Genomic DNA, 288,358 nt, shown 5'->3' with positions numbered 1-288,358 from the left:
TGGGACAGTGAGAAGAGGGACCGAAAGGAGAATGTGGCACACCAGAAAGAAGACATGGAGCAGCTCTTAAACGTTATGGAGTGCCAAGCAGACACGCTCCAGGCGATACTAGCTCTTCAAACCGAGCAGCTCCATGCCCACCCTCCCCTGCAGCTGCTGTTGCAGAACTCTTTCCCATGCGCCCCACAGACATTGCCAACACACTCGTATCAACCTCCTCTCTCCAGTCTCTGCCCACAGCATGCCACTCCTCCCTCCTCACAATCCAGCACTGTGAACTCCCACTACCAACTGCACTCAATACCCATCCCTCTGCATTTTGGCCCAACTCACATACAGTACCTGCTGCACTGTACTCCAACGGAGAAGGTTGGATATGATCCCTGGACATACACAAATCTTTAGCTGTCCTGGGATTCTCCCCCCCCCCCCCCCCCCGGCCTTTCCTGGGACCTTCCCCTCCCCCCTCCCTGCTGATGTATTTTTTTGTTTGAGACTCTCCTCTGATGATTGTCTTTTAATAAAAGAATTGTGTTGGTTTGAAAGCAATCTTTATTCTATTAAGTCAAAGCAAAAAGAGCACTGGAAGGAACATATAATTATGTCAAACCCCCTTATGCATCATGTGCACCAGTCACCTCTTAGCATTACAAGCACTCCAATCCTGAGCACAGCAACAACTATTAGTGGCTTTCAGCTTCAAATTGCTGCCTCAAGGTATCCCTGATCCTTATGGCCCCATGCTGTGCCCCTCTAATAGCCCTGGTCTCTGGCTGTTCAAACTCAGCCTCCAGCCACTGAGCCTCTGCGATCCAGCCCTGAGTGAAGCTTTCACCCTTCCCTTCACAAATATTATGGAGCTTACAGCACGCGACTATAAGCATAAGAATATTGCCATTGGCCAGGTCCAGCTTCCCATAGAGGCAACACCAAACGACCAAATGCACACTCCACGGTCATTCTGCACTTGTTCAGCCTGTTGTTGAACTACTCCTTGCTGCTGTCAAGTTGCCCTGTGTATGGCTTCATAAGCCATGGCATTAAGGGGTAGGCGGGGTCTCCCAGGATCACAATGGGCATTTCAACTTCCCCTACAGTGATCTTCTGGGCCGGGAAGAAAGTCCCTGCTTGCAGCTTCTTGAACAGGCCAGTGTTCCGAAAGATACATGTGTAATGCACCTTTCCAGACTAGCCTGCATTAATGTCTGTGAAACGCCCATGGTGATCCACAAGCGCCCGGAAAACCATTGAGAAATACTTCTTGTGATTAATGTATTCGGTGGCTAGGTGGTTTGGTGCCAGAATTGGAATGTATGTGCCATCTATCACCCCTCCGCAGTTAGGGAAGCCTGTTTGTGCAAAGCCATCCACAATGTCATCCACGTTGCCCAGAGTCACGGTCTTTCAGAGCAGGATGCGATTAATGGCCCTGCACACTTCCATCAACACGAGTCCAACGGTTGACTTTTCCAGTCCGAACTGGTTAGCGACTGAGCGGTAGCAGTCTGAAGTAGCCAGCTTCCACAGTGCAATCGCCACGCGCTTCTCCAACGACAGGGCAGCTCTCATTCTCATGTCCTTGCGCAGCAGGGCTGGGGTAAATTCATCACACAGTCCCCATGAATGTGGCTTTCCTTATGCAAAAGTTCTGCACCCACTGCTAGTCATCCCAGATGTGCTAGTCATCCCACCACTCAGTGCTTGTTTCCCGAGCCCAAAAGCAGCATTCCACTGTGGTCAGCACCTCTGTGAATGCCACACGCAATTTCGTGTTGTAGCTACTATGCATGGCGAGATCAATGTCGCATTCCTCTTGACTTTGAGGTTTAACGAATAACTCCATTGCCACTCACAACGTGTTGATCAGAGCGAGCAGCATACGTGTCAGCAGTTTGAGATCCGTTCCTGCAGCCTGAAGAGGCAGGGTCCACAGTACGCAAACTGTTGAGTGTGCCAAATGTGGGCTGAAGCACGGATTTCTGGGGTGCAAAGCAATGCATCGCGGGTCATTGGGACAGGATCCAGGATGGGGCGTGACCCTCTCTGCCTTCCCACAAGTCTTAGCAGCAGAAAAGAAAGAGGTGCTCTGTGGGGTAACTGCCCAGAGTGCACCTTTCCAAATACCGCTGCAAGTGTGAACACGGTATTGCGCAGGCAGCTGACGCTATGAACACACAACAGAGGTTTCCCTTCAGTGCTCTCTGAGCGGCGCTATAACTTTGCCAGTTTAGATGTGGCCTTGGTGATGCAGCTGTGAAGCAGGAGTGATCCTGCAATCAAGATAATTTGATAGTTTATCTGGCAATTTAAAAATATTATTTTGACTTTTTACATAACTTGTAATAATGTAGGATTATTTAAAATTATGTTTGATTAAAATGGAGCTGGCCTAGCAGCTGGATAGGGTAAAAGAGAATTGTTCTAAACCTGTTCTCTAACGTTTTGAAGGCTACCCCTCCCTAAGGAGCGCATTTTGCCGAAGTGGGGCACAGTCTGTGGGGCAGGGGAGAGATGTGGCTGGGAGTTAGGGTCTAGTTCCCGAGGGGGGGGTGGCTGTGTGGGGCACGGTGCAACTCACGGTCTCCCCCTTGCGCTGCAGTGCTGGGCGCGCTCTAGCCAGGACGGGCCGTGGCGGGAACTCAGCGCCACCGGCCGCTCCGGGCACAGGCGGGCAATGGAACGGGCTCGGGGCTTGGAGGGGGGCGGGGTGAGGCGATTAAGGGAGGAACGGCGGGTGGGGATGAGCGCACGTGCAGGTAATAGATTGAGGCAGGCTAAGGCCCTTTGATTGGCTGTTACGCTAAACAGGAGTAAGGGGCGGAGCAACAACTCTGCTGCTCTTACGCCGCGTACCTGGCCGTTTTCTCCACAACCGCTGAAAGTCGGGTCCCGCCTTCTTCTTACGGCCCCTCTGGCATTGGGGGTGAGGTCCTACGTCATTAAGAAGCGCCGTAATGTCCTGCGGTGAGGCGGCTGTGGGCCCCGTCACGTGATGGTAGTGGGCGGCTCTGTAAACCCGTGCCGTTAGCTGTGCCGGCGGGTTGTTATGACGCAGCAGGGGGCGCCTGACAACCACAATGACTATCTGCCACTTCTTCCTGCAGGGCCGCTGCCGCTTCGGCGAGAGGTGCTGGAACGAACATCCCCGCGGCGGGGGCCGCTCGGGCCCGGCCGCGCCGCCCTCCCAGGGTACCCGCGTCTCTTCTCCTCCGCCTACGGGCTCCGGCCGCGCTGCTGGGACCTGGCGCCCGCGGCGATCGGCTCCCCCCCCCCCCCCGATCTCTGCGGGCGGGGAGCCGGCGGGTGAGGGCTCCGAGCCCCGGGTTTGAAGCGGCTGAATCTGTCGGGGCCTGTGGGGAGCCGGCCGGGTCCCAGCGGCCCGCTTCGCGCTGCGGTTTCAATGGCCAAACGTCTAGGTCCCTAACTGCCTCCCCACATGGGGCTTGTGCCAGTTCACCCCCTCCCCCCCGACAAATCTAGCCCCGCGCGGCTCACTGCCCTGCGTCTGCACAGCGCCGAGCGCCGGGGGCCCTGATCCATGGCTGGGGTCCCTGGGCGCTGTCAGGAGAAGTAGTTACCGGACCTGCCCTGTTAACTGGAGCTCAGGTCTGACCCGTCCAACGGGGGACAGCTTGCGAGGAGCCTTGCCGCGGGCATGGGATAACCTGCGCCCAGAGACGGTTCTTCCTGACTGCTCTCTCTTCTCTTGCTCCCTCCCCCCCCCCCGATTTAGAGGTTGGCTTCTGCCCTAACGCGTGTAGATTTATATCCTGCCAAAACTCCTCTCTTAACGTTTACTATTGCAATGCTAGATCGTCTTGTCATCTGTGTAGAGACCTAATTAGTGTAAGAATGCTAAGACGTTTTTGTCTCTCTTCTATGCTGTAACAATGTAACCACTGGTGCTGCTGTTAGCACCGGCTGTTTCAGAGTGCTTACTGCGGTGGCGTAATGTGTAATCCCGGACAACTGGCATCTTGAACTCTCCTCCCTCCTTAATGAACAGGAGGCTGGTAGAGGGCGACTCTTTCCAACTCCTTAACCAGTGGATTCTGAAAGAAACAAATTGTGTTGCACCACATATAAATACAGAATTTAGGTGCTTCAGATGCTGTAGGCTTTCTCAGGAACGAGTAGTTTAAAGGGTTAAATAACTGTTAGTTCAAATAGGAAAACTTTATTTAATAGGTTTCAGAGTAGCCGCCGTGTTAGTCTGTATCTGCAAAAAGAAAAGGAGTACTTGTGGCACCTTACAGACTAACAAATTTATTTGAGCATAAGCTTTCGTGAGAGCTGTAGCTCATGAAAGCTTATGCTCAAATAAGTTTTAGTCTCTAAGGTGCCACAAGTACTCCTTTTCTTTTACTCAATATCAAACATTCAGTATTTTACTTTTTTTTTTTTTAAATAAATGTTACTTGTGGAATTGTACTATGAATTATCTTTCACTGTCATCCTTGCCATTGGTCACTATTTCACATAGCTCATGTTGGGTTTATTGTAAACGATTAATAGTTTGGGGCTAGTAATATTTGTAAAACAAAAAGTTGACTTTTTTCTTATTAGAAACTTTAGCCCATCTAGATGCATTTTGGTTTATTCTGAAACATAAGCAAGGTTTGAAAGTTTCTGGAGGGTATTTTCAGAAAATCTTTTGTTTTCAAACCAAAAAGACTTCTCCATTCTTGATTACTGGATGACTGGTATACTAATAGGATTCTGACACAGTATTAAGGGAGAAGAGATACAGGTACACTGGAGAGAAACCTTCCCTAATTCCCACTGCACAGATATGGTTTTTCCTTATTTCTTCCATAGACAGAACACACACACATCACAGTGCTGTGATTTGTTATTTCTAAAGTGGATAGTTTGAAAGGGAACTTCCAAGCACCCAAGCCTTGTTAAATATATCATTAATGTTTGATTTGTAAGGGGTGCTGCCAACTTGGAATCTGATCTGTTTCAAAAAATATGTTAAGTTGTTTCAGGTGCTTGTCTGCCCCTGAATCTCCCAGCAAATGTTTGTAGCTTACAGTCACATGTTCCCTTGTGGGTTTTTTTTTAATGTTTCTGTCCATATTACTCTGAGGCCCTCATTTTCACACTGCTTGTGAGAGATTTCACAATCTTCTAAGCTGAACATGTGGACTTGACTTGGCAGGGCCAGGGGTGCAGCTACACAGATCATCTTTCAGGATTGGGGCCTAAATGGAAGCCTATCACAAAGTGTTGTCAAAGGGGCAAAATAAACTGAAAAAAGAATAGTGAAATTTTTTTGTAATCTTTCAGATACAGTAATCTTAAGTGTTACTTGCACTAACAATCGTATGTCATATTGGTGTATGTGTGATTTTGTTTTTAGTTTTTATTGCTTTCCCTTATGGTTTATTTTACTTTGGTTTTGACCTTTTGAAAGGTTTTGAGATATGAATGGGATACCTCAAGACTCCACTCTGCAGCCTGCAATCAGTTGGTCCCTGGGTCCACTGGTCCCTCCCGCTTAGGCTGGGGGAGGGGCCTTTAGCAGTGGGTGGGCTTGCGCTTGCCCACCTCCCAGGTTTTTCCAATACGACCCCACTCTGCAAACGTGCATAAATAGTCCCATTCACTTCATTGAGACTGCTCACATGATTACAGTTGCTTACATGTGCAGGCCTGGGCTCTTAGTTTGTCACATCTTTAAACAAAATAAACTTTGATCACATTAAACACAACTCTCAAAATGTTGACTGTCTGAGAAATTGATTGTCTTCATGCTCTGTTGTACTTTTCAGTGCTACCATGTACAGCTGGGCTTGGTTTACTTCATTCACAGTAGTGAGGAAACTGTGTAAAATGTGAAAGAATATTTAATTATTATTTTTTTCTTTTTCATTGTAAGGTACTGGCAGAGGAGGGTGGGGTGCCTATAACCAGAGATACACCAACGTTGTCCAACCTTCTAACTTTTCTAAACCCACTACATGGGGTGGCAGCAGAGATGATGGAAAGGCATTTTTTGGACCCTCTTGTGACTATGGTGCACCAGGCAGTGGCAATAAAAGTTCAGGATTTTCTCAAAACAGATTCTCTGCATTAAGCTCTGAGCAAAGTATTGGCAGTAGCTACAAAGATGAAGAGGAGAAGCTTCTGTAAGTCCTTGTTCTGTCTTTGAGCATCTAATAAGTATTTAGAAAAATGAATTTTAAAAGTGTAGATTTGTATGGAGGCACTTGTGTGTATTATGTAATTTCCTGATAATGAAGTCTAAAGAGGCTTCTTCTAATGCATAAATATTATACATTATAGATCATTTGTTAATATGAATGTCTTCACTAGGGGGTAATAAAGAAGTGTGTTTGTAGTGAAATTATTTTCATGGGACTTCAATAGAGCTGGACGTAAAACCTCAGTGAACCTTACATTAAAATGCACCTTTATAAATTTAAATTGCTGTTTTAATAACTTGCATTTCTCTTTAAAGATGATCTGCAAAGGGGAAAAATTGGGCTTGTATCTTTTTTTCCCCCTGTTTTTGCTTTATTCTCATCCATAAAGGACACCTGGAAGGTTTTGGAAGTCTTTTATTTAAAAACAAAAACAAAAAACCTGCTTATTTCCCACCCCCCCACCCCCACTTTTTTGAACCAAAAAGAGTCAGGTTTTGGATATTGGATGACTGGAGTACTGGTAGGATTTTTATATCTTGGATATTAAGGAATTGAGGTACTGGTTGAGGCCAAAAGTGGCTTTTATTTTCTTTTTAGTTAAACAGGTGTTCTGAAAAAGTTTTAATGTACTTAGGTCTAGGGGAACACTTCCTTTAAGATTTTGATGTGCCAGTCCTGTTAGTTAAGGGCTGAGAGCTCCCAATATGCATTTCAGTCATTCAAAAAGTTCTCCAACAACCGAGGAAAGATTTGTCTTGACTTTCCTGACACTTAAGGAGATAACAAGTAAAAACTTCCTCCCACTTCTTAAGGGGGAGTGGGGGGGAAATCAGACATTCTTTATACATTAAGAAGGGCAAAAACTATATAATATAATTTTTTTTCCCCTTTGCAGGTCACTTTTCTAGAGTAGGATGAAGACATTTTTTAAAAATCCTTAAAAGCTAATATTTACCTAAATTTTGGTTACCTCATATGAATGTATTTTTATTACAAAAAACCCAGAATAATAAAAGCAAATTTCAAATACTTAGTGATCTTCACTCTACACAGTACGGTATTCTTGCTTTTGCTCTCTTCAGTATTCTGTTTCTAAATGTTCTCCTTCCATGTTGTTTTATTTCAGTTAATTGTCCTCTATCCCTATTATTTCATTACTTCTACAGTATATGGACTAGTCAGTCTTTCCTCTAGTCAGTCTTTCTGCATTTTACTTTTTGTTGCTATACATATTAGCTTATTTTTGTAGAATTACCTTTGTAATTTTCAAGGTTTCTCGAATAGGAATGTTGAGATAATGATCTGCAGCCCTCAGAGGGAATCATTTAACGGGAAGTATGCACTTCAGGCTGCCAATCTTTTTCCAACTTGCTTAATTCATTATGCAATTATATACTTTAACAAAACATTTAAAAATCACCCATTCCTATAAGTTATCACAGTTGTTCACTGAGGGCCCAGTTCTCCCACTGTTCATGGTGAGGAGTGCTTTACTTCAACATGTGTAAACCATTAACTTCTGTGGTTCAGCTTTACTACTAGGATGTGGAAATGCTTACTCCATTAAAGTCAGAGAGACTGCTCATGGAGTACGGTGCTGCTCAGTGAGGGAGTGTATGAGAATCTGGCCCTGAACTATTTTGAAATACCTTTTTGGTTTTTTTATCAAATAATTAGTCTGATTTATTCAGTTTTTTTCTTTGTTTTGGTATAATTTTTCTAGTGAAGGCATAATAAAGGACATGGAAATGTGGGAATCTTCAGGACAGTGGATGTTCTCCTGTTACTCACCTATGAAAGAAAAGCCTAACGTCTCAGGTAGTAACTTCCCTAGTGTCATCATACACTTATTACCAAGAATGTTTCTCTCAAGGTGACAGGTTTCAGAGTGGTAGCTGTGTTAGTCTGTATCAGCAAAAACAATGAGGAGTCCTTGGGGCACCTTATTTCTAAGGTGCCCCAAGGACTCCTTGTTGTTTTCTCTCAAGGTATTGCATTATATTTATTTTAGGGTCCAAAAGAGTGCCAGTTGCTTTGCAGAAATGCACAAGACAAAAGCTCTTCCCCTAAAGCTAAAGCCTCAAACCTTCCACTTGTTCCACCCATGTGGAGATCTTGCAGGATCTAGACTTAACTTGTGATGCAACAAAAATTAAACGATAGTGATATGGTGCCTCATTTTTGGCATGTGCAACCTTGAGGTTCTATTACAAGTGACCTTTGCATAAAATCGTAGAATATCAGGTTGGAAGGGACCTCAGGAGGTCCTCTAGTCCAACCCCCTGCTCAGAGCAGGACCAAGTCCCAATTTTTGCATCTTTTCAACCATACTGTAACTGCCTTATTATGGATGTTGCAGCAAGGCCTATCTATTGTAGCTTCATAAAAGTGCTCTCAAACAATATATCTTTCTCCGAGGATTTTGATTGTTCCTTTCCCTGCAGGTTTTCCAGACTTCTCACCAGAAGAGTTGCATCTTGAATACTATAACTGCAGAACAAACAATAATATTCAGAACTATGTAAGCTTTTTAAAAATATTGTAAACTTTTCTGATGTAACATACGCACTTCAGAATAGTGCTACTTTTAATAACTATACAGTGGTGGCTCATTTGATTTGTGTAACAAATTCCAAAGAATTTTCAGAATGCCAAAATACACTCTCAGTGAATTGGCTGTTTTTATTTATACTGAGCATACTTTCCAATTTCGGTTAATAATTTCACTGAGAACATTGGCCAAAACTGTCACACCTGGGTGCCTAAAATTAGGCAGCTTAAAAAAAGTGTTTGATTTCCTAACGTGCTGAGCACTTGCTTTGTTAATGCTGCTGCTCTATGAGAAGCAATGGGAGAGGGCCTTTAGCTAATCCCACATAATTAAATGTAGGGGCTGCTCTTTGCCTAGATTTTCCTCTGTTCACACTTATCCTTACTCCCCAAGCTTCTTCTCTGCTAGCCCTTAGAATATTCTCTGTACTATTTGTGTAACTGCTTGACTCATGGCCTGAGAGCTTGACACTAATGTCTCTGCTGCTGGGTAATTTGATATTGATGTGGCAGAGCATAGGGCACAATGAAGATAAACTCCATGTATTGTTTAAAGTTTACCCTTTAGAGCAGAGGATTTGTACCAGTACAGTTAAACAGCTATTCATTTTAATTTGATGTCCTTGCTGTCCCTAAAGCCATGTAAGTATCAAGGGAACCAGCCTGGCAATGGAGACAATTTGACACTGGAGTCTCATAGTGGGAATTGGGCTGCTTGACAGATGTGAGGAAATAGAAAAACTGCAAAGGAAAATAATAGGTGGTGGTAGGCCTACCCTGAATGCAGTCACTACACTTAATTTGATCTGCTACAGTCACCCTCTCTTGCAGTGTCAGCAGCTCAGATTTCCTTTGGAGGAAAACAGCCACCTGAATCCCTAATCATGCACTTAATAATAATAATAATAATTTAGTTTTATAAAATGATGTGTACTATGAAGTGGTACAGTGATCTTGCTGGTGAAGAAGAGGACAAAGTCAAAAAAGTGTGTATTTGAGCTAATTATATGGGCTTTGTACCACCTGCACCAGTCAGATTAAAGTTTCATCCGTGTCCTTTCATAATACAAGTTACCCAATGTACAAATGCCTAAAGGATGACTCAGTCAAATTTCTCAGACACTAACAAGTTAGTTTATCTGTATTACAAACGTACGGCACTGTGAAGACTCCCTTCTTGTAAGCAGTTTTTTCCTCATCTCTTATTCAAAAAGTCTTCCTCTATACTGCTGACAGTGTTTTGTCTTTTTGTTTTCTACAGCTATATCAGCAATGCCTCCTTATGTAGATACAGCTTATACTGGCAAACAAGTACTTTTCCAGTATAGCTAATAACAGTTTCTCAAATGAAGTAAGCTATATCAGCAAAAGCATCTGGTACTGGTATAACTGCATCTACGCTAGGGCTTTGGTTGTTTGTTTTTAAAAATAAATTAAATCCCTGACTGACATTACTATAGCAGCAAAAATTCCACAAGTAAACCTCGCCTTAGTCTCTGTCTCCAGTCAGAAAAATGTGTCCATTGGAAAGAACAGAGGGGTATAGGGTCAATCTATCTGTCTTTTACCACCAGTCTTGCTTGTTAAACTAAAATCAATTGCAGTAGTATGGTTAATAGTATAACTGTTTATAACACCCTCAATAATTCAAGCATGTTATTTTTAAATTTGTTTTCCTCTGTTCTTTCTTTCTCAGTTCAGAAACTGCAAATTACACTATTGCAAGAAATTCATTTTATAGCACCCTAACGACATCCAAAGTCAAATTTCTCTTTGAAAGTATTGGACATATTGCCCCAAGTAACACCTAGTGTTAACTCAGATTAAAGGAAAATTTTTTTTTTTAAATTTTGTGCAATTAACAGTTTGTGATAATCAATAACAAGATTTCCTGTTTGTGTGGATATTTCACACACAGGGAACTGAAAACGTTTTTTAAAAATAGAAGAATGTTGTCCTAAACCCACAGATTACTGACATTGAAACTACCTTTCTTCAAACCTTTTGTAATTGACTAGATTTCAAGTTAATTATCTTCGTTTAAGTACATTTTGGATATTGCTGCAGTCCAGAATCCAATATGATGGGATTATAAAAGCAAACTGTTTTATTCTGGAATATCATGATTTGGATGCCCAGGCCTAATCTGATTGATGTTGCACAATTTTTCTTCCCCTTGGGACAGCATTTCAGCAAGAATTTGTTAATGTCACTAGTCTTATTGGACACAGGAAGCACTTAACATTAACAGGAAGCACCAGCATTTAACATTTAGCATGCACACTACTTCTTGGGAGGCAGGAGAAAATTTTGTCCCACCAGAAACATTGTTTAGTATTCGTCAAACAAGCCAGTGAAGATATTAAAGTAGCAGAAGTGATTAGAGAAGGCTGAATCATATGAAAACAAAAAGTATAACCCTTTAAAGATATTGATACTATATGTTTTTGTCAAAGGTGGAACGGTTGCTTTCTCAAATCTCTGAAGTAAGCCTTCCAAATATAACTTTCTAATCTATAAATGTTTCACCTTTAAGGGAAAAAAAAAGGTTTAAATGTACATTTATTTTGATCACCTTTGCATGTTTTTTTAGTATCTTGTATTGCTGCTATACTGAAGTTTTTGTAAAACCTTTAATATTTAGTAAGCTATAATCAAACTTTATGGTGGTAGATAGTGTATTAACTGATTTCAAGATTTGTAGGAGAGCATCACTGAATATTTGAATGCAAGTTCATGAAGTTGTCAATATGTCATAATTATTTACCTTATATAGTCCTTCCATGAGATATTCTCATCCAAATCGTGTTTCATTCATAAACTGAGTCAAAATATAAACTAGGAATTTCCCAGTCTGTGTCTTATAAGAGCTGATGTCAGACAATATGATCTTCCAGCATGTGACCATGCTGAATAGAATTGCTGATGTTTGTGGTGTTTATGATGATGAGACCCTTTGAAAGTGTGCAAAGATTTTAGTAAAAGATTAAACATTCCACTTTCACAGGATGCTGGCAGATCAAAAGGCTTTTCTTATTTTGAGATTGTTAGGTTTTTTTACGGAAAGTTAAGCTATAGCTACTTAAATAGATGTGCTTTCACATTTGTTAATAATTATACTAATGTGGAATAGTGATATACACAATATTGTGATGTGATTAAAACATTAGATAATTATTACTAAATACCTTTTTCTATTAAAAGTTTAATTTACTGTACTTTAGCAATCACTACAGAATTGTGTGTAGTAATCCACTCTGCACTTTAAGGGAATTGATTATATTAGTGAATTTAAGTCCTTAATTGGTAAGTATGGAGTGATAGTGCTAAATTGTTCTGAGAGAAAAGGAGGTGTTTTTGCTAGAAAGCAACAGGAGCCTTAGGTCAACTCTTGGTACTTTAACTTCATGATTCAGCACATACAATGTCAACTATACCAGCAATAAAACAAGGATTGAAGAGTTTTATTCTTGTAGAGCTGGAATTTGGAATTCCTCTATTAATACTACTAATTGGTTAAACTTGGATTAGAGGAAGTGTCCTGCAGTTTCTCATGGTTCATATGCCTACAAAGTAATATGCTTGGTCTGAGAGCAAGTGTGTAAAGAAAGTTGAAGGAATCTTGAGTTTCAGACTTATACTTCCCCTGCTCAAATTTGTAGCGTGGAGGTTTTGGGAAGGGGTAGGTATCTTACTTCTTTTGGGCTAGTTGGGTTGTCCTATCATAATTTGAGAAAGCTGTGTCTTTTCAGTTGAATCATGAAATTACTCAATATTGCCATTTCTTATTTGCATCATTGACACAGACTTAATGTCCTTTTTGTCTTTTTTTTCTCCCCTTTTTAGATAAATTCAGTCCAGCAATTAGTAAACCGATGGAGAAATAGATTGCTTGAGCTGAAGACTCTAAATACATCTACCAAAGCAGCATTGGTGAGTGTTACTGAAAAGTAAAATATATGTTCTCCTCCCCCTAATTTTAAACAGGAATGTTTAACTTGGATTCAAGATAGTGTGTTAGACACATCATGCCAAAGTATGCTACACATACCAAAGTTAGTTGCTTTGACAATGATCGTTAATGAACCAATTTCTAGGACATAATATGGGTGAAGAAATGGAATCCGTATTTGCCGACCTCATGAATTGATCTTAGTGTAGCGTTCCATGTGTAGAAAATATAGATAATATAGTCATAGGATTTAGCCTTCCATCTTCTATTTACATTAAATTCTAAATCCCCCTCCTTGGCTCTGAAAATTTCAACATTTATTATTTAAGAACAAGTACTTTGCACTCATTTAGAATGGTCTTGCTTGGCACTAAATAGCCAAGACTTGAAAATATTTGCTGTCTAGCTTTGGCAATTTTAATAGAAGATATGTGGCTAAAACCTCTGCAGTACTTTGAAAATCTCAACTGTGGTGTTTATCTTCCATATTACTGCCATGCAGGGGTATCCATGTCAAAGGGCCTGGCCAAGTAGCAACCAGAGAGGCATGCTGATAGTGGTCTGGAGTCAGGTCTTGAATAATGCTTTGGGAACATATGTGGGGGTCAGGGGAGGGTGAAGAATGACAGAACAGATGGAGGGTAAGAGAGAAAGAAGGTGGTGGTCTGGATTTGAAAACAGTGTCACGCTCCACCCATGCCACACAATATTTTTAGGCTTGGCATGATATGACAACCTATTTAAAAGAACCATGCCAATTAACTTCTTCAGTTGAAACTAGTTTTGACTTCAATGACTTAATTATCAGAGGAATTTATATTAGTTATAAATCTTTCTATAAAGACACATTTTCTCACTTGTAAATGTAGGATTCACATTTTACTTTTTTTGAAAAGGTATCTGAACTGAAAAATGTGGTTAATCAACCATTGCCTGCCTTTGGATTTGGTGGACAACAAACATCAACCTTTGGATCATCAAGTAAGTTTTCTATATTAATAGCTAGCTGTTAAATATTGCCTTTGTTCTTCTGCAGTATTCTGGTAAGTGTTTTAATATTGCAAGTGTGCCTGTTCTAAAAGTTTCCGTATGTGTGTTTTATAATTGCAGGCTTTCCACTCAGCAGCAGCAGCAGCAGCAGCAGCAATAGGAGTGCCAGCAATTCCTCCTTTAAATCAAATACTGAACTTGTCAGTGCATCCTCTGCAAGCACCACTGCATTTGGAAGCTCTTCTATGGTTCCAGACCCTTCAGCTTTGGGTGTGACATCTTCCTCAAGATCAGCCCCTTCCATTGCCTTTGGCAGCCAACCAGCTTCATCTGCAGCCTCTTTTTCATTTAAAAAGCCTGAAACTGTGGGTGGTTTTGGAGCTTCTGGATTTTCAGGGTTTGGCAGTTCCTCTGCTCTAAACTTGTCAAGCACAACCTCACTTCCAGCCTTTGGAGCTGCTAATGCAGCAGTTGCTGCCCCTGCCTCAGAATCAGGTAACTCTTTATTTGGACAGTCTGTTAGTGCCTTTGGATATAATGTAGCACCAGCACCTCCTGCAGCCACAAGCATTGTTACCTCAGATAAGTTATTCACACCAAAGACTGATCTGTCACCTGAAGAGTTGAAGCAGTTTGAAGCAAAGAAGTTTACACTAGGAAAGATTCCTATAAAGCCACCACCAATAGAGCTTTTAAATGTTTGAAACTATAACATGTACAGTAAGCAAATTCTGAAATTAAACTTTTACAGAATGTTTTTAATTGCCTGTAAGTAGGCAACTTGACACTTTAACAATTCAAATATATATTTTTGAGGTTTGGCACCAAACTATATAGCTTCTTGTGAGTTAAATTTTAATTTCCTTTCTAAGGCTGCTCCAGGAAGGTAGGATCCCAATTGTAAATATTCAAATATTCTTTGTTTGCTTTGGAAGAGCCTTTAAAACCAAGAAGTTTACAATTGAAAATAAAGTTTTTATAGTGAATTAACAAAAATACAGTGATATTGTCTCAATCTTTCCTTCTCTGCTGTGAAAAGAAAATCTGAAGTGGAATGGGAGTGCTCTTGAGCTGTACAGTCAACCAACTGATAGTGAAATGTGTACAAAGTAAAACTGCTCTAACCCTCAAATCACCTCCTTTCCCTTGCCTTGTTTTGCCTTTAAAGAAAGGGACATGCTTTCTTCGGCAACTGACAATTTTACTGGGTGCATCTGTGAATTGGAGACAAGTACAAGTACCATCTACTCATAGGCTCTAACCTTGTTTCTTCACCCTACAGTCAGTTCCATAAAAACCATGACAAAGACTCTTAGAGCAACTTTAGCCTTGGTGCTTAATTTAGAAAACAGAGTCAGTAGTTGCATGGGAGATTTCCAAGGAAAAACGAAACCAGGTGCTCCAGTAAGAGATGGTGGTGATATTCTTTCTGTTAAACTAGTGTTTAAACCCATGCATCATGGTAGACTGCACAAGAGGTTATAGTTTGAAATAAAGCTTAAACATGAGGTCCTCCTGGCATTAAAGATCCCCTGGCATGTTTTAAAAGAGATTCATTCTTAACATTTAAAAAGAAAAGGAGTACCTTAGAGACTAACAAATTTATTTGAGCATAAGCTTTTGTGAGCTACAGCTCACTTCATCGAATACATCTGATGAAGTGAGCTGTAGCTCACAAAAGCTTATGCTCAAATAAATTTTAGTCTCTAAGGTGCCACAAGTCCTCCTTTTTTCTTTTTGTGCATACAGACTAACACGGCTGCTACTCTGAAACCATTCTTAACCATTGTGTGCTGGGAAAATTCCACAAAGGGTGGTTATAATCTAGAAATTACATGTATTTCAACTTTCAATACATTATTCTTCACATCTGTCCTAATGGTTTCTCCAATTAAATGGCTGCTATAGTAATGACAGGGATCCTTGAAGTAGCCCAACTGAGGGTGGGCTGCATCTGCTGAAAGCTTAAGCCACCTTCATAACACTGAAAAAACGAGGCCACTACAAGACTTTAGCTGTATTTGTAGTGCAGATGATCCTTTTAGCTGCTTAGCATTGAACTTAAGTGCTGAGCTGCCTAAATCTTTTAGCCCCTTTTAGGGTGTCTCACAAGCTGCTACTAAGCTGCTTTAAGAACTTTTAAGGGCTTATGTGGCCAAGGGCTTCTCTGAGCTGCAGTTGTTTTGCATACATACCACGTTCTAAACAGCTATCTGACACTAATTTGTAGTAGAAAAGTCTGTTGCATGCAGCCAAAATGCCAACTTTGAAATGACATTTTTCAAACTTGGATGATTATTGTCATGCTGAGGGATGTAAAAAAGCCAAGTTTTCAGTGTTTTAACTTCAATTATTTTAAGGCTATAAGAAATATAAATATATAAAAGGAAGGTACAATTCATTATCAGGGCGTACAACTGAGGTGGCTTTGATCAACTTTCTTTAAGATAAAAACAATCCCTATTGAGCTAGCACCCCACCTCTTCATCCCCAATCTTTTTAGTTATTCATAACACATTTGAAGGGGCTAAATAGAAAATTGGTACTCTATTAACTGGTAGCAGTCAAGCATCTGAGCGTAGTGGCCTATACAACAGAAGACAAGACAATGCTAAAATGAGCATAAATATTATGACAGCTATTCGTATTATTGTAGCACCTAGGAACCCATCTTGGACCAGAACCCTATTGTGCTAGGTTCTGTACAAACACCGAACAATGAGAGAGCCCCCATCTCAAAGAGCCTAAAATCTAAATATAAGACCACAGCAAGAGAGGGCAAAGAAACAATGAGACACTATTGTCTGAATAGACAAGATTGACACAGGCTGCGGGAAGGGGTAGAACACACTAGCAGAGTGAACGATATGATGGTGGCAAGCAGCATGTTAATCCCTTTATATATTATGGAGGTGGGTTTTCTTAGAAGGGGGATCGGCTAAGTTGAAGGGGGTGGGGAGGAAGAGAGGGGCATGGCAGGTGTGGAGTTAAGAGATGGTGGGGGAGGATTGGAGCAAACAGCCAGTCAGTACAGGGCAGAGAAAGTCAGAACATGCTACTGGCATGTCCAAAGGTCCCTGCTTCGGCTGCTCCTGTTCCTACCAGCTGGAGTCTCAGTGGCTGGCTGCTCTCTGCAGTTATTCCTCAAAGCCATTGGAGAGGAGAAGCACCACCTGGGTTCTAGTGCCCCCCACTGGGGGCGGTCCACTGCACAGTTCTGGGTCTGGGGCAGAGCTGGGGCAAGAAAGAGTGGACCTAGCTGGACCCCACTTTACTCCCCCAGTAAAGCAGTCTCTGATTTGGCTGCTCATATACCTACCATCTGGAGTCTTGCTAAACTGCATAAGACATAACTTCTTCAGTCAGTCAGTCTATCCAACTGAACAGTTGTGTACAAAAATCTTTCCCCCACATGCACCCCCTGTCACACTGCCATTATTAATCAAGTACAGGATTTCAAAACAGGACAGCAGAACAGGATTTCAAAATTCACTGTCAACATGGGGAAGGGGGTGAGAAACTCCTAATTCATAGCAGTTATATCCCTCTTTTATCCTCCTGATGACTAGAGAGCTGCCTCTTGTGCCTACCTCCTTGTTTGGCTGCCATACAGATAGCCATAAAAGTTTGGACTTGACATACGGAAAAGAAAATGGAGCACGGTAGCAGATTCACTGATCTCATTGTCACATTTAGCTTTAGTTCAGGTAATAGTTTAAAAATCACAGTGCAGGGCTATAAGAGATTTAAGTGTCATGATTGCTGGCAGAAGACTAGATACAAATGTAGAGTCAAGCACTCAACCCAGGGTCTGGCTCCATGTGATATTGAGTATTTCCCTTGCTTTGATATAACCGGACTTATGAGTCACTGAAATTCCTGTGGTGTGTACGAATACCTACTTTGAAGTTTGGTTCATTGGAGATGATGGTGCAGTTCACAGATAGCAGCAGCTATGAGCTGGCTGTACGCCCAAGAGATTCGTCATCCAAAGGCATCCCTCTACTGCACAAGCGAAAGGACCAGATTTAATGGACAACGACTGGAACTCTCTCGAGGCTTATTCAACCAAATATTAGTAGCAGCAACATGGGGCCTCAAGTGTAAGCAGTTAAAGGGGGAGGGGAAATAAGAATTGGAATGATTTTCAAGCCTATGTAATAAAAGAAAGGGAAAGTAGTAGGAACAGCTCATGGGCTTCACTAACTGCTGCTAAAAAATCAGAGGCTGATGCTTCTGACCATCCAAGAGGAAGGAGGTGATGAACTGAGAATGTTAAAACTTGTAAAGGTAAGGGTAGCAAAAACATAATAAGTTAAAGGGGAAAGAGAAATAAGGGCTTTTATAAATATATTTAAGGAAATACAAGAGTCTGTTAACAAAGGAACAGTGAGATGAAACTGATGATTCTGAAATGGCTGAAAGATCATTTTTTAAAACACTGTTGAAAAAACTGGCCAGGAGGAAGGCAATGGAGATGCAAAACGGTTGTTGATAAAAGGTAGCTAAGGAAATCTAGGTAGCTAATGGTAGCTAATGTGAAATGAGAACCTACTGTACACAAATCACTGGGTCCAGATGGTGTATCTTCTTCAGTAGTAAGAGAATGAGCTAATGCACTTACTGTGCCACTGACAGTCATTTTGATAAGTTATGGAGCAATAGGGATATACTTGAGAAAATACATCTTAGCAGGCAAACAATTGCTTTTTTGACAATTACAAAATAATTGAAAGGAATTCCATGGATGGGTTGTTTGACTTTTAGTAAAGTGTCTGATAGCGTATCCCAAAAAAATGTGATATGTTTAAGGTGATTTGGATAGGAACGTTGCTTGGTGTACTGAAAATGATGGAATGCCATTTATTTATAGTCTACTTTCCGTTGTTGGATCATATTAAAGAAGTTCTGTATTAAAATCACAATTGAGTTTGATTCCCCAGAGTTTAAATTCCAGGGTATTACTAATTAAGAGGTCTCTTGGTTTTTGGTACTGTTTCTCTCCCTCTATGTGTGAAACTTGCAAGCTGCTAATTGCGTTAGTACATTCTAAGACAGAGTCTGTTCTCAAAGCAATTCACAGAGAGAGAGACTCAAAGCAATACTCTGTAACAACAGAAACAGCACCCAGAGACTCCCCACCCTTTTGTTGTATTAACAATTGTGATTAAAATAGAGATAGACGATGTATGTGGATGGATGCTTGGTGTGGATAATAACTGAATGATCAGGGAGGTGCCAGCCTAAGAATCCAGTGTCCATCAGCTGAAGAAGGCGTCAAGTGGAAATAACCAGAGGACCCCCGGAGGGCAGACTGGAATCCACCCAAGAGCCTCAAGAATGGGAGAACCAAAGAACAAGATAACATCTAGCAGCACGAAGCCGTCAGGAATGTGCCATCTGCTGACTGATTCAGCAACAGCATGATGAAGCAATTCCCATAGACTGGCCTAGGAAGAAATTCCTATAAAAATGGACTCTAGAAAGTGAGAACTTTGGGGGGTCTGATTCTGCAAACCAACTTCCAGGAGCATCTGACAAGGCCCTGCTCCCTCTTAATGTCCAGGCCACCTGGCCAGTGGCTTGGCATGAGCAACTGTAAGGCTGGTAACTATGATAACAACCTTGCAGAACCTCTGTGTGTGTGTGAATAAATATGAGATTGAATGGAATGTTATAACTATAACTAACTGCTTACTATGATTCTTTCTATATTCACAATAAATGTGGTATTTTGCCTTTTTCCCTTTTAATAAGATCCTGCTGGTTTTTAATTTATTGGTATAACACCGTATCTAGTTTGAGGGAGACAGCTAAAGGTCAGTGTTAATTCTGTTATTGAACACTTTTATCAATGATCTGGAAGTAGAGGTAGACAGCATGTTAATGAAATATACTAGATCATGTGGACAGAGAAATAATACAAAAATGTATTTAGAGGTTATAAATAAGTGTACAGTTATACTTAATCTTGAAAAATGCAAACTAAGAGCTGGTGGGAAATCTGTACTAAGTATTCAGTGAGAATGAGAAACCTGTAAATCTGTGATTCTGGAAGATGTTAGGTGACACTGGACAGCAAACTAGATATGACTTTGGAATGGCCTAGGTCAACAGAAAAAGCCAATACAATTTTTGAAGTACACAGGTATTAAGTATGGCAGTAGAGAAAGAAGTCTCATTCTAACCCTGGCTCAGTATTGGTTCCAAGTACGGTGTAACCACAAAGCTGTTTAAACGGTTGAAGAAAATTCAGAGGAGAGCAAGTGAACTGAAGGGGGAGTTGGAGGCATGGACTTTTTAAAGGAGATATAACTAGTCATAATAGGTGAAATGAAGAACTTGCTGTCAGCTTTATTAGACCAGTAGTTCCCACTGGGACAACTAGAAGTCCCATTCCTTCTTTATTTAAAACTTCATTACCCACCAAACAGTGTACAGTAGGGACCAATCCTGCTCTGGCTGGTAAAAGGAATAGATGACCTAATGTATTTCTATAATGATATACATAATTTGGTGTCAGTATGAAGAATGCTTTCTCTCTTTCCCACAACTGTTTGTAGTTTTCCTTTTGAGAATACCCGAGTACAAAAAAGAGGAGTAGCTCTCCTTAACAAATCAACTTTAGACAATACTCGGACATAGTCTGCGTCGCTGCTGCAGCTCTTCAGAGTTTTCTCTGTGCAGGAGGAGTAGACAGATTCTTATCAATATCACCTTTTATAAAAAAAGGTATTGGGTGTAATTTTTTCCCCATACAAAATGAAACAGCTCGAAATGTTGGGAAGAGGAACAAAGGTGAAGAAAGTTCTTTTAGTGTCAACAAATACATCAAAAGTGGTTTTGGTTTGATTTGGTTTTGTTCATGCTTTCTCCCAGAAGACTACACACCAGTGGGTGGGATTTTATTCTACTTAGTTTACAATATTCAAACACAATTTGATAGATATTAGAAACAACTTTCATGCCCTGTCCCCTTCAAGCAGCGAATGCTGTAAAAGTGTTCATTATATAACTTAGTGGCCACTGGAAAGGAGACGTGGTGGTTAAAAGTACATGCAGCTCTTATTTCCTGCAGGTCCTGTGTTTCTGTTCATTGTTAAACAGAGCTTTGCACATCCCTCTCAGCAAACTAAATACTTTCTAGTCAGCATCTTAGTCACATTCCTATAAGACTTCTTTGTTGCTTTATCCTTGCAGATCACATGAAATCTGGCTGCAGCATATGCTCTATCATGTGTTCTATCTAATTAGATTGGGTGCATTTAAGTAATTAGGAACAATGTACTCTACAAATACTGCTTTACTTCTTACTTTGTTTAGTGTGTTTATATAAAATACATGGTGTAGTAACGTGTATAAGACCTCTTCTGAAAGGGGTCACATGTGGCACTATTCTTGCTGTTTGCTACTCTGCTTTCCTACCTTCCCCCTGTTGTTGAATTTTCTCAGCTAGGCAAGTCTTCAAAATACTGGTGAGCTCTGGACTATTGTGCAGTTAAATGCTCCTAAAAAACAAAGGAGAATTTTTTGTTTACTCCACTCTCATGATGGTGGCCTTCTCTTTACAATGAAGAATATATTCAGGTTTCCCTTGAAGTGCGACCATTGTTCAGGAATGGCATTTTATAACAATGGGATAAACTTAAGAAAACATCATAAGTAGCACATGGTTTCTGCACATCAGATGCATTTCAGATTAGATCCAGTTATAGTCCTGCCTTAGATATTCTTTAACTCTTGCTGTGATCAAGGATTTACACCGTTAGAGCATATAACTACTGGCCCCAATGGTTGAACTGAAATTATAGCATTCCTCCTCCTTCTAAAGGGGAGACAAAATAGCTGTTGCTCTGAGCATCTTACACATTATTAGACCTTATCTACCAACATCCACTTTTAGAACGGTTTAGAAAAGTTTTGAAAAATTCCTTAAATCCCCTGTGCAAGGTCTCTTCTGGTCCCCTACCTTTGCACATATGGTATTCAGTGCATGATCACAATATAACGCAAAGCATGCAACTCTACCATAACTAAGCAGGAGTTATCTACAGTTGCCGGAGCAGAGACTCCTGCATCAGTTGCTGGTAGTTTATTTGCCATAGGTTGGTTGGTTGTAGTACCGACTGTGCAGTATTGCTCGTCATCACTGTGAAGAGCTGGTATCACAGCTCAGGGCTAGCTGCACCTCTAGCCCTTTCCTTGGTCTCTTGTGAGTGCTTCCCCTTCTAGTCCTGGGCATTGTGCCCTCACCTTTCTAGGACAGAATTCCACAATTCTCTGACTCTAAGACCCGGCCTGGGCCCAGTGCTACAGTACCCTGGGTACCAACCATGCTTACCCAGCAGAGCCTACTGGACTCGGTACACGTAGGAGTTGCGACCAGTGGTGAATACAGTGTTCCCACACGGCCGTCTTAAAACAAATTATTGTTTAATCTTAATAGTAGAAATTCAGCATAGCATAAGAGGAAAGGGATTTTAAAACAAAATGGACACACACATTTATCTTACTTACGGGCATAGTTACCCCTTTCTTACCCCAGACTCCCACCTCTAGAGTCTGGGGATCAGTCTACTCCACAACAGTCTCTGCCTCAGTGTCCCCATTAACCATCTGCCCTCCTTGAATGTGTGTGTGTGTCTTTCAACCCTTCTGAGGCCTTTGATCCTGTCTACCTCTCGCAGGAACTGGATCCCTCTTGGAGAAAACCCATCTGTCTAGTCCATGAGGGCCCTGAAGGCGGTATGTGAGCCAGGGCTTCAAAGTGAATTGCTCTGCATTGTCCTCCCAGGGTTTGCAGAGAGATGGAATATCAGGAACCACCTCTCTTCCTGACTACATTTCCCGACAAAACTGTTAAGAATGAACTCAAACATATGCACGCAGCAAATATCACGATCCAGCCCAGATATACTATTGCTAAATTATTCCAGGCAGCTCCACGGCAGTCACAGCCAGCAAAGGGCTCAGTGCTGCACAAGACCATAGAGGGGCAATGCCACTACCTAACACAACTTTCAGAGGAACAGCCGTGTTAGTCTGTCTTCGCAAAACGAAAAGGAGTACTTGTGGCACCTTAGAGACTAACCCATTTATTTGAGCATGAGCTTTCGTGAGCTACAGCTCACTCTGTAGCTCACGAAAGCTCATGCTCAAATAAATGGGTTAGTCTCTAAGGTGCCACAAATCCTCCTTTTCTTTTTACCTAACACAACTTGTGTTTCAGGTTGGAGTTATTCAAAGTTGCTGTCCCATTGCAGCATTTCTTTTACATGGTCAGACTGGATCGAAACAGATTTTAAAATGTGGGTCTTTCAGCTGGAACAAAATAAATCTGAACCCAATTTGACTTAAATAGCCAGTGTAACCTTTGGTCCCCTCTTACTGCTTTTCCTTCAGGTCAGCCAGCTTTCCCTGTGCTCCTACTAATCACAGCCAGTGGGTGGGTGGCACTGAAGCTGTTGTTTTAACTGCGTGCTCCAAGGTAGATACTATTTTCTCCCAGACGCCTGTCCAGAAGAGGTTAGAACATTACTTCCCCTTCAAAACAACATATGGAAGTGACTTGACTTTTTTTTTAAAAAAAAGGTATCCAGCTTGTTCTCTTCTCATCCCTCGGGCCGTGCCGCTTCCCGCAGCCCCCATTGGCCTGGAGCGGTGAACCGCGGCCAGTGGGAGCCGCAATCGGCCGAACATGCGGACGCGGCAGGTAAACAAACTGGGCCAGCCCACTAGGGGCCTTACCCTAGCGGGCTGCGTGACAGTGGTTGCCGATCCCTGGTCTAGATAAGTAGCCAATGCTTTTAAGTGTCCTGGGTAGAGGGAATAAGCTGCTGAATCCAGGTCAGTCTGCCTTTACGGAGACAGAGCTCATGTTTTCTTAGAGTTATCTCTGTCAAATATACATCAGTGACCAATTCAGAACACTGCATAGCCTAGCTGTGAGTTTTAAAGGTAAATTCTGCCTCTTTTGGGCAGAGTCCTTGTGCACTGGTGTTGTGCAGGCACTGTGGAAAGAGAGGAATGGAATCCTCCCTCCAGTTGCAGAACTGTTCTCAGACTACGCCTGCAGCTTCTGGACCTGCACTCAAAAAAGGCTTTAACTAGCAGATTCTCATAGTCTAGTGCCAGCCACCCTCCCCTGAATGCCCCACAGACAGCATTTGTAGGCTCCTCTCAGCCTATCCTCTCATCCTTCTCTACAGTCTGTCCGCATCTGCAACCCACATCTGTATTTTACAGATGGGGAAACTGAGGCACAAAGCACTTATGTGTCTTGCCTCTGGTCACACAGGAAGTCTAAGACACCACTGGGGAGAAAACGTAGATCTCCTGACTCTGGGTCCTGTGCTTTAATCACAAGACCATCCTTCCTCCCAGAGTAGATCTACAGAGTAATGTTTATGAAGGGCACATTTCATATAAGAAATAGGCCAAAGAGTGCATGGTTTAACCATGTGTTGATTCTTACATCAGGAAATATATTTCACATATGGCTGCTGATTTTACTTCAATAAAAATATAATAAAGCAACGTGGACATCTGTCAGTATACAGGCCTGGACTGTCAGACTGATTTGTGCTGAAGAGATCCAGGCACTCTTATTAATATTTTTCTCTCCTTCTCATCTACACTTTCACTTAGAATGTAATCTAATATTTTCCCCCAAAAGATTAACATTGTTCCTATTGCTTGGTATTTAAATTCATTACTGCAGAACAAGTAAATAAATACACACAACAGACATCTTGACCACAGCTGCTATAAAAGTGGTTCTGGCAGCATTGGGAGAATTCCTCCCAGTTAGATGTTCATTGGATGCATTCCATTCTTATGATGGTCTACTTTGAAAAGGTTTATTTTTCCAACAACAACAGAATGGGAACATTCATGAACAGAGGGAGCCCTGTTATTGTTCTCATCTAAAGTCATAATGCATTTTCATAATCGCAAACAGGTGTTGTAATCTATAGCTATGTAACTTAATTCTGTATGTATATATAGAAGTAAGTCAGTATGTATGTGAATATATTAGAGTACCTGTACACCTGAGGGGGATATAGGCAGTTTTCTACCATACATTTACCCTGATCCTGGGGCTAGTCAGGGCCCATTTAGCCCCCTGTGCAACCTAGGGCTGCTCCAACTTGTGCTGGCACTCCAGGACCGCTACAGCACAGTGTTCTCTAGTCTATTCCTGAATGCCCTCTTTGCTGGGGATGGTATGCCCCAGAAGCAAGTGGCATAAAGCCAGCTATATGCTACCCAAAGATTTCCCTGTGCTAGGAGAATTCCCAGCTAGCAGTTTAAGCTTTCTGGAGCAGCACGTAAGGGATAGAGCAAGGCTGAGGGGCTGGTCCAGAGTATTTATTTTCTGCTTTATATTTGAACTTGCTAAAAATCCAATACATTTTTAAATTAAAAAATACAAGACAAAACCTCTATTGCAATATGTAAAAGAAACCCATGTTTGGGCCGCCAGGAGTGGGAGCAATGGAGGAGAAGCAGTTTGCTTAGCCTTTCACGTCGGGAGGATTGTTATTATTAGACTGGCCACAGGCCCAATAAGAGTACTGCTTCTAAGGGAGTTGTATCCAGCCTTCCTGAGATCATAGGGAAAATGGACTGAATCATTGGAGATGAGCTCCAAACAGGTTTCTGCACCTGAACATGAATCTTGGTACACTTTCCTTGGAAAATAAACAAAACCTTTTAAAATATTCATAGAGGTAAGTTAGGCAAGTGCTTCTTACCACAATGAAATTTTTCTTCTGATCATATTCTAGCCTATTCTTTTATAACTGTTCACCCCACTCCATTCTGTACATACGACATGTTTGTTTATTGTTTCCCATTCTGTCCAATAGGAATCTCTCCTGAAATACGGCTGGACTTCTAAAGGACATTTTATCTAGTGCATCTTCAGAATTATTCTAAAGATATTGCTACCGAGTGTCACACAAGCCCCCAAAATATAGATCACCCAAACTGACTCTCAAACTCACCTCGTTCCCAATCATCCCATGCTCCAAAAACCACTCCTGCACCTCACCAAACCAGTGAGATAATAAATGAGCCTGGAACCCTGCTCTGAACATCAATAAACGTAGGCTATTTTGACCCAAAGTGGAATTGAGTTCCAGACTCAGCGATCTCTCACAGAACATGCTTCGCTACTGGACCCCTTCCTTTTAAATCCTGGAGTTGATCGTTCATGTGCATCAACTGATCACAAATGTAATGCTGTTACATATGGGGAAAGAGGCAGTTCCCACAAAGGAAGAATCCAAAACATTCAGGACTTTATAGATCAAAGTCAGAACTTTAAACTCCACCTGGAAACTGAGAGGCAGCTAGTGCAACCTACAAAGCACTGCTATAATATGTTGTTTATATGAAATGCCACTTAATAGGCAGCTGCATCTCCAGTATCTTAAATTTCTGATTGGTCTAGTGCCATATGGTTATTTCTTCACCCCTTACACAGCCATGGTGTAAGACTTCATAAATTCTTTATAGTACAGTCAACTGTGACATAACACTTAAGTCACCAGTACAGTGGCCAAGTATAAAACAAGAGAAACTGGAGGAAGAAGAAGAAGAAGAAGAAAATACTATGAGCCCACTCCTCTGCCTCATTTTATCTCTTATGTGCCTCTCTGAAAAGCTCAAATTGCTAGCTGGGGATACTTGTCTCCTCATTTGTTTCAGCTGTGGAACATGGTGACCTGTGAGGATGAAGGCAAGAAAAAGGATGTTTAGGAGCCCACTGCATTGCTAGAAGGACAACAAGGTCATTATAAAGTCTTCCCAGGTCACTGAGGGAGTGATGCATTAGAAAAAAAGTATTGTCTCCCAGTCATCTGTAGGTGCATGGATTCCATTAATTTCAGAGGTTGGCTCATCAAAATATTTCTCTGAACGGAAGAGTGCTCTGACCTAAAATCAAAGGAGATACTATCCACCCGTGATAGATGCATATGACACCCATTCTGAATCTTTCTCTCTCCCTCCTAGCCCCCAAGCTTCCCCTCCCCAGCCAGTGTTGCCAGCTGTGTGAGATGAGCCAGAAACCACCGGGCTTAATACTACGTTGCCATGACAACTTGAGCTAACTCAGAGGAGTTGTCATAATATGATCATTTTATTAACATCAGCAAAGAATATGGATAATAATAAGCAAGTGTCAGGTAAGTCTGTGTTTATCCATGGTATCAAAACAGAAATGGAAGAGTGGAGGCTCAGCCAAGTCCAGTGCAGTTAAATCTGACAATGATAGTGCCATTCCAGACACTCCATAAATATTAGAACCTGAGTTTAAACAGCTGAGCCTCTGGGGCAGGGACTGTTGTTTATTTTATGTTTGTACAGTGCTTAACACAGTGGGGCCCAATCTAGGTGTGGCCTGTAAGCATTACTGTGATATAAATATTATGAGTTCTTAATTACAAAGCAACTTGTGAAGGCTGAACATCAAAATTATCAAAAGAATCTTCCAGATATGTCTTCTGGCTGGATTCCTAAAACTATTTTTAAAAAAAACCCTCCCCAATTCTATGCAGTTTGAGAACCTATTATATTATATCAGAATCTAAAATAACTTAAATCAATATGTGGATACCAGATTAACTGGAGACTGAAATATGTAATATCTCTCTCATAAACTGTATGAACTGGGAAAGTTTACTTGTCATAAAAGATAACATACTAACAAGCTAGAATTTCTTCCTTTCAATAATTTTCAAGCACCCAATAAATAAAATAAACACAACTGAACGGTATAAGCTGCTGATCTTGATTAAAAAGTTTTCCCCAAAAATGTATGATGTAACTTGGAGCAGAAATGTGTCTGCTTAAAGCTTTTTCTCCTTGACTTCTCATTAGCAAAGGCACATGTTCCGTCAGCTCTTTCACCACACAAACCTCATGCAAAAGAGCATGACTGCTGACCTAAGCACTCTAAGTTTTTAGGAAACTTAAAATCATGCCTTGTAAAAGATTTTGACGAAAGAGCAGTACTGGAGAGTGGAGTATTGTCATGGACACACCTGGGGGCTCTTAATTTCATTTTTTTGTTAACTGGTATAATATCTTCTAGTACCATGCTCATAAACACATGCTATAAGATACACCTTAAAAACTACGGACCAAATTTAGAAGTGACCCTAATCTAATCTAATTTGGTGTGATTTACACCTTCTTCTGGCCCTCCCAATGTGTGTGTTCTGGAAACGTGCCCTCCCACTGTCTGTCTTTACAGATGTATTTATATAGACTCATATCAATTTACCAATGTGAAAATTATATGTACATCATCACCTCTGAGCTTGGCCCTTGAAATCTAACTGAAGCAAGGGAATCTAACTTAGTACAAAGGGCTCAAAGCTAGATGTGATGTGCACATCACCTCTGACTTCACTCTCAGGATGAAATTCACATCGCCCATAATAAGATGATGAAATCAGGCTTCATGTGGCTGATATGCATGAGGTCTAGGCTTGCAATCCATCCTTATTCTGGGATCAGGGTACAGAATAAGTTGCTGCCTTCTTCTCACAGCCACTACTCCTGGCATGGGTTGGAATAGTAGCTGCAATCCCTATGTGTCCCTGGCATGGCTTGTTAGGCCATCTGAATCTATGTAGTTGTATGTTCCATTATTCTGCCCCTGTTTCTACCATCCACAGTATGCAGAGGTCCCCTGTGTAGTTGCTCTGCCTTTGGCTCTCAATGCACATCCCAGGATGTGGCTTAGGGGGTGAAAAGGATTTGTGCAGGTTCTCCATGTTGAGATAAATTTCACTCTAAGAGCACAATTTTTTGATGATGTGTTATTTGGCACAGAAAGGACAAAATGTACTGAGAGACTCGGATATGAACATGAGAAATCTTCTGTTTATCTGTTTGAGTCATAACTGTTCCTAGCTGGAATTTGCTTGGGACCCCATTCACTTTGTCAAGTAGGTGGCTTGTTCATCATCAGTGCAACCATACGTAGTAATAACATAGCTTTCACATCACAGCTATAGCTAAATGTCTCCATACAGGAAAGAGGATATTTTCTGCCTACAAGTAAATTTAGTGCTATGGATTGATAGCTATGGAGATAGAAATCCTTTCTTTATTGGCAAAATAGGCATAGCATATGCAGATATAATACAAGCATCCCTGCACTGCACTGTCCTCCCAATGTTTCTCAACCCCTTTATGGGCCTCCTCCATCCTCCAACTTCCTCTCTCTTACCCCATCAGATCTATCCAGGAGTCTCCATTTCCCTGCCTCTCTCTTAACTTCCAAAACAAAATAGTTTAGTCTGCATGTCCAGCCAGTCCTTAGCCTCTCAGCTCAGCTATCCAACAATGGTGCCGTTGTGCTGGTGATTGTATGAACAACAAACAACTTTATTTTTATTTGTGAATAACCTGAAGCTTCCTTTTAAATTAGTAATTATTACAAAGCACCCTCTGCTACAGATTCTTGAATAATCCAAAAATGGTGAAAGGTACTGAGAGGCTACAGTGACCAGAGCTATAAAAATACATGTGTAGATAAATAGACAACTTAAAAGGTCTGAGTGGCCTATTTCCACTGTAGGGATCTGGATGGTTTTAACTGTTTCCAATTCCTACTTGCATGAACTTTGAAACTTTCCTATGCATTTCATCTGCTCCCCAACATTACCTGTATTTATTAAAGCAATTAATAATTTGTATCTAATTTTTCAAGATATTCAAATAATACTTAAGCCTTGTCTACTTTTGGCTTTAAAAAAACCCCAAACTTTCCTATTGTTTCTGTGCTGGGGAAGTTCCACTGGTGATGGCTACAGAGGGAGCACCAGTGTAGACAAGACTCTCTGGACCACTGGCATTTTTACCTATGTGATGTGTAGACATCTGAACTAAGTAAGGTTATACCACACCTGCCTAACATGCTGGTACCCACCCAAAATTCTGTCTTTACAGTAGCTCCCACCATTGCTACCACTGGGGTGTGCGATTTTTCAGCAGTCTAGTGTAGGCCCAGCCTTTAAATGATAAACCGAACACAGCCTTAGCTATCAAGTCACTACTGACACTGCCCTAACATCACAAATATATTTGTGCATATTTAAACTATGGGCTGGGGGAAAGCCAATAGATGCAGAGGAGCACATGGTTCAGAGGCATCCCTTAGGGGAGGATTTATTAAAGGAGATACTTTATATCCTAGTAAAAAGGAGAGGGTAGAAGTTGATAAAGCACAGGAAGAGAAACAATTACATCACATTAAGGCAGTCAATGAAATAGTGACAAATTTGATAAGTGCTTGCATACAAATGCTAGAAGTCTCAATACTAAGAAGGGTGAACTTGAGTGCCTGGTATTAAATGAGGATATTGCTATAATAGGCATCACAGAAACTTTGTGGAATGATGAAAATCAATGGAACCTGGTAATACCAAGATACAAAATATATAGGAATGATAGAACAGGTCGCAGTGGTTGCGGGGTAGCACTATATGCGAAAGAAAGTGTAGCATCAAATATAGTACAAATCTTAAAGGAATCAAACTACCATAGAATCTCTGTGGATAGAAATTGCATTCTTGAAGAAAAAGAGGATAACAGTACGAATATACTCCTGACCACCTGACCAGGATGGTGATGGTAATTGTAAAATGCTCAGGGAGATTAGAGAGGCTACAAAAACAGAAAACCCAATAATAATGGGGGATTTCAGCTATCCCCATATTGACTGGGTACATGTCATCTCAGGACAGGATGCAGAAATAAAGTTTCTAGACACCATTAATGATAGCTTCTTGGAGCAGATAGTCCTGGAACTCACAGGAGGAGAGGCAATTATTGAATTAGTCCTAAGTGGCGCACAGGATCTGGTCCAAGAAATTAATATAGCTGAACCACTTGGTAATAGCAACCATAATGTAATTAAATTTAACATCCTTGTAGAGGGGGAAGAATACCAAAGAAACCCACCACAGTAGTACTTAACTTGAAGAAGAGGAACTACACAAAAATCAGGAAGCTAATTAAATGGAAATTAAAAGGAACAGTCACAGGAGTGAAAAGCCCGCAAGCTGCATGGAAATTATTTTAAAACACCATAATAGAGGTTCAAACCAAATGTATAACCTCAAATAAAAAAAACAGAGCACCAAAAAAAAAAAAACAAAAACCCAAACGCTACCATAGTTAAACAGCAGAGTAAAAAGTGGTTAGAGGTGTGATGCTGTATGATTAAAGATGACCATTTATATCACTGATATTACCACTGTTATACAATTACCATAAATCTTGTACAAAGTGTATCATGTAAGAGTCCAATGGAAAAGCTACCCTCTATTAAGTGTGATTATCCTGCTTAAATCCATGTATCATCTTTGTATCTGAAGTTATGAATATTGGCTATGTACTGGTATCTTAAACCTGTGTTGTATTCATGGGTGACACCCATCAGATGGATTTACATCAGGGCTAGACAGCTATATATTGATGGTCCACCAAGGACACTCAGCTCTATCACAATGGGCCATTGAAGAAACTCATTTCACCCAGTAGGTCTTCCTGCGGATGCCTCAGACAGCAAAGAGCCTATGTGAGTCAGCAAACCTTGTAAGGACATGTGATATACTCATGTGAGCCTGGATTCCATCTTGGGCCAATAACTTTCCAACTTCTGGGGCTGTGGGCTTTGTTTGGGACAGTAACTTTCCATGCACATGACAGAGATATAAAAAGACATAATATAAAAAGACACCTGAGCCATCTCCATGTTGCCTGTTTTCCTGCTCTAATTCTCTGGACTATGAATTTACAACTAAAAGGAGCACCTTGAACAATGGACCTTTTGGAAGTTACCAGAGAGACTTTATAAGCTGGCAGGCTATTCCATCACTGCTACACACCTGAGCTAAGGACTTTGCGATCATTTGTATGTATATGATCTATTAACCATGTATAACTCTTCTTTTCTTTCATTAATAAATCTTTAGTTAGTTTACTAAGGATTGGCTGACAGCGAGCTATTGAGCTGGGGATGTGTCTGATCTTTTGGGATTAGAAAGAACCTCATATGTGGTGAAATGGTTTTCAGTGACCTCTCGCTATATTAGATTGGGGTGCCTGGATGGGAGACAAGGGCTGGAATGTGTTTGGCTTCTAGTTAACCAGTGTGGTACTGCAGGAGCTCTTCTGTTGCTGGTTGGTGAATCTGGCTATAGAGGAAACCACCAGTTTGGGGGATTGTCTGCCCTATTTCTTGCAGTCTGCCCTGAGTGTAGCATTATCAGTATGATCTATCCCAGGCACTCAGTCACAAGAGGCAAAAAAGCGTCCTTTAAAAATTGCAAATCCAATCCTGGGGAGGAAAATAGAATGGAGCATAAACTCTGGCAAATCAAGTGTAAAAGTATAATTAGGGTAGGCCAAAAAAGAATTTGAAAAGCAACTAACAAACGACACAAAAACTAACAGCAAAAAAAATGTTAAGTACATCATAAGCATGTAGCCTGCCAACAGTCATTGGGCCCCTGGATGCTCAAGGTTCTTAAGGTGCACTCAAGAAAGATAATGCCATTACAGAGAAATTAAATTAAGTCTTTCCATCTGTCTTCACTGCAGAGGATTTGAGAGAGATTCCTACACTTGAGCCATTCTTTTTAGATCACAGATCTCAGGAACTATCGCAGAATGAGCTGTCAGTAGAGGAGCTTTGAGAACAAATTGATAAATTAAACAGCAATAAGTCACCAGGACCAGATGGTATTCACCCAAGAGTTCTGAAGGAACTCAAATATGAAGTTGCAGAACTACTAACTATGGTATGTAACCTGTCGCTTAAATCAGCATTTGTACCAGGTGACTGGAGGATAGCTAATGTAAAGCTGATTTTTAAAAAGGCTCCAGAGGCAATCCTGACGATCACAGGCTAGTATATCTAACTTCAGTACCAGGCAAATTGGTTGAGCCTATAGTAAAGAACAGAATTATCAGACAGGTAGATGAACACAATGTATTTGGGAAGAGTCAACACAGCTTTTGTAAAGGGACCTATTAGAAGTTCTTGAGGGTGTCAACAAGTATGTAGTCAAGAGTGATCCATTTGATATAGTGTACTTCGACTTTCAGAAAGCCTTTGACAAGGACCTACAGTAAGGGCTCTTAAGCAAAGTAAGCAGTCATCGGATAAAAGGGAAGGTCCTCTCATGGATAAGTAACCAGTTAAAAGATAGCAAACAAAAAGGGTAAGAATAAATGGAGAGAGGTAAATAGCAGGGTCCCCCAAGGAACTGTGGTGTTCTATACATTCATAAATGATCTGGAAAAGGGTGGCAAAGTCTACTGACAATAAAAATTACTCAAGATAGTTAAGTCCAAAGCTCACTGCAAACAGTTACAAAAGGATCTCACTAAAGTGGATGACTAGGAAGCAAAATGGCAGAAAAAAATCAGTGTTGCTAAGTGTGTGACATTACACCCCATATTCTTCATGGAAATATGGTTATGATATGAATATGGTATAACTAAGATATACTTTATGCAAGATGACTCATGTAATGTACCATTGGAAAGGTGATTATTTACTGAATGTGTTATCCAATTTGTATGCATGTATCATTTTTGTATCTGAAGCTAGGAATACTGACCATGTCTCTGTAGTTCAAATGTGCTACATTGGATGAGGCCAAACAATGTTAGTGGCTTATTGAAGAAAGGCACACAAGCATAAGGATTACCCCAGGAACTGTGTGCAATAGAAATCTCTCAGAGATAGCCCTACACAATGGGAACTGTTTTGACTCAGGCCAAACAATGTTAGTGGCTTATTGAAGAAAGGCACACAAGCATAAGGATTACCCCAGGAACTGTGTGCAATAGAAATCTCTCAGAGATAGCCCTACACAATGGGAACTGTTTGACTCAGGTCAGTAGGGGAAAGATATAAAAGAGGGACAATGACAACATGAGGGGTCCTCACTCTCCCAACAACAACATACCTGAAAACACCTGAGGAACAAAGACTGAACTGTGAGAAGTGATGGTTCCAAGCTAAGATCTTTAGCCTGTGTATGAAAACCTGGGAAAGCCAAGGCAACTTGTGCCTTAAGAATCTGCTAGCCTGTTTATCACTCAGGGTGAGAATTTGCTAATTTATATCCTACCTATCTAGTGTGTTAAGCTCAGTTTGCAGCTTTTGTTTATTTACTAAGGTAATCTGCTTTGTTCTGTTTGCTATCCCTTTAACAACTTAAAATCTTGATAGTTAATAAAATTTGTTGTGTCTATTATTAAACCCAGTTTATGCAATTCTAACTGGGGGGAAAGAAGTGGTTCACACTGAGGAAGAGGATGAAAGTTATGAGCTTGCGCAGTACGGGTATTTCTATACAGTGCAAGATAGTATTATTTTGGGTTTGTCTCCCAAAAGGGGTGTGCATGTGAGTGCTGGGGAAGTCCTCTCACACAGAGCTGACTTCAGTCTGTGTCTGGAGCAGGGTGTGGCCCTATCTGTGTGTGTGTTGCTGCAAGAGGCCAGAGAGCCTAATTCAGCAAAGTAGGGAGAGGGAACTCAGGGTGGTTGAGCAGGAGAGGCTCAGTTAAACCCCAGTACATCAGGTGGCATCCCAGAAGGGGGGGTCCAACCTGTCACAAAGTGCAAAGTAATGTACATTGGAAAACCATAATCTCAACTAATATATACAAAATGATGGGAGTCTAAATTAGTTGTTACCACTCAAGAAAAAGATCTTGGCATCATTGTCAATAGTTCTCTGAAAACATCCGCTCAGTGTGCACTGGCAGTCAAAAAAGCTAGCAGAATGTTAGGAACTATTAGGAAAAGGATAGATAATAAGACAAAAAATATCATAATGCTTCTGCATAAATCCAGGGTACACCAACACCTTGAATACTGTATGGAGTTCTGGTCGCCTCATCTCAAAAATGATATATTAGAATGGTAAAAGGTACAGAGAAGGGCAACAAAAATGAATAAGGGTATGGTACAGATTCCATACAAGGAGACATGAAAGGTGGAACTGTTCAGCTCAGCAAAGAGATGACTAAGCGGGGATATGATAGAGGCCTATAAAATTATGAATGGCATGGAGAAAGTTAATAGGAAAGTTTTATTTACCCCTTAACATAACACAAGAGCCAGCGGCCATCCTATGAAATTAATAGGCAGCAGGTTTAAAACAAACAAAAGCAAGTAGGCACAGTCAACCTATGGAACTCATTGCCAGGGAATGTTGTGAAGTCCACAAGTATAACTGGGTTCAAATAAGAATTAGATAAGTTCATGGAGGATAGGTCTATCAGTGGTGAATAGCCACGCTGGTCAGGTATGCAACCGCTGCTCTGGGTGACCCTAAATCTCTGAGTGCCAAAAGTTGGGACTGGATGATAGGGGATGGATCATTTGATAATTGCCCTGTTCTGTTCATTCCCCCTGAAGCATCTGGCACTGGCCACTGTTGGAAGACAGGATACTGGGCTAGACAGACAATTGGTCTGACCCAGTACGGCTATTCCTATGTTATTTTTATTGGAACAGGGAAATGCATGCATAAACTGTGGTAGCTTAAAATATCCAGCCATTCACTTGCATGATTGACAGCAGTGGTTCTCCTAATTTTTCATGATGTGAACTAGTTTATATGAAACAGATCCACTCCCTGACCACTTCCTCTCCCAAATTTTTAGTCCCCCATATTATTTATTATATTGTTGCTCCAAACATTTCGTTCTGTGGACTAACAGAAGGGGTTTCTCAGATTATGGGTTGTCTGCAGACCATAACTTGATAACTGCAGATCTACAACATTTCATAATGATGTCAGGCCAGGTCTACACTACAGACCTATATTGGTACAATTTAGTTGCTCAGGGGTGTGAAAAATCCACACCCCTGACCGACATGGACATGTGTTGTGTTGATGGAACAAGAGACGCTGTCCCATCAGTATAGGAGCATTTTCAATAAATTGTAACAGTGGTGTACGTGAATACAAGCCCTAAATTACCTGCTTTATTTCTGAGAGCCTTGATTTCTTGGCATCATATTCTGACTATGATGCTCTGTGCTTTTCATGCCATTGTTAGACTGTTTAATTTCATTGAAGGCTTTTAATCCCTGTCTTCATCAGAGGAAAAAATAGCTTCTACTGTGTCCTTCTCAAGGAGAGAAATGCCTTAGCTCATGGAAGGATCTAGTGGAGCAATGCAGAAGCAAAAGGAGGTGAGTCACTGTTTCATGGCTTAGTAGTGAGCTGGTCCACAGACTGAAAATGTTATCTGTCACTTTTATCAGAGATTTTGCATTTCAGAGGAGTTAATGGGATGGGATCAGATTTAATGGTGCGACATAATACAAGCAAGAGAGAGAGTTAGGTTCCAATAAGCAACTATGGTGAGGTGCTCAGAAGAAATGCTTGCATTCCTCAGCATACCAGGCAGAGTCCATGGGTAATTATTTTATGTACAATGCAATGGGTGATGTCTTTGTGTGGTGTCTTTATAATGATCCCTCTGTCTTACGTATTACTAATTCTTCCTTCCACCGCAATTTTGTTCATTACTTTAGAGCTGGAGTAGCAAGCCTGGAACATGAAGTTATCTATTTATCCAAAGAGCCATCCAGCTGAGGCAGCAGCAGTGCAAGCTTCTCCACACTATCCTGCTAAATTAGTGTCTTGTTCCTAGAGGGACCACTTAGAGGTGAGACGGTGTTCCGACCATCACACCCTCTCAGTCTTTGGCCCCCTGCTTTAACTGCCAACTAATGCGAAGTGACGATTTAGTGATGTAATGATGATTTAGTGATGTAGACAGTTTCCACCGGGAGCTGGACTCAGACCACCCACTCATTGTATGTAGGCCAGCAAACAGCCATCAGATGCTAGTGATTTATTATCTCTACTTACCTGAAGCAGAATTGCCCATCCAGAGGTGAAAATCTCTCTATCCCATTATTAATCCTGAGTCACCCAGTCCCCAGGTCTTTACTACAAAGTTAATTGCTGTACTTCTATTAGACAAATAAATGTACAATACAGGTCAGTTTCATATTACTAGTGTCCAGTCAAAGGTGGCAAAATAAAGCAAAATAGCTAATACTCCCTTGTGACTTAATGGTTTAATAGATCTCTGGTGATTGTGAGGCATTTTATGGTGAAGTGTTTCTAATAGAACCTGACTCTGGAATGTAGTTTCCTCTCACAGAGACATAAAATGTGAATTTGTTCAGAGCAAGGATCAGAATGCATGCTGACTACTGCCAGTGATCTGAATCCAAATACTAGGTCAGCCATAAATGACACAATGCCTTGAAAGTCTGATTTACACTTCTCATCCCGCTACTAAATGGCACTATCGCACAGTTAATGAATCAGAGAAAGCTCATGCTGTGCTATTTATTTTTAATAATCACAGTCACCTCCAAGTGAGCCTTGCCAGTGAACAGATTGTTACTGCCATGGGAAGTGCAAAGAGTCTGTCTTGTGGCACAAACCTGGAGGCTTTCCCAATCACAGTGAGAGCAGAACATCAATACGTACATGTGCGAAGAACAAGAACTTAACTGCCGGAATGAAGGTGAACAATTTCATTGAGGTTGATCTCTCAGCATCAGAGCTGGGCTCTTTTTTGAACTAGAAAGCAGCACTTAAAGATAAAGAAGCAACTTCATGGACTGACCATTATATTAGTGTTCTTGAAAAAAGAAAAATAATACTTGGTGCTTATACACTACAGTTCTTTACACTTTCAAAGAACTTTACAAATAATAACTACTTACTCCTCCATTCAGCATCCTTGTGGGGTAGGTATTATTTATCATCAACATTTTAGATTGGTAAAATGAGGCACAACAGTTAAGTCAATTGTCCAAATCTATACAGTGAGAGAGATTAGAAGTCAGGCTCTCTTGGCTTCTAGTCCTTTAACCAGTACTGCCTCTCTATATGCCTTTATCCTCCACCCTGGAAAAGCACCAGTTTTTCATACTAGAGGATCAGAGGCAGCAAAATCTTTTGTGGCATGTAAGAAACAAGAACTGGCTCTGGCAAACATCCAGAGAATGACAAACCACCAACAGCGCAGAACTGAAATGGCCTGCAATGGTTTTCATTTTGTTATGTTACCCCTATTTCAGAAAGTGAATCAATCTTTTTGCTTTCATTTGGACACTAGCTTTGACTTCAGCCTGGAGAATCACTTTAACTTTGGAGAGCTCTGAATATATGAACCACTTTTTCCTCTTCTTTTACACTGCTCAGCCCTTTAATTTTATTTCTTTATGCTGCTTGGGAATAAGACTAGTTTATGTATAATCCTTTGCTCCTGGAGGAAACATATAGTACGAGGTCAGATTCAGACCTGGTTCAAATGGGTGCAATGGCATTGGCTTCAAGGGAGTTGCAACTGCTTTACAGGAGGTCTGAATGTACATTTAATAACTGTGAAGCTTCCTCTCCATCATGTGTACATTGGCACTATTTATACTGAAAGTGTAATTGTTTCAGCTATGTCAACAGGCCAGCCACCTCTTGAGCACCCCCTCATGGCCTGAGGTCACTCTGCAGGTGCCCTGCCTCAATTTCCCTTCTTTTCAGGGTTCTGGCAGTCATATTACCAAACCAAACTTTTCTCAAGTTCAGCAATACCCTTCTGTCAGCCTGGATTTATTAACATAACAAAATATTCAAAATTAAAGTTCTCAAACCCCTCATCAAGTCCATTATCCCAGTCTCCCTGCCTTCTTCCTGGAGCTTTTTCCCTGCTGGACTCCACTTGCTCCCAGTAGCCATTCCCTGCTTTGGCAGGCTTCTGCAAAAGTCTCTTGCTCCCAGCTGGGACACTCCAGCCAACCTTATTCGCTCCTGCCTAAGCATCCCCCTTAGTTCTTTAATTTACTGTTGTACAGGATACAACAGTACCCTGAGCGATAAGTGGGAATCACATGTTTCTTGGGGGAGATTTCCTACACTGTTCTGCTCTTTCTAAGAACAAATCTTTTGTGCTATAGATCGAAGAACTGGCTTTTTTATTTATTTTGGTGATTCATGTGCATTTTCTGTAGTGAGTGCTATCAGGCCAAGAAACATCTAGCTAGATACTATGGTGACTGCTGCATTTTAGAGGGCTAGAAGCTAGATGGATTTTTCAAAGAAATTCCTTTTCTAAGTTACAAGCTGCACTCTAGATCATTAAAGTTAAAAGCACTGCAAAAATCTACTTTGCTTTTTACCGTTTGATTTTTATTTGTAGTTCACCTAGGTCAGAGAGGGAAACTCAGCTGGTCTGTTAGTTCCATTTTTGGCTTTCATATAAGATTGTAATTGTTACCTCAGTTTCCCTAGAAACCAACCCAGGGTTACACTTATATTGTTTTTATTAAATGCCGCTGTTGGATCAAACAGAAAAGGGATGGATTCATGCACGCACACATTCATCGCATTCATACCCTCATGCACCCTCACGCTCACTCAGGCGGAGAGTTACTGGAGACAGCAGAGGAAGGCAAGAAGCCAAAGCATAGTAGATCTGGTGTGTCTGCCTGCGGTCACAGATCCAGGCCGGCGAGCAGGTCAAGAAGCAGGGGGCTTGTGTCTATGCCTTCTTCCTTGTGCTGGAACTGGGCGGCTTCTGTCACATACACTGAGTTTCCCTTCTGTGTCTGTCACGGAGATGCATTCCCAGGCCTCGCTCCTTTCATGCATACCAGGTTCTTCTTTTCTTTACAGCCCCCCATGATTGCCTTCTCAGGGCAGATTACATCAGACACACCTGGATCCGGGCTCCATTCTTGCAGTTCCTTTCCACCCAGTCCCACATACACTTCCTTGTTCACACTCCCTTACCTCCCTCACATACTCCCTTGTTCATACCCTCACTGATTGCGTGATGGGGTATTGCAAAGCTTGGAGGTTTATACAAGTGGTAACTGAAAAGGTTACAAAGCTTGCAAGAGTTACAAAGCTTAAAAGGCTATGCTAACAATAACTAAAGTTACAAAAAGAAAAGGAGGACTTATGGCACCTTAGAAACTAACAAATTTATTTGAGCATAAGCTTTCGTGAGCTACAGCTCAGTTCATCGGATGCATGCTGTAGCTCACGAAAGCTTATGCTCAAATAAATTTGTTAGTCTCTAAGGTGCCACAAGTCCTCCTTTTCTTTTTGCAGATACAGACTAGGTTGCTACTCTAAAGTTACAAAGTTTGCAAAAGGTTACAGAACTTAATGATCATACTAGCAATGACTGAAAAGTTACAAATCTTACAATTGCATTCTGCTGGATTGAGTGGAGGCTTTACATAACAGTAATGAATTTTCCAACATTCCAGAAGAAGGTTTAGATAAAACAACGAAGTTTCAATACAAATCATATATATACAATTTTTTAACAAGTGAAAACAAACCTAGTCATATTATGGCAAATATAAAATTTGGTGATTCAGATTGCTTGAGTGTCTCTTTAAAAACAGGATTTTTTGGAGTATATCTTATAGTACATTTAGTATATTTAGTAACATTTTCCCTTCCTCCTGTCATCATAATTCTGTTGTGTTAGTTTTAAGCTTTGTTAGGTAGCACTTAGAGAAAACTTGTGTTACATTTTATATGCATCTTAGTATTGACAGAAAAAAAATTTTCATCGTTGTAACTTATGTCTTCTTGTTCTAATATCGGGGCCTGATCATGCTGTCTTTGGCCTGCTATGCAACAGACAAAAACAATAGAAGTGGGGCTGTGCACTCAGGACCAATGGGCAAGTCACACTAAAAGTGAATTCCTAGTATGGTGTTTCCTTGCGTAAACCAAGGTAGGCAGCATTATTTGGCAGTTCTGTGCAAGTCACAGCATGCCCATGAAAAGAAGGTGTGGGCTTTGAAAAAGGAGGTGTGGCCATAACTCAAGCCACTGCCTTGTAGGCTCCCCCAAAGAACGTGCCTTTCCTAAAAGCAAATGGGCATTCTCAGGGAAGCCAGCTCCAAGAAGATTTAAGTTCCATGGTAGCGGCAGGACATCACCACTGCAGTAGGCTAGAGTGCAGTGGCCATGACTTATCCAATGCATGTGTTCCTTCTGTGCCATTAAATATTATTCTCTAAATATTGGTCTTTGTCTTGTGTGCCTTGCTTGCCAATAAGTGTGTGCAGATCCCTACCTTTTACTTTCCAGGGCCTCTGCATTATCTGGCCTGGATGGCCACTGCTGGAATTTTCTGAATTAACATGTTTCATTAACATGATTCAGTGGGAGTAAAATTAGGCAGGATTTTGGCCATGTACTTTGTAGTTAACATATTATATAGTATGCTAAGGTTCAGCAGCCAAAACTTTCATCTAGTCTGGCCTCCAGTCAGGAGAGGTACCAGAGATATTTTTTTGAACTTTCTGGGCTTTTCCCTTTGACCTATTGCTGAGCTTCCTTGTTGAACTCTTTGACTCAGCTTCATAACAGCCTAACACTAATGTAACCCGGCAAATGGGTGGAAGTGTGCAGGGAAATAAGATGCAGTACAATACATACAGTTTTTTATTGTGTCTCACAAAAAAAAATGGTGTGGATCTTGGTTGTTTGAGACAGCACTTCTCTCACTTGTGTCTCAACAAAAAAATTATTATCCAATGGTTTGCTCCTGCTAAGTTCTTTCTACTCACCTACCATAGTCCAATTCTTCCAGTGTTGGTCTTTTTAAAGAATTCTCTCTCTTTCTCCAAAATATCAATAAATGCCTTTAGAAATATCAGGGTGACATTTTCAGCAATAATTTGGTTGCACTGTATGTAGCTGAAAGATATACAGTAGCAAAACCTTGGCGTTTTTTAATGAAAGATGGCTGAATAGATGTTATTATTAAGTGATGTAGTGAAGCATATAAAATGGCATACAACAGAGTAGTAACTATGTTCTTTCAAAGTAATTATATGCCCTGCAGACTGAATGATGATTGCACTTTGAAGAGTCACTATGAATATAAACCATGGGTAACCGCTGTTTATGTATCTACCGTGAAACAGGTCTAGCCCTGTAATCTGCAGTTCACAAATCTATTAGAAATTTAGTATAATAAATCTAATACTTAGACTGAAAAATAACGCATGTTTAGTAATTTTTGTTATTTTACAAATGGGTAAACTGAGGCACAGGCAGATTAGATGATTTGCCTAAGGTTACCCAGAGAGTCAGTGGGGCCAACAGTCGCAGCACCCAGGAGTTCTGACCAGTCTTCTGTTCTAACTACACATCCTCCTGGGATGGACACCCTTTCTAGCAAGTAGCAACCCTAAAGAGACTGAAGAAAACTCCTCCCTGACACTCATGCACTTTTAAAAATAATTTGTGTGTGGTGGGGGAGGGAGGGGGAGGACTTGGAGGGTTCATATTTTTAGAGGCTTCAAACTTCAAAGTGCTGAGCTGTCCCTTAAATTGCTGGTCATTTGGCATCTCTCTCTAGTAAAATATATATATAAACACAATTCCAAAAGAATTCACTTGGACAGAGACCAAGCTTGGAAAATATCAGCCTAAAAAAAAGAAATGTAGAGACAGGTATGACTGAGTGAAAATGAGTTCTAATAAATCCTGGCTTTGCACTCTTAACTGTAGCATTAGGTACCCCAAAAATGATGATAGAAATATCTAAATTATTGTAAGTCCCATGGCCTGTATTCTACAGGAGGTCAGACTAGATGATCCCAATGGATTGTTATACATCTGGTTGTCCATTAGCAAGGTTTTGCTCTTACTGATCTGGATGTTCTAAATACCAATCAAAAGCTTGTGACTGGTATGTTTTGAAAAAGATTTTAGAAGGCAAAAGTGGCTGTGTTTGTTTTCAAACTGGTCAGCTGGTGTCCAGCTGTCACATGCAGAGGGTGATGTGGACGTTTCACCGGAAGGGCAGCATGTGTAGCCTGACCATGGGTTTCCCTAGTAAGCACATTGAGGGTGGCAAATAATGTTTAGCAAACAGCATTTTGTTGTCGCTGATTCCCTCATTTAGTTTATTTTAACAATAACAAACTAAATTCAGTTTTCTCACAATTCCTGTAAGCTTTGGATGACCAGACGTCCTGTTTTTACAGGGACAGTCCTGTATACAAGCCCTCCTGCATGTGTCACAACTTTTTCTTAAAAACAGACAAATTGTCCTTTATTTTCTCTCTCTCCACATCAGTACTGGTGGGTCCTGCTGCTGGCTGAATCCCTACTCGCCAGCTGCCTGCCCACCAGTGGTGATGGGGCAAGGGGGTCTAATGTTAAGGGTGGGTGTGCAAAGCTGGTGGCGGGGCGAAGATGCTGTGTGTGGGACCAGCCACTCCTCCTGCTGGTCCATCACCACAGCCCGCACTGTGTGCCCAGCAGGGCCCCGCCCCCCCCCCCCATCCCATTTCCTTCCGGCACCAGCTGTGTGCTGCGAGCTGCAGTGGCTGGTGAGTGTGGGCAGGCGCTAGGCAGTGTCTGGTTACATGTCACCTCTGCTGCCCACCCATCGGCCCTTTATGTGCTCCCCCTCCCACTGTCCACTCCCTGCTTTGCCTCTTCCCTCTCCCCCCGCCCCCCCAGCCGCTCTGCTCCTCCATATTTCACCCGGCGGGGCTCATTCTGTTCCCAGCACTGTGTGGAGAACCAGCCCCTGGTCGGAGCGCTCAGCTCACCAACAGCCTGGCCTGCAGCCCCCTTCCTTCCCCCATTGCCTCTGGCTGGGAGGAGCTGAGCCCCGCATGTGCCAAGGCCCAGCACAGCGCTGGCATATGGAAGTCTCTCCGCCCCTCAGCTCAGCTCTGGAGCAATGGGGGAGGGAAGCGATTTCCAGCCTCTTTGTGCCCCGACCCTGCAGGTTCCACAGCAGCCCCTGGGGCAGGGACTTAGCACCCTCTTCACACACACCCCTGCCCCCAGGGAGCATGAGGCTGCTCCATCCCCTAGGCACCTTCCTCTGCTGAGCCACCTCTCTGGCTGGGTTCGCTGAAGCCCCTGCAGTCAGGCTCCCTGGTGCACAATGCATCCTTAGGGCCGAACCCCTTCCTGCCCGTGCTGCAGCGGGGGGACAGGAGGCAGCTGGGTTATGTTGGTGGCCAACAGCAGCCTGGAGGTATTGACAGCCTTTCGACACTGTGCGGGCAGGAAGGGACAAGCTGCTTCCAGCCACACAGGTTGGGGCAGCGGGGAAGGAAGAGATGAGCTCTGCAAAGACAGGGGGCAGGTCATCTCCCCCCTGCAGCTGGAAGCAGCTCCCATCCTTTCCCTCCCGCACAGTGCCGACCACATACTGGCATGAACTCTGGCAGAAATCCACATGTTGCCTCAGGAAGACGTGGTGCCAGGTACCAGGAGAGGCAGGTCCATCCCGGGGGCCCAGCTAGGCATGGAAGGTGGAGAGCACCGGGCAGGGAGGATCAGATTGGTCAGTCACATCTGTTGTGCGAGAGAGGTGTATGGGAGTGTGTGTGTGTGTGTGTGTCACCTCTCAGTGTCTGGGGGTGGAGAGGTGGGAAGGAGGTGTGTGTCACCCCTCCCTGTGTGGTGTGAATCCTAAAGCCTTAAAAATAAGTAGGTAGATAAAAAGAATCCAACTACACAATATGTCTTTTTAACAGGGGCTTAGTCAACTTGATGTTAATTTAAATGTTTGTATGATTGATTGCCTTTGAACTCACTTGAGTATGAGTAATTTTACCAGATGTCCCGTATTCAGTATAGGGAAATATGGTCACCCTCTCTAAGCTCAGAATAATCACTCTTGTATTGGTGTTGAGGAGATGGAAAGATGTAACAACAAGAACATGCCAACTCTGTCACAATCAGGGCTTTATCCTGTGACATACTGAATACTTCTTGTGATATTCTGAGGACCCTGCACACTCAGCTCTTTGTAAGGTCAAGTCCTTAAAACTTCCCTTAATTTGTATTATCTTTGTTTATCTAGATGTTTAAGATAATTTTCATTAACTCCTCTTTTCCTTAACTCTGATATAGACATCAAATTTTTTATTCAAATTGTAATTATACATGAATTTTTCTTGGACTGCAAATCCACTTCTCAATGGGAAGCCAGGATTAGCTCTCATGTGAAACCTATAAAGTGAATGAAAGCTTTGGCAGTGATGAACTAATTTGGTCTGATGAAAACTGATTTAAATAGTTCTGCAGTGTATTTCAGAGGAATTAACTTACACTTACACAAATAATAAAAAGTCACTTGAAGTGGGCTAGCAGAAGACTTGTCAGATCATTCAGCCTTTGAGAAGTTCCAGGTTTCAGGCAATCAATTCAGTCTAGAGAGCCGAGGCCAGTTACATCATTTTTAGCTTTGTTAACTTTGCTGGCCAAACAAAAGAGTGACAGTATCCAAACATTTTCTGTTTCATTTCAGTTTTGACTCAACTCACAGTGTAGTTGGATTTCTCCTCCAATTACACGGATGTCCATGAAAGCACTGATTTCCATCACATAAATAAATGGAAAAAGAAAATGCACAAAATCTAGAATGAAGCCTGGTCTACACTACAGACCTATATCAATATAACTACGCCACTAAGGGGGTGTGAAAAATCCATATTCCTGAGCGATGTGGTTATACTGACTTAACCTGCCATGTAGACAGTGCCATGTCCATGGAAGATCTTCTCCTGTCAACATAGCTACCACCTCTCAGGGAGGCAGATTAACTACACCAACATGAGAAGCTCTCTCGTCAGCGAAGAAGCCTCTTCACGAAAGTGCTGCTTTCTGTGGTCTGTGTCTCCACTGGATCAAGGTAGTGGACAGAGGCACTGGAACAGGGTGGGTTTGGGGACCATGGCCCCATCACTTTTTACTGGCTGTAAGGACGAGCAACGGGGCAAGAGAGCAGAGAGGAGCGAGCGGGGACGGGGGGCAAGATCTTGGGGGGAAGAGGTGGTGCAGGAGCAGGGCATCGGGGGAATGGGTGGCATGAGGATGGGGGCTTTAGGGAGAAGGGGTGGCATGGGGGCAGGGCCTTGAGGGGAAGAGGAGGTGTTCGCAGCCCTGCAGGCCTGTGTTCGAAACCCTCTGGGCCTTACACGCTATCTTAATAAACCTTATAATAATAGCACTACCTAATACAAATAACAATTAATAGCAGCAAATGTTTTGGGGGACGGTGCAATTTCATCACAACATCACAATGTGCCGCCATGTAGCATCACATATCACAAAAATGCAACATCAGATGCATGAGCGTGTCCTGACTCCTGCAGTGAAGATACTTTTAAGAATGATTTCCCTAAAATGAGCATTAACTATAAGCCCAAGTCTGGTGATGAACTGGAATCAAGCATTCACCTTTTAACCCAGAAATGTTACCCATCACATTGAACGAACATGATGCAAGTCATATTCCCAAGTTCATAGAAGGGGAACGAGCAACTGCAGTAACAATTACAAACTGGGCTGAGGCGAGAGGTAACTGAAGGGAAATGGCTTTAATTTGAAAACAAACATCTACAAAAGCTGGGAACAGGGCAAAATTGATCTAAGAATGTCTGTGGGGAGAATGGCATGTTTCTAAGTGGGTCTCTTAAAAATGCCAGTGAATGTTACAGTGAGAGGAGTGAGTCATAAGCACATGAGCAGGGAGTTGAGTTGAAGACAAGAAATCATGCATCTCTGCTTAATGCCATCACATGATGAGCCCTGGAGCTCTCCATTTAATCACAGAGGAGGAGGGCAGCAGATAAACAGTATTCTCACTTCTCTGAAGAGAGTTAACTTGTGCTGGAATTGGGAGCACAATACACTCACACTCCCACACCATGAAGGGTCTCTGCCTCCTCGGAGTCCTGCTCCTGGCCGAAGGGGTTCTGCATGCTGCTGCCAAACGTGAGTGCCTTGATTCCTTCCCCTCATTTCCCCCAACTTCCCCAGATTTAATTTGCTGAGATGGTGTGATCACAACTATGCTGCTATTTTGAAATGTGTTTTGCTTTGGTTGCTGCAGCTCAGGGATTGGGTGTTTTCAGGCTGCATCCTACCTAGCTGGGGGTTATCTGCTTCTGTGGCTGCACATGTGATCTGAGCTGGGATAGGAACGAGGAGAGCTATTCTGCTACCTGTTGAAACACCAGATGCACAGTGACAGGCTGATGGGTCCTGAGCCTCTGTTGACCTCCCCAGACGTCCAGATGAGACACACCAGCTCAGTGACAGGGACAATGAGCCTCTGTTGATTTCCCGACCTTAGCTCTGGTTGTGACTCACCAATTCAGAAACAAGGATCTCAGGGAGGATCCCATTCCCTCTCCACACTGACAATGGGCCCTGGATCCTGGGGAGGGGATTAAGCTTCTTTGGAACTCTCTCTCTCTCTTCCAGGTCTGACAGACCCTCTCCAGTACAGAGGGGCAGGACCGTTTGGGACTGAGCTATTGCTGACCTTCCAGGAGTCCAGGGTTGACTTACTGGCTCAGGGATAGAGGTCTAGGGGTGGGGACTGAGCCGCAGTTGGCCTCCTTTCCCTTCCCTGGGTAACACACTGTCTCAGGGAATGCTGAACCACTCCTCACCTCCCCATCTTGTTATACCAATAAAATAAAAACCAGCACGATCTTATTAAAGGGGAAAAGGCAAAATACCACATTTATTGTGAATACAGAAAGAATCATAATAAGCAGTTAGTTATAGCTGTAACATTCCATTCAATCTCATATTTATTCACACATTCATTCATACACACACACACACACACAGAGGTTCTGCAAGGTTGTTATCATAGCTACGGGCCTTAGAGTTGCTCATGTCAAGCCACTGGCCAGGTGGCCTGGACATGAGGAGGGAGCAGGGCCTTCTTAGATGCATATCTGATGCTCCTGGAAATTGGTTTGCAGAATCAGATCCCAAAGTTCTCACTTTCCAGTGTCCAGAGATAATGTAAAAGCTCAGGGACGGGAGCCCGGCTGAGTTGGGAGCAGGGTGCAAGGAGCGCCAGCTCCTCTCTTCCAATAGAACTAAAGTATGGTGTCATTATTCACAAGAATCACTTTCTTGGGTTTTATTATTGGACTGGCTGCTTTGGACTCAGTTGCTCCACATGTGGTAATGACTGACACTTGCTTATGAAGACTGTGTATAGTTAAGTGGAGGAAAAAACTTCTCTAAAGCCTCTTTTTTCTCACCCCTTAGTTCACCTCCATGTGGTTTAGAGGGACTGGTGCCAAAGTAGAGGCTAGGGTGAAAAACGCCTTGTCCGTGTAATCCAAAAGCTTGTGGAACTTCTTATATTTGATTGAGATAAACATATTACAAGCGAGTGAAGAAATGCCATAGGAGCTTACCTGGTTAGAATTTGTGAGGCCCAAAGTTATGATTAGGGCGGATGGTTTGTCATGGAAAAAACATACAAGCCACAGTCCAGTCATGGAGCAAATGCCAAAAGTTGCAGGGCACTTTGTTTGAATCCAGATATTATCCATTTGGCAATAACAACTTGTTTCACATATTAAGCGTGAGGGTGTGACTGGCCACAGAGAGGGTGAATGAAGAGGGAAGGGTGCCAGGAGTCTTCCCCAGTCCTCTACCCCCTTTGCAGAGGCCAGGCAAAATTGCAGCCCTTGCACACTTCTGAGATCAAAGACTGCTCCCTTCTAAAGACCGTGCAGGGCACAATTCCCCACAGAGCAGGGAGGGGCTAGCAGCAGCGCTGGCTGAGCACGGAGATCTGTGCACACTATGGGACCAGTCAAAGGGAACTCCAGTCCGGTAGCAGCCTCAATGGGTAATAAGGTGGGTGGAAAAAAGGCAGCTGTTGCCTCTTCTTCAGCACTGCTTCCCTGCCTCAACCTCAGGCATCACAGTGCTGTGCAGACACCGCTTCATCCGGCTATATCTGCATGGTGTCTCTTCTAAACTACAGAGAAGTGATAGGACCCCTGAGCACGTAACACACCACTATAGGCACAGAGATGGATTAAGATTTATTGGGGCCCTGGGCTGTCAAAGTTTCTTTCCCACTCTGAACTCTAGGGTACAGATGTGGGGACCTGCATGAAAAACCCCCTAAGCTTATTTTTACCAGCTTAGGGTTAAAACTTCCCCAAGGTACAAACTATTTTACCTTTTGCCCTGGACTTTATTGCTGCCACCACCAAGAGTCTAACAAATATATAACAGGGAAAGAGCCTGCTTGGAAACGTCTTTCCCCCCCCAAAATCATCCCAAGTCCTACACCCCCTTTCCTGGGGAAGGCTTGATAAAAATCCTCACCAATTTGCATAGGTGAACACAGACCCAAACCCTTGGATCTTAAGAACAATGAAAAAGCAATCAGGTTCTTAAAAGAAGAATTTTAATTGAAGAAAAAGTAAAAGAATCACCTCGTAAAATCAGGATGGTAAATACCTTACAGGGTAATCAGATTCAAAACATAGAGAATCCCTCTAGGCAAAACCTTAAGTTACAAAAAGACACAAAAACAGGAATATACATTCCATTCAGCACAACTTATTTTATCAGCCATTTAAACAAAACAGAATCTAACACATATCTAACTAGATTGCTTATTAACCCTTTACAGGAGTTGTGACCTGCATTCCTGCTCTGGTCCCGGCAAAGGCAACACACAGACCGAGAAAACCTTTGTTTCTTCCGCCCCTCCCCCCCCAGCTTTGAAAGTATCTTGTCTCCTCATTGGTCATTTTGGTCAGGTGCCAGAGAGGTTATCCTAACTTCTTAACCCTTTATAGGAGAAAGGGTTTTTCCTCTGGCCAGGAGGGATTTAAAGGTGTTTACCCTTCCCTTTATATTTATGACACACCCCGCAAATCACAGATAGGGTGAAACGCTGACTGTGATTTCTTCCTGGAGCTCTAGGAGAAAACAGAGTTAATAAGACACATGCACCTCTAAATATACTACCAAGTATATAAAGACTAACAATATTTTTCACATCTCAAGGACGATTTTAACCAGTTGATGCTGGGAAACTTTCACGGGAGAGTGCATCAGCCACTTTGTTAGAAGCTCCTGAGATATGTTGGATGTCAAAATCAAAATCTTGGAGAGCTAAACTCCACCGAATAACTTTTTTGTTATTTCCCGTGGCGGTATGAAGCCACTGTAGCGCAGCATGGTCTGTTTGTAGGTGGAAAACAATCATATGGGCGTAGCTTTTCCAGAGCGTAGACAATGGTGTAACATTCTTTTTCACTGACTGACCAGTTGCTTTCCCTCTCAGACAGCTTTTTGCTGAGAAACACTACAAGATGGAATTTTTGATCCGGTCCTTCCTGCATTAAAACTGCTCCCACACCATGCTCAGACGCATCTGTGGTTACTAGGAACGGTTTGTCAAAGTCTGGAGCCCTTAGTACAGGGTCAGACATGAGTGTCGCTTTAAGCTGGTTAAAGGCCTTCTGACACTCTTCGGTCCACTGAACAGCATTTGGCTGTTTCTTTCTGGTTAGGTCTGTCAGTGGAGCGGCGATTTGGCTGTAGTGCGGTACAAATTGCCTGTAATAACCGGCCAAGCTTAAGAAGGATTGGACCTGTTTCTTTGACTTTGGGACAGGCCACTTTTGGATAGCATCCATTTTGGCCTGTAGGGGGTTGATAGTTCCTTGACCCACCTGGTGTCCAAGGTAAGTCACTCTGTTTAGGCCTATTTGACACTTCTTAGCCTTAACAGTTAGTCCTGCCTCCCTTATGAGCTCGAAGACTTTTTGTAGATGTTCCAGGTATTCTGCCCAGGAATCGGAAAATATGGCCACATCGTCAAGGTAGGCAACTGCATATTCTCCTAATCCCGCTAGGAGACCATCTACAAGTCTTTGGAAGGTGGCGGGTGCATTCCGCAGCCCAAAAGGGAGTACATTAAATTCATACAGCCCGACATGTGTGGTGAAGGCTGACCTTTCCTTGGTGGATTCATCTTGTGGTACCTGCCAGTACCCCTTGGTTAAGTCCAAGGTAGAGATGAACTGGGCCTGTCCCAGTTTCTCTAATAGTTCATCTGTGCGTGGCATTGGATAGTTGTCTGGGCGAGTTACAGCATTTAGCTTACTGTACTCCACGCAAAAACGTATCTCTCCATCTGGTTTGGGAACTAGAACCACTGGAGATGCCCATGCACTGCCAGAGGGGTGGATTACACCCATCTATAACATATCCTGGATCTCCTGTTCTATAGCAGTTTTATCTTGAGGAGACACCCGGTAAGGTTGGACTTTATTTGGGTGAGCATTACCTGTGTCAATGGAGTGGTATGCCCGTTCAGTCAGTCCTGGGGTGGCTGAGAACATTGGTGTGTAGCTAGTGCACAGCTCCTTGATCTGCTGTAGCTGCATACGCCCAAGGGTCATGGAGAGGTTCACCTCTTTCACGCCACCAGCACTTTTCCCTCCGTAGTAGACACCTTCAGGCCACTCAGCATCATCTCCTCCCTAGGCTGTAAACTGACAAACCTTTAATTCTCTGGAATAAAAGGGCTTTAGAGAATTAATATGGTGCACCTTAGGCTTTCGGTTGGAGGTGGGGAATGCTATGAGATAATTAACAGCTCCCAGGCGCTCCTGGACCGCGAATGGCCCTTGCCACGATGCTTCCATTTTATGGGCCTGGAGTGCCTTTAAGACCATGACCTGGTCCTCTACTTTGAAGGAATGCTCTCTGGAATGTTTATCATACCAGGCCTTTTGCTCTTTTTGAGCATCCTGTAGCAAGAGCCCTTTAGCAAGGGCTAAAGAGGTTCGGAGGGTGTTTTGTAGGTTGGTTACAAAGTCCAGAATGTTAGTTCCTGGAGAAAGTGTAAACCCCTCCCATTGCTGCTTCACCAACTGTAATGGCCCCTTAACCTCGCAGCCATATACAAGTTCAAATGGTGAAAACCCTAAACTGGGATGTGGTACAGCTCTGTAGGCAAAGAGTAACTGCTACAACACTAGGTCCCAGTCATTGGCGTGCTCATTTACAAATTTACGTATTATGGCCCCCAAAGTCCCATTAAATTTCTCCACCAGGCCATTTGTTTGATGATGGTAAGGGGTGGCAACCAAGTGATTCACCCCATGAGCTTCCCAAAGGCTTTCCATAGTTCCTGCTAGGAAATTAGTTCCCGCATCTGTGAGGATGTCGGAGGGCCAACCTACCCTGGCAAAAATGTCTGCTAGTGCCTGGCACACACTTTTAGCCCTGGTGTTGCTTAGAGCTACTGCTTCTGGCCATTGGGTGGCAAAATCCATGAAAGTCAGTATGTACTGCTTTCCTCTGGGTGTCTTTTTCAGAAAAGGACCCAGAATATCCACAGCTACTTGTTGAAATGGAACTTCAATGATGGGTAGTGGCTGGAGAGGGGATTTGACCTGGTCTTGGGGTTTTCCCACTCTTTGGCATACTTCACAAGACTGGACATAGGTAGAAACATCCTTGCCCATTCCCTCCCAGTGGAATGACCTCCCCAAATGGTCTTTAGTCCTGTTCACCCCAGCCTGGCCACTAGGATGATCATGGGCCGAGCTCAAGAGCTTTATCCGGTACTTAGTTGGAACTACCAACTGTCTCTGAGGATGCCAGTCTTCCTGGTGTCCACCAGAAAGAGTTTCCTTGTATAAAAGTCCTCTTTCTACAACAAACCTGGATTGATTAGAAGAGCTAAGAGGCAGTGGGTTGCTCCGGGCCGCCGTCCGAGCTCTCTGGAAGCTTTCATCTGCTTCCTGTTTGGTCTGGAACTGTTCCCTTGATGCTGGAGACATCAGTTCCTCATTGGATTGTGGACCTAGGCTTGGTCCCTCTGGAAGTGATGTAGGGGATGGGGCTGTTTCCGTTGACTGTGAACCACTCTCCACTGGTGCTCTATGTTGGGGTTCAGGCTCCAGCTGAGCCTCTTGTGTAGGGTTATTGGCTGCTGCCGGTTCCGGTTCTGGGACTGGCTCTGACTGGGTCTCTGGAACTGGATCCACTACTGCTGTTGCAGACGTTGGCATGGGGTCTGGGTCCATCACCTCTGACCAGGTCCTAGTAGAAGTTTCTGGAACTGAACTAGGTGGGACGGCTTGCTTAGCCTGGCTGCGGGTGACCATTCCCACCCTCTTGGCTAGCTTCACATGATTGGCCAAGTCTTCCCCCAACAGCATGGGGATGGGATAATCATCATATACTGCAAAAGTCCACATTGCTGACCAGCCCTTGTACTGGACAGGCAACTTGGCTGTAGGCAAATTGACAGAGCTGGACTTGAAGGGTTGAATTGTCACTTGGATCTCTGGGTCTATTACATTGGAATCCACTAAGGAAGCATGGATAGCCGACACTTGTGCTCTGGTGTCCCTCCATGCAGTGACCTTCTTCCCGCCCACACTCACAGTTTCCCTCCGCTCCGAGGGTATCTGGGAGGTATCTGGGCCTGAAGACCTCTGGTGTGATTCCAGTGTAATGAACTGTAATCGGTTGAGGTTCTTGGGGCAGTTGGCCTTCACATGCCCCGGTTCGTTACATTTAAAACACTGTCCAGGTTACGGGTCACTGGGGCAAGGTGGGTTGCCGGAGAACAGTATGGCAGGACGATAAGCCAAGTATTGCTTGGTGTGTAGTTGGGGCCTTGGGCTGCTCCCAGTAGTAGGGTGTGGTCTGATGGTGTCCCTTCCGGTATCCGCTCCAACTGCAACCAGGGTTGTTCCTCTCTCCTCCCTCCACCTGTTTTGTTCCAGCTTGCCCCACCTCTCTGGCGGTCTGGGACTGCTTGTATTGATCAGCATAAGAAGCAAGACTTTCTGCTGAGTCCATTTCCTTATCCCATAAACACTGTTTTATTTCCTCCTTGGACATATTCAGGAATTGCTCCTGAGCTGTCAAATCACACATTCCGTCAAAGCTAGTAACACCCCTTCCTTGGACCCATTTATCTAATTTGTTTATCTAAACCTTCATCTGGTTTAGATAAGCCATATTCCTTAATCCAGGCCCTCTCTTAAGGGTTAGAAATTTTACTCTGTACATTTCAGATGTAATCTGAAATTGCTTTAAAACCAAATCCTTGAATTTATTATAGTCAGAAGCCTGATCAATAGGCATCTTATTGAATATGTCCAGAGCTCTTCCAGTTAATTTTGTGACCAATGTGGTCATCTTGTGAGCTTCAGGAATTTTATGGAGAGTGCACAGTCTCTCAAAGGTGAGAAAATATTCAACAATATCACTAGATTCATCATACTGTGGACATAGTCTCTCCCATTTGTGGATTGTTGGGGAAGGATGGCTAGGGTTATCCAGTAGATGCAGCTCAACCTTTGCCTTCTCCCTCTCCAGTGCATGCTTCCTCTCTTTTTCCTTCTCCTCCTCAGCATGCTTCCTCTCTTTTTCCTTTTCCTCCATTTCTTTTTCCCTTGCCTCCATAGCTCTCCTGTGAGCAGCCTCCCTTTCCTCCTCAGCATGCTTCCATTCTTTTTCCTTTGCCTCCATAGCTCTCCTGTGGGCAGCCTCTTTGGCTGTTTCCTTGGTTTCTGTCATGGTTGCCTCTCTGTTTTTAACTAACTTTACACTCGAGAGTTAGAACTAAAACAAACAAACAAAAAACTTGGCTTGTCAAAACAAAAATAGGTTGTGCTGTAACCGGATACCTATGTTCTCTGATAGTGATTGTCAGCCTACAGAAAAATCCTTAAAAAAACCCCAAACACCTTTGTCTCCAGGAAAATAGACAGAAAATCCCTCTAGTTGCTCTTAGGTAAAAAACAACTTCAGGTCTGTGAAGACTTGTGAATTTCCCTGCAGGAGATTAACTACCCTGCCTTTAGGTAGAGAAAACTCCAGCTCACAAAAGACAATTCCCTTTTGTCTCTGCTCTGGCCCCCAAGCAGAGACAAAAAAAACTCTAACTGCTTTCAGCTTAAAACCTGCTTTTCAGCAGCCCAAAGGAAAAAGTATTTCCTTTTAAAAAATCTGTGCTTCTGGTTCAAAGAATCTCAAATTGATCTCAAAACGATTTCAAGTTAATCCCACTGCTCTGCCACCATGTCAAGGTTCCTTCCCCACTCTGAACTCTAGGGTACAGATGTGGAGACCTGCATGAAAACCCCCTAAGCTTATTTTTACCAGCTTAGTTTAAAACTTCCCCAAGGTACAAACTATTTTACCTTTTGCCCTGGACTTTATTGCTGCCACCACCAAGCGTCTAACAAATATATAACAGGGAAAGAGCCCGCTTGGAAACGTCTTTCCCCCCAAAAATCATCCCAAGCACTACACCCTCTTTCCTGGGGAAGGCTTGATAAAAATCCTCACCAATTTGCATAGGTGAACACAGACCCAAACCCTTGGATCTTAAGAACAATGAAAAAGCAATCAGGTTCTTAAAAGAAGAATTTTAATTGAAGAAAAAGTAAAAGAATCACCTCTGTAAAATCAGGATGGTAAATACCTTACAGGGTAATCAGATTCAAAACATAGAGAATCCCTCTAGGCAAAACCTTAAGTTACAAAAAGACACAAAAACAGGAATATACATTCCATTCAGCACAATTTATTTTATCAGCCATTTAAACAAAACAGAATCTAACGCATATCTAACTAGATTGCTTATTAACCCTTTACAGGAGTTGTGACCTGCATTCCTGCTCTGGTCCCGGCAAAGGCAACACACAGACCGAGAAAACCTTTGTTTCTTCCGCCCCCCACCCCCAGCTTTGAAAGTATCTTGTCTCCTCATTGGTCATTTTGGTCAGGTGCCAGCGAGGTTATCCTAGCTTTTTAACCCTTTATAGGAGAAAGGGTTTTCCCTCTGGCCAGGAGGGATTTTAAAGGTGTTTACCCTTCCCTTTATATTTATGACATGGGCACAAAGAACATTTGGGCTCCCCTACACTCCAGGGGCCCAGGAGTGCCAGAACTGGGGGAACAAGGGGTCATGCCCTCCCCTTTTTAACATGGGCATAGTAGCCTTGGGCAGTGGTGGAGTGGCAGCAGCAGGGTCTTCCCCACCACAAAGCACAGCCCCTGCTAGTGGTGCCAGTCTCTTCTCGGTGGGGGGCTGAGGTGGCCCATAGCCTCCCCTTGCCCCAGGACCCTGCCCCCAACTCTTCCTCTTCCCACCAAGGCCCTTCCCCCTGGCCAGACTGGAAGCCAGAGCTGGGCCATGCTAAGAATCACCCAGGGAGCCCAGGCTGCTGTGGAGAGCCCTGGTCCCTCCACATGCCCAGGGCAGTGTGCTCCAGGAGGCAGGGACATGGTCCAGGGGCTACTCTCATGGCTTTCTGTGATCCATCCATAAAGCAGTCCACCTCTTTATAAAGTGAACCAATGCCACAACTGCAAGGGTATGTCCAGTGATATGAACAATTTCTGCAAATTTCACAGTAAAAAATGCCTGTTGAAACTTTCTTCTCTTCAGCTAGATAAGATAATACAGCATAGCATCTAGGAAAATGTACAGATGGTGTTAAAAGGTTGGGATGTAAAATATTTCTTGCCAGGGCTTGAAATGGGACAGGGGGAAGTATGCTCTGGTCTCTTCTAAACAGATTACAGTGAGATGTGTGGGTATGTGTGTCCCAGGGACCCCATGGTGCCAACTGGGAGAGGGCACAACTGCACAAGGGTCCATGAGGTTTTACGGGATCCCCTGGCTCAGATATATGCATAATAGTTCACCAAAGGGTGGCATGTGAGGTCTCTGCTGAGAGCCAGTAGCCCACTGGTCATCATAATCATTGAGAAGCATATGAAGAGCGGCCAGCACATCCCTCAGCCCGCACTGCTTCCCACAGCTCCCATTGGCCTGGAACAGCGAACCGCAACCAGTAGGAGCTGCGATCAGCTGAACCTGTGGACGCTGCAGGTAAACAAACCAGCCCAGCTGGTCTGCGGCTTTCCCTGGTGGGCCGTGTGCCAAAGGTTGCCAGTCTCTGCTGTAGGTGCTTACAAATTGATTGTTTAATAATTTGTTCCAGGATCTTTCCAGGTATCAAATTTAGGCTGACTAGTATTCATTCCTGAGGTCATTTTTGTTCCCCTTTTTAAAGATAGCTACTCTGCTTGCCCTTCTCCAGTCTTCTGGGATCCCACCTGTCCTGTTCTTGAAGATAATCACTAATGGTTCCAAGATTGCTCCCGCTAGTTTCTTAAGTACTCTAGGGTGAATTTCATCAGGTCCTGCCAACTTTGAATACATCTAACTTATCTAAATATTATTTAACCTGTTCTTTCTTTATTCTGGCTTGGGTTCCTTCCCTCTTGTTTAATATTAATTGTGTTAAGCATCTGGTCACAATTAAGTTTTTTAATGAAAACTGAAGTAAAATAGGCATTAAACATGTCAGCCTTCTTAGTGTCATCCATTAGTAATTCTCCTTTCCTACTAAGTAATCGACCTACACTATCTTTCATCTGTCTTTTGCACCAATGTATTTATACAACTACTTATTGTTGTCTTTTATGTCCCTTGCTGGGTGTAACTCATTTTATGCCTTAGCCTTTCTGATTTTGTCCTTAAATGCTTGTGCTTTTATGTCCACAACAGAAACATTAGACTTTTCTATTGAATGCTTCAGGAACCTTAAGTACTAAACTATAAGTAAAGCCCCAATTCTGCAATGCATTCCATGTAGGCAGATCCCTATGTTCATGTGTGTTCCTATGGACTCTAATGGATGCAGGGGTCCACCTGTGTAGAACTCATTGCAGGATTGGGGCCTAATAGCTCACTATTACATTCCCTAATGTCTCTTTTAATAATCACCTGTTTACAGTTTACATGTAACTTTTTTGGTTTATAATCCATTGAAAATATTTTTTAAAGTTCTGAGAAAGTATAAATGAGCAAAGGAAGGGCTGGAAAATGTTCATCCATGTGATCTTATCCCTCCAAGAACCCTTTAATTTAACTGGAACATGTCCTAAAGTTAGGAATGGATGAAATATATATAGCCTAAATTCAGAGGAATTTCCATTATCAGTAGACTGGAAGACATAAGCTTTGTTTATAATGATAAAGTTCCAAGCATGTCCATTGATTTAGAGTTTTGCGTTCGGTGAAGAATTTAATATTGTGAAATGGAGCAGGGGAAATAGTCATACTTTATGTTGCTCATATTTCTATCTAGAGTTTCGAGATGTGATGAGCCATGGAAGATCTTCTTCTCATGTCAGGTCCCATAAGAAGCTACATGGCTGGTCTCCTGATCAAAATCAGTGGAATGAAAAGCTTTATCCTTTCTGGGAAAAAGGAGATCCTAGATGGAATGACTGCTGGAGAGGTAGGTCTAGATATGCAACCCTAAAGCTCTGGGAAATGTAGCCAGAAATTCTATAAGATAGAATAGAAAGTTATAGATAGTGTGTTTTGTACTGTACATATCCCAAAATTGCTCTTTCCAGTAATGCGCTAGATACTAGTACTTAATACGTTGTCTGATGAAGTGGCCATGGTAGCCATTAGAAAAACTGCTCAGTAATAATTCACAGCCTCAGATATTGAAATCTGGTTTATTGAAAAGGAGCATTAGCCAGGACACTGGGAAAATCCCTTGTTCTCTGTGAAAAGTGCCAGTAGGTTGGGATCTTCAACTTCCACCCCAAGGCACATCACTGGATGAGTTTAACACTTTCTATGAAGAACCAGCACATTGTATGCCACTGTTTTATCACCACTGGTTATGAGCCCAGGACTAAAGGCTACGCCTTCTGATAGAGACAAAAGAGCTGTCCTCTGGTATATGCTGCCTCTTTTGTGTACAAATGTGATTTTAGTTTATAGTAGAGGAATGTCTAGAGAATGGTTAACTTCAATTGACTGTATTGTAGCTACGCTGATTTACATTGGCTTAGAATCTGGCCCACTAAGTCTAATTTATTGGCATAGGTTTGGATTTTGAAGAACACCTTAGTGACTCGGATCACAAATTCCACTGAAAGTACATGAGACTTGTGCCTCAAAGTCACTTAGCACTTTTAAAAAAAACCTATACTAATAATTTTCAATTGGTCTCCTCCAAACTATTTAAGTGAAAAGTTTCTAATTTTTGTTGTTCTGGTTAGATATTAAGAGCATCCAGTACCTCAGATGGCTAAATGAGGGGCAAAAGAGCTTCTTCAGGAAGGTCAGTACAATGCAGTATAGTATGTTGTAGGAAGTGATAGAGACACTTAGGGTCATCACCTCAGCACGTGTAAATAGGTGTAGCTCTTTTTGCAGCCTACAGAGTGTTACCAGTTTATGCAGCTGGTGATCTGGCTCTTACAGTCTTTGTAATAAGTTTAACATGATTGATTTTAACTTTTTTGTTTAAATGGTGCACAAATAAAAGTAATAGCTACTCAAAAAGACTGCAAAAAGAAAAGGAGTACTTGTGGCTCCTTAGGGACTAACAAATTTATTTGAGCATAAGCTTTCATGAGCTACAGCTCACTCACGAAAGCTTATGCTCAAATAAATTGGTTAGTCTCTAAGGTGCCACAGGTACTCCTTTTCTTTTTGTGGATACAGACTAACATGGCTGCTACTCTGAAACCTGTCAAAAAGACTGGTGTATAAATGAAATCTCATCTTAATTTCTTCAGGAGGAAAGGTGGTGGCCAGATTGACCTCTGACAGCCCAGCTCTAGTAGGATCAAACGTGACCTTTGCTGTGAACCTACAGTTTCCCAGGTGCCAGAAAGAAGATAATGACAGCAATATAGTATATGACAGGATCTGCAGGAATGGTAGGTAACAACAATACCCTTATATTGTGAACAAGTGTGGCAATGGCACTGGTGCACTTGTGGTCTACAAAAGCATCATGCACACTTGGAACCATCAGCATTCTGCTTCCAGGCTGCAGTTCTATGCCTGTTAAATTGAGAACGACAGTAATGTCTGATTTGTGTCACACAAAAAGTCCTTGTTCAGAAGATGACTGTCTTATTTTTACCCATCTGCACCCACTACATATAATGGCCAAGAACTTTAAATGGATTTTTTTCCACTACAAAATGAAGTGTTTATCTGGCTCCCAGAAAAACTGTTACTGCTCAGCTCAGTTGCAAGTTTGCCCAGTCACTGGACTGAATACTGGCATGTTACATCAGTAACATGGGTTTTTCTAACCGGGTTTGTAAAACTGAGAATCTTCAATAAGGAGTCCAGAGTTCACTAAATAACATCTTTATATGGCTACCTCCCAAGGAAGAGCCAATCTTACATTCCTGATATTTCAAACATAAAAAATAAGCAGGGGAAAATATCTTTTAAAATAAAAAACGTTTTTGGCCTTCTTTATATCTCTTAAATGAGGAAAACCGGTCAAAAACCCAATGTTTTTATTTGCTGCAGCTTGGCAGAAATAAACCTTTGTTCCAACATCCAGATAGATTAAATAACACTTTCTACCGATCAATTTCAAGAGATGTCAATCACTACTTGAATAGCATAGCTTCTACTTACAGGCATCTCAGGCATTAGATTGTGGAGTATCTGTCCTATGCTTACTAATTTTGTGCTTTTCCAATGAAGAAACATATATTTTTCTGGTTCTAGTGGTGCTTGCAGTTTACATGGCACTTATTTAAAAATGACACAACTGGCTCTTCTGACAAAAGAAAGAAAGAAAAATAAAAAGCAAGCCAAATTCTACTGCGGGTTTCACAGCTGCAGCTCCCATTGGGCCAGAATGCAGGTGCAACCCACTGACCTCAATGAGACGGCATTGTCCTATGGGGCTGGCAGCAGAATTTGGAACAACAGCTTCAATTGGCATCTTCTAGGTGAGCCAACAGAATTCTTGAAAACAACTACATTCTTTTGTCAGAATAAAAACATACCAAGCAGAAAATACCTAGGATTATAATTAGAAAGAACAGAGGAATTGTGATGTAGTGAACGTTACTCTGAAAATGCCCTCTCCTCCTGCTCCATATTTAAAAACATGACTGAAAAGCAATATTGTGATTTAAATGTAATACATGTTCTGCTTTGGTGGTGTAAGTTCTCTGGGCATGATCATTTCCACTGAAGTTAATAGGTATTTTTCATTGACTTCAGTGCAATCAGGACTGGGCCCCATGTCTTCAGCCTTGTTCCTCATGGTGCACCGTAGGCATGTGTTTCCCACATCTTTACATAATCCAGTCCTTGGTATTTGCTTATGTACAATAGTCCAGACAGTTTCATGAGCACCTAACTGAGGCACAACATGAGCTTTCACTTAATCTGTCTTAATATTGTGCCGGGAAAAAGGGGTCTTGTGGTTAAAGCACTGGATTGGAACGCAGGATATCTACAGTCTGTGTCAGGCTTTAGCACAGACTTCCTGTGTGAGCTTGGGCAAGTCATTAAGCATATGGTGCCATAGTGCCTACTATGAAATTGAAATAATAATACCTCCATTTCTTGCCTCATTGAGTCATTGTAAAGATAAGTTAATGGACGTGTCTGAGGATCTTTGTTGCCATGAATGAGCCCCATAGAAATAAAGAAGGGGAAACATTCCACTTTTATATAAAAACACATATAAATTTGCCACTTAATAAACGGTAATCTATTTTTACACCTAGATTCCTCAGACTTTTCTGATGAGTATGTCTACAACTGGACTGAGTGGATTGATGACTGTGGCTGGGAAATCTGCACAAGCAACAATACCCATAATGTGTTCCCAGATGGGAGACCTTTCCCTCATCATCCTGGCTGGAGAAGGAGGAACTTTGTCTATTTGTTTCATACAGCTGGTGGGTCCAGTAAAATGTATCTTGGTTTTGTGTCCTAACTTGTTTCCCTAATGCCTTGCATTAGAATTCCCAAAGAGGAATTCAACAGTTGTTGAGTGAGAGAATACTAAACACATTCCGAGCTGCTCAGCGAGAATAGCAGCTGCTCTGTTAATTCCTCTGAGGTTTGGAAGTCATATACTACTATGACATGTTCTGTAAGACTGCAAATGCACAGAGCTGCCACTGTTGAAAAGTTTCAGAGTAACAGCCGTGTTAGTCTGTATTCGCAAAAAGAAAAGGAGTACTTGTGGCACCTTAGAGACTAACCAATTTATTTGAGCATGAGCTTTCGGGAGCTACAGCTCACTTCATCGGATGCATACCGTGGAAACTGCAGCAGACTTTATATACACACAGAGAATATGAAACAATACCTCCTCCCACCCCACTGTCCTGCTGGTAATAACTTATCTAAAGTGATCATCAAGTTGGGCCATTTCCAACACAAATCCAGGTTTTCTCACCCTCCACCCCCCCACACAAATTCACTCTCCTGCTGGTGATAGCCCATCCAAAGTGACCACTCTCCCTACAATGTGCATGATAATCAAGGTGGGCCATTTCCAGCACAAATCCAGGTTTTCTCACCCCCCCACCCCCATACACACACAAACTCACTCTCCAAGTTTAAATCCAAGTTAAACCAGAACATCTGGGGGGGGGGGGGGTAGGAAAAAACAAGGGGAAATAGGCTACCTTGCATAATGACTTAGCCACTCCCAGTCTCTATTTAAGACTAAATTAATAGTATCCAATTTGCAAATGAATTCCAATTCAGCAGTTTCTCGCTGGAGTCTGGATTTGAAGATTTTTTGTTTTAAGATAGCGACCTTCATGTCTGTGATTGTGTGACCAGAGAGATTGAAGTGTTCTCCAACTGGTTTATGAATGTTATAATTCTTGACATCTGATTTGTGTCCATTTATTCTTTTACATAGAGACTGTCCAGTTTGACCAATGTAAATGGCAGAGGGGCATTGCTGGCACATGATGGCATATATCACATTGGTGGATGTGCAGGTGAACGAGCCTCTGATAGTGTGGCTGATGTTATTAGGCCCTGTGATGGTGTCCCCTGAATAGATATGTGGGCACAGTTGGCAACGGGCTTTGTTGCAAGGATAAGTTCCTGGGTTAGTGGTTCTGTTGTGTGGTATGTGGTTGTTGGTGAGTATTTGCTTCAGGTTGCGGGGCTTGAGGAATTCCACCATGATTTCAACAATTTCCATCCCACCATCAACCTCAGCCTGGTCCAGTCCACACAAGAGATCCACTTCCTGGACACTACAGTGCTAATAAACAATGGTCACATAAACACCACCCTATACCGGAAACCTACTGACCGCTATTCCTACCTGCATGCCTCCAGCTTTCACCCTGACCACACCACACGATCCATCGTCTACAGCCAAGCTCTGCGATACAACCGCATTTGCTCCAACCCCTCAGACAGAGACAAACACCTACAAGATCTCTGTCAAGCTTTCTTACAACTACAATACCCACCTGCTGAAGTAAAGAAACAGATTGATAGAGCCAGAAGAGTTCCCAGAAGTTACCTACTACAGGACAGGCCTAACAAAGAAAATAACAGAACGCCACTAGCCGTCACCTTCAGCCCCCAACTAAAACCCCTCCAACGCATTATTAAGGATCTACAACCTATCCTAAAGGATGACCCAACACTCTCACAAATCTTGGGAGACAGGCCAGTCCTTGCCTACAGACAGCCCCGCAACCTGAAGCCAATACTCACCAACAACCACATACCACACAACAGAACCACTAACCCAGGAACTTATCCTTGCAACAAAGCCCGTTGCCAACTGTGCCCACATATCTATTCAGGGGACACCATCACAGGGCCTAATAACATCAGCCACACTATCAGAGGCTCGTTCACCTGCACATCCACCAATGTGATATATGCCATCATGTGCCAGCAATGCCCCTCTGCCATTTACATTGGTCAAACTGGACAGTCTCTATGTAAAAGAATAAATGGACACAAATCAGATGTCAAGAATTATAACATTCATAAACCAGTCGGAGAACACTTCAATCTCTCTGGTCACACAATCACAGACATGAGGTCGCTATCTTAAAACAAAAAAACTTCAAATCCAGAGTCCAGTGAGAAACTGCTGAATTGGAATTCATTTGCAAATTGGATACTATTAATTTAGTCTTAAATAGAGACTGGGAGTGGCTAAGTCATTATGCAAGGTAGCCTTGTTTTTTCCTACCCCCCCCCCCCGATGTTCTGGTTTAACTTGGATTTAAACTTGGAGAGTGGTCAGTTTGGATGAGCTATTACCAGCAGGAGAGTGAGTTTGTGTGTGTATGGGGGTGGGGAGGTGAGAAAACCTGGATTTGTGCTGGAAATGGCCCACCTTGATTATCATGCACATTGCAGGGAGAGTGGTCACTTTGGATGAGCTATTACCAGCAGGATAGTGAGTTTGTGTGTGTGGTTTCTGGGAGGGGGGTGAGGGGGTGAGAGAACCTGGATTTGTGCAGGAAATGGCCCAACTTGATTATCATGCACATTGTGTAGAGAGTTGTCACTTTGGATGGGCTATCACCAGCAGGAGAGTGAATTTGTGTGGGGGGGTGGAGGGTGAGAAAACCTGGATTTGTGCTGGAAATGGCTCAACTTGATGATCACTTTAGATAAGCTATTACCAGCAGGACAGTGGGGTGGGAGGAGGTATTGTTTCATATTCTCTGTGTGTATATAAAGTCTGCTGCAGTTTCCACGGTATGCATCCGATGAAGTGAGCTGTAGCTCCCGAAAGCTCATGCTCAAATAAATTGGTTAGTCTCTAAGGTGCCACAAGTACTCCTTTTCTTTTTACTGTTGAAAAGAACTCCCTTCTCAATCGCAATTTGGATAGAAAATTTAGAGGAAATCTTCAGGGCAAAAAGGGTGGGGGAAGCCAGATGATTTAGTGATTAGCACTACCAAGTAGCAGTCTGAGATTCAGGAGTGATCTTGTGCCTGTAGGTCCTCAGACTGGCTTCTTCACCTCTAGAAAGAAAATGCAATGTGCATTTTGTTAAAGCACTCCTAAGCTGGTTGAGTATAGATCTGTTCCTCTCCGGGTTGTGACTTCCGGCGACAGAATGTGTAATAATTGGCCCACCCTGCTATTGACTACACTGTAAATCTTAGGCTCCTAACTTTGACTGGCAAAATTATTTTAGGTATTAATCTAATTTAGTTGCATTGGGGAAATGAAGGTGCCCTGGCAAATGCCTTTTCTTGGATTGCTGGGAGCAGGCCCATCTTTCAAATGCCTTTGGCTGCTTTGCTGAAACTCAGAAAAAAACCCTAATGGCAGGGAACATAACAATGACATGAAGTGTGTTTGAAAAGAACATTTCACGCAAATGAAGGATGAGCATAAAATATACACTTTTGATTTAGACAATCCAAAATTTCACAGAAATGCTGCTTCTCTTTATAAAACTTCTTCCATCTCGTCACAAGAGGAAAATATGAGTTCATGTCCTGTTCACAGGCCAGTACTACCAAAAAACTGGAGGCTCTTCAGCAATTGTTTCCATCAACACAACAAATATCACCCTTGGCAAACAGATGATGGTGGTCTCCGTTTACAGAAGAGGTCATCGAACATATGTTCCAGTTGCAACAGCAAGTGGCATCTATGTTGTGACAGGTGAGTGTGCTGGACTAAACCACAACTAAATACTTGGCAGTGCTTGTAGTGGAGATTTTACATAAATGCAACTAAAGTGCTATCTGGAAGAGTAGTGAGGGATGTAAGGAGGGATTGGAACAAGTGATGCTTTTTAACTTCCATGTGAAATCTCTAGTAAGTTACCCTGAACAGTATGGAATAAGTCCTCTTAGCAGACTTGTGACGAGCTAGTTGAAAAATGTGTTCTTCACTATAGATATTAACACTGCAAATATATAAGTAAGGATGGAAATGAATTATGTTAATAATTCTTACCCTATAGAGAATACTTTTTTTATCTATGCTACAACATCTGATACGCCAGAGGCTTACCTCATGCTATCCTGCAATTTGACTTGTCCCAAATAAAATTTAAGATCAATTTCTACTTATTGTTCTTTGTCTGAAATGTTTGAATAAGCAACAGAAAACTGTGGTGTACATAAACTAACTTACCTTTCATACAGAATGTGAATCTAAGCTTAAATTTATGGATATAATGCAAATTGTCCTTTATTTTGTCTGCATCCCACATGCATCCCTAGTACTAATAGTCCAAAGAAAAGAAATTGGAGGGACTTCCTGACCCTTTCTCTGGATGAAATTCATCGCCCTTCTCTGGATGAGGCTGGCTAAAGTATCCCAGGGATTATTTCTATCTCTTCATTCTGGCTGTCTCTTAAATTTAAGTAACCCACCAACATCAACCCAAATGCACACACTGCAACAGTTCAGTCAATGGATCCTTTTTGCAGCACTGGAACAGACAAACCAGTCCTTACGCATTGAGCATGAGATTTGCTCACTATACCTCATTCTCAGGCTCTCCTTATCTGTGATCTAGACAATCTCAGACAAAATAATGATGAAGGCAAAGTTTCTTATTCGTGAAGGGCCACACTCTGGCACTCTTGCTCATGCTAAGTAGCAACTTTCACCACAAGTGGTCCCACTGAAGCCCATGGGAGTTTTGTCATTGTCTTCAGTGGTCACAGGATGAGGTCCTATAATGTCCCCCAACCCAAATTCACTACATCTCCTTAATGAATTGAGTTTCAAGGGCTTTTCCTCCTCTTTTGTACTGATGGGGGGAAATACCTAGGAAATTACAATAGGACCTTTAGAAACAATTGATGTAATAAAGATACTACTGAAAAGCAAATGTTTTACTTTCTAAATGCATCAGATTGCACCAAATGGCAGGTATAGAACAATATTAATGGGACAGGGAACCTCCAGATGACTAGATATAGGGTCTTCAGTAGATGCTCTACGTGGTTGCAGTGTTTCACTCTGTTACTGTAATATATTGAAAAGTGAGTTAAAGAAGAAACCTGTATTAAAGAAATTAAGCCTGGCAGTTAACATGATGCAGGCTTGTGTCTTACACTTTGCAGTGACCTTTGCAGTCTGAGGGCTGTGAAGCAGTCTGTTACTTGCATCCATACACACCTGCTTCACTTTCTTTCATTTTTCCTGCAGACCAGATTCCTTTATATGTGAACCTGTCCCAGAAGAATGATCGCAATGCCTCAGACTCTGTCTTCATCAAGGATTCTCCTATCACATTTGATGTCAAGATCCATGATCCCAGCCACTACCTTAACAATTCTGCTATCTCCTATGAGTGGGATTATGGAGATGGCAGTGGCTCATTTATATCCAACAGCCCTATTTCAACTCACACTTATACACTGCAGGGAAACTTCAGCCTGAATTTGACCGTCCAAGCTACTATACCTGTACCTTGTGAGCCTGCAACACCTACCCCACCACTTCCTACCTCGCCAGGTCAGAGTCTGTCAAGCAATATGAATATTAGGAAATTAATAATGATCATTAATACACCAACATTTTGGTTTTTAAAAATTACATACCTTTAAAAGCTTTACGGTCATCAAAATTGGATCTACACAGCTTTTGTAAACATAACATATGTATACTTACTTAAGAGTCTGAATCAATAACAGGATAAGTATGTAGTCTAAAGTTACAGATATAAAAGGAATCTAATTTATGCTAAAACCAATTTACAATACCCTGACAATGTAAAGGAGCCTTCAAGGGGGAGTAAATTACATGTGCACTCACTTTATGGCCCCTCAGCACTGCCAGCGCGGGGAGTGTGTACTGGGGAACTTATTCCAGAATAAGGTAGGGTGTGAATTTAAAGCGCAATGCCTGTTCCAGAATAGCTATTGTGGAACAGCTTATTCTGCAATAGATATTCCAGACAATTTCCTAGCGTGGACAAGCCTTTATGAAAAGAAAAGGAGTACTAGTGGCACCTTAGAGACTAACCAATTTATTTAATTTATGAATTTCACTGTAGCACTGCAGTGTAGACACTACCTATGCTGACAGGAGGAGTTCTCCCATTGATGACGTAGGTAATCCACCTCCCCGAGAGGCAGTAGCTAGGTTGACACAAGAATTCTTCTGTTGACCTGGTGCTGTGTACAAGGGGACTTAGGCTGACTTAACTATGCCTCTAAGGAGTGTGGATTTTTCCATGTAGGTTAGCCAACCTAATTTTCTCCCACAGACCAGGACTAAGATGTGGGTGTTTTAGTGGGCGGCTACCAAATGTGTGTGATTCAGACAAACTAATACAGCAATGTGCCAGAATGACCCTTTACACCAAATAGAAGGTAATTATACTGCTGTTGTATTTTTGGCTGTGTTAATTATCACAATGATCTTTTACAGGGGCAACAACTCAAAACTCAACCAGTACTGTAAACAAAACTGAGCTGACCACTCCTGCAAGTAAGTTTATATCTCTTCTTGTGTAGACTATTAGAAACACTTTAAGGTAAATTATTTTCTATGATTCTTACAGCTTGATTCACAATGCCAGGAGCTCATTTGCTCCTACTAACCTCAGGCAGTTTCCTCACAACACTAATTTGAGGAAGGGATTGCAACCCTCTTGCCTTGTCTGCATGGTCAGCTTGTTCCCCTCTCTTTCTGATAGCCTCCCCTCAGGACATGGAGCACAGTCCTCCCTTCCCAGGTAGGACACCAGTGGCAAACCTCCAACATCAAGTCACAACATCCAATCCCAGTTACCTTAAATAAAAGTTTGGTTGGCACAGAGTAGGCGTGAGTGTGGAGGGGAAAGAGGCCGCGAAAGTAAAAAGAAAAAACAATCTCGTTGATTAAACAAAGAATAGAGCAAATGATGCAGGAGCTCTGGTCTGGCTGAGTTGAGTCACTCAACTCAGGACCAGAGAGGGAAGAGGGCAAAGGTGTCTTTGTGCCGTTTTTGTGGCTCCTTAATGCTGGGGTTGGCCCTCAGTGCCTCTTAGACTAGCCTCCCCCAGTTGCCCTTGGTTTCAAGGTGCTGTTCTGTTGGCCAAATGCAGAGCAGATGACTCTCCAGTCATCCCCTTCCCCCCACCCCCACGCCAGACATGCTCCTTAGCTCAGTAGCTACGAGAGAAGTGGCTTAGAGCCTCTATGCTGATTCGATAACACTTAGAGGGAATCCTCTATATAAAGGGAATCTGTAGGAAGCTTTTTAATGAAGCTTTATGGCCCCTTTTAACCATCAAAGCAGTGAAAAGGGGTGATAGCAATGATTCTGGCCTAGCTATTGGTTTGTTTGGATTTGAACAAAAATAAAAAGAGTTGCTTATTTAAAGCTCACTAGTTAGGCTAATTTAATATTCATTAGCTAAACTAATCACTGTGCTGAGTGGAGCTGCTTAAGCTCTAAGCTTAGTTTACCCCTTTGGTTAAAGAAGATTAGAACCTGATGAAGCAGCACACTGCCAGTTCTAATTACCTATGTCTGTCCCTGCAAGTTTGTGTGTGTTGTCCCAGGAAGATATCTGACCACCTTCTTCTGTATATAATCATTAGCTGGTTGATTGTTTTCAACATCTCTTGGAAGAGAATGATTTATTACCATGCAAATGGAGATAGCCCCACTTTCTGGCTAATTTATATCAAATACCCCTTAAAGACGCATGTAATAACTTACGGTTCAGTCCAACACCCACTAAAGTCAGCGGGAGTCTTTCAGTTGATTTTGATGGGTGTTGGACCAGGCCTTTGATGAACGCAACTGTGTGAACTCAATCTAATGGCTGTAATTCATCGTACATACAAATATCCAAACAGTGTAAACAATATGGGCATGAAATGACACATCTCACAGACAAGTACAATGTAAAACCTATACTGTATGCAGCAAGAGACAGACCAAGACAATGGAAGGCCTTTATATACTGTGTCACAATATATCTGGAGACTGGAATGCGTCTGATATCGTATAATGAAAGTACCTGCAGGTAGGTGGAACAGACATGATTAACAGTAGTAGAGGTTAAAAAAAAAAGAAGGGGAAAACAAGAGAGAAGAGTGGCAAACTCATTCTGCGCAGAATGCTGGATTCCATTTTTAATCGCCTGTGAGCAGGGGCATAAATTCCTTTTCCCCACCTCATGTGCTGAATATGCTACTTCTACAGCTCCTACTGGCCTAGGGATCTGAAATCCAAATTACTCCTCTTGCCTGGCTCTGCAGAACGCTGCGCCAAGCAGGTTTTCTTTCAGTTTTGCACAAGATCTCTTTGAGATGAACTGCATCATTTATTTACTCACCGTGCATTTAGCAGAAGGCAAAAACCTAATTTTTTAATCATTTGGCTTCCCTTCATTGGTGGTATGAAAGAAATTAATCCACTTAGACTTTGTCTCTATAACATAGATCGTGCAAAATATTTTCTAAGCAGTGTAATTAGCAATATGTTTCTTTCCCCTGCTCAATCCAACAGTAACTACTAAACCACCCTCTAACCTGGACTCTCCCACCAGCACTGGTGTAATGGAAGACACTCCTGATGGAGGCTGCCATATTTACAGATATGGACATTATAAAACTACTATCTCCATTGTAGGTAAGTGCCTACATCAATAAGAGAATAGGAAAATTGGTTGATATGATACTGAACGTATATGGGCTGCCTTGTTTGTTCAGTTTACCTGCTATCTATTGTGTAAACACCACAAGAAGGAACTATAAGAACCTATTCTGCAGGCTTGGGTCTGGTTTCATAATTTAACGTACAGTTAACAGACTGGCATTGTTTGCTTTTTTACAACCTGGTTTATCCAGTTGCTAAGCTCAAAATATATGGATAGTGGAGGATTTGAGTGAGTTTGTCATTAGAGTGGAGGGCAACAATTCCGTATGGGGTGCAAGATTATGTGCATTGTAACATCTTAAAATTTCCAAGATCTTTTAAGGGGAGTTTTGGGGTGAGATGGAGAATAATAAAGAGACCAGATCTCAGCTGACTATTAACAAACCACTTATCTTATTGAGTTTTTAAATGTGTAGTCTTCAGATCCAGTCAGGATAATTCAAACACAGTTCATCTATGATTCTAAGTGGACTATTTTTGCTGAATCATGTCATTGCCTGAGTAACCTAACAGGTTGATGGGCTCTTTCTGCCCTTAGAGGGAATCCTTCAGGTAAACGTTATTCAGATGACAAGTGTCCAGATGACAGTGGCTCAAGGTGAAAACTCCCTGGTTGACTTTGTTGTTACCTGCCAAGGGAGGTAAGCGTATTCACTAATTTCCCTCTTTAAAAAATTAGGTACTTGGATGTTACTAGTATGCTACCCACATTCATATGCAGTTGCATGAACAATAGTTGAAAACACAGCAATGACCATCTGTTGACTGAAATTAAGATAATGGAAGTCTCATTTGTGAGTTATATCAAGAGAAATTGTTGCCCGGTTCTTTGGCTTCAGATGAAAATGATATGCCTAAGCAAAAATAATAGAACTAGTTGGTGGGCAGAAGCTAATCTCTGTTTTCCAGGCAAAGATGGAAGACTTCAGCACTCACACTAAAAAGGGAAGTGGTTTGCTCAAACTGGGAGGAAGCCATCTTTCTAGCCATAGGTTTTTTGACATTTGGAATAAAAACTTGTGTCAAAGGAATTCCTTGGATGCAAAGAGCATTGCATTAATAGTCGTAGCCACTGGAAAATGTATGGATCTGAGTGAACTGAGAAGTACAGATGAGTCTTGACAACATAACTGGGAAATAATCACTTTGAAAGTAATCCTAAAACTAGCAAGACATTCCTGCTACATGTACTAGTACATCTAAGACTCTCCAAAGGGTTTACATTGTATGCCTGGTGAACCGAACCAAAATTAATAGATTTTATCAACTAAGTAGAGGCCAGGTGATACTGTGCTTTGAGAAATGAGTGTAATTGCTGGTAACATTATATTAACTAGTCTAAATGATGCCAGACATAGTTGTGAAATTATGTATGCTTGTAGGAGTGAAGTGGGGAAAATGTGAAGTCCTCTGTAGTCAGAAAATAATGAGTGTTATGCCAAGCAGCTAATTTAATGGAAGAGTAAAGCTACTGGGCCAGTTTTATATTGGTCTAACATCACTGATTCCAACAGAGTTGCACCAGCACAAAACAGGTCCAACTGAGGATAATCAGGCCCACTGAATCTATGATTTAGATTAGTAGTAGTATACATTCATTTTCTCTCTCACACTTCCCCCAGTCTTCCTACAGATGCCTGTACAATAGTCTCTGACCCCACATGCCAGGTGTCACAGAATGTGGTGTGTGACCCTGTTGAAGTTACTGATCAATGCTTACTGACCATCAGAAGAGCCTTCAATGAGCCCGGAACCTACTGTGTAAACATTACATTGGGTGACGATACAAGCCAAGCCCTCGCAAGTGCCCTTATATCTGTAAATGGAGGTGAGTCCAAATGGAACAGATGTTGAAGATCTGTGAATACCTTCTCTTCATGGCCATTTCACAGGGAAGTGTGTGTGCGTGTGTATTATTAATTATTTGCCATTATGACACTACTGAGAGGCCTCAACTGAGATTGGGCCCCATTATGTGAGAAACTATACAAACACATAGTAAAAGATAGTCCCTTCCCCCAGAGAGTTTCTAATCTAAATAGAAAAGAGAGACAAAGGGTGTGAGGAGAAAACAAAGGCACAGACAGGGAAAGTGACTTACCTAAGGTTACCCAGCAGGTGAGTCGTAAAATCAGGATTAGAACTCAGGGCCGTCTATCAATCTAAGGTATTCATATGCCCACAATCTTTATTGAATTTCTCCTCACAACAGCCCTGTAAGGCAGGGAAGTGCCATTTTCTCCATTTTACAGATGGGGAACTGAGACACAGAGAGGCTGAGTAATTTACCCAAGCTGACACAGGGAAATCTGGGGTGGACCAGGAAAGTGCAGCCTGGTCTCCAAGTCCTAGGTTAGTGTTCTGACCACTAGACTACACTGCCTCACCATGGACTTCAATATTGCTGGGCTAATTTACATAATCTGAGGAAGTGGCCTTTGCTGTTCATTCACAACACTGTTTTCAGCAGATCTTATTTAGTTTGTTCCAGATCTGGTGAGTCCATAACAGCTGGGGGCACTCTGGGCCAGATTTTCAAAGGTATTTAGCTGCCTAAAGATGCAGATAGGCACCTAGTGGGACTTTCACAAGCACCTAAGAGCCTAACTCCCATTGATTTCAATAGGAGAGAGGGTCATAGGTGCTTTTGAAAATTTCACTGGGTGCCTATCTGCAACTTTAGGTGCCTAAATGCTTTTGAAAATCTGGCCCTAAGTGCTTTGCAGGATTGTGCCCTCTCTAAATTGGTGTGGCGTTCAGCACAACTGTTTAACAAAAGTCCAGTTTATGTGTATTTAAACTACTGTTAGATAGGATGTAGTTCCACAATGTATACATGCCCCTGGGATGTATAATGTTTTCCAAATCACATAAGGGTACATGTGATTCACACAGGAATGTACATCCCTGGCTGCTGTCTTCACAAGGACGATGGTGTAAACTAGCATTACTGTCAGGCTTATCCAAACATTTATAATAACACACTGCAAGATGGTATGGTTTACATAGATTAGGTCAACTGTTAAAACTAATTTAAAGTCTTGATTTGAATATATTTACATAGTAACTATGGATTAATAAATTAGGTCCAAATCAATGTGTATCTCTAGTTTACTCTGCTTTATAAAAATAGTTGTGAATGCAATAAGCAAGAGCATGACTCAGCATCAGTAAACTCACCACATAGATTGAAAAGCAGCCTCTGGACTGGAGAATTAAGAAGCTTAATACAGATCATAAAAGTAAATAATAATTAACAGTATTTATTTATTCAGTTTCACCTGTGCCAGATCTAGTAGGGTTAGAACTGCACCCAAGCGCAATGGTCTCTGAATTTGAAGCCAGTCTCAGAGGTGTCCTGAAAATTTGGTGGCAGAACAACAGAGGGAATCACAGGCTGGGTCAAGAGTTAATTCCCCAAGATGCCAATATTACAAAGGCAGAACACTCAACCCCTAGGAGGGGCATCACATCATCACCAATAATCACCCCATCTACAGCCACTCAGTCCTCTCAGGAGGATGTCCTGTCCAATCCTGGGACGGAGAAGGGAATCACTAGAACGCACGGCTAGGGCAAATGAAAAGATACCAGAGAGATTCCATTCTTTCTCCTCCCTCAAACCCTACTCCTCAATGACATGCTAATTCTTATTCTCCGAGTTATAAAATGATTAAGTACTTTGTACTCTTAATTTAAACATTCCCTTTGTAGCATACCAACAGGGCAAGTAGCAAAGTAACTCCAAATCTTGTGGGATGCCAGCTAGCCCTGCAGTTCCTTTGCACATTGTAAAGGTATTTGCATGTTACAGTCAGCAAACAATATACTTCATATGGAAACATACAAGGCACTCTTAAAGTATTCATCTTTAGTATAATTTGGCTGGCATCAAAGATGAATTGGACCCTACAGTCTGTGAATGCTGCTGAGCCCTACTGTTTAGTGTGAAGGGAGTGTTAAATATACTGCACCTTCTAGAGTCACGTGGCAGAAAGAATGGTGCTGCTGGAAAATTGTACCTCACTGTATAGAATTTTTAAAATAAATTTGTTATTCAAGCTCCAGGGTCATCTTCGAGGACAGTGGAAGGTGTCTTGATCACCTCAGGTTTCTTGGTGGCGTTTCTCATCTTTGTGACTCTCCTTCTTCACAAGTAAGTTGCTGGTTCCAACAGTTAAGAAATAGATCAGGATGACAAAATAATTGCATGAATATTCAGATGGATAAAAAATTGAATTTGTTTTGGCTGTGTTTGCATCCTCTTTGGGCTTGCTTTCCACATATATTTCAGCAAATGAGTTTACTGGCCATAATGCTCATAAAACCATTGTGGGTGAATATTAAAGAATATCATGGAAAACAAATTTTGAATTCATCAGCACAAGTAGTCAGACTGGAAACATGATTCTAAAAATTTCACTCATCTAATCAGAGAGAGGAAATAATACAAGGTGACTTATGTGTCCAATCAAAACTAACCAACACATCTTAAGTTTCAGATTTAGAATACTCATAATAAAATGTGTATGAATGATCTGCAGACTAAGAATATTAATCAAAATTGTTAATCAAATAACTTTAACTAATAAATACATTTGAGAAAATAGTAAAGGGCTTGCAGACAATTCACAAACAGATACATTTACATTGCAGTATCAGGCCTTCAGGATCCCATTGTACTAGGCATTGTACAAACATATAGTGAATAACATTCCCTGACCCAGAGAGCTTACAGTAAAAAAAAAAGAAAAGAAGTGAGCTGTAGCTCACGAAAGCTCATGCTCAAATAAATTGGTTAGTCTCTAAGGTGCCACAAGTACTCCTTTTCTTTTTGCGAATACAGACTAACACGGCTGTTACTCTGAAACCAGTAAAAAAAAAAGACAGTCAAATTCATCATATAAATTATTGGCATAGCTCTAGCTAAGAGTATTCCCACTCTTTCTAATTACTAAGTACCTTGTTCTTCAGGCTTACATTTTATTACCATCTGCATGCATTTACCCTGTCCTTTATCACAGCAGTTTAAATATGGTTGTTACTAGCAAGTTTCTAGTACAGTTTCTTTGAGCCTGTATGAACAGGGATTTTTTGTCTGTGAACTGTATTAGAAGCAGATTATAAAACTATACCAGGAGCAGAGGAAGTGCCCTAAAAGTGTATGTGTGTGTGTGGGGGGGCCACAGGAGCCCAATCTGTGCCTCCCCGGGCCCTCCCCCGTGGCCCTGCCTCTGCCCCTTCCCCTAAAACCTCACCCTCACACTGCCCCTTCCCCCAATGCCCCACCCTAGCGCTGCTCTTCTCCCTGAGCCCCTGCCCCACCCCTTCCCCCGAGGCTCCACCCCGTGCTGCCTCTTCCCCTAATGCCCCACTCCAGCACCACCTCTTCCCCCCCAAGACCCCTCCCACGCTCACTCCTCTTCCCCTCCCTCGTCGCCTGCCTTTGTGGCCTTTTAAATCTACAGGGGGCCATGGTCCCTTGGGCCCCCCTCTTCCGGCACCCCTGGACTATACTCATAGTAAGGGAGTAGTCAAGAACACAGATTGGCTACAATACTCACAGTATTGGCCAGGGAAATCATGCTAGAACCTTGTCAGAACAAAACATGTTTACACAAAGTCACAGCTAGCACAGTTTTGCTTCCATGGTGGGCAGGGCCCTGAAGAGAGTTCAAGTATTTGCCCCCAAAACAGGGGTGCTGGAACAAGGAGTGCAGTAGCATCCCCTGGCTTGAAGTTGTTGCCATGATACACAAGACGTACAGTTTTGTTCAATGACTTTCAGCACCTCCACTGTAAAACCTGTTCCACTGCCACTGCCCCAAAAGGTAGTGTGGTAAGGCAGGGTGTACAAGAACTTCTCTTTCTGAGTGAACTCAGAACTGTGTGCTCAACAACTCAAAATCCTCTCTGGACCTCTATTATTTTCCTTAATAACCTCTCTAGACCTGGCAGCTCTCATACGATCATTCGGAATTAGTCACAACAGCCTCCTATGGTGGTTTCCAGTTGTGGGGGGGGGATGGAGGAAGACATGGTATCAATATTTGGCTCTCTCACATACTCTCAGTGCCATGTTAATTTCAGTAACTAACTTTACAATGTTCCTTGCAGGAGATACAAAGAGTACAAACCTATTGAAAGAAGTGCAGAACAAGTGGAGAACAGGGAGGGACTGAATGTTTACTTCAACAATGTCAAGGCTGTTCTCTTCCCTGGGAACAATGAGAGAGATCCTCTGCTGAAAACCAAACCAGGAATTGTTTAAATCTTTAGTGTAACCTCTGATATTAGAGTCTATATGTGGGGTTTATGGCTGAACTGTACTTCAATGGATGACTACTTAGTATGAAAACAAAGGATTAGGGTAAACCTCCAGATATGCGCAGATGGGTCAGTACATTTTGTTTCAATTTATTTAGAAATGGAAAATGGCTTCTTTTCAAAAATGGAGTTGTGATTACTCACCTATTACTCACTGTTCTTGCTTATGATCTGGGTCACACAATATTGAATAATAAACCACTCTAGACTGGGCATGATTATGCAATTCACCTAGGTTAATTTGTAGCTTGAGAGAAGAGGCTAGATATTTTTTACCTCCTCAGTATTTAGATCTTTAGTAAGAATTGCACAGTCCCAGTGTCCTAGTTTACTCCCCCTCTGTATGCATCCCTCAGTCTGGGCTTTGTGAGGTTGAAAGACATAGAGAATAGCCATAATGGCCAACCCTCAGTCATTTTATAAATCTAGATCACTGACATCAGGACAACAGGTGAACAAAGAAACCCAATCTACTTGGCTCCTCCTAAACCAACTACTAAACAGTCCATTTAAAATTCTTACTGTAGTTGTTGCTGCTATCTCTGGTAGCTGTTGTTTCTACTGGTTTTGTGCCATCTGAACTGACTGCCATCGACAACAATGTGTCCTATCTGCGTCAGAAGGACCTGCTGTATTCCAGAGGGGAGACAAAGATGAGGCCCAGCAGAGTGGTGGTAACAGGAGAAAGATTCTATATCATTCAACTATTAGTAAACAGAACTAAGAGGGGCTTTTTTTCCTCCTTCTCTTCAATTTCATCTTGCTCTCTGTAAACAGCCACTAATTTCTGCTTGATCCTCCTGTCCCTCTTTCTTCAACTATTCCCTCCAAATAAATGAAAACCCCAAGCTGGGTAGGGCAATATTCTACAGTTTCTGCTTGTCCACTAAGCAGCTGAGAAACTGTCAATATCTAGAAGGGTGATGTGCCTTTTCTTGCTTAATGCAGCTGCTGTGCTGTGTTAACTTTCAACTACAAATATCACTTTGATATCTTTCTCAAGTGAGCTAGCAAAACCCTGTCTTTCAGCCACTCACTCTTGTAATTCCATATCATGGAGTTTAGCCCTGGATGCAATTTTCTGCTTATCTCTTAGAAATAAAAGCACCCTTCTGAAGACTGGATCACAGGGGGATATCAAAAGAGGAGAGTGTCTTGTCTGTGAGAAGAGTGTTGTTGAGAAGGTTCAATCCTTGTGGGGGGGAAGACAGCCAGAAATACTCTAAATGCGAGCCTCTGTATAATAACCTGATATCTAACATAACAATTTAAAGCAGAACAAAACTAACTTTTAGTTTGGGAGTGGGTGGCTAATTTCACTTACCCATTTCTAAACACCAGTCGTTGAAGACCTAATCATTGCCATCCCAACTGTGAACAATTTTGGATTCTCCTTTATTCCTTCTAATCTGGAACATCCCTAATACATCTTTCCTCTCTCAGGCTCTGAAGGGCAATATAAACATAACCATATTTTGCTGTTTTCCTGGTAGCTGTTGCCTGATGCCCTAAAATAAACCCTACACTCCACCATACATACTTGTTAATAGTTTGAGAATATCAATAATTGTACAAACACTTATGGGATTAGCACTTTCCTTAGAAACCTTTCAGGATGCAAAAAGAAAAGGAGTACTTGTGGCACCTTAGAGACTAGCAAATTTATTTGAAAGCGTACGCTCAAATAAATTTATTAGTCTCTAAGGTGCCACAAGTACTCCTTTTCTTTTTGCGCATACAGACTAACACGACTGCTACTCTGAAACCTTTCAGGATGCAGTATTTTTTAGTTTTGCTCTGGCCATTGCACAAATATTAGTTTAAAAAAAACCTGTGTTGATCACTCTCTTGCCCTCCTTATACATTAAATTACTTATTTTATGGGCTTGATGCAAAAATTATTGGGTGAGGTTCTATGGCCTCTGTTATGCAGAAGTCAGACTAAATGATCATGATGGTCCCTTCTGATAAAACGGACAAATCGATGAATCTTGCAAACAAAGATGAATTTAAACACACACACACACACAAATCTTGGATAAGTCCGCTCTAATGTTTGCTTTTTGACATATGCACTACAGTCTAGCTTCCCATCATAGGTATTTGAGCCGTCAATCAACTTGATAGCTAAGTGCTAATTTAATTACAACTAATCATCAATGGAAGAACAGTTCCATCTCTTAATCCAAACTAGAAGCTTTTTCAAAATCTGGGAGTAGTTTAGTTAAACCAGTTGCGGCAAGTTGGAACAACTGGATCAGTATGACTCTGTTTGATAGTTATGCTTATCGGGTTAGATCCCAACACCTGATTAAAGCTGATTGGGTCATTGGGATTGCCTTGGTGTAGGGGAATCCCTATCTGGTGTAGAGCTGATGGACCCCACCAGACCTGGCACAAGGATTATGTCGGGGCACAGTCAGAACTCTACCATACTCAGTGATCCTTGGCTGAGGAAGTGCCCCATTGGGTATCACTGCAGCCAGGCATAAGATAAAGCAGCCTTTAGGCAGCTCTAAGTTACTCCAGAGTTCAAGGAAGCTAAAGGTGACCTTTGCCCATTCCTAGCCCCTCAGCTGAACTGAGTGGAGCTCTGATGCAGCTAAGAATCTGGCCCGTGAGTTTTAAGGACCCAGTCCTTCAAACATTTACTAATGGGAGTAGAAAGTATTGACAGGACAGGACCCTTAGTTTGCATTTTTCTAGTGCAAAATCGAGGAATATCGTTTGGTAGCGCAGATGGGAACTAAAACTACTATTGGCACAGAACAGGGAGTACTGGCTCAGTTGCAGGTTGATGGCACTCCTTTCAGAAAGTCAGCAAATGCAACTGTTAGCCTTACAAAGAGAGTTAGTGAAATACATTGTGTATATACACGATCCTGCCTTTCAGGTTGAAAGAGCATAATAAAGATATGGTTTTAAATAAAAGTAAATACGGATTTAGTGACAGGAAAGAGGACACTTCTAATTTTTATGCATTTCCCTAACTTGAAACAGGAGAAAGTTTTTAATAAAAACTTAGTAGCAGTTCACTTCTGTTGCAATTGTATCACTTTTGAATCAAAGCTGATGTGGGCTGTTGGTGTCCTAGGTTTTAAGCAGACAGCGTGTTACTTCCCAGAGAATACTATGTGCTATACAGGAATTCAGAGGCATCATCAGCTCTTATACAATGGGCCGCTTCCAGCCATGCTTAGAAAAGAAATACATTTGATACTTTAACCTTTGTATATGGAAAAGCTCAGAGAATCTTCCTTTACATCTCATGTTAGGGGATTAACGTTTACTCCTTTTTATTTTCTATCTTCTTTGCTGTAACTTCCAGTAAATACATATTTGTTTTTATCTAATGGGATCTGATGCTGTATTGGACAATAAACTATCTGGAGATTTCAAACAGGATGTTACCTTTGTCTTGTAAGGAGATGTAGTCAAATGAGTGACCTAGTCAAATGAGTCACCTACTTACTGGGCACCAGGACAGTCGCTACTCCTAAGAGATGACCCAAAGGGACCTACAGTTACACTGTAAACGTAAAGTGAATCAAAAGTAACCTGTGCCATTCTATCATCCCATTGCCTTTTCGGTGGTGGGAATCTAAGCCTCCTGCTGCACTTTTTCCTTTCAACCTTAACTAGAACAAAGGTGCTATCAATCTTAGGAGTGAGGTGAGCTTTCTCAGCAACTGACCCATGAACTGTGGAATCCACTTCCAGAAGAGAACCAGAATAATCACGGAACTCAGCACCTTTAAAAGAAACAGCAAGTGATGAAGACTAAGACACATAAATACTAGGAGATGTACAGTTCTCATGCAAGCCTTAGGAGATCCACCATTAGCAAATATCGCTACCTCAAAAGAAGAGGGAATTCAAACATGAATAAATCTCTTATTTGGAAACAAGATAATTTCAAACATGCCAGCAAGAATGAGTTGTATGACATGTTATTGAGCAAGCTGGCTTTGAGTTACAGGAGTGCATTATTATTAACAAGCTTTTTAGAAAACAAACGCACACATTTTTCATAGCAGCCTAACTAAAAAAAATGCCTCATCAGATTTAATGTTTTTCCATACAAAAAAAGTCACATGTAGGCGGATGCTAAGCATAAGAAAATTCACTCCTTTCAGGCATTTTCTCAGACAGTTATAATGGAGTGAAAACTAGGGGTTAGAATAGATTTGCTCATCCAACCTTCCAGTATGGGCGTGCTGTGACTCCAGCCTGTGCTGTAGTGTTAATCTTCCATCACCATGGAACTGGTATTCCCTAATATTATATGCTAATGTATGCACATGAACTGTCAAAGATAAAGATTCTCAAGCCACACCAGGGAATAACTTGATGCGTAAATTTAGAAGCGCCCTTTAACTTCTTGGAGAAGTGAGGGGGGAATTGGATGCAGGTGGGTGGCCTGCAGAACAAAAGCAGATGTTTCTAGATACTAGCTCATGCTTGAGTCTGCAGCAGCTTCAAGATATGTTTGAACCAAACAATTTCTTTAGCACAGACACACAATGAGATGTCAATACTTCATGATGCTAGCTTTGGGTTGGGAGTGGGGGAGGAGTTTCCTTCAAAGGAAGAGCTGGCTTGGAATTATTTCCAGTCTCATGATGCCTTTTGTCTCAGAGTTTGTTTCTTCTAAGTATCTTTTCACTCACTTCAGCCCAGTGACATATGCTGCCTTATGAACAAGTCTCATAACTGTAGGGTAATTTTCTTTCTCTCCTCTACAATTAGTGGCATTTGATCCTATGTGTTCTGTTTCAGTAAATGTGTGAGGGGGAGCTCAGTATTAGCTGGACTCTGCTATACTTTCTGTTATCATAAACTGCTGACATTTGTTTTTTTTTAACACTTGATTTCAGCCTGCCTTAGCAAGACTAGTCTGTATTATGCTAAGCATATTAATTAGCATTTCCTGTGCATTATATGACTAAAAATTATGCATTTTGTATGCACCTATTATTCATAAAGTGCATAAACACATTCATATTACATACAAAGAAACAACAAAAACTGTTTTTGTACCAACTGTGGCTCCCTATATGGGGCTGGATTGTTTGAAAGAAGGGTACAAAAAGTTTGAGTCCATGATTATAGTTTGCCCAAGACTTTTCTTTCCTTTGGTTTACTATTCCAATTCCTGATCCTTTCCTTTTTCCAGCAAAAACACATTAATACAATTTTTTTCAGTCCAAAATAATTTCCAGAGCCTGGTATATTTGTTACTGTGTACTTTAACACCGCAATATATTACTAAATCAGTGTTATAATTTAACTGAAGTGGTTGTTCCAAAATAGGCTGGAGGAAGCAGCGAAGGTAGATGCTTTGGCCTGATTTTCTCAGCAGGATGGTATTGAGCTTTGTCTACACAGGGAATTTGCCCTGATTCCAGCCTACGTTTGTCACTTTCAGGTTTAAATTAGTGTAAATGGTGAATTCTCTGTAACTTGAAGTCTTTAAATTATGATTTGAGGACATCAGTAACTCAGCCAGAGGGTATGGGTCTGTTACAGAAATGGATGGGTGAGGTTCTGTGGCCTGCAACATGCACGTCAGACAAAATAATCATGATGGTCCCATCTGACCTTAAAGTCTATGAGTAACCAACCACCACATGTAAATATGTTTGCTTTTTAGTTTTATACTGTGCAGCCTAATTGCCTTGTAGTCTGATCCTATTATTATTATTTATTTAGTGCCATAGTTATGCATAGCACATGTTAGATATACAGTATCCACACAGAAATCACAAGCTAAACTGGGTTAGGCCAAGCCATTAATTAGTTTGCAGATCAGAGTGTATGTTGCAACAGCTGGGTGGTCTCCATTATTTAACCTGTCCCCAAGATTTGCAATCAGGCTATGTACACTATGGTGATCAGTGTTGATCATTAAAGAGTCCAACACACACTTCATAAGAGCAAGGCTGTTAATTCTGCAACTAACTGATCATTTCAACTGCAACTCTGATCATTTCATTCTGTCTATATAAATCTACCCTATTAGTTCTCTTGGAAAATGTATTCTTTTTCTTCCTAACCTACACCATAGTGTAGTGTTGCTGTGTACTTTTAAATACACCCCAGAGTTAGCTGCATTTCAGTGGTGGATGAACTGATACTTGCATAGAGTTTATATATCAATGTGTAAAAAGCTCCAGTTTCCTTCAAGAATATCATTATTTTCAAAATGTGTAGCAATGAAAGCAAAAGAGAAGAACAACTGAGTTCTCAAACTATTATGTTGTTTTTCTTTAAAGTGACAGCTTTACCTGATCCCGCAAATCCTTACACGTTTAGTCATCACGCAAGTATTTCCATTAATGCTGAGAAGACTTACTTGCATGAGTAAGACTGACATATGAACAAGAGTTACAAGATCGCGCCTTCCAACGTTAAGCAAAATTTAACATCCTAGTAACTACAATGCAACCCTTTCCACTTCCATTGATGCTTTACTCCTGAAGCTCATAGTTTGAATAGATCAGAGTTTGCCACAGAGCAGGTGTTATCAAAATATTAGAGCTAGGTGAAATTTTCACAGGCTTTAAGTTGAAATTTTAACGAAAATTAAAAATTTAAAGAAAAATGAGGGGTTTTTTGAGATTTTTTGTTGTTGTTTGCAAATGAATTTTTGCTTTATTTAAAAAAAAATCGAGCAAATAATTTGGCGCAGGCGCAGTGACTGCCTGGAGGTGGGCGGGGGGGAGATGGAATGGGTCCCGCCCCCAGTGGGAGCTCGCTGATCTGAGTCCCCGGCCCAGTCCCCATTTACCAAATAATTTTAAAAAAACCAGACAACGGTTCCACTTAGAACACTACGAAATGGAAACAACTTTGACATACATTTTTCCATTTTCTTGACCAGCTCCACAAATTATGTGCCAAGGGATGTTCCACACAGGAGCTCTCACCCGTTTCAAATCACACAAGCTGAGCAATAGTGCTGTACTACCTATATGCTCTGGCTGTTTTTCAGGAACAAAGTATAAACATTGCGGACAACAGGTCCGTTACATAAATCTGTTTGGCAAGTGTTTTTTGCTTCCTTTCTTGACTGGCCACAAAAAAGATTTTACTTTAAAAAAATGAGGAATAAATGACCAGATTCTCCAGTCCCGCCCCCTCCACCTCTTCATCTTGCAGCACTCATAGGGCAAAGTCAGAGGGCAAAGATGGGAACACTGTGTGTGTTTGGTGGGCATATTACCAACCCCAGGTGGTCAAAAATCATGAATCAGTCCCCCCCAAAAGCCTGAGATTGGTTTATAAATCCTGAGATCTTTTTAAAAAAGAGTAACGCTGGGGGTCGGGGGCATGTAGGTTCCCTCTGCTCTGTTTATTTTTTTCAAACCATTTGGGGGCACTTGGATGTAGCGCTTAACGTGTCATGGAAGAGGGGCCAGGGCTCAAGTGATTAGGTGCTGGGGGTCAAACAATTTTTTTTACTTTCATAACTGATGCGGCAAGCCCAGAGGTGCCAGGGCTATGATGTACCAAGCCCAGAGGTGTCAGGATTCAGCCCTGGCACAAATTAAACACTGCTGCAATCATCAGGGCTATGAATGCACTTTTATTGCTTGGCAAGCCGCATGGCTCAAGCGATAACATGACGCCAGCAGCTGGGGCGGGCAGGAAAACCTCCCTGGTTATGGGACTTGCCCTACACCTGGCAGCGCTGGCACTGTTCTCAGCATCCTCCTGCCACCGCCGGGGAGGCACACACGGCACCCCTGCAAAGGGCCCCGCAATGCCCCAGGGGTCGGCACCAGGCTCCCTCCTGGCCTAGAGCACTGAGGCACCGACAGCCCCTGGGGCTCTTTGCTGTGGTGACCCCTGGTGCCTAGGGTTATAAGCAATGGCTGCTGGGGTTACCATCCGGCCAGTATTTGACTGGCCTGGCCAGGTTTTCTTTGTTTTATTTTTTTTTTAAATGGATTTTGCCAGTTGCCAAAAAAATAATTTAGTCTGTCGGGTTGTTTTTTTTTAAAGATTTCCATTATTATCACAACAGCCTCGGCGAGCGACGGTTCAACGTTTCTGTGCCCAGCTGCCAATGAAGTGAGCTGTAGCTCACAAAAGCTTATGCTCAAATAAATTGGTTAGCCTCTAAGGTGCCACAAGTACTCCTTTTCTTGTTCCTAGTTGAAGCTCTCCCAGTTGAAGCTAACCGGCCAGAGCTGTTCAGAGAAACCCGCAGCAAGCCAGGGTGCAGGATGGAGGAATAGGTCAGTGGTTTGAGCATTGGCTTGCTAAACCCAGGGTTGTGAGTTCAATCTTTGAGGGGGCCATCTAGGGATCTGGGGCAAAAATTGGGGATCGGAGAGGGTTGGACTAAGATGAGCTCCTGAGACCCCTTCCAACCCTGACAGTCTCTGAGTCTGTGGTGCGCGCCGGGCGCGCTCTCCCGCACGCCAGACTTGGCTGCTGAAGCGGGCTGCGGCGCCGCCTCTGGCTGGCTGGGGTGGGCTTTTTTTTTTTTCGCAGGGGTCAAAGGCGGTAACCCGAGGCGGTGCCCGAGCCCCTGAGGCCGCCCCAAAGGGGGGGGGCCGGGGACTCACATCAGCGACCTCCCACTGGGGGGCGGGACCCAACCCACCTCCGGGCAGTCACTGCGCCTGCGCCATTCCTGGGGCCAGAGGGCGGTGCGCGGCCAGTCAGGGTAGGAGGCGGTATTTACGGCAGCCAATCAGAGCGGGGATCGCCATGGGGGCGGGTCTCCGAACGCTGCCGCCGCCGGAGTTCCGTTGCGTGTCCCGACTCCCGGCGACATGTGGCGGGGCAGCCGCTGGCTGCGGGGGCTGGTGCTGCCGGCGGCGAGGGGGCTGCGGCTGGCGGCCTCGGGGGCCGCTGGGCGCTGCGCTCCCTGCTGGGCGCGGCGGGCCCTCGGCGGCGGGCCCAGCGCGGAGCTGCGGGCGGGCGGAGGAGCCGAGCAGGAGCACAGGGCCCCAGGTACGGCGTGTGCCGGGCAAGGGGGGGGGGGCGCCAGTGCCGCCCCCGCCTTACACACTGCTCGCCCCCTCCCCGGGCTGAGCCGCCCGACCCCTGCCCTGCACACCGCGCCCGTCCCCCACCCCGCTGCTCCGATCCCACGGGGCAGTGCCTGGCGTGGCGGAGACCAAGCCCCTGTTCACTTCAGCTCAGCCCAGGGAGTTGAGGATTGGTTGCCCCTGCACGGAACCAGGGTTCCCCAGCCATCCCCACCCTGCGTGGGGGCCTAGCCCCGTGGGGGTGTCCAGCGAGATGTGCTCCAGGAAGCTCTGGGCTCTGACCCAGGCAAATGGGGGTGCTGGGCCGTGCAACTGAACTGACTGGAGAAAGCCAGTGGGTGGGCACATGGGTCAGTACAGCCATACTGCCCTGCTGCATGCACCTGGTTCGGGGACGGCCAGCTGCTCCATGCCCATGCTAGTGCGTCTGTAACCTGTGTCTGTGCAGTGCCTTCTGGGCACCTGCCCCACAGCTTGCAGAAACAGTGCATTCTGGGACATTTTAGAAGATGCCTGGTGCACTGTAGAACAGCTAGTCCATGTCCATACCAGCTCAGATAGAAAAAGTGCCCAGACTTGCAGACAGCATCATCTCCCCATGTTCTCAGACCCATTTGGAGTAAACTGGGTGGGGCACTTTTTGGGTGTAAATGCAAACTGTTCTAATTCCTCTATGAAAGAGGGAGCAAAATCTTCTGTCACTGCAGTGGATGTGTGTAAATACTGTCGTTTCTCCTCCCTCCCCCACCCCCAGTGGCTATGACAGTGGGGGGTTCTGTCTCCCTTTCTCCTTTCCCAGAGAGTAAATCTTGACAGCTGTCTAAACACACACAGTGCTGGTGGTCTTATTTGACTCCACATGTGATATGTATGCATGACTAGTTTAAAAACTAATTCTGATCCTAAGAATCTTCAGTGGGATCAGTCGTACTACTAAAGTCTGTCATTTCACACCACTAAGATCCTTCTTCCAATAAAGCACAGTGTTTCACTGCTAGGAATTCAATACCTGTTCAAAATTAGTGTTTTTGTAAATAAAAAGTAAAAGAGGATTAGCAAGAATTTCCAACTCTGCTGTAGATAAAATATTGTTACAGGAGATTATGTAAAGATTCTGCAAGTTTGGGCATGAACATACTGTATGAATTGAAGGTCCCTCTCCTCTGACCTGTATGTCTTGGTTTTGTGACACAAAACCATCCCCACCCAGGCAAGCCAGTGGAAGAGGGTTAATAAAACACAGGACAAAAGAAAGAAAAATATACTGTGTCCTACAGTCAAAGATGAGACAGAGTAAAACTATTGGTTTTCAGGGTCCTCTTCAGCTGTGGAATCCAAATCTTTGAAGATGATTTGTATTTAATGTTTTTGTATATACATTCTAATTTCTGCTGAGGACACAGGCTTCAGGCTGGCAGAAAAGGGGGAGGATCAAAAGGGATCAAAACATGAGTGGAGCATTCTTGTGAAGTTTTCAAGTTAAATATAGCTTTTGGTAGAGGTACAGGTATGTATACTGTACAGAGTTGTTTCACACATCTCTGCTGAAGAAGATAAACTCTTTTGCCACAGATGTCAGCCAGGTCTCTCCTAGAAACTATTGTTGGTATAATATCAATGGGAGGAGGGCATGGTGAACCAGACAAACTCACATTTCCATATTTGCAAAAACCCTAGGGTATACTTATTTATACTGGCATAAAGGTACTCTTTCCATTATAGCTTATTTCCCCTAGAGAATAAGCGGTGTCTGCACTAGGAGAGCTTGCTGGTATAGCTATATCAGCAAACCTCTTCTAGAGTAGACCTGGCTGTAGCAGTCATTTTGATTGTGTGCCTGGGGGGGCTGAGGGGCTCATGTGTTTGTTTGTTTTACAGGCCTCTGATCAGTTTCATGCTATATACACATCTGGTTATTGCCTCCTTATTTGGCTTTTTCTCTGTATTAAGGTTGATAGGTAATGAATATGAACTCAGCAATGCTCTGTTAATTTTACAGTTCCATGTAGGGGAAGTGGCATTGCACCTTACTGACAAATAGAAACAGACCTTGTTTTACCTAGTTAGGTCTTAGCTACACACACAAATTGTACCCATTTGAATAAATCTATTTAGAAACAAATTAGTTAAAACTGTGCATGCAAGGGGGTTGTGCTGATCTGTGTCAGTTTCTGAATGGATTTAGTTAAATTGGTAAGAGTGGGTCTGTAGACAAGGTTCTATGGTCTGTTAGAAATGATGAAACCAGGTTAGGACTACAAGTAGGCCACTACCAAATTCATGGTCCATTTCAGTTAATTTCACTGTCATGGCATTTTTTAAAATTGTAAATTTCACGGTTTCATATATTCAAATCTGAAATTTCAGTGTTGTAACTGTGGGGGTCCCAATCCAAAAGAGGGGTGTGTGTGCACATCACAAGGCTGGTGTAGGGGGGTCATGGTATTGCCACCCTTCTGCACTGCTGCCTTCGGAGCTGGACAGCTGGCTAGCAGCCCTGGAACTTCCTGCAGCCAGGTGAGGATCCCAGAGGTGGGTCTCACTTGGCCCTGGGAGGGGCTTGTGCAGGGGAAGAGGAAGTCCTATCCCTCCCCAGCCTGTCTGGGACTAGCAGCTAAAGCCCAGCGCACCATATGAGCCCCTGGCAGAGGCACCCCCACCCTGCCCCTCCCTGAATCCAGGCCTAGTGCTCAGGAGTTAAAGGGGCCTTGGTCTGGCTGTGTGTGGGGAGACTGACCATGGCACCCCCTGATCATGGGGCCCTGGGTGGTAGCTCACCTGTAAGGCCAGCAATGTCACCCCAAAAAGTGACAAACGCCAGCCTCCATACCATGCCACGCTCACCTCTGCGCTGCCTCCAGAGCTGGGCTTCTGGCCAGCAGCCACTATTCTTTAGCTGCCCAGCTCTGTGAAATCTGATCTCCCTTACAATAGCCAGATTTCACCAGGGAGATCAGATTTCACGCTCTGTGACTTGTTTTTCACAGCTGTGAATTTGGTAAGGCCCTATTTATAAGATTATTTGTTTCCACAGTGTGTGTGTTATGCTAGGTCAATTTTGATATGTTTGTTTATCCTACTTATGATTTTATAGTGCACTTGTTCCCATTGTACCTAATATGTCCTTATCACAGGCTTTTTAGAACTTAACAAGCATTGATTTGAAATATTATATCCAATAATTACAAATAACTAAGTCACTATCTCTTGTTAAGTCTTACAAGTCACCTAAAGAAACAGTGTATCTTAATGCTCCCTGTCTACATTAGAACCTCAGAGTCACAAACACTTTGGGAATGGAGGTGGTTCATACCTCTGAAATTCTTCTAAACTCTGAACAAAACGTAATGGTCATTCTTTCAAAAGTTCATAACTGAACAGTGACTTAATACAGCTTTCAAACTATAGTATGTGGAAGAAAAATGCTGCTTTTAACCATCTTAATTTAAATGAAACAAGCACAGAAACAGTTTCCTTGCTATGTCAGATCTTTTTTTAAAAAACGTTCCCTTTTTTTTAGTAGTTTATTTTTAACACAGTACTGTACTTCTTTTTTTTGTTTGTTTTTGGTGCTTCTCTGCTGCTGCCTGATTATGTACTTCTGGTTCAAAGTAAGGTGTGTGGTTTACCAATCCATGTATAACTCTGGTGTTCAGAACTCTTAGGTTCTACTGTAGCTGTCAGAGAAGTGTCTAGCACACTGTGGATGCTATATAAATAACTGATGTTTAGTAACAGAATATTATTAACCATAAGAATCAGTTTAGTTCCCTGTTTTTAACTTCCAGGAGTTTGGTTTTTCTCAATATCATTACTCTAGCAACTGGAATTCACATTTCAATCCTTGTTTTTTAGCATCATCTCAAATTCCAGAATGGATGGCTATAGATTATAATTTAGTTCACCCTCACTCTTCATTGTTTTTCAGCAAGTTTAAGTAAACAGTTTTGTAATTTGTTTAAAAAGAGAAATCACAATTTGAAGTCTTGTTCCTTGTTTCAGATCATGCGCTTTCCAAGTTCAATATTGATTTTATCATAGCTCTACTGAGGCAAGAAAATGCTAGCAACATTTGTGTTATCCAGGTGCCTCCAGAAATGAGATACAGTGATTATTTTATAATTGTGAGTGGAGCTTCTTCAAGACACCTCCATGCTATGGCACACTACATGCTGAAAATGGTAGGACAATTATTTCCACTCTTCACTTGCTTTAGATTCTGAATAGTTTTAATTGGAAATGTATGTTGTGAAATATTTGCAAAAGTGAGAATTAAACATAGCAAAATATATACATTTTATCTGTTAAAGTAGCAACCAGACAAGGTGAGGTTTGTTGTTCTGATGCAGTATTACCCTTTGTACAAATAGGAGATGCTGAACCTAATCTGCTTTCTTAGGTAAAGAAATAAAATGTAAAGCGTAGACTGTGAACGGAGACCTCTCTATACAAGGAATGATGATGATTGCAGTGCAGAGTTTTGTGGAATGAGAATCTGGGCCCCCAATACAGAGAGGATGGTAACTGGTGGTGGAGTGATGCTAGTTCTGGTTATATGTGACATCCTAGAATGTTCAAAGTTTAAAATGCAGTTGAGCGATCTAAGCAAAAATGGCTTTGTTACTTAAATACCATATTTCTTCAAAGGAAGGCATGGCCTTAAACACTGGAGTAGATTGTCCCTTTTTGTACAAATAAACATAATCCAGTTCCGGTGTGGGGAGACGGACAGTAGCAGCTTCATGGAATTGCCTTCACTTCCCCTGACCTTAGAGCCACCCAGTGGAAGTATTGGGGATGGGAATGTGGCTGTCTGCATCATACTCACCTCTAACTTAGCTGACTAAGAATCTTCTTCTTTGCTTCCCCATTGCGCTGAGTGGCAGCCCCATCTTCTTTGGAGCAAGGTTGTGCTCAGGGCACTTTTGAGAGCCCATGGTAGCATGGTAAAGGATGGGTCTCATGGGATCTGAGATTTAGGAGGTCAGACTATCTTCCAGTTTTGAGGGCGAGATGAATCACACACATCTTAATACTACGATGTGTTGGAAACCTAGATGTGTAGACTCAATTTCTTGTCTTGTACCTCGTGTAAAAACCTGCACAGAGCTGTATTGACCTGTCCATGATTTGATTTTTCATAAGAGTGGGTCAACTGTTCCGGCCTCTTCCATAAAACACAACTCTTCTGTCTCTCTGTGAGAAGATCTAAAAGTGCTTGGATAGTGATATAATGGTTATTGACTTTGGAACAGGGATTCTGCAAACAGCTTTTGGATCTTACAGATTTCCCATCTTATAACACCCAAATCCTTCCCCTGGTGCTTCAGTCTGGTTCTCAAAAATATTTAATTCTGTGGACCACAGTTTGAGTGCTGCTATTTTAGATCATCTTAAATTAAGTGCATATTACCTATGAAGCTTGTCCGATTCATAGGATACAGTTAGCTCCCTTTAAATGGCAATTGCTATAAAATTACACATTCCAAGGTTTGCTCATGGGAGTTAGCTTTGTGCCTGTCTAGAGGGAAAGGGAGAACAGCAGTCCTCCTTTAGTTGGAATTATACCTATTAATCTCTTGCCTCACACAGCCTGTGCAAAATCTAGAAAGGAAATAGTCCATCTGCTCATCACATCTGGATTCTGGGAGCTTTTATTCTGGCTGGATTTTTGTATTGAAAACAAAGATGGGGTTGAAGAGGCTTATAGCACTCCAGGTCTGCCCAAGATTTACAGCAGCTGGAGCAGCTTTCATGTCTTGTAAGACCCTGGTTTGCTCTTACTTGTGCAGCACATAGACTGTGTAACTTACACGCTTCACCAGTGGTAGCTGTTGACATTAGCTTTGTATTCTTCTTGCCTTTGCTGCTGATCCTGCCAGCCACAAACATCCAAAAGGTGAACCACAATTTTCCTTCTTATTTCCTGTTTGGCTGTAGGGTGGGTTCTGCAGTCTGACATTGATCACTTAAGCATTTGGGTTCTTTCTAACCCCTCCCCACCTTATTCCCTCTCCTTTTTTCCTCTTCTGAATCTCCCCTCCCCTATCATCCTACTCACTCACTCCTTGCTGTCTCCTGTTTTTTTTCTTCCAAAATGGTAGGTTTTAACAGAGAGAAGTAGGACTGGAAGAGGAGAGCTGAACTCTGTTAAGCCCCAACTTAGGGGCACCTGCGTTCTGTGCCATACTCCATTCATCACTGCAAGCAGGCATTTGGCTTAAAGCTGTGGAAGTTGTATTGATGTGATTTAACATACTAAATTGAATACTTACCCAGCATTACCTCATTTGCATGGTCAGTACTATATTAGTCTGTCCTGCTGTTTCCATGTACCCAGTGGTGAGCTGGAGCTGGTTTGCACCGGTTCACTAGAACCGGTTGTTAAATTTGGAAGGCCTTTTAGAACCAGTTGTTCCACGAGGGACAACTGGTTCTAAAAGGGCTTCTAAATTTAAGCGGCCAAAAGTGGCGCCTTAGGCGCTGAATCCATGGGTGCTCCAGCCCTGGAGCACCCACGGGAAATATTTGGTGGGTGCAGAGCACCTGCCGGCAGCTCCCCGCCCCAGCTCCAGCTCGCCTCCGCCTCTGAACACGCCATCTGCTCTTCCCAAGAATCAGCTGTTTGTGTGGGAAGCTGGGGCAGGCTGAGAAGCAGGCAGCGGTTTCCTGCTCAGGCCCAGGAAGGTGGAGGTGAGCTGGGGCAGGGGGGTGCAAGGAGGGCTGCCTGCGCTGCAGCAGGTAACCTGGGGGGGGGGGGAACCGCTTCCCGCCCCAGCTCACTTCTGCCACCGTCAGCCTGAGCTGGAAGCTGCTGCCTGCTTCTCAGCCCTCCCCGGCTTCCTGCCGAACAGCTGATTTGCGGGAAGCCGGGGGTGGGGCACAGAGAAGCAGAGCAGGGTGGTGCGTTCAGGGCAGGAGGCGGAGCGGAGGTGAGCTGGGGCCGGGCGGGGAGCTGCTGGTCGGTGCTCTGCACCCACCAAATTCTTCCTGTAGGTGCTCCAGCCCTGGAGGACCCAGGGAGTTGGTGCCTAAGGCGCCACTTTTGATGTGATCATTTCCCCCACCCCTAGGAGCCAGAGGGACCTCCCGGATGCTTCCTGGGAGCTGCCCCAGGTAAGCACCTCCAGGACTCCCCACCTCACCCCCCCGGGCAGGTGCCTCTAGCTCTTACGGGTGGAGTGGGGTGGGGTGTGCATCCACTGCGGTGGCCCACGAGACCTTCCTGCCCGGTTCTGGGGGCAGTCAGGGAACGGGGGAGGGGGATGAATGGGGCAGGGGTCCTGGGGTTGGGGGGTGTCAAGGAATGCGGGGGGGGTTGTTGGATGGGGGCAGGAGTCCCAGGGGATGGGCAACAACCCCCTCGTGGGGTGAGGAGGGAACACCTTGTTAAGATTTTGGCAGCTCATCACTGCATGTACCTCTATGGACAGCAGTGCCTTTTCGCCTGAAGTCCAGAAAGTCTTCTTTTCTATCCTTCCTCTCCAGCCTAATGGAAAGGGCTTCTTGGCTCTGGGCTGCAGCCTTCTCCTCCTCCTGGTGGCTACTGTTTGTAGCACCAGCTCTGTACTACTGAGCAGAAGCTCTACAGGAGGAGGAAGTCCCTGTGAAAGGGTAGAACTCGGAAGAGATTTGGGCTCCCCTTTCCTGGGTAACCTGAAAAAGGTGGGATTTGGGCAGCCACTTGAGCACCCACAAGAGAATTCCTGAAAATGGGAGTCTTCTGGACAAACCACAGATTTTAACAAACCTGAGACAGCTTGGGGCAGGAGAGCATGGCAGCTAGTTAGGTCCATTTCTTCTCCCAGCCCCATCTTGTAAACAGCATGATGACAACTACTATTCTACCTTTCTTAAAAAAAAAAAAAGTCACAGGGCAGATGCATTTGGGAGCTTAAATCTTCGAGTCTTGCCCTACTGCAGCTTTGACTTATCTTTCAGTGAGATATTTTAAAAAGCCCTAATACCTCAACTCAACCTTTCCCTGCATTGCTACCCACTTAGCAGTGTGTGCTGACCCTTGCTCTAGTTTAGGCAAAAATTCAGATAGTATTTCAACAGCTAAAGACCGACTGGGAAAATATTAGAAGTATATGATGGCAAGCAAGGGAAAGGGCTTATTCTTTACTGGGATGTGTTGTACCACTTATTCTTACCCTCAATTTTAGGTTGTAACTTTGTAAACACAGGCCCTTTACCAACTTGGGTGTCTGTATGCTGCCAAAACCAATAAGGACTGCATTTGTGATACCATTTTTCTCTTGAAGTCAGACACCCTCCCTAGCCAGCCAGGCCTTTCTGCTGAGAAGAATATCCTAACCAATTGGTTACAAAATCATCAGAGACCCAAACCCCTGGATCTTGGAACAATGGAAAAAATCAGTCAGGTTCTTAAAAGAAGGGTAAAAATAATCTACAATCTACTTTTTAGACAGGCATCTAGTATTAAAGACTTCAGATGGAGAATTTACCATGTTCTTTGGTCATCTGTTCCAATGGGTAATTTTGCTCATTGCTAATATTTACATCTTATTTCCAGTTTACATTTTTCTACCATTAACTTCTGGTCGTTGGATCTTTTATGTCTTTGTCTCCTAGAAAAGAGAAATTGTCCAGTAGTTCTTTATAGACTATGATCAAGTCACCTTTTTAACTTCTTTTCAATAAACAAAATAGATGTAGCTCCTTGAAAGGGATTGTCATGTTTTCCAGACCTTATTCTTTAATCTCTTCCAAATTTAACATCCTTTTGAAAGCACAGACACCAAAACTGGATGTAGATTCCAGTAGCCGTTTCACCAGTGACGTATTCAAAATTAATTCCTTAGACAATTTGTCAGGCTTTAGCTGCCTGATGGGCTTCAACACTTTAGAATGAACATTTGGAAGTATCTGTCTTCACACTGATTTGCTGCTTCTTTTACAGTACAAGCAGCTGAAACAAGAAAATGATCCTCACATTCAGATTGAAGGGAAAGAGACAGATGACTGGATATGCATTGATTTTGGTAAATATTTACAAATTTCACAGATGCTAGTTCCATGTGAGCCATGCGTTGAAGGCAGCGTTTCACTGGTGAAACTAAGTTGTTGCAGATAGGTCCTAATACTTAGCTCCTCTCTAGCTCCAAGTATAATTTAATTGCCTGAACTCTATTGAGTCCTTCCCCAGTGTTAAGTTTCACTGGAGGAGAACATTGGCATTGAACACTGTGGAATAACTACTCTGCAGTAGTTAAAAAATAGTTCTTAATTCTCAAGAGTGAGGATCAAAAGTTGTGGAAGGAGATATGCAAGGATGTTTCAATAATTATACATTTATCTAAAAATGTTACTTGCATTATATAAACCCTCTTATTCAATTGATGGCTTTTTTGCCTAGATTAACAGTACTTCACTAAATTCAGACTCTCACTGTCAATTAATGCCAAGATTCTGGCTCATAGATTCTGCATTTCCCTGTTCCTCTAATAAATATACAATTTTCTAGTGAATGTGTGTTAAAGTGAGAGGAACCAGATCTATCATTTTAAAAGCTGTGTGTCAAATTATGCAACAATGAAATGATAATTACGACCCAAGTCTGGACAAACTTTGTTACCCTAGAGTACAACTCCAGAGATGGCTAGTTGGAGTTGGCTTTTTTACATATTATTGCTGGACAACAGTACACTAGTGAGACATCCTACACAAACACTCTAATTCAATGAGATTTTGAGCTCTAAAATCAGTGATCAGAAACTTTGACATCTGCCTTGAAAAGCGTCTTATGCTGAGAAATTTGAATCCTACATTACGTTCACGGTAATGATTTCTCATTGACTTAGTTTATAAAATTACTACACAATTTCACATAGTGCAGTTTCTGTACTGTGTTCACATTTACATAGGCTTTCTGTTTGAAACTCATTTAAGGGATTTTTCCCCCCTACAACTTTTATAAGGTAGCTGAACATATAACGTCCTTGTTGCTAGAACCTTGTGGATTTGTTTCATTTTCAGGTGTTAAGTCTGATCAGCGCTTTATGTCCCTCTCCCTGTTTCACAGGGAGGTCAATTTTCTGCAAGCCAACTGAAAAGCCTAAAGAGTAAACAGATTTTTTTACATGTTAATCTGAATGTAGTTAACTACATTCTAAAACTGGTTATCAACCAGGGATCTGGGTCCCCCTGGGGGGCTGCAAGCAGCTTTCACAGAGTTTTTTATAACATGTTGGGGGAGCCTCAGGAAAAAAAAGTTGAGAACCCCTGTTCTAAAAGTTTACTTAAACTTCATTGCCATGGTTATTCCATTTTATAGACTTGAATACACCTATATTTTGTAAATACACTTTTGGCATTAAAGTGTGCTTACATCATTTCAGAGGAAGATGCCTGGCTTTTCAAATTTCCACATTAGATTCACATCCTACATAATGTGGTAGCACGTTGTATATTCTAAGGGATATAGACTAAACTGGTGTTTTGTTCAACTTATATTGAATTTATATATATTATCATATATACTCAATTTATACACACAACCCACACTAGAAATGAGAGTTTGTATCACTGGAAGTTAGATTCCCAGGTTTCCAGTAGATGTCACAGCTCTTGCTTCTAGCCCTGGACATTCTTGGGGTAACATACTAACATCTTCAGAACATTTGTAGTACAGAAAAAGTAGCATAGGTCACAGTTGTTTTTTAAAATGCATTATAATTGGGTGCAGTGTACTAGCATTACATAAAGAAGGATATGAAAGTGTTGCAGTTAAGTTACATTTTTCTATAAAAAGTGCAGCATACATGTTGACATGGTGAAAAGATTTTGGCAACTTAATAGTACACATGAAATTTAACCTGTACTTTGTGTTTGTGTCCATTTTTGTCTTTGTGTCTTTCTGTCCTGTATAGGTAGCACAGTGATCCATTTCATGCTTCCCGAGACACGAGATATTTATGAGTTGGAAAAGTTATGGACGCTCCGTTCTTATGATGACCAGTTAGCACAGATGGTTCCAGAGTCTTTACCAGAAGACTTCGTATTTGGACTTACTCACCAGCAGCACTGACGAAAATCTTTCCGTCATGAAAGGAATACATACAAATAATGCAGTTAGAGCACTCACCACTTCAGAATTAAAAGAGTGAAACAAGCAATTTCTGTGGTTACTTCTTGGGTGAGGGGACGCAGCTAAGAGCCACTTGCTTGAATACCCCTCCACTGTTGTGCAGTTAGTGAGGGACGAGGCTTACAGCAATACAGCTCTAGGACACAAAGTACCTAATTGAATCTGTCTGGAATTGTGGGTATTATGATTCAAGTTGGTAATTGTTTTGAAGAAGTGGATTCTAGCCCCCTTGTTCTTCCAGAAGTGCAGGGGGACCTTGTGACTGAAGTAGTCAGCATCTCAGTTGAAGCTGTAGCTGAAAGTATACTAAAGGAAGAGTGGCAGCTATTTGAATCAGAGACAGTCAACATGAAACTCAGTTTAAAAGGAACTTTAGTTACTATACCTGCCCCTGAATCTTCCTACCAGTGTTTGGTTTTAATACCGAAAGTGTCTCTCTCTGCTGTTGCTGTATGTGAAAATGAAAACCCTGCTCTAGGTCAATAATCAAGGTGTTATGTAAATTGCATTGGTTTGAAGGTTAATTTACTGTGTCCCTTTAACACCATTTACTACCATGGATCCATTGTGAGCAGAGCTCAAACCTTGTTTAATCTGAGGTTAAAGTACAACTAGGGGAAGCAAAGTAGTATTGAGAAGGGCTTGTTCATACTGATAGCATGGGGCAAGCTAAGATGTAAATCTACAGCACTGTACTAGTATGCCATGCACTAAGAGTTCCAAAGCGCATGCTGATGTACTGCTGTTTGAAATTATTTTTGTGGGTGACAGACTAGAGTGCTGTAGATTTATAACCTGGCTTGCTGTGCATTAACAGATCATGTAGATGAGCCCTAAAGGGGATTTTGTGATAAAGTAAGGAGATGTTGTACCTAAAACCAAACAGCCCCTGTGCAATATAGCTCAACATTTTCTCAAATGCTTGAACCTGAAAAGAAAACCCTACACATTCAGCAGAAGGAAGAAACTCGGAAAGCAATGCTTAAAACCACTCTGGCTAATGTTGAACTTTGCCTAGCTGGTATGTCCAGATTCATTCCAAAGGGATCCCTTGAAGTCATTAAGGTAGGGAAAGGTCACTGATTTAAGAAAGGAGCAGGAGAGAAGTAAAGAGGAGATGGGCCAGTCCTATTAAACAGGGCTAAAGAGGGCAAGTCAAGGCAGAAAAAATGATTTCGGGAAAAGAAACATTATAAATAACTCGATGCTTTTCAAACAGAAGCACTGTGCTCTTGAAATTAGAAACATTCCACCTGTAATATAGCCTGCCATCCTGTAACAATTAATTGAGGCTCACTCATGCTCAGAATTGAAGACATGTTCTATCATACTGTGATACTATGTTTTCTGGATGCCTGCTGGTGCTTTTCAAAGCACCCAGTCCAAAGAGAATTCCAGATTACTTATTGAGTTTCCCTTTCAATATTTTGCCAATAAAATCTGCTCTTATGTGAAACAAATTGAAGTAGAAACTTACTCTATCAGGCATCCCCAGCTTTAGTCAAAACACACAGAAGGGTGAGCCAAGAGTCCTCTGACAGGTACTGTACCAAACTACATTGAAATCTTGAGTACTAGTACAAAGACAGCCGCAGCTAGCTCTTAGCTCCAAACAGTACCACAAAGCTGCTCCTGCAGGCATACAAGTAGAAATCACACAACGTCTAGTTGCATCCAAAAATTATGTAACTATTGGGCTACACTGTAGCTATGAAGCCAATGCAATTTTGGAATGTATCCAGGTACTCTGTCACCTACCTTGGAGGTGATCATGCAGCACTAGCCCCACATGTCCTTGTCCTATGAATGGGAGAGTTCTACCACCAACACAGCAGACAACTCAGACAAAACTAGTTATCGATCAAATCAAAAATCAGCCCTAAAAGCCATGAACGCAGGAGCTAATGATTAATGAACGCTAGGCCCAAGAAGAAGTTTAACCTGAGAGACTAGCACAGTAACTCAGGGGTGGGCAAACTTTTTGGCCTGAGTTTGGGGTGGGGAAATTGCTTGCAGAGCCAGGGCAGGGAATTGGAGCGCAGGAGGGGTTCAGGCTCTGGCCCGGCACTGCTTACCTAGAGCGGATCCGGGGTGGCAGCAGCGTGCAGAGGCACCACATCCCTGTGCGGCCCCTGGGGAGCACAGAGGGCTCCACACAGTGGTGAGCTGGAGCCAGTTGTTAAATTTAGAAGCCCTTTTAGAACCGGTTGTTCCGCAAGAGACAACTGGTTCTAAAAGGGCTTCTAAATTTAACCAGCCAAAAGTGGCACCATAGGCACCGACTCCACGGGAGCTCCACCCCTGGAGCACCCAAGGGGAAAATTTGGTGGGTGCTCTCAGAGCACCCACCAGCAGCTCCCCGGCCCCAGCTCACCTCCGCTCTGCCTCCTCCTCCCCTGAACGTGCCGCCCCGCTCTGTTTCTCGCCCCCCCCCCGGCTTCCCCTGAATCAGCTGTTCGCGCCAGAAGCCGGGGCAGGCTGAGAAGCAAGTGGCAGCTTCCCGTTCAGGCCCAGGGAGGCAGAGGTGAGCTGGGGCAGGGGGCACAAGGAGAGCTGCCCGCACAACAGCAGGTAACCCGGAGGGGGGGAGGGGGGAGAGCACAGGGGAACCGCTCCCTGCCCCAGCTCACCTCCGCCACCCTCAGCCTGAGCGGGAAGCCGTGGCCTGCCCTCCCCAGCTTCCTGCCTAACAGCTGATTTGTGGGAAGCCGGGGGGGCACAGAGAAGCAGAGCAGGGCGGTGGGTTCAGGGAAGGAGGCGGAGCGGAAATGAGTTGGGGCCGGGCGCAGGGAGCTGCCTGTGGGTGCTCTGCACCCACCAAATTTTCCCCATGGGTGCTCCAGCCGTGGAGCACCCAGGGAGTCAGCGCCTAAGGCGCCACTTTTGATGTGATCAGTGGGGGAGCAGCCGCTCCCCCTGCTGCCCCCCCAGCTACGCTCCCCCACCCCTAGGAGCCAGAGGGACCTGCCGGATGCTTCCTGGGAGCTGCCCCAGGTAAGCAACGCCAGGACTCCCCACCTCACCCTCCGGCAGGTGCCTCTGGCTCTTAGGGGTGGGATGGGCACCCACTATGGTGGCCCACGAGACCCTCCTGCCCGGTTCTGGGGGAAGTCAGGGGACAGGGGTGGATGGGGCAGGGATCCTGGGGGGGATGTCAAGGAACACAGGGGGGTTGGATGGAGCAGGAGTCCCGGGGAGCAGGGGTGGGCAATGACCCCCTCAGGGGGTGAGGAGGGAACCCATTGTTAAGATTTTGGCAGCTCATCACTGGCTCCACGTGTTTTCCTTCACCTGTGGATACCTCCCCCGAAGCTCCCATTGGCCGCGGTAACATGTTCCTGGCCAACGGGAGCTGTGGGGAAGGTACCCACAGGCAAGAGCAGTGTGTGGAGCTCTCTGCTCCCCCTCCCCCACCGGCTGCAGGGATATGGTGTGGCCATTTCCCAGAGTGGCGTGGCGCCCATGGGCCGGATCCAGCCAGTGGGCTGTAGTTTGCCCACCCCTGCAATAACTGTTCATAGAAATGCTAATAAAGATGCCTTTGGCAGGATTTTCTGTAACATGATGAAAAGTCTGTACGGTTCTCTAATAAGCCACTGAAGCAAGAAATATTCCAGTTGATGACAAGACTGGTACACAAATTGAGCAGACGTTACAATGAAATATGTTAGTAGCAAAATGTATTGCAGATTGCTTTTTTTGGTGTGCCTCAAATTACAAGGTATCTGCCTGTGCTGATCTACATTCTTTTAGACAGATTTGTCTTTATGGCTACTTTAACACTGTTAGGCTTCGAACCCTTCCAAGATTCACACATGAAATTTTACACTTGTAGCACTAGATTAGTAGTAAGGAGTGGAAGTGACTAAGTATTAACCTACTGACTATGTATTAAAAAAAATTCTTGAAGGACACTTGTTTTCATTGTCTTCTGTCCATTGTAAATGGTTTGAAAAGCCGTAGCTTGTTAAACAGTAAAACCTTCCCTAAAGATTCATCAAATCATGTCCTGGCGTCTTTGGCAGTTACATATACAGAAATCAGAGTAGCAGCCGTGTTAGTCTGTATTCGCAAAAAGAAAAGGAGGACTTGTGGCACCTTAGAGACTAACCAATTTAGACTAACTCACGAAAGCTTATGCTCAAATAAATTGGTTAGTCTCTAAGGTGCCACAAGTCCTCCTGTTCTTTTTGCATGTACAGAAATAACGCTGCCTCTGAGACCAAAGACACAAAATTCCATAACTTAAATGAGGAAGGCTTTACTTTGTCATGGGGCTTTGGACAGGAATTCCGAGGAGTTTAGAAGAGTACAGACTTAAAAATTACCAGTAATAAAACCCATGACAGTGTGAAAGATACCAGGAATTAACCATTTTCTGGGTATTCCAATTAATGGTGGGTGCTATTATACAAGGGGGAAAGTTTGGGAATCTTTCCTCCAACTAATAAGATGTTTGAGGAAAATAAATCTTGCTAAGCAATTCTAGATTTTGCTTTGCAATTCATCTTTAAAGATACAAAATGTAAAACTGCTTTATTTTCGCGCTCTCTCTCACGCACACATACACGAATCACTTCACTTTTCAATTCTCCATTAACATTACCAGCAATTAAGCCTAAATATCAAGAGTAGATCCCACCTCACCGAAGTTGGGGGGAAGGAATGAGATACAGATTGCCACTTTTTGCACACTAGCATCACAGATTCCATCTGCCCTCCAAATTTCAGGGAAGTGCTATTTGTGTGTCTTATCTGTAATAAGCAGAAGACGAGAACAAATGGCAGCAAAAAATAAAATGTCTGTAACTCCAAGTGAACAATCTAGATCTCCTTCCTAAGGGCTGTTATATATTCCTTGGCATTCATATGCTTGGTTGTGACAGGCAGGTACAGAGCCTTTCGAAAAAGATCTAGGCAACCTAGAACAAAATCCCTCACAATAAAAATGAAGCCATTAATTGCAAAGTGTACTGTGGGCAGCGTAATATTGATGGAGGGGAGGGGAGAAGAAAAAGTTATAAACCACAGAGATGAATGCTGGTGTTGGGCCAGGTGAAAAGTCTGACTGCATCAGACTGTTGCTGGCTACCCTAAAGATTGTGGAATACCTGTGGACTGCTGAAGAGTTCCCTATATAAATACTATTAATAAAAAAGACGAATTGAAAGAAAGCCATAAAAAACCCTGGTCATTAGAGCAAACATATGCCTGCACTAGTCGTATCACATCTTTAGTTTAAAAACAAAAAAAACCACAGAACTATATCTGATGATAGGAGTTAAACTCTTTATTCCATTCAGAGGCATCTGGCAAGTGGAGCTGCGTTGGGGGGCACATTACAGATGAAAAAATGATCCATACTTTGCGGATATTGAAATAATTTACAGTATTTACTTTCTAGCTATTCCCAAATACTCCAAATTACCAAATCTCAATTGAAAATAAGAACATGATTTACCACACTAAGTATAGAAATTTAAGAGAGATGACAGTATTTAAATCAGCAAATGTAAATGCATTGCCTATTTGTAAATAACTTTTATGGAAAATAATAAAGTCAAATCCTTCTCAAATGTTAAGAAAGGAAAATTGGACTTAGACTTAAGCCTCAACAAAAATTAAAATGCTATGACTTTTTATACTTCAGTAATTTCAAATTCATTGCAAGAAAAAATTCTCCTAAAGACTAGATGGTCACTGTCAAAAAAGGAAAAAAAAAACCCTCATTTTTCTCTGCTAAAACTACAACATAAGTTTGTGGTTTTTAAACCAATTAGTAAAGAAGAGATGCAGGAAAAACACTTCAGACCATTTTCAAAATTATCTAATCTGTACAACAATGATCTTTGGGAAAATTATCTACTCTATGTGAAATGCCTCTATTTCAATATGAATCTAAGAGGTAGATCAACAAAATGATGAAACGTTTTTGCTAGTTGTGCCCCTCAAATCAGTGCAGCATGGTGATTCTGATCATCTCATGCACAAAAACATCACACACAAAAAAAGGTTCGGAGGTAATAGCATGGCTCTGTAGACCACACACATACAGGCGCACACGCGCACACACACAGCAGTCTTTATGCACCATGTGTTGCCACATCTTTAAAACTGAGGTAGACTGAAGTTTATTGTAGAAACTTGAATGTGTTATATTACCACAATCATTATTCAAATTACATTCTGAAATTAAAAAATTTGGTAGCTTTCCTGTTATCCCTGCCTTTTGACAATTTCGTCTCTTCCTTTAATGGTTGGTTGCAGAATGTGCATAAATCCTGCTGCATCTATATAAGCCAGACTAGAGGTTGTTTTATATCGTTTAAAACCTTCCAAAGTGGCTTAGTGTGGCCCATAACAGCGGCTGGATATGTAAACTTAGCCTTTCCTTATCTTTAAACACGATCAAACAGTGTTTGACCTTCCCCCATCGTGGTAACTGAAAGCAGGATGATGCGACCTGCAGGAAGCAGAGACCATACAGCCTTGAAACTACTCCAGCAGATCAAGTGTTCTATCAAACTGAAGATGAAGCTTGCTCTTTGAACAGAATGGCAAAGTCCAAATGGGCTGCAAATGTTTACATGTAGCATTATTAGGTAGTGATGGTCAAAGGCACAAAGGGTTCATGCATTCAATCAAAGTAGCACAAAAATAATAAAAAAATTCAGTCTCCTAATTTTTCCCTCAACCCCAGCCTCTTGCCATCACTTCCTTGTTCTGTTCCCAAAAAAGTACCGTCAAACTTTTTCATCCCATCTTAAAAGAAAAATAAACGGCATTGCTGCTATCAGAATGTTGGCATCATTCGCTATGTTTTGAACATTCACTGAATTTTTTTTTTTAAACAAATGATGGTGTTGAAACGCTCAGAAAATCTGAGGTTAGACTTTTTTTTTTTCTCCATCTTACTCCCATCAGCCAGCAGCTAGAAGTATCCTACTATAGCCCCACCCCCACCCCCACTAATTCTGTAGTACTCCTGGCTGGTGGCTGATCAAATTTTAATTTTTTTTTAAAAAAATAAAATGCTCAAGAACTATTAGCTTTATAAAGTATACAAAAAAAAGCGCAAAAAGGAACAATTTCTCATTGAGGTACTAAATGCCTGAGGTAGTTTAGTAAAATGCATATTTATCTTTTTATGCCCTGGCCAACACCATTCAACACTTCCCTTAGGTTATTCATGGCAGTGTTATGTAAAAATGCAACCAAATTTTTAAAAAAATGCCACTTGTTTAACATGGGGACTAACACTTAAACTCTTGTCAATACCCTTGCGCTAACCCTACCCCAGCCCCAATCCCACCCTCCAATTGTGTTTCTTCTTTTACAACTGGGCCTATAAGAGCAATGCCTTTTCTTTTTTTTTAAACCAGTGAACTCAGAAGAGAAAGCTTCATTAAACCAAGTTCTAAAATTGCTGGGGAATAATAAGAACAATAAAAAAGACTAACAAGTTTATGTTAAATTGTGAGAATAGAACAAAAGGGAAGTGAAGGGGTCCTTATTTTAAAGCTGGGTTTCAAAAGTTTGAGAGAGCCTAAAGAATACATTCTCAGAGACAGCGTTCAATGGTTGCCTGGTCCTCAAACAGGTGACTGGCTTGGTGAAGCTTCTGCATACAACTCCAACAGGTGTTCAAAACCTGTCTGTTACACAGTCTGTCTTTGGTCTGGCATCTGTCTCTGATGGGCCATTCCCTAAACCTTTATTTTCGTCTTGGCTGAGGCTGTCCGCTTTGCGCTGTTTTTTGCTGTTGCTGCTGCCTTCTTACCTGAGCCAGTATTTCCTGAATTTTCCTCTGGGCAAGCTGCAGGATATAAACAAAAAGATGTTGCTGTGCTGCAACGGTTCCTTGTTATATTACACTCGGTCATTTCACTGTTACTTTTGCCCTTTTCTTCCACCTGCCATGATTTGTTTGTCGTATTTACCCGTTGTCCCTCATCATACAGACAGAACCCTGCAAATCCGCGGATATCCGTGGGCCATTTTTGCAGCTCGTGGCTTGGATGCGGATACACATTTTGTATCCGTGCAGGGCTCTCGCGATCTCCCCACAGAAAACAGGGTGATGCTGTAACGGACAGGAAGGGGACGAGGCAGACGCTCTGGCCCCAACCGCAGAAGGTGTGAGGGGCCTGGGAGGTGGGCAGGTGGCGGGAGGTGGAGGCGGGAACGGAACTCTGACTGCAGCATACACACACCTGAACGGAGCGGCTATCTCCCAGCCCTCAGGCTCCAGCTTGGTTTTCTGAATCATGCAGCAGCGGGCTGCAATATGTGGCAATAGCCTGCTAGGCATTCTGGGAGTTGTAGTCCCCAGCTTGCTCGGACAGAGGAGGTAAACCATAACTCCCAGATGGGAGCACGACCATGTGCTCTTGCGCAGTGAGCCAAGTGCCATTTTGAAAGAGGTGTCTTTGTACTTTGAACTAGTGGGTGGCAAATGTGGGCGCTGTGAGGAGAGAAGTTGTTGCTGCTGTCTGTCCCAGCCGGGTCTGCGTGTGTTAGAGCCACCTGGGCTGTGTAGGGCTGAGCGGGCAGCGCTGCACACAAGGACCCAGGATTGTAGCCTCCCTGCCCGAAGAGGGGAAGGAGGGTGCAGCGGGTGACAGAGCAGGTGGTCTCTGGGGAGAAGTAGGGGACGGTGGGGAGTTGGGGGCTTGGCACAGCCCTGTGTCATTGGTGTGCAGTGACCTGTGGAGCTGTTATTAGAGCCATGCAAATCTGCGGATATCCACAGAGCATTTTTGCGGATACAAATTTTGTATTCATGCAGGGCTCTACATATGGACTGTAAACTGTTTGGGCAATAATCTCTCTCTCTTTTTTTTTTTTTTTTTTTTTTTTAGTTATTATTGCCTTGTGTAAACTGCCTAGCACCAGGGGGCCCTGATGGGGACCCCTAGATGCTACCGTAATACAAACATAGAAAGAAAAACCACATTGAAGGAAGTATACAAAGTTTATCAAAATGTTATTCAAAAATTAGCACTTGGGGAAATTAGAAAAATGACAAACATAGGCCTTGATTAGCACTCCCCCCGTAGCTAAACCCCCAAGTCCCAGCACCCACTGGGAGGCTGAAGATGGGAACGGAGCCATAGGGTTGAAGCCCCAAGCGTAGCTGAAACTGGGAGCGGAGCCGGGCTGAAGCCATAAGCCTCAGCACTCACTCCAGATCTAAAGCCCTGAGCCCTGGTGCTCCCGAGGGTCAGAAGCCCTCAGCTCCCCACTCCTGGCTGAAGCCCTGAGCCCCAGCGCTAAAGCACCAAGGCAGTGAAGTATTTGCTCCCCACTTTTTTGCGTGTGTTTCTCCTGCTGCCTGATTACTTCTGGTTCCAGAAGGCAACCGGTGGATCAGTAAGTCCTGAACTCTGGTGTTCGTATCTTTGAGGTTCTACTGTAGTAGCAACTATTCCTTGGGGGATCTGTGTGGTGTGTGTAAACCTAAGATTCACAGATACGTTTAGAGTTCACTCCAACTCAATAACTACTCCCATCACCGTAACCTGCTTACCTGGCATGCATAGAAATGGCCAGTTATTTTCACAACAACCTGATCATTTTCATCAGGTGTCTGGTCACGAGGGACAACAACTTCTGCACTTGTCAAATTCTGAAGCTCATTTACCTATAAATTTAAAAAAAAAAAAAAAAAAAATCAGCAAAATGCAGCTATCTTTAATTCATGAGAATTTTTAAAAAATGCTTGGCTATCTGAATGTGCAAATAATGGCAAGGTAAACTCCTTCAAATGCTCTATGATGACTAAGTGAATTGCTCTAACCATTTACTATATTAAAGATGACATCATGGGTTTAATGGAGGGTGCTCAATCCACGGTGCATAGACCTGTGAACATCACAACAGAGCAAAATGCGCACATTAAGCTACAGATAGCTGCAGACCCATCACCCTAGAAAGTTTCTACTGCATACGCACCATCTTCAAGGCCAGCTCTCTTATATGTTTGTTCCCATGGGGATTTCTAAAGAAGGGCTAAAATCCTGACAATCCTCAACTCCCTTTGGGTCTGATGGGATAGTAGCAGTGCAGGTACAAGTCACCTGCCTCTTAGTAGGTGGGGTGTAGGCCTCATTATGCCACAGGATGGATCCATGCCACAGGATGGATCCATGCTGGTGAAAATTGTGCAGTTTCTTTCCAGAAGGTCAAATTAGATCACAGTGGTCCCTACTGGACTTAAAAATCTATGGAAGACTCAAGGATATTCAGTACCTCACAGAATTAATTTTTATGCAATGGCAGCAGGTCAAAGTAAAGTAGTACCATTCCTAGAACAGGGTGAAATTCTGCACTCCACAGTCAGTGGACATCTCAACGGCGAAAGCAAAATTTTCTATTTGTGCTTCACACAGGAAAACTTTGCCCAGCAATGTTTTCATTTTCCATCCACTTGATACATACTAGGTACGATCCTGTAAACCCTTACTCAAGCAACTGATCCTATTGAAGTCAATAGAGTTACTGGAACGAGAAAGACTTTACAGAATCTGATCTCTAATTAGGAATCTATTATTCTGAATGGAAGAACCACTGTATTTCCATTTTAAGCCCTGCAACTGACAAGCAGATCCATGCAGGTGCAGTGGTTCACCTGTGTTTTTTAAAGAGGCAATTCTATTAAAGGTTTCAGAGTAACAGCCGTGTTAGTCTGTATTCGCAAAAAGAATTCTTTCTGCGAACACAGACTAACACAGCTGTTACTCTGAAACCTGTCATTATGCAAGGCACTGCATTTAGCCGTATGGAGTGGAATTCTATTAAATTGACCCAACTTGAATTGCAGGCTGCAGAAAGGAAAAACCCAAAGAATGAAATAAGTTTAAATAGCATACAGGCTTGAAATTAACATGCAAAGAGTTAAAATGTGAATTAGCTAAAGAGAAGATTCTACACTTTGAATGTCCTTCAGGTAGATTTCTTGTGTCCCATTATTTAGGTTTTGCTCAAGTACTTGCCGTTTTGCCTCCTTTACCAATAACTCTACCAGCAGCATAGGATGGCACTTTTATATGAGCCTCAAGTTTCACTTCTTCTTTAGGACCAAAGAAATTTTCTTCTTTAAGTTTTCCATAGATTCTCCCTTGAGCCTGCAAAAGTAATTAATATTTTTAAAGGGACAGCATCATTCTGAAATCAAGTCACCTTTTAAAAAGCAAACTAAAACCCACCCAAAGGGAAACTGACTATGTACAAATGCGCAAATCTACTATGTACAAATGCAAAATATTTTTTCTTATCAAAGTAGTTGGTAATTTATTTTTAAATGAATGGAGTGTTCAGATTCCTAACTAGAAGATACACAGTTAAACCCTGAAAGAAGGCTTGACAAGCCATCAATGAATATCAAGTAATGGCATAACAATGAACAACCTTCTACTGTTTTCCAGTAAAATAATCCAGCCATTTGAATTATTGTTAGAATGTCTCTCTCTAGAGGTAAAGCAGCAGTAAAGAATCAAAGGGGGAAGACAACCGTGTGCCAGATGTTATGTTTTTATTATCACCAGGGTGAACATAAAGGAGTTTACTGGCTTACGCAGTAGAAGTTTCTGAAATTCATCCTCCAGAGGATGGTGAATTCAAAGCAAAACCACATGACAAAGACTTAATTTACACCAGGTTTTACGCCTTTACATTTAATTACCAAGTAATTAAATGCAATGTATATTACTTTAGGTTAGCTCTGATTTTTCATTTTTCATGTGGGAGATTAAGTCTCTCAGTAGAGAGATGAGTGGCACCTTGGAAGTTGTGTCACTTTAACCAACATGCATCACCCTATTGCAGTACTGGATACGTAGTAGTGGTGGGCAATAAGACAATAAAGCAGGAGGGTTTGCCCATTACAGGTGGAAAGCTGAATCTCTTACCTTTCCAATTTTCTCTGACTTGATATATACTAATTCTAGTGGCTTGTCAAGCAACTATTTCTTTGTTCCCTGTCATTCACAGGCAATCTTGAGAAATATTAGATTACTCTTCCACACCCTATGCCTTTCAACATCAGGTTGACGTTTCCCATGCTATATCACAAAATGAGTCCAATGGGACAGTGGTGGAAAGGATCTCCAAGAGATGTATATTAAAGGTCATAGAGACTTTCCATTTACCACATTACCTCCCTCCCCTTTCTCAATCACATCAGTACACAGCAGGACTAGAACACAAAAAGTGATGGGTAGGAAAGAAATCAGGGCAGGGGTTTTTTATGTTGTTTCTACTACCCCAACATCTTAAAATGTGCCAAATAAAACCTTCTGTTCTTTTAAAACTTCAGAGACACAAAATTACGAGTCAAGTAAACTTCTCCATTGTCCATTTCCCATGAAGGTTTGTTCTACAACAGGGGAAGATAAACTTCATGAATTTGCTTTGTGCTTTAGACCACTGGTTCTCAACCGGCGGTATACATAGATTCATCTAGATATTTGTCTAATTTTACAACAGGCTACATAAAAAGCACTAGTGAAGTCAGTACAAACTAAAATGTCACACAATGATTTGTTTATACTGCTCTATACACTGAAATGTAAGTGCAATATTTATAGTCTTATCGATTTATGTTTATAATTATATGGTAAAAGTGAGTTAGTAAGCAATTTTTCAGTAATAGTGTGCTGTGACACTTCTGTATTTTTGTGTCTGATTTTTTTAAGCAAGTAGTTTTAAAGTGAGGTGAAACTTTGGGGTATTCAAGACAAATCTGACTCCTGAAAGGGGTACAGTAGTAGGGAAAGATTGAGAGGCATTGCTTTAGACTTCAATTACATTCTTTCATAACAGAGCCAAAAAGCCAGGAATCTGAAGTTACCGTATCATCCTAATTTGAAAGCAGCTCATAGCTGGATAAATCCAGGACCTGTCTTCAAGATCTTAACATACAAGACTATTTAAACCCTTGTCAAACAAATTATCTAAAGAAAAAGATGTGGGCTAGATTTGTCTTTGTAGGAAGAAATACCTGAGTGGAAAGACATTTAGTCTCAAACTCACAAGCACACATCAGAAGGCATGGAACTTGAGGCCCAACGGTAGAAATCATTCAATCTCGCTCTTCTGCTTGAGATTTTTCAAAGCAGCGTAAGGCATTTAAGGAAGATGTTTGACTAAATCCCCTGCACTGCTTTGAAGAAAATCTTAAGCCACTGTCACTATTACCGCCGCTTCCAGCAACTCATTTTAAAAAAAACCCAACCCAACAACTATCCATTTTTACATCGCAACTGCATACGTAAGACAACTTCAATGTAATTAACTTACTTGCACACATCAGTAATTGACATAAAACGCATGTCTAATACAATGTGTACATGCATGTTACATTATGGTAGAATATATAGAGCAGTATAAACAAGTCATTGCCGGTATGAAATTTTACTCTGTACGGGCTTCACTAGTGCTTTTTATGTAGCCTGGTGTAAAACTAGCAAATATCTAGATGAGTTGAGGTATGCCCTTGGAAGACCTCTGCGTACCCCCAGGGTAGGCGTACCCCCAGGGTTGAGAACCACTGGTTTCAGGCATGTCTGCACATACAGTGCTGCAGCTGAACCAATGCAACTGCACTGCTACAGCACGTCTGGTGAGAGCTCTCCCACTGGCACAATAAAACCACCTCTGCAAACAGCAGAAGCCATGTCAGAGGGAGACGCTCTCCTGCTGACATAGCACTGTGCACATGAGAACTTATGTTGGTGTAACTTAGGTCACTCAGGGTGGCTTATTCACACCCTTGAGCGACAAAAGTTATGCCGACGTAAGCTGTAGTGTAGATATAGCCTTAGAGCCTCTAAAGAAAGAAAATGCAGATTCTGGATCTATCGGTGGTACCAACAGTTTTGTCAGAGAGAAACCATGGCTGGGTGATATAATGGGGGACAGACTCCTCCCATTAGCTGCATCTCCTGGTGGAGTCAAGACCTTCCTTAGGAAGGACCTGATGACAATGGAGATTGGGGATCAGGGAGATCAAAAATGTCATCAGGTGTAATGCAAGTGTCTGCTCTCCCTGGAGTGCAAGGGGTCCTGTCCGCCCAAACCAATGCAGCGGTAGTGTTTAGAGTTTAGTTTGCACCACAGTCAGGCAAAGCAGAGGCGGTACTATCACTGGTTGAGGCTCCCAATGGTTGCCTTTTGTCAGTGCCATCAGTTCCTGGTGTTTAAGCTTAGTTGCTACCTTGTCTTGTCATGACTGTCTTGTCATGACTCAGACTTGGGACATTCTAAGTCAGGAGTGGGCAAACTTTTTGGCCTGAGGGCCACATCAGGGTATAGAAATTGTATGGTGGGCCACGAATGCCCACAAAACTGGGGGGAAGGGCTCTGGCTGGGGGTGAGGGCTGTGGGGTGAGGCCAGAAATGAGGAGTTCAGGGTGAAGGAGGGGGCTCCGGGTTGGGAGAGAGGAGAGGTGAGGGCTCTGGGGTGGGTCTGGGGACACAGGTTTTGGGGTGCAGCAGGGGGCCCCAGGCTGGGACCAATGGGTTCAAAGGGTGGGAGGGGGATCAGGGCAGGCGGTTGGGGTATGGGGGAGAGGTGTGAGGGCTCCAGCTGGAGGTGCGGGCCGGGGATGAGGGGTTTGGGGTACAAGAGGGGGCCCTGGCTAGGATCGAGGGGTTCAGAGGGTAGGAGGTGGATCAAGGCTGTGGCAGGGGATTGGGACACTGGGGGGGCTCAGGGGTGCAGCACTTACCGCAAGTGGCTCCCGGATGCATGTCCCCCCTCCAGCTCGGAGGCGTGGCCAGGCAGCTCTGAGCGCTGCCCCGTCCGCGGGCGCCACACCTGCAGCTCTCATTGGCCAGGAACCACGGCCAATGGGAGCTAAGGGGGCAGTGCTTGCGGACAGGGCAGCGCACAGAGCCGCCTGGCCATGCCTCTGCGTACTATGTAGGAGTCAGAGGGGGGTCATGCTGGCTGCTTCCTGAGAGTCACGAGGAGTGGGGCAAGCCCCCGACCCCGCTCCCTGGCTGGAGTGGGGCAAACCCCTGACCCTGCTTCCTGGCGGGAGCTGGGGGATGGATTAAATGGTCTGATGGGCCAGATGTGGCCCACCGGCCGTAGTTTGTCCAACCCATTCTAAGTCTGAGCAGAAAGACTTGCTTGACTCGGGCAGAGCTGTATCCGACTTCTCTGAAGTGGACTTAGAGAAGGATCTGCTCTCGTGTTTATAAGAACACTCCCTGCTTTCCTGACAAGACCCAAACAGCGGATCTGTGGGAGTAGATTCCCTAGCTGCTAAGTCAGACCTCGTGGCAGAAGGTGCACTCCTTGCTGAGCCAGGCTGACATACGGGGGCTCCCCTGGCCTGGGTCTGACTACAGCCTCATTGTTTTCTCCATTAGGTACTTCTGAAGATGAAGTTTCAGACCCTCACAAGTATGACTGGGGAAAGAGTGGCAGATACTGCTGTTTGCCATGAGGTGAGCCTCCCCGAGACAATATTGATGGTTGTCGTGGACTGAGAAGGAGCACAGGCAAGCAGCAAAGATTTTGAAGCCCAGCGTTCTGGGCATAGTCCAGTACTCGTAATTGGAGGGGAGAATGGGGCAGAGTTCCCTGGTACAGGGAATCTATGTAATTATAAAACAAACTAGAGAATAAAATTCTAAACTATTTACTATATATTTGCAGATTGAAGAATAAAGGAAGACAAAGTGCTGGACACTGGAGGTTCTGACCCAGGCGACACGGTGGAAAGAAGGAACTGGAACAGGGGTCAGTCCATTCTACCCCTTAATCTCCTTGATTGTAGGCACAAAGAAAAGGAGGACACGTGCATGGACCAACAATCACTGCTTTCAAGAATTTTCCAACTCCAAGCGCGTACAGTGCATGCATGCCCACAGTGGAATATACATAGGGACTAACACTCAAGGACAAGCATGGCTGTAAACCCATGTGAGCAAGACGGCACTGCAATGATGTGAAGTTGTGAGTGACTTTTCCGACTGCTACAGGCCTTACCTGCAAAGCAATCAGGCTGCTATATGACAGAGTGACCTATTTCAGCCTTTGATCCACTCTTACCTCGTGTTCTCCAACTGAAATTAACTTGGTATCTGCACTTATATCGTACTCACCTGTTACCCTTGCTCAAGCGGAAGGCAGCTCAACCATTTGATACGTTTAACAGAGGCAAATGATAGTTGGGGCATCCTAACGTAATTTAATTTTAAATACAATCAGAATCATTCCACTCATCGGAAAAGCTGCCCAAAAAGGCATTTCTATCTAGAAATAATTAGTAACCTGCCATTATGGGTGTCATATGGTTATTTCTTCTTGTGTGCAATTATTATCAGGTCAAATTCTGATCACAATGAAATGATGCAAAACTTCCACTAACTTTAAGGGCTGTGGCCCTTAATATGTTTCTTTACCCACATGGTTCATGACTTTTCTTTTGGCAGGACGGGGGGGGGAGAGAAAATACAGGAATGATTTGACCAACATGTTTATTAGAGAGACAAGGTGGAAGAGATATCTTTTATTGGATCAATTTCTGTTGGTGAGAGAGACAAGCTTTCAAGCCGCACAGGGCTCTGTGTAGCTAGAGATCTTCTCTCTCTCTCTCTCACCAAAAGAAGTTGGTTCAATAAAAGATATTACCTCACCCACCTTGTCCCGCTAATATCCTGGGATCAACATGGCTACAATTACACTGCATACCAACAATTTATTAAAATTCTGAGTAAAATGGTGCATTCCAGTTAAGTATTTCAGTATGTTTCCTCCTACAGGGCAAAGCCCACTACAAATTGACAAATGGGATGGAAGTTTTCATACACAGTACCTTGAACTGAGCCTCCGGAGGTCCGGTGATGATAACCATTCTGAGCTTGGCATCTGGTCCTTCAGCAGGAGCTATCTGGAACACAAAGTTCAGATTAACACAGCTTCTTAGTTTTGACAGATGCCTAACTGCAAGCTAAGTTTAAGGAAGAACTTTTCCATCTCAGTAAAACTGTTCCATTCTGCCACAAGTGCAAAATCATTCATTATACCAGCAGCATTAAGCTTTGGTCATGCTAGGTTTTTTTGTTTTCTTTAAATGAATGTACTGTTATCGGAAAAAATGGCTAAGTCACAAATTTACTGCTGAAAAATCATGAGCATGAAACAAAAGGATAGCCACTCAAAAAGATCTGTAGCCCATGGTAAAATCTCATAGACAGTGTGTACATAGTATAAAGAGAGAGCTTTCCAGGGAAGGACATGGTTGAACAACCAAGATTTTTAATGTTATTCGCTACCGTCAAACAAGTCCTAACGAGAGAGAGAGAGAGAGAGAGAGAGAAAGAAAGGGGAACATTTTTCTAACAAACTCTGCCCATTAGCAAGACTTTTCCTTGGAGGATCAGGATAAGGAAGCTCCAACCTATCTAGCTGGTAATATCCAAACAGTCCTCCAGATTGTGAGATACACAGATGTTTTTGTCTTCTGGAAAAAAAATTAAGCTCCACTAGGGCTGAGCCACAGACGCCTACAGAGTCTTCAATAGTTCATTTCATCATAGAATAAGATTTCTGTGAGTGTTGTTCCCAGACTCCAATAGCATTAAATAATTTAACCCAGCTTCTGACATTGTGGATGAATCCTTTGTTTATCACAACTGACATTTCCATTGCTGCAGCTAGTATTTCATAGCCAGTGTTGAACAGGTAATGTATTAAGCAGTAAAGGACTTCATCTTTGCCAACAGCCAAGGGACATTTTTCATCTTTAACAGCTGTAGTTTAATTCAAACAAATTACTAGTCATCATGTATCACTTTTACGTAACTGTGGTTAACATAAGAACACCATACTGGATCAGACCAAAAGTCCATCTAGCCCAGTATCCTGTCTTCCCACAGTGGCCAATGCCAGGCACCCCAGAGGCAATGAACAGAACAGGTAATCATCACGTGATCCATGCTGTGTCACCCATTCCCAGCTTCTGGCAAACAGAGGCTAAGGACACCATCCCTGTCCATCCTGGCTAATAGCCATTGATGGACCTATCCTCTGTGAATTTAAGTTCTTTTGTGAACCCTTCTGTAGTCTTGGCCTTCACAACATGCTCTGGCAAAGAGTTCCACAGGTTGACTGTGCGTTGTGTGACGAAATACTTCCTTTTGTTTGTTTTAAACCTGCTGCCTATTCATTTCATTTGGTGGCCCCTAGTTTGTGTGTTCTGAGAAGGAGTAAAACCAGTCCTGATTTTACAGACCTCTATCATATCCCCCCTTGTCGTCTCTTTTCCAAGCTGAAAAGTGCCCGTCTTATTAATCTCTCCTCATATAGTAGCTGTTCCATACCCCTAATCATTTTTATTGCCCTTTTCTGAACCTTTTCCAATTCCAGTATAGTTAGCAAAAATTTGGTTAACAATCATTCACATTATATCCTACACTGGAGAATACAACACACACTAGCTATTTACTTTGCACATTAATTCCTGTAATCTAACTAGCTATTTTCAGGTATACTACATACAGGTATAACTGCAGCACGTTTATTAAGCTACCAAAATAGGAAATGCGCCAACAGCAGGAACAGTCAGACCAAATCCTTGCACTTTCATAAAGTATTTAAATGGTGCCAAATTTCAAGGCACCTTTGCAGTTAGCTTACTGAACACGGCTTGAGAAGATAATTTCTGTCCAAGTTAGACTGACATGTTTGAGATTGTTTCCCTTTTGTGCAGACACTTTACATTTTATTTGTACACAGACTCGATATTTCATACCAGGGTATCCTTTTTGCCACTAACCCCTGTATTCAATGTTGGAAAAGTATTTTCTATAAAGTCTGTTTCATTTCTGTATTTTTTTATTATTTTAATGCTACAATTTTTTTTTTTTTAAACAATTTCTTTGAGGTTGCAGGTCAGAATGGAAGAGTCATCTAAATCTTAGACTCTTCCCTTTTATCTGTATAGCTGGAGACAAACAGCATTGGGGGCTAGAAAATAGCACTCACTATTAACATTACAGTGCCTGCAGGGGGGGACATTCAAAAGCTTCAATGTTAATTTTGTCTTTCTTTTCCTTGAAATGTGTAAGTTGGAGATCTATATACACAAATGTTTTCTCTGACGTTTTAATTTAAAATTTCACAGCATCTATGAAAAACAGACGAATCCCTATACATTCCCTCCAACAGCAACATGTACATTCAATATATTCTTGAAATCCCATTTTATAGCTGAATATTTTTATTGGATCTATAAACTTCAGCACTGCACAAAAGTAGATATTATACTGATTCAAACATATTTACATGCACACCATCCTGTACATACCTAAAACAGGTCCAGAAAGCCATATACAGAGGGATATCCCAATTCTTGCATACAAAAAATCAGATTTCTAGTTTCGCCATCTAAAAATTACTCAAGTGTTCCTTAAACTCTTAGGTAAGATTGAACAGGTTGTTTCATAATTCAGAACATACTACTTTGCTGAAATATTAGAACAAAGATTTTTAAGAAAAGCGTATGTCAAAAGTACAGGATGTTATTTTTCAGAAGTTTTAAGTGGGGCAATAAATTCAGCCCACTGTTATGGTGTGTGTTTATTTCTACACAAATAAAGAAAAATCTGGGCTCCCTGTAGCACCTCATAACCAAGATTTATGCAGCATGATTTCCGGATTATTTTTAAAAATAGGCAAATTTTCACCGTCTGGTGCAAGCCTCTCTTGCTTCTGAAAACTTAGTGACCTCCCTCCTCTTACCTGACTCCTGCTCCCCAACTCAGGGATGCTCAGTCCCTGCTCTTCCCAAATCTGATGCCTGTTGAAAGAGCACTGCAGAACAAGACAGACCCCTACCTCTCGATGTGTCTCGACCCACTGACTGCTACACTCACCCCCACAGATTCCACAGCTGCCTGGCCCCCACATCCCTCGTTGCTGGGAAAGTGGTAATAAGTAAATTGAGAACAAGGGAATAACATTTGATTGATTTATGTGACAGAATGAGAATTTGTGGCAAGTGAAGAGCAGGAATCCAGCTGCAACCAATCTTCACTTTAAAACAGATGTACTACCAATAGTTTGGTCAAAATCTCATCCCTACACAAGCCAAGCTGCAACTCTGTGGCTGTAGTAGCTGCCACTAATGCGGTGACATATACGGAAATGAGATGGGGAAAACAGCCGAAGTAATAATGGATCCACCAGCCTCATCCCTCCATGCACTGTGAAATGGGGCCTACGTGAGTCCCTGTAGAGCTGTACTCAAGCAGGAGTTCCACAACTCCTGCACACTCTCCTCAAACTTTGCACTAGGTCTTCCACATTCAGGGCTCTCTGGGTCTAGAGAGAGAGCAAGAGCGCGAGCGAGCCTGCACAGAGTTGTCAGAATTACCTTTGGACAAGAAACTTCCTACAATAAAGGATGAAGCCAGAGTGGAGCCTTGTAAAGTACTCAGACGCATCTATGCTTGTCAACAGAGATTGGAGAGGCAACATTTTCACACAAGGAAACAAAACCACCATGGTCAACACGAGAAATATAATCATTCCTTATTAGAGGATTTCAATTTGTTGTGTGAGAAAAACTCATAAAAAGAGGCTCCTTGCTAATTGTGATCAGCTATACTTCTAATATTGCTCTACAAAAGCACATTACACCATAGAGCCCAGATCGCCCTCCTTCTCGATACATTTTATAATGCATTGAATCAAACTAACTGCTTTATAGACAATGTCCCACTCAATGTCCCACAACAACCCCTTTGTTTTTCCTTCTCAGCTCTTCCCCAGTGGGTACCCCACAGGAAGGAATTCCCAAGTGCGCCTTTCTGGTTTCAAAGGGATTTTTTGTATTTGGGTGGTGGCAGCATCTAGCCATCCAAGGTCAGAGAGAAACTGCAACCTTGGGAGTTTAATGTAAGCCTGGAATGGCCAGTATTATTTTTTAGAATCCTTGTGGGCCTCCACTGCTGCACTCCAAGTGCCAGAGTGGGGAATCAGCCTTGACAGCCTTCGTGTCAGCACTGGTGGGAGCCCAAATAGCACCAGTACATTAACTGACAGAGCTGCATTGATGCTAACCCTACAGGTGAGCACGGGTGAGCCAGGATTGTTTTGTCTGAACTAAATCAAGCTTAATCCCTGGATTAGTTCCTCTGGTATATGCACTCGGCCTTGTCTACGTTCAGGGGTCAGCATTTGTGCAGCTAGATACACAGATTGCTGAACTGGGGCTATCCCCTGAGTGCAGACAAGGATCCAGCAGCTTCTGGTTCTTTTAGCTATCATGTCAGTTAAATCCGGTGATAAATAACAGGTTCAGCCACAGGAGCCTAGCATACACAGCACGGATTTTCAACCACCAGTACTTCAGAGTGGAGCCACTAGAACTTAATATCTCAGACTGATCCTTATTGGGCACCCGGAGACAAAGCACAGTAGTGAAAGATTTTCCTTACTTATTTGTTATTAAAAGAGAAAATTCAGAGGTACTGTTTTTTTGCCTTAACAATATGGCAAGAAAGCCTGTAACACATCATTAAGGCTTGACTAAAGGCTTTTTCTAAGTTAAGACCACCAGGGTAGCTTTCTTTATAGCTTATATTTCACACCTCAAGAGAGGTTTGAAAACATTAGGATTCTAATTATTTTATCTCTCCAGTATTTAAAGCTTAATTTATAAACAAATATACCATTTATCACATAACTCAATGTGGGGAGTGCAGGGAAGGAGAGAATACAGATTCACTTGAATGTTATTTGTGAAAACTTGCTGCAAGTATCATGTGGAATAGACTGAAATCTTGTCAAGTTAATAGTACCTTAATAGATGCGCCTGCAAAACGAGAAAGTTGTTTGATGTGCTGTCCCTGCTTGCCAATAATGGCTCCTACCGCCAAGGCTGGGATGAACAGATGAACAGTTTCAGACTCAGGCTGTTGCTGTGGAGAAGGAGGAAAGAAATAATAAGTCATGAATGTTTTTGAACATTATGAATCGGACTGACAGGAAAGAGGTATGGAGCACACATGCAGGGAAATGAGAGAAATCTTTGATGCCCTGTAAAGTTTAAATGTTTAATGAAGATCATGAAATCCAACCTTACATTAAAGAACAATTCAAGTCCAAGATGATTCTTTCAGTCTTAAAAAAAAAAAGTTGTGATTTTAACATTTCCACTTTAAGACCGTAATTGAGAGATTTTTTTTAAAGGGATGTCTCATTTTTGCCTATCATCTCTACTTTCCTGTTTTTCCAGTTTATGACTGGGCAGATTAGATGGTTGCAAGTGTGCAAAACTAAATGGACTGAAGGTTAAATAAGTGAACTATTTCTAGATTTCCTTTTTGTTTAATTTTGAAGGTAAATTACACTGACCTTGACACGTAAATTGCATAACAAGCCTTAGAGTTACATATATTTTACAGCTTCTTTTGCGTAGGAGTGATCTGGAATGATAAATAACCAACTTTAAAACTGCCAATGAGCCCTCGTGTGTAAGATTATGTAACAGTTGGAGTCTTGGCAGCGGTCCCAAAACAGTAAATTAAATGCAAGGTTAAGAGTTTCTAAATTAAATGCAAGGTTAAGAGTTTCTAAAATCACAAGGACCATCCCATCTCACCACAGGATATCAGACATCATCAGACATGAGCAACACACCTCAAAGAACAACAGTTATGTAAGGTAGATAACCATTTTTTCTTCAACTGCTTGCTCATGTTGATTCCATTCTAGGTGACTCACAAGCAGTGTCAATGGAAGTAGGCTCAGAGTTCACGGTCTTTCAGCTTGCAGCACTGCTCTGCCAAAGCCAGCATCATCTTGAGCTTGTTGGGTAAGCGCATAATGAGAGACGAATGTGTGGACAGACGACCAAGTAGCAGCCCTACAGATCTCTTGGATTGCTACCTGTACCAGGAAGGCCGCTGACGATGCTTGTGCCCTAGTCGAGTGTGCCATCACGATTGCTGGCGGAGAAACCTTCACCAGCTCATAACAGTAGCGGATGCAGGCTGTAATCCAGGATGAAATCCTCCAAGCAGATAATGGGTGATCTTTCATTTTGTCTGCCACGGCAATGAACAACTCAGATGACTTACAGAATGGCTTTGTTCTATCTAAATAGAAGGCCAGTGCCCTCCTGACATCCAGGGTGTGTAGCCTGCGTTCCTCATCTGACGTATGAGGCTTTGGAAAGAAGATGGGTAAGTATATGTCCTAGCCAATATGAAACTAGGAAATGACCTTGGGCAGAAACGCTGGGTGCGGTCGCAACTGGACTTTATCCTGGAAGAACAACGTATAGGTCTGAAACATCAGAGACCAGGGTCAGCGACGGGGACGGGGCTGAGAAGGGAACTCTCTCCAACACCGACCCTGGATCCACCCACCAATTCAGGGACTTCCAGATATGCTCTGGCACCCTGACTACCTGGTCTAGGTCATGACTGTTTGGGATGTACATCAAGGCCAGCCACGCTTGCAGAGGCCAAAGATGGAGCCAGGCATGACTGACCATGTGGCCCAAAAACTGCAGGCAGGTGAGAACCATGGTCTGAAAACGCACTTCTGGAAGAAAGGCTCTGGCTCACGTGGGGTCGAGAATTGCCCCATTGAACTCTACTCATTGCACCACCCTTAAGGTGGATTTTTTCTCATTTATTAACAGGCCCAGGTTGCAGAAGGTGGAACACACCAGATCAAGACTCCTCTGCACTTGTTCCCGAGACCTGCCCTTGATGAGCCAGTCGTCGAGATATGGGAAGACCTGGACCCCTCAATGTCTCACGTAAGCAGCCACTGGTACCATACATTTTGTGAACACCCTCGGGGCCGATGAGAGGCCAAAGGGCAGAATCGAAAATGGCATTCACCCACTATGAAATGAAGGAAAAGCCTGTGACCTTGGAATATGGAGATATGGAAATAAGCATCCTTCAAATCGAGGGCCGTGTACCTGTCTCCCGGATCCAGGGAAGGGATGACGGAAGCCAGGGAGACCATGTGAAACTTCAACTTTCTGAGAGACTTGTTGAGGTGACGCAGATCCAGAATCATAGAATATCAGGGTTGGAAGGGACCCAGGAGATCATCTAGTCCAACCTCCTGCTCAAAGCAGGACCAATCCCCAACTAAATCATCCCAGGCAGGGCTTTGTCAAGCCTGATCTTAAAAACCTCAAAGAAAGGAGATTCCATCACCTCCCTAGGTAACCCATTCCAGTGCTTCACCACCCTCCTTGTGAAAAAGTTTTTCCTAATATCCAACCTAACACCCGCCCCCCGCAATTTGAGACCATTACTCCTTGTTCTGTCATCTGGTACCACTGAGAATAGTCTAGATCCATCCTCTTTGGAAACCACTTTCAGGTAGTTGAAAGCAGCTAGCAAATCCCCCCTCATTCTTCTCTTCTACAGAATGGGTCTGAAGTTCCCTTTTGCTTTCAGGATTAGGAAGTAGCGGGAATAGAACCCCTTTCCTTTCATGTCCCAAGGAGCCGTCTCCACAGCCCCCAGACACAGGAGGTTCTCGACCTCTTGAATGAGGAGCTGCTCATGAGAAGGATCCCTGAAGAGGGATTGGAGGGATGGGACGGAGGGGCGGCCGAAAATTGCAGGGTATAGCCCTGAGATACTATGTCCAGCACTCAGCAGCCCAAGGTGACCTGTGACCAGGCCGAATGGTAAGGATGAAGACGGTCGAGGCAAGAACAAGGTGGATCCTGGGAGTTGACTGGGGTGTTGCTTTCGATCACACCTTCAAAATGAGTGCTTCTGGCCCCCAGGATGCTTTGGTGGGCTGGGCTGTGTGGGTGAGTTGGAGGAGGAGGGTGGTAATGACTAAAGCTCGTGTCTCTATCCCTTCTCCTTGAAGACCCTTGACGAGGCTGCCAAGCCCTTGGAGGTGGGGCAGATTGCAGCATATGCATACCCAGTGAGCGAAGAGTGGCCTGAGTGTCCTTTTAACCCATGCAGCCTCACATCCATCTGCACTGCAAAGTCCATTCCCATCAAATGGGAGGTTCTGGATCGAGGTCTGCATCTCTTGTGACAGGCTGGAGGTCTGAAGCCAAGAGTGGCGCCTCATGACTACCACCAGAGCGACCACCCTAGCCACTGAGTTCATCGCAACCCATGCCATTTGGAGAGATCATCTCGCTGCCACGGTACCCTCCTCCACCAGGGTGCCAGATTCCTGAGCCAAACCTTGAGGGAGGGACTCCTTGAACTTATGGAGGGAGTTCATAAGTTAAAGTTGTACCTGACCAAGAATGCCTGGTGGTTTGCCCCCTGGAATTGCAGGCTGGCTGTTGAATAAATTTTTATCCTGAAAAGGCCCAGTCTTTTGGCCTTTTTATTTTTGGGAGTTGAACTGCTTGTCCTTCTTGCTGGCCGCAGAGACGACCAGCGAGCCTGGATGTGGGTGGGTATAAAGGTACTTGAACCCCTTGGCCAGAACAAAGTACTTCTTTTCGGCCCTTTTGGCGGTAGAAGGGATGGATGACGGGGTTTGCCAGAGGGCCTTGACAATTTTCAGTGTCGTGGGGGAAGGGGGGGGGGGGGATTTTGGGGTGGGTGCTGTCTCCTCTACCCTGACCTCTGAGCGGGCTTCATGCACTGAGCCCGGTACCATCACCTGTAGCTCCGAGGTGCCGGCAGATGAGTGGTGCGAAGGGGGCATCATCAGCACCGGCACCAGCTGTGCTGCCAAGGCAGCAGCATGGACATTGACGCGTCCTCAGGTGCCCAATTGCACCGTGGAGTATCGGCAAGGGGCTAAATTGCCCTTCCATGCTGGAGGAATCCCTTACTTGTGACCATGTTGGGGCCGTTGCTGCCTGTGTCTGCCTGCTAACTGTACCTGCCAGAGACTGGTGTTTGGAGGAAGATCAGTGCCGGGGCCGGAGGGGACCAGTATCGCAAGGGGGAGCACTCCCACAGGGCAGGCAATGGAGATCTGTGTCAAGAGGACAACCAGCAGGAGGGCAAACAGTGCTGGTGGTACAGAGACCAGCGCCTCCCCCTCAGTGATCCGTGTCAAGATGGTGGGGACTGCGAACGTGGTGCCTGCGAAGGTCAGCCCAAGAGGGCCTGGGCTGCGACACTGGAGATCTGTGATGTGCAGACGGAGAGCATGGGCTTGGCTCAGGGGATCAGCAGCGCTCCACTGACCTCTGGGAGGTCTTAGCAGCTTGCTTGCCCTCGTAGGGAGCCTTTGCTGCCTCCTGCGGCATGTGCGGTGCCAGCGGCACAGGTAGAGGCTTCTGCTCTCTCAGCTCTGGGGAAGCTTGGGAAGGCATCAATGTTGCCACAAGTTTGGGTCGCCTGCCACTCCCGGCAGTCGGTGGTGGATCCTTTAAGGGGCTATAGGTCCAGACTGGGGAGGCACGTCCACGTGGCTCCCAAGCGGCCAGGTGGCTCGAACTGGATCGTTCGCACGATGCCCCATGGCCTTTCTTGTCCGGTGCCGGGGAGCTGTGCTTCTTAGTTTTCTTTTTGGGCACTGGCGATGGGGAGCAGTGCCAGGCGGAGCTCAGTGCCGGGGGTGCGCTGTGCAGTAGGCAGTAGGAGTCAAGTCTTGCCGAGACGGCTCGGAAGCCAGATGGAAGGCAGCCTCGATAAGGAGAGTCCTCAAACGAATATCCTGATCTTTCTGAGTCCTGGGTCAAATTTTTTTTTTTCCCCCCCAGATATGACACTTGTCCTTCACATCTGATGCCCCCAAGCACCTGCAGCAGCTGCTGTGGGGGTCACAGGCTGGATACCGCGGCATGCCCCACCTGGGGCGAAGTCCCCGCTGGGACTCTAACTTCTAACTACACTTAATTACTTGACACTAACTACTATAAACAACTATTTACAAGGTCCTAAGGCTCAGAGTCAGAAGAGACAAAACTGCTAGCCCTTGCTATGCAAGGAAAGGTGCTCCGACTAACCACAACGGGTGCTAAGAAGGAACTGAGAGGGTGAAGAGACAGCGGTGCCTGATATATGGACACATGAGCGCGGCACTCACGGGGGCACCACAGCCAGCCCTGTGGATACCACTAAGGCAAAAATCTCTGACGACCACACACGTGGGCGCACGCACACTTAGAATTGAATCAACATGAGCAAGCACTTGAAGAAAAACATGCTTGTTTCAAGTTTTACTTTTCCATTGTTGATAAAACACAAGCCAACGATAATCTGGGGGTAGAGAGGATACACTCCTCTAGGCACAGCTCCAAGGACCAGGTAAAGAGTATAGAAATAGACATATTTAGAATGAAAATAAACTCTGCCAGTTGTTTCCGATAACTATGACACACAACTTAACATGTTTTTCTTCACAGGCACATGGGCAACTGGAATATTAAACTGCTTATTTCAATTTAAATCAGCAGTAAGATAACTACATGTTAAATCACTTAAAGGAAACAGAACTCCCTCTCTCATTATCACATCAGATCCCGTGAAAGACCTCGTGGTAACGTCACTCACTCATCATTAATCCATTAAGCCTTCCAGTAATTAGAAAAGTAACTTGGAGTCACTGCTGGAGATTCATCTGATCTCATCTTCGGTGAAGATGGGTAGTTCAGAAGCAGTATCAATTTGCTGAAAGAAATCAGCATTTTTAGTCCTATTCCTATTCTCAACCTTTCCAGACTAGTGTACCCCTTTCAGGAGTCTGATTTGTTTTGCATACCTCTGAGTTTCACCTCACTTAAAAATGTCTTGCTTACAAAATCAGATACAAAAATACAAAAAAAGTGTCACAGCACACTATTTCCAAAAAATTGCTTACTTTCTCATTTTACCATATAATTATAAAATAAATCAATTGTAATATAAATATTATACTCAGATTTTCAGTGTACAGTATATAGAGCAGTATAAACAAGTCATTGTCTGTATGAAAGTTTAGTTTTTACTGACTTTGCTAGTTTTTTTATGTAGCCTGTTGTAAAACTATGCAAATATCTAGGTGAGCTAACGTACCCCCGGAAGACCTCTGCGTACCCCTGGTTGAGAACCACTGCTATCAAAGTACTACATAAATTGGACTCAGTTTAGCAGCAATCCTTCCTTTCCAACCCAAGCAGCACACCTCTCATCCTCACTATGTTTCATCTCAGCTACTGCCTTCTCCAATTCTCTGGTCTCTTTGAATACCAACCTGGCCCCACTCCAGTCCATCCAAAATGTCACTGCCAAAATAATCTCTCCCACAAATTAAGTTGTTTCAACAACTCACCTCCAACACTCCTATGAGTGATTTCATTGGCCCTGCACTGTGCTTCAAATCTAAAGCAACATCAGTAAGTTTGCATTTAAGACCCTCCATCATGCAGTCCCTACTTACATCTCTGACCTGATCTCCTAAGCATTTCCCTCACCCTCCCTGCCTTGCCAATGAAACCAACTTCATTCTCTTCTTTAGTAAGTATTTCCATGCCCATCTGGTCACGTTGCCCCTATGTCTGCAACACTATTCCTCCTCCTCAAACTACTTTGGCTAAATCCAATTCACTACTAAAACCTCACTTCTGTCATCTCACTTTTGATAAGTGAAGGATGGGCAACAAAATGAACAAAGGTAAATGAATGATCACGATAATTACATGCCTTACCAAGTAACAGTGTTGTACGTCACTCTTGTCCTGCCTCTCCTCCCTCCTTATTCATATCTGTTTACAACCTTCACTCATCTCATGTTAAATTTAGATTGCAAACTTTTCAAAGTAGGGACCAGTTTACTAGTTTTGTGAGGTGCCCTAGAATACATACGGGTGCTTGAACAGTAATAATAGAATCTAGGGGAGGAGAAAGGAAGACGTCTGTAATGAGTGATGTTCTAATTTATCAGTGTTTTTCAAATTCTACTCTGCAGTTATATAAAAGGCATCTTACCATCAGGTATCGTATTTGAGAGAAGCATTTCTATTTAATTTCTTCTAACCAGTCATTTTTGTCTACAACATAAATAAGTTAAGAAGTTGGTGGTGGTGGGGGGGGGGGGTGTTGTTTTGTTTGTTTTAAGCACAGATGTCAAAATGATGTGGGTTTTCTTGCTCCCCTGGCAAGGTCTGACCGTAGTGCAGACAAGTCAGGGGAACATCAGATTCAAATTGAATTTTTACTACTTCCCCACACCAAATATCCTTGTACTGATTGGAAGACTGTCCTCCATTGGAAAAGCATGAGCACATAGTGTGATGACTAAGCCACCCAACATCATTACCTATGCAAATTACTGGAATTCTTGGACAATCTTTCATATTAGGCATTTAATCATCATTCAGTTTCCTCAGTGCCATGCCACTTAGTCATGCTGTTTTTCAGGAACCTCTAGCCTGGAGATGGTATCACAATTAAATTCCTAGTCTTACAAATACACCATGAGAACTAAATCCAGTGAAATCATTCTCCACTCTGTGCAGTCTAAGATTCAATGTTCCCTCCCTTCTTAACTAAAAGGCCAGAATAGATTTAGCATAGGTTTTGGCCTACAACAATGCCCCCAATCCTCCAGAGTCCTGCACCAAAAATGGGGGGCATCTACTAAGGTAAAAAGAACAAGCCAAAAAATCCCGACATATCTTTATGTATTTCTATGAAAAGAACAAAAAAAAGAGTTCAATAATTTCCTTTCCAGCTCACCTTTCAAAGAGGGAGCCGTTCCCAGCTTTAGTACAAAGATTCTCAAGACCACAAAGATGATGTGTTTTTAGGCAAGTCTACAGCACTTCTAATCACAGAAAGATCATTGCATAGCATGCATATGTACACGTACTGGGAAGTCATCGCTCCACAGGGCTCCCAAGCTCTTCAGCAGGAACTAATTAGCTACTCTTCCACACCAGACCTCCAGGAGATATAGCTACCAAGTAAGGACCTTCTCCATCCAAGCATCTTTCGGGTAGGCAGCAAGGAGCTGCTCTAAATGCTGGAGCCACTGCTGAACTTCAGGACCCACTAATAGCTGCACAGATGGAAAGGTTTCTGGGCCCTGGTAGGCTGCTTGTGTCTCAGACTCATAGACTAAGGTCAGAAGGGACCATCATGATCATCTAGTCCAGAGGTTCCCAAACTTTTCTTATTGCGTACCGCCTTCCAGCTATACCAGCTGCCCGCGTACCCCTACCCTTCTCATCACTGATACTTTGTGTCTCCTCCTTAACGCTACCTGTCTTCAGCCATCTGCCCATATTTCACTGTTATGTACAGATATAGTTACAGTGTGATGTATAACAATGAAAACTAAAAAAACCTGACTCAGTTCTGAGCTCACTTAGACTGGACAATTGCTTCAAATTACAGAGAAGAATAGTACAAATTACTATTTGCATTAGTTTAAACCGGCAAGTGACCCATGCCACAGAGGAAGGCGGAAAACCCTCAAGGTCTCTGCCAATCTGACCCAAGGGAAAATTCCTTCCCAGCCCCAAATATGGCAATCAGAGAGACTCTCAGCATGTGAGCAAGACCCATCAGCCAGACACCTTGGAAAGAATTCTCTGTAGTAACTAAATTTGTTAGTCTCTAAGGTGCCACAAGTACTCCTTTTCTCAGAGCCATCTAGTGTCCCGTCCCCAGCCATTAGAAATAACTGCTGCTAGCAGTCACAGATCGGTTACGTGCCATTGTAGGCAGTCTCATCATACCATCCCCTCTATAAACTTATCAGGTTGACTTGAAGCTAATTAGGTTTTTTTTGCCCCTACTGCTCCCCCTTGGAAGGCTGTTCCAGAACTTCACTCCTCTGATTGTTAGAAATCTTCATCTAATTTCAAGCCTAAACTTGTTGATGGCCAGTTAATATCCATTTGTCTTCTGTCCACACTGGAGCTTAACCTAAATAGCTCCCCTCCCTCGCTGGTATTTATCCCTTTGATGTACTTCTAAAGAGCAATTATATCTCCCATCAGCCCTCTTTTGGTTAAGCAAACAAGCCAAGCTCTTTGAGTCTCCTCTCATAAGGTAGGTTTTCTATTCCTCGGATCATCCTAGTAGCCCTTCTCTGCACCTACTTCAGTTTGAGTTTATCTTTCTTGAACATGGGAGATCAGAAATTGCACACAGTATTCCAGATGAGGTCTCACCAGTGCCTTATATTATGGTACTAATACTTCCCTGTCTCCACTGGAAATGCCTCGTCTGATGCAACCCAGGACTGCACTAGCCTTTTTCTCAGCTGCATCACACTAACAGCTCATAGTCATCCTGTGATCAACCAATATACCCAGGTCCTCCTTCTCCTCTGATACGTCCCCAATTTATAACAAAAATTCTTGTTGTTAGTCCCTAAATGCAATTCTTGTTGTCTAGGCCATGCCATACCCCAAGCCACAGATCACTTTGAGGAGAACAGATGTGCTCATGAGACAGAGAAGCGACAAAGGAGGAAAGAAAGGGTACAATACTCCAGCCAACAACTATGTCTCCTCCAAGATTACACCTGTCACTTTGGTGGGAAAATCTGCAGGGCAAGAATTGGACTCCCCAGCCACTTAAAAACTCACGAATGAACCCCCTTGGCAGAGATTATCCTCACATCGAGGGATAGCTGAAGAAGACTGGTCTACCAATTCCCCACCTCCACAGAAATATGGATGGGAAGAGGGGTAGTCACTATCTCCCCCAAAAATCTAGTAGGGGTAGTAGTGAACTGCCCCCAGGAAGACCTCAAAAGTGAGAAGGCTCTAGGAAGTGTATAACTAGGAACCAGGCAAGACGGAAACTGGAGAACATATTGTGAGACTAGAGAAGGGGAAAAAAACAAAAGCCACAAGGACTGGTCAGAATCCCTGCAAATATAAGGAGGCAGGACATGGTTCTGATTTGGGATTTTGTCAGATTTGTATATATATGAAATGCAGTTTCATTTCCTCCCTCCTCTTCCAAATGTGCTGCATCAACTATTTGCTGCTGAGGTTACTGAGCTGAGGTTCAACTGTCACACAACTCCCTCAGTCACACGTAGAGCACCAGCAGCCACCCATCTTTGATTAGGAAGCATGAAGTGTTTTTTGCCATTTCTGTTCCTCTTACTAGCTTCAGCATTTCAGTGTTACTCACAACCTTGTTGCGAAACCTCCCAGAGATATTGGTGTGAAGAATTTTTATTTACCAACTTCTCATGGGCTCATATCTCCTCCCAATACTGGTGCAGTCTATTACAACATTCAGGTTATAATTTATATCTCTTTTAAGACCCAATCCTGCAAACACTGAAGTATACGGAATTTTTGCCATATTGCCATGGGTAAGGAATTGGACCTTCTCTGCATTCTACCTCTGTTACGTACCTCCACTATATGGTTTATTTACCCTACATGTGCTGCGGCACAGTTACCTTAGGAGGAGGCATCTATTTCAAAATCACCAGGTCACGTTACTCACTCTCAGCGAGGGTCAGTTTTCAGTTGTGAGGGAAATAGTTCAAAACTATTTTAAGACTGCCTGAAACAGTCTCAGCCAATGTGTTTGGCTCCAACCTAGCATACTATTTTTTAAAAATGTACAGAGCAAATCTACTTAATGGAACAGAATCTGTGTGCAATAGGCACTATATTAAAAAGCTCTTCTCTGCATTTCCCCTCCCCCCTCCCCATCACAATCACCTCCACTAAGGCAAAGCAGATTTATATTTTTCAGCATAAGTGACTCACTTGGTCTTCAGAATGCTCTAAACTTCATCAGAAACTGATGAACTGTTTTATTCAATCCCTACCAGACCCAAAACCAAAATTTAAACCACACTTTTTCAATGTGCTTTGAAGAATTACACTGGCCTACAGCTATAGTAAATGCTTTTATTTATTTAGTAATAAAAGTTTGCAGCAAAGGGAAACTAACATTAAGCCAAGTATCCTGGAAGACATTCCAGGAAGAGTCAATGCATTAATACAAAATAAGCTTTTGACATTGGTCAAAAAAGTCTGAGTTTATTCCACCCCATCCCCATACCAATATTTAATATTAAAGCCTTCATTGGAAACAAGAGGCTCATTAAGAAAAGCTTATTTAAGATTTTGCTATACAGGCCCAGTGTGCCATACACTGAGTTTTATAACCTCCTTGTAAATACCTCCTAGGTCACCACTTACTATACTAGATAAAGTGATGCAGCCAATGGAGACTAACAAGCTAGAACCCAAGTCAGCTGTTCCCCAGATTTCTAGTTTATATATAAACTAATTTATGATTCATCCTCCAATTCTAAAATCATCTGCTAGTATTCTGTAATTTCAGGGTAACAACTGAAGGCATAAAGCTGATTTCAATGCTGAATGCCGCCAAGAAAAAAATTAAAGTAAGAATGCTGTTCACCACTAACTTCAACTGCAGAGAAGCCCCCACCCTGGAGACAAAATCTTAGTGTCCATCCTTACCTGATAGGAGAGTCCAGGAGACGGGGGAAGAATAGGATTCTTAGTAGCACTCATACCTCCCCAAAGCTTGGTAGTATTCCTACTGGAGTGAAGTTGAACTACATTCCAGCACGGCACTGGAGTCTCCTAGATGAGATGTCCTTTGAGACTTCAATGCCTATAAAGGCAACACCTCCCACCACACTGACCCACATATTCCATGTCTGAGACCACCACATGGATGAAAACACCTGGATCACTCTTAACCCATGTAATATAGAAGTAATGCTTTTAGGAGCAGGGAAACACTCAAGGAGTTATTTGGGATATGAACTTTGCCCTCCATTGAGATAAGCTACTCTCCAATCACTAAGGTGGTGCAGAGTCTGCGTGTTTTATTGGATGACCCTTGGGTTCTGGCCACACACGGAACACACCAAGATTAGAGAAGCCTTTTTCCACAATCTAGTTGGCCAGGTTATTGCAATCCATCCAGCCAATGAGCACACAATTCACCTCCAGGTCAGACTATTGTAACTTAACGCCTGGCACTGAAGGACACATTGAGACCTACTCAAATACTATACAGCAGTTTTAAGAAAAAGGGCAAATCACACCAGTGTTCTACTCACTCCACTGCCTCAGTTTGACTCCAGACATTGGCCCTAAGCTTTAAAGCCATTGATGGACAAGAGCCTGATTATCTTAAGAAGCATCCTCTATTGCTGCAAACCACCAATAGACTTGTGCCCATCAGGAATGATGAAGTGAGCTGTAGCTCACGAAAGCTCATGCTCAAATAAATTGGTTAGTCTCTAAGGTGCCACAAGTACTCCTTTTCTTAGAGCCCAGAGTGTAATTCTCAGAAGCAGAGGAGGAATAGTCACACAATCATAGAAATGTAGAGGTAGGCCCCCCATGCTGAGGCAGGGCTGAATAAACCTAGACCATCCCTGATAGCTGTTTGTCTAACCTGTTCTTAAGCTCCAATGATGGGAATTCCACACCTCCTTTGATAACCTATCCCTGTACTTAACCACTCTTCAAGTTGGACAATTTTTCCTAACATCTAACCCTAAATCTTCCTTGCTGCAGATTACTTCTTGCCCTACCTTCAGTGGACATGGAGAATGACTGATCATTATCCTCTTGAGAGGAGCCCTGAAGTCCCCTCTCAGTCTTCTTTTCTGAATATTAGACATGCATAGGTCAGGTTTTCTAAACCAGTGGTTCTCAACCAGGGATCGCGGGCAGATTTCAGGGGATCCTCCAATCAGGACCAGTGTTAGACTTGCTGGGGCCCATGGCAGAAAGCCTAAGCCCTGGGCCCTGCCACCCGGGGCTGAAGCAGAAGCCTGAGCAACTTAGCTTTGCGGGGTGCCCTGTGGTGTGGAGCTGTGGGCAAGTGCCCTGTTTGCTACCCCCTAACGCCGGCCCTGGCTTTTATATGCACAAAACAGTTGTTGTGGCACATATGGGCCATGGAGTTTTTAGGGGGGCCTCAGAAAGAAAAATGTTGAGAACCTCTGTTTTAAACCTTTTATCATTTTTGTTGCTCTTCTCTGGACTCTCTCTGCATATTTCCTAGAGTGTGGCATCCAGAACAGGATACAATACTCCAGCTGAGGCCTCACCACTGCTGAATAGAGAGGAACAACTGCCTTGTGTCTTACATACAAAGCTCCTGTTAATACCCAGAATGATATTTGCTTTATTTGCAACTGTATCACATAGTTGGTTCATATTCAATATGTGATCCACTATACCCTCCAGATTCTTTTCAGTAGTACCACTGCCTAGCTAGTTAATCCCCATTTTATAGTTGTGCATTTGATTTTTCCTTCATAAGTGTAGCAATTTGCATTTGTCTTTACTGAACTTCATCTTGTTGATTTCAGGCCAAGTCTTTGTCTACACTATAGACATTACAGTGGCACAGCTGCATCGCTGCAGCTGTGCCGCTGTAAGGTCTCCCATGTAGCTGCTCTACGCTGACTCTCTCGCTAGCATAATTAAACTGCCCCTAACAAGTGATGGTATCTCCTGCTGACACAGCGCTGTCCACACTGGGGCTTTTGTCAGTTAAACTTCTGTCGGTCAGGGGGGATGGAGAGGGAGAAGGAGAGGAAGAAAGGGTGTTTTTTCACACCCCTGATTGACAAAAGTGCTAGTGTAGACAAAGCCCAATTCTCCAATTTGTCAAAGTCCTTTTGAATTCCAGTAGCATCCTCCACAGTGTTTGCAACTCTACCCAACTTGGTGTCATCCACAAATTTTATAAGCATACTCTCTACTCCATCATCTAAGTCATTAATAAAAATATTTGACTACAGTAGAACCTCAGTTACAAAAACACCTCGGGAATGCAGGTTGTTCATAACTCTGAAATATTCATAACTCTGAATAAAATGTTCTGGTTCTTCTTTCAAAAGTTTGCAACTGGACACTGACTCAGTACAGCTTTGAAACTTTATTACACCAAAACCAACCTGCTGCTTTTAACCTATATTACTTTAAATAAAACAAGCAGAGAAACAGTTTCACTACCTTGTTAAAAAAAAATTAACATCCCCCCCTTTTTTTTTTAAGCATACTTCCAGGTCTAAATGAGGTGTATGGCTGACTGGTCAGTTTGTGACTCTGAGGTTCTACTGTAGTAACAAACCTAGGACAGACCCCTACAGGACTCCACGAAATAGGTCCTCCCAGTTTGACAGTGAACCATTTATAACTACTCCGAGTACAGTCTTTCAACCAGTAGTGCACCCACCTTTTAGTAATTTCATCTAGACCACATTGCCCTAAGTTTGCTTATGAGAATGTCAAAAGCTTTACTAAAAATCAAAATAGATCACAATTACTGTTTCCCCTCTATCTACTAGGCCAGTAACAATGCCACAGGAGGACAATAGGTTGGTTTTGCATGATCTATCTTGACAAATCTATATTGGCTATTATTTACCATTCTTATCCTCTAGATGCCTATAAACTGATGGTTTAAAATTTTGTTCCAGTATCTTTCCAGGTATCTAAGTTAGCCTAACTGGTCTATAACTACCCGGGTCCTCTTTGTTTCCCTTTTTAAAGACAGGTATTGTGTTTGGCCTTCTCTAGTTCTCCGGGACCTCACCTGCCCTCCATGAGTTCTCAAAGACAACTGATAGTAGTTCTGAGATTGCTTCAGCTAGTTTCTTAAGTATTCTGACAATCTTAAAATAGGGCATCCCAAACAGAAACAAGCCTGTTTTCAGAAAATGACAAATCTCATGTTTTCACAAAAGCTAACATTCAGCAATGAAGACAAAGAACCACCTGTCATTCTTTGATTTTGGACAGATGAGGTGACAGGGGAATCATCAAGGTAACAGTGAGTCATGGAGTGGGATGAATAGGGTGACCAGACAGCAAGTGTGAAAAATCGAAATGGGGGTTTAGGGGGTAATAAGAGCCTATAGCAGAAAAAGACCCAAAAATCGGGACTGTCCCTATAAAATCGGGATATCTGGTCACCCTAGGGTTGAACCAGGTCTATTATCAACAAATTCAATAAGTTCACGAAGTTGTATTTAGTGCTTAAATACTGTGTTGACGGCCACAACAGAAATGCCTATTATTCTAGACACAATTTCTTTGTATTTAAAATGTGTGGTAGTGTACAAGCAAGCTGAATGTGTCCCTTGTGCTCTTGGCAAGTTGCCCATGAAGTCCTTCGTTTATAGGATCTGAGTATCCACAAATTCTGGTCCGTAATAACTCTGCTGTTTCTAAGGAACTGGCGAGCAAAGAACCAAGTTCTGATCAATCTGAGCAAACATCCCCAAAGATCAATTGTCCCACCAAGTTTTAAAATAGCAAAAATGTTTCCTTAGAAAGTTAGGGCCAGCTCAGAAGAACTGTGGCAGTATCTGCACCAAGTGGGATATGCTCACGGTTCTGTTCCTGGTTTCTGGCTGCAAGCCAACAGGGACTGAGTGCACAGTAGAGACAATCACTGGTCAACTTAAAAAATGGCGTTCATGGGCTCCAGGGAGTAGGTCCCGTCTAGTCCTTAGTTTAGAGCAGGGGTCTCAAACTCAATTACTTGAGGGCCAGTGCCACTCCTCAAATCCTCCCAGAGGGCCAATAATGTCACTCATGCGGCCCAGAACCCACCCCCCAAAATGCTGCCCCCTCCCCGACTCTGGGAGGGAGTTTGGGTGGGGGAAGGAGGTCTGGGGTAGGGAACTGGGGTGCAGGCTCTGGGAGGGAGATTGGGTGGGAGAGGGGGTCGGGGGTGCAGGCTCTAGGATGGAGTTTGGGTGCTGGGTGCAGGCGGAGGGTGTGGGATTGCAGGCTCTGGGAGGGAGTTTGGGGAGGGAGGGGGTGTGTGGGAAGGAGAAGGAGGTGCAGGCTCTGGGAGCAGTTTGGAGACTGGGAGTGTGTGTGGGAAAGGGTGCAGGCTCTGGGAGGGGGTGTGTGGGAAGGGGGAGGGAGTGTGTGGGGAGGGGGTGAAGGCTCTGGGAGGGAGCAGGGGGGTGTGGCGCTTACCTGGGGCTCCAAGGCGGGGCAGGCTGGGGGGGCCTCCACATGCTGCTGCCCCCAGGCATCGCCCCCACAGCTTCCCATTGGCCGCAGGGATGCTCAGGGTGGGGGCAGCATGCGGAGGCATGGCTCCGCCCAGCCCCGGGGTCGCAGGGAGGGGCCAGCAGACACATGGAGCAAGCAGGCAGACACCACTCAGCCCAACTGCGCTGCCAGGGCCCCAGGCCATTGTAAATCACCAGGCAGGAGAGGAGAGGGTTCCCGGGGCAGCAGGTGGGGACAAGGGAGAGACCCGGCCCCAAAACTGCTGGAGCCCTGCGGGCCACAGATGGCCCGCAGGCCGGGAGTTTGAGACCCCTGGGTTAGAGGATGCTGAAGCTGGTAGTTACAGAGTGGCTCAGGATTTAGGGGACCTTCAGGAAAATATATTTTATTCCAATTAAACTTTATGAAAGGGAAGAAACTTATTAGAGCCAATTAAACCTAAAAAATTCCATTTCTTGATCCAGAGTAAGAGAACCTCAAACACAACTTTGAGCAAACTGGTTCAAAGTTGCATTGAGGAAGGAGTAATTATTTTTGTTTAAAAATGGTTGGGATCTATGTTTAGTCAGTGATGCCGAGAAGCATTGCAACAGCCTTAAAACTGTTCAAAGCAGCTACCAAGAATAGCTCCAGAGGCTCCAAGACAGTGAAAAAACAAGCTGCTAACTTGCCAGCTCTCTGTTGTTCATGATGCCAATTTCACTGTTGTCCATTCCACTGGCTGCTAGTCCTTCTCCCCTACTGTCTGAGCTTTTCTGGAAACAGTATTTCTTGTCATTCATTCACCAGGAGCAATGCCAATTCAGCAAGGAAGGAGTCAAAAGCATGGCAGGGATGAGAGTTTTGCATTGCCGTGAGAGCCATACATTTGGCTCCACGAGGTAGACTGATCAGACAGGGTGGAGCAGGATGCAGCAGGGTGGAGAAAATTTTTCTTACATGTTGTAAGGTGTCAATAGCAGCATGAGCAAACTTAGAAAGAAAAAAAGATGTTGAGGAAATCTAGACACTGAACTTACAGCCTCGGAAAATCCACAGTTTTAATCATTTGGAATCATCACTAAAGGCAATTTTTCAACCTCACACAAATCCACCAAGACTGCTCGTTGGCTCTGGCTCTTTCTGGTGTTAATAAAGTATGGTCTCCACTCCATAGATGCCCAACTGACAGCTGAACAAGGTCAGAGAAATACATATCCTCCCCACAACTGCATATGAAGCCTTGCTTCCTTTTGGCTGTAGAACGACTCCCCACAACAACACTACCTGCTGTTTACTAAGCTACCCAAAATGATTAGGGTATAATGCAACTCAGAAGAATTACAGTTAATTAAATGAATTGGTCTACCAACCACACACAACCCTGCACATGTTAGAGACGCTGTTTTTAAACACAGAATTGCAGGAACTAATCTCTATCTCTCAAAAGGTCAAACTCCAAGACAGACTTGACATGGAAGTTGCTGGAGGATTAGAAACAGTTTACTTTCCTTCCCCCTCACCCAAGCCCAATACTTCAGGCTATTTTCTAGATCCTTCATGAAGCAATTTTTCATTTTAAAAAGTATTTTTCCTCCAAGAGAAGCAGTGCAGCAAGCATTTCCTCACATGCACAGACGTGAGATAGGAGACCCTTTCCAGCTTGACACCTCAGAGCTCTTTTCCTATGATGAGAAAGTATAGGGGGGAATCTCTCTTGCTCACCACCTCTTCTGCAGAAAAGTAACATGGCTACAAAAAGCTCTTTCCAAGTCTCCCATTCTGTAGGAGGGGTGCACGAGTGAAAGGAGGCACAACCTAGCAGCCTGACTCACGAATGAGGGCACACGGAGATGAGAAGGCCTTCAAGCCCAGTACTTGCTTTCTTTTGGTACAGGAGATGGCCTTTTTTTTTTAAAAAAAACCAACAACTAGGGGTTTGTATGCATCATTTTGAATTGATCTCATGCAGGATGGATAAAAATCAATGATTTTTTTAAATTAAAACAATCAGATTTTTTATTTAAATCGGATTTTTTTTGATAAAATGCTTTTTGAGGAAAAAACCTATCCAAATATAGTTTTAATAAAGATTATCTTTGAGCTATAATGTCTCATCATGGAATAGGGATTATACATTCTAATTCTATAGTATGAGACAATATATTAATGTAATGTTTAAGAAAAGTTTTGTAAATGAGTTCCAATAGTTCATGGATTAGGGAACTAATCTTATGGGGCTCCAGGGGCTTCTGTATAGATTGTTTACTTTAATGTTTCTATCTACCCAAAGGGACTCAGTGCTCTCTCTCCAGAGATAACATGCTTGTTAACAGCAAAAATGTTTTAAATAAAATAAAAAAATAGATAGAGTTGAGAAATAACAGACCTCAACCCGATTGTCCCTCTGCAAATTTGTGTACACAGAGTCAATCCCTTACCTCTCTCTAAAAGTGCAAAGTTTCAAAAAGTTCAATGAATAGAAAACATTGCTGGGGGCAGAACAGATCTGGACGAGGAGAAGTCTAGAGATAAACATGAGAAGGGAGGGACAGGCAGTAGAAACAAAAGTGAAACTGTTTGAGCAGCATATTCCAGAAGTCCTGAGGTCTTTTTGAGTGTAGCCTTCATTGATTTGAGATCTACCATACCATTCTCTCACTAGAAGGGAAAACCTATAATGGCAGCAGGCTGTAAGAGAGACCCAGTTTGGAAATATTTTAATGAAGTTCCTTTACCTGTGGGTAAGACATGCATGCGTGCAAAATGCAAACAGTGCAACTAAGAAATGCAAGGCCTGGTTGCCCAAATGAAACAAGATCGTGAGAAGTGTTCCTTCTCAGGAGGAAGCTGTGTTGAAGATGATGAAAGGAACATTTCTGAACATGCAGGATTTTCAGGTTGGTCAACTTTTTTATTTCATACTTCTTTCTTAAGGACTGCCTGTCGTCCTTCTGGACTATTCTTGAATTCTCATGTTTGAGCAAAAAATATAGTTGTTACTCTACGGAACTGTCATTTTAGATGCATTTGTAATAAAAAATAAATAGCGGAAATAGGCAGATCTTCCTTTTACAATTTCACCTTTAAAGTAGTACCGAGTGTCAGGGAATGCAAGGAGTAATACTAAATGAGCAGTGTGGTAATAATAATTAAATAACTGCATTGACTTATTTTGTTTAGGAGAATCCATCCACAACACACAGGATTCTGAAGACTATATACCTTCAAGATCACCATCATTTTCTATAGTTTCAGAGTTATCTGCCAATGATAGTGTTTCAGTCACATCATGTATGTCACATAGCCACAGTGTTATCACCTGTAGCAAAAAGAAAAAAAAATCTCCATCATCCAGAAACAACCATAGATGAGTTTGTGATAAGAACCAGCAGATTACAAAAAATACCTCGTTTGTATGAAAATATTGTTTATGCAACAAACTCTCCTTTCCACAATTCATTAACATGGTTCAGTCATTAGGACTAGGATACAGTCAGCCCAACAGAGTAGATGTCGCAGGCAAATTGTATGAAATGGAAAAGTGTATTAAAGAGAAATTCAGCAGTGTGCAAAAGGTCTAGAGGGTGAAACTGTTAAACTGAGTCTTGATGGGTGGAGCAATGTCCACAATGATCCTGTTGTATGTGCTTGTGTGACAACAGGAGAAGGGAATGTCTTCCTGACAGAAAGAATTGATATATCAGGAAATGCACACACAGCAGAATACTTACAAGAAGTAGCAGTAAAAGCTATAACAAACTGGGGAATAAATTCAACTGTCTAGTACACAGCTTGGTTACAGACAATGCTGCAAAATGTATCCAAGATAAGAAGAAATTTAGGAGAGAGTGAAGAGAGCGCCAAGCTAACAACACAGCTGCAGTGCTCATTTGCTGCACCTCCTAGCCAAAGACTTCAGTGTTACAGAAATAAAGACTAATGTTGAAATTGCAAAATACTTCCGTAACAACCACTTTGCAGCAGCTGCTCTGAAAAAAGTGGGAGGAACCAAGCTAACTCTCCCACAAGACGTGTGATGGAACTCAGTAGGTGACTGTTTTGAGCACTATATCAAGAACTGGCCTAATCTGATCACAGTTTGTGAACAAAATTGTGAAAAAATAGATGGCACTGTCACAGTCAAAGTTCACAACATTGGGCTGAAGAGAAACGCTGAACTCATGCTGAGTACCCTGAAGCCTATTTCTGTAGCCTCGAACAAAATTCAGGGAAATCGCTGTTTTATTGCTGATGCTGTTGAAACTGGGAAGGAACCAAGTGAGATCTTAAAAAGAGAAATATGCAATGACAGAGTTAAATTACAAGAATTAAAAAAACAGCACTATCTCCAGCTCATTTTCTTCTCAATACTCAGTACCAGGGTCAAACCTTAACTGCTGAAGAAGAGGAGTTGGCTATGACATGGACATCCAGCAATCATCCCTCCATAATGCCAACTATACTAAACTTCAGAGCTAAGGGTGAACCATTCAGGAAATATATGGTTGCTGCTGATGTTTTAAAGAAAGACACACCAGTCAACTGGTGGAATTCACTTAAGCACTCGGATACAGAGACTGTTGAAGTGATAATCTCACTTTTAATAGCATTAGCTTCTTCTGCCGGTATAGCAAGAATATTTTCTTAATTTGGATTAATTCATTCCAAATTGAGAAATCGTCTGGGACCTGAAAAAGCAGGAAAGCTTGTTTTTCTTTTGCACATTACGAACAAACAGGAAAACGAAGGTGAAGACGACTGAGTTAGCTGCAGAAGTCAATATTTTAAGTGTCTCATGTTGACCTCGTTGACTTTTGTTTTTAAAAAATATTTGATTTAACTATTTTAGTTAAAAACAATTTTAACAAAAACAAACCTGATTTTAAAAAATTTGAATGTTTAACTAAATTCAAATATTCATATGCTTGTTTTGTTAAAATATTATATGTTTGCTATTGAAGAGAAAAATCCAGAATACATAACATTATTGTTTTAGTTAAATAAAACAATTTAAATATCTGTCTGGTGGTGATCGCTTCCTCAGATGCTACAAGTACTCCTGGTTCTTTCTGCAAATATTAATGATTAACCTGTTGAATTGGAGGTAGTTCACCTCCCAGTGACTTCATAACTATCTGCTTCAATTACCTTTGGTAAATGAAATAACCAAACAATCATTCATTTTCTGATATAGCTGTAAAACTAATCTGAAAAGTTTTCAAAATAAATCACTTTAAAAATGTATAGTGTGTACCTTCTAAAAATGAAACCTACATCTATCTCTGAGTTGTGAAGAATATGTATTAAGGTTACAACAACCAACAAGAATGCACTTTTATGTAGAAATCCATGATTAAATCGAGTCTTCCTGACTAGTGATTTAAATCATGATTTAAATCAAATCCACTCTGATCTCATGTAACTCAAAATGTTGGGGTGCAAATAAAACATAAAGAAGTAAACATTTGTACTTATTTCACAACAAGCTACTTTCCCTTTTTAAAAAGGAACTGTGACAAAGCATTGGGCTCCCTGACCTTGCCTGGAAAGGGTGCCAGATGGCTTCTCGACAAGAGGTCCTTCCAGGAGAACCTTAGCAGCTCGTTCACTTGGTGCAGGGCAGTTTACGTATGCAGTGCTTTTACTTTCAGGTAAGCAGAGGACGTTGTGAATAATAAGCATAGTGTGTGTTCATATCAGTGGAATGAAAACCCCACCTGGTTGCACAAACAACCAAATTCCTGTTGAAAGAGGATGTTGCTAACCAAGATCTCTAAATTAAAAGTTCTGGCAGAAAATTACAGCTAAAAAGCCTCACTGCCTCCTGATCTCCTTGATTCTTTTCCTGTAGGCCCCTCTCATTCCCCTTGGTCCTTATCATTAGCCTCCCTTGGTATGTTTTCTGCCAGCCCTTTGCCCCACCTCTGTGATCCTTCTTCCTGTCCTAAAATGTATTTGGATTTTCCTCATCTCAATCTGCTCTCTTATCCCCGAAACTTTTCCCCTATGACTTGCTCCCATTTGTTCTCCTCCCCCAGACCCTGTTCCCTTCCCACACCCAATAGAGCCTGTTCCCCCTAGCCTTACCCTCTGCCCTGTGCATTGTTATATCAATCCTACTGCATTGCTGCCCAAGTTTTGCTCCACTAGTAGATGCACTGAAGAAGAGAGGGCGCTGGGTAACAGAGCATTAAGCGGACATAAAAATGGCTATCCTGGGTCAGACCAATGGTCCATCTAGCCCAGTGTCTTGTCTCTGACAGTGATCAGTTCCTGGAACCTGGGGTACTAATGTTTCCCAAACCTGGCTATCTAGAAACTACTCAGCTTCTCTGATTCTCAGTAGCATCTCTATTTGCCCTTCCAATCCAAGAATCTTTTCTTCCAGCACAGACACCAACTTGCATTTCATACATAGGAATCCCTTCCAGCTCAGGCAAGGAAGAAAACATGGGACATCTGTTGCAGGTCACCATCACATTTCCATCACTGGCCACTGTGAAATTGCACAGAGCTGAACCTGGGAGGATAGCCTCTCTCTCTAACTTACCTCCAAAACACTCCTGTCAGTTGCCTCTATTTGTTGCTTGAGTTTGCCTAGTAAGTGACTTTTTATATCAGCTCTCCCAGCTCAGCTCTGCCCGTCGCCATCAGAAAGCAATGAACTGCTCAGACTTCAAGCAGCAGGGCTGATCAAAGCACCAAGGGTCAGAGCCATGCAGGCCTTACCAAGGCACCCCAATGCAAATGGTCTACACCCTCCCCCATTCCCGTTGACAGTCCCCAGTCTCAAACTCCAAGAAAGAACCCCAGATTGATGTTCCCAGCTATCTACCCTTTGTCTTCACCAATTTATTCCTGAGCTTTTTGCATATCTACTTACCATGCAGCCAGAAACCCAGCTGAGCTAACAGTTGGGACAAAAGCATGTTTAAGAGGTTGAGAGAGTGTAGCAGCAGAATGGGGAAGCAAGTTAGAAATCTGCTTAAAAACGCATGCCATACCCTGTGCCACTTTCCAGCTGCAAAAATGCTACATCGCTATAAAATAGCACCTGCTTCTTGATAGGCTTTCCCAGCATTTTGATGTCCTATTTCCAGAAATCTTCCACCTGGAAACCGGCCAGAATTCTAAAGGGTAACCTGGACGGGGTTTTTTCAGTGGTGGTAAGGAGTGTGGGGGACAGAAGGGTGAAGATGGATCAAGAGAAAAAAAATGGGACAAAAGTGTATTGACATTGCCATCTTCAGAAAAGGTAGCAGGAAGTTCTTAAACTCGGCACTCAGAGAGACATATACTGGCAGTAGCAATTTACAGTAATAAAAGGAAGGAAAAGCAAAACAAAGAACCGAGAGAAGAATAAGACAGAACAGGAATATGGGGTTGAAGTAAGAATTCTTGCAGGAGTAGTAGGACAGCTTGCAAGTTCAGGTAAAGGAGAAAAGTAGCATTTATAATTACTACCACTGTAAACAGAAATACTGACTGCCAGCATAAACAAAACCTTCCTTCATTTCCAAAACACAAACCATCAGCTTCTACAGATGACATTTTTATGCAAAGCAATGAAGCCAAGGCTGTGTTTTAGTTTTCAACCAGAGAAAGTATTTTTGGATTAGTTTCACCTTCAACGCTAATGAAATTTTTCATGGAAGCATTGCTTTTAATAGTAAGATTGCCTCCCAGGCTCTCTTTTGGAACATTTTCCCGATAAGGCTACGAACATTATAAACTATGTTCAGTATAGAACCTCCCTACACTCAAATCATTCATTCTCATGAACAATGTTATGAGCGTGGCATTTATTCTCTTTCTTTCAGTGACATTTTCTTGGCTTACTTCTCTGGGAAAAATATTAAAGAAACCCCTAGTACAGTATGTATACTTATTTAGCCCATCTGGGTGCAGCTATTTGATCAAATTCACAATTTCTTATCTCATGGTGGATTTGGCTTCATGCATGGCAAATATAGTGATGAGAAATTTGTCAACAAAGCCTTCTGCAAAGCAGTAACCGAGCCTTGACTTTGACACGGGGGTGAATATATAGTGCAACCAATGTCCTGAACACACTGTCTGCGGGCCTTTGTAGCCAATATGCGGCAGTGCATTTTTGCCCATCGAGTGTTGCTCAATATTAATAAATGTAAAAGTTAACTCAAAGAGATTCTCAATAAAGATGATGGTGAAGAGTTCTGTCAGGTCTCTGGGATTTGTAAAAATCTTACAAGTTGTTTGTTCTAATAGTTCATTTTGAAAACCTAATCATCTTTTACTGAGTTGGAACCATGGAGGCTAGCGACAGAATGGTGGTGAAAAATTACCTCCTCTCTGCCTCCAAAAACTGCAGAGAGTTTGCAGACAAGAACCTTCCCTTGTTAGAATGATTCCGAGATGGTCAGGGTGATGCAAAATATTGCTATGGAGCAGGCAAACAGTCCCCCTGAGACCATTAAGGAGCAAAGAATTCGAACAAGAACACATCACGACTCCTCACACATTTTTCAGAGAGCATTATACTATGCAAACACACCACAGATTAATATGTATAAACCATCACCTGTATACTGTAGAACCTCAGAGTTATGAACACCTCGGGAATGGAGGTTGTTGGTAATTCTGAAATGTTCACAACTCTGAAGAAAACGTTATGGTTGTTCTTTCAAAAGTTTACAACTGAACATTGACTTAATACAGCTTTGAAACTTTACTATGCAGAAGAAAAATGCTGCTTTCCTTTTTTTTTTTTGGTTAGTAGTTTACTTTTAACACAGTACTGTGCTGTATTTGCTTTTCTGTTTTTTGTTTGTTTGTTTGTTTGTTCTGTTTCCTGATTGTGTATTTCTGGTTCCAAATGAGGTGTGTGGTTCACTGGTCAGTTCATAACTCTGGTGTTCGTAACTCTGAGGTTCTACTGTACTTAGTGTTGTTGTATACCAGTAGGTTTCGTACATACACAAAAATGCTGTATTCAATCATAAATTTGTTTTTGCTACACAGAATTCTAATCTATTATCAAATCCCATATTTTTCTTCAGGTTAGGAACTCAGATAGGAAGGACAGGCTTATATAGATTGCTTTATTTCTTGTAACCTCTGACCAAGCGTTTTTCTAACTCATTTAAGAGTGAAGTATAAACTTGCACTTATTTTTCTGCAGGGATATAAAAGAAAATCTCTATCGTTTATTTAGAAAACAGGGTTTCATACTTTTCCAAATCTCACTTGTTTGATTTCACTGATAATTTCATCACGGATAATTTTACGGAACAGTCACTGAGTGTTTGTACTCTTCCACAACCACCTTAGATAATTTTCATGCGGAAACAGAACAAACAAGCCAAGCTGAAAGCATTCAGCAAACAAACCCTGCACATTACATCAAGCAAAAACACAAAAGAACTGTGCTACCAGTAAACTGTTGCCAGAACACTGACATACCTGGGTCTTTGCCAAGTTTTTCTTTTATTCCAGCTTTGACCAGCATCACCTTATAGTTACTGTTACCCTTCAACAGTAGTCAAACTTTGACAGCACCCTTTTTGCCAATATAATATAGCCAAAAGTAAGAAGACTTCTTACCCCAAATGGTGGATACGAAGTAGCAGCGGCAGCAGAGGCAACACCCACTGTGGGAGGTGGTATTCCTGAAGAAGAAGGTGGGAACAGACCCAAGGCATTCAGATTTAATCCAGGAATTAAATGTGCTTGAAGCTGCAATGGTAGAAGAAATTATTTAGCCTTACAATGCAAGTTATTAAACTTAATCAAAATCCCAGTTGGGATAATGGAATAGCCTCTTTTGTAAAGATGCCAATGTTTTACTTGAAATCTATATTCTTGAGGATTCAGATTTCAGACCTAATACCCAGACAACTCACTTAGGCCAATAAGGTTAAAAGCTTGGCTCTAATGTGACAGACAGTCAGGTGTCTCTCACTACAACTTTATTTTTCAATGAAGTGACCCACAAGATTGGAGAAAAGAAATCCAAGTGACAGGCAGACCTTTAGACCACATGATTAGAATGAGGTTTAGTACAAAAACAATAACCCGCCTGACTCTGTGATAGAAATTCAACAGTCCTTTAGAAACAGAGCGGCTCCACCCATAACCACTAATTCTCCCTGCCTCCCATACTGCTAAAACTGCAGGTGGACTGCAGAGCGTTGAGTGTGAAATCCCCCAACAGTGCTCACAGGATGAGCATTAACTATAATGAAGCTACATGTCACTTATTAGATCAGTGGTTCTCAAGCTATTTACCACTATGGGCCACATATGCAACACTCCGTGTTATGTGGGCCACATCCACACAATATATATACTACCTGTATGGCCCTGAGATGTCACATGGGCCGCAGCTGTTTGCTGATTGGGCCGCAAGCAGCCCACAGGTTGAGAACCACTGGACTAGACTGTTCCTGGGCAATTTGACCAGGTCTAGTTAGTAGGAGGTGTTGTAGCATTCTAACACACCAGAATCTTCAGTTAGGCCCCAGTTCCTCCCCCGCCAAGTTATTTCCCTGCAATACAATTTGACATATTAAACCTGTTACAGCTAGGACAGAGACCCCATTTAAGGCCATCACTAGACACAAACTGTGGGACATTAGGTGCTAGGATTTCCTTTATTGCCAAAGACCAAGCTAAAACTGCAGTTATAGGGCAACAAACTAACTTGGAATGACTGGTCAAAATCCATCCAATAAAGCATTAGAAAAAAAACAACATAATTCCCACCCACTGTGAAGGTGGTGAAGAACAGCCCTGGTATTTCTGATCAGTCTGGACAATCAGGAAACATTGGCAACTGAAAGACATTTCCCACCTGACATCCAGAACAGAACGTTTTGGTTAAGTGTTGATATATATCTGAATTTTTCAGAGAATCATAAAAACGTAGGGCTAGAAGGGACCTCAAGAGGTCATCTAGTCCAGCCCCATGCATTGACTCAGGAACAATTATACCTAGACCAATCCTGACAGGAGTTTGTCCAATCTGTTCTTAAAAACCTCCAATGATGGGGATTCAACAACCTCCCTTGGAAGCCTATTCTAGTAACTATCTATCTTTAGAGTTTTTCCTAATATCTAACCTAAATCTCCCTTGCTGTAGATTAAGCAGCTAACTTCTTGTCCTACCTTCAGTGGATATGGAGAACAATTGATCACCGTTCTCTTTATAACAGCCTTAACGTATTTGAAGACTTATCAGTCCCCAGTCTTCTTTTCTCAAGAATAAACATGCACAGGTCTTTTTTTACCCTTCCTCATTCCCTTTTATCAATTTTGTTGCTCTCCTCTGGACTCTCCCCAAATTGTCCACATCTTTACTAAAAGGTGGTGCCTAGAACTGGACACAGTACTCCAGGTGAGGATTCAACAGTGCTGAGTAGAGCAGAACAATTACCTCCTGTGTCTTAAGTGTGACACTTGTGTTAATACACCCCTGAATGATGTTAGCCTTTTTCACAAATGCATCACACTGCTGATTTGCATTCAATTTGTGATCCATTATAACCCCTAAATCAGTGGTTTTCAACTTTTTTTCATTTGTAGACCCCTAAAAAATTCCAAATGGAGATGTGGACTGCTTTGGAAATCTTAGACATAGTCTGTGGACCCATAGGGTTCTGTGGATCACAGGGTAAAAACCATTGTTCTATGGTGGTAACCTTTTGTGGACCCCTCAGACAGTCTGTGGACCCCCAAGAGTCCATAGACCACAGGCTGAAAATCACTGCCCTAGGTCCTTTTCAGCAGCACTACTGCCTAGCCAGTTATTCCCCATTTTGTAGTTGTGCATTTGATTTTTTCCTTCCTAAGTGTAGTGTTTTGCATGTGTCTATTGAATTTTTTCTGGTTGATTTCAGACCAATTCTCCGATTTATCAAGGTCATTTTTAATTCCAATCCTGTTCTCCTAAGTACTTACAACACCTCCCATCTTGGTGTCATCCACAAATATTATAAGCACATACTCCACTCCATCAATCAAGGCATTAATGAAAATGTTTGGTACCACACCTAGGACAGACCCACGCAGGGCCCCACAAGATTCAACTCACAGTTTGACAGGCTGTATTCAGAGTAATTATGAATAGTTTGCTTTCATCCAGTTGTGCACTCACCTTATAGTCATTTCATCTAGACTACATTTCCCTACTTTGCTTATGAGAATGTCATGTGAGGCTGTATAAAAAGCCTTACTAAAGTCAAGATATATCACATCTACATCTTCCCCCTATCCACTAGGTCAGTAACCCTGTCAAAGAAGGAAATTAAGTTGGCTTGGCATGATTTGTTCTTGACAAATCCATATTGGATACTACTTATCCTATTATCCTCTCAGTGCTTAAACTCATTGTGTAATAAATTTATTTCAGTATCTTTCCAGGTATCGAAGTTAGGCTAACTGGTTTAAAATTCCCCAGGTCCTTTGTTGCCTTTTTTAAAGATAGGTATTATGTTTGAACTTTTCCAGTCTTCTGGGACCCTTATCTGTCCTCCTTGAGTTCTCAAAGATAAATTGCTAGTGATTCTGAGATTGCTCGAGTTAATTCCTTAAGCACAGTAGGATGAATTTCATCAGGTCCTGCCGACTTGGATACATCTAACTTTCGAAATATTTTTGAACCTTTTCTATCGCTATTCTGGCTTGTGTTCTTTCCCCCTTCTTGTTACTATTGTGTAAAAACATCTGATTACAATTAACCTTTTTAGTGAAGATTGAAGCAAAATAAGCATTAAACTCCCAGCCTTCTTGGTGTCGTCCATTATTAGCTCTCCTTCTCTGTTAAGTAGTAGACCTACACTTTGTTTTGTCTTTCTGTTGCTCCTAATGTATTTATAGAACCTCCTGTTATGTCCTTTTATGTCTTTTGTTAGGTGTAATTCATTTTGTGCCTTACCCTTTCTGATTTTCTGCCTACATGCTTGTACTGTTCTTTTGTTCTAAAAGTTAGTAATTTGCCCATGTTTCCACATTTTGTAGGATGGTTTACCCAAGTCTTCTCTGGTCTACCGATCTCTACCTGTGACACTGTCAAATTACAGGGTAATACTTTTTTGCATTAGATAATCAGCAACTATCCTCATAAGGCCAGGTTTCAGAGTAGCAGCCGTGTTAGTCTGTATCTGCAAAAAGAAAAGGACGACTTGTGGCACCTTAGAAACTAACAAATTTATTTGAGCATAAGCTTCCATGAGCTACAGCTCAATGCATCTGATGAAGTGAGCTGTAGCTCACGAAAGCTTATGCTCAAATAAATTTGTTAGTCTCTAAGGTGCCACAAGTTGTCCTTATCTTCATAGGAGTACAGTTCTTTACCTTCCAAATTGAAAAGGACATATTTCTGCTCCCAAATTAAAGAGTGAGTCCTACACATGAGAAAATAGGAAACTAAGGAAAGTCTCATTTACAGATTAAAGTTACCAAATAAAAAGATGGTTCTTATGTTAAAAACTGAACAGTATCAGGGGACTAGAAAGCACTTCCTTCAAGTACTTCATAGTACTTGGCATCAAATGAACATTCATAATACAAATAAAAACTCCTTTCCAGTCTCCACAACAAAGGAAGATAGTTTTGAAGTAAAATTATTCTTCAAGTCCTTCATCTAAGTCAATTTTCTCAATTTTTTCCGACCAAAAAGAGATCCAATATATATATAAATATAGACGTAAAGAATCTCTCGGAAATAAACATCCAAAAATGACCAAGGCATAGAAAAAGACTCACATTCATAGCAGCAATATCATTTTCATAGGACTCCCTGATTTTCTTCATTATTTCTTCCTCGGCCTTGGCACACGTTTCAATACTGCCTTTAACTGTAATGGTCCGCTCAGGGTTATAGAGTGTCAAGTCCTGCAGTCTGCAGGCAAAACAGAAATGCAATGAATTACCATTCAAACAGTAGACTGTAATCAAAACGTATCAGTTGAGGCTGGGGAATTTTGAAACTGGCAGGTTTGCCCTGGAACATACAAGATCAATTTGCAGCAGAACTCAAACATGATTTTAACAGACTCTGAAAGAATACTTCCCTCACAAAAGACTGGACTAAAATTAGTGCAATGTGATTCAGTGTCAAATGGTTAAGATTTGCTTGGACGTGTCATAGACTCTAGCAAGGAGAGATTACCTACCTTGTATAGTAACCTGAGTTCTTTGAGATGTGTCCCTCTGGGTGCCTCACATCAGGATATACACCCACCATCTGCTCTTGATTGGAGATCTTTGTCAGCAGTGTCTGCAGGTCCACGCCTGTGCTCCAGACACCTTTGGGCCCCAAAAAGAGGGGCAGATGCACTACCATTCCAATTCCTCCTCAACCACAGAAGTCCGAAGAAAGAGATTCTGAGGCAGAGAGGAAAGAGTAGGTAGTGGAGCACCCATAGGAACACACATTTTGAAAAATTCAAGTTACTGCACAAGGTAAGTAATCTCCTTCTTCTTCTTCAAGTAGCGTCCCTATGGGTGCCCCAGGTCAGGGGACTCTCTGTGCCGAAGAAGTGGATTCAATATGGACTGCAGACAGTGTCACCAAAGGCCACGTCAGTTCTGGAATCAAGCACGAGAGGATAATGCTGGTAAAATGTGTGCAGCGAAGACCAGGTGGCTGCCCTGCAGATGTCTGAAATGGGTATATTTTTTAGAAGAGCTACAGAGATAGATTGAGCAATAACTCTTGGAGGGGAATGAGGCTTTGTAGCATGACAACATAACATGGAACCCATTTGGACAATATTTGGGAGGAGACTGGATGTCCCCTCATTCATTCTGCAACAGAGATAATGAGTCTAGGAGAAACCCAAAGGGCCTGGTCCTGTCAAAGTAAGAGGCAAGAGCTCTTAACATCCCGTGTGAGTGAGGCTTGGTGTAAAATAGTGGCTAGTGAATCTTTTGATTAATGTGGAGTTCAGAAGACACTTTAGGAAGGAAGCAAGGATGTGGATATCCCCATAGGTTCAAATGGGGGTTTCCTCAGAGCACTGAGAAGTAAGGAGAGGTCCCATGGCAGACTTGGCTCCTTGACAGGAAGGAACAGGTTGAATAGCCTTTGATAAATCTTGCAGCAGTAGGGTGAATGAAGACTGAACACTTCTATAGGAGCTGTGATGGCAACTAGCTCAACTTTGATGGAGCTTAGCCATAAGCCTGTGGTCTTTAAATTCAGAACGTAATCAAGGATGTGAGCCAAACAGAACTCAAGAGAAAGCATAGCTTGATAGTTGCACCAAGCCTGGAAGCATTTTCACTTTCGCAGGTAAATTTTCCTGTATTCAGTGTTGTTGTAGCCATGTTGACCTAAGGATATTTGCGAGACACAGTGGGTGAGGAAATAACATTTATTGGACCTACTTCTGTTGGTGAGAAAGACAAGCTTTCGATTTTACACACAGCTCTTCTTCAGCTCAGACGTCTGTCTCTTCACCAACAGAAGTTAGTCCAGTAAAAGATATTACCTCACCCACCTTGTTTCTCTGGTAAGTTTCCCTAGTTGTTGGCCCCGATGTTAAGCAATACCCTTTTAACTTCTGTAGAGCAGATCTCTTCTATACCAGCCAGCCACTGAATAGCCACACTGAGGCAAAGTGTTGTGAGACTGTTGTAGGGGACGAAACCCAAAGCCTGCCACCCCCCCGTGTGCCTCTCCCAGGCCATCCCTGCCTGATTGAAAGCAGGTGGCTCTCTGCTGCTGTGCACTGCGCTGCTGGCTGCTGCTACACTTGAAGAGGGGGAGGAGGCACCAGGGATGAAAGTAACTTAAAGGACTTACTGGTACGCCGGAGTCCTGAGTGGAAGAGGCGATTTAAAGGCCCCGGGGCTCTGGTTGGGAGACCTGGGGCCTTTAAATCACCCCGGAGCTACCACCTGCAGAGGCAGCTGGGAGCCCCGGGGCTCAATTAAAGGGCCTGGGGCTCTGGCCGCTGCAGCACTCCAGGCATTTTAAATTCCTGCTGGAGCCTGGATGCCAGAGCCCTGTGGCTCCAGCAGCTGGGCTCAGGTGGGGATTTAAAGGGCCCGGTGCTCCGGCCACTGCGGGGAGCCCCCGCCTGAGCCCCGCTGCCAGAGCTCCGGTGGCGCTTTAAAGGGACCGGGGGGCTCCCCCCAGTGGCAGGGGAGCCCCGGGCCTTTTAAAGCACCACCCGAGCCCCACTGCCAGAGCTCTGGCGGTGCTTTAAAGGGCCTTGGGCTCCCCGCAGCAGCCGGAGCCCCGGGCCCTTTAAATCCCTGCCTGAGCCCAGCTCCAGCAGGTGGTGCTTTAAAGGCACTTTATTTTACATCCTTTAAAGTATATAATGTGTTGTATACGGGTACAACAAAATATAACGTATTGAAGCAGGCGAGTTCTGCTTCTGACTTTCCACTTTTAATTGGCCCTCGTAATCTTGTGGCGCTGGTGCACTGTAGCTTCGTTTTATCCCAGCAACAAATTCTTGATTTGTAGGACCAGTAATAATCAACAATGGATAAATTCTTAATAAAGTTACCCAGAGAAAAAGAAGAAATGGATAGTTCATCAAGCGATGGCCTGAGTTCCACACCCAGCTTTCAAACTGAAGTTATACAAAAGAAAGATGCAGCAAATCTACAAGATAAGAAAAGTTTTCAGCAGTCTTGGCTATCAAGGTTTACGTGGTTGGAGTGCAATAGTGAATCAGACAGAGCTTTTTGCTCACTCTGCAAAAGTTGTTCTGAAAAGAAGATCTTAATATTTTCTAAGAAGGCCGAACCAACGTTTATTTTGTCCAGATTTCAAGATTGGAGACATGCATTGCCTGGTTTTACATCACACGAAAAATCATCCTGTCACAAGGAAGCGGTAATGAAGCATGCTGTTCTGCAATCACAGGTAAATGTTTCTGCCAGTTACAGGTAATGTTGGCCAGTTACAGAAAAGAATCACTATCAGCCAGGAATGCACTGCACAAAATTTTTTAACAGTGTTCAGAACCTAGCTCAACAAGGAATACCATTACGTGCCATAATGAGAGTGATTCAAATTTGATGTAGGTCTTGTTGCTATGCAGTACAGATTGAGAGGAACTGAGACAGTGGCTTAGTCGCACAAAATACAAGTGGCTGTCACATGAAGTTAACAAAATAATCGCAATGATGGCGCTAAGCCAAATTGTGCAAAAGATAAAGGCTTCAAAGTTTTATGCCATTGTAATGGATGAGACTACTAATCCGTCAAGAAAAGAACAAGTAAGTTTTTCTTTAAGGTTCTTTTCTAGTGAAGACTGGGAGATTTATGAGTTCACTGGGTTTTACCAAACTGACGCAATGGATGCTGCTTCTCTTTTCAAAATTGTGGAAGATACGCTTCTCAGGTGTGATTTGCCCTTTTCTGATTGCCAGGGGCAATGTTACCACAGGGCCAGTAATGTGTCAGGCAAATTTACTGGGGTCCAAGCCACAGTGAGGGATCGAGAGCCAGGAGCGGAATTTGAGCACTGTGCTGCACATTCCCTTAACCTTGCCACGCAGGATGACATGCATAATATTCTAGAATGTCATTGTACGTTTTCGATAGTGAAAGATCTCATCAGTGCCATTAGGGAATCGTATGGCAGCGTTCAGAGTTTCAGAGTGAAGGGGAGCCTTCTTTATGACCATTGTGCCCGACAAGATGGACACCAAGGATCAGTAGCATTAAATCACTGTTCCACAACTAGGAAGCCAGGATGAACTGCCTAGATGAATTTAGTTACTCTTCTGATGAATCTGGCTCAAAATGTAGTGGATTCTCGAAGCAACTTCAATCTTTTTCAACGTACTTTACACTAACAGTTCATGAAAATCATGGGTCCTGTAGAAGAAGCTAATGCAAAAATTTAAAGCCCAAATGTATCACTGGCAAGTGTTATAAAGAAAGTTGGCCTGTTGCAAGAGGTGTTGAGCGGGATGCGCACCAACTCATCATATAATCACTTCTGGGAAACAACAGTAGAGAAGGCAAAAAATCTTTATTTAGATGATCCTACACTTCCAAGAAAATGCAAGCCACCAAGATGGCTTGACCATGGAAGCCTTCCGCATATCTTTAGTGACCCCAAAGAGTATTTTCATCAAATATATGTCAGGATCATTGATGTTTGCAAAGTTGCCATTGAACAGAGGTTTTCAACAGAAAACTTTACATTCATAGTAAAATTGGAGAAGCATATAACCGATGCAGCAAATGGCTCGAAACAGGACACTGTCCCAATAACTGAAGCTTTCCATGGTGACATTAACACAGAGAGGCTATTTCTTCATTTAGAAATGTTGAGTGATATTTGCAGATCGAGAAATTTCCAGCTTAATTTGGTGAGAAAAGTGAAGCAATCTCTGAAACAAAACGAAGGCTTGAGTGACTTGTTGTCAGAAGTTACAATTCTAAAATTATTCTACACAATTCCAGCTACAACCTGCACCACTGAGCAATCATTCAGTTGCCTGCGCAGACTGAAAAATTATTTGCGAATGACAATGGGACAAGAATGTCTAAATCACTTGGCATTTCTGCACATTCATAACTCTGCCTCTGAATTGGACATTGCAAGTCTCCTGGATGCCTCCATTCAAGAACCAAACAATGACAAAAAGTATTTGCTGCCTCCTGAAGAACATCGCAAAAGAAGGGGCTATTTTAATTTTAGAAATATTTGCTTTTGAGGGTTATTGATCCAAGAGTGCTTGGTTGTTTCAGTATTCAAAAGAGTATTAATAAAGTTAATATTCTTAGTTAAATACATTTCTTACGATAATCATATTGTGCAATAAAGGGAAACGGTTAAATGCTTACTGTTTCCAGTCCATTTTTACATTATTTAAAAAAATATATATCGCCTTCAATGGGGGGCGGGGAGGGAGTGGGCGGAGAGAGAAAGAGACTTAGACCCATTCTGGGCAGCACCAAAAATTATACAGACCTGCTGCTCCTGCCTATGAGGATGACTACTAGCATCTCTTGTCTCACATTGTTTAGGAATTTGAACAGTAGAGGGACTGGGAGATAAGCATATATCAGAACTCAAAGCCAGGTAATGGCTAGGGCCTCTCCCATGAGCTGTGGCCACACCCTCCCCTTGAACACAACTGTCTGCACTTCACCTTGGATGGAATTTTGAAGAGATCTACCTGTGGATGTCCCCAGGTAAGGTATCTCTCTCTTGGAACAGTTCACTGTTCAGTTCCCGTTCATGGCTGATGCTGAAGCGTCGGCTGAGGGAATCCACCACTGTGGTCTGTAGTCCCAATAGATAAACTGTTAAGATCTGTATGCAGTGTGATATTCACCAGTTCCATAGTTTTATGGATTCAGTGCATAAGGACAAGGAACCTGCTTCTCTTTGCCAATTGATACAATACATTGTTGCTCTGTTGCCCAGCATTATTCTGATTGGGAGGTCTTTGATGTGTGGTAGGAACTGTTGGCAAGTGTAACGGACTGCTCTGAGCTCCAGTATGTTGATACAGAGGATCAGCTCCTGAGGGGTCCATTTGCCCCGACCTGTGAAGTTTTGGAAGTGCACCCCAACCTATGAGGGAGGAGCCTGTATTGATAATCGTGGGAGGAAGCTGCATAAATTGAACTTCCATTCACAGCTTTTGTGGGTCCTTTCACCAAATCAGAGAAACAAGGACTCTGAGGTACAGACACCCACTTGGACAGACTGTGTCTGTTGGTGGTGTAGACAGTTCTCAAACAGGCTTGAAGATATCAAGAGTGAAGTCTTGCTAAGGGAGTTATGAACATACAGGCTGCCATACAGCCCACAAGTTGTAGGCAAACCCTTGCAGTGGTTTGTGGGCTATGTTGTATTGTTGAAACAAGTTTGGACATTGTGGTAAATCTGTCCCTGAGAAAGTATGGTCTGGAGAAAGAAGAGTCCAGAGTGTCCCTGATGAAGTCTACATGTTGTGTGGGTGTTGGAGAAGACTTCTCCATATTCAGACAGAGATCCAGAGAGCGAAACAGAGATGGAGATTTGCTGGTTGCTAGCTTTGTGCTTTGTCTTTTCAGGAACCAATTATCCAGGTAAGGAAAGATGATGATGCTCATCTGGAGAAGATAGGCAGCTGCAATTGAGAGAACTTTGGTTAAGACCCTTGAGGTGGTTCAGAGGCCGAAGGGCAGGATGTGACACTGGTACTGGCCCCTGCCCACCATATAATGTAGGAATGGTTTGTGCAAGAGATGAATGACATGAAAATAAGCATCCTGGAGGTCAAGGGAAACAAGCCAACCTCCTGGATCCAGAGAGGGAATTATTGTTGCTAGGGTCACCATTCTGAACCACTGGGAGCAGATTAATGTGTTTAAGGTCCTGAGATCCAGAATTGGTCTCCACCCACTGTCTTCAGGACAAGGAAATACTCAGATTAGAACCCTTTCCCAATGACATCCCATGGGACAGATTTGATCATGCCCAGCTAAAAGGAACTGTACCTTTCATAAGAGATCTTTGTGAGTGGGTTCCCTGAAGATGGATGGGGGAGAGGAGGTGGTAAGGAGTTGAACTGAATGGAATAGCCCATAGAAATCACTTCCAGAATCTGTCTGAAGTAATGAACTTCCAGGAATGTAGGAAATGGAAGAGATGATCCCCCATAAGGGTAGGAAGGGAACAAATGCAACCTAGGAGCCAAAGTGAGAGGTAGTTTGTGATCCTTGACCAACGGGTCAAAACAGACATTTTGAAGACATTACTGGCTGGGAGAGGGCTGTTTCTTAGGGAATCTAGGCTTTGTCATGGAGTTCAGCCAGTCTCGTGGGGTGGTAGTGAAGTGAGTTGTCTGTGACCTGCTCTATTTTCTTTTCATCACAGATTTATAGATGCTCAAAGATCATAGTGTCATCAGGGAGGCTCTGAATGTATGGAGGGACCCATCCATGGCATCACTAACCAACTTGGGGCTTTTGAAAAGAAGGTGCTTGACCATATTTTGTATTTTCTGGGGGAGGCCAGAAGACTGCAGCCAGGAAGCTCAGCACATGACTACTCGCATAGCCATAAAACATGCAGCTGTGTCAGTGGCATCTAGCGAGGCCTGGAAAGATGCCTTGGCGACTGCCTGTCCCTCTGTAATGAGGGCCTGAAATTGTTCTCTCTGCTTCTGAGACAGGTGTTCAGTAAAAATGAAAATTTTGACTAGACTGTGAAGTCACACTTTGCTATCGGTGTTTGATAATTGGCCACTCTGAATCGCAACTAGGCCAAGGAGTAGTTCTGCCGAGAAGGTCCCATCATTTCAGCTGTTTATCAGATGGTGTTGAATGGAACTGGAGTTGCCTGTTTCATTGGTTGGCAGCCTCCACCACCAAAGAGTTGGGAGGTAGATGGGAGAAAAAAAGTACTCTGAGCATCTAGGAGGGATGTCATATTTTTGTCAGCTTGTTTACATGTGGCTGGAGTTTGCTGTACAGTGCATGCTGGGGTAAGCAAATCTTCATTGATGGGCAAGGCAATCCTTGCCCTGAGGAGGTGAATGAAGGATATCCATCCAAAGAACGGTGGATTTCCTGAATCTCCTCTAATGGAATTTGTAAGGTGTCTGCCTCACTTTTTAGGAGTTCTTGAAAAGCTCAGAAGTCGTCAGGGTAAGATGGCGGCGAGGCACAACAGATTCATCTGATGAGGAGGAGGATTTGTGGGAAGGAGGTGCTTCTTCCTCTTCCACTGCTTCCTGCTCTGCAGGAGGTATCTGGGTGACAGGACCTAAGGCATTGGTTGAGATCTTTGACGTGAGGTCTTTTGGGATGGCACCCTGTAGAAAGGGTATCCATAAGCAGTCCACAGATTCCAGTAAGCCAACTGTGATGAAGCATAAGGGAATGGGGCAGGACCCCAAGTTTGTCCTTGACATGATAACCAGGTATTCTTCCTGCTATGAGCTCCTTCTGCAGTGTGAACCTTTAGGAAAGGAGGTTGGAAGTTGGAGGAACCATGACAGACCTCTGTATCCATAAAGTGGGCCAGTGGTGTAGGTACTGATTGTTGGGTCCGTACCAAGCTCCGAGAAGAGATATGCGCTTCCATTGTTACCAAGGTTAGACAGGGACACTGGTGAGGTGGTATGGCGAATTCTGTAATGGTATCAGCTGGAAGTATCCCTCGGTACCCTCAAAGAGTCTGCTTGGGGACAGTGTCAATGTCGGAGGGTGAGTCACCATTGAAGAAATGGACAGAAAGTGAGTAGCCTCCATGAGGTGAGTTGGTACTGGAGAGGAGTCTCTCTCAAGACATCTCAATGACAGTGATTTAGGTTCTTTGAGGATTCAGAGGTTCCCTTGAACTAGAAGCCTAGATGATACTGGGGACCCTGGAGAGGGTTCCTCAGGAGTAAACATATTGGGCGGTCCTGAAGACTGCACCAAAATAAGCATGGCATGCTTTTCACTTCAGGCTATGGAAGATAGTACGGATAAAGACTTTACCTTGGTTCCAGCTTTTGAAGGCACTGAGACAGGTGCCGGGACGTTGGTCCCGCTCTAGATGCTTTCTCAGTATACAACATAGCCTCCTTAGTTGGTACCGTGGTCGCAGTATCAGAAGGAATGGGAGCCTCACAACTCCCAAGGACTGCTGAACCAGAGGTGGTCGGTGGAACAGACGTACAGAGGTAACTCGGCTCTTATGGGTCTCAGGGAGCCCTCCATAAATAGGAGTTCAAGTCTGTCCTCCCTCCATTTTTTAGATCTGTTTTTAAATCCGAAGCAGTACATTTACAGGGAATGTGTGTTTCTCCCAAGCAGCAAAGGCAGCTTGAATGTCTGTTGCTGAGCGAAAAAGACCTGCAGCAGATTTTGCAGAGCATAAACCTGCACTCAAGGCTGTGAATGTGGCCTGGGGAAAAAAACCTAGAGACCAAAGGGCAAACAAGGAGCAGGGAAGGGGAGAAATTCCCTCAAAGGACAAACTTTTGCTAATAACAGAAAAAAATTAAGAACTAAAAGAAAAGGTATAAAGAAAGCAAGACATAGCAAGCCGCGAGGCTCAACACTGCAATGCTCAGTCTCTAACCACAGGCAGCTGAAAAGTCACTGGAGTGGCGACAGGTCAGCTCCTCCCTATAAATCCTTTTTTCAGGCACAGGGGTGTCTGGGGTGCAGGAGCATAGACTGACGACAAAAATTTCAGATGAAGAGCGCACAGGTGCGCTCACAGGGACACTACCTGAAGAAGAATTGCCCCTTCCTGGCCACCCACTAGGGCTGCTGTCGGGGAATCCAAACCCCTGTGCTTTGGATCACAAGGGTGTTTCAAGCCTCTGGAGTTTGAATGAAGTCCAGCCATTGCTCCAATCTAAAGGTCCCTAGCCTTACTCTCAGACCTTTTATCTGGCACCCCCACCTGAGTGTTGGAACCTGCTGTCCAGCCCGGAGGCATAGCGCTGACCCTTCAGACTCTCCAGTATTTAAAGACACCCCTCACCTGGAACTCCACCCAAAATGTGCGATCCTTCTAATTTACAGTTTAACTCTCTAAGGGACAAGTCGCAGCAGTTGTGAAGTAGTCCAGTCTAACAACTTTATGCTCTTTACTTAACAGATAAAGCACAGGAGAGTATAGTATTATATAAAACAATAAGACATCATAAATGCAACATCCCTCACTAGCTCACCAGTCCCTGGGGAGACCTTGGCAGGCGAGATCATCTCTGTTGTGTCAGGCAGGGTCCTCTACCTCCTTGCCCCCACAGCAACTTCCCTCAACTCAATCGGGGCAAAATGGCTTTTGCTCCCAGTTCTATCCTGAGAGTCTCCAGCAGGAGTCTATAACAGTCACAAGCATCTTTTTGTTCTGCCTTCCGGTAATTTTCCCTGCTCTCAAACATTTTGCCCATGTTACAAAAAACTATCAGGTTCTTTCTTTCATCTCCAAGACTGTTTTCCGATTCTCCTTCTTTATAGAAATTCTTATTTACTCTCTTACTTTCCTCTTTCCCTTTATTTTTCTCCCTTTTGTATTAATTACACTTCTTGTTTCCCCCTCCTTCATCCAGTTTCCTAACTCACTTCCCTCTTGTCCCTCCTCCTTCGGTGTGTCCACTCCTTTATTGCTCTCACTTCCCCAAACTTTATTCAAGAGGAGAAGTTCACACTCCTCTCGCCCACATGTAGCTCCATAACAGAGCAGTATTCAGACTTTTCAGCTCGTTGCAGCGGTCACTTCCACCCACGGGTGAGGACCAGCTAATAGCAGAAAGCAGCGCTCTTGCCTAGACATTTGTCTAAATGAACAATAGGTTGGTTACCCTACTGCAGTTTAGCTGCTAGAGGCTGAAGCAGAAAGGGACCTGACCCAAATAGAAAATTATTACCTAAAATACTACTGTTCTTATTTATTCAGTTGCTTTTCTCTTTTACCTTGTTCCAAACCCCAGCCGATATAGGAGATTTAACCATGTTATTTCAACTCATTTTATACATACTTCAAAACTAGTCCAGTTATAAAACATGCTTGCCTGTCCAGCATATAACAGTTTCAAGACAGCATATTATAAACATGGATTAAACTAGAGTTCTGCCTAGTCTAGAATACTATTTTTAGACCAGCCCTTGCCTATTTTTAGACAAGTTGAGAAGTGTTTAAATTCAGCTAAAATAACCATTTAAGTCCCAGCGTGGATGGGGGTCTGAATGGTTGGTACCCCAGCCTTTACATAATTTACAAAACTTAGTAAGGTTTACAAAACCCAAGGAACTATTTCTGAGGCACAGCACTTTGAGGTTTAGGCAATTGAACACTTACGGAGATATTGTGATTTTAGTATCTGTGTCCTGTTCAATTTTCTTTAGGTTTCTTCCTTCTTTTCCAATAAGACGGCCAACAAAATTGTTATGTGCTAATATCTTCAAGGGAATTTCTTCTGTACTGTAATAGAAGTTACAGAATTCAGACAAATGGCCAACTATTAAAAAGCAATTGAAAAAGGCAAGGTTTTAAATGTAATATCACTTGAATGAAAAATCTTAACTGTTTGCTGCAATAACTTATACCCATAAATATTTACTAACAGATTAAAAATGAAGGCATGTCTACACTACAGCTCCATGTAATTACTGCAGTGGCTCATGTCCACACTACCCTCCTTCTGTCAGTGGTGTGCATCCTCACCAGGAGCACTTCCACTGAGTGAAGGGGGGCAGTGTGAGGAGCTGAGAGCCAGGGCCAACAGCTAATGTAAGTAACACAGTGTCTACACAGACACTGCACCGTCTTAACTACACTGACATAAGCCCTAAACAAAGAGGGTGGCACTGAAAATAAAATTAAAGTTCTCTAAGCCAAAAGTTAAATGCTGCTACCAGACATCCAGGAGAAGATTCACCTTCACCTGTTGACAGATAAAGCTAAGAGTACTTCTTTAATGGGACTGGAAAAGGATTTGGAATTTTGCTTTCTTTAAACCCTTTACTTACAATTTGGTATCTTGAGCTTCCTTTTGCATGATCTCCATAATAATTTTACAAGCTGTCGAGCAGCCTTCAGGAGTAGAGTGGATAGTAATTGGTTTCTCAGCAGCACCTGCATTTTCTTTACGATGAATATCAATTCTTGAGGAAAGAAAAAACATTAGCTGTAAGCATTTATTCTAGTTTGGATTGAGAACTGAGATTATAGATCCACTTTATTTTGAGTTAATATGGATTTTTTTAAAACCAAAACCAAGGTTTCATTTGGTGAAACATACAAATATAGTTATTAACACAGGGGTTCTCAAACTGGGGGTCGGGACCCCTCAGAGGGCCACAAGGTTATTACATGGGGGGTTGCAAGCTGCTGTCAGCCTCCACACCAAACCCTGCTTTGCATCCAGCATTTAAAATGGTGTTAAATATATTTGTCATAAATATAAAGGGAAGGGTAAAGACCTGTAAATCCCTCCTGGCCAGAGGAAAAACCCTTTCACCTGTAAAGGGTTAAGAAGCTAAGATAACCTCACTGGCACCTGACCAAAATGACCAATGAGGAGACAAGATACTTTCAAAGTTGGGGGGGGGGGGGGGGACGGGGGGGGACAGAGGAGAGAGAAACAAAGGATCTCTCTGTCTGTGTGATGCTTTTGCCGGGACCAGAGTAGGAATACAGGTCACAACTCCTGTAAAGAGTTAGTAAGCAATCTAGTTAGATATGCGTTAGATTCTGTTTTGTTTAAATGGCTGATAAAATAAGTTGTGCTGAATGGAATGTATATTCCTGTTTTTGTGTCTTTTTGTAACTTAAGGTTTTGCCTAGAGGAATTCTCTGTGTTTTGAATCTGATTACCCTGTAAGGTATTTAGCACCCTGATTTTACAGAGGTGATTCTTTTACTTTTTCTTTAATTAAAATTCTCTTTGAAGAACCTGATTGCTTTTTCATTGTTCTTAAGATCCAAGGGTTTGGGTCTGTGTTCACCTATGCAAATCGGTTTTATCAAGCCTTCCCCAGGAAAGGGGGTGTAGTGCTTGGGGGGATATTTTTTGGGGGGAGACATTTCCAAGTGGGCACTTCCCCTGTTCTTTGTGTAATACTTTGGTGGTGGCAGCGTTTAACCTAAGCTGATAAGAATACGATTAGGGTGTCTTTCATGCAGGTCCCCACATCTGTACCCTAGGGTTCAGAGTGGGGAAGGAACCTTGACAATATTAAAAAGTGTTTTTAATCTATAAGGGGGGGGAGGGGTGTCGCACTCAGAGGTTTGCATGTGAAAGGGGTCACCAGTACAAAAAGTTTGAGAACTACTGTATTAACACCACATAAAACTCAAAACTCCGTTAAATATTTTCCTTTTTAAAAGATACACATTCTGGTTTTGCTGGATGATGCTCCACACGTTAGAAAGTGGATTTTCCCTTCCTCACCAGATTCTATGCAACACATTTTGGCGAGATTTTTATAAAAATAAAAAATTACTTTCTCAATTAGTAAGCATGTGTTGCATTCCACCTAGCTTTCCTATCACAAAATTAGAAAGGGAACACCTGTTAGTTTCCAGCACTTCTGTAAAAAGACTATTTTACATCCTACTAACGTTCACATCAGGAATATTTTCCTGGTTTTCAACTCTAAATGTTTCTATTCTTAGTGTCATCCCATTTCTTCTAGTTATATCTTTGTACCATCCTAAACATCTGCACCACAAAAGGTAACTCAATAAAATTAAGAATTACTGATGGCCTGCAGAGAGACAATAGGGTCCTGAGTGTTTGCACCTTTCAAATACCTTGATGCAAAGCTCCAGTTTTCTGAAGTCTAACCATGAGTCAATACCTCCAAACCCCTAAATCATTTGTATTGCTTTTCTCTAAACTCCCTCCAAGTTATCAACCCTTTCTGGATATGGACATTTCATTTTGGCTCATAGTGCAGCATTTTGTGAAAAGTCCACAAAATCAACTGTCAGGAGAAGAAGAGGAAGCCGACATTTCTCTTGTGTATGCCTTCCCAAAGTGACAAAAAGGGCAGACAGCATCCTCTGAAGTCGTATCTGCTTACAGCCAGTGACAGTACTTCTGCTCTCATCTGCCCTTTTCAGAGATCATGAGTAAGTTGGCGATTGTATCATGCAAATTTTTATGTGTCATGCGTCTTTTTTTTTTTTTTTTTAAACACACCAGAGGTTCAGGGGAAAAACCCAAGTCACAAAAAGGTCACTGCATGAGAATATGCATGAGTGTGTGAACCCACTTTAGAAAGAAAGCCCACCCCACACTCACCCTGTAGCAGTGGCTTCTGTTCCAAAAAGCAGGGAGGTAGGCCCAGCCCTGAGCGTCACAATTCTATGCACTAGGTCAGAGCACCACGAAGGCTTGTCACATCCACCCTTCCATCTCCATCTATGGAGGGATGCAAGTGCCAGACTTGAATGGCACTGCGATCACATGGGCCCGGTCACAATGCCCAGAGTGGAAAACCAGACCCACAGGAGCTGTTACTGCTTTATTATAATGCATGATTACCATGAACACCATGACCTCTGCACCAAAATCATAGCCTTAATCTTTAACATGTCGTAGGCAATGCTTCCCAAGCCTTTGCTGGTCTGAGAATTGGAAGTCGTAGGGCTCCCCCAACAATTAGTTTCTTGTTGTGTAGAGCACTCTCCATTAACCAATCTTTTTAGTCCACCTTCAGTATTTTAAATCCACTTAATTAAAAACAGTAACAAGATTTTTAGGCTATGTAAGCATTTATCCATTAAAGTCTGGTTAAATAATAAATTCAGAGGTCTGACATGTAAGAACACCCATCTAATTTTAGAAACTACACTTCCCCCATTAAGTCATTGACATGATACATATCTGCAGCCGATCTCCCTTCCCAACCCCAAGAAAACCCATCACTCAAGGTTAAAATACCAACATATTGTCCCCGATGCAGTTGCACCACTGTAAGCTCTCTAGTGTAGCCGCTCATAAGCCGATGGGAGAGAGCTCTCCCATCGACTTAATTAATTCATCCCCAACAAGCAGCAGTAGCTATATTAGCAGGAGAAACTCTCCCGCCAACATAGCACTGTCTACACCAATGCTTAGTTCAGTGTAACTTATGTCACTTGGGGGGTGGCTTCTTCACACCCGAGCAACATAAGTTATACCGACATAAGTGGTAGTGTAGACGTAGCCCAAGAAACCCCAGGGGAGAGGGGCAGGGCAGACGGACATGAAAGCCCCAAATTCTCTCTCTTTCACACACACACCCCCACACCCTGTGTTTAGTTAAACAGAACAGTCTTGAGAGCACCCTGGATAGGGCTATAGCTAGCGGGATGCATTACTACTTGAAGACTTGGTTCCCCAGACCACCAGTGTGTGCTCTGCAACCTACCAATGGTCCATGGACCATAGTTCCAGAATCACTGTCTTATAGCCCTTCCAGTCACTGGATAGCTACTGTTTAACAAAGGTGCGTTCTAGACACAGAACTTTACAATTAGAACCCTGAGAAGCAAAACATCTCTGTAATTGGAGGTTTCAGAGTAGCAGCTGTGTTAGTCTGTATCCGCAAAAAGAAAAGGAGGACTTGTGGCACCTTAGAGACTAAACACATTTATTTGAGCATAAGCTTTCGTGAGCTACAGCTCACTTCATCGGATGCATTCCGTAATCCATCCGATGAAGTGAGCTGTAGCTCACGAAAGCTTATGCTCAAATAAATGTGTTTAGTCTCTAAGGTGCCACAAGTCCTCCTTTTCTTTCTGTAATTGGAGACCATTCTATTAGTACTGCTGGTTTCTCACAGCTTTGAATTAAATTAAATCTGTCAAAGTGAAAGAACTGAAGAAAAACACACGAAGGACAAAATGTGGCCCCTAAACACAACTTGCTGATTTGTTTGTTACACACAATTCTTTTAGTTTGCCCTTTTACCACATAAGCCAATTATGAAGCATTGCATGTTTTTAGAGTAACCCTAATTGCCATCTTAGTTTGGCAAGGCAACACCCTTGCAGGGGCTGTCTCAACATAAAATACAAACACCAAATCTCCAAAATGACACCTCCAAGGCAGTAGAAATGTAACAGAGATGTCACTTAGCTAGTCTACACTTCAAAAGGTTTTGCCAGTATAGTTATAATGGTATAGTTATACCAAAAATACCCTTCTAGTACAGCTGCTGCTTATGCCAGTTCCCCAAATGAAACATGCTACACTGACAAAAGGACTTTATTGCTGGTATAACTGCATTTACACTAAGATGGTTCCTGTGTAAGTGTTGTTAAAATGTAGATCTGGCCCAAGCGTTCCAGAAAGAGGAGACAAGACATGATACATACTTGACAAACTAGTTTCATATGCTTGTCCAAACAGTAAGTTGTACTGTGTTCTATTTGTAAAACCAAGCTTTTCTCAAAAATATCTTGGAAGACATGGAAGGTGGCAATCAATCCCAGGGGAACATTTAAGTTTACACATCAGACAAGAGGGAATTAACAGGGTAAGTTTTTAGGATGAAAAATGTGCCGGATAGACCGAACTTTTGGCTAGTCCACAAATATATTCACCACTCCATTTGGGGGAGAGGGAAAGGAAAGAACACATGCTTTTGCTGGGTGTATAGGGAGAAAGACAAAGACAACCAAAAGAAAAATTAAAGCCCATAACACAATTCTGTAGAATAACCTACTTGGACTGTGTCTGCTTTGTGATATTTCTGATAGTTGCTCCTTCTTTCCCGATAATGGCTCCTACAAACTGCGTGGGAACCAGCATCCTCAGTGGAACATCTGACTGCGGTTTCTGCCTTGTGGCCGCACCAGGTGACCCTTGCCTCGGAGGACCCCTCTGTCCAAATCCACGTCTCCCTTGTGGATGCTGTTGTGTGGGAGGTTGTGCTGCCATTTCATCTGGGATATATGCAACTTTCAAGGAATAGTTTTCAAGCTGGAATCCGTTTAGTTTTTCTATTGCTCTGTACAGTTGCAAAGGGGAAAAATATGAGAATTATACATGGGACCGTATGAAATGAAAAAGCATTCAGTTATGGGCTTCTGCTCATTGTAAACTGCATGAATGAAACTAGAGACTGACACCTACATTAAAGTTAGTCTCTTAGGCCTTGTCTATACTACAGACACTACAGCAGCATAGTTATGGCACCGTAGCTGAGCCGCTGTAAACCCCAGAGCGCTGAGACAGACTACACGGCACTAGGAGTTTTTCCATCACTGTAGGAACTCCACCTCCCTGAGCAACAGTACTTAGGTCAACAGAAGCATTCTTCCATCAGCCTAGCTGTGTCTACATAGGACTCAGGCTAGCACAGCTCCGGTGTTCAGAGGTGTGGATTTTTCACACTCCTGGGTGCCACACTTACGTTGACTACATTTTTAAATGTAGATCAAGCCTTATACAACCCAAGATCCATGATATACAATTATGCAGAGACAGCACTATGCACGAAGTTACAAATATGCTCTTGCCAAGTTTGAGGGTGTGTCCACACTCTGGAGCCTAAGCCCACATGGCTGTGTCAGTACAGCCCCCTAGTGTACACACAGCCGACACTTTGACATCACCTCCCAGAATGGCATTAGCCTTGTCTCCTTTTGCTGGTATATCTTATATCAGGCAGGTGGTTTAACTACACTGGCAAATTAGCTCTTTCTGCCAGTACAAGCCAAGTCTATGCTTGAGGCTTTGCCAGTATTAGCGGTACTAATAGAGCTATACTGGCAAAGCCCTTGCAGTGTAGACTAACCTTAAGACAAAAAGTGCTTTTTTAAAACACAGCTAGCTAACAGGGTTTGAAATACCACTCAGCACCTATTTTAGAGAGTTTAACGCCTTTACAATCATATCAACCAATTATGTTGTAACCTTGTTAGAAAATTAGTGGAAGAAATTCACTTGGTCAGGAGCATAGGTTACAAAGCAGCCATCTGACACAATAGAAAGGTGTTGAAATGCATTTGCACTAGTTGCTAAATGGTGTTTTAAATACTAATAGCTAGCTGGATATATATATATATATTTTTAAAAGGGAACTTTCCCCCTTGGAGGGACCCACTAATTAACACCAAGCCTCTCCCACTAAGCTCCACTAATTCCCACTTTCCTCCTCATTCTCATTGTTTTGGGGCAAAAAGAGGAACAGAGCAATTACAACAGCATTCCTCCTCTGCCCCCTACAAGAGGCAGAGCCTGGCGTGGAGCTCCCTTTACCAAGTCTCATCTACTCTTGGAAGTAACACTGTGTTATAAAATGTGCATTTAACATAAAGAACATAAGAACAGCCATACTGGGTCAGACCAATGGTCCATCTAACCCAGGATCCTGTCTCTAACAACAGTGGCCATTACCAGAGCGTCAGGGGGAGTGTCCAGAACAGGGCAGTTAGAGGGATTTACCCCATCTTGCTCTCCCAGCTTCTGGCAGTCAAAGTTTAGGGTCACCCTGGGCATGGGGTTGCATCCCTGATCTTGGCTGACAGTCACCGATGGACTTATCCTCCGTTAACATATCTAGTTCTTTTTTGAACCCAGTTATACTTCTACCCATCTTAACATCCCATGGCAACAAGTTCCATAGGTTAATTGTGCACTGCATGAAAAAGTACTTCTTTGTTTTAAATCTGCTGCATATTAATTTCTTTGGGTGACCCCTGTTTTTTTGTATTGTGGGGAAGGATAAACAACACTTCTCTATGCACTTTTCCCACACCATTCATGATTTTATAGATCTCGGTCATATCATCCCTTAGTCAGCTCTTTTCTAAGCTGAACAGCCCTAATCTTTTTAGTCTCTCCTCATAGGGAGCCTATTCCATACCCTGGATCATTTTTATTGCGCTCCTCTGAACCTTTTCCAGTTCTACTATATCCTTTTTGAGATGGCACAACCAGAACTGGACAGAGTATTCAAGGTGTGGGTGCACCATGGATTTATATAGTGGTATTATGATATTTTCAGACTTATTTTCTACCCTTTTCCTAATAGTTCCCAGCATACTGTTACCCTTTTTGAGTGCTGCTGCATGGTGAGCTGAAGTTCTCAGAGAACTACCCACAGTGACCCCAAGGTCTCTTTTGTGAGCAGTGACAGCTAATTTAGAAACCATTATATGCGTGTAGTTGGGATCATGTTTTCCCATGTGCCGTACTTTGCACTTATCAGTGTTGAATTTCATCTGCCATTTTGTTTCCCAGTTACCCATAATACAAAACAGTTTAGTCCATCTCAGGTCAGCCAAAACCAGCTGACGTTTTTAAAATAAACGGTCCTCAGCCCAGTCTATTCATAAAACATAGATCAACCTAGCTATGTCACTCAGAGGTGTGAAAAATTCACACCCGAGAGACATAGTTAAGCTGACCTAAGCCCCAGCACATACAGTGCTAGACTGATGGAAGAATTCTTCAAACTAGCTATCACCTCTTGAGAGGGTGTATTTGCTACAGCAATGGAAAACCCCCTCCTGTCGCTATAACAAGTGTTTACGCCACAATGCTGCTATAGTGCTCCTAGTGTAGAAATGTTCGTTGTCTACACCAAGTACTATGCTCTGTTTAGCTTTGTGTTAATGTGTTATCAATGCAATATTCTTTCCTAGTGTAGGAAAGACCCTGGACACTGAAAAACAAACCCACTTTGTGGGGCAAGTATGACAGCGTTGCTCCTTTCCCATTAAAGGAGGGGAGGAACACACTAACCTTAACCACCAAAGGTGCCTGTCAAATGAGTTTCAGAGATAGCACATAGGTAGAAAGTGTCCCCAGTATACTCTTTCCATGACAGTGTTACTTCCAGGGAAATGAAAGAGCATTTTAAAAAATTATTATTATTAAATAGCCCAGGATTGCCCTGGAATAGAAAATCTTTCTGAGAGTAGGATTCTTTTGGACTTCAACACCTTTGACAGCTTACAGCAGAAAAAGTCAGCAATGTGGATGAACTGGGAGATGTACTGAAACTAGGAGAAACCAGAGTGCCCTGCATAATGCTGTAAATATCTGTTCACTAATTTTAGCTTTGCTTGGAAAAAAGTTACATTTATTTGTGGGGAGGGTTTATTGCTATGACATAGGTGGGGCTGGCAGTGCTGCCTATTATTAAGGTTTTCTGACACTTCCCATTATAAGACCCTGTTTTCAGTTGTTTGTAACTTTGCCAAACTTTATCCATTTGGGCTGAAGATTTCCATGCTCATGTCTGCCTCATGTTGATTTTTATACACACGAGGCAGATACTAGCCTGGAAAAAAATTTTAAGACTTCAGCCAGAACAGTTTGAGAACAAGACTAGAGAAAAATGCATAATTTTGCCCATGTTACAAATTCTGGCAACTTTTTCTTTGAAAAGCTCTCGTGCCTTCATTCTTTAGAGCAGGGTCGTAAGACAAAGAAAACCCCAGTTCACACATGCGCAGTAAATACTTAGGGCATGTGCACACTACAGCCACTGCAACTGTACCACTGTAGTGCCATAATGTAGATTCAGCGGTTCTCAAACAGTGGGTCAGGACCCCAAAGTGGGTCATGACCCCATTTAAATGGGGTCACCAGGGCCAGTGTTAGACTTGCTGAAACCAAAGCCTGAGGCCTGCTACCCTCGGCTGAATCTGATGCCGAGGGTTTCATCCTGGGCAGCTGGGCTCAGGTTCAGCCCCCCACCCCCACTATAGGTCATGTAGTAATTTTTGTTGTCCAAAGGGGGCCACAGTGCAATGAAGTCTGAGAACCGCTGATGCTTCTTACACTGACAGAAGGGGTTTTTCGGTCTATGTAATTAATTCATCTCTCCGAGAGGCAATACAAGAATTGTTCTGCAGCTGAGGTGCATTTACACCAGGCATTAGGACAACCTAACTACAGTGCTCAGGGCATTAAGTTTTTCACAGTCCTGAGAGACGTAGCTAGGTTGATCTGATTTTTAAGTGTAGACAGGGAAGTGGATTTTAGCAGCTAAATTCCTCAAAGATTCCATTTGCACTGAGCATGTTCCAGTCTGGAGCAGAGCAGAACTTTCCCTGCATTTGCAGTTTTGGGCTGCTATAGGCCATGCCAGGTAGGTCCATGCACCCGAACTGAGAGTAGAGAGACTTTCTCTCCTGTGCTCCTCAACACCTCCCTGCTGGGGCAAGCAGCATGGAGGAAGCCATCTGACCTGGCCCTAAGAGTCTCAGATTGAGCACCCAAAATTAGTGGATACTTTTAACCTTGATCTCTCTCTGCCTCAGATCCCTATCTGTAAAAGAGGGATACCACACACCCCTGACCTCACAGGATGTTATGAAAATAAATTAATATTTGTGAAGCACCAGGAAGCTATACAGTGAGGACTGCCATAGAAAAGTCAATGAGGAAATTAGTAATTCTGGGGTTTGAATAGTGTGCAGTAAATAAGGCACAGGCCACACATTGACTAGCTGCTCATTAATTGACTACCATCCATCCTCTGCATTGAATGAGGCAGGTGTCCTGCAAAAAAGGGCAACATGTGATCATGGAATTAAAGACTGTATCATAATGCACAAGCGGCCAAATTAAGATTGCACAGGCAACTTTAATTCTGACATTTCCCAACTTCTGAGTGCTTTGACTTTGCAACCTTAAAGATTTTATATATTTTGTGCTTAATAAAAAGATAAAGAGGGGATTGAGTGGAAAATACGTAATTTTTAAAAGGTGGAGGTAGGCCCATTGCTGATCTCTCTCCCTCCCCCATGCCTTAATCCTTCCTACATTTGTTTGCCAAATTCCCACACTGTCTCCTTCTAACCCTCAAACAAAATGCTTCAAGAAAAAAGCTTTATGACAGAATCCCAGCACTGTTATGAGCAACCCTACACCAAACCAGCGCATAGCTTTCTTACATATGCGTAAGGAAATATTTCTGCTTGCATCTCAGCGGCATATAGATCACTTCTACACACTGTACATGACACAGCAATGACTGCGCAGCCCTGTGTGTTTTCCGTGCAATGTAAGCAGGATTTTTCTAATTAATATATAGATCAGAACTTATTGCAGTGATTTCATTAAGTCAGTACATAGCTTAAATACAAAGAAAGTAGTGAGAATAGGAAAGGGAGGTGGGGGGGAGGATGAAATAAACTTAAAAGATGAGTAGGGGCTAGAGTGAGAAGAAGTGTACTACTGGACTAGATTTACTTATTTTTACTAATTAAAACTACAGTCAGTGGCCATCCCATGCTCTGGAAGCCCTAACAGACCACTGAAGTTCATTTTAAACCCACCTTCTGTAATAAAGCTGCTCCTCTCAGAGCCAATGAATTGCCCCACAATTTAAACACCAAACCACAACAGCTAGCACATCTCTGTATTCTTCAACCACCTCCTTCCCAAATCCTTGGGAGAAAAGATGGCCCTTGCAGCGTGACCAGAAGGTTAACTAATCCAGGCTTCAGTGGAGCAAGTGAGGAAGAAAACTACACTTCAGAAGCTCCCACTCATGTACAACAAGGGGATTCTAGCACCTTTGTTGATCTCAATGGTATCAGGATGGAAATAAGTGGTATCTCAATCCCACTAGAAGCTCCTTCCAGCCAAAGCAAATAGGAAATAATAATGTTTCGCAGATGGAAGGGAACAAAGGATAAAAAAAATCTGATGGGTGAAAATGTTTCCTGTTCTTTGCAACCCATTTCAATACACCAACTCAATAGAGCAAAAATGAGGTGATCATACAGGACAAATGCTACTTACTCATCCTCAGCTCAAATTTCATGAGACTCTGCATAGTTAACATGAAGTACTTGTTTAATGGAAGGCTGGTGAAGAACTCGTATCAAGGGGCACCACTTGTACCTGCCAAACTCTGACCTACAAACTATCTACTACCCAGATGTGAAAAAAATAAAAATGGCTTGGTGGAGATAAAGGGGAGCGGATGAGAGAGAAGAGTTAAATAGAGAGCACTGAACCTGTTAACACCAGGAGGTTACACCCTAAATTTTGTTTAATTCAGTCTGCTAAGTTAAAAAAAATAAACAAAACACCTCTATGCCAGTCAACTGCAAGAATGGGAAGGTGTGATCAGCTGGACAGGATGCTCACAGTACAAATATTTTATCAGAGATTGGTACTAAAACAGGATGTATAGAAGAGGGCGATGGCCACTGATCATAACCTGTTAGACATAAAACCAGTTAACTCACTCAGAAATAAATGGCTTCCTGCATTAGAATGAAAGAAATATTAAGTATATCATGTTTTCATGTAAGTTCTTGGTTTCAAATCAAGAGCAGCAGGTCTTGTTATGGTCTTCTCATCAGCTCTCCAGGCAAGTGTGTCTGTCACTCTGTCCCTCTCATGCTGTGGTAGGCTGAACAATAGTCTTAACTGCTAAACACACTACCTTCCCCTTTAAGGTTCCATGTCTTATGGTTAACCAGTTATTCACTGGTGTTCTTTTGGCACTGAAGACTAGGTGGGCAAGGTATATCACTCCCAAGCCCAACCCGTGTCTACAATACTAGAAAATTTTTCCAGTGGACACATTTGCATGAAGGTCTTTGATGGCAGCATTTCTTTTGTATAATTAGAGTCTTCTGTATTTAAATACTTGTATTTCTTTCATAAGTAGTTTTCAACGTTAAAAAACAACATAAAACCACAATAGAAATATAACAGACTGTAACTGCACAAAACTCAGGATTTTCAGTGTTTGGTTCCCATAGCAACCTTAGTTCTGCCCCCTTGCAGCATGTATTGCAACAGTATTTTATACATGATCAAGAATTTATGAAATAACACAAAATGTTTCAGATGCATACCAAGCATTAAAAAGGTATGGTTTCTTTGCGCTATATACTGCCCAGGATCACAACAGTGTATTCTAATGCATACACATGTCTCATAAAACAAACATACTTCAGTACAGCTTTCAGATGTTAATACTTATTAGGTTATACTAGATCTGAAAAGGCATACATCCTTAAAGTCTAGGCACTGTAGCCAAAAATTAAAATATAGTCAGTTCAAAAATAGAGCCAGCAGGTATTCATCCCCAAGCCAAAGAAAATAATCAACACAATAAAACCAGATCCAAACCATACCCCTTCCCCTCCTTTCACCCCCAAACATTCACCCATAAATTGACCCTCTCTCACAAAAGTCTGGGTAAAGAGATGGATTCTGTAACATGTCTTGGGGGTCAACAAATGTGGGTTATTTTAGAACAAGGAGGGAAATGATAAGAGTAGGGTTTTGAAGTTGAATGCCCCTTGCGGTAAATGACCTGCCGGCAGCTTCTCTGTTACACAAATGGGCTGCAGGTCCTATGTTGATTGTGAGTTTGTCAATATGGCACAAGGAGAGGTAATCTCTCAATAGGCAGGTCCGAAGCCACTTAGGGGCTTATATAGTAGGTCAAAATCATTCCCTTCAACTCTACCCTGAAATCAATAAGCCGACAATGCAAGTCACGGAGCACTGGTCTCATATGCTCCCACTGAGATATGCTGTTGAAGAGGGATGCAGCATTCCGTATCAGTATCTGGACTGATTTAAGATGTGTAGCCCCAGCTACAATGTTACAGGACTCCTGTCTTGAGATGACAAACACCACAATCACAGCAGCTAGGCTTGCAGCATCTGAAAGGAACAGTCAGAATTTTCTAGCCAGATGAAGACTGGGAGGTGTGGGGGAAGAGGGAGAAGAGGGGAGAGACAGGGACCACCCCTCATTTCTGGTCACTACTGCTACACTGTAACAGCCAGTGAGGATTCGACATCAGTAACAGACAAATCCTCCATCAGAAGGGCAGATAGAATGGCTCAGCCTGTCTTCTGAATGCTTCCCTTAGAATGCAAGTATCATCTCCACCCGCTAACTCATCCATGCCCCCTGTCTCACCCAGATACTGGCTAAGCATTTGACAGCACTGGCAAAAAGGCTGAGCTGGATACAGAGCTGAGGGACAGCTCATGCATCCTCATCAACTCTTCCAAATAAACATGGAACAAGAGAGGAGACTAGATGGAAAGCTGTGGGACTCCAAATGACACCACCTTTAGGAATGAACAGCAATGGCCCACCCAAAACAGCTCGCAGGGAGCACACAGCAAAGGAGCCCCCTGACAGCAGCCCTATCCACTCTTGTATCCAGAATTTGATGTCCTGCATTTATTCAGTCTACTATTTTCAAAGTTCAAAACATTGTCTTTCTTGAAAGAGAGTTTTCTTCTGGCAGGAAAAAAAAGGCACCAGCCCTTTTTCAGCACTGACTGCAGGCCAACATTAAATACAAACAACACCAAGGCATACACGTCTGAGCTGTTTGATCACAACCTGAAGAAAACTAACTTGGCAATTTCCCCCATGTTTTGATGACACCAAATGCAGCATCGGAAGTTCATTTCTGAACTAAAACAAAGACATTTTATTTCAAAACAATAATGCTTTTCAAGATTCCAAACAACTGCAAACAGGTTTAATATCATCTCAGTCTTGTATTACAGCATTACCAACACACATGCTGTCATATATTTCTGCTAATGCACACTTCAACAAGGCAATACACTATAAAATTCAACTACTGCTTAAGCAAATGGTGCTGCAGCTGAGATGTGGCCAGCTTTATATGTTACAATCAGCCATAGCTTGTAAACTAACCCTACTAAATGCTAGCTTTATATTTAGTTGCATTGCAGTAGCCCCCAGATGCCCCAATCAGGATCAAGGCCCCACAGTTAGAAGCACTCTATAAATACATATGAAGACATGGTCTCTGCTCAAAGCAGTTTGCAATCTTAGAGCTTTATTAATCCTAAACATATCCTAAATATGAAACCAATATCAGTTGTTGAGTCCCAATTGTCCATAAGCAGATTCATAAAGCCCAGTTCTCATTCATGTTCAGACTGACCACCGCTATCTTAGTGAAATCAGAGCTCATTAATTTTATAGCCATTACTTACCACTTGAACCTGTTTCAAGTAGCAAACTTCAGCTGTGCCTCAAAATCCAGACAACTGAAACTCAACATCAGTCAATAAAAGAGAAAAGCCATGTGTACCCTTTCAACAGTTAATTTTCATGACAGAGGCCTCACAGAGCTTTTCTTTTTAAATATATACACACGCACCTGGCTACCTCTCCGCTTTGTAGTCTCTAAAAGATGAGAGTTCATATCCAACTACCCAATCATAGTTAAAGGCCTAACCACACTTTCTATCAGGAACCATAACTTGCCCTTTGTAACCTGCGAGTCCACATTTTAACATCCACAACACATATTCTCTACATCCATCTGTTCATTAGGTTTCTACCCAATACAAGTACTGACAGCTATGCTAGAGTGTACTACAAATTCCACACAACCCTTCATTATTCAAAAGTTGCATCCAATATTCAATTATTTGTTTTCCTCTCCCCATGCATAACAAAGTTTGTTCCCAATGGACCAGTGACTGGCTGTCTTATCATTGTGTCTATTTGTGATTAACCTTAAAAATTTTAATTTTTATTTTAATAAGTATTTTAAAAAGGAATATATATAGCAGTACAATAGCAGCAAGACAGTTGCTGCACCTACCTCTAAGGTTAGCAACAGACATGAAACATTCAAGAAGTCATGTCACAGTTTCTAGATCCAAAACATGGATTATACAATTCCATGGGGTCTTTTCAGAGACACTTTGTTCTAATATTCTCAAAGCCATGCTCTGACACGTGACAAAGTTTAAATGTGGGTCCAATATCTTTTATTCTTTTGGTGCTAAACATTCACAAATTTTACTACAAAATCATTAAGACAGAATTTCAAGGCAAGATGGACTCCTAAAACATGGAAGTTTTGAAAAGAAAAGAAAATTAAAACAGCAAATTTGAGGAGCAACTCAATCTCTGCATCCTTGATGCACTTCCTCTTAAAGGAAAACTGCTTATGTCACATGTTCCACAAGTGAAATTAGTTTAGACTGCATTAATTAGCAGAAACACTTAAATTCTGGGGAGCAAAATGGAATTACTGAATTATGGGTTTGTGCAAATATATCACTATGTACTGTAAGAAGTAAGAGTGCATCTCAACTGCTGCTTACAGTTAGCCACAAGGTGGCAGGAATTTCAAAGTAAAAAGAGCCCAACATTTCTGTATGTTTTTTGTACTGTTGTGGTTAAGAGCAGAGAGTGAAAGAGCATGCCTATGCCCCAGATCCGAGAACGGAATATGTGAGATGTCTCAAGAAAGACACTCCCTCATCCATCTTGGAAAGGCAAAATTATACATTCATTAATATGACTAATGTAATACAAAATGTTAATACAAAGGCAATCTTCTCCTCTCCAGTAAGTGAAATTATAAAAAAAAATTTAAGAAGATTAAAATATGATAGCTGTGGATTAAAAGATGCCAAAAACTGTAGATACAAGCAAATAAATCAACAGGCAATGGATGCTAAGTTAAAAAAGACAGAATAATTCATATAATCAGAATAAGGCAAATGGACCATTTCAAGTTACGCATTTATTTAAAAGCAGCAGCAACTTTCCAACTGACAAAACAGGGGAGATTTTAACCAAAATTAGCAAAAATCAAGAGAGCGTATACCCTCAGGAAGTAATGAAAATGCAAGGGCAAAACCAGGCCTCTAGGTTTTTAGCAATGTTTTTACAAGCCTGATACAAAGCCCACTGCCAGAAAATGAGGGTATTTATTGGAGTCAGTGGGATTTTGATCAGTTCCTAAGAGAGATTTGTGGTAAATAATTTTACCCAATTCTGAATTCACATGTCTTCAGGATTTCAAATATTAAAAAAAGCAGGAGAGAAAGTTGGTGCACAACTGACAGCAAATTGAGGTAAAGAGGAGAAGCTTTCCTGAGGTGCAACTGAACAGAAGCAAAAATATACATACTACTTTACAGCAAGATACGCTGAGTTCAGATTTATGAGTTAAACTATAAAAACAAAGTGAACAAAAATATACTTACTGTCTAGCCTGGTCCTTATTGGCATATGTTACATTTACTACTGCAGTCTCTGTGTCAGTGTTCACTAGAGGGGAAAATGCAACAGAAGAAAAAATTAAGTTCACTTCCCACTCACTTCACCCTCTATAAATCTGAAAGCAATTTGAGTTTAGAGCGTGTGTACCTTGCTCACAGTTCTCCACTGTTCCATATTGAGCTAACAAACTATCCAGCACCTATCAAAGGGAAAAGAAGTTACAAATTTGAGTTTCAAAATTACTTGACAAAACGGCACCACCTGTCTTTACACTATACACTAGAACTTGTAAACTGTAGAATGCATAATATTCAAAAGAACTTCCCACTGTGGGCTTGTGGATGGAAGATATTCATGGAAGGGTGCATGCAGTTTGTTCCTTTCTTCCAACCCTCCCAACTTCAAGATCTGCATCTGAAATCTCATATTTGGTTTTTCCTGAGCTCTCATCTACATGAGGAGATTGACAAAAATAATAAGCTATTCTACAATAACTGTTCTGGTCAAATTCCCCATGCAGACAAGCCATGGATGACCCAGAAACGGCAATCACTTGACAACCATGTAGAAGTCATGGCGGCCTTGTATTTTGGAAGAAGGGCAGGAGGAGAAACAGGTATGGAGAAAGATTAAGCAGAACCACCACAATTCCAATTAGCTCCTTGTCTAATAACTAAAGTTTAATTTCGAGCAATCACCTTCTCTATAATCATAATGGAAAATATTGTCATAATTTTAGAAAAGGGTGAGAAATTATAAAATATTCCAGTCAGAGCCACTTTTCAAATATATTTGGTAAAGTTAAAAGTCTCAGTTTTCATCCCATTTTTCTCCATATCAAAATTCTTTAACCTTTTCCTAAACCTAAATTGTTTTAAAATTTAATTTTCTTCCCATTAAGAATTTGTTGAATAATAGAAACAACTGTACAGCAGTAACTGGTATAGGCAAGCAATCACATTATTATAGCTCATCAGATTTTAACATTTTATCTCAAGTCATAAATCCTGTTAAGGTATTAAAGCAATGCCTAAGCAGTCTACAATTCACATTGAGCAACACAAACTAAATCTGCAACCTATGAGGTGTCACATACACCATTTTCTCTACAAAGTCACTTAATGCAAAATATGTAGCATAATACTGATGAGGGGAGGAAAACCATGTGGTACGAAGAAAAAATCCACATGCATCAGAACAGCACAGCTCACAATTCCTATAAACCTCTAACAACCACAACTAAGAAAACATGCAAAATAACTGGCCTTTAAAATAAAATAAAGAAGACTTCAAAACATGCTATGTTTCAATGAGAAATTAAAAGTGTACCAAGAAAAATATGTATTGATGTACTTTAGACATTTAGTACAAAGTAAAAAACAATTCTGAATTGAACTGCAGTTCATTCCTTCCTCTGCCATTTATTACATAGGAAATGTATGCAGACACTTGAAATGTAACTTTTCTAGCCAGACACATAAATGGCAGTACAGAGTTCCCCAAATTTAGTCATGAAGCACCACCTTGAACCGCAGTATTTTCCCTTCTACTTCATTTAGAAACCATTAAAGAGTTTTCTGACAGCACTTGGTCTATTACACAATAGTTAAAAGTTTAAACTTTTCCTTCATACAACTAGAAATTTGTTTAATCTGTGTAATCAATTTAAGCAAGCTCCTTTTGGGACAATCCTGTAGAAATTGGAGAATTCTCTGAAACCCATCTGAAGTTCCAAAATTTAAAACCGATTCACACTAACTTTTTTTAAATACAAACACACTACTACTAGGTATCACTGATGCTAAGACTTCAGAAGGGTTAAAAAAGGGATCTGACGTTTATATAAGAAATATATATATATGCAAACTAACTAACTAGAGTAAATGTGAAAGAGTCATGGGATTTTCTGACGACATGCTTTAGGACACAAACCAGCTACTCACGCTCTGCCTGGGATTAGAGGAACTTCTTCCCTAGATAATTTATGCAATAACTTTGCCACATTAGAAATAAGTGGAATATCCAGAGCACCCATTAGCTTCAGTGTCCCACTGTACTAGGCACTGTACAAAATGCAAAAGCAAAGCAGGCCCTCTAAGTGTTTTTCTTGTGATAGGATAGTAGACTAGAAAGTCCACTGTCTGATAAGGCAATTTCATTTCTATATTACATCAACACCACTGCAGTGTCACTGACTTGATAGATTTCAGAGTAGCAGCCGTGTTAGTCTGTATTCGCAAAAAGAAAAGGAGTACTTGTGGCACCTTAGAGACTAACAAATTTACATGAGCATAAGCTTTCATGAGCTACAGCTCACTTCATCAGATGCAGTCAGTGCATCCAATGCATCCGATGAAGTGAGCTGTAGCTCACGAAAGCTTATGCTCAGATAAATTTGTTAGTCTCTAAGGTGCCACAAGTACTCCTTTTCTTTTTACTGACTTGATAGTTAGATTATTTTATAGTACTATTCTGTTTTTTCACAAGTTTACATTTAAAGTTACAATTAAACTCTGTAATGATCAGCCAAGTCAAGTTCACCCAGGTCCAAAACAGCAACATCTTACATTTGAATTTTTGTTTTTATTTTAACCATTTGTTATAAGAACAGGACTGAAATTCCCAGTGTTCTGTACAGCTTTGCAGAATAAAATTTCTCCAATATTTTGTAAACTGGTTATAGGTGTGTGTATTAAATTTGTGTCCTGTCCCAAAGATTTTTAAATATACACCACAATTCAGAAAATGCCACCAGCTTTTGAGGGGAAGGAAAGCTCTGAAGGAGATGGGGAAATGATGTTTCAGAGTTATAGTTAATTTATTTCATTCTAACAGCACATAACTGACACTACTATCTTTAAAGATACTGCTTTCTTCAGGGGGAAAACCAAAAACTCCTCTTTCATTTTTTTCAGAATGTTGCCTACACAACACTAAAAAAGAAAACAAAACAAAACAAAAAAAACCCACGCAACAGGAGCTTCTTATTCATTCTAAGAAGTCACATCTGAAACACACAACACTTTTCTGATTAATAAAGATACCCATCCTGCACATTTAGCATCCCACCCTCTTCACCCAGGTTCCTCTTTACCACCACTCACCCCTGTTTCCCTTCTGTGCTGCCACAAACAGGGACAAAGTCAGTTGTGGTTTGAACACACTCAAGTAACTTGAGTTCCCTTTTTCTCAAAATAATTGCTTTACCAAACAGATTTAAGAAGTTCCCTCAAAGGACTGGAAGCAGATCTAACATCCTTTCAGGAAAACAGTAGTAATCTTTTTGGGTCAAAGAAACATGCCATCATGATAGCATTGTCTTCATTATAAACCTTTATTTTCTTGGCCATCTCAGTCTCAATCATCCTTAATGTCTTGCTGCTTAACACTGAAAGATTAACACCTAATAAAATTGTATTTAACTGTATTAGAAAAAAATAATAGCAGCTGTTGGTGTGTGTATCTGCTGAAAGAGAGAAGTAGCCCCTTTACTACAATTCTTTCCAAAATAATACTCCACTCTTGTACTTTTCGCTCATCTTTGTTTTGTTTTCCCTCCATATGTTTTTATATCAACTCTAGTTTCTATTCCCATCCTTCCTCTTCCAGATTTACTTCCCACTCTCTGTTTTGCCTTACCTTCTCCCTCCCCCCCTTAATTTTCATCCCTAAAACCCAAAGCCTCTAGTTCTGATGTAAAACAAACATGTTTTGTTTAAGCTGCTCTTCTGCAACACTCTCTCCATGTATAGCCTTGTTGGGCAATCAGAACAAAATTCAAAGCCAAGTTGGTGGTGCAGCCGCAATTCTGATGAGCGGCTGAAAAGAAAAGTTCATTTGTATAAATATTTAATCTAAGCTAAAAGAAAAAGTCATTCCTTTTCCTAAAGCCCTAGTTCCAGCATGTGTCTAAACTGGGTCTCCCTCTCTTGTTATAGCACAGATGTCTCTCTCACAAAAAGCTGAAGCCTTATACTGTGCGCTTTCATTCATCAGACTCTAAAGCCAACTCCAGCTTCATTATAAATACTGTTACCATACACCAACTGAGCCCCAATCATAACTGTTTTATAGGCTGCTCGACAAGAAAACGTCACTCTTGAGTAGCAGTGTAACTCAAATTTACAGTTTACAAATATTTCATTTCCCATGCAGGTTTTGCCTATTTCTTCATTCAAAGGATTCTACTTCTAACTAACTAAATTGTTCAGTTGAACATAGGACTTGGGACTTTCAGAGCAACATGGTATTTCACGCAATTCTTATTGCTCTAGCTCTCGGCCTTGTATTGTGGTACAGCAAAGCAAATCAGCCTCAAGATGTCAAGACCACAAGCAAAAGAGGATTAAAGAGCCACACCATATTTCTTCCACCAATGAGCTGAATTCTAACATTAACTTCTGAATTCTTTTCTTCTCACGCAGAGCAACTAGATTAGTTTGTCCAAATGTCTTTCATGAATTTGTTAACAAACGTGCTTACAACACAACCAAAATGGCAAACAATGAGGTCAGCACAGATGAAAGGAAGATGAGGGTCATACAGTATGACCATGTGGGGATTTTTTATTTTTTTGGTTGCAGGCTCTTAATAGATAGAGGGATTCCAAGGGTCAAAAGGGATCATTGTGATCATCTAGTCTGAGTTAGAATTCAGCCAGGGAACTTCCCAAACACTTTGTAAACATTCCAGGAGATTTTTAAAACAATCAGGGGGAAAATGAAGTTGTTTGTAATGTGTCTTTGAAAAAGGAGTTGACAATGAAAGCTGGTGAGGCGAGAAAGAGGTGGTGATTGGGGAGGAAGGGAAGACAAACAGGTGAGGGAGAAAGAAAAGGAGTACTTGTGGCACCTTAGAGACTAACCAATTTATTTGAGCATGAGCTTTCGTGAGCTACAGCTCACTTCATCAGATACAATGAGGGAGAGACTGGCTCAAGGTAAACACACTTCAGCCCCTAAGGCTAGGTCTACACTTCTCTTCTGCTGGCACAATAATGTCAGTCAGGGCTGTGAATGTTTGTTTTTTTAACTTCTAAAACACAGCTCTTTTGCAAAAGGCCTAGTGTGGCCAAAGTTATAGTGGTAAATAAGGTTTCAGAGTAGCAGCTGTGTTAGTGTGTATTCGCAAAAAGAAAAGGAGGACCTGTGGCACCTTGGAGACTAACCCATTGGTTAGACTCTAAGGTGCCACAAGTCCTTCTTTTCTTTTTAGTGGTAAATAAGTGCTTTGGCACTATAACAGACTATGCTAGGAGGACTTTTCCAGCATAGCTATATGGGCAAAACTTAAGTGCAGACAAAGCCTTAGTAACAAACGACAACCATAATATAAAAAGTCAGTATCTTCAAAGGGAGATTATAACGAGAGGTTGTCCTATAATACAACCTTTGCAGGGTTTTAGGTTAGAATCAGAGAATCATAGAATATCACAGTTGAAAGGGACCTCAGGAGGTCATCTAGTCCAACCCCCTGCTCAAAGCAGAACCCATCCCCAACTAAATCATCCCAGCCAGGGTGTTGTCAAGCCTGACCTTAAAAACCTCTAAGGATGGAGATTCCACCACCTCCCTAAGTAAACCATTCCAATGCTTCACCACCCTCCTTGTGAAAAAGTTTTTCCTAATATCCAACCTAAACTGCCTCCACTGCAACTTGAGACCATTACTCCTTGTTCTGTCATCTGGTACCAATGAGAAAAGTCTAGATCCATCCTCTTTGGAACCCCCTTTCAGGTAGTTGAAAGCAGCTATCAAATCCCCCCTCATTCTTCTCATCTGCAGACTAAATAATCCCTGTTCCCTCAGCCTCTCCTCATAAATCTTGTGCTCCAGCCCCCAATCATTTTTGTTGCCCTCTTCTGGACTCTTTCCAATTTTTCCTATCCTTCTTGTAGTGTGGGGCCCAAAACTGGACACTACTCCACATGAGGCCTCACCAATGCTTAATAGAGGGGAACGATCACGTCCCTCCACTTGCTCGCAATGCTTCTACTTATACAGCCCAAAATGCCATTAGCCTTCTGGGCAACAAGGGCACACTGCTGACTCATATCCAGCTTCTCGTCCACCGTAAGCCCTAGGTCCTTTTCTGCAGAACTGCTGCCTAGCCACTCGGTCCCTAGTCTGTACTAGTGCATGGGATTCCATCCTAAGTGCAAGAATCTACACTTGTCCTTGTTGAACCTCATTAGAGTTCTTTTGACCCAATCCTCTAATTAGTCTAGGTCCCTCTGTATCCTATCCCTACCTTCCAGCGTATCTACCACTCCTCCCAGTTTAGTGTCATCTGCAAACTTGCTGAGGGTGCAATCCATGCCATCCTCCAGATCGTTAATGAAGATATTGAACAAAACCGGCCCCAGAACTGAACCTTTGGGCACTCCGCTTGATATCGACTGCCAACTAGACATGGAGCCATTGATAACTACCCATTGAGCCCGATGATCTAGCCAGCTTTCTATCCATCTTATAGTCCATTCATCAAGCCCATACTTCTTTAAACTTGCTGGCAAGAATACTGTGGGAGACCGTATCAAAAGCTTTGCTAAAGTCAAGGAATAACACATCCACTGCTTTCCCCTCATCCACAGAGTCAGTTATCTCGTCATAGAAGGCAATTAGGTTAATCAGGAATGACTTGCCCTTGGTGAATCCATGCTGACTCTTCCTGATCACTTTCCTCTCCTCTAAGTGCTTCAGAATTGATTCCTTGAGGACCTGTTCCATGATTTTTCTAGGGACTCAGATGAGGCTGACTGGCCTGTAGTTCCCAGGATCCTCCTCCTTCCCTTTTTTAAAGAAGGGCACTACATTAGCCTTTTTCCAGTCATCTGGGACCTTCCCCGATGGCCATGAGATAATGGCCAATGGCTCTGCAATCACATCAGTGAACTCCTTTAGTACTCTCAGATACAGTGCATCCGGCCCCATGGACTTGTGCTCATCCAGCTTTCCTAAATACTCCTGAACCACGTTTTTCTCCACAGAGGGCTGGTCACCTCCTCCCCATGCTGTGCTGCCCACTGCAGTAGTCTGGGAGCTAACCTTGTTCGTGAAAACAGAGGCAAAAAAAGCACTGAGTACATTAGCTTTCTCCACATCCTCGTCACTAAGTTGCCTCCCTCATTCAGTAAAGGGCCTACACTTTCCTTGAACTTCTTCTTGTTGTTGCTAACATACCTAAAGAAACCCTTCTTGTACTCTTAACATCCCTTGCTAGCTGCAACTCCAAGTGTGATTTGGCCTTCTTGATTTCGCTCCTGCATGCCCGAGCAATATTTTTATACTCCTCCCTGGTCATTTGTCCAATCTTCCACTTCTTATAAGCTTCTTTTTCGTGTTTAGGATCAGCAAGGATTTCACTGTTAAGCCAAGATGGTTGCCTGCCAGCTAGTCTTTCTACACATCGGGATGGTTTGTTCCTGCAACAGCCAGCTCTCCTGGACTCCTTTCCCCTTCATGTTATTCTCCCAAGGGATCCCGCCCATCAGTTCCCTGAGGGAATCAAAGTCTGCTTTTCTTAAGTCCAGGGTCCGTATTCTGCTGCTCTCCTTTCTTCCTTGTGTCAGGAACCTGAACTTGACCATCTCATGGTCACTGCCTCCCAGGTTCCCATCCACTTTTGCTTCCCCTACTAATTCTTCCCTGTTTGTGAGCAGCAGGTCAAGAAGAGCTCTGCCCCTGGTTGGTTCTTCCAGCACTTGCACCAGGAAGTTGTCCCCTACACTTTCCAAAAACTTCCTGGATTGTCTGTGCATTGCTGTATTGCTCTCCCAGCAGATATCAGGGTGATTGAAGTCCCCCATGAGAACCAGAGCCTGCGAGCTAGTAACCTCTGTTAGTTGCCGGAAGAAAGCCTTGTCCACCTCATTTCCCTGGTCTGGTGGTCTAGAGAGCAGACTCCCATCACATCATCATCCTTGTTGCTCACACTTCTAAACTTAATCCAGAGACTCTCAGGTTTTTCTGCAGTTTCATACTTGAGCTCTGAGCAGTCATACTGCTCTCTTACATACAATGCAACACCCCCACCTCTTCTGCCCTGCCTGTCCTTCCTGAACAGTTTATATCCATCCAAGACAATACTCCAGTCATGCGAGTTATCCCACCAAGTCTCTGTTATTCCAATCACATCATAATTCCTTGACTGTGCCAGGACTTCCAGTTCTCCCTGCTTATTTCCCAGGCTTCTTGCATTTGTGTACAGGCACTTAAGTTAACTTGCTGGATTGTTGGTTGCTGGATTGTTGGGGTTTTTTGGTTTTTTTTTTTTTTTTTTTTTTTTTAAGAAAAGCATTAACACCTTAGACGTAGTGTGGAGAATAAAACTAGGAAATTAAAACCCATTAATCAGCATGGAAGCTGCTTAAGAATATCCTTGGTTGGATACCACAATCTGGCGGGGGGGGCGGGGGGTGTTGCTTCTAACTGTTTTGGTTTTCACCAAGACAGAAAGGTAAGTTTAGATATTTTTTTTAGAAGTAGTGACCCAATCCACACTATGCTGATACAAATTGAAATTTTCACAGATAACATGGAGATTAAAAGGTCTAAAATTGATATTTAGAAGCAAATGAACAAGAGATGTACAGATGGCCAAATTGGCAGCTCCATTTACCCTTTATCTACAGTAAAAGAAAGCTAATTTAAAACAAACCCAGGCAAATACGTGTTTATCCAATGTACGATCTGTCCAACTAAATGCCTCAGGATATGTGTTACTTTATAGTCAATTCCCCGCCCCTTCAGCTATCAATGTCTATGATTCAGTGCACAAATAGATTACCATCTGGGATTAAGAAGAACTCACCATAAAATATTGCAGCACAGACAGGACCCTACTTTAAAAAAAAAAAAAACCCACAAATGTGTTTGTTTATTTTAAAGGTGAAACAATTTTCCCAGAACCTCTTTCTCCAAGTTTTGATAAGTTTCAGAGTAGCAACCATGTTAGTCTGTATCCACAAAAAGAACAGGAGTACCTGTGGCACCTTAGAGACTAACAAATTTAATAAATTATTTAATCTAATAAATAAGCTTACGGTCTAATAAATTTGTTAGTCTCTAACTTTTGATAAGTATGTCCAGGTAAAGGAGTTATCACCTGACAGCTGGGTTGCTGGGCTGTTGTGGAAAGCATTAGTATGACTGTAAAGTCACATCTATCCATCTGATCTCATGAGGAAGAACAGAATCCAAGTGCACACTCTATTTACTGCTCCCACCACCTCATCCTTGTAGATATCAACATGTAACTAGATGTAACATTAGGATCCAATGCTAAATCTGCTATTCATACTGCCCAAATTATGCTGTCCTAGTGAGAGAATGTGCAAAGTGTGGGGGAGGTGGCAAATTCTGTGGGTGTTTGTTAGAGTGACGAAATGTGTATTTTCTGCATTATTGACATAGCTGTACTTAAACTACCAATAAAGCACCTAACAGTGCTATGTAATTGAATCACATTTTAACATCTTCCTAGGGAGGCGGCATTCAACATTGGTCAGTGTCAGAGACAGGACAAGGGTTTAGACAGAATGCTGCTTTGATCCAGTTTGGCAAATCTCAGGTCTCTTTTCAACACTATATAAAGCAGGTCAGAAAATGTTACGTATTCCCTCCCCACCCACCCCCCCATTTTTTTAAAAACACCAAATTTTGTTTATCTAACTTTTTCCATGGAAGTTTCTGAAAACAAAAAAAATTTGGTTTTGTTTTCAGTTTGTCAAAAACTTTAAAATGTCAAGAAATACAAAATTCCCATTTTAAAAAGCCATTTTTCATCAACCTGAAATTTTGACCTGCTCTAGTTTTATAGTATAAAGATATGTGAGCATATTTCAGATCAAAAATATTACTTCAATTTAGATATTCTGTGTCTCCCTAAGAACATCTGCCACAGCACCATTCTAGCATCTTTCTACTGTGTGTCAATTTCAAATCTGGTTTATTGCAAGGGAGGAAATTTCTCCTTCCTGCACTGGATTTATCTTTTGCTTGGGTATTTACATATCAATTTTGACTTTATACATGTCTTATTTAAGGCATCCAGAGGCTTTTAGGCACACAATGGCAAAAACTGTTAGCTGAGTGAGACAGCCATGGTTGCAAAAATATCCATTTTTTCCATTCACTCACAAGCTGCCCTCCCAATGGAAAGCATTGCTAAGGTCTAGCCAGATGTTTAGAGAATGTTTGGCCTCCAGATAGCTGCTTATCTCCCAAATGGAGAGTACACGGTTTCCTTCCTGATTTACAGCTCAGGGAGATGCAGTGTGATTGGGCATAAGATACATTGGAAAAATAAGCATTAGAGAGTGACTTACCAGGTGAGAGTATTATACCAGGTGAGTATTATACCAGGTGGAAAGAACTCATTCGGAATAATCGATCCACTGAGGTTCCACAAGTGACTTTTGTGTTTGCCCATTTCCACAGTGCAAAGCTACAGTACATACAGAACTGACCGTCCAGGTACTGGCTCATCACCCAGTATCCGAGCACCCCACAATCATTCGTGGATTTTATCCTCACAGCACCTGGTCAGAAAGTATTATCCCTGTTTTACAGATGGACAGTGGAGGTAACAGCCACATTAACTGTCTTGCTCAAAGTCACAGGCAGGCTCTGGGTCACCTCCACGGCAACTCACCCCAGGTCTCTCAAGGCCCAGTCCAGCATCCTATCTTGGGGGACCACCCATCCCTAATTGGGTGGAACAGAACCAAAATGTGTATTTCAAGTCTCGGGCTGAATGACTCCAGGACAGCATTTGTCCCAGATTTCCTGCAGCGCCACTCTGTGCCTGCTTAAGGCTCAGGAGCAGTACCAGCCTCTTCTGAGAGGAAGGGGAGCTGAGGTGGGCTTTAGTCCACCTCACCACAAGGCCCCACCCCCTCCTCCTCTTCCCCCTGACGCCCCAGAGATGGGCAGTAGTAAGAGCGACCTATGGAGCCCAGGCTGCTGTGGGGTGCCCTGGAGCCCCGGACTCTCCACATGCCCTGGGAGGCACACCCCACAGCCTCCAGGTTCCTGGGGTGGCTCCGGCTTCCGGCCTGGCCAGGGGGTAGGGCCTTAGCAGGGATGAGGAGGAGCAGGAGGCAGGGCCATTGAGCGTGGCGGGGCTCCTGCAAGCGTCCCATTTTTGCATTTGGAAAACCCTATCCACTCGCCCATGCTTCCTGTCTGTTCTCCCCAGGAAGCTCCCAGTCGAAGTGCTCTCTCAGGCTCCCATTCAGGAGCATGAATTCCCAGAAAACAAAGAGCCTTAATAAGGAACTGGGGCTGAGATGCTCCACCAACCACCACTCAGTCTCTATGGTCTCAGGTACGTAGCTCAAGCATATGACTGGAGCAAAACAGCAGAGACAAGAGAGATACATATGGGCAAAGTGCACTTTCACTTCCTGTCCGTCCTTAAAGCATGGAGCCTCTGGGACCTGGGGAAGGTGGGGCGCCTCACCTTCAGTGCATAGTGCGGGACTATCACTATGGGGGGAGGAGAAGCAGCAGCTGTGGCAGTGTACAGCCTCTGTGACTGCAGCAGTCATTGTTAGGAAGCTGGGTCTGAAAAAGTCGAGAGAGAGAGAGAGAGAGAGTTTCTTCCCCTACCCCCAGCCTGGAGCTCTAACATCAGTGGAACTACTGCAGCATTATTCTTACTTTGACTGAGCAACACATTGCCCAACTGCTCACCACAGAATCTGGGCTCCTTCCTCCCGTCCCTTAATGGCTGCTAGAGTTTGATAGGAGACTCCGACTGCCCCCCACACACACACATTGGGACACTAGTAAATATTTTTAAAATCACAAACCCAAGGGTTTAACTTCAGTTTGTGTTTCACTTTTACTAGGACTTAAGGAAAATAAAACGTCTAGTAAAATTACTTATTCATAGATTCTAAGGCCACAAGGGACCATAGTGAACATCTAGTCTGACCTTCTGTATTAACACAGGCCATAGAATTTCCCCCGAATGATTCCTAGAGAACATCTTTTAGAAAAACATCCAATTTTGATTTAAAAATTACCAGTGATGGAGAATCTACCACACCCTTGGTAAGTTGTTCCAATGGTTAATTTACTCTCACTATTTATAAATTTATGCCTTATTTCCAGTCTGAATTTGTCTAGCTTCAAATTCCAGCCACTGGAGCATGTTATACCATTCTCTGCTAGATGGAAGAGCCCATTATCAAATATTTGTTCCCCATGTAGGTACTTATATAGACTAATCAAGTCTCTCCTTAACTCTGTTGCACTAAATAAATTGTGCTCCTCAAGTCTATCACTGTAAGGCACGTTTTCTAATCCTTTAATTATTCTCATGGTTCTTCTCTGAATCCTCTCCAATTTATCAACATCTTTCTTCAACTATAGACCCCAGAACTGGATACAGTATTTCAGCAGGGATTGCACCAGTGCCAAATACAGAGATAAAATAACTGCTCTACTTGTACTCAAGATTCCCCTGTTCATGCATCCAAGGATCACATTAGTCCTTTTGGCCACACATCGCACTGGGAGCTCCTGTTCAGCAGATTATCCACTATGACCCCAAAATCTTTTTCAGAGTTGCTGGCTTCCCAACATAGAGTTTGGAAAGTACATCTTAAATTCTTTGTTTCTGGGTTTATACATTTAGCTACATTAAAATGCATATTGTTTGCTTGCGCCAAGCTTACCAAGAGATCCAGATTTCTCTGTTATCAATCACCTGTCCTCTTTATTATCTACCACTCCACCAATTTTTGAGTCATCTGCAAACTTTATCAGTGATTACTGTTTTCTTCCAGGGCATTCAAAAAAATTTTGCACAGCATAGGGCCAAGAACAGATTCCTGTGGGGACTCAGCAGAAACACACCTGCTCAGTGACGATTCCTGAGTCACAATGACATTTTCAGACTCATCAGTTGGCACACATCAAATGGATTAAAAGATAGCTACATTAATTTTATATCTTTCTAGTTTAAGTCAAAATGTTATGTGGTACCCAGTGAAATACCTTACAGAAGTCTAAAAGTAATAGTGTAGATCTATTATATTTAATCAACAAAATGTGTAATCTCATCAATAAAAGATGTGTTAGTTTGGCAGGATCTATTTTCATAAACTGATGTTGATTTGGATTAATTATATTACCCTCCATTAATTTTTTATTAATCAAGTCCTGTATCAGCAGCTCCATCTTCTTGCCAAGGATCAATGTCAGATGGACACGCCTATAATTACCCAGGTCATCTCCTTTATCCTTTCTAAATTTTGCCATGTTAGCTTTCTTCCAGAACCTCCCCAATGTTCTGAGACATACTGAAAACCATCATTAGTGGTCTGGAGTGCTCTTCAACCAGCTCTTTAAAAACTCTTGGATGCAAGGCAAGTTATCTGGACCTTCTGATTTAAAAATGCCTAACTGTATTAGCTGCTGTATAAAATTCTCTTCAGATACTAGTGGAATGGAACAAGTGTTATCATCATCATATAACATGATTACATACTCTGTCTTTAAAGAAATATTTATTGAATGGTTCTACCTTTTCTGCATTATTATTGATAATTCTACCATTTCCATTTTGTACTGGACCAATACCATTGTTAGGATTCTTTTTGTTCCCAATATAAAAATTCTCATTGTCCTTAATTTTGCTAGCCACAGATTTTTTTATTTTATTTTGTTGGTCCCTTTGCTTCCCTTAAAATTTTTCTACAGTTCCTAGCTTCTGATATATACTCCCTACCAACTTCCCCTTTCATTCATGTGTTATGTATTATTTATATAGCTGCCTTCACTACCCCTCTACATCAGGTTGTTTTTTAACCAAGATGGCGGTCTTCCTTGATTGTAGGGTTGTGACTTTTTGGGCATCTAGGAAAGTGTTCTTAAACAATTCCCACTTCTCATTCACATTTTTCTGATTAAACTCTTCCTCCCAGCTGATCTGACTCATAATCGTTTTCAGCTTTACAAAAATGACCTTTTTAAAAGCACCAAGTGTATATAGATTATTGGTCTGGACTTTACTCTGTTCGAACATTATAAATGTAATCAAGTTATGATCACTTGTACCCAACCTACCATTTTTGCTGAATTTGATAACCTGCCTGTCACTGCGGCAACAAGCAGCACTACTGGTAGTAGTGTGTGCTGCCATGTGGGACAGGTTTGCTAGTTGTCCAGTTTATACTCCAAACCTCATGGCTGGAGAAGAGAAGTTCTGTACCCACCCAACTACTCCCAGCTGATTGGGTAGGAAAAAATAAAATGTATCCTGAGGTTCCTTCCAACCCTGATATTGTAGGATTCTCTGTTGTGGGGATTATGATTATGGTTTAAACCAGAAGAGAGAGAAGGAAGACGATGGGGCAGGGAAGCAAAGCATTCAATCCTGCTGTTGAACAGAATTTCAGTGTAACTCCCATCAGAAAAGCTGTATTAAGACCAACACCTTTAGCACAAGTGAATCATGTACTTGGAAGTATTTTGAGCTGGGAGAACAGATTGGAACCAGAAACAAATTATAAAAAGGTCTTCTGCAATAAGAACAAGCCTGTTCGTAGTAAAGCAGAGACAAGGGCCTTGAAAACAAAAACAAAATATCCACTGCTGGCATGAAGTCTTCAAATGGAAGAAAACCTGACCCTCTGGAATAGTGGAAGTACTTTTGACTAGAAAATACTTTTGGGATACAGAAGGAAAAAAAAAAGCTGTCCCCAAGAGCATCCATAGCTCTGGCTACCGATAAACGTGTTCCTTTGTAGGTTAACCTACTGCGATTGTAAATGGGTATTAGAGCTATTTTTTTTTTACGGTTAAAGAAAGATCCTAATTATCTATATGCCAGACAATCCTAGATCTCGAGTAGATATTTTTCTTGGGGCTGCTGCTGAAACCTAAGACAAAAAATATTCAAATTTTAAAACAAGAGTACCAAAGGAACCAGTGCGGAGACGTCAAAATGATATCAATGAGATATCAAAAAAGTAACTTAAGACAAACCAGAGTTCAATGGAATGACACAATTTTCAAACTGTATTACTCCATTTTACCTCAAAATGCATAAGGATTTAAAGTATGGGCTGAAAATGCAGGTATTCTGGCCAATATATTCATTGACATGAATGTCTGTGGGATCAAAATTTAAGTGAAGTACAGAACAGTCACAATAAAGCAACTTCTGAATTCATAAATGCAAGTATCTTCGCACCAGAAAATTGATTCCAAGAGTTACACTACCCAAATACCATTTGACCTGAGTATCCAGTCAAAAACAACCAATAATTCAATACCAAGTACTTGCAAACAGCCTACAGACTACAAATTATTCAAAAATTTAAATCATTCCAAACTGTTTGAGAAATAGTTAACCTGCTTATTGCTGTAATTTGAGAATGAAAGCTGAAATCAAAATAAATGTACACACTCTAACTTAACTTTAGAAATAAAATAAATGCCTGTTTCTACTTATGTTTAATCATTCACGGTTTTACAGAATATAATGTAATTGTGATTGCGTAGAGATATATTTGTTAATGGTTTTCACTAATAAGCTTCTCTCACTTTACAATAATGTGCAAAAACCTTCAAACATCTGAAAACTATAAGTATTTAATGAACATGGAGTCTAGACTACTTTCCCATCCACAAAAACAATCCCACTGGAACAAGACGGAGGCAATGACATTTTAGTGGCTAGATAGATTTGCAGCCCTGGAAACAGAGGATCTGTCACTTTTCACAAGCACTGAAGTTCATGTTAGTTTTGAAGAGAGAAAGGGTAAAGACTGACTAAACCTCTCCTTTTGGGCCTTATGTTTATTGCCAAGTTTTCATTTGATTAAATAATTGGTTCTGCTCAACTCATCAGGTTTTGCCAACTGAAGAGAAAGTTGGGGAGTCCCTCAAATAATAAGGACACTCTTTTGCAAACATCTGAGTACTTTGTAACTCAAAGTTCCATTCCAACATGTATTCCTTTTTGGTGGGGTGGGTGCGGGAAGGAGCTTTCTTTTTAGAATGCTTTGGCTGTGTGTTCGGTTTTAGTCCAATAGTCTTGAAATAGAAACTGCAAGCATTCAGATAAATGGATTGAAAGGTTTTGTTTCACTAACATTTCTGAAGAATCTCTCTGCTAAAATGATATTTCTTACCTTTCTGTAACAATAGTCCCTATGGACTGCAGTCAATAACTCCCCTACAGGAACAGTACATTAAGACTAGAGATGGGCAAAACATGAGGGAATCAAAAATTTTAGAGGCTTTTCAGTCCTACAATGCATCACAGAAGCAACTGCAGCCTCCCTCCCTCCCCCTGTCAATACAGCCACCTTTAAAGTTAAATTTTTGACATTAAGAAACCATCTACCCAACAACATAAGATAAGGGAAGTGGGAATGAAAGTCATCAGTTGCATTTTGGTTGAGTGTGCATGTCATTCAGATTTTTCACTGACTTGGTGAAATACAGGGAAGCAGGTTTTTAAGAACTGAAAAACTGAACACCTAAATGTTTTGCTATTCATATGTCAGAACAGACAAGTAGTAAGAGGTAGGAAAGGTTTCACCTGTGTAAGGGAAATCTTTCCTCATTTACAGGGCAGGGACCTTTTAAAAAAAAAGTGACACCAAAATATTCAACAGGCAAACTGGAGAAAATACCTGACTGTAGGATACTCAGTTTGCAATACCAAGTGACTAAAGAACGTTCTGTAGTGAATTGTTGAGCAGGGTAAAGGTAGAAACAGTTTCAAACCAACATCTGCACTTAAGTGATTTCTTAACGTAAGGTATCAAGTTAAAATAATGTAATTGAGAGAGGGAGGCAAGCAGTGACAGCAGCACCAGAGTGATTATTGTACACATGTAAACTGCCACAGCAGCTGCGCTATCTAGTGCCAAATAACGTTTGGCATCCACCCCACCCTCTTGAAATCAGGAACATGGCAGCAACGGTACATGTAGCGGTGACTGGGTGTGACCAGTTCTAAAGCTAGGAAAGGTAGACCACGTGACAGTGAAAGTTAACATAGCAGAATCTGTCACATGGCTATCAACGAGCAACTAAAACTGGGTGCTTAACGGAAAAGACCTTTCAATGAAGGTGTGACGGAGTTGTGCTCAGTCTGATTGGGGATCCTTTGAGGCTGTTTTGAGACAAGTCTCAAGTTGTTTTTGCAAATAACGGACATGAGAAGTGTGCAGCTCAGCATGCCACTTAATCAAAATCAGAAGTGTTTAAATGCCAGGAAAAAATTACTTAAATTTCTCTTTATGAGACCAGGAATTAACTTTACAATAGGTGACCAGAATTTTTAAATAGGGAAACTGGAACTTTCAAAAACAAAAAAATCCCACAGAACACCTTCCTCAAACGTTACAGAATAGTCATTCATAACTCTTGGAAGTGCTACAAAGGGTACAGCCCAGAGACCTTTACATCATTCTAACAAAGTTACAATGTTATGAGCATTTGTTTTGGACAGCCTTGTTTAGATTCTCCAGTACCTTAAAGCAGTGGTTTTGAAGCTGCAGTACGCAAGCTCTTGTCAAGGGATATGCGAGAAAAATCCTGTAATGGCAGACAACGTATCATGTTATCCCTTACAGACCCTTTTTTTCCTGTTTCCATAGGTATATAATGACCTTATCTCAGATGGGGGTACATGGTGGACTACATTATTTGGTAAGGGGCACACAGCCTAAAAAGTCTGAAAACCGCAGCTTTCAAGCGAAGGCAAAGCCTGTTGCATTGGCTTTCTTTTATAAGTCTTTAGAATAGGTTGTGGCAATTACAGGAATCTGTTAAGTGTGGCAGGTTAAGGCTGGTACAACCAGAAGGACCCCACTCTCTCTTCCAAGGCCGAGACACCCTACTCAGCTCTGTGTATATATTACTGCCTTTGCCTAGTGGCAGTCCTGAGAGTGCTGCTGCCAGGCCCTGAAGCTGTGTTAGAAATGCGAGCACCCTTTCCTTAGGATTAAAACTCACTGTTAAGAGAAACATGTGCAAGCATTTGGCTGCTTATCCACAGCGATGGCAAAATTACTTTTCCTTCTGCTTGTCTGAAAGCATACCTTACTTTGATCAAACAATCATCAAAAGTAAAGTACACCAACGGCAGAGAATAATTTTATGCTTGGGATGGACTAGTATAGCTCAGTGTGGTACAGCAATCTGTGGAAACCAAAACTTTATGAAGTCTGGCTGCAGATCATAGAATCATAGAATATCAGGGTTGGAAGGGACCTCAGGAGGTCATCTAGTCCAACCCCCTGCTCAAAGCAGGACCGATCCCCAATTAAATCATCCCAGCCAGGGCTTTGTCAAGCCTGACCTTAAAAACTTTTAAGGAAGGAGATTCCACCACCTCCCTAGGTAACGCATTCCAGTGCTTCACCACCCTCCTAATGAAAAAGTTTTTCCTAATATCCAACCTAAATCTCCCACACTGCAACTTGAGAACTTCCTCTCCTGAGAATTGAGTAATCGATCATTTCATGATTGCATTCACCCAAACTGTTTCTGACCTTCAGATAAACAAACGCCTGCGTGAGAATCAAGTCTAAAATTTCTGTCCTCCAGTTCCTTCCTCCACCTTCTGAAAGAAGCAGTTAGAGATTTTGTGTTTTGCTCTGTTACCTTTTCCAAGAGCCGTCTGGGTGGTTAATGTCCCCCATTACTACCAGGCTTTGGGATATTTCTGTTACTTGTTCCAGAAATGCCTCATCCACCTCTGCCCTCCTGATTTGGTGGTCTGTAGTAGACCTCCCTATCACAAGATCCCTGTTTCTTTCCCCTTTGATCTTCACCCAGAGATGTGGAATGGATAGTCAAGGGAGAGCACCCTTTGCTCCAACACTCTTGGTACATGAGGTTTCTTCAAGGAGTTGCTCATGGCCAGGGGCACATGAGGCTGAATGGGGCCTGGGTCCACTAAACGGCCAGCTCCTCAAATCTAGTTCCCTGGCAGATATCTCAGGGCCCTGCAGGGGGGTTCAGCTCACCAGCAAGCCCTTAGCGCTACAATTTGCCCTGTCCAAGCTCACGTTCATTGGAAGGGTGTTCAGAGGTTTGGGCATTAGCACGGGCTTTGGGAGACCCTGTCTGCCACAGTCTTTTTGGGTGAGTTACCTCCTCTCTCTGTGCCTCAATTCCCCCTCTGTAAAATCCCCAACCCCACAGGGGTGGTGGGAGGATAAATACATGACAGACGTAGGCTGATGAGGACCTTGTGTAGATGAGAGAAATAGTTATTCAGCGTGATAAAAGTGCAATTCCCAGCTATAGCCGGGCAACCCCTTGAGTTGCTTTCCAGATTATAATTTGGAGAGATGACTTTTGGTGGATTTTTTCCATTTTATTGTTGAGCTCTTATCTAATTGTACACAATGTGTTGTGGTAATTGTAGTAGGTACTTGATGCCAGCAACACAGTACCGGTACATGCTATAGAACCAACGAGCCCAATACAGGACAGATGGAATTCCTCCACCCTCAGCCTCCTCTTTCAATTTTGTAGACAAACTCTCCTATGCTGCCATTTTACAAGAGGCCTAGTATACCACCTAAAAAGCATAGCAGGCCAGGCCAATATTTGATTTGTAAATGGACACTCTACAATTCTCATCTTAGTTGTGGGTTCCAAATTATCTGCTGTTATCTTTTGGGCAGTGAAGCTACAGCACTCAACATTAATTGAACCAGGGAGCTCTCTCATAAGGATGCACTAGACACAAATAGTTCCTTTCTTCCCCCCAGAAGACAAAAAAAGGTTCCCCCAATCTCCCAAGTGGCCTTGCAATAAAGATGAAGCATGACTCAGGGCACGTCTTCACTGGTAGCCTTTAACATGACTTGTGTAGTCGCGGCATCTCCCAGCGGTCTTAAAAAACCACCTCCACACTGGAAGCACAGCTCCCAGCGCTGGTGCACTGTCTACACTAGCACTTTAGAGCACAGAAACTTGCAACGCTCAGGGGGGTGTTTTTCCATACCCCTGAGCGAGAAAGTTGTAGCGCTGTGAAGTGCCACTATAGACAAGCCCTAAGGCAGAAGGAATTTCACGAGAATACCAGGAAGAAGTTTCCTTGTTTGATAATAATTATATATAATAAAGACAGACTCTTTGCTCTTTTTCGAGCCTTCACACTATCTTGCTTTGGTGGTTTCTCAATCCTCAGTACAGACATCACCATCCAGAGGTTAACATTCTGATAACATCCTCCTCACTGTCAATAAACACAGACAGAAGCGTGAAGGGAGACTGATTAGATTTAGATAGGTTTTGTTTGTTTGCTTTCCTACTAATACTGGATTTCTTTTAACCTACAGGTATAAAACAGCATCCACACTGTGGTTTACACTATAGGTTATATCAACTAAAGCTTTATTTACTTCTAAACAGACTTCACAGCTTTCTTTTCTGATGGTTTCTTCTCCAGTCTTTGGTATCTGATTTTTAGTAGATTAGGATCTACTGATGCAGATTTTTCTGGAGGGTTGAGTATACCCTCCATTTCTGTATGCTCAGAGGCTGAGAGTTATTTTTTTTTCACGCCCTGTTCAAAGTGAGAACCACTAAACCAGACAGTGATCTATCTCTAGACTGGTAGAAGTCCAGCTTTGCGAATATTGATTTGCCAGATTGTACCTGTTTTACAATTATTTCCTCAACCTCATCCAGTTACTGAGAGTGGTCCTATTTTTTCCCCTGCCTTGTCTAACTTTTGTGTCTCTAATATAAAACCCAGGGCACAGAGCTCTGCTTAATATACTTATATAACGAAAAGAGCATAGAATGTGTGAAAGTCAAAAGGGTAAATGCCAGGCAGCCATGAGTGGTTGAGGTGATACATGACATCTGGTTACCGACTCAGAAATTTAATTCAACTTTTTTCCTTTGTTAAGAAAAAAAGCTTAGCTCATAGAACCAGCATCCTCTCCTCTGTACAAATACGAAAAGCTGCTGCTCACATTCAGCTGAAAATGGGATTAGATTCATAGATACTAAGGTCAGAAGGGACCATTATGATCATCTAGTCTGACCTCCTGTACAATGCAGACCACAGAATTTCACCCACCCACTCCTGTGAAAAACCTCTCACCTATGTCTGAGCTACTGAATTCATCAAATCATGGTTTAAAGACTTCAAGGAGCAGAGAATCCTCCAGCAAGTGACCTGTACCCCATGCTACAGAGGAAGGTGAAAAACCTCCAGGGCCTCTTCCAATCTACCCTGCAGGAAAATTCCTTCCCGACCCCAAATATATCAATCAGCTAAACCCTGAGAATATGGGCAAGATTCAGACTTGATCTCACAAGGACAATTGTCCTGAGACCTCAAGTAACTCACTGTTTTGGCTGCATTAGAAATACCATAAAAACAACCATATTTATGGTATTTTTACATTTCTAGCCAAGTAGTCAGGAAACAGTAGCATGCTAAACAACAATTAAATGGGAAAACTGCAAACGCTTTGATTTAGCTTTGTTTTAAAGTGTAGGCAAAGATCTTTGTGTGCATTATATGAATATGCAGATCCATCCTAAATTAACAAGTAGTACTTTTTCCTCTCATGCTTTTTACTCTGGTAGAAGACACACTGGTATCTGTTATAGTACATCTTCTCCCTTCTCTCTGTGACTCTAGTAAGTACAATAGAATTTTTGCTGGAATAAGCACTGCTGAATCAGGCCTTTAAAAAAAAAAAAAAGAGTATTATCAGAAGATACTGGCTTGCTACCCTCAGGTCATCTTGCATGAGAATGAATGAAAAGGAAGTAGTCTAACCACATTTGAGAAATAAGCACATTAACAAATTTGCATGTGGGAAATATTACCGTATTTTGCAGTAGTAGCCGTTTGAATAATCAGTAAGTATGGACAGAAACCTGGTGCAATAAGATTCAAGAAGCCCTGCAGCCTGCGATTCAGTAGTTAAACAACATAAGTGCTAGCAAATCCAGCCTTAAGATTTTCAAGAGGATCACTGAGAAGATGCTTCACATTCCCCCCATATCTTCAGACTATGATCAACCCCCACTGCTGCTAGAAGCAGAGTCCAGCTTGTACTTGGATTTATGCACGGTTGTGAATATTAAAAAAAAGAAAAGAAAAATCAAATAAGTGTCCTTAGAAGCTAGAGACCCCAAATCTAGGGTTGATAAAAAACAACGATTTTGTTAACAACTGAACTTTTTAAAATTTAAATCATAATTTTTTATTTAAATTAAATACAGGTTTTTTTTGTTTACAAATAAACCAATTGGAAACTGACCGCCTATGTTAAAGCCAACATTATAATCTAGTAATAGCATTTAAATTAAATACAAATAATTGTGTTAAGTATTACATATTAACTGCCAAATTTTGAAGAAAGCCGGATCACGGAACTGGTAGAAGTCACTGGCTAAACACCTCGTACCAGAGTTTGTTGAAGTGCTTAACCAGATTTTGTCAACAGTAGCCTCTTCTGCAGATCCAGAGAGAATATCTTCTTTGTTTCAGTAATTCAACTAGTTCAGTTTAATAACTAGTTCATTCAAAGTTAAGAAACGAACTGGGAGTCGAAAAAGCAGAAAAGCAGCACTTGAAGGATACAGTGACCAGAAACACACAGTTCAATTAACTATCTACAGTTAATACTTCCTTTGTTCAATAAGTCTGTTAGTTTTAAATGCAAAACATGTTTTGATCATTTTTTCTCATCTTGCCAGCATATTTAAGGTAGTTTTATTTACTGCTTTTGTGCATTTTTAATTGAATTTGAATTTCCATCCAAAGAGACCTTGGCACAAATTACAAGTAACATATTAATAGTCAACTAAATAAGAAATGCATCAGTCACCATTTTCTAAATACAAAATGTAAAACTAGTAATTTGAATAAATGTATATTAAACTAAATAAATATGCATAAGTATAGTCCTCCTGGTTAGCAAAAAGTATCCAATTTAGTGTAAAGACTATATTGCGTTGCAAAATCAACATGTTTTAAATGGTTACCAACCAATAAGAATCAACCTCTCTTTAGGAAAATAACTAAACAGTACAAATACAAAACACAATTAAAAATCAATAATTTAAATCAAAGGAGTTTAAATTAATCCACTCTGCCCAAATCCCACAGAGATTTGTACACATTTGAATTTTAGGTTCTGTTTTTCTCTAGCTGTTTACTTGTAGAATCCAAAATAGCCAGGAATACTTACGTAATATAAATGTACAAACTCCAATCTCTTTGCTCAAAACAAAGGAAAACATGAAGCATTTAAAAAAAAAAAAAAAGCATAAATAATGTGCCAGGTCTGTCTCTTTACTCACTTGTTCCCAACTTTAATTTCTTTATCCTTTCCTTTTATCCTTACTCTATTTCCACAGTATTTACTTCTCTCCTTATTTTTGCATGGTGTTCTTCTCTCAAGGTAATATGGCCCAGCCTTTCAAAGGCCATTTGGCACTTTTAAAAATCCCACTAGGCTCTATCTGCATCTTCAAATGCCTGAATACCTTTGAAAATCTGGCTCTACCTTCCTTTCTCTGAATCTTTCACATTCATACCCAAATCACTGGCCAGCCTCTTGCTCTACTATGCTGCATGGTATCATCTTCACCTTTTCTCCCCGTTCCCCTTTTGTTCTGTCCCCTTTACTGCTTACACGTTTAAAGTTTAATTTTATACATTAATTAAGTCTTCTTAAAATTGTCTGTCTTAGCATTACATGTTCCTTTGACAATAACGTTGACAAAGAAATAAATTCCTTGTCTCCAAACTTTTGTTCTTCTGACTTACATATTCAGATTTCACAAGCAAACTTAACATTTTATTGTAGTATCTAGAAGTGAAGTATAAACAGAACTATATTTCCACTAGAAACTAAATAGTACAATGTACTAAATTTAATGTTAGAAAAAACAAAATTTGCTAATGTTTTATATCTACCAAGTTAATTTTAGTGATCAAAGATCATTAACTATAAAACAAATAGCTATCAGTGTTTGCAACTTATCCTGGCAACAAGCCAAATGTTAATTTTGGGTGGAATTCTTTGCAAGTCTGTAGCCACCAAAACCTTGCATAAAGTTTACATAAAAATCACAGATCCTCTAGAAAGTGAATCCATAAACTGTGCACATTATAGTTCACAATACATTGGCTATCACTTTAGAAATAAAATTGCAATTTTGCAAGCTCCATAGTTTCATTCCCACCCGCAGCCAAATATAAAGTTCAAGTTATACAGCATTTTAAAAAAGCAATTGCTAGCCAGATTCGGATTAAGACAAAGCTATATATTGAATTCACTACATTTTCAATCATATGCATTTTTAAGATCCTACTGTGTATGAGAAACATCTTTCTGTCCCAGTTTTTGCTATTCTGGACTAGTGTGAAAATTCCATCTAGCACAACTGTGTTACTAAATAGGGCATTTGCATTATATTTTTCAAAAAGATGGGTGTTTCAATTTGAGATTATATGGAAATGCATACTGAAACAGAGAAAAAAGTACTGGGATGTCACCATCCATTATCCTGTCCTTTTTAGGATAACTGTCAACACATACTGCAAAAGTTACATACTTGAATGAAACGGCTATGCAAATTCACACGCAGTTAAATGTTTTACAAGTAATAATTTTATTGGGAAAGAGAAGTACCTTTAAGAAATCCCATAAAAAAGCATCTCTTTCCTTGAATTAAAACAAAACTGCAAATGCTCCTGTTCTGCTAAGGTGTTAAATTCAACTATTCCTAGAAAAAACAGCAAGCAAATATATAGCAGTACAAGGAAACAAACATGATGGGTACCAGGTTTCAAGAAACTTAGCAGAAGCTGCTATGGTGAGAGAAGTCAAATGAGAATTTTTTCAAATGTACTTCCCCTCATCCCTCCCACACCCCACCCACCAGCCTTCTCATGTCTTTAAAAATAGGCATGGGAATCAACCATCGAGTTCAACACTCAGCACATTATGGAATAGTGAATTACAATAGGAGACCACAAACTGTTAATCTACTACGTAGACAGTTTTCACTCATTGATATATTTTGCTTTCCTTCACCAACTCTCTGTATAACTTTTTTCATGAGTAATGTACCTAATGCACGGATGCTAAATATCTAAACTGTATTCTTGAATTCATTCACCTAAATTTGGGTTATTGCTGATTATGCACCACATGTAATCTTATGACTTTGTATTTGTGGATACAAACTTTGTATTTGTGGATAATTTAAGCATTACACCCAGATGTACAGACACTCATTTCTCAGCCTATGTATTATGTAATTTTTTTAACATTAGTTCTAATAAAATTTTTAGATTCTTAGAGTACAACCTCATTTAAAATTAAGCTAGTTTTCTGGTAAGTCAATAGAGGCTGAAAAAATCCCCAAACTTTAGCAATTAAAAATCCTCGGAAAATAAAGCATCTCAAAACAATCTAGGGTGGAGAAAGTTGGGATGGATCTAGGATGGGGTGGGCAAACGTTTTGGCCCGAGGGCCGTATGGAGGGCCAGGTAAGGAAGGCTGTGCCCCCCGAACAGCCTGGCCCCCACCCTCTCCTGCCCCCCTCAGAATCCCCAACCCATCCAACCCCCCCACTCCTTGTCCCCAAACTGCACCCCCATCCAACCCCCCTGTTCCCTGTCCCGACTACTCCCCCATCCCCCAATAGGCCTCCCAGGACTCCCACGCACTATCCAACGCTCCCGTTCCCGACCGCCCCACCCCAGAATCTCCGCCCCATCCAACCACTCCCTGTACCCTGACTGCCCCCCAGTAACCCCTACCCAACCCCCCCCCACCTCCGCGCACACGCTGCCACCGCCCCCTTACCATGCTGCTCAGAGAGGCAGGAACTCGCAGCCCTGCTGCCCGCGCGGCAACATACCTACATGAGAGGGGGAACAGAGAGGGAGGGGCCAGGGACTAGCCTCCCCGGCCAGGAGCTCAAGGGCCAGGCAGGATGGTCCCACGGGCCATAGTTTGCCCACCTCTGACCTATGACTTCACATTTATGGGGCCATTGAAGCGCAATCACGAGAAGCCTCCTCAGAGCAGCACGGATGCCCTTTTCTAAGCACATAAGTCACCAGCTCAATGGTGCTTTTTGTAACGGCAACCACCCCAGATAAGACTGTTCATACAATAATATAGCAGTGGCTATATCAGAGAGAGAGAGTGGATACTGACATTAAACCCTTTCATTTAAAAACGCATTACATTTTCTAGACTTTAAAGGACAAGAACACAACTAGTTCAATTTCTGTATCTACCATCTAAAAGTTTTGCTAGAAGTATAATTTGAGGATTCTGACCAGTAAATTAGGCATTAAAGGAGGAAAGATTACACTTTCTAACATTTCTCATCTACAGTACTCTTCAATACTAGCATAGACAATAGAAAAAAAACCCAATGCATTATGTATCCCTCTCTTTACTAGATACCACATGGATGTAAAAATTGCAAGAATATAATGGTAGCAAGCTACCATACTACTAGGAACAAAAAAGTTTTCAGGTCTGGGTGCCTAAAAAGTTAGGCTCCTAAATATTCACATACAGGCAATTAAAGGGCTGAGCACCATAAATCCCACTGTAATCATTCGGGGCAGCAAGTGCCCAATACCTTTGGGGGGTGGGGGGGAAGAGATATCAGGCCAATTTTATTTAGTTGCCAACTATGAATTTAGGAGCCTAATTTTAGGTACGTGGGTTTGAAAATTGTGACCTGAATCCTCTATTGGGTCCCAGTTGTGAATCTTGTAATGGTCAACTGCTAAATGAGGAAGCTAAAATAGATCAACCTTCTATACGGTAGATCAAATCTGAAGCAAATCTTTTAGGTGATTTTTTAAAATGTGTGCAACTGCATGGATATAGATATATGCAACTGCATGCCTAATTTGCACACACAACTGCATACCAGGTAACTGAACAAAAGACCATTATGTAAGATGTGCAACATTGGACAGGACTGCAAAGACAGGATTCCTGGATAACTGATGTGTGTTAACACTTCCCTGGCTAGTTAAGAAAACAAGGCAATCAGAAATGGGGGGAAGCTTTATACTGAATTCTACTTAAAAGATTTTCTGAACCAGGACTCAGGCTGTGATGAAGCCTGCCAAGACTGAAAGACCACATTGATGGTGTGCGCAGTAAGGTTGTTTGTTTGTTTTTAAATCTTCTTAGTGGACAAATTAATAATGAAAATAGTGCCATCACTTTTGAGCATTGAGGTTTTTGGGTTTTTTTAAGAAATCTGAATGCATACACTCAACACCACCATTGAAGCCAAAAGAGAAAAGCTATACAAAGAGAAAAGATACAAAATAGTGGACGTGTTGTTCCTTGACTTTAGCAAAACTTTTGACACTGTCTCTCACAGTATTCTAGTCAGCAACTTAAAGAAGTATGGGCTGGATGAATGGACTATAAAGGTGGGTAGAAAGTTGGCTAGATTATCAGACTCAACGGGTAGTGATCAATGGCTCCATGTCTAGTTGGCAGCCAGTATCAAGCGGAGTGCCCTAAGGGTCGGTCCTCGGGCCGGTTTTGTTCAATAACTTCACAAATGTTCTGGAGGATGGTGTGGATTGCACCCTCAGCAAGTTTGCAGACGACACTAAACTGGGAGGAGTGGTAGATATGCTGGAGGGTAGGGACAGGATACAGAGGGACCTAGACAAACTGGAGGATTGGGCCAAAAGAAATCTGATGAGGTTCAACAAGGACAAGTGCAGAGTCCTTAGGACGGAAGAATCCAATGCACCGCTACAGACTAGGGACTGAATGGCTAGGCAGCAGTTCTGCAGAAAAGAACCTAGGGATTACAGTGGACGAGAAGCTGGATATGAGTCAACAGTGTGCCCTTGTTGCCAAGGCGGCCAATGGCATTTTGGGATGTATAAGTAGGGGCATGCCAGTAGATCGAGGGACGTGATCGTTCCCCTCTGTTCGACTCCTCATCTGGAGTACTGTGTCCAATTTTGGGCCCCACACTACAAGAAGGATGTGGAAAAATTGGAAAGAGTCCAGTGGAGGGCAACAAAAATGATTAGGGGACTGGAACACATGACTTATGAGGAGAGGCTGAGGGAACTGGGATTGTTTCGTCTACAGAAGAGAAGAATGAGGGGGGATTTGATAGCTGCTTTCAACTATCTGAAAGGGGGTTCCAAAGAGGATGGATCTAGACTGTTCTCTGTGGTACCAGATGAGAGAACAAGGAGTAATTGTGTCAAGTTGCAGTCGGGGAGATTTAGGTTGGATATTAGGAAAAACTTTTTCACTAGGAGGGTGGTGAAGCACTGGAACGCATTACCTAGGGAGGTGGTGGAATCTCCTTCCTTAGAAATTTTTAAGGTCAGGCTTGACAAAGCCCTGGCTGGGATGATTTAATTGGGGATCGGTCCTGCTTTGAGCAGGGGGTTGGACTAGATGACCTCCTGAGGTCCCTTCCAACCCTGATATTCTATGATTCTAAGATCAAGGTGGTTAGTTTAAAACAAAAAACAAAACAACACTTGTTTTCAAAACCTTTTCATAGCAGAATGGTTTCTGGTTCTGTAAGCAGATCCAACAGCTTTCTGAGTCCAAACAGTAAGCGTGTATGTGGCAGAACTGAAGTTAAAGACACGCTGAATTGGGAGCAAGTTCAGACGGTGCTCTGAGGGATCATTTGGGGTGGGATCAGAAATACAAAGCCAAACAGCAGTGTTTGCTAACAGAGGTTTGGTATTACATGTTCCAGAATTGTGGATGTTGTTGTGTATTAATGGAGACTTGGGAGAAATGTCCCAAGGTAAAGGTATTGTTCACAAAAAAATCAGTGTGACATTAGCTAGGAATCAGAATTGGCAACTTATATTTGAAATATTTTCACTGTGGCAAACAAGACAGATAAGTCATTTCAAAGGAGAGGTGTGACAGAAGTGCCTTTTTTTTTTAAAAAGGACAATTTCAGCACACGTAATAGTAAACACAATTAAGACAAGTTTATAGAGAATAAAGAAGTTAGGAATCACAGGTAAGAGATCTGCTAATCGTGCTGTAGAGAAGCTCAGATACCCATTGACTAGAGTTGCAAATGGATAGGAATCCTTAAACAATGCAACAGGACACAGGGTCTGCAGCATGAATTCTCTTCCGGTAGGATCACAAAAGGTTATTTGGATTTATTTGTGTACTCTATTCTATCTTTGGACATAAACACAAAAAGGCCAGTGGGTATTTTAAAACAAATCGGAGTGTCAGGATGTGTGGCAATTTCACACTAAATTAATCCTGTTTTTAAAGACAAATATCCCTATTTTAGCAATAGGCAGGACAGAAAAATGGACAAAGCACATGCTTATTTACTGGTGGAGATGAGCCCTGAATCTCAGGCACTGTTCACCGTGATACCTAAACAGTCTGTTTCATCAGTTTAATAAGCTGCTCTTTAGGGTAACATTAGCTCCTACGATATAGCCTCTGTTATACAGGAGGTCAGACTAGATTATCACAATGATCCCTTCTGGCCTTAGAATCTGAATCTATTAATATGGCAAAGAGAAAGGGAACAAGTGTTGCAAGGAATCCCTGGAACTCAGTGCGACTTTCGTAACAGGGGAAAACTCATGCAGAACACAGTCTACCTTAGAAGAGCATTACCGAGGCTGGGACAGTATGGGCTGAAAGGAAAAAAAAAGACCAAATTCAATTGTTTCAAGAGAAAATTAAGTATTATGCCCATGTGATAAGAAACAAAATGGCCTGCAAATGTCAGAGGATAAAGTAACTGTTATAAAGAAATTCCTGTATCCTACAAAAAGTTCACACAGGTGTTTTCCATTTTGGGATCTATATAATTAAAGTTTTTTTGGTCAAGCTTTTCAGTCATCCAGTACCCTTAGTATCAGCTGCTTCAAAGCGTATAATGTAGCTGTGGATGAAAGCTTGTGCAGCAGCATTTAAGGAAGCCATTAGGTTTATAATTTCAGATGTAGTGCTTACACGACCCAGCCTTCACCTTGAGAGTGACTTGCAAAGCATAACCCCATTGCACTCAAGCTGCAGTGGCCAGAGAACTTACAAAAGACCAGTCACCCTTTGCATCTTGTTCATTCACACTAGCCATAATAATTATGCACAAAGAGAGGCCCCATTTGGCTTACAGAGTGGAAAAGATTACCAATATTCATACAGTCATCTCTTTACTTTAAAAGCAGACCACCAATCATCTGTATTCAACCCAGAAAAGGTATTCCCATAAAAGCTGCTGCTCAAGTTCAACATCAGACTTGGTTCTTTTATGGATATCAATATAAAACTGAATATAAAATTCAGCTTTTAAATACTTTGTTTTGAAAGCAAATTTTTCACCATACAGTGGTAGTAGATCAGATCACACATAGACTTTACCAATAACCTGTGCAATGCCAAGAACTAGGAATGATTCCCTTTATGACAGATGTATACGGCTTCTCTGAAAGGATGGAAGGCTGAACACAAGTTTATTCCTCCTCCATTTTGTAGCCAGAATCCTTTATGATGGATGTTTAAGATGAGGCAAGTAAACAACCAACCCTAGGAAGCTGCAGCAACAAGTGCTGGAAGAGTTGTATTCGACCATCTATGGATGGTTAAAATGAATGCTTTGGCAAGAAGCTATGCCTGATAGCCAAAAATTGATTGGCTAGATTGAGAGGTTGGCCAAAGGATGTACAGTGTGTTCAAATGTGAACAAGGCATTAATCCATCATGAGAGTTATAGCAGGAAGGGAGCCTGAAACAAGAGTGATAGAGGGTACCATGCTAGCACATATAACTTTTATGGAACATTTCCATGACCAAATGTGTCTTTTGACCCATGCCTACATAAAAGCTATCTATCTTGTGTGTCATCTATAACATTGGCACAGGCCAATGAAGAACTGGTACACCACCGAAGATAAAATGGTAACAGTCCACAATATAACTTCATGAATTTCTCTAATTTCAATTATATTAAAAGGAATCACACACTAACCATGGCCCCCTGCCATCCATCCACCAATGCCTTGGATGAACTATTTGTTCAAACATTAAGAGGACTGCGGTCTAAAGTCAGAAAAGGGAACTCCGGGAAAGAAACTAACCAACTTATTCACACAGAGAAACTTCCACAGCAGCTCTAGCCAGTCTGTTTGAATGGTTTTGGATGAAACCTCTGTTCTCTAATAGATCTCCTGAAACAAGATCTTTTGACCATCTGCTTATAAGCAACAATTAAAACAAGCTGCCGGTAGACCACATGCCATCTTATGTAAATTGTGTATTTGTCAGAGACTTCCACGGGGATCAAAAAATGGGTCCCAGGTACTATTCATTCAGTCACAATTCTGTCCAGTGCTGTACACATTAAGGGTGAGATGACAAGGCCAGTTAACAAGCAGCTTGGAAGGAAGGACTCAAGTGCCTGAGAGCTGGACAAAGCCACATGCTATTGCTTGCAGTGGATCAGCAGTAGACACAGGGCTGAGAGGCAGGCAGGACAGCACAGAAGCCTTACAATGGCACTTTTCTTTTTACTCCTGTACTGGACTCCTAACCTAGAGGCTGGGTTCGGAACTACTGTGATAGTTTAATGTAACCATTAAAGCAATTGAGGCTACGTTTACACTGAAGCTGGAGTTGTAATTTCCAGCTTAGGCAGACATACCCACACTAGATCTGATCGAGCTAGTGCACTACAAACTGAAGTGTAGCTATGGCAGTGCAAGCAGAAGATCAGGCTAGCTACCCCAAGTACAATCCCATTTGAAACCCTAGGTATGTACTTAGGTAGCTAACCCATCCCATCACTCATGCTACCAAAGCTACACTTCTAGTTTTTGTCCACTAGCTCTACCAGAGAGTATATCCACCCCTGCAGGAAACTATACAGCACTAACTCCCGTGTAGACATATACAAAACCTAGGGTATTTGCCTCTTTATTTCTGGATGCCCTACTAAAGGAATCTTCGGCTACTCAAAGTGTGTGAATGCTTATGGGAACCTACAGGAGGCTTGAGCCTGTAAAGCATCGTGCCTGGAAAACCTACAGCATTCATCTCTGAGCACACGGTACACACAGCGCACTACCGAACATTTAGAGGTATGAGGCACTCACGGTGACACCCTGGGAGGGAGTATGTTTGGTTACTTTATACTCTCACAATACTGTAGACACCAAACATTCAAAAATTATGAGTCAACAGAGAAAAAATCATGAGATTTTTTTAAAAACCTCAAGATTTTTAAAGCCAAATATGTTGGGGTTTCATTTGCTTTCTCGGTTTTAAGCCTTTAAGGTTCACATATTCAAGCTGTTCTCTGCAACCATGAGGGCTGGAAATGTCCTTTTTTTAAAAAATGAAAGCTAAAATTCTCACTTAACTCCAAGCGAATTGGGAGGGGCGGGGGGCAGGAGGGGAAGGTGTCCATAAGAAAAATTTAGCAAATATCGCAACACTCATGGTCAACTTGCAAGAATTGACAACAGAGAGAGAGAACAGTTTGGAAGTTACAGGATGTTCTTGTATGCTAGTTTTAACAAGGGCTAGTCCACACTGGCAATGCTAAAGTGCCGCTGCCTTGTGTGGTTGTGGCATAGCGCTGGGACTAAAGTTTCTCCTGACTCTAAAAATAAATAAATAAAACCCACACCTCCACAAGGGGCGTGGCTCCCAGCACTGGGGCACTGTTTACAGCACTGCAAATTGCTGCACTCAGGGGGATGTTTTTTCACGCCCACGAGCAAGAAAGTTGCAGTGCTGTAAATTGCCACAAGCCCTAAAATAACTCAAGGCTGCAGCTGTGTAAATTCCTCACACAGCAGCTTCTCCTCTAGAAAGTCTAAAAGATTATCACATTTCACGTGCAGTTGCTTCTTTGTCTGCACTGTCACTGTAACTGTACAGGCAAATGAAATGCAAAGCTGAGTGTGCCCGTTTCATGAGCAAATCACATACATGCAGCTCTTCAAGTCAGGCTCTTAAACTCTTGGACATAGTACTATCAAAAACCACACAGCTCAAAGCTGCAATCCATAGGCTGAGTACTGTCTGCCATGCCCTGCAGCAGCCAGAAAGTGACACAGGTGGAGAGTGGCCTGAACGTCACTAATTGGGTGCCACAAGTACTCCTTTTCTTTTTGCAAATACAGACTAACACGGCTGTTACTCTGAAACTAATTGGTAGAGAGACACAGAAGGAGATGAGAAAGGAGCGAACAAGACAAGAATGTTTAAAAAAAATCAAGAGATTAGAGGGACAGAGAAAAAAAGAGAATGTACAGCGTTGATTAAAAATAGTCAGTAGAAAGAACTGTTCTCAAACAATCATTCTTCACTTTTATCTCAGAATGCTGCTGCTTTTAGAAGTTAAGATTGTTCCTTAAAGAAGGGGTATGTATTATACAATATATATATTTTATGGCTCACTTTATATGTAGAATAGAATTCAGGTTTCATTTATAAATAATGTTTTACCCTTTTATGCTAACTTATTTATCAATTGTATTAGTGCAACATGTCAATAAACTGTTCACAATCCCTGGCTTATAACCATCTATAACAGTGGTTCTCGTCCTGGGCCCCCTAGGGGTCCCTGGGCAGGTTTCAGGGAGTCCACCAAGCAGAATGAGTGTTAGATTCGCAGGGGCCCATGGCAGAGAGCCGAAGCCTCACTGCATAGGGCTGAAGCCCAGGGCCCAGAGTCCCGCCACCTGGGGCTAAAGCCAAAGCCTGAGCAAGGTAGCTTTGTTGGGGCCGCTGTGGCATGGGGCCCCAGGCAATTGCCCTCGCTTTATATGCAGAAAACCAGTAGTTATGGCACAGATGGGCTGTGGAGCTTTTATAGCATGTTGGGGTGGGTCTCAGAAAGAAGAAGGTTGACAACCCCTAATCTATAACATACTCCTCATAGCTATAACATGCTCATAACATCTATTAGTCATTTATTAACCCTTTATAAACCAGCTATATATGGGATCTTAAAGTAAAGTGTGACTTTTTTTGGAATGAAATATCAACATTTATTGTGAATGTTTTCTTGAGGGAAAAAAGTGCTTTCTGGTAAATAAATAGGTCTGGTAAATAAATAAATATTCTGTGAAAAAAACTGCACTAAATGGTATTTTATTTTAAAGATAAAACCTGTATTGTACATACAGTATACATTTTTAGCTGTGACATGCTGAGTACCTTTCCCAGATCTGAAGAAGAGCTCTGTGTATCTTGAAAACTTGTCTCTTTCACGGACAAAAACTGATCCAATGAAAGTTATTACCTCACCCACCTTGTCTCTCTGACACTGTATAGAGGCAGTTACATGGAAAGACCAATCTTTTGAGATGTGTCCATAAACCTAGAACATCTCAGGAGTCTTACAACTGAACCTTAGCAACTGTAATCATGCAGTTAGGATTTAAAACTTTTTAAAACCCCGTCTTAATCAAATGAATAGGTAGTTTTGGTCAACTTTGTTTTTTAAGCATTGATAGAAGCTCAGTGCAACTTTTAACTCATACATGAATCCAAAATAAAACTACTCAAAATCCAATGCTTACACTGAACTGCCAGATAAACCATAAAATTTAGACTGACTCATGTGATTCTATGACCCAAAAGAGAAAGTGCCTCAGCACTGGATTACAGAAGATGTAAACAAATACCCAGACATCTAAACTATTCTGTGCTTTCTGTAGCACTTAAGGCAGGGTTGCCACCCATCCGGTTTTCACTCAGACAGTCTGGATGCCATTTGACAAGCCCTCATGTCCATTTTTTTTAAATCGGTGGGGGGGCAGGAAGAGGTGGAGCAGAGGGCAGAGCCTCGGGGGTCCAGTTACCAACCATTAAAAATGGCGGCAACCCTAATTTAAGACTTACTTACTTTCTCTGCTGCAATTTTTAATATTACTACCTACGGGTAGGGAATTGTTTCTTCCTGGATCAGAGAATTATTGGTCATCTAGGAGGAAAGGTGTGCTAAAACTATTTTAAAACACACACTATCATCATCAAGTCAGCCAACCCAATAAAGTTTATCCCATAACAAGTACACAACACACAATGTGAAGTTAAAGGGATATCAACTTAAAATCATCTGAAAATACTGCACCTCTTATTGTCACAAGTAACACTTAAGACTATCATCACTGAAAGACAGGCAAGAGCTCTTTTTCCCTCTCCAGCTGGCATGGGCTTTTTTTGTTTTGTTTTTTCTTTTTTTAAGTTATGCATTTGACTGTACTTTTTGTATGGAGAGTTTCACTTTTCTCTGGAGTCAGCAGTCCCCTGTTTGTGTGGTCTTCCACAGAGCAGCAGAAAAGAGAAAAGATTTTAATGACAACTGGTGTAAAACTATAAAGTTTGACTGGAGAATGGGGGCAAGTGTACATTTCAGTTTGGAGAAATACATTTAAATTATTAACTAAATCACATCAAATTTCACACTACTTTTATAAGGAGTGTTGCAGACAGTAAACTGGGCTTCATAAAGGGGAATCTTTTTATACATTTCCAACACAAGCTATGAAGTTTTAACCTTAAGCTAATCAGAGGTATGTAGGAACTTAGTTTGTGGGTTTCTTTGTGTTTTTTTTTTTTTTTAAATTGTACTTTCCAATCTCCTTAATGGTCTGAATGCATTTGCTAATGAATTTACCATTGACATTTTAAGTTCTTCCTGAAAGCAAAACTAAAAAGCCTTAAGTAGCCAATACAAAAAGTTTTCCTCTCCACTAGAAGGCCTTCCCACCAAAAGCAATGGTCCAGGAACAAGACACCATAATATGGTGTAGAGGAAGAATATGGAAAACAATTAGTGCTATATTTTTTGTAGATTTTGTCATTTATTATTTGTAATATGCCTACATAAGGCAGTAAAGCCTTCTGTAGAATGAATTTGAATACTAAAACACAGACTTCTTCTCTCACATTCATTAGCCAGTTTGAATAAACTTGATCTTTCAACAGATGATGCTTTGTTCCTCCAGGGACAACAACATCTTTTTTAAGGGGGGGGGGGGGGAGAAGAGATTCATGGAGGTAAAGCCCATAGATCACACACACACACACACACACACACGTGAAGTTATGTCATAGCAACATAACAGAATGATTGGAAACTAGGCAACATCAGAAAAGTTAAATGACCTGAAATTAAGGCAATTTTAAGGACAAAATGAAAAATCAAAAACTATTTTATGAAAAGAAAAAAAGAAAAGAAGGATCCTGCTGCCCAATTCTCCTGTCTCACAACATTAGATTTGACTTGTAATGACATTTAGAAGCCCTAGTTAAGGTTCAGGGTCACAGTGTGCTGGGATCGTACACATCAAAAAGAGTCCCTGCTCCAAAGAGTTTACAGCAAAGGTGGACTAGCTCCCATTGACTTCAGTGGGGACTCTGTGTGGACACCGAAGTCTGCCTATGCACCATAAACTGCATAATCGGGGACTATATAAATACTAGCTGAAATAATTTTTATATATAAACAACTAAAGTTCTTCATATTAAATGGAATTCTAAGTGTGCTTTTAAGACTATATATGTACTGTTTAATGTTCTAGAATAAATTATGACTGAAGAGTTGTAAACAAAATATACTGAAGAGTGACAGATGACTAAACTACCACTGGTCTCTAATCAAACACACACCATACTTCAGGAATGAAAAGTTGCGCCACGCATAAAAACCACACCCTAAAAATGAGCAAGGCCATAAACAGGAAAAATTTTGCTTGCTGGTAGTATCTTGCACACATAAACAGCCCTACTGATTTCAGTGGGGCTCAGCGTGGGTACAGAGATCCTTCTTACCCCCACACAACATATTGCAGGATCAGGACTGCTTTAAAAAAAAAAAAGGATGCTAGAATAGATTAACACAGATTCAGACAGTTTTACAGTGTAATCACAATTTAGATCTCCAACGTTCTCTAAGTATAGCAGTCTCTTTCTAGTCTATAGCTGCTGTCAGATATTTTGATGAGCTGATGTGTAGTTGGGTTCCTTAGCACCATTTCGATTAAATAATCGCTGGAGATAAGAGACAAATCTTTGATTTGTAAATGCATTTATACGTGTTTTTAGCCTCCTACACCTCCCACCTAACTTTAACATCCTGCTTTCTACCCTATGTCTGAGAATAAGCCCCTTCCCCTCCCACGAGAATTGCTTGGTATGCATTTCCATCAGCAAGAGGAAGGTGAGGATAAACAGCAGGGAGGGGTAGATCGCTGAAGGAGTTGAAAAGCTACACCTCTACAAAAGATGCTGCTAGATATCCACAAGCCATAAAAGCAAACAAGACAGCTCAGGGGTGAGTAAAGTTGTTAGCAAAGACAGAAGAGAAGAACAGGTATTGCCACTTAGTTACCACTGTTCTGCCAGCTCCGAAGTCAGTACAACACAGCCAAAAGACAAATGCCGGCATCCCATGACATGGTGATGGCCTAGAACAAGTTATGGCCTGATGAGAGTTAGTCCAGTGGCAAGGTGGAGATGTAGCACTAGAGACAGGCAGCCCTCTGACTGCCAGTGAGGTTTGCAATGCCTTTAACACCCTCAAAATGGAAGGGTAAACTTGATATTGTCCATTTGCCATTTTTCTCTAGAGGTGGCTGACCAGAGGAAGAGCAAGAAACAGCAAGGAATCCTTAACATTTCTCACAAAGCTCTGCTTCCACTCACAGCAGATTAATGACAGTAAAGGGAAGTACTGGCTATGTGTTTCCTGGATGTAACTGGTACCCATTTATACTGTATTCTATTCTTGACTTTTCCACTGGCCTGCTGAGTGACCATCTGTCCCTTTGTTTCCCAGTCTGTAAAAGTGGGAATAAGGATACTTATTTCCTCTGAAAGCTATGGATGAAGAGTGGAAAAAGAGAGCTGAGTATTATTATACCTGATGCTTTTACTGTTCACTAGAAATTGAATTGAGAAGACATTCCTATTGATAAATCAGTCAAGATGAAACTGGGGCACTGAAAGTCAATTGCTAAGCAAACTAATACTTGTGATATTTTACATTTCAGTGCAGCTTTATGAAGAAAGCTGGCAATTATTAATGTAAGTCCTAGTAATTGCATTACACATACATTAAACCCACAAGGAATTAAGCATGCACAGTTATGAAAGAAAAAAATGCTGAAGTTTATGGAAGTTACAGCTTGCTAACTACTCAGCATGGAAATAAACCAAGGTTATGTTTTGACCAAAGAAGTTATTTCTAACACTAATTCACTATTCACAGTATAGCTAGTCCTTGTGGTCCAAAATGTTTCAATTATACCCTTTCAGCTCTGATTACATGAAAAATATTTTCAAAGTTTTCTCAAAGGGATGTGATTAGTATTTAGAACTGTGTGAAGATTAAAGTCAGTCACATATCCAAAATCTTCATATGCATTTCAAGACACTGTAGTAAATCCTAGTATAGAAACAGAGCTCACTCAAATCTAAATTAACGGTCTGACAAAAATATATTTAATTAGGTAATTTAAGTTGCCTTTTGCAAACATTAAAATGAGATCCAAGTAACTGTAACTACAAATATAAAAACAGCAACTTTTTAAACAGTCTGTTTCCAATTATCATGAGAGTGACCTTAATACAAGAAATCTTCAAGGCAGGATTTGAATAGATCAGGGAGATAATTTAATTGAGAATAGCCCTGATTTGTCACTGGTCAAAACATATTTTTACTGAGGGATCAAAACTAGAATTTCCTTCTTGCCCTTTGCCCACCCCATGAAAAACATTTCTTTATACATATTCAATCCAGAAAAGTTACTTAAATATTAAATAGCATTATAAAGTATGTGCATGTCTGAATGAAACTCCATTCTTTTTAAAAACTTGACTTTTAGGCTCAACATTTCTTTTTCAGAAACCAGGGGTACATCAGTTTTCATTAACATAGTATTACTTTCAATGGAGAGGACAGATATTTTCTCCCCAGCAATGTTGTGAAATCAGTACATGTGAGCTAACAAGCAAAACTGACCAGTCTAGTTTCACTGTCCAACCTGAGTGATATGTGAAAACAGGAATAGAAGATAAATATTTAAAAATCAGTTTTAATAATCTGAAGTGTTATTAGTGGAAGTTTAAAAAAGGTTCGCAATATTCCTTTAAATAAAATACTTCTTGCTCATACAAACAACTGCATAGTTTCTGCAACAGTATGAAGTCGGGGGGAGGGAGGTCTTGAAAACCATCTTGCCTTTATGGAAAAAGCAGGCAGGTTCAGCGGGACAGAGACCACTACAAAGAAAAAAAAACAGTCCACCCCACTCATGAAAAAATGAACCATCTACCTTTGGAGATGGATTTATGGTATTTTGCAGCCTCTTACACACACACACCCCACCTTTAAAGAAGCCAAGGACTGAGACTAGACGTAGGACAGGGATTTCAAACAAACCACCACAAGGGCCACATGAGGACTAGTACATTGGCCCGAAGGCCGCATCACTGACACCTTTTCATACAAAGATACAAAAGTCCCCGTCCCTGCCCCACTCAACCCCTTTTATGAGGCTCCACCCCTGCTCCGCCTCTTCCCTGCCCCCATTCCAACCCCTTCCCTAAAGCCCCCGCCCCAACTCCGCCCCCTCCCTACCCCTATTCCAACCCCTTCCCCAAATCCCCGCCCTGCCCTGCCTCTTTTCCGCCTCCTCCTCTGAGAGGGCAGGTCCCCACTCCTCCCTCTTCCCTCCTGGAAAGTCCTAAGCACCGCCAAACAGCTGTTGGGCAGCAGGAAGTGCTGGGAGGTAGGCGGAGGAGCAGGGACATGGCGCGCTCGGGGGGGGGAAGGAGGAAGGGGGTTAGGGGAGCTATGGCGGGCCACAGGAAATAACTCCGCAGGCCGCAGCATGTTTGAGACCCCTAATGTAGGGTATACACTGGAGGGGAAGGGGAAGAGTGTCAGCGAGTCTCAGAGCCCTGATCTACAGATTCAGTCTCCCGCTCTGACTAAAAATTGCTGTGTAGACATTCCAGTTCAGGTCCTAAACTGTCCCCCTCCTCCCTGAGCTTCAGAGCCTGACTTCTGTCTTAGCTGGAACCTCTACACAGTTTTTAGACATACCATAGGAAGCTAGCTGCTTGTGTCTTTACAAGAAATCCGAAAATCAAAATCAAATTATTTGGAAGGCATTAGGTCTTTGGATTGGCCTCTGGAGCTCACCATAAATCTAGTCCTGAAGTTGAGTTTTTTCTAGACCTATGAAGAAGCCAGGGTTCTTCCAGTTAAATTTACAAAATATCAGATCAGAATTGACTTGTTCTGGACAAAAGGAGGAGAATTTGAAAGGCTTGATTGAGTTACCTGCTCCAGCTCTTCCATTTTAGGTTTGAGTACTGGGAAAGCTGTAAACTACACAACTCTGAAATCTCCAAGTGTTTACTAGAAAAGGGGAGAGGGGAAGGGTTTAGAGGATTACTAGGACCCCCCACACACACATAGCTACTGCCACTGGAGCATGGGAGACGAAGTGAACAAAGTGGTCCTCCCCACCCCCTGAAAGAGTTGTAACCGAGGCAAGGGGGTTATGGAATCCTGTTGTTGATGCACACAGAAAAAGGTTTGCTTCAAGGAATAAGATAAAATTATGTTTTGATTGAACCAATTAACTTAGCAGTACCAGCAAGTAAAATAGTACCAGCACTGTCAACACCCACTAATGGAGAAACCTCTGAGCGAGTACCAACGAGCCAGTCAACATGATGCTATTAGCTTCCCAGGGACTGTCCAAAGGAAAAAAGCAATAATTTTGAGCTGGTAGACACCAAAATCTAAAATCAAAAGCTGTTAAGATTCAAGAGTTCATGTCCCCATGGCTCTTGTAGACTGCAGTTCTAACTCACTCTAGTGGAAGAACTGTGCAAATGTATTTACAGTCTTTCCCATGATCCATTCCTACTGTGATTGCTTAATTGTCAGCACTATTTCTATATATCATCAAATCTCTAGATTATCCACTATCCTTCCCCTCCCATTTCACAAGTAATCACCAATAACTTTTAATGTGCAAGAGACACAGCAAGAAAGCCTCGATAAGTGTGAAAGTTCAATTTATTTTCCTACTGGTTCCAATATCAATATGAGAATTGGATTTTAAAACTATATAATGAACAAAGCATATATGCTATATATATAATAAAACTATGTATTGATTATATATGCTGTACACACACATTATTTGTGCACATATATGTTTTAAATATTTTCTTACCGGTCCTTAACACCTCATTATACTGTAAAGGATTTTATACATTGGTTCACTTTTTGCTCTTCACTTATATTGGACAGTGAAACTGAACTGACCTAGGTAGATCACTTCACTTCAAGGTTCTTGTGAATGAATACAACTTTGCTGGATTTCTTTCAGAGCAGGGTTAATGTTAAGGTGAAAATATGCATTAACAAGTTTTAAACCACAACATTCTGTAAAGAAAAAACATCAAACGTCTGTATTATATTTTTCTTCTTTAAAGACTAAATTTGAGGACTAAACAATTTGATGATGTCCCTTTAAAACTGCTCATGACACAATAAACGTCTGATTTTTTTTAATATTAAAAAAAACTCTGGACCATTCACCACTATTACCAGAATAGCACTTTTGAAATATATTTTAAAGCATTTTCTAACTGTAAGGAAAGTGCATGAGATGTTAGAACTGACTTATAAGCTTCAGTTTTCAATCATTTTATAACCCACGAGTTTTCTTTAGCCAAGTTTAAGATATAAAAATGAGAAACCAAATTACTGTACACACATCTATCATTAACACACTAGTCACAGTTTGATTTCAGTGGCATCACCCTCCTGAAACCTATGATTAAAATGGTATTCCACCACTTGGTTATGAAGAAGTTACAGGTTACCTCAAAGAGGGAACACTCAAGAAAAAGTAAAGCAGAGGTAGTTGTGTGAAGGACTTCCTTTCAAGGGCACTAGAAAAACTGCATTAAAGCCTCCATTTTTATAGTTCTAAGACTATGACAAAAAAAGTCACGTCAAATTGCCAACCATCATAAGCCAAACAGAAAAGAAAAGCCAGCAGCACCAAATAAATGAGGTGATAGAAATCTATTCGAATTATTTGGTAGAAAGTCACCAGTGCACAAACCACAAGAACAGGCATTAACTGTATTATTGTCAGTTGGAAAAAACTCTGCTGGAGATGAAGCAACGCAACCTTCTGTTACAGGTAAAACAGCTGTTTCCTCTCCCTCTCACCCCAATCATTTGATATTGGCTAAATGCAATTTAAAGTCTGACAGAATATGTTCTCTGTTGCATAAACATTAGAAAGTAATCCAAATGCTGTGGGGACAGTTGCAGGTCACTTTTGTTGTGTTTACTTCCATTAAAGTGAGAAATTTAAAAAGTGAGAATGTCAGATGCTGTTCCAGTTACAAGATTTGTTAGTTTGCCAGTTAATGGCACTCTCAGTAATTTGCGCATCCTTTTCATACAACATTTTTATAACATAGAAACAAGGACTATGCATTTGATTTGATTGTTTTATTCAACCAATTCACAGAGAAGTACTGCAGCTCAAATAGTTCTCTGCCTACTTCTAGAGGGCACCTTCTGTTTTGCTTCATTCAATAGTACCAAAATGTTAGTTTAAAAAAGGACTCCTGGGTTTTATTTAAGAACTAAAAAGCATGCAGGCTTCTTCAAAAACAAAACAAAACACGACATGAAGTCAGACCCATGGGAATAAGCATACCTTATTTTTCTTTCACCACACAAAGCAAGTTAATCCTGTGTGTACCACATGTCCTAAGTGTAACATTTCTTGGTAACCACCAAGTCCAGAGGGGGTCTGCTCCACTGATAACGTAGATGTTTCCTAGGATTGTCTGTTGATCTTAATAAGACAAAAGCACCATGTCCATCCCAATTATCAGAAAGTTAGATTTTCACCAGTTTTATTGTAGTGGTTACAATCACTCACTAACTTATCCAGTAGCAAAACCGAACAGCCATACACACACACAGATCTTAGGACAGAAGGCGTGCAATATTTCAGTTTATATTTACACAGCAGTTCACTGCATAGACTACACAAGAAGGTTTTAAAAGTCATTAGCACAACTCAATGTTTTTCTATTCCTCTGGTTACCACAACCAAGAGCTCAGATTAGCTGTATTTGTGCCCAAAATACCAAGCCATTTACAATTAATCTCTATTAATTCATTTCAAGTTATATGACTTGTAAATTTAAAGGCACAGGTGAAATTTAAAGGCATCCGATGAAGTGAGCTGTAGCTCACGAAAGCTTGTGCCCAAATAAATTGGTTAGTCTCTAAGGTGCCACAAGTACTCCTTTTCTTTTTGCAAATACAGACTAACACGGCTGCTACTCTGAAACAGATCTAGCAAGTGATACCTTCCTCTGAGGTCACATGCTCAAGAAGAACATTTCAGAGCTTCTCTTAAGCAGGAGAATATCAATCACCATTATAAATAACCAACTTTAAGTGTTTTAGTGGTTTTTAAAGAGCATGTAGCTTTAGGTCAGTGGTAGGTTTACACATTATTCGCTTTGATGCGCAACTTTATTTTCATCTAATTCTTCCATTGTGAATGTGTGGACTGAAATCTCAGCATCTGGCCAACACTTTCACAGAACTCCCAATGCCAACAAGACTAACCCTGTATTGGCTCCTTATTTCAACAAGATATGAACTAAATTAGTAAAAATTAACAGGCCAGCACCCTGAAGAGCAGTGGAAATGATGGATATTAAGTTGCTGTGGAAGAGATGCTGCATCTGATGATACCACAGAAATCACATGACAAACTCTAATACAAGGGTGGCCAACCTGAGCCTGAGGAGCCAGAATTTACCAATGTACATTGCCAAAGAGCCACAGTAATACATCAGCAGCTCCCCCCACGCTCCCAGTGCCTCCCGCCCACCAGCAGTCCTGCCAATCAGCACCTCCCCCTCGCTCCCTGCACCTCCCAATCAGCTGTTTTGTGGTGTCCAGGAGGCTGGGGGGGGGGGGGGGGGGAGAGAGGGCATGGGAAGGGATGGAGTGGGGGCAGGGCCTATGGCAGAACCAGGGGTTGAGCAGTGAGCACCCCCGGCACGCTGGAAAGTTGGTGCCTGGAGCTCCAGCCCCAGAGTCAGTGTCTATACAAGGAGCCACAGGTTGGCCACCCCTGCTCTAATAAGCTGAGAAAAGTGGTGTTATCAGAAGCCTCAATGGTTGTAATTTGCCCAAGTGGAGCTGCATCCAAAATTATGGGTATTTCTGGCAGCCACAATTTCTACTACATGAAAACTTGTAGCAGCTTTGACTCAAAAAAAATTGCAAGAAAGAAAAAGTAGATCACATGGGGCAGTCAAAATGTGGGTCACCAGCACTCCACCCTTACTAGTCAGTCCCAGATTTGTTTATCCTCCTCATCTGGTTGCAGTTGTGAAGATGGATTAGTTTAATGCAGTGATACTCAGACTTAGGCTATGGCTACACTAGGAGGCTTTTAGCAAGACAGCCATGCCACTAAAAGGCATGCAGCGTAGCTGCTGTTGTCGGCAGGAGAGAGCTCTCCTGATGACAAAAAGCTTCCAATCCCCACCAGCGGCAGCAGCTTTGTCTGCAGGAGAGCCCTCCTGCTGACAAAGTGCTGTTCACACCGGTGTTTTTCCTCAGTGAGCTGTAGCTCTCGAAAGCTCATGCTCAAATAAATTGGTTAGTCTCTAAGGTGCCACAAGGACTCCTTTTCTTTTTTTAAAACTTTTTTGTCGTTCAAGGGGGAGGGCTGGTGGTGGTTCTTTTTAAAAAAACACCCCTGAACAACAAAAGTTTTGCCAACGAAGTGCCAGTGTAGACAAAGCCCGAGACTCACGAGCTGCAAATGGCTTTCTGATGTGTCTCCTGCCGCCCTCTGCAGCACATGACATGAAAACATTGTGTAATTTAACGATTAACCAATTAAGTTATGAACCAATCAGGATGCTTTTACTACGTTATTAACCAATTGTAGTTGATAAAATAAAACTTGGTCAGTCATTTTGCTGTGAGAATAATTATATATAAACACGAAATATTTCCCCATCACACTGTTCAAATACGAATAGATAGTACTGTAATAAATGAAACAATGAATTCATACTACTGTGGCTCTTTTGGGTAATGCTGATCACGAATTTGACTCCTGAACCACTGAGGCCTGAGTATCACTTGTTTAACATAATGCTCAAGGAAACACAGCTAACAGCACTTTGCAACTTAACAATAAATGATCATCTGTAAAGATTCACTACTATTCCCAGAGATGTTTTCACTCCAACTCACGCAGGTGACAGACTTGCAAAGACTCCAAGTTCAACTTAATTTCCAATAATAACACTACAATGAAGAAAAGACTTGACACTCTACAGGATGATTTGTCAATGCTGACTCAATAGTTTGATGTGTAGGAAAGAAAACTCCCTGGTAAAGGTTACAGCGAAGTGTATGAAATGTTGACCACTGAGCTCATGAAAGGACGCAAAGATCTTACAAATCACCTTTCTACAATTGAAAATACTGAAAGGGATGGGGGAAAAAAATCTTAAATATTTGAAGCTTGTTTGTATCTTTCCTTAAAATTTTGAGCTAGGAGGATTTTTCAAGAGTTGGAGTCATGGTTATGGTTGCCAACCTTCAGGATTGTCCTGCAGTCTCCATGAAATTAAAGATTGTCATATGATGAAACTTCCAGGAATACGTCCCACTAAAATTGGCAACCCTAGTCACAGTTGGTTCCGCTTTTTTCGTCCATTTTGTTTTGCATATGAAGAAACCCCAGGAATCAATTGAACGTATTACTCCAGGTTTATGGGCAACAAATTTTGTTTTAATGTTGTCAAGTGACATAAGGTTTGTAAGGTCAAAATTCTCTTTTACAGTAGCAGCCATTTAAATAGGAAAATATTTATGAAAATTAGAAAATCACGGGTTGTGTCCTCCTTTATCTTGCAAGATTGAGAATTTGTTATAGAAGGAGAATCTTCATATCACCTCAGTCACAAGACAATGTAGCAAATATGGAAAAAAGCTGGATCAGATACTTATTAATTACTACTAATTTATTAAATAGAGTCATAAATGACTTTTTAAGCACTAAACAGAGTTATTTCTTTAAGGGGATACTGTCAGGAAAAAGAAAAATATTGACTATACATACGATTTTCCAAGATGTATAGCCTTTACTTGTCTTAGTTATGCTTAGCTTTCGTATAAGTTGCTAATTATTTTAAGATTTTAGCCAATCACAGCCAAGAGAATACACTCATCTACTCGGACACTGGATGCAGCATCTAGTGACTTCAATCATACAATTCCTATTTCCACACAGACCACTTGTTCAAACAATTATCACCCACCTATGCCTGCAACGATGCCTGCTGAAAGAGACAAAGCAATATGTTTTCATACAAACTTAGCAAGCTATACCAGCACTTCTTTCGTGGCGTCTTTGGTTTCTCTGAAACCAAAAATTAAATGTTTTAGTCCTTATGGTTTCAGAGCTGCAACGCTGTCTCCTTATCTCGTTGGTATTGTGCCCAGCACAATTCAGCTTCTATAAACAACTGTAATACAAGTAAGGAATGGGAATAATCTACCAAAAGTGAACCAGTGCAGTGCTGTCTTCCTAAGCCTTCAGCTACACGAGTGGGTTTACCTGCTCCCAGTAACAATGCTAACTCAATCCAAATGGTGATGGATAAACAGTTGGTAAGAGTATCACTATGAACTATTAAACATTGACTTTTGATCATTTTAGAGCAGCTACTTTGGGGATTTGTGGCAAAGCTTGAAGAAACTTCCTTACTTTTTTAATCTAAAAAACGAATGAAGATTCCTGCTTGTTAGATCTTTTCCTTGTTCGTGTAATTACAGTGTCACAATAGCAACACTAAACCTAGGCTTGGAAGAGCCTTGCATTCATCACATTTATATGAATAATCATCTCTCCAGATGTTCAAACGTGTTTATTACATGTTTACTCAAGAACCTCCATTTTTTTTCCCCACTTATAGCCAGTTGCAAATGGTGTTTATTGCTTCACATACACCTTCACTATGATCATCATCCCCATAATTAAACGGAGTGATTAAAACCCCAAGATAAGTCACAATGTTGGAGTATACAAAGAACTGGACAGTCTATCACAGGGACACTATCCCCTAACTATTGCCCACGTAGTATTTAAGTCCCGCTTCATGCTGTGAGACATGCACAGCTCAAAATATTGGACAGCTGATTATTTAAAAATAACTCTCCCTTTCCAATTTTGTTTTATATTTAAGCAGCGTTAAATCTAATCTTGCTGAGCAGTGCCTGTGAATCCTGCAGCTAGTACTTTTAGAATATGAGGACGCTGGGGGAAGTGGCTAGTGAACCCAATAGTTTCACCAGGCTAATGGTAAAGGGTGCTACAGAGCACCATTCAGTGGACTGCCATCAGAACCAGGCAGACATCCCTTCTAATGCATGTTTGGATGGGAGAAAGGAGAGAGAGAGCGCGAGCGCGCTTAGGTACTCAGAAGCATCATTTCAACCTGAGTAAAGCACATCCATGAATGATGCTCTATTCAGACTACTTAGGGCCATGAAGATCAATGTGAGCACAATCAGTGCGACTAGGTTTGCATTCAATTGCTCACTAATTTGGCTCCTCAATAGTTGAGAATGTGTTTTAACCCTGATTACATAGGCTTCAGCCAGGTCTTATGCCACAAGGTCCAGTAGCCCAGGACCAAGCACTCACCCGCACAGAGCACAAGCAAGCTAAGTTGGTTTGGGACTGAACTGACGCAAACCAGGCGCGGCCTGTGCTAGAAGGAACAGGGAGGAAGTCTTTCCATGCCTAAACAGAATGGCTGACTATGAGAGAATACTTCATGTGTGCGCCTGGCATTCCATTTTGCTGCACAGTTCAGCGTTGTGTGGGATACTTTTTAGTAATACAGTAATGGATTAAGCTGTGAGCTATCAGCTCAAGCCTCATTTAGAAGTCATTTATTTTGTTGTGTTTTAATTCTCCGTTGCTATTGAATTTTCCTTCTCCTAAAATCCCTTTTACTGCAATTTTCCCCTCTTACTTTGGCTCTTCCTCCCTCTGTAACTCACTTTATGAATTAGGATTATATAAAGCATAAGTATTATGCTAAAAATACGTTAAGTATTAACATTTTAACAAACACTAGCCATTATCCCATCACCCCAGCGTTCTGATATTCAGACATTACAACGGCAGGATTCACAGCCACTGCTCAGCAAGATTAGCTTTAACACTGCTTAAATATAAAACAATACTGGAAAGGGAGACTAACTCACAGTTTGGTTTTTCTGACAGGTGATCTCTCAAGCTAGAAACCTCTGACATACCTGCATGTGGCCCCAGCACTACCAGGCACGCATGTGTATTCAAATTCAGTAACATTCATAGCAAGGGCAAATCTTAAGTTCCTTCACAAGTAAAGAAAACACGGAGTCCTTTCTATGCTATGGACGGAAGAGCTTGATCTATTTTCCCTCTTCCAACATAGGCCAGAAATCCAACAGTACAAGCCCCCTTCACCCTCCAGATATAGTCCAGAGACCCGCATTTATCCCCTCTTCATTACACATAGAGTACTCAATACAACAGGCTGCAGAGCCCCAGAATACCCAATATATCTGAGGAGCTTTACACTTCTGCCCTCTTCACAGAGAGGGGCAAGTGAGTCTAAGCTCTACTTGGCAACATCCTTGCACCTGCAGAAAGCATACCAGTTCACGCCTCCTTCCTCATCTTTTGCCCCCACCCTCTTTCTTCAAAATCAGCCAGCAAGTTGCAGGACCAAGCCCAGGCTGAGAATCTCTACACATCAGTGCATCTCTTAGTTTCTCTGCTCAGTCAATCTGGTTCCTTCATTCTGTACAGGCTTACAGGCTTCACTTGGCAACAACAAAGTTAATTACTGCCATTGATTGTTTATCTGCTCCATGTAAGCTGGTGAGGAAACTGGAACTGGAAGACAGCAGCGGAGGAGAGAGAACTGAACAGCAGCTGCTGGCTTTCCACTGAGCTATGAGAGCTGGTTTCCAATACTTCCCCCAGAGAGTTTAGAAGCCACTTTCTGACACTTAATTTCATTTTGTTATATTTACACAAAAATATATTTTGAAAGGCAGTTTCTCTAAGCATCTTACACTTTAAGGAAATTAGTTTAGAAATGCTTTTGCAAGAGTGTCATTTTACAAGAGCAACACCACATTTCACATCATAGTTACTTTTCAGGTGGCCCCCAACAAGGAAACATGGTACACTTTAGGAAGTCAGATTCTTAGTGTGCTGTGTTAAGAATGCAAATTCTAAACGCTTTGGTTTTAAAACTACTTTAACCCTTCTTTTAAACGACCAATAGTGTTGCCTTACAAATGTACCCCCAGTTTTCTCATATAAGCTGAACAGACAAGAATTAGGGGCCTGTCCATGGCAGACAAGAATTAGGGGTCACAAATGTCTAGCATGTTCTTAATGTGCAAGTGACTGCAGGCTGGGAAGGGATGGCAAGACATGTTTTGTGCTGAAAAATCCTTAAAGCCAAACCTGCAATCCCCAAAATGGGAAGGAAGACTGCTATTGGTGGAGAATATGAAAGGCTTGGGGTGAGGTCCTTTAAACGGAGCATTAAGGTTCTTAGCCTGGAATCAGGATTTTGACATTTATTATTTGGAAAAAAAACAGCATCAGTTTAATGGCTCTCCCCCTGCCAACTATCCACCCACCAAGAAGTTTGGAGCGCATACTATGTATAGAAAAAACTCTTCTATATAGGGATTCCATTTGTAATGGGACAATTTGTTTATAAAATTTGATAACTTATATCCTCCTCCTATTGGAGGACATACAGCTCATCTAGTATTTTTGTACTGTCCTTCCCAACATATAGCTCAGCAAGGTACAACTACCCTTGCCAAATGAAACTTGAAAAGTACACCAGTACAAAATAAAGGTCAAAGGAGAAAGGTTTCAGAGTAACAGCCGTGTTAGTCTGTATTCGCAGAAAGAAAAGGAGTACTTGTGGCACCTTAGAGACTAACGAATTTATTTGAGCATGAGCTTTCGTGAGCTACAGCTCACGAAGTGAGCTGTAGCTCACGAAAGCTCATGCTCAAATAAATTCGTTAGTCTCTAAGGTGCCACAAGTACTCCTTTTCTTTCAAAGGAGAAAGACACTCTAGGAAAGGGATATGTACATATTTAAGAAGTTAACAGATAAAACATCTTTTTCCTACACTGCATACCCCCTATCCAGAATACAAGAGTCCAAATGGCTAATAAGAGGAGGGAAAAGAACCAGAAATATGGAAGTGATTAGATCTCCGATAAGAGAGTGGTGCTGTACCAAGAGAAAAAACAAGTGACGTACTGTTTTAACAATATTCTACAGTAACTCTCTGCAACCATTAAATTGTATTAAACGTTCTAGTTTAGAACACCTGTAGCTTTTGCTTTACCGAGTCTAAAGAGAAAAAAGAACTTTTCCCTCATACATGGAGAGGAGGTACATGAACAGCAGTTACAGTCATCTCTAGCAGGAAAGCAGCTAGAAGAAAGCGTGAACATTCTTTTAATCCAAAGAAAATGAGACACAGGCACAACCTATAGGACTCAGCCAAAAAATGCCCCATTGATGAAAAGGCTCCCACTTTGTAGTGAGAAGGAATAGAAAGAGAGGCTCAGGTAACACAACTGAGCAAATCAGGCACAAGTCTAATCTAGCCAAGTGTTCTTTGATGTATTAAAAGGTAATTAAAAATAAACTTTCAAGGGTAACTCTTTCGGACAGAGACCATGCCTGCTTGTGTTAGCACAAAGCCTGACACATTATCTGCTATGGGGATTTTCTGCTGACCTAATCTGTTCACGTTTAAGATCCCTTTTACAGAGGCTAGGTACTTCTCCACCCACTCTATCAGCACTCTGGCTTTAGGATGCAACATGGAATACATTTTCCCTCCCTGTTTATGTGTGTGCACCACAGTGGCCCAACCTGATAAGCAATAAATACTAACTGAATTCTTACAGAACTATGATGAGGCAAATCAGAGCCCAACTGCTGTGGCAAGTTGCAGTATTCCTTAATAGTTTATTCAATAACTTCCCCTCTCACCCACCAATTGGGTATATTATTTGTGAATACGTTTTTCCAATACTCAGCCAGCCACACAGACGGTTAATGACTCACTACTCAGGTAAATTAACAAGATTAGTTAGGAAAATACTGCATCAAGCATTATACACAATGTTGCCCGTCGTTTGGCAAGTTGTGCGGCCTGCTCGATTCTAGGCAGTCTATATGGAATAACTTCTCTTGTAAGCACCAGGTGCCTTGCATGAGAGTCTTCAATGAAAAAAAACATTTTCCCAAGGGGGAGCCAAGGTGTCTATGCCAGTATGTGTTTTTTCCCTTGTTATCAAAGAGACTGGAAGTTGTATATGGAGGCACATGGGCCTCTCCAGCTTCCTGCTCGTGGTGGTAGAAGTCCAAGTGCATTACCGCAGAAGGAATCTCCTAACTTCTTACATTTAAAGCATTATCGAGAGTAGGCCTAGACCTTATGGGGGAGGCTCTTCCTGTGAGAGAGTCCTTTTCTGAATTTTTCCTACAACTCCTTGTATTCCAATAAGAAAAAGAGGACTTGTGGCACCTTAGAGACTAACCAATTTATTTGAGCATAAGCTTTCGTGAGCTACAGCTCACCTCATCAGATGCATCAAATAAATTGGTTAGTCTCTAAGGTGCCACAAGTCCTCCTTTTCTTTTTGCGAATACAGACTAACACAGCTGCTACTCTGAAACCTTGTATTCCAATGACTGGGCTGAATTTGGTCAACTCTTGCAAGAGAATTAACCCAGGTGCCAGTAGTGCCAACTTGACTGCTTTGTAGCAACACCGATAAAAACAGGTTGTCCAAATAGGAGTGCAGATACACCAGGGGACTTGAACTCTTCTACCACAATAAGTAGTAGTTTGGTTAATAGCATTTACTTCAGGTAACCAAAATGGCAATTACTTGAGCAGAATCAGCAGAAAGGTTCAGAGGCATGGTGCTATTGCAACAGACAGGTATCCCTCTCACAGACAAATTCAGGTCAATAATTGTCCCAGTGAAGTGGCTTCAGGGTTTGTGTGTGAAACTTCAACTTTCTCAAATATTTAGTGAATTCTGAGAGCTAGTATCTCCCTAACATTGCCACACTTGACAATTTCTAACGGTGGGGGCATTTTCTGCAGTGTCCAGATCCAAAACAGCAAGAAATTCTTGATTCATTTTCAGTATTTAAACTTTGACTTATGTCTAGGACTAACCTGGCATAAGTGGAATTTTTCCCATTCTGCTGCAAAGCACATCAGCCTGACCACTAGACATGCCAACAATTGAGATGCCAGGGAGAGTTGTGCATTGGAACCAGAGCTACTGGGTAATAAGAAGAAAAGGAGGACTTGTGGCACCTTAGAGACTAACAAATTTATTTGAGCATAAGCTTTCGTGAGCTACAGCTCACTTCATCAGATGCATTCAGTGGAAAATACAGATGAAGTGAGCTGTAGCTCATGAAAGCTTATGCTCAAATAAATTTGATAGTCTCTAAGGTGCCACAAGTACTCCTTTTCTTTTTGCGGATACAGACTAACATGGCTGCTACTCTGAAACCTTTCAGAGTAACAGCCATGTTAGTCTGTATGCATCTGCATCCGATGAAGTGAGCTGTACTCACAAAAGCTTATGCTCAAATAAACTGGTTAGTCTCTAAGGTGCCACAAGTTCTCTGAAACCTGTGTAATAAGACAGACCAGTCTGGTCTGGGATTATCTCGTTCTATTGTTCCAATATTTGCTTGTCACAGAGTGGATCCAAAATCTTCCTCTGGTATCTACAGCTCCTAAGCAAGCAATTTTTCCTAGCTTCTCTGAGTAAGCTACCTCCTTTCCACTTGCGAAGGATAACATTTAGTAGTGTGGAATTAATTTGAGGAAGGCTTTGGATGTATTTGTATAAATTGTCATTAACATCAATTTTAAGAATGAATTTTAAATTTTTTGTCTGTTGGTTGCACAAAGCCAGGTCTGCTTTGGAAAAGAATATACTATATAACTGTCCAGAGAGCTGCAGGAACCATCTCGACATTTCTTCTTTCAGTTTTGGTTTATTGTGAAGAAATCCTTTCCACTGAACATCATGGCTTCTGCTAGATACCAAATCTACAGCATCCTTGGAAACAAACCAGAATTGGCTTGGACTGTTAAAATTTAAGAAAGAAAATCGGCTGATCCACAATTACTTGTCTGGAAAATTTTCCTTTTTCTGCTAGGAAGATAATCTTCATAGATGAATGGAAGAAAGAAGATAGCAATTTTTATCCCATTTACCTGCCAAAAATATACCTTTTTTTGCCAAGTTTCCCCCCCCACCATCTCTCTAAGGGTATTTTCCTCTCTTGAATATGATTCCAATAAATTTCTATATGGCGCCATCTAATCCCTCTACCCTCGTTCCAGTTTATTTACTCTGAGTATCTAAGTTCCCCCAAATGCTGAGGAGCTACATATCTGACTTTAGTTTCAACCAGTAACTTGTACTATTTTAAGAGTTTTTTGCAGTATGAAGAGAAGTCAGTAGAAGCAGGTGTTTTAGGAAGTCAAGAAAGTGCAGTACAGTATTTTTTTAAAAAGTAACCTCTGTCGACATTCTTCTCATTTTAGTGGTTGTCTACCCATGCTTTGAGAATACATGATCCTTTAAATGGGGCCATAAGAAAAGTCTAGGATCTCAGTCATCCAGTTCCACTATTCCTTTTCTTTTTGACCCAACAGATACATTCATAAATTCAGATTTTAAGGCCAGTAGAGACCATCATGATCATCTTGTCCAGTGGTTCTCAAACTTTTGTACTGGTGACCCTTTTCACATAGAAAGCCTCTGAGTGCCACCCTTCCTTATAAATTAAAAACACTTAATATATTTAACACCATTATAAATGCTGGAGGCAAACTGGGGTTTGGGGTGGAGGCTGACAGTTTACAACCCCCCATGTAAGAAACTTGTGACCCCCTGAGGGGTCCTGATCCCCAGTTTGAGAATCCCGGATCTAGTCTGACCTCCTGCACCTTGCAGGCCACACTCCTGTAATAGACCCATAAACTCTGGCTGAGTTACTGAAGTCCTCTATTCATGATTTCAAGACTTCAAGTTACAGAGAATCCACCATTTACACTAGTTTAAACCTGCAAGTGACCCATATGCCCATGATGCAGAGGAAAGAAAAGAAACGTTCAGGGTCTCTACCAATCTGACCCCAAATATGGCGATCAATTGAACCCTGAGCATGTCTGTAAGACCCACCAGCCAGAGACCTGGGAAAGAATACTCTATAGTAACTAATAGCCCTCCTCAGCTAGTGCCCTATCTCTGGCCGCTGGGGATTTCTGCCATTAGCTATTGCTAATGGGCCACATACTGTTGTAGGTTTTAGAGTAGCAGCCGTGTTAGTCTGTATCCGCAAAAAGAAAAGGAGTATTTGTGGCACCTTAGTAGTAATCTCATCATACCATCCCCTTCATCATCTTATCAAGCTCAGTCTTGAAGCCAGTTAGGTTTTTTGCCCCCATTGCACTCCCCCTGAAAGGCTGTTCCAGGACTTCGCTCCTCTGATGGTTAGAAACCTTCACCTAATTGTGAGCCTACACTTGTTAATGGCCAGTTTATAGCCATTTGTTCCTATGTGAACACTGGCACTTACCTGGAAGGGAGAGGCATTATTTAAATTATTTAGCCATACGATGTATTTATAGAAAGCTATTATATCTCACTTCAGTCTTCATTTGGTTCAGCTAAACCAGTGGTTCTCAACCTGCGTCCCGTGGGCCACTTATGGCCCAATCAGCACAGTTGTGGCCCATGTGAGGTTCTCAGAGCCATGCAGGTAGTATTGGATGTGGCCCACAAATAGGTTGACAACCACTGAACTGAACAAACCAAGTTCCGTAAGTCTCCTCTCATAAGGTCGGTTTTTCCATTCCTCTAATCATCCTAGTAACTATTCTCTGCACCTATTCCTGTTTGAATTCATCTTTCTTAAACATGGGAGACCACAACTGCACACTAGTCCAGATGAGATCTCACCAGTGCCTTGTATAACGGTAAAAATATTTCCCTATTCTACTGGAAATGCTTTGTCTGATGCATCCTAGGACTGCATTAGCCTTTCACCGTCACATCACATTGGCAGCTCAGTCATCCTACGATCAGTCAATACACCCAGGTCTTTCTCCTCCTCTGTTCCTTCCAACTGATACGTCCCCAGCTTATAGCAAACACCCTTTTTGTTAGTCCCTAGGTGCATTAAACCTTGCACTTCACACTATTAAATTTCATCCCATTTCTACTACTCCAGTTTTCAAGTTCCTCCAGATCTTCTTGCATGATATTCCCATCCAACTCCATATTGGCTATACTTCCCAACTTTGTGTCATCCACAAATTTTATTAGTGTACTCCTACTTTTTGTGCCAAAGGTTGTGAATGAAAACGTTAAATAAGGTTGGTCCCAAGAACAATCCCTGAGGAACTCTACTAGTAACCTCCTTCCAGCCTTACAATTCATCTTTCAGCATGACTCATTGTGGTCTCCTTCCTGATCCACCTTTCAATTCTCATATTAATCGCCATCTTCTCCAATTTAACTAATAAATTCCTATGTGGAACTATATCAAATACCTTACTGAAATCCAGGTAGACTAGATCTACCACATTACCTTTGTCTTTAAAAAATAAAAATAAAAAAAATAAAATAAGTTACCTTCTCAAAGAAGATCAGGTTGGTCTGGCGCAATCTACCTTTTGTAAAACCATGTTGTATTTTATCCTAATTACCATTTACCTTTATGTCCTTAACTACTTTCTCTTTCAAAATTTGTTACAAGACCTTGCATACAATTCAGTTCAAACTAGCGGGCTTGTAGTTTCCTAGATCATTTCCCCGCCTTTCTTAAATATAGGTATGATATTGTCACTTACCCACAGCAAACCTCTGGCAACACTTCAAGAGTAAGGGTGATACGTCTTGGACTTTAAAGGCAATGAAGCAATGCATACATGACTAAGGGAAGCAGAACTAATACAACTCTGGCTGGAGGGGTGTCTCTAACACTCTTGTTTCAGTCTCACTTCTCCCCTTAAAAGTACCCTGCCTGCATAATGTGCAGATGCAACCTATAACAAACAACAAAAGGTGGCTCTGCCTTGTCTCCAGGACTTAGAAGATTTCTTGCTCTCGCCACGAAGTCTGTTTGCCTGCCATTAACGTTAGCACTCTGGCAACAAATTAAGTATCTGTGGCTTTTTGGATGAAAACTATACAATTGAACCAAAAGAGATTAACGCGTAGGAGTTAATTCTCTGCTTTGAATTCCACTATATTACAATTTTCCAGAGACCGCAGAATGAGTTACAACATTCCACATAGGAGGCAGACCTGCCAGTAGGGAATCTAAGGGAGAAAGGGCTCCCCCATATTCAGGAGTTTGTGACTGGCAGTTCTGAACTATCCCTGCTACGTGTGCAGAAAAGTAATGTCCAGGAGGGCAGGCACTGGATTTCTACCCAGCTGCAGTGTGTGGATTCTGCTGGCTAGCTCTGTTTTTGTATCACCCTGTAACCAAACTAGTAGACGTCCAATAACATGAAAATCCACAAAGTAGATGCTGGGAAGGGTCAAGGAGTTCTCTCTTCTCCCTGATCTAGACTGCTGTAAAGGGAAGGGTAAAAAGAAATGGATCCCTTATTCTGTCCCTCTCTTAGCTTCCTTTTTTGGGTCCTATTCATAGGTCTCCCAAGTAAGCTGTGTGAAATGGATATAACACTTAACTGTTTCACTACTGCTATCTAAGAAGCAGTAGTCAAGCTGCCCAAGGACTTGAAATGTCTCTGCTGCTTCTTAGTAAAGCTACTAGAAACAGAGGCACTGAAGTCGTCTGTAAGACAACATAAAAGTTTGCATCGGCTCACGTTTTAAAAAAGTTATAAACAATGTAACATCCAAGTTTAAAATTTCTATGGAAATTTTATGGCTTAGAAGCCGCATACATAGGGGAGCCTCTTGTTTGCCACTCATGAGCAAAACAGACAATTCAAAAAACAATGAAAGATAACTGTAAAATCACATTTTGCCTCCGAGAGCATCTGATATCACCAGAGAGTTCTGCAGCAGCCTCTCAGCAAGTGATTTTCTATAAGAGCTCAGGGACAACTCTGATCCTTCACTATTCATTTTAATGCCTCCAAATAAAGGGAAGAGGTTGACAATGTGGCAGGGACTTTAATACTATGCATGATGCTACCATATGATAAAAACAAGAATCTCAAAAAAATCTTAAAATTCAGTTAATTTCAAACACTACAATGTAAGTAAAGATATTTGTTATCCTACTCTTCCAAGACTAATCCATCAACTGAGACAACTGAACGCTCAGCCACAAGTCATTGTCCTTCCTTGATTCCAGAGTGAGCTGAGATTTGTATAACGCCTAGCACAATAGTGCCCAATCTGTTGAGGTCTAAAGATGCTACCACAATGTAAATGTTGTTTAATGCTAACACACATACACTCAGGTTAAATATTTGCATATTTTTGTTGAGATGTCTAATCTGATCTATGACCAGTATGGTATAGTGAGGAGGCAAAACTAGGATCTGGCCTACCAGGACCTGATTTTGGGAGATTGTGGCCTCCAACTATGTAATTCCACTGCTTTCAGACGAAAGGCAATAAACTTCATTTAAGCCATTTTCAAGTGTTTGCCTAAATGCACAAATTCATATAGGTTTCTTCCAAGTCTCCCTAGCACAAAACAGATTACCAAGCTCCTTGTGAAACAGTGACCTATATTTAAAAAAAATAAGATTGTAAGCTCTTTGGGGCACCTATTTGGTGTGAGGAGGGGAGTGCGAGAGGACACCTAATACAATGGGCCCTGATCCTTGACAGGGGCCTCTAGGTACCACCACAATACAAAATTACCAACAAACTACAAGGCACAAGTGTATAACATGTGTTCACTGACCATTCAATATAGTGATAGATTGGTCTGGTTTCCCTTATGTAAAATGTAGCCCTATTTTTAAAATCCCCTCAGAATTCCTTCCTTTCAAGGGAACTGAAAGAGGACTTTAGTGCAGAAAACAACAATATTGGGTAACCTCCTTAAAACAACTGTATTGGAAATAAACCAAATTTATACATGAATATTAGTTTCTTCCCTTGTAACCTGGCTTCTCCAAGTCCCTCTATGCCAGTGCAAGCAGTCAACTGAGTTCTCTCACCAGCATATGGAGACAGGAAAAAGCAACGATTTTGTACATCGACACCTTCTCTCTATGAGGGGCTGACTGGTTAGAGACTTCACCAGCAATATAATGTAATGTTTTCAAAACCATACATAAGAATTAAAAACAGCCCCAACTCCACCAATACAACAAAAGAACCATAAAATAAATGGATTAGCACAGAATGACTATAAATGCTGGTCTATACTGTGGCCGGGGGCGGGGGGTGCTCAACCGAAGATGCGTAGCTGAAGTGGGAGTATCTTAGGTCAACTTACCTGGCCGTGAGGACGGCGGCGAGTCGACTGCTGCTGCTCTCCCATCGACTCCGCTTCCGCCTCTCGCAAGCTGGAGTTCTGGAGTCGATGGGGAGCGTGTTCAGGGATCCATCACTACCCGCCGATCTGGCAGGTAGTGAAGGCCTGCCCTAAGAAAACTAACAGGTAAAATTGTTCTATCATCCGTTACGCCAGCCCACAGAGTGGGCACCTAAATAGCAATGCCCATCTTCAGTAGAAACACTGGGTACTTTGGGGCATAGGGCAGTAGCCAGCTGCAGCATACAGGGCTACCTACAGAGAAAGGTCAGGCAAAGAGGTTGTTCTTATGAAGAGACAGGGCAGGGATCCCTGCTCAAGGAGTTTAAAGTTTTCCTACTCTCCCCACCAAGCAAGTGGCCACAAGAAAGGCAGTTTTAAGGAAGACAAATCCAAGACCTGTCCAAACAGAGAGTTCAAAGGCAGCTCTTGAAAGGGATTTTAGCATCAAGATGTGGTAACTACGCAGATGAGATAAGCTCTCCCATTGGTGTAGGATCATCTTCACTAACTGTAGCGCAGTACATGAAGACAATCCCAAAGTGTCTAATGAATTTAAACCTTGCCTTTTTAACATCTTATTCACATACTGAGACCCTGAAGTTCCTCATGTCTAGTTGGCTATGTGTGTGGAAGCAGAAGCATTTAGGAGAAAGATACTGCAGAGGTAATTCCAGGACACTTCTCTTATACCTTTCTATACCATTAATAGTGAACACGTTCCTCTTCAGCACTCGCTAGAAGCGTTTTTATATGACTGAACTCATCCCACCTTTGTGCTAAGCAGGTACCTCGCAGAACCCCTCCCTGAGAGGTGGTCCCTATGACAAGTGGAGAAGCTCTCCCCTCGACATAGTGCTGTCTACGTGGGGGGTATAACTTCACTGCTCAGGTATGTGTATTTTTCACACCCCTGAACAACACAGTTATACCAATATAAGTCTGTAGTATAGACCTGGCCTTAAGAACCTTTAGGAATCCCACACAGAAAGACGCTCACCTTCACTGAAATGCAACCAGAATGTCACCATAAAACAGTTACAACATTTTGGGGAATTAATTATACTTGGAGTTGAGGGAAAGCAGGACAGACATCTACCAGTGAGGTCAGAAATATAAAGGTAATGATATACCCTTTTAGCGAGAGACAGATTCAGACCAACAGATTGAGGTATACAGAGGCATTTCAAGGAACTGGGCACAGCCAGCAAGATAAAGTTCAGAAATCTGGGAAAAGTTTGCTACTGAAGAATGGCATAACACTGACACAACCTGCTACCCATTAAGCCCTTACCAGCCAAAAAACAAAACTATTAAAAGAAGTTCAAAACATCCACACACAACCAAAGCCAAAAACCCTGCCCACCCAGGCAGAGATTTTACCCCCAAAATAAGTAGTATTCCCAGAGAATCCACCAAGTCCACTAGAGACTTCCCTATTGCTACTGACTTTACATGGAAGGCATTCAGTCACCATGATGATGGGGGCAGTATAAAACACTAAGATATACAGGTGGCTACTGTCCAACTGGGGGGGAAACCCAGGAGCGACCTGTGATGGATATTCTTATTCACAGACTCCATGGCCAGAAGGGACCGTTGTGATCATCTAGTCTGACCTCCTGCATTAATGCAGGCCATAGAGCTTCCCTGAAAGTAATTCCGAGAGCATCTCACAAAAACATACAAACCTTGATCAGGGGCACTGGAACAATTCATACAGTGGGGGTGCTGAGAGCCATTGAACCAAACTGTAAACCCTGGGTATGGAAACCACTTCAAGCCAGGGAGTGCAGCAGCACCCCTTATTCTAGCCTCTATGATCTTGATTTTAAAATGGCCAGTAATGGAAAATCTACCTCGACCCTTGAAAAGTTGTTCCAATGGTTAATTACTCTTACTGTTAAAAATTTACAGCTTATTTCTAGTCTGAATTTGTCTAGCTTCAACTCCTAGCCAATGGACTATGTTAACCTTTCTCTGCTAGACTGAATAGACTGAAGAGGCCATTGTTAAGTATCTGTTTCCCATGTAGGTACTTATAGCCCGTAACCAAGTCACCCCTTAGCCTTCTCTTTGTTAAAGTATATTGAGCTCTTTGAGTCTATCACTATAAGGCAGGTTTTCCAATCCTTAAGTCATTCTTCTGGTTCTTCTCTGAACCCTCTCCAATTTTGTAACACTTCTTAAATTGTGGACACCAGAGCCAGACAGTATTCCAGCAGCAGCCAAACCAGTGCCAATATAACCTCTCTATTCCTACTCAAGATTCCCCTGTTTATCCACCCACAGATCACACCAACCTTTCTAGCAACAGCATCACACTGGCAGCTCAGGTTCAGTTGATATCCATTACGACCCCGAACTCTTCTTAAGAGAGAATCCCCCATCTTGTTCCTAGACATTTACGCTTAGCTACATTAAAATGCATACTATTTGCTTGCATCCAGTCTCTCAAGAGGTCCAGATCGCTCTGAATCAGTGGCCTGTCCTCACTATTTACCACTCCCCCAGTTTTTTGAGTCATCTGCAAACTTTAAAAAAAAAAACAAAACATAAAATTATCACTGGTAATCAAAATGTTGTGCAGTATCTTATTTTGCAACTTCCAGATTTGACAGTGAAAACCAGAAGGAGGGGGTAGGTGAACAGGGCTGTGTTCATAGCACACAAACCCCTAAATGGGGAGCCTGAACTGGAGAGAGCCCGGTCTCCGTTCTTCTAGTCCAGAACAGGGCAAAACCACCCAGTAGATATTTTGCAGATGAAGTAGTTGCAGACAGAAAGACAACTGAACAGGTTTGGCCAACCTGCTTCATCAGATTAATGACATTACAAGAACTTAACTCTCTATCCCCTCAGATCTCCATCTGCCAGCATGATGACTTACCATCAGCTAGGCTAGGATACAGGGATCCTTGAAAAATACACTTACTACAGTTTCCCACCGTATGTGTGTGTATCTTATAAACAAAAAGATTTATCTTCGTAACAACCCATCCTGTTCCTACCTACTGTAAAAATCACAATCGTTTATTTGTGGCATCATATGCAATTGCTATGGAAATGGCTGGTGACAGAGTTGATGATTTAATTGTACTGTATGAGCAAAACCAGTTTCTATTTCTAGAATTACCATAATGTCACCACTCGTGGAAAGGAAAAAAAATATTTGAAAGACAAAGGCCTAGTATTAAAGTTTTGCTGTTGAAAGGTTTTTTGCCAAGAATTTAACTCTGAACTTCCATAAGATTACTGAGTTCATGTACCAGAAAATTCTGAAAGGGATAAACCTTCTGTCAAAGAGAGTGACTGAATCAGGAAGTCAGCATTCACCCAAGAATCTATTTCAACATTATTTATGTTAACTCAGAGAGTAGAAATGAAGGCAGTTATCTGAATTGCTTAGAAGGCTCTATTGTTCACACTTTCAAAGGATTCTCCCCCTCCCCCCGCCACATATAGAATAGAATGGGGCATGTGTGAAGCCAGTGGAGGGCAGGGGAAAGGCATGAAGTCTCGTGGAGGAGAAGAGAAACAGAAATATACAGCTTTAGATACAGATGTCAATTTTAAAATGTGAAATCCTACCTCCCATTGCAAGTGAGGCGGGATATTTCTGATCTGAAGTTTCCGACTCCTGCAGACGAATTAAAGAAAATAGTTAAAACACAGAAAAAGCATCATTAATAGAAAAAAAGTGTACATTTAAGCATGTTTTCTAATAAACTAGGCAGAAAGATCCACAGTATACAAAGACAAAACAATGAAGTGCAAATGGAAGAAGTTCGATCAAAACCAGTGTAAGACCAAGTCCATCAAACTGTTAGAGTAATATTTGTTTTACATGTGGCAGCTGTGATGTTTCATAGAAGTATGTAGCTTGAAAGCTATTTTCATTAAACCTTTTTAAGCAAGACACAGGTATCTAGCTCTTTGTATACAAAAGCCTATACAAAATACTAGTTTCCACCCCTCACTGTTTTTGAGAAAAAAATTTACACCAGGAGGTTTCCGAGAGGAAACTTCAAATATTTACTGCATTCTATCGCCCCTACAAAAAGAAAAACAAAAACCCTGAATAAATAGGTTTGGTTTGAGATTAAGGGGCTTGCCTGATTGATCACATTTTAACACGTGAATTCCTGACATTCTTTGCTTCCAAAGCAGAAATTATGAAATTAGTTCATTAGATTTTCGCGTCAAATTTGTATTAGCATTCAGTCACCTATCTAGTCAACAACATATTTATTTTGAAGTACAACAGCAAAGCTGACTAGATTCAATGCCAAATCCTTTGTCTCCTCCCTTCCCCCAAGGCAAGAGAACAAATAAATGCCAGAGATGCCACATAGCCCCTGGGATTCTCAAGAATGTGTAGATTAACACAGCTCCAGCTGTACTCAGGTACTGTGTGCGTGCATGTGACCAGTTAAGCTATTCTTGTAAGAAATCATGAAAATTGATAACATTATACCATAAAAATAATCACTTAAAGCCCTTTGGAGGGATATGGGGTACAACTAAGTCTTAGCTGGCTAAGAATTGCTGAAGAAACATTTTTGCCTCAGAATACATAACAGTTGGTTCAAACACATACTACTTTGCTTTCCAATGTTTATAAACAAACTTTAAACTTTTAAAAGTGATCTGTATCAAAGTTTTGTGGTGTTGCAAAAAAGTAACAGACGATTTTTAAAAATAAAACAAAAAAACAAACAAACAAACAAACAAACAAACATGTACAGACAAGTAGTGTCTTAGGACGAAGTAGACAATGCTCACTGCTAGGGATATTCTTGCCTAATAATGACATGGAAGAAGAAAAGGAGTACTTGTGGTACCTTAGAGATTAACAAACTTATTTGAGCATAAACTTTCGTGAGCTACAGCTCACTGGCATGGAAGGCATTCTTTTTCTCTATGCAAATTTCTTCTAGAATTGACTCCTTCTCTCACCCTCACTTACTCACCTTTCCAGTTAGTTTTTACATCTTGAAATACTCCGTTCAAAAGGCCTCTTGTGTTAAACCGAACTCCAGTTGTATCCTTAACATTTTCGGTGTGTGAAGGTTCCCCTCAGAAGGTAATTACCAGGCCCAGTATTCTAGCTGTACTGTGTAAATAGCCCACTTCCATATCATCTATTTTCGCAAAAAAGTGAACTCTGAAGACGAACAGACACCAACTGCAATGTAACTGTAGAAGTATTGTATATCTATCTACTTACTTAAATAGGTCACATACACATTTGGTCACCTCATGGTGGAGTTCACAATCAAGTGGACAGAATAAAAGTGGTCTCCAGTATAAATAAATAAACAAACTTGACCCCCTGAATTTTGAATTTCCGAGATTTATAGAACAAAACCTGCTGGCAAAAGTCTGGAGCTACTTCAGCCTAAGGAGCAATGTGAAAAGTCTGAATATTTGGAGAAATCTTTGCAATCTTGGGCAACTTTATTATTAAAGGCGTTTCATAATAAAGTTAAAAAGTCTACATTTGTGATACACTGTCCTGCACTATCAAAACATTCTTACTCATCAACACAACAGTAAAACTGAATTGATGAATGTATATTTTATAGTCAAGTCTGTAATCACAGTTTAAAGTATTAGAACATTTCAAGGCAAAGTACCAGTCATCTAAATGTTGTTTGATGTGCTTAAAAAGTGAGGTATGTTGTTATAGTCTTGCTTATTTGTAAATTCCAATTAAAATTCACTAAAGAGTTCTGAGAGTGTGTCACAACTTGCTATAGAAGGATACAAATGTACTGACACGATATACCACATGACAACAACAGGGCTAACCAAAAGAGCTCAATCCTTGATACAGAACTAGGCAAGATGCATCCGATGAAGTGAGCTGTAGCTCACGAAAGCTTATGCTCAAATAAATTTGTTAGTCTCTAAAGGCACCACAAGTACTCCTTTCCTTTTTGTGAACTAGGCAATAGTTATTCTGAAGGTATATCAGCTGGTGAATTTCGTATACACAGTTCCCTCCTCCCATTTCATCTAGCACAAAAACCCTGTTTCTCTTCAATTTTACCTCAAAACACAGGACAGACATAATAAATCTAGTTTTATGACCTTTATTCATGCCTCTTTTACCAGTCTCAATTTTTTTAATCTACTAAAGACAAAAAAAACTTGATGAAAGTTAACTTGGCCAGTCAGTTTATTTGCACACAGAGATAAGTATTTAGGGTGAAAATTAAAAAAAAAAAAAAAAAAAGATCATATTCCTAAATGACCAGATCCCCTACCATTTATGGAGATGGGGGAAAACTATGGGGGTAGAAAGATTTCTGAAAGCTAGCCTCAAAAAGGTGTATCTTTCATATTGTGCACTTCCGAATTTATGGCAATAGTGAAACACTTATTAATACCATGTGAAAGTGAAAGGTCACATTTTTTAAATGAACACTTCACATTGTTGCTTGTAAGTTTAAAGTAAGGTTAGTACAATCAGCTGTACCATTCAGCAGCCATGCTCCAAACATAACAGCATAACTCTGTTGTCCGCCAACAAGGCTTTTACATCATCTAGTATTTCTTATGCAGATCACAAAAATATAAGTAGGAAGGTCTGGGGGGTCGGGAATCCTTTTACATTACTGTTGTATTGTAGTAGATGCAGTTAACACACACACACACACACACACAGTTCAGTCCAAACCCAGATTCATCACGCAACTAATGTGACAGGAGAGACCACAGACACTTTCTACAAAACAGGGCAAAAAATATATCTTTGAAGTAAAAAAGTTTAAGGCTTTTCACCCAAAAGCAATGAGGGGTAGGAGGGGGAAAAAGAGAGAGTGAGAGACCATATCATGCCGTATAACAGCCTCACCAGGGATCAGGAATGTACACCAATGATAAATGCATGAAGCTCTTGGCTGCTCAAACTTGGACAGGATTGTACCTTCCACCGCTACTGTACACTTTGGCAACATTGTTTAACAGCTTGTTGTGCCAATAAAATATTATTGAATTACGTTCATCTGATCTGTGTACACACACCCATGCAGGATCACCACACAACTTTACTTTAATAACTACTAAGAAAGCATCATGAATCAAACCACATGCAAAATCTGTTAATATGGTCCATGGTAAGGAACAAATCCTGGTCATTGATTTCAGTGAGACAGACACCACTATCTAGCTTTCATTATACCAGGATTTTTCTCCAAGAAAATACATGCTTAGGGTGCTTAAGGTGTGGAATTCTCATTTTAAAAAGATGCCTCAATCCTGGAGGGACGGAAGTCAAAATTTCATTCCAGAGACATTTTTCTATTTCAGTAACCATCAGCTCATGTACATCCCTTCTAAACGATGCTGCTCTCTTTGGCAAGGTATCGTATGCTAGGTTTTAATACTATAATGTGATTGTGCTCCTGGGTCATGCTCAATCACTTTTGTCATATTAATATTTATTAATGAATTAATTTATAAAAATTAAGCAAACTGCAATCACCCAAGATTTAAAGAAATGACTGATTCATTCTTAACTTCATGAAGGTTTTACTTTTTGAATGAAATTTTGGTGATAACCTGATACCTAAGAGTGCGTGGGCATCTTAATAGATCTTTGTAATAAATCTAGTCAGTGTGACCAATTTCTCTGGTTCCCTTGAGTTATACAGTTAGTTACTTATTAAAATCAGACATATGCATCTGATCTTAATAACGTGCTGTTCAGATACTTTTCAAAAGTTAGACGTATGTAAACTATGTTCATTTCTCTCTCTCAAAATACACACAACAGCCCTCTACCACAGAGGATGAAATACACATGTTTAGGTCCTGTATTAGGCTTGCTCCAAAGCTGCAACTGAAGAAAAGAACTGGATAAACTCTAATACTATTATTTCAATTGCACTTTTGGTGCAGTGTTGGAAACTGGATCCAAATACAAGTATCAACCATGACTTGAAGTGCATTAACAGATTTATACTGTGCCCACACCAGTTTTATATGCTTACAGATTTCACTGTGCTCATTGGCAGAGAAAAGTGCAGTTCTTTACTAAGTAACTGTACAGTGGTATGTTTGAAGTAGCGTAACACAGATTACTCAACTAATAGAGCAATTTTTATATATCTTAGAAAGAACTTCTGAACAAGTGTACAGTCAAAACATGTTTTGGAACCCACAGTGCCTGTGGCCAAGGAGAACCCTATAGGTTTAGAACAGTACTAAGCAGAGATTGTAAATAAAAGGAAATACTGAAATGATTTGCTCCCACCTCCCAAGAACTTCTTTTGGGGTGAAGATGCTCAAACACTGGCCATGCACATATCTCTGGCTTAAAAACATTTCAGCATTCTCATTCCTGCATGATGAACTGGATTATATCTGGCCAAGGCAAATTCATAGACGTTTGGTTTTTTTCGGGGGAGGGGAGATTAAGATGTTTCTGTGCAAATATGTTTACAAGGAATACCAAAAATATCTCCAACTTTTGCTCAGAGTTCCTAATCTTTATATCCAGCATTTTACAGCAACTGAAAGATTTTGCTTCTGCACTGCTATTGTGCGCAAAGCCTTTTACAAACACCTCCCATCAAAAAATGACAAGTTCCCTACCCCAAAGTGTTTGTATGAGAATTGTTTTGTAAATTATGTTGTGTGGTTATAGCTGTAGTGCAATACTCATCTATTCAATTTGATTTAAATAACCATACAGAATAAAAATATACAAGTAAAATTACCAGCTTACAAGGGAAAGATGTCAGCATAAAACCATGGCATTTTAAGTCAAGATGGTTCTGACACAGGACAGAAATGAAATGACTTTGTACATTTGAAAGGGTCACGAGCAGTCAGCTCTTCTCTCAACATCTACAATTTTACCTGAAATCAACTGCAAGAGATTCAGCTTCATACAAAGTTGGAAATAAGCTGTCTTGATTTATGCAGTTAAGAACTTTGTAAAGAATGGAACGGTAATTCATTTCAGTTATGCCTATTTAGAATTGATAAACTGCAACTACCCATGTCTTAATATACTGGCTAATCACCTGAAGAAACTGGACCTGGCAAAAAAACCCACAGAATAATAGTATTTTAAAACTTAAAGTTGAGATTTGCTACAAATAGTATATGGTCTAATAAAGGACTGGAGTATCTAAAAAGCTGTCCAGATATTCAAACTGGATTAACCAGACACTGAAGGCAAAACTAAAGATTCTTGTACCAATACAGCAAATTCCTGTTAATGAATCAAACTTCAAATGATTTTGCTGGTGGCAGGAAAAACAAACATGACATTTATATTTATTTATTACACCTACCGTTTAACCATAAAACAAAAATTAAAATGGTTATTAATGCCACTCTGTAGGGGTTTGTTTTTTTGTTTTTAAAAGCTCCTCTATCTATACAGTGCCTAACGCTCTTCCCGCAACAGTTTCAGCCACCGTGACAGAGTTACTCCTGATTCATACCCGTGAGAGTGAGGAATCAGGCCCACATTCTACAGTTACAAAAATTAAATTATTCACAAGAACGCACGATATTCTCTGTGTAGCAAATATAAAGCGGTCACACCAAGCACCAACTAAAGTAACATCACAGTGGGGGATTTTTTTTAAGCTAGCAATGGAATAGCTTTTCCTGTAATTAATATTACAGTCAATTTGCTTGCCAGTTAAGTTGGGTAAGTGATTTTGAAAGACTGGGAAGATACAGTAGTTAAAATTTAATTCCGCTTTTTAAAAAAGCATGCAAGAAATAAGCAAAAAACAAAATCCTTTGAATAAAGACATTGAATAAATGCTCCTTATTTTAAGTTACCTACAAGTTCCATATATTGTGGCCCCATCAGTTCATTTGCTCCTAATGAGCAATTCTGATAAATGTCTTAAAAACCAAGTTTTGTTTTCATATCCTTTTGCTAAAAGGAGAATTACACTGCATAGCTTTTAAAAATACACACACACACGAGATTGTTACCCTGGAAACTATGTTTAGAATTGACAAATGGCCAGTGAAGTTTTACATTATTTCTATAAAAAGCTAAGCAACTTCTAATGTGCATTTCTATAGAACACATTAAGGGGAATAATTGCTATATTTTGCCTAATTTGGGCCATAAACTCATAAAACCAACCAAAATGCTTGCCAGCAGAAGGAATACTGGGGAACAGGCTTCAAATACTTAAGTTGTCAATGTTATAATATTGTTAGTATTTAAGATGAAGATTTTTTCTGAAACAATGAAGTATTTTTTCCCCTCAAAATACCAGATGAGTAAGTTTAATCAAACTGCTCAACAAGAAGAGATAGTTACTAACTACAAGTAGTTTCTCGAACATTAAAACACAGATACACCATAGCATCTTTATTTTACTGGAGGGGGCATCCTTGAACTGCAAATCTTACTGCCGCAATTCAGATTAAAAATACTATTACTGACACAAATGGAGGCTTAGGTAACAAGCTATGTGTTACACAGCCACCGCTCTTCCCCTCCCCCAGTTTAAGAACACCAGACGTCACTACATGCAGAACAGGAAAGGTTTTAAAGTTTCAACAAAGTAAGATCTCTCAAAACTCAAAGCATGCTAGATTTAAATTTGAGGATCTGATTCTAATCTCAGACATGATGCATGTCTCATTTTCCTTTTGCACATACAAACCCAACCACAGAAGCAGCTTTGGAGAGGTGCATACGTCTATATGCAACACTCAAGATGAAAATGTGGCCCTTATGTTGTCACACAAAGGAACTTTCCGCTCTCGCTTACAAAAAAAAATGTCAAGGTATGATCAATTGTTTCCCCTACACCCCAGATGTACACAATACATGTGTGTACCTGGATCTCTCTACCAGAGATTTTTAAGAGTAACCCTGAAGTACATATGTGGCCAATGTTTCATACATCTCCATTCTTATATCACAAACCACGAGCCATGCTACTTGACACCAATGCAACAATTTAGTTTCAATGTAGGCTTATATTCTAAAAGAGAAATATTTTGGTGTGTGAAAGGCCAAGTCTCTCTCTGCCCCCTTTTGTTTTGCAGACTAGATTTTTGAGGGTGGGAGTTGCTTTGGAATGCATGAAACCTAAAGGCTATTATTGATCAGCATGTCCAAATTAGCTCACACTGCATAGTCAAATCATAGGCCTGTAGTCCTTATATTTATAAAAATAAATTAGATACCAGGCTTTCAGCTAAGGCCACTTCAAGACATAATTTTTACTATTTTTCACACTTCTAATTAGACTAAAATCTTATATTCATTATTTGTAAATTCCCATGTGTGGACCATAAAGAGATTTAATATGGAAAATAATTAAAAGACACTGCAACTATTACCATATTTCAATTTAAATTCGCAGTTATTTAAAGAAAGATACTTGCATTTTCAAATAGTTTTACCATAATGAAATGCTGTTTTAAGAGTTTTAACTTATTTAAAAATTGATACAGCACTATACGTATGCTGTGGTGAGTTCTATCATCCATCAATAAGAACATGGTCTTCAATTTTGCACCCACTGAGTTTTCAATGGATCTGTGAATGGTACTCCACAGTCCCCCTTATTCCCCCCACCCCACTCCTTTAGAGAAGCTGCATGTTTATTGAAAGCTAGTTTCTGCCTGCCCCACCCCCCACTCAGATGAAGGATCCGTATTCTTCGAACAACTGTACCTCTAACTCAACTCATTTTGCTGACCGAATGCTTTAAAATTATACAGCTTTTGCCACTTTTCCTCCCACTCCCCACCAACTGGTATCTGGATCATTGTAAGTTGTCCACTTAAAGACTACATGAAAAACCAAACAATGCCTTTTGCAAGCAGAAAGACACTTACAAATATGTAATAGGATTGTTTATGAACCATCTTAGCTGCATAGTCTTCTAATCCCTTAGTAGTAGCACACAATGCTAATCTTCTCCCTCCCCCCCGCAACTTTTTTTTTTCCTTTTTTTAAACACCTACATAATTAAAGGCTCTTCTACCTCCCCAAATATTTTAGTGGTGCCTACTAGTGCTGCTGGTGTTGAGGCCATCAGCATTTCCATTACAAACCCAGTTTTCACAGATTTGTATCAGCCATAAGAAGCAGTTCCAAGCTGAAACTCGCATACAAGATCTCTGCTGCAAACTGTAGCCAGTTTGGAGGGACTATGTGAAAGGAAAGGGGGCATTTACAATCTTTACTAGCAAGTTCTGCTATTTTTACACTACAAGAGGGAAAAAAGTATATATTAAAGCCATTTTTAGGCATATATAGGCACTAATGCCTGTAATTAAAAAAGTCAACAAGTTACTTCACTTTGAAGAGCAGTTGAAGAACAGAAACAGTCAAAACATCTATTTCACAGACATTCTCAGAGAAGTTATTGCCTGTATGCCCATCTGCTAGAAGCTTGATGTAAATATGTATTGACCTATCTCATTGACAGTGGTTATAAAGTCCGGGGGCGGGGAATTTTTGGAGGATGAGATGATGTGGGTTTAATCCAGGAAGAACGAGTCACTAAACTGTCCTGAAGATTGTTTAAATTTAATCGATGAGTGCAATAATGTTTATAGTTAAACCTACTATTCTAAGTATTACCATTCCCAGTATGTTCAAAAATCATGAAATTGGCTTAAATAAAATACATTTGCCTTCTGGTTTCCTAGCCTTTAATGTCACATTTTCAAGGTTCTCACCACAATTATAGGGGCTAAAACTTTTTACAATAGGATCTTAGATTCTCACAGAGTCACGTGATGCCAGAATCCAGGGCTTTGAGAAAAACAGATATTGTGATACTTGGCCACAGTACATTCTGCTCTTCAGTCTCAACAGCATGAACTTAGCAATTAAGGTTACCCTGGTCTCTCTCCTTTGCTATTACAAATTTGATTCTAACTTTTAATGTTACACGTTGAAACAAATGTCTATTTAAAGTGAGTTTAAAGTAGTTTAACATTGTACCTGTCCCTAAAATCCCCCATCACCCTGCCAGAGTGTTTGGAGACTTGTTTGTTTTAATACACCAGTGATACTCAGACTGAAGCTCAGGAGCCACAAGCAGCTTTTCAATGAGTTTCTGCAGCTCTTTGCAGCACAAGATATTAAAACACTGTGATTTAATTAACAACCAGTCAGGATGCTTTTGCTATGTTAATAACCAATTGTAGTTGATAAAATAATACTTGAGTCATTTTGCTGAGATAATTAATTATATATAATTATAGACACACACACACCCCCCAGACTTTTCCCGTCATACTGTTTAAATATGAATATATAGTACTATAGTAAATGAAACAATGAATTCACGCTACTGTGGCTCTTTTGGGTAATGCTGATTACTAATTTGGCTAATGAAGCACTGAGGTCTGAGTATCACTTTTATACACAAACTTGTTTTCCTTCTACAGAAAAAAAAAATGTTCTCTCTCTCTCTCATGTTGCTATATGAGAGACCCTGACAAAGATGGGAAATAAAGACCCTGATCCTGGAACGAGCTCCATGATGGAACATCACCAGACTCTACACAGGGAAGACAATTAAACTGAGTGCTGGAAAACGCACAAACTAAACTTAAAACAAATCTTAGGTGTTGTAACAAGAGTGGGCAAACATTCAGGAAAACATAATTTTCTGTTGAAATTCACGTTTGTGAGACAAGAGAGTTTACCATGACATTTTGGAAGATCTGTAATTAATGTTATGTTTACCTCTGAAAAGGGTGAAAAGTTCTAATTTGATTTGGCAACTCCAGATTCAGATTCTTTTCTTTGACTAGATGGCAAAAATCTTAATACTTTTAATGCTCAGAAGTATAGTTTTTTAAACACAGAAGTATTAACCACAAAGAAAAACTAAAAGCAGAATTTATAAGAGCACTCAGTTCTTCAAACACAGTGTTTAAGGTACTGTCATATGATTAGTGACTATGTTTTAGGTTCTAGCTAGCTTTTAACCACCTCTGGTAACAGGAAGTTTTAGCCAACAGGGACACACTGTGGAAGTATAGTTGGATGGATATACGTACACATGTTGTTTGTGTTTCTTAATTTTTATATAAAACCTCCCTATTTAATGACAAGAGTAACTTTTTACTAAATTCTGCTAGCTGTGCATTTAAAAACATACTGCATTAGGTCAACGATTTAATGGTTAAACAAGATAAGCTTAAAGCTCTATAAGCTCTGTTTATACAGAGGTCACAATTTAATATTTCTATACAATATTTTCTTTCTAAAAAGGAGATTAACTATTACCAAATATAACAAAGCCAGTTAAATATCCTCCTTCCTTCCCACCCTATACTCATTAGCCTTCCAAGAATTAAAAATAAGTAAGGAATGAGGATGGCTACTGGTGGATCTTCTAGAACTCTGAACAGGAATAAATTTAACAGAATTTACACTTCACCTATCCTGCAACAGCAGAGATTGCCTGGTAAATTTACCAGGCAGATTGCCATTAACAGGTTTTTAATTTTTTTAAACAAGTTTGAACAGAGGTTTCTTTGCACTCACTCAAACTAGTACAACCGTACAAATCCACACTAAGAACTATTGTAAGTTTTTTGCTACTTCACAAAATTCAGTAAGCGAACAAAATTAAAACAAGCCAATGCATTCATACATGGTTCATATATTTTGGCAAGTTTATTTAGTATTAGTTGATGATAATGCTTTAGTAATTGTTCTGTAGCAAATTATTACAGAAATACTGAAGTCTAAATAGCTGTAAGAGGAAACGGCATCAGTTTATTGCTCCCTTTTAGGAGCCCAATTCAATTGTACTACCAAATTGAAATCTATTCTTTTTTTTTTTAAATCAACTTAAATTACTGTGTGTCTCTTCCCTAACCCCAAATGCAGAATACTCTCAAAAGCAGAGTAGAAAAACAAACAAAAGTAATAATTCTCTAGACCAAGTTTTATATCGTCAATAGTTAAGAATTACTTGTGAAAAACAATGTAGCTTAGAAGTTTTCAGAATCATAGTATGATTTTTAACCTAAATGCACATTACGTTTTCTCTATGGTTAGAAATCTCAAGTGGACTGTGTGTGAATTATGGGAAAGACAGATTAGCAACAGTCTACTGGAATTTATTCCACATCTTGTAATCTCTCCATTATTTTAAGTGTACCATTTGAAAAAATTGCTTCTCATTTCCCTACAAAAAGGGGCAAAAGACCAAGAGCTTTCAGATTGTAAATAAATCCCCTACTACCTTAATAATAAGAGAATGAACCCTCATGTTCAGCAAGATAACCAATATCTAACAATTTAATAGTTCTAGATATCCGGGAGGTGTACAAAATCTCTATGCAATAAAGCCTGGCCCTCAGACAAGATTTTGTATTAATGTAACTACGTATTTGGATTAGGAGCCTCTGGGGGGGGCATGAATCAGCATTCACGTCACACTCCCAGCCACTATCCGGCCCGGGCCAGGGAAGCTAATGATCCAACCAGAGGACCAAATTTGGTGATGAATCCTGGTCATGTACTCATTACAATTACACCTGAGGCATATGTTGCGCATATTTTAAGAATGAGCCCCCACCACCACACACTTCCCCAAAATCACTATACCAGTACAAACCCCAGTGTGGATTCAATTATACCAGTATAGACTATTCCCCCTTCCCGTATAGGAATAAGGTTTAACCAGTCTAAACACGGTTATACTTTGCGCCTACACTGGGGCAGGAGGGGTGTATCTTACTGCTCTAACTATACTGGAATAGTTAAATTATACAATTTGTGTTTAGATCATGTCCCCCCAAGTGTATTTCTTTAAGGTAGCTTACTTCAGTACTCATGTAAAACTATTTTTAGTCATAGTATTTTTCAGATATGACATTCAGTAAAAGTTACCATAACTTAGTGTTTTACTTTTATGCTGAATTCACATAAGCTTTATTTAGCCCACTGATTTAAATACTGTAACTCACAGAAATTGTAAAGATGTTCATTGAACACTTGCACCAGGCCTTACAAAAAGTGTCACTAACAGATTTTATTCCATTCCATTGACAATAAGTTCAGCTGCTCACAAATTTAACTCCACAATACTTCAGTCATACTTAGTTTTACATTATATTTTAAGCTATCCCTCAGAAGCAGTTTATATTAAAGTAAGGTTACATGTATACAAAATATGTAAGTTCCCTTTTTACACAATACACTTCTACCCCAATATAACAGTCCTCGGGAGCAAAACAAATCTTACCACGTTATAGGTGAAACCATGTTATATAGAACTTGCTTTTGCCTCAAGCATTTCTGTTAAGAGTCACTTCCCGCTCCCTGACTGACCCCTCAGAACCCCCGACCCATCCAACCCCCAACCCGCTCCCTGTCCCGACTGCCCCGACCCCTATCCACACCCCCGCCCCCCAACAGGCCCCTAGGGGCTCCCATGCCCTATCCAATGCCCCCATTCCCAGACCGTCCCGCCCCCAGAACCTCCGAACCATCCACACCCCCGCCGCTCCCTGTCTTCTGACGCCCCCTGAGACCCTCTGTCCCTTATCCAACCCCTCAGCCCCGGCCCAGTACCCTTAGCACGCCGCTCAGAGCAGCGTGTCAGAGCCAGACATGCTGACCCGCCGGAGCGCACACCCCAGCCCCCCAGAGCGCTGCTTTACCGCTTTATATCCGAATTCGTGTTATATCAGGGTAGAGGTGTAGTTGTGAATTCTATTTAACAAGGTAAAGATTTTCATCCATTGGCTTCACAACACTAGGAAAAATTACCAGTGGAATTTTAGACACACAGATTAAGTGCTAACTGAGCTCCCAGCACCATCTTTCAGACAACTTATTTCCTTTCCTATTTTCCTGAAAATAATAAATATGTTTTGAAGACAAAAGACAATATTATAACAAACATTAACCTTTTTTTTAAGCCACATAACTGCATTGGTAAAAATGTAAGCGGTTTTCATGTTACAGTACAGTGTAAACCTAGGACATGCGAGCTACTGTATAATCAGAGAACTACAACAAAAGTTACAGTATGTTTCTACTATTCCGTCGACTATGCTATTCAAAGTAATGATATCTTTATATCTGTGTGTCCCCAATAGATAAACATAAAAGGAACACTGAAATTGATCTTAGCTTCATCAATTACATTTTAACTTGTTACATATTTTCAATTACAGTGAACACTGTAAAATTAAATTGGTTTTATTTATTTTACCTTATTTGAGACTCACTAGAGTATAGCACAACCAAATATATTATCCTGGTACCTGTTAACTTAGAAATAGTCAAGAGTTTAAGGTTGTTTGTATTTATTGACTTGTAGATCTACTAAATGCGCTCCATTTTATTTGCTGGATACTTAAAGACTCAAGGAAAGAATGTACTCATTGCAATGACTATTTGCCCACACTTAAGAAAACTAACCAATTTAAAAAAAAAATCAAAAACTTAAAAAATGTATCTGTTTCTAGCTATGGAACTATATTACCACACTAAGAACATAATTTCTCTTCAACGATTACACAATACAGTTTTATCACGATAATTTTAGTAGTTCCACTATGAACGAAGATGTGTTATTTGCTATAGCAATGTGATAAAACTGTTCACTTTCTGTACCGCTAGGTATAACCCCACACATCTCCCATTAGACAGAAACTTGCACTTGATTAATAATGTAAACAGAAAACATTTAGAATCTTGAAAAATCAGTTATTCATCCTAAAATGAATAGGTTAGAAGCCAAAATCAAGCCTCAAACTATAAAGAGGCAATAGAGCACTAAAATACAGGATTACCCAAGATCATCATGAGGAAACCTATATTAGAATCTAACAAATGTTCAAAACCCAAGCATAAGATTATCTCTATTTACCAGGAGTTACTGTCCAATTTCTACATTAGTTTGCATTACTAAAAGATTGTAAATATTTAGTTTATTTCAGAACAGTGAAAGCCTACTCCTACCAAGTACTGGACACGGCAATATAAATCAAATTAGCAGCAATTAGTAGAACTATAGTTATGAACCTCAAGACAGAGAACTGATCCAACATAAACGGTTTAATAGAGAACACAGTTCGCAAACATATGCATGTTATGTAGTGAGTGCAAGTAAAATTCATAGAACTGTATGTTAAAGATGGAAGAAACAGGGTCAGGTCTTCTAATCAACCCCTAGAACCAGGCAAGGTTTTCCTGAAACGAATATTTACAAGAGCTTTATCTAGTTTAAGTCTGAACATTGGCTGCGACAGGGCACCCATATTGGTCTTCAGAAAACTAGACCCCATTCTAAGCCATTCCTTCCCCACTAAATTTTCAGGACTGCAGGGACTTTCTATGCTGAAGTGCCACTAAATTTTTGACAGTATCTTACATGCCCAACTTTCCTAAGGTCCCGCCCAAAATGATTATAATGATGAAAGTCAGGGTTATTCAACAGAACTCCTCACTGACACATGACCCTGCACATAATTTCAAGCAAACCGCAACAGTTAGAGAGAGTCAAAATATCTTAAATGTTCATTTCAATAGCCATTCTGAAAAGCTGTGGTTCAAAACATAGCACTGGCATAGAGCAGAAAGCTGCCTGTAGCTCTAAGTAGTAAGATGGACCTCTACTACTGATCATGCATTCAAAAGTAGTGTCCCGAATTCTAAATCACTAGTTTTAATCCCACACACGCAGCAGTATTAAGACTTGCAATAAATGAACTGTGTATACATAGTGACGTAAATGTGGGGGGCAGGGACAAAAGGCAATGTACATTAATTTAAAATATTTGTAAGAGTGAAAGTCAAAGAAAAATAGTACAGAAAGGTATTAGTTTGTGGGTCTTTTTCCTAACAAGCCAAAAAGAAACCCCACACATGTAAAGTTATCTTTACGAGCCAATATCTATGTACTTAAAGGGGTCAACATACTAATCTTAGTTCTAGAGCCTTTGCCTTTATTATTTTGGCAAACAATTTGCTGTTGCTTATTCAATGTTCTATGTTTGAAACATTCTTAGCAGTACTATCCCACACTGCGGACAATGACTCCATTTTAGTGGCACTCTACCGTGGACCGATACAGTAGCTACGTGGGTGTGTGCGCACACAAGTTAAAAGTTATACTAGAGTGCACTTTCCATTTCTATACTAAATGCAAGGTTTTCAGAGTATTTAAGCAGCAAAATAAACACTGTTTCTTGGTTGAAACAGTGGCCAAATGCCCCAACATAGATATTTAGACAATCTGTGCAAATACTACTGCAACTGAGTATTGGTTAAACCTACCAAAAATGCATATTTTTTGTAGTTAGGTAGATTTATGCCAACATGCACATAATAATCAATCTAAAATAAGGTTATTGAAGTAGAGCAGAACCTTACTAATTTGCATTAATGCTAGGAAGTCCTCTAAGGATCACCGAAATTGGGTATTTAGTGAATAAATGAACCAATAATACACACTAAAGTATACTTATGTACTTTAGAAAATTGTAAATTAGTGGGGGGTGAGGTTATAATACTTAGTATACTAGTAAATGTTTGTCTGTTTTGTAAAAGTGAGTCTTCACAATATGAGACCTTGTTACATCACTCTGCTATTGAATCTTTGAGAAGTGGGATTAAACTCATCAGGAGTTTTGAGAGAATCATCAGTTTGGCAGACAGAACATACACTAATAAAAGAAATTATCGTATCTATTAGAAAAGCAGCCACCTGCTTATACTTTGTTGTACTTCCCATTTGTCTTGTCTGAGTTGTAATAAAACTAAGTGTTTATAACTTTCGCTTTCTGCTATATAGTCTTAGACTTCCAGATCCCCTCATTTTAATTGTTCTCAAATATACAGACTGTATGTTCAACTACACACTTAAGTTTCTGGTAACACGCAATTCAAACGAAATAAAAATCTAAATCTATACATGTTTACTTAAGTGTCCAACCTGGCAGAAACATTACTGGTTCTCTTACAAACGTTCTGGGTTAAGGACTTCTGCACATATAATGAAATATAATCATATACAACTGCTAAATAAAAATGGCTTCTTTTAGGGCCAAATTCTGACATTCTTAATCAAGAAAGCTCCTGATGACTTCAATAGAATTTTGCTTGATTAAGGCAAATTTTAGCTTTTTGTTACTGAATTATATAACTGGGGGAAATATCTTAACATTCATTAAAAAATCACTTCTGTGAAGCATGCCATATATAGTGGTTTAACAAGTTTTCTTGCTTTTTAGCGACTAGCAGTAAGACTGTGACTAGCATTGCTGCAAGATATTTTTAGTATTGAATTGTTTTCACTCGTTAGCTTTAAGAAAATTTAACAAAATTTACACTAACAAAAGGAACACACACTGGAGAGCTCTCTTCACACACTGGAATATTAAATTTTTCAATTAAGACCACTCAGTCTGCATATTATCATTGACAAGATACCTGAATCAACGCAGTGGAAAAGAAAGATGGTATAAATTTAAGTGTTCTATATTGTACTAATTCACATAAGAAACAGAGCCCACAAACAGCAAGAAGTCAGACTGTGGACAGTACATGTGATATTAGCAACTAGACATTTGGAAGGCAACTTCAAAGTGAGTAATATGATTCCAAAAGACAAGAGATTTTTTTAAGTTTCCTTCTGCCATTTCAGTGCTACAACAGCCGCCATGATATATTCATATTGTCAACAAACTTTTACAGGAAATTTCCTCCAGTAGTTTCCACCAGAATTATACTTACATTCTTTACTCATATGAGTAACTATACTCACATGAGTAAAGAAGGGCAATTACAAAACAAGAGTGTTTGATATCAGCCTGGTTTAAACTTAGAAGCTAAAGAAAGTTCGTGAACAGACTAAAAATTCTTCCCTTCTAAATAATGTTAATTTTGAATATTTCTTATTCTAAAAAAGAAAAAGAAAATGTTAATTAACTAGGAGCAACCCATCAAGTTGTCTTCACATCCAGAACCCTTCCGCAACGTAAACACCAAAGATTTGTAAGCAAACAACCCCATCCTCAAAATAAACTTCCATGTCACTTTAAACAAGAAAGAAAGAAAGAGAGAAAGAGAGAAAGAAAGGACTAGACCAAACCTAATTAAACCCAGGTTATTTTTCCCTAAGTTTCTTGTGCAGTCACAGTCCCAAAGTTAGGACCCAATTCTGAAAATTCATACTCATCTAAAAGCCTTCATGTGACTTTTGAAGACTACACAGGTGAAAAAAGTTTTGTAAGATCAGATCCCATGATGAGAGAGTTGTTCTATAGTGTTTATGTGTCAATCTCTTTCTTTTAACTGGTCCTCTAGCCTTGCTTATTATACCCAAACAGGTTAGAATTCCTTTTTGATACCATAAATGTAGAATGATTACAGTGAAACATTAAAAGCTCAGCTTTATTCTGATTTAGTTTAAAACTAAATTATTTAGGCTAACATTTCAGATAAATGCCTTTCTGAACATTTCATCTAAACACAGCTAAAAACCAAGTTTTGTAGACATACAGTGACACAATGAAACCTTGTTGCTCATGGAACGCCATAAGTGCAGGTTTGCTATAACCAGAATTTCCATTTGCACTTGACAATGCACTAGAGTATTTTAGAGCGCAGAGTTCACCATGAACAAATACCATTTTTGAGTTTTACCTACATATACACAATATGGTAGTAACATCTATTTACCAAGACAATAAAAATCAGCTATTGCCAGAGCGAAAAGATGTATTTGACACATAAGGTAGACTTACATATCTTAAAATAGCATTCCAAAAGTTCAGCTGAGCACGAAAATTAATCTTTCAAAAGTGAATATTCAACTCCAATTGTACTAATACTGAAGAAAGGAAATTTAACTATTTTGAGAAAATTCTTTAGACACTAAGCCATTTTCTACTTACATAGCAAGTAGTTTATTGTGATGTAATCTTGATTAAAAGGCATTTTATCTGAAACCTTGTTCTGCATATTATTGTCTGATTGTTTTGAAATACCGTGATCAAAACACTCCTCACACCAAAATGTAAACATTAAAATAGAAACTGAAGTTCTTTCCCACCTTTCATATGTTTGAACATTTTGATATTTCACTTCCTAAATAAAAAAAGGAATTATTCTTTGTATAATTTTCATAATTTATGCTCTAGTCAAATGATTAAAATACACAACTACTTCTCCACCCAAAGTGTTAGAACCAAATACTCTTCATTTTGAAGAGTGCATCTTATTTTGAGCAATTTAATATAATTTTAAATATATCTTTACAGAAGGCCATTTTTAGTTGAGTACAATCCCACTATACCTAAAATAAAGAGGCAACATCTAACAGCAGTTGGTATGCAAACAGAAAGGGGGCTAGGGAAAATTCCTATTGAAAACTACACAGAACACATGGTAACTTACATTCTGTATTTCAGATTTTTCTCACAATAACCATTTTGAAGGGGAACTCACTTTAGCAAAGTGACAAGAACAGAAGAGTGTGCTGTATTTTAGTTTATACTATAGATTTTGTATTGTAAACATATGATGAATATCCTCTTCTGCAGGGAAACATCATTCATTTGACACTAAAGCACTATAGGTTTTGTTAAACCCATAATGCAGGTTATTTCCAGCAGCCTACAGTAATTGATTCATAATATACACAGCTACTTAAACATATGTAAACTAGTTTGCATCTTGACTTGCTAATAAAGTAGGTTAAAGAAAAAAGATGACTGTGATTAAATGGATTTTGAAAGCTATGATAATTGTCTTAACCTGCCAAAAGTAAAACAGAAGTTTTACTGTACAGACAATATTTAAAAGCCAAAATGGTCCTTTCAGTAGATGAATTGAGAAAAGGAAATAGCAGTTGCCTCAGTGGCAGCTTAAGTGGACAGGTGGATTGGAAATTACAGACCCAGGTAAGCATGGAACTACTTATTACCACCTCCATCCCAGCACATCACAAGCTTCAATGCAAGACCATATGACAGTCTATTATATGCTGCAGCATTTTGAAATATTTTGCCCTATTTAGATAGGAAAAGGAAGGCTCACACACAGAAACCACCGCAGGATAGAAGGCCAGACAAATATATATGCTTGATTACTTGTGTATTTTGCCTGTTGACTCTTTAGGCTCAGGTTTAAACGTACTTCCGGAAAATTCCTCTTGTCAAAAACCAGTTTTCAAAAAAAAAATATTGATTCCTTCAAAAGTGAGGCAGGAACAAAAGACATTTGTATACCAGTTTTCATCAGAGGTTAACTCACAGTTTTTACTATGTACCACTTTAAGCAGATTTGACAATCAAAGAATTAACTGACTCAGAGATACATGAATAGATTTTTATGCATACAGAAATTTAGAAAGCACAGAATTGAAAGAATACATTGAGGTTTTCTGGGAAAGTATTATGGAACTGTATTTCAACTTTTTGTAAATACCTGCACTGGGTACAAATCTTCCTATGTCTTATTCTCAGAGAAAAATGAAAAGCAATTTCCTTATTTCTGCTTCACAACATCTAATATTTTGTATCAATTTCAATGTATTTTCATTTCTTTACCATTTTTTAGAATGGCTAACCCAGAGCCTATGTGGCTCGTACAACACAAGGTGTTAAATACACAAAATATAGCAAAGATACGTCTACACTCAACTAAACACCCACAGCTAGACCATGTCAGCTGACTTAGGCTCACAAGGCTTTGGCTGCAGGGCTGTAAAACTGTGGTGTAAACATACAGGTTCAGGCTGGAGCCCAGACTCCAGGACCCTCCCCGCTTGCAGGTCCCAGAGCTTGAGCTTCAGCCTGAGCCCAAATGCCTACACCGCAATTTTACAACCCCATGAGCCTGAGTTAGCTGACACAGGCCAGCCAGAGGTGTTTATTGCAGTGTAGACGCACCCCAATAGTCTTCTGCATCTGACATGCCATACTTGCCCAAACAGCAAATCATAATACGTCTATCCGCTTTCTATGCCGTCACACACTGCCTTATCAAAAGGCCAAAAGAAAAAAAAAGAAAGATACTCTTTGGACCAAGAAGGGAAGCAACTTCCAGAGTTGAGGATCCACCATAGAAAATACTCTGCCACCACGCTCCCTATATCCTCTAAACTGTGGGTATATTCGCTCCGCTGATTGCAACTAGGAGAGGTATCACAAAAAAGAGAAGTTATCTCTTGGGTAGCCAAGTCCCAAACCATGTAAGTATTTATAGGTCAAAACCAACCTCCTAAACTCCACCCAGAAATTAGTCAGAAGCAAGGAAAGACTCTAGAGCACTGGAGTAACGTGTTCTCTACACAAAGTACCACTTACGAAGTAGACAGTTGGATTCTGCAATAATTTCAGCTTCTGGAAGGCCTCAAGCTCTACCCCCATGTGGAGAGCACTCCTGTAGTTTTCAGGGGGTTTAATTACTGTATAGAAAAAAAAATCTGATTAACCACTCCCTGACCATGTTTTACAGTCCTTTAATTATACTTTACTTAAAATGTTCAAGTTTAGCATGCCTGTAGAGTTGAGAGTCTACAATGCTGAGAGGGAAAACACATTTAAAGCTTAACCTAAAATTTAAATAAAGAGCCATGTGCTTTTTATAGTTCACCCCACTTTAAGAGACTGTTACAAAAGGGGTGCACTGCTATATTATTGTGAGAAAGCTAGTCTAGGAGCTACAGAAATGCAATTTCCTACATATAATTCTCCATAAACTGGATAAATAATAATCTATACTCACTACAACTACATACTGCATGCACGAGAGCCACAACAACTGGCCAAATTTATGTTTTCCACCATTAACAATAATTAGCTTCCCGTAAAAAAAAAAAACAAACAACCACAACACTATTTACATCTGCAAAAACAAATGTAGATATGAGGCACTAAGAACCAGACTTGCTAAGCAGAATTTTGACTAATGCCTGCAACAGATTCTTGCTCATTTTGAGCCATGTGAGATATTCAGTCACACATGCTCCACTCCCTCCATGAAACAGACTAATATGTCATAAAACAAAAAAGTGCTCTGTACTTTGCAATTTTATGTACAGTGTACTAACCCCATGTGCCATTAGCATGGTGTTCTTACCCCTACCTTAGTCACATACTATATCAAAAACAAAAATCTACAAGTATTGTGTCCCTAATTTAAAAATCTGATCACTCAGAATATAATCACCACTACAGCTCAATCACCCTTTAGCATTTCAGATGTAAACCATTCATCCCCTCACTCCCAACACACATACCACCTTCATGTTAAAATTATACACAAATTTTAATCCACAACTAACAGCATGAAGCTCATATGCATCTCACTAAACAATTTTATTTTAAAAAGGTCTATTTCTTCTCAAACCAAACTTCACATTAATTGAGATTAATTAGGATTAAAATCTTATTTAGGTTTCCTGTAACAGAGTTACTAGTGGCCAAAATGACTGGTTAAAATGAACTGACTGGTTAAAATCCACTGACTGTGACCTATCTGCCATACCTCATCATTCCTCCCCCAACTATCACAAAATATATATATATATATTTTAAAAGGGCATCAGATTCAGATTCTTAATTTGTTTTTAAAAACAAAGCAAGAGAGTCAGAGGTGGAACAGTATCTATCCTCCCAGCTAGAAAAATGCCTCACTAGTACCATAATATCTGAGTTGTAAGTGTAAACTAACCATTTTAAGCTCCTAAAGAGAAAGTCACAGCAAGTTTTCCCCTAAAGCCAAAAAAAAAAAAAAAAAAAAATCTAATTTTAGGTGAAGGTCTATAAATTTTACAGGGATTTAAGGATTCAGAGTAGCAGCCGTGTTGGTCTGTATTCGCAAAAAGAAAAGGAGGACTTGTGGCACCTTAGAGACTAACAAATTTATTTGAGCATAAGCTTTCGTAAGTGAGCTGTGGCTCACGAAAGCTTATGCTCAAATGAATTTGTTAGTCTCTAAGGTGCCACAAGTACTCCTTTTCTTTTAACAGGGATTTAAGAATGTTCTCAGAAATGTTAAAGGACTGACTCAATGTGCAATCCTCAGGTGGCCAGTGTCAGCTCCCAACCCTTCCCTCCCCCACACTAAGCTAAACTGCACATCACCGATATCTGAATAATCAGATTGCTGTATGTACATTGCCCCACTAGATACCAGCTGCTCTTGAGTCACAGAAAAGGGGTCCCTAAAGGGCTCCATCACAAGTGTATATATATATCAATCTTGCTCCATTTTTGTTTCTCAAAACAAAATTAATGTGAAGGGTTGATCAGAACTAACAATGCTCGGTGTTCTCTTGAGAAGCATGACTAGCACTCAAAATTGTTACAACGCCTTCTCCAAATTTTGAATGAAGTGACTTAAAGTTTTATGAAGTACTGCAATAGTCTTCCATGATTCATAAGGTCTGAATGCAAAAATTCCACATTTCCCTTTCACATTCCCTTGAGATTTCAGTAGTAAATCAGGAATAAACTTTTGGATTATGAAACAGTAGGCACCTCCCACCCAAAAATCTCCACCCTTCTTGCAAGTAAACCTTTACCAGCCCTCCCCCACCCCAGCTACAGTTGCAATGTACCCAACATCTGTCTTAACGCTTCAGTAGGCATTCCACAGTACCATAGTCCCAACCTGCCTTTCACAGCAGGTATAAAGGTGATTTTGGCAAATGTGGGTGTTCCCACTATTGGACATTCCAGTCTGAAAAGTTCAGAATACAGTGACTACTGGGTCTAAGAATTTCACTCTGAATAACAAACCACACTTCACAATGAGGAGTCTTCTGGACTCACCACCTCTTGACCTTCCTTTCCATGGTAAGGTTATGAATTACCAGCTCCCTACCTTCACCCCAATACACAACCTCACCAGCCTCTGGGGGTGTGGAGGGAAAATGCAGACAAATGCAAAAAATGCATATTTTTAAAAATTGAGTAGGAACTTCCCACTCAGCAGCAACACAGTGATAGAGGTTAATACAACAGTATACACTGAACAATTTAAATGCACTACAAACAACTTTTGCTGTTATTCTTATGCAGCAATAATTTGATCATGCTGTTAACTGTATGGCTATGCATGCTAAAAGGAGGACATGACCTATATTCCACATAATTTTCTTTCCTGTAACATCTATTTAACCAAACAAAACACCCTGGTACAAGATGGGCTCCATGGAAAACTAACCCTAGACTTTCAACATACTAACAAACTGGGTGGGTCTTTTGAACACCACCACACAGGATTCTCCACAGAACTGTGACTAACTACCTCATTAACAACTATATCTGCCACACTTACTATGTACAGATATACAGGCTTTTTTAAAATACATCTCTTTTACAGCCATACTTTGAACATATGTAAATAACTTCTTTTTTCTAAATTACTTATTTAGCTCAACATTTAAAGGCTTAACTTTTAAAGATATCTAGTAACTCTGGAAACATAACTAGGCAATACTTAAAGAGAGATCCATGGTAGGAGAAAAAAAATAATCAAACTTGTTGAGCTGGTGCAAGGGAAGTACTACACAGTTTTCAAAGGAAAGCAAGGAAAACTACTTTTGTATGGACATTACTGAATTAATTTTGAAGTAGATTTCTACAGGTGAGAATTTTTATTTTCAATTATAAGAAATGCAATTTAATTTTCTATTTAAAAAGTCCAGAAATATTCTCATCAGACACACCATGTTTAAAAAATGCTTAATAAACATGATTTGAAGTGGGAAATAATACTGACATTTTGGTAACTAAATATTCATAAAAATACAAATATGGGTATATACCTGTATCCCTGCAATATATTTTGGAAACTTAACTTTACTCTCAAGTTTTATATAACATTTCTTCCAATAAATTACAGAATTACAAACAAAAAAAGGAAGTTGTAGAAGAGAAAGTGCTAGTTCACACACAAATATGAAAACATGCCTAACCCCAATACGAAGAACAATGTGTTTTTATACTTTCAGTTGAACTCTATTAAAAGCAGGGAAATACGCATTTAAACACATCAAAAATGGTACAGAAGTTTTTCTAAACTATATTTGTGATTATAAAATTAATATGTTTAGAATGGCGTATGTATCAGTGCACTTTTTGTATGTCCTTCAGATTAATAAATTTCTGTTTACAACTTAGTTGCTATATTGGCATATATTACAAAGACTGGAATGTACTTTTGAGACTGATCAATTCTTACATTTGCCACTGCATTTTCTTCTATTTAACCCTAATAACCTTTTAAATATACAAGAATGTATTTAATCAATATTATACATTCAAAAAGTTGAATATATGCTACTGTAATTTGCAGTTGACACATTCATCTTGCACAATAAACAAGACTGCATATTGCATTAGTTTCCAAATAACAAAACTAACCAGACACTATAAATACACATTCAAAAGCTTTCCTACTAGCATTAAACCAACAAAAATCCCACAACCATACTTTCTCAAGTGAAGCTTCCCTCCACTGCTAAACAAAGATTAATCCCACAATCAGATTCCCAACAATAAAGCAACTAATATTTATACACACCTTTCTAATCAACTGTTTGAGGAAATTCTGTATTTTTGTACAAGTCTAAGGGATGTGTTCGGAGCACTTTTTAAATAAAGTTATTTAATCTGGGAAGTATGGCTGTTTGTATAATGGAGGGCAGGAACAAGTAAGTGCAAAGTTCGATCTATTTTGTTATTACTCTCTAGAAAACCTAGAGTGCAGTATAATTTAAACATTCGTGAAAAAAGCAGAATACAATGCTCTAGGCAGTACAGAAGTACTAGTCTGCTTTGCTGCAAGAATCTGAGCATTGTTTCTTCACATCAGGCCCACAAAACTACATGCTACTGAGCCCTGAAGTACTTACTTTGCAAAAATTAAACCCACACTTAAATAAAGGAAGCATAAATCATGTCTTCACTAAAGAGAAATCAGAGTTTCCTCATATGTCTGTACATGCCAGATCAAAACAGTAAAGAAAAATTCCTCCTTAAATCTAGATGAAACTTACACTACTTAGCTATAAAATGCTGCAGCCTCCAGCATGGCAGTATCAAAAAACTGTATGTATACAAGTATATTTACAAGATGCTTTTTGTTGCCGAGCAAAGCTCACATGCTTGCCTGTTACACAGTTCAAAACATCCCATTTCATTTCCTGCTAATGTACAAAATTTAACTCCTCTCAGGAATTTAAATTTTTTAATAATTATTTGTCATTCAATCACAACCTACTTCTTCCATGAAGAGGGTTGGTTTCTATAAATCCAGTGCAGGCTGATAATACATTACATTCAAAATATAAGGGTACAATTCTGGAATTATTCTATCATAGTGGGGTTTTAGTTTAATAAAGTAGATAAGATATCCACAAGGAAGGCAAACATAATTTAAGTTTTGTTTTTTTTTTTAAATTGTGGTAGACTGGTCATCGAGGGCAAGAAAAAAAAAGTATTTACCTTTGTCTTTTAGGGACTGAATGTTCAACTTCTATGAGTTTACCATGCAGTTCCACTTTACCTGTAAATACAAACAAAATAAGGGAGAAGTGTTTTTAAATGTGTTTGAATGCCTCCCTCTTTTTCATCTCCCCACCCTTCCCAAATTGAATTTGTGGTGTTTTAAAACAGCACAGGAAATTAAAAGTGCAACATGTTAGCTTATTCATTAATAACTGGTGTTGCAGTTTGCCACTATGCTGTTGCTATCACAAGACAAGGGACTTGACTTTTAGTGATTCCTTTTAGTCCAATAATTGTCCGAAGAGGTAAGTGAATGACGCTATTTTAAAGTGGACTTCTTCCTTTATTTGAACCATTTTTTTCCAAGGGCTCTGTAATATAGATTCAAAAATTTCGCTCGGATGAGCTGATCAGGGCCCTACAGCTCAAAGAGAGGAGACAGGAGGGATTGGGAATACTTCAGGGTTGTGTGAAAATGCTTGTGTCTTCCCTACTTGCCTATTCTGGGCAGGGCATCCCTCCCTCCCCCGGCTACTCCAACGCGTCCCGCAGGGCGACAGGCCTCAAAATTAAACTTCATGGCATTTTCTGGAGGGAGATGGGGGTGAAGAGAGCGCATATCAGAAGGGCTTTCGCAGCCCCCGGTGCCTCCCCCCTGAAGCCTCTGCAAACCGTATTAAACAGGCAACATTACATTTTACACAAAAACAGGATGTAGAGGCAGAGAGGCGGCCTGGCTGCTGCAAGCGGTGATGGGTGCAGGAGAGGCAATCAAAGGGAAAGCGAAATAAATAATCCCGAAGGAATGCAGCCCTCTAGGGCCCGAGCCCTTCCAGCCCCTCTGGCCAGGGTGGGGAGGGGGCGATAGCTTTTCCCTCTCAAGTTTGGGTTACTCTCCTTCCCTGTAGGGAAAGCTACAGCACGCGTCCCCTCTGTGCAACAACCCGCGTGGGGCTGGGAGCTCCGCCAGACAACTCCTTCCAAGTGCACCCAGAAGGCGGCTTCTACCAAGCCGTAGCCTGGCTGCCGGGGATACACGCTGGGCAGGAGATGCCGGGCCAAGAGCGCCTATAGGTGCGCGCTGTATGCACAGAGCAAGGCTCGTCCGCCCCGCCGTCCCTGCACGTTACGCCGGAAGCAGGGCTCAGTTTCCCCTCCACATCGCCAGGCTTGCCTTCGCACCATGCAAACATTAAATCGCATGGCCTCCCCCCACCCCAAATACTCCCCCCACCCCCAATTCCCGGGACGCCCGCCGAGAAGCCAGGATTTTCCGTCGGGGGCGGGGGGGGAATAGGGGAGACGCAGCGTGCTAGGTTTCTGGGCCCAGGCTCCTGCCTCTTGCCCTGGCCTGTTGTGAGCGATGGGGGTGGAAATCCTCCTTGGCCGCCTTCCCCGCGGCCGGAGCCAGCCAGCCTAGCGCCCCCCGGGCCCTCTCCCACAGCCCGCATGGCTGCAGCGCAATCCCCGGGCGCGGGGAAGGCCAGAAGGCGGCTGGATGTCAAACGCCAGCGTGCACGTTACCTGCCGGCGTGCCCGGGATCCGCAGCCCCCCAGCTCCCGCGGCCAGGCACCGCAGCAGCCCCCCAGCCCCGGCCGCCTGCAGCCCGAGCGCACACAGCCCCGGAGGGCCGGCTCTCGCTTCGCCCCCACCTCCTTGGCAGGGAAAGGGGCAGCGAGGCAGATTTCGGGGTCCCCCCCCGGGTTGAACGGACGAGGTAAGGGGGGGAAGTCATGTGGGTGGGAGAGAGAAGCTGGGGGACAGGAGGGGAGCTTGTCTGTGTGTGAGCAGGAAACAGATAGGGAGAGGTGCGGGGGTGGGTGCCCGGGGCCGGCGTGGAGGGTGCGGGGGGCCGCAGAGCGCCTGGAGGGACTCACCTGAAAGTGCTTCGATGGCCTTCATAGCCCAGTTCTCATCGGGGCAGTCGACGAACGCGTATCCCGTCTTCACCAGAAACTGGCCGCTGAAAGGGATCTTGGACTCCTTAAAGAGACTTTCCAGGTCCAGCGGGCTCACGGTCTCGCCGAGGTTGCCGATGTACAGCTTATTCATGGTCTCGTTCGTTTAAAAAAAAAAAAACCCACAATCCACACCCGCCCAACAACTTACAGCCTCGGCTTGCAAAATAAGGTGGTGGTGGGGGTGTAAAATAAAATGCGATGGAGGAGAGAGAAAGAGAGAAAGCGAGAGCGAGGTGAAAAAAAAAATCAGATCTGCAGCCTGAGTCCCTCCCACCCTCTCTCAGGGGGTAAAAAAAAAAACCAACTGTATCCAAATCGGAATCCGGAGCGTTTGCTGTGTGATCCGGCCGCGGAGGGGAGAAAGGGGGGGAAACACCCAGCTTGGGGACCAGGATGGCGGGCGGAGAAAGGAGGGGAGAAACTACTTTTTTTGTCTTGCCCCCAAGCCCGTTTGGCAGCGGCAGCAGCAGCGGGCGGGCTATGAAAATGTCACACTACGTGCATGCTGGCGCCGCCTCTCAATTAAAAAAAAAAAAAAAACCGGGGGGGGGGAGTGGAAGAAAATTACTTGAATATTCCGGCTTTTTGAATGAGCCACGTGTTCAAACTACAAATCAACTTCTCACGTGAGGAATCCCAGCGCCTCAATTAGATAGTAGCTGCAGCTCGGCTCCCTCTCTCACACACTCACAGGAGGAGGAGGAGAGACTGGTGAGGGACAGGCAGGGAGGAGGAGAGAGGCTGGCTGCACACAACACACGGGGGCAAGTTTAGAGAGAGCTGCTGCTGCCGGGGACGAGAAAGCGGGAGCTCGGGAGTTTGATGGGCGCCGGCCCTGAGCGCGCGTCCCCTCTCTGCCCCTATTCACCACCGTTGCTGACAGCGGCTCGGACCCCCTCGCCGAGCGCTCCCCCACTCACAAATAGCGCCCGGCCTCGCTTTTCTGGGGCCAGCCGCTGCGAGCTCGCTCCCCTGCAAGCGTGCACAAACAGCGGGGGGAGGCGAGGACGCGCTGTCTCTCGGGGCGGGGGCAATCGCCCAGGGTACTCCAGGAAGGAGGGAAAACATGCCGTATACTGCCCACGCCTCCCCCTCCTCCTCTCTCCCCGTGATGCGAAGCCACCGTATTATTCATAGGGGTAGTTCGTGCAAGCTCCGCTCTTCTGGCAAGATGGCTTGAGCACTTTGTGTGGGTGGGTCACCGAGGGGGAGGGGAGGGGTACTTAGGAAGGCTGCGTGCTGCTGGGGTAATATTCTTATTAGCAGCGCCCTGAGCGATCTCTCTATGCGCAGCACCTTTGCCTGTGATTTCATGTTTGGTGGCTTTCGGGTTCTTGTTTGCCATTGGCTGCGCGCTGCAGAAAGACAAGGGACTAAATGAGGGAGGGGAGCGGGAAGGGGGAAATTAGGGTCTTTCCAGCCTCGAAGGAGCCCCCCATCTGGTAATGTTTCTGGCGGGTCGATTAGCGTGGGTTGCAGTGTCTCTGGAACGCAGCAGCATGGAAAAAAGGACAAAGAGGCGGAGGGTGGGGGTGGACGGAGGACAGTTGGGGAATGATTGAGAAGTGGGAGAGTCCAGAGTGAGAGAGTCCAGAGTGAGAGAATAACGTGTTCTTCTAGTTCCTCCCAAAAGAAAAAAAAATGTTTCCTTCTTTCTTTTAATCTAGTTAATGGTAGCTCGCATCTTAGAAAATGTGAAGAATAACCAACCAGCGTTACCCTAGGATGGTAATAACACACCCAGGAATTTTGAGATATTTCTCCCTCCCCCTTTTGGTTTAAAGAATCATTCATAATTTTCAACATTTGTAAAGAGTACAATGGTGGGTTTGGGGCAAGGGGGGAGGGGTTTGGGTGTATGGAGCCTTTCCAGTGCAAACAAAATGTTGCCTGAAGATGAAGAAAGGATACGGAAATGAAAGCCAGAACTGTATTTAATATAGCAATCTAGTAGGTTTTGTTTAATAATTTAATGCACTTTAGTGGAAGGTTTCATTTATTCCATGGTCAATTTTTTTGTGGTAGATTTTAATAGGTATTCCATGGAAAATAGTTAAGTACGTGTATTAGTTAACAATGAATGAATTTCCACATGTGCTGTATTTTATGTGGAAATACGCATAAACAGAAATACCTTAAGGCTTACAGTTTTGTACCTCACTTCTACAAACTAAATAAGTAAATACATGTAATTTAATTTAACCTGAAAATATGTTGTTGATGAATGTTGACAAGTTCTTTTGTTGTTTACTTTGGACACTACAGATTGAATGTACTATTACACGTGGTTTACAAAAGGCACAGTAAAGACAGTTATTGAAGATTTAGCACAGAGTGGTATAATTCAATGTGGCATTCCTTAAAATAAGAACCGTAGTTAATATGAAATAATCTCATATGGATTGTAACATTTCAGTTTAACTTTTGAGGCATAATTTTTTATAAACCAGGAGGTATAATTTTACTAGTGCATATGAAGAAACTAATCTCTATAATTTAAATCTATTGTTTAATGTAAGTTTGATTACTTTTCTTGTAGTAGACAAAAGGTATTATTGTGTTCTACTCTTTTGACCTTAAACACAACTTCTTCTATTTTGTAGAAAATGGGCAAATAGTTCCTTAGTTTAGATAAGCTTCACTCAACAGTACCAGTTTACAGCAGTCTGCTCTGGATTGGACATTTTTCTTAAATGAACTTTTATTTATTGTAATATCTTGTAAAGTCTGATTAAAAGAGAACACATGCATGTTAAGTTTTTTAAAATGATCTATTAGTCAAAACTGCAAAGTGGTTTAAACAGTGTTCTCTAAAAGTGTCTAGTGTTATTCTTTAACTTTGATTTGTACTGAATTTATCAATTTATCTGCATGTGCTCTTTTCTACGTGTGTGGTCTAAAAAGCATTGTGCAAATATTTTCTCTTTACACTGTTAAATGTAGAATGTATACATTTTATTTAATGTTTTAGTTTGCTAATCTGTTTTGCTACCCACTTTTTTCTTTAGAAAAGTCAGAAGTGGGAATTTAAGTCAAACCATACATCAGTTGTCCAACAACAAACAAGTTACAAATATTTAATTGTCCACTGTTAGAGGGGAGGAAGAAGCCTGAACGTTAACATCAGCCATACATACTGAAAATATATTTTTATAACAAAGGGAAAAAGCGTTGTTTAGTCGGTTCATACAGAACTATATTGTATTGTTTTATTTGTAATGTAAAGAAGAACAATATAGCTAGTGTTTTCAAAATTAAATTCTAAATATTAACATAAAACATTCTGTTTATGCTATTAGATAAATAGGGCTCTTCTGATTACCATATACAAATTTAATTTAACACCCAAAATTTAATTAGGTGACCATCTTTTTTATATAAAATTTATAATTTGATATGTAATTTATTTTAAGCCCAAATTAAATAATTTACAAGTATATCATTTTATAGTTAACTAGATATTTAGCATGCCTCGTATTCTAGAAATGTGTGGATCCAGTTTTACCAAATTCAAAACATTTGAGCTGTTACTTTTAACATATGAAAAAATATGTACAGCAAAAATTAAAGTTACTGAATTTTATCCCCTATGAGGAAGCTGAACAAGACTAACCTTTAATTGGCTCAATTTCCTTTTAAAACATTTTCATAGGAAAATTAAAGGTAAAAGTAAGAACTGTACTAAAGTTTTATCAGTTGTGTAATAGAAAGTGTAATTATTTAGCTAAAGCTTCCCCTCCCCCCAGTGACAAAACATGTGCTGCCTTTACAGATGTCAAGGAAAAAAGAGAAAGAGAGACTGTTGAATAAATTATTTTCCTCATGATACTAGTACACACAATAGATATGAAGCAATAGTATTTGCCACCAGATGTGGATTTCTTTAACTAATACTGCTCTGTCACGGTTGTAAAAATTAATTTTTTTAAAAAAGATACAGGTGAGTATGTTCTGAAGATAATTATATTTTAGAACATTATTTAATATTTTAAAAGTTTCTGTTTAAGTGATAATTACGGTGGAAAATGAGGAGGAATGCATTGGTTTTTCTGCCATAAAAACAACAACAAATAGAAATCATAATATACTTATAGGGTAGAGGTATTTGAAGGGCCTGTGAATGATCTAGCAAACTCTTACCTGTTTAGACAGAGTTCAACTGGCATTAGATAAGGGTTAGGATACATCAGAGATCTGGCATCCATAATCTGCATGAAGAATATGCATTGTACTTGTTTTAGGACTATTAGTTGCTTATATCATGGAAAGAATTGAAAGGTCATTGAAGGGGATTCTCTTTTTCACTGTATTAAGGCCCAAAACAAGGAGAGATGCATACGATTTTAGGGGAAGGGGGAAGAAGACTGTATTGACACGACCCGTGATTAGCAAATGTTAGAAATATCATTAATTGTTTAGCATTCTGGTGCGTTCTCTCCCTCCCCCTTCCAAACCCCTCCGCCCTTCAAGGCCCTGCCTTGTCTTTGGCTCAACTAAAGCTTCCTATAGCTTGCAGCGACCTTTAATTGGCCTGAACATGGATGCAAAACTGACTCATGCACGAAGCTAACACCGTAGACGAAGAGGACACCCCAAAGGCAGTCAAAGGAGGGGAAAAAAAACAACCCACACACTGCCCACCCTAGCACCACATTAACATGGAGACAGACTAACCAGGCTGCAGAAGTCATCTATGCTCTATAAATATCAAACAACCTTTTTGTCATGATCCAATCAATTGTAAAGGCAACGGATTGGATCGTGCAGAAGTTCTTTGCCAGCTGGAAACTACCCGCCTCCTCCTACAAAAGCCATTTGAGCAAACTCAGCACGTAGAGCAAAGGAGCAAGGTTGCAGTTTAGCAACAAGCGCAGGGCGCCTGGGAGGGAGCCGCCGTAGTAATCGTAGTAAGCAGAGCATTGAGCTCACAGCGATGACTCGGAGGCTGTGAGTGAGCGTTGCCTCCTATTGGCTCAGAGCTGCACCTACCAGCTCTCCCAGCCTCGTTTGTGCTGGGGCCACGGCCGGCCTGATTTGTTTGCTCTTCTCCCCATTCATTGGCCTCCTGCGTGCACTCCCTGCCGCTGGAGTGGTTATGGCGCGAAAACAGCCCCCTTTCCTCTCTCGGGTGTTTTTGTTTCTTTCCTCTGATTGTTCTGTTGGGCCCCTAAAAAAAGGAAACAAAGTGTTACTGGGTAGGATGAAGCGATACAATGTGTAGTTCTTCCTGCGATTCGTTCACCCTCTAATGGCTGATGGAGGGTTCTGCTGGGCTGATGCTTTGTAAACGTGTAAGTTTGTACCACGCTGCAGGACGAGCAATGCAGCTTCTCACCATTTTCGTGTGCCTCTTTCTTTTCCACGCTCTGACTCTGCCTTAGCCGTTAAGATCCGTTGTAGGTAGCGAGGATACTTTATTTTCTCTTATTTTTTGTAAAATGACTGCTAATATTCAAACGTTTCTAAAGAAACTACATTAGTAGCTTTCCCCAGAGTTTCCAAAGCTAAATCTTAAAATACATATTTTTAAAACCGAAAAAGACTAACAAAACAGTACATAATTATTTTGCCATGGACAAAATACATAAAAACCTTTTTGTTTGAAACAGCTACAAGGTAGGTAAGGATGTTGCAGTTTTATGGCTGAACAGCTAGTTGTAGGATGGCTGATCCAGCCTAGTTTTGTGAAGATGTAAAAATTTGGGGGTGCGGGGGTGGTAAGGCAAAAACAAATCCAGTTCAGAGACAAACTGAAAACCAATGAAATAGGAGTCTTCAAGATGAACAGCAGAGAGACTGAAAAAGTGCATTCACCAAGGTGCTGCAGTTCATTTTGTCACTTGATTACATGATAGCAGTCCAATATCTGATCAATATTGCTACTGTTTGCATTCAAAAACTATCAAGCATATAACCACATACAGCTTTTTTTGCAGGTTTAACTGGAATAATCACTTACACCAGCCAATACCTGTCATATTGATTTGTGTTGCTAATAAGACCGAATGAAAACATCCATTGAGACCTACATTATGTATTTTGTACTAGTATAAATAACTTTTAAAACATTTAAGAAAATTATCTAAAATTAATCAAATAAATAAATAAGAAACTATTCATAACTTGTGCAGTGAACTTGGATGAAAGCAGTTGTAAGACTTTTATATTTTTGCTATTAGCAAAGTTACAACAGTATAGAAATTTTTTACAGACCATTTCCCGAAGAACAGTTAGTTATCAATTACTGTATTGAAGTTTTAATCTTGAATCCATAACAGTAAGTGAATGAACATAATCAGTATAGTGTATATGTATGCAGTTATTTGCTATAGATACTTACTAATAATGAGGCACATAAATGAGAACTATATCAAGTTTTAGTGGTTGGGGTAAAAATAATTGTAACAAAGAAATCTGTTTAATTTTTTCACTTAATAAAAATATTAAGAAAATATATAGAAGTTAACTTTTGTGGCTTGATTTACCAAAAAAGTTATTTATTTTTGCTTTATTTATTTGTAATGCTAAGAAGAGTTGTTAAAGAGTTTAGATAAAAATGAAAATTATGGTAGAAACAAAATGTAAATATTCCATTATAATCTGAAAGAGAAATAACTGCAGTGCATACGTGGTGCTATATATTTTAGTGGAAAATTAAACAACTTGCTCTTACATTTTATGGAAGAATATTCTTATGCAGTAACTGATTTCTGTATTTATTGTGTTTCTAATTGTTAGACTTTCCCAAAACAGTTCTTGCAAAATGAAAACCTGATTATTTTTGTATGTTTACATTAGATAAATGTAGCCTAAACTACTTTGATTGCTTATATGTAAAACAGATATTCAGCACAATATTAATTTGCATGGCACAAATGGATTTAAAGTTTGAGCTTCAAAATGACTTACAAATATTTAGTGTATTAATATCTGAAACTTTGTAGATAATTTATAGTACTGTACAGGAGGAAAGCTGGTTATTGTATGGAAAATATATCTCTGAAATTATAAACCTCATGTAAAACATATCTAGTGAAGAAGCAGGAAAATTCAAAAAGTGACAGTAGTAATTGTTTATATGGCTTCCTCTATATACAAAGGATTTATGGACCCTTTATAAGAAATCAAGAACTGAAAATTAAGTAGTTATTTCACAGACAATAAAAATGCTTGTCCTAATTTAAATATAATTTATCTTATATATGTATATATTTGCATTTGGAAGAAGTCAAAATATGTTTCTTGTTTGCTACTCATTTGATCCAGCAGGTCTCTTGCCAAGGGGAAAAATGTATTAACTAATGGAGTAAAATGGGACAGCAACCCAAGCATGAAATCTCACTGGAGAGAACAATAAGAAGCTGCTCTCCACTATAATATTAGTAAAGCAAAACATATTCTTATGTTTTCAGCTAGTATTCAACATCATAGGTACCTGATGAACATAGCCCAAACCTTTCTTTAATATCTGTAGGTTACAGGAAGAGAGCCTTAAATTTGCTTTTTAATACTGCTTTGTGGTTGGATCTTGGTCTATCCTTTCTCTCTAAATAAACAACATCTATAGATTACATTTCTGTTGGGAAGATGTTCAAAATTTACCTTATTTCATGATTTGTGAAGAAAATCTGATGTAGTGCCAGTCTTTGACAAAACTCTGAAAGACTTACAGCTGTAATAATATTCTATTCTGTGATGTCAACAAAAGAAAAGTTAAACTTGCTAGTGTTGGAAAGTTTCCTAGGATTTACAAATAAAATATTTTAAATTAGTCCCATGTCTTAAAAGTAATTTATTTTGTAGGCTGAGGTTGATATGTGTAACTCAGTTCATTAATGTTTAGTTTAGATTTTGTTTTCTCTCTTTTACAAATTGTATTTCATTAGATTGAAATCATCAAAATAGTTGCTATAAAATTAGTTACTTACGATTTTATACTTGAAACGATTGGTCAGTAATTTTTTTTTAAAGCAAATTTTCAAACACATTAGGGTTTCGTTGCTTGCTACTTTTTATTTTTCTCAAGATCATAAGGTAGCAATGTTAAGAGCAACAAAACTGGATTGCAATTCAGTTCTTTCCTCAATTTAGCTGAACAGCTGAGATTGGTTCCTCCTGAAGACAGTAGTGCTTATACCCTTAGTAATTTTGTCACTTCAGTTATTTTTACTTAGTTTTATGTACAACTCTGCAGTTGTATGTTTTTCATACAAACCATATAACTGTTTCTTCTGTAACTAGTTAGCTTAACATATTGTTAAGAAAATCAAACTACCAATGATGTATTCATGTAACCACTGTCAACCTAAAATAATCTGCACAATAATATATATAATGAAAATACATAGACCACCCTTTTTACTCAGTTATGGCACTGCAAGTGTTAAGTAGTCTGAACAAATTTACTTATGTTCCCAGATGTTATAAAACATCATCTGGTACAACCAAGTAACTAGGACTTATACAAAGATTTTTTTTATTATTATTAGACTGATAACCACTGTTTCAACAATATAATTCTTTGTCCCTGGAAGAAAAAGTCCCATAATCCAAAAAGTATCCTGCATCATCATAATTATAATGTGTGGAAATAAATGTAACTTAATTTGGCAAGGAAAAATACTGCTACTCCCAAACTAATTCTGATTTTAAAATACCTAATTTGTATCTGAGTTTTGTTGTCCTTGGTAAAATTTGGGCTAATAGGATGTTTCTATTGATAAATAACTGGTTTAGGTATATTAAGATTAATTTTGTTTAAAGACTGTTTTTAAATGTCTAATATAAGTGATAAAATCCTATGTTCTAAAGTATAGGTAATGAAACAGCTTACCCATGTGTCTCCTTCACATGTAAAGCCTCCTGTGAACTAAAGTTGGAATTGTGAGCAACAATAAAATACAGAGAAAAGCTAAACGATATGTTTAGATAAGCCTGAAAGTTTAATACTGAATTCACTCTATTTTGTTATTTTATGGTGAACTTCTATGAGGTTTGTGGTTCATGCATTTAAAAACTCAGGTCACTGAAGGCATACTAAAATAGTATAATAGGGGTCACAGAGGCCAGGGGAAAGAAATCAGCTTTGTAGCATCAGACCTGTTATAAAACTTCAACCTATATGTAAACATTCCATGATACATTCATATATGTAGTAGTTTAAGTGCAAAATAACATCTACATTATTTGCTGTAACTTAACATTGCTAAAATAACTTTATTTTTTACAAAGACATACCAATACTTTGGTTTATGTTTGTTCTTTGTTTTGTTTTTGTTTTTTAAAGGGAGACCTTGAATGATGCAGTTGAAACATTGGATATCACTCTTTGAAATTCAGTAACAACCTCAAGAAGGTTCAAAAAGTGTATTTTTTATGTCACTGTCTTTTGTGTATGCATATCTGCTTCAGTTACAATGTTAAAATAATAATAGTTAAAGCTAAAATCAAAATGTTGAGCTAAAAACATAAGATCATGGGCAAAATAAGATCTTTAATCTTTTTTTCAAAATAGGAAATTAAAATGTTGACTTCAGTACTAACTTAAGTAAAATGCAAAATAATTTAATTTAATTCAGTGTTAAAGTTGCTTAATTAAACCATAAATCAGGAAACTCAGGTTAGAGTTCACAGGGATGTGTAAAGGTAGCCAAAATCCACATGCTTCTAAGATTTAACAATATCAAAATATATTAAGCTATACATTTAAGAAAAATAGGAATAGAAAATAGTACATTTGACAACATGGTCAAATTAAGCTAGTTCTGTGAATCTTAACTTTCGTTTCCTGATCTTGTGATTTTTAGCTGTGAGGTCTTAATGTTGCATTCAATCTTTTGACAATGTATAGTCTAATTTTTATATGAATATATTTCCCTGGAGTGTTAGGAGCTTTTTGGTGATGCTGGGGGGGTTTGTTTGTTTTTTTGTTTTGTTTTATTGAAAGAGAGAAAAGGGGTGGGGGGAGGTAAACAGAGAAAGGAGTGGGAATAGGACAAAAGTGTTCACTGTTAGAGAAAACAGGCTCAAGTAAGTCAAAGGCCAACAGGTGCCTGCTCAGTTCCTCATCAAAGCACATTCTGGCCTAAGAGGTTCTACTCAATAGCTATTAATGTGCATTTTTAAATGCTCACTATTGAAAAAACACACACACTGTATCTTTCTATAAGTGCAAATTCTCAGATTTAAGTGACATTGTCTCCCATGTGCAGTATGTAACTTTCAGATGTTCAAAACTAACTTCTAGTCTTTTTTTAATTCAGACTTGTTCATGGATGTACTCCAGTGAGGACTAGTTAAATGTCAAGTTTCAAAGAATCTTTTAATTATTGGGGATGTGGGGGTGCCATTTTTTAAAAAACAGAAAATGTACTGCCATTCTTTCCCCATGTGTGCATCTGTATACACCTCCAACTTAAGTCACTTTTGAGCAGAAAATAAGCATGAAAACATTAGCCAAAAAGAATAATTTTTCACAAGATTGAGTGATTAAAAGAGATGGGAAGATTATAACTGAAACTACCATGAAGACATTATTATACAGGAGCATCAGGGTTTTCATCTTCTTAAAATAAAAATTTCAATCTAACTTTTTTGTTGCCCACAATGCAACATTTGCATTTGTATACACACATTTTCAGTTTGGGTAAGTCTTTCATGGTGGGTTGTGAGGTGATAAAACAAGATAGGGCTTGCTTACAATGTGTAGCACTGAACAATCTTGAGGTCTTGTTATCAAATTACTATTCCAGATTCTAAAGCCATATGTACATAGCTCAACATACAACATTTATTTTAGAATCTACACTACTTTGTTTTCTTCTTTTTTCAGTAGTACTGGATTTCTGAAGTAATAATGCAGGTGTTTTTTTTTTAGATTTTTTACTAGATTTTGAGGGGAGTTTTACTAGATTGAGTTTTACTGTTTCCCTATTCTGTCTAATTAAATGTTTGTTACATTAGAATAAGTTATTTTACTAATAGTATTTAATTTAAGTCTTTTTACAGAAATAATTCCATGACCATTTAACTTTTCGGTTAATCATTATTCCCTTATCTTTTAATTTGAGTTGCTTTTATAGACTTTCTGTTATTGTCCTCCACAGTCCTTATAGTCATACATGTTATAAAAAGCTTATATATAAAGATTTCTTAGAACCAAAATATTAGCCGTTATCTCTTAATGTCAATGGAATAGAATAATGGTGTGATGTTATGTGAGAGATGAGGCATTTATTCAAATTAAATATTGAGACACTGCATTTAAAATTTTCAAAATGATCTCTCTATTCTTTGCCTGAGTTCTTTCCTTTGTAGCATACCTGTAAACTTAGGAAAATGTTTTGGACATGGCCACAAATTAAGTTTTCTGAGTGGCCATCAGTTAGGATTGTCACTGCAATCAAGTGACAGTTTAACATCTTTCTTTTCGTTGGCATAGAGAAAATACTTTTTTAATGTTTAGTCACCTATTAGTTTCAATACTATTAAGTACTGACATATTTTCAGGTGGATACAACTGAAAAAGTTGGATTAATATGAAATAAATTAATGTAACATTTTACCTTACTAAGCTGTCACTGGTTTTGTCTCTTTACTGTAAGAGAAAATGGTCACACAAATAAGTATTGTTTGCTTTATAATAAATGTCACTGTACTTTCCTTTCTGGTAAATTTCACCCATATTCTGGCAAATCTGCTGAATAGTGTTGAAGAAATACACTAGCTAAGTACTGAGTGATGTGTTTGGCTGGACCTAGAAAGATAGTGGAAGGAAAAGGAAATAGCTGCCTATGAGACTGAGTGGTGTAGGTGAGGTCTTTCATGCACCCCAACTCCCCAGGCTGCAGGTGCAGGGAGAGAATTGTCCTTTGGAAAATTTCTTTAGGACAAATCATTTTTGCCTGTAATCTGCTTTACAATAAGTGCAAAGTTACTGCTTTTCTTATTTCAATTAGGCATAGACCTACACTGCTGCTATGGGTGATAGATGTGCATGTATACCATTTTATCTGTAAAACTACAGCTTCCAGTTTCATATTGTGGAATCCACTGAATGGAGGTTGGATAGAAATCTGCTATTAAACCCGATAGATTTAATGACATTTACAAGCTCATAAAACAAGTTCTTATGATCAATCTAGCAGATAACTTAGGGGCAGTGGTGGAACTTGGTTTTATACACACAATTCCCTTAAAGAACACCTATTGGACTTCAACTAATTAATCTAAATCCAGTTGAGTAAATGGTGCATTTATGGTAGTGATTCTACAGTATACAAAATGAACTGGGAGGCTTTTTGACTTAAGAACTGACTCTCTTCTACCTCTGCTTTAAAATGCAATTGAAGTCTAGCAATTCATAAAAACTGCCAGAATACCAGCTTGCTTCAGGAAACCACAGGAAAGCCATCTTCCTCTGCTGCTCATCTGCTAGTGCAAGGGGTGGGAAAGGCAGAGTTAAATTATGCAAAACTATGGGCATCTAAACAATGTAATAGTTTTAATTTGCTGGAAAGGCACTAAAAACCCAGTGGGGGAAAGTGCATAGGATAGAAGCTTGAAGTAGCACTGTTACTAGTAGAATGAGATTATGACACCACTATCAGAGAGAGAGAGTCAAAGTTGCCAGAAACTTTACATTCTAAAGTCTTATTTCCACTCCATTTAATCCCCCCCCCCAAAAAAAATGCTTTTGGGACTGAAATGTCATGTTTAGTTTATTCCCAAAGGCAAATGTTTGTTTAAAATGTGAGATTTTTAAATGAGGAGCTACTCTAGTGGAGAGCTGAAAAAGGTTTTTTTGTTCATGTTCATAACAAATGTGCAGCTTATAACTTCAAAACCTGCTTGTTTAAAACCAAACTTGCCACATTTTATGACAGGACAAGTTTGAAGAAATTGCATCCTATAATTATAGCTGTGGAAACTTTAAACCCTCTATGCTAACTAGTGGCAGCATGAACAGTTTGAGCACTGTGAGATGTAGATCTCCAGTGATCTGCAAGTGTGGCTCATTGGGGATGTGCATATTCCCAGTGCATTACCCTCTCTCTCCTCCAGCTGCCTGAAGCCCTCCCATCCCCCACTAAGCTGCCAACTGTCCCTTCCCACCCAATAGAAATCCTCTCTTATCTCCTTTCTCCCAAGCCTCTGCAGACCCTGACTCCTTAAGCCATGACAGAGAAGAGGAGACAAATCACTGCTTGTGGGGCCCTCACTGTGTAAGCAAGGGTGGGGGGATGGGGGGAGAGGGAGTGGTTGTTCTCCAATGGCTGTAGCAAATTCTCAGCTTATGTGAGGTGCATTGCAGCAGTCACTTAAAGACCAGGTATACACAAGAGAAGTCCTCATTCCCAAGCAGCAGAAGAAGAGGCGTCACCGATATTTTCTCCCCATTAACCCCACAAGAGGAGCCCCAAGCCTGAGGTGAGGGAGAGTCCAAACCATCCCAGACTGCTGTGTGTGTGTTTTAAAATGTGCATATTTTGTATGCCCGATTAACAAGTGCTGTTTGAATTTCAATAGGGGTATTTTTAAGCTTGCACCTATTTAAACAAGTGCCTGGAGTGGGGTACTGGTTTCTCTTCTCCTTGGTCGCAGTCTTGAGCAAGGGTTGGGAAAAGTTCTTTTCTCCTTGTTGGCAGGTCCTAAAGAGTTTGGGGGGAGGGGAAAATGTTATTTGTTTCTCCCCATTATAGGGGACAGAGAGGCAAATGCCATATACTCACTCCTTGTTCTGTGCAAGCCCAATCTTAAGTGTAATGGTACCTTTGGCAAGAATTTTTGGAGCATTTTCCTGCTACCTAAATAAGGTGAAAGGGAAGTAGTCAACAATATTTAAATTAGGACTGTCAAGTGATTAATTTTTTTAATCATGATTAATTGCATGATTAATTGCACTGTTAAACAATAACAATACCATTTATTTAAATATTTTTGGATGTTTTCTACATTTTCAAATATATTGATTTAAATTACAACACAGAATACTAAGTGTACAGTGCTCACTTTATATTTATTTTTAATTACAAGTATTTGCACTGTAAAAAAAAAAATAGTATTTTTCAATTCACCTAATACAAGTACTGTAGTGCAATCTCTTTATCATGAAAGTTGAACTTACAAATGTAGAATTATGTACAAAGAAAACTGCATTCAAAAATAAAACAATATACAATTTTAGAGCCTGAAAGTCCACTCAGTCTTACTTCTTGCTCAGCCAATCGCTCAGACAAACAAGTTTGTCTACATTTGCAGGAGATAAGGCTGCCCGCTTCTTGTTTACATCACCTGAAAGTGAGAACACCCAGGTGTTGTCATGGCACTGTTGTAGCCAGCATCTCAAGATATTTACATGCCAGATGCACTAAAGATTCGTATGTCCCTTCATGCTTCAACCACCATTCCAGTGGACATGCGTCCATGCTGATGACGGGTTCTGCACGATAACAATCCCAAGTAGTGCGGACTGCGCATGTTCATTTTCATTATTTGAGTCAGATGCCACCAGCAGACAGTTGATTTTAGTTTTTGGTGGTTTGGGTTCTGTAGTTTCTGCACTGGTGGGTTGCTCTTTTAAGATTCTGAAAGCATGCTCCACACCTCGTCCCTCTCAGATTTTGGAAGGCACTTGTAGGACTGAGTGGACTTGCAGGCTCTGAAGTTTTACATTGTTTTGGTTTTGAGTGCAGTTATGTAACAACAACAAAAATCTACATTTGTAAGTTGTACTTTCACGACAAAGAGTTTGCACTACAGTTCTTGTACGAGGTGAATTGAAAAATACTATTTATTTTGTTTTACAGTGCAAATATTTGTAATAAAAATATACACTTTGATTTCAATTACAACACAATTCAATATATATGAAAATGTAGAAAAACATCCAATATATTTAATAAATTTCAATTGATAGTCTATTGTTTAGCAGTGCGATTAAAACTGCGATTAATCGTGATTAATTTTTTTGAGATAATTGTGTGAGTTAAATGCAATTAATTGACAGCCCTAATTTAAATATTCTCTTCATGAGACTTTCCCCTAACACGCAGATTGGAATGAACATGGGTAAATTACCATAACCCTGTGCAGGTTTGTTCTGTTTTGTTTCTCGCTACACAATACTAGACTGCAGGTTCTCAGGCACAGGAATCTATTAATTGTTCAGCACAGATGACCCATTGTACTATGACATGAACACTTTTACACAAATATAAACCAAATATTTACTAACCTGAAAGATGTGATCTGATTTTTTTCTTTTCTTTTTCAACCTTCCCCCAGCTCTTGCTCTTCTTTCTCTCTCTCTCTCTGTTTTCCTTACACTTATTGTGTTTCATCTTTCATTTCTCTTCTTCACACATCTCTTAATATTTAGCCCTCACAGATTTGTCTCTCTCGAGTTTTACTATATGCTCCCCATTCTCTTTTTCTGTTATCAACATTGCGAGGAAGGGGAAATAGGTAAGTGCAAAGTAATGCACATTGAAAAACATAATCCCAACTATACATATAAAGTGATGGGGTGTAAATTAGCTGTTACCACTCAAGAAAGAGACGTTGGAGTCATTGTGGATAGTTCTCTGAAAACATCCACTCGATGTGCAGTGGCAGTCAAAAAAGTAAACAATGTTGGGAATCATTAGGAAAAGGATAAATAATAAAACAGAAAATATCATAGTGCCTCTGTATAAATCCATGCTACCCCCACATCTTGAATACTGCATGCAAATGTGGCCACCCCATCTCAAAAAAAGATATATTGGACTTGGAAAAGGTTCAGAAAAGGGCTACAAACATTATTAGGGGTATGGAACAACTTCCATCTGAGGAAAGATTAGTAAGACTGGGACTTTTCAGCTTGGAAAAGAGACAGCTAAAGGGGGATATGATAGAAGTCAATAAAATCATGACTGGAGTGGAGAAAGTAAATAAGGAAGTGTCATTTACTCCTCATAACACAAGAACTGGGGCTTAGCAAATGAAATTAATAGGCAACAGATTAAAACAAACAAAAGGATGTATTTCTTCACATAATACGCGGTAACCCTGTGGAACTCTTTGCCAGAGGATGTTGTGAAGGCCAAGGCTATAACAGGGTTCAAAAAAGAATTAGTTAAGTTCATGAAGGATAGGTCCATCAATGGCTATTAGCCAGGATGGGCAGGGATGCAAAACCATGCTTTGAAGTATCCCTAGCTTCTGTTTGCCAGAAGCTGGGAATGGGTGTCAGGGGGTGGATCACTTTGATTACCTGTTTTGTTCATTCCCACTGAAGCACCTGACATTGGCCACTGTTGGAAGACAGGACGCTGGACGCAGTGGTGCTGGAACAATGTTCATAGTGGAGGTGCTGAGAGCCAATGAACCAAACTGTAAACCCTGTATATACTGGAAACCTCTTCAAGCCAGGGGGTGCAGCAGCAGCACCCCTCCTCCCAGTATGTATGGACTGGATGGACCATTAGTCTGACCCAGTATGGCCATTCTTATATTTTTTCCTCCTCTTTACTGGGTAACATCACCATGCCCCCAACACCTCACTATCTTTTTTCTTTTAAACAGGGTTCCTTCCCGTCCCCAGCACTGTGTAATAGTACCCATGGGATGTGACAGGAATATTAACCTTTTGTCCTGACCCATGTTGGCTGCCTGAGGCGAGAAATAAATACTGGTCTCTTACCTGAGCTCATGCGAATCACACCTTGCAGGATCCCCCTTCCAGGCTGACTCTCTAAACCTTGTGCCCCCTTCCAACTTTCAAGTTCCCCTTTTCCCTCTCCTTGTCATCCCTTCCAGACTTTTTCCTCCTCCTCCAGGCAACAACTCATGTGATGCTCCTAATAGCAATGAGCCAGGCTGGGGATTCAAAGCAGCATGTGGTGCCCTACAGCAATTGGGAGCAGAAAGCAGTTTCATTCTCCATCACAGCCTGGGAGGCAGAAGGGCAGCCAGCAGGGGGTGGGAGGGCCACTGCTCTTTGGCCACACTGGCACTGCTGCAGCTGTGCACAGCAGAATAGGAGGGAAAGAAATTAAGGAAGCTGTAAGGCAGAGAAGAGAAGGGTCTATAAACCTGCAGGGCAGGGACTTTGGCACCCTCTGTACTGTAGTACCCTAGATGGCCACCCCATTGGTAGACCATTGTGTTTTTTGCCAATGGAAAGAACATGAAATAAAATAAAAAATTCACCCCACAGCAGTGGCTCCTGCCCCGTAGGGCTGGGCCCAGCTACCTACTCCAAGCGATAGCATTCAACATAATATTTAAGAGACGGTGGTCAGCTGAATACACTGAAAGTGGGTTTGTTGCATCTCTGCTTTCGGTAATAGGAAACTTGGTTCTCAGAGGAGATGCTAGCTGACAGGGTCCATAGTTCTGAGGAGACATGGAGATGCTGAGTGGTTTTGGCAGTTAGTGAGGGCGTGGTGCATAAGCATAGCTACCTATTTACTGAGATGTGAAGACTGCAAGAAAGCATAAGATGTGTTTTGCAACGCCCGCCATTCAGTGCCCTGGGTGCTGTACCAAGGCATTAAAGATTTCCCACCCGCACAAACAAAGTACTTCCCATCCACCTGCTCCAGAACCCTCATTAACCCATCAACCCCATAAAATCTCCTTCAAACCAGAGAAACCCACAGTATTTCAGTAAATCCTGAACTCTGGTCTCCAGCAAACGGGGGCAAGCATTCCAGATCTGAGGATTCTTTACTGAGGAGTCCTGGCCCTCAGGGTGGCTTTTGGCCCCATCACATTGCCTGAACTAATTGCAGCTGGTGTGATGTAGCCTACGAGGGGAGGGGCAATCTTCTATTGCACCGAGAATCCAAACTCTTTAGAGCATTACAGGTCAAAACTACAATTTAATTTAGCTACAGCTATAAAAACACACAATGTTAGTTTTTACAGCAAATTGGCTTGGTAACTGAAAATGCATGCAGTTCAGCCTCCCTACGCCGGGGGAGTGCTCTTGTACCCTTTCAGGTCAGGCTGGAGGCTGCATCTTGGTCTTTTCTAAACCTGAGTCTTCTTTCTCTCCTGCTGCTTGGAGGAGTTGAGAACAAAAGCCAGCTGCAGGTTCCCTGTCTGTCCACCATCAGCAGGTTCTCCCCTTCCTTCCACCTGTTACCTGGGTGGAGGACAGGGACAGTGGGGCTTTAGAGAGGAAGACTGACCTTGGAGACGGGGAACGGGGGTGAACTTAGGAAGAGAGAAAATTTGGGAGGATAAACAGAGATGAGGAAAGCTAGAGGGAGACAGGCACGCAAGGATCTTGGGGAGGGGTTTTTCATGGCTTAGTGAGTATGGACTAGATAGGCACTCTCAGAATAGGTCTCTATTATGCCTGCAGTGATTAGTTGTGAAGGTAGGCTACCAAGCGCACTTGAGTGTTAAATGGGATATGCTAGGGCCTCAGGTTTGAGAACTGCTGCCTTAAACTTCAGCTGGGAATACATTGTTAGCCACTGATGTGCTGTCTATGGGAAGGGCCTCCTAACAGGCAAGTAGCTCTATTTTGCACTATTATTATTAATTACTCGTATTACCATAGTGCCTAAGAGCCATAGTCATAGACCAGGACCCCATTGTGCTAGGCACTATACAAACACAGACCAAAAAGTCTGTCTCCGCCCCAATGTAAATGGCTAGATTTAGGTGGGACCTCCTTGTAGAACACAAGTAAGAGCACATGCGTGTAGTGTGGCTTGTAAGAGAAGGAGTCTTCATTTTGAGAATGGTTTTCTGAAGCTGGACCTGACTTCTCTTCCCAGGCTTGCTGGATCTGACCCCAAAAATAACGGCAGCCCTCGATGTGGGCCAATGGGGAGAGCCCCATGAAATTCTTTAAAAAAAGAAAAGGAGGACTTGTGGCACCTTAGAGACTAACCAATTTATTTGAGCATAAGCTTTCATGAGCTACAGCTCACTTCATTGGATGCTCACGAAAGCTTATGCTCAAATAAATTGGTTAGTCTCTAAGGTACCACAAGTACTCCTTTTCTTTTTGCGAATACAGACTAACACGGCTGTTACTCTGAAACATGAAATTCTTTATCATTTTTTGTTCTATTTCTTACTAATTTATTTTATCCATTCCATTCCCCATCCCAGGGGTTGGTAGCCCTGGGGGATGGATTGCAGAGCAAGCCTGCTCCTGTCCTGCAGGGTTGGGCCTGGCTCCCTGCTCTGGGCATTATGACCTGGAGCGTGGGATCAGAGTGCCACTCAGGTTTGCTCATTGAGTTGGTGAGACTGCATGATAGCAGTGAGATTTGCTAGAAAGATAGTGTGATGTTTCCACTAATAAATAGGGAAGCCAGAGCACAGAATATTAGCTTCAGAGAGAGTCCAAGAGACCTCCTTCATTTTCCTCTTGCATCCAATTCCACTGGCTTTCTTCGTGAGTTACAGAACTCCTTCCTATAAAATCAAGGGACTGTATGTGATTGCACTACAGACTTGTTCTTTCCACCCCCACTTTATCTTCCTGCTTCAGCAACTTCACTTTTTCCTGTCTGCCTCCTGTGGTTTCAACCCCATATAACTCTTTTCTGTTTTTGACTCCTAAACTCAATATCCATGATACTTCCCTGTTTTATCCAGGATCTTGCCAGTTTCTTTCAGGAAAAATTAATTCTTTCTAGCTGGAGTTTTCCTGACCCTGAGAGACCTCTCTTACTCTCAGTTTCTTATTCCTCAGCCTATTCTTTTATCACCTCTCATTTTCTGACTCACTTTCTCCCTCATCTTTTCCTTTATTATCAACTTCTTTCACCTGGCTCCTTTCCTTCAGCTGTCATCTAACCTCCTGTAGCTCTTATCCTAAAAAGCTTCTTCTTTCACCTCCCCTTATTTGCTCATCCAACTATCACTCTATTTCCTTTCTCCACACTGTCTCAGAGATCCATAAGCACATTTCTGCTTTCTGTTCTGGCATGTGTGCCTAGCAATTCAGTTTCTGTGCCAGATGATCCACTGAAACTCTTTGTACCAAAGTCACCAGTGACCTCCTGACCAAAACTGATAACCTTTTCTGTGCTTTCATCTCCCTCAGTCCATTCACCATCCTCAGTGAACAAGGAAGAGTCCAAAATCTCCATTATCTACCATTCCTGTCTTCAGATTGCCGTGATTCTGAACTGTCCTGAGTCTCCTGCTCAGGGCCATCCTTACCCATACGCGAAGCACACAAGTGCGTAGGGCACCAGGAAATTTGGGGCACCAAATTTCCTGATGCCCTGCGCAGCTGCGTGCTGCTCCAGACCCTACTCCAGCTCTTCCCTAGGCCTCCGTCCCACCTCTTCCTGCCCCAGCCCCGCCTCTTTCCACCCCTGCTCCGCCCCAGCCCCCCCACCCCACTCCCTTGAAGATTGCAGCCAGGCCCTGTACTCACGGTGTGGTAAGTGGAGCGACCTAGCCTCCGCCTGCTCCGCTCCCCTGGCTCCCAAGCTTGGCGGGGGAGAGGGAAACCACTCGCCGGCAGCGCGGCTCGGAGCCAGGGGAGTGGAGCAGGATTGGGGCCAGGTCACTCCACTTCCCGCAGGAAGTGGCCAGCCCCCTTCCCCCCCGGAGGCCTGGGGCCACACACACCCAGTGGAGGCCTTGGCCGGGGCCCCACACAGCCCCCCCGCAAAGGCCTGGGGCAGGGCTCCCCTGCTCCCACCCACGGAGGCCTGGGGCCCCAAACAGCCCACCCACGGGGCGGGACGGGGGGGGGGGCTGCATAGGGCACCAAAATAGCTAGGGACAGCCCTGCTCCTGGTCCTCCTCCTCCAAAATGTTACTATACCCCCTCTCCACAATCTGTTGAGATCCCTGTCCCCTCTGTTTACTTTAACCTTTGGATAGCCTCCTCTTTTCTCATGCCTTCATCTGTACTGATGACTTCCAAACCTACCTCTGATCTTCCCAACTACCGTGTATCCCTACCTTCAGTCTCACATGTCTGAGTCTCCATCTCCCCCTGGATGTCCCAACACCAACTCTCAGCATAGCAAAAATTGAACTCCCTTTCTACCATCTCCCTTCTTTCTTTATGCACATCATATTCCATTATCCTTCCAGTCACTCAGGCTCACAATCTTAGTGTAGTGTTCAGTTCCTCTTCCCATACATCCTCCTGTCACCAAATCTTGTCTGTTTCTTTCTCTATCCCATCTCTAAACAACAACATGTACCCTCCATTTCTCTCATAGGGGGAATTTTCTAACCACTTTGTATATAAGATGATTCTGATTCAGATTGCATTGATCCTTTTTGTGGAGGCAATGCATTACCATGGTGGAAGGAGGTACAAATGCAGTCTTCCCTGCTTACGTCTGATCTATTGCATTCTGTGAAGTTCCGGAAGTTCTTGGCAGGGCTGAGTTGAGACTTGACATTTTGACCCATGATCTTCCTGATTGGTAAAAGATTGTGGGAAGAGTCTGCATAGAGATTATCAATGCTTCTCTTTTGGAAAGCAAAGTGGCAGCAGCCCTTAAATGAGCAGTTGTTAAGAAATGGCTATATAAGTATTATCTTGACAACTGCAGCTGTCGCTCACCTTTCTTTCTGAGAAGAAGTTATTGAGAAGGGTGTTGGAAGGCAACTTTGGCAGTGATTGGAATCTTCAGAGTTTCTGGACCCCTACTAGCCTGGTTTAATTCTTGAGCATAGAGTATGCACTGGTCCTGTTGGTCAGTTGTTTTCTGGCACCGAACAAAGATCAAGTGGCCATTCTGATTCTTTTAACTCCCTTTGGTACCATTGTTGCTAATACTGATACAGTGAGTGGATTCCAGGAGTAAGGCTCTGTGCAGTAGGAGGCTAAAAGGGGCGTAGTAAGGAATGTGGCTTGTGTGAAGCAAAGGGGCAGACATGGAAAACAAAAGGAGACAACAGTAGGTAAGTTCAATTTCTTTCCCAGAGGGTCCAGAGAATGGTATTAGATCAATGCCCTAATTGCTCTTCAGTCCTGAGGGATTTCTTATGTGGGCAGGATTCCATTCTGGCACCTCTCCTGCTCAGTGTGAAGCTAGTAGGGGAGACTGAATATTTCCATTATATGATTGACACTTGCCTCTAAACTGCCATTTCATTCAGCACAAACAGCGTGCGTGATGGACTTTCTCATTTCTTGGCTGAGACTGAACCTAGATTATTGCTAGCTATCCAGGCTCAACCACAGGAGTTGGTGGAAGGTGTTATCAGCCTTCTTGCTTGAGGAGGTTTATCTTTCCCTTTTAGCTAAGTGTTATGATGTGGCTGTTGGCTATTCTGATAGCAGCAGTAGCCAAGAGTGTTTTTTTCCCCCATCAAAGCCTAGTTGGAAGATTGGTGCTGCTATTCCTTTTTGATTCAGATCTTACCCTGGAGAACCATTGCTTTTTCACTTCCAAACCAGATTAATCTCTGAGGAGTTACGTTTGAAAGTCACTCACAAACCTGAGAGAGTGCA

At 41.4% G+C, this 288,358-nt stretch overlaps 4 protein-coding genes across 6 annotated transcripts; 3 read left to right on the top strand and 1 right to left on the bottom strand.

The window, feature by feature from the left end:
- The first annotated feature begins 3,036 nt into the window (after positions 1-3,036).
- Positions 3,037-14,640, top strand: NUP42 (nucleoporin 42). Its single transcript, XM_077811381.1, has 7 exons — positions 3,037-3,189; positions 5,885-6,134; positions 7,876-7,970; positions 8,597-8,673; positions 12,549-12,635; positions 13,551-13,635; positions 13,765-14,640. The coding sequence occupies exons 1-7, from the start codon at positions 3,078-3,080 to the stop codon at positions 14,346-14,348; spliced, it is 1,290 nt and encodes a 429-aa protein (XP_077667507.1). The 5' UTR covers positions 3,037-3,077; the 3' UTR covers positions 14,349-14,640.
- Positions 14,641-46,438: 31,798 nt separating this feature from the next.
- On the top strand, positions 46,439-76,263 carry GPNMB (glycoprotein nmb). Its single transcript, XM_077808742.1, has 12 exons — positions 46,439-46,505; positions 57,710-57,862; positions 59,166-59,309; positions 61,140-61,313; positions 64,880-65,038; positions 66,542-66,850; positions 67,769-67,828; positions 69,843-69,965; positions 70,531-70,633; positions 71,615-71,820; positions 74,055-74,148; positions 76,110-76,263. Exons 1-12 carry the CDS (start codon positions 46,439-46,441, stop codon positions 76,261-76,263), a joined length of 1,746 nt encoding a protein of 581 aa, XP_077664868.1.
- An 8,842-nt stretch (positions 76,264-85,105) lies between these two features.
- On the top strand, positions 85,106-97,897 carry MALSU1 (mitochondrial assembly of ribosomal large subunit 1). Its single transcript, XM_077811380.1, has 4 exons — positions 85,106-85,286; positions 89,327-89,505; positions 94,251-94,332; positions 96,220-97,897. Exons 1-4 carry the CDS (start codon positions 85,106-85,108, stop codon positions 96,375-96,377), a joined length of 600 nt encoding a protein of 199 aa, XP_077667506.1. The 3' UTR covers positions 96,378-97,897.
- Positions 97,898-103,431: 5,534 nt separating this feature from the next.
- On the bottom strand, positions 103,432-266,293 carry IGF2BP3 (insulin like growth factor 2 mRNA binding protein 3). Of its 3 annotated transcripts, none has more exons than XM_077809345.1 (15): positions 265,831-266,293; positions 263,950-264,010; positions 238,081-238,129; positions 175,896-175,947; positions 175,733-175,796; positions 164,460-164,744; positions 159,771-159,905; positions 159,100-159,222; positions 148,088-148,223; positions 143,927-144,058; positions 118,257-118,376; positions 113,267-113,341; positions 107,432-107,563; positions 105,967-106,080; positions 103,432-104,253 (listed from the first exon to the last, which is right to left on the bottom strand). In XM_077809345.1, exons 1-15 carry the CDS (start codon positions 266,003-266,005, stop codon positions 104,152-104,154), a joined length of 1,755 nt encoding a protein of 584 aa, XP_077665471.1. In that variant the 5' UTR covers positions 266,006-266,293; the 3' UTR covers positions 103,432-104,151. The 3 variants fall into 3 exon arrangements, with proteins under 3 accessions (XP_077665471.1, XP_077665472.1, XP_077665473.1); XM_077809346.1 differs by having other exon boundaries at positions 118,257-118,370; XM_077809347.1 differs by lacking the exons at positions 159,771-159,905; positions 164,460-164,744.
- Positions 266,294-288,358: the final 22,065 nt, after the last annotated feature.

Source organism: Eretmochelys imbricata, chromosome 2 (genome assembly GCF_965152235.1).
Source record: "Eretmochelys imbricata isolate rEreImb1 chromosome 2, rEreImb1.hap1, whole genome shotgun sequence".
Lineage (NCBI taxonomy): Eukaryota > Metazoa > Chordata > Testudines > Cheloniidae > Eretmochelys > Eretmochelys imbricata.
The sequence above is the reverse complement of the archived record's forward strand: the minus strand, read 5'-3'. Positions and strand labels throughout refer to the sequence as shown.

What these genes read in the sequence shown, in the direction of transcription:
- GPNMB (XM_077808742.1), top strand. Translation starts at nt 46,439, where the DNA reads ATGAAGGGTCTCTGCCTCCTCGGAGTCCTGCTCCTGGCCGAAGGGGTT. An exon ending in CCTTATATCTGTAAATGGAG is followed by an intron (nt 71,821 to 74,054) that starts GTGAGTCCAAAT and finishes TTGTTATTCAAG; the next exon opens with CTCCAGGGTCATCTTCGAGG. An exon ending in GTGACTCTCCTTCTTCACAA is followed by an intron (nt 74,149 to 76,109) that starts GTAAGTTGCTGG and finishes TGTTCCTTGCAG; the next exon opens with GAGATACAAAGAGTACAAAC.
- IGF2BP3 (XM_077809345.1), bottom strand. Translation starts at nt 266,005, where the DNA reads ATGAATAAGCTGTACATCGGCAACCTCGGCGAGACCGTGAGCCCGCTG. An exon ending in ATGATATTGCTGCTATGAAT is followed by an intron (nt 144,059 to 148,087) that starts GTGAGTCTTTTT and finishes CTACCATTGCAG; the next exon opens with CTTCAAGCACATTTAATTCC. An exon ending in TTGCAGGCGCATCTATTAAG is followed by an intron (nt 113,342 to 118,256) that starts GTACTATTAACT and finishes TTTGTGTTCCAG; the next exon opens with ATAGCTCCTGCTGAAGGACC.
- MALSU1 (XM_077811380.1), top strand. Translation starts at nt 85,106, where the DNA reads ATGTGGCGGGGCAGCCGCTGGCTGCGGGGGCTGGTGCTGCCGGCGGCG. An exon ending in GCAGGAGCACAGGGCCCCAG is followed by an intron (nt 85,287 to 89,326) that starts GTACGGCGTGTG and finishes TCCTTGTTTCAG; the next exon opens with ATCATGCGCTTTCCAAGTTC. An exon ending in CACACTACATGCTGAAAATG is followed by an intron (nt 89,506 to 94,250) that starts GTAGGACAATTA and finishes CTTCTTTTACAG; the next exon opens with TACAAGCAGCTGAAACAAGA.
- NUP42 (XM_077811381.1), top strand. Translation starts at nt 3,078, where the DNA reads ATGACTATCTGCCACTTCTTCCTGCAGGGCCGCTGCCGCTTCGGCGAG. An exon ending in ACAATAATATTCAGAACTAT is followed by an intron (nt 8,674 to 12,548) that starts GTAAGCTTTTTA and finishes TCCCCTTTTTAG; the next exon opens with ATAAATTCAGTCCAGCAATT. An exon ending in CATCTACCAAAGCAGCATTG is followed by an intron (nt 12,636 to 13,550) that starts GTGAGTGTTACT and finishes TTTTTTGAAAAG; the next exon opens with GTATCTGAACTGAAAAATGT.